Source organism: Rana temporaria, chromosome 10 (assembly GCF_905171775.1).
Source record: "Rana temporaria chromosome 10, aRanTem1.1, whole genome shotgun sequence".
NCBI lineage: Eukaryota > Metazoa > Chordata > Amphibia > Anura > Ranidae > Rana > Rana temporaria.
The window spans coordinates 22,985,511-23,273,868 of record NC_053498.1 but is presented as its reverse complement, the minus strand read 5'-3'; the positions used below and the strand labels follow the sequence as shown (position 1 = coordinate 23,273,868).

Sequence of the window (288,358 nt, the reverse complement as noted above, 5' to 3'; positions counted from 1 at the left end):
CAGTACCACCTATCAATGCCCTTCAGTGGCACCCATCAGTGCCGCCTATCGGTGTCCACCAGTGCCGCCTATCGGTGCCCACCAGTGCCGCCCATTGGTGCCCATCAGTTCAGCCCATCGTGGCCCATCAGTGCAGCCTCATCAGCGTACATCAATGAAGGAGAAAAATTACCAGTTTGCAAAATTTTATAACAAAATATTAAAAATATATATAAATATTTTTTTTAATTGGTATTTTTTATGTTTTTAACAAAAAATAAAAACTGCAGAGGTAAACAAATACCACCAAAAAAAAGCTCTATTTGTGGGGTAGAAAAAATCGAAAAATGTATTTTGGGTACAGCGTTGTATGACCGCGCAATTGTCATTCAAAGTGCGTCAGTGCTGAAAGCTGAAAATTGGTCTGGGTAGGAAGGGGGGTTTAAGTGCCCGGTAAGCAAGTGGTTAAAGGCTCTACGATATCTCTACAGCCAGAACCCAAACCATCACCAGTTGTGTGATCTAGCTGTTGGAGACCTATGAAGGTGTATGTAGCCCCTGCCATCTGCTGGTCACCACTCAGCACTGCAGCTCAGATGCCGTGCACACTTAAAGGGGTTTTCCACCTTTTTTTAAGTTTATTAAAAGTCAGCAGCTACAAAAAGTGTAGCTGCTGGCTTTTAATAAACAGACACTTACCTGCTCCACGGCTCCAGCGACGCGTCGGCCGGGTCTCCGCCCCTCTCCCCCCCTCGCCGGCCGGCGTCTTCATTCTTAGTGTGGGCACCCAGCAGTGACAGCTTTCGGCTTCACGGCCAGGCACCCACTGCGCATGCGCGAGCGGCAGTGCGCATGCGCAAGCGGCGCGGCGCCGTCCGATTGGACAGACGCTCGCCTACAGGGAGGGGCTGTGAAAAGGCTATTAAGCTAATCGCCTTTCCAGCCCCTCGGCGGAAGGAGGAAGTGGGACAGGAAGTCCCCTTCTCCTGAAGCCCCCACTCCCACCCCAAAAAAAATTACATGCCAAATGTGGCATGTAAGGGGGCGAGGAGTGGGTTAAGCGGAAGTTCCATTTTTAGGTGGAACTCTGCTTTAACCACTTCACCCCCCGGAAGGATTTACCCACTTCCTGACCAGGCCATTTTTTTTTGCGATACGACACTGCGTCGCTTTAACTGACTATTGTGCGGTTGTGCAACGTTGTACCCAAACCAAATTGACCTGTTCTTTTTTCCCACAAATAGAGGTTTCTTTTGGTGGTATTTGATCACCTCTGCGGTTTAAATTTTTTGCGCTATAACCAAAAAAAGAGACAATTTTGAAAAAAAATATATATTATTTTACTTTTTGCTGTAATCAATATCCTCCCCCCCCCCCCAAAAAAAAAAAAAATCTTTCTCAGTTTAGACCAATATGTATTCTTCTACATTTATTTAAAAAAAATGAGTGCAGCGTGGGAGGAAAGGATTTCCAATAACCGGAAAGTCTGTTTACATGTGATTAGCTGTGATTTGACACCCCCGTTATGGCTCTCGTGCCTGCGATCACACGTGACCGGCGGGCATTGCGGCTACTGGCCAAGCGCATCGTGTTCCCCAACGTTCAGCTGGTGGCACACGCGCCTGCTATAACTATTTAAAGGGCTAACGTAGAGCTACGGCGAATCGCAGGAAATAGGATGACCATGTGTCCCGCATTTTGCAGGTCTGTCCCAGGTCCCGGGCACCCTTATTCCAGGACAATACAGTGTCCTGGAATGAAGCTCACATCCAAAAAAAGGCCACCACATCGCTGCTTTACTCACTGACAGCACTTGTCCTGGCGGGGAATGTCTGAAGAGGCACAATCCCCGCCCCCTTCTTGTGATTGGAGAAATCATAAATCCCGCCTCTTGTGTCTAATCACCAGGGCCGTTTGAAGGAATTTGGGGGCCCCAAGCAAGAAGCAGGGGAGGGGGTGTTGCTGAGTTTTAAGTTGAGAAGCGGGGGGGGGGGGGTAAGTTGACAAGTGTAAAAAAATATTCTGCTAGACCAGATAGGCGGGGGGGGCTGCCTCTCCCCATGTTCTTTTTTTTAACCCCCCTCCCCTCCCCTCCCTACCGCATACCGCCGCATAGAGCTGCTGCAGCTGAATGTAAGCTAGTACTTCTTCTTCTGACTGCCTCCCCGGCTCCCCCCATGTTCTTTTTACCAACTCTTACCGCATACCGCGCTGCAGAAGATTCAGTTTGCTGAGCACTGAGTGTGTGCACTTCCTGTCAGTCCGGCCGGGAACAGGAAACTGAATCTCCTGTACCACGCGGTTACGGTACCCGGCCGGACTGCAGGAGGAATTAGGAAAAGAGCTCAGCCACACTACAGGCTGCAGCATTTATAGGAAGCGGCGGCGCGGCGGCGCTCTGCTGGGGCCCCAGGCCAGTTCGGGGCCCCAAGCAGTTGCTTGTTTTGCCTGTCCTGTTCCGACGGGCCTGCTAATCACAGGGCAGTGTAAAACCAGCGTTGGCCAGTCAGGACACGTGCTGTCAGTGAGTAAAGTGGCGATGCGGCTGCCTTTTTTGGGGGGCGTGATCAGTGCTTCTGGGTAAAGCGAGCATCCGCCGCCCCAGCTGTGCTGTGATTCTTTACAGCACAAGCTGATTTTTGGGAAGGGGGTCCCTGAATGGCCGTTTGGAAATGTGGTCACCCTAGCAGGAAAGGGCCGACCTGCTGCAGTATAATGACGGCGGCTGGTCGACAAGTGGTTAAACATCACTCCACAGCGCCCTCTGAAATAAGGCAGGATGCGCATGTAAGGAAAGCCATAGATAATTTGATTTTCATTCTTTCCTTCCACCAGGCGTCCCAATACTTGTGATAATATAATGTATGTTGTACTTGGGAAAACATGAAGATTTTATACCTACCGTATTTATCGGCAGGTATAAGAGGAAAATCGTGGGTGCGCGATATACGCCAATACCTGCTTCCCGCGCTCAGTTTGAATGCCTGCGCCGACATATACCGAGTGCAGTACACTTGGCTACATTCGGCCAGGCTCGGCTTCGCTCGTGCTCACGCATAAACGTCACAGAGCGTGAGCACGAGCGAAGCCGAGCCTGGCCGAATGTAGCCCGAGTGTACTGCATGACGGTATATGTTGGCGCAGGCATTCAAACTGAGCGCGGGAAGCGGCGATTCGAGGGGTAACAGCGCGGGAGAAGCCGGGAGGACACCACCGAAGCCGCAGACGGACGCCGGACCCCAGACCTGACGAGGAGGACACCACCGAAGCCGCAGACGGACGCCGGACCCGACGAGGAAGACACCACCGAAGCCGCAGACGGACACCGGACCCGACGAGGCCGCCGATGGTCGCCGCCAAGACACCAAAACTGTAAGTACTAAAATGTTTTTTTTACAGGAATGCAGGTCCACATTAGGGGTGTGCGCTATACGCCGGAGCGCGCAATACCCAGATAAATACGATAATTACGTCCATGTACATGAACCCTACTGCTGTTTTATGTTTTTGTTGCTTTGTCAAATGTAAAAGAAATGTATTAAAGTGGCAGGCTAAAAAACTATAAAAAAAAATGGACCTGCAGTAAAAAATATTCATGTGTCCACCCATTCTGCTGCCTCTTCACGTATGACATTCTTCTGGGTGTTCCCAATGCATGGTCCCCTGCTGCGGGTTTGTGGTTCCTCCTGCCCCCCACAACATGACGACTGATGTAGAGGTCAGCAGAAGGAACCACAGAGATCACAGGAAGTATGAAATGCGAAAATTCTTTAGGTGATTGTAATAAACAGAGCAAAGACTGAAAGAACGGGTGGTGGGACAGAAGATTATAAACACTCTTCTTTTGAGGGTCCTACTTTGCTACAATTTTTAATCCAGCAACAAGGTTGGTTTAAAGACATTAAAAAAATAAAGACCAATGCCAAATATATTTGAAATAAAGGTGCTAGAGTATGGAGGCAATAATTTACCATTTATAATAATTTATAATTCATAGCTGAATTCTTGTGCAGCAGTCACATATAGGACCACTGGCAACTGCCACATTTTGCCTCCTTTACTACCACCCGCCCTCAATGTACTGCAAAAATGACATAAATACAACAAACAAAAGTCACTGCCCCTACCTATGACTGGACTATACTAGGGATGAGCCGAACAACCCCCCCCCCCCCCCGTTCGGTTCGCACCAAAACCTTCGAACGGACCGAACGTTCGCGCGAACATTTAGAACCCCATTGCTTAGAACCCCAAAGTTTTAAAAACGGTCATTTTTTCAGGACTCCTGAAAAAAAACGACAGTTTATAAAACTTTTTTTCCATTGATACATGTTCCCTCGGGCAAGACCCGGGTTCTCAAAGACGTTTTCACAGGCATACTATAGACACCCAGCAGGTACAATATTTAAAGGAATTTTTCATTTTTTTTTTTATTTAAGCATCATTAAAATCACTGCTCCTGAATCTTTAGGTGCAAACTACAGAGCACACGGCCAGTACACACCAAGTAGCTTTAGGTGCAAACTACAGAGGACACAGGCAATAAACCCCGTAAGAATACTGCAGCTAACACAATCACCTGCCTGCCAGTAAATTAGGAAGAACTGATCTAGCTAAACTATACAGTGTATAAATATATGTACAACACCTGGGATGTATATATATCCTCTACACACTGTAACATTAACTGACTAGCCTGCCTGCTCTATCTACCTGCAAAAAATGACATTCTCTCTCTCTCTCTCTCTCTCTCTCTCTCTCTGTCATCTCTTAACCACCGCAACACACTACACAAGGCCGACCTGCAGGCGGCCTTTTATAGCGTGGGGTGTGTACTAAACCCCCTGAGCATAATTGGCCAAAGCCACCCTGGCTTTGGCCAATTATGGCTCTTCGTTTTTGGAAAAATGTGATTGGCCAAGCATGCGGGTCATAGTGCATGCTTGGCCAATCATCAGCCAGCAATGCTGCAGTGAATTACGGTCTGTGAAACGTAACTCGAATTTGGCGCGAATGACCTGTTTTGCTCGTATTTCGACGAACGATCGAACATACGATGTTCGAGTCGAACATGAGTTCGACTCGAATACGAAGCTCATCCCTAGTCTATACAATAAGGAGCACTGGAAAGAGCGCATATACATACAAAAACATGGAATATCCACTCTCAAACTTACCGACCAATCAGCAACCAACCAAATTCACCTGTCTAACAGTGTGCGTTAAAAACAGAGGTTTAGTTGCACGCATTTGCAAATGCATGTGTAAGCTGCAGACCCCGTCACCGGCCCCTTATCTATCCATCAGCAGTCATGTGCTCCTACTAAGGAGACTTAAAATGCAATGTTATAGTTAGGACTGCAGTATACAGAGCGCCTTGGTGGGGCCTGCAGCTGTTTTTAACGCACACTTTTAGACAGGTGAATTTGGTTGGTTGCTGATTGGTCGGTAAGTTTGAGCTTGGATATTTTATGTTTTTGTATATGTATATGTGCCCTTTCTAGCGCTCCTTATTGTATAGACCAGTCATAGGTAGGGGCAGTGACTTTTGTTTGTTGTATTTATGTCATTGTGGTCAGGCAGCGCACTGGCACCTTTGCTTCCATGTGCTGAGTGTGCAGTGTGCTCCTGCCCCTTTAATGAGGGCTGGGCTACCTCCAGTCACCTGCCCCTTATCTATCCATCAGCAGTCACGTGCTCCTACTGAGGAGACTTAAAATGCAATGTTATAGTTAGGACTGCAGTATACAGAGAGCCTTGACGGGGCCTGCAGCTTACACATGCATTTGCAAATGCATGCAACTAAACCTCTGTTTTTAACGCACACTGTTAGACAGGTGAATTTGGTTGGTTGCTGATTGGTCGGTAAGTTTGAGCCTGGATATTCCATGTTTCTCAATGTACCGCAGACTAGACATTCATTTCCGTCCAAATGCATTTTTGTCCAAATTTCAGGTATTTTCGTTATCGTTTTAACAAACGAAAACGAACGCGCAGAACCCGAAATCCAAAAGATCCGACACATAAAAATGCTTTATTTTCGTTTTCGTTGCTACAACAGTTCGATATAGATAGGAGATTCGACATGACGCTGACAATAGCAATTTGTGTCTATCGAATCTGTGGTCAAATGTGCCTAACCTTAACTCTATTAGTCCAACATAATTCCACATAGAGAGGAAAAATTCGACATTATAGAGACAGTGTTGGGGTAGACCATTCGACATGAATGACGAAGATTCGACGAAGCAGCGAAAAACATACAAACTTTGAATCTGTCATTGAAGGCTTATGGTGTCTGTCGAAAGTTCTAAGAAGATTCGACAAGCAGCCAAACTGTACGACTCTGCAATCGTACATTTCCAGTCAAATGCTCGGCCCATAGGCTATAGAAGAATTCGAATGTTGGTTGACTAGTAATAATAATTTATAAATATAATTATTACTAGTGTCATACAACATTAGAATTCTACTATAGCTTGTAGGCGGAACATTAGACAGGAAATGTACGATTGTGGCATCGTACAGTTTCGCTGCTCCGTTGAATCTTCTTAGAACATTTGACAGACAACATAAGCCTTCAGTGACAGATTCGACCTTCATTAATTCGGATTTTCGGACGAATGCGTTTTTTAATGAAACAAAATAAATAAAAAAGAATTTCCGGAGTAACTAAAGAAATTTATTTTTCGGACAGAAACGAAATTCCGAAACAAAATATTTCAGTGTGTACATGTCAGGGATCAGCAGCTAAGACCACTAGACACGTAGCTACACAGTGGAACTGAGACCAAACAAAGTATTTCTCATTAAAGCGGGATTCTACCCACAATTGTTTTTTTTTTAAAAGTCAGCAGCTACTAACAGTGTAGCTGCTGACTTTTAATAAGGACACTTACCTGTCCTACTCGCCCCCGCGCTGATGGCCCGCCCGATGCTGATCCCTCGATCGGTGCAGGTCCCGTGCCGCCATTCACACTAAGGCCCCGTACACACGACCGAACATGTCCGATGAAACTGGTCCGCGGACTAGTTTCATCGGACATGTTCGGTCGTGTGTACGGCCTATCGGACAGGTTTTCTGGCCTAGCGGACAGGTTTCCAGCGGACAAAAGTTTCTTAGCATGCTTAGAAACTTGTCCGCTGGAAACCTGTCCATCGGACATGTCCGCTGGTTAGTACGTCTAACCAGCGGACCGAAATCCCGCACATGCGACGAATTGATTTGACGCATGCGTGGAAGCATTGCACTTCCGTGTTTGAGAACGTCGGTGTCTTCTACGTCACCGCGTTCTCTGTCCACGGGGATTTTGGTCTGATGGTGTGTACACACATCAGACCAAAAGCTCCCAGGAGACATGTCCGATGAAAACGGTCCGCGGACCGTTTTCATCGGACATGTCTCCTCGTGTGTACAGGGCCAAAGGGAAACAGGCAGTGAAGCCTTACGGCATGAAATTACACTTAAATGTTTTATGCAGAATTAAGTTATAAAAATAAATATTAACAACAACTTTATCCATTAAATTTCATAAAAGCAACAATCTCACCAGATTACTGTATTTTTTATTCTTACTATACTTTCAATCATATACATTTTAATTGCTTTCCTAAATATTTTATTTTTTTAAAGAAATGTATTCATGTTGATTTACACTATTTTCAGAACCAATCATACAGTGGGCCAGATTCAGCAATAGATACGACGGCGGATCTCCTGATCCGCCGTCGTATCTGTGAGACCCGACGGTCGGATCTGTGAGATCCGACGGTCGGAGCTATGCGACTGATTCATAAGTATCAGTTCCGCATAGATCTCCCTTAGTTCCGACTGGTGTAAGTGACTTACACCAGTCGAATCTTAGGCTGTAAACTCCCGCTGGCCGCTAGGTGTCGTCGCTTTTTTTTACCCGTCGCATATGCAAATGAGGAAAACCGCCAATTCACGTTCGTACGCCCGCCCGTCGCTCGTTTTCTACGTCGTTTGCGTTCGGGTTTTTCCGGCGGATAGCTACTCCTGCTATATGAGGGGTAGCTAATGTTAAGTATGGCCGACGTTCCCGCGCCGAGTTTTAATTTTTTTACGTCGTTTGCGTAACGCGATCAGGAATCCCGATGGCCGCAATCGACGTACCCGCCGCAAACAATGACGTCCTAGCGACGTCATTTGGAGCATGCGCACTGGACTTTTTCGCGGCGGCGCATGCGCAGTTAAATCGGCGCGGGAACGCGCCTGATTTAAATTGTACACTCCCCCTAGCCGCGGAATTTGCATTCCGCCGGGGGGAGTTACGATCCAACGGTGCAGTTTGCGAGGTAAGTGCTTGCTGAATCATGCACTAGCCTCGCTAAATTGCACCGGCGGAACGTAAAAAACTTAGATCCAGCGGATCTAAAGATCCGCTGATCTACCTGAATCTGCCCCAGTATGATCAACTGAGCCACATATGCTCCAGTCATGACTGTTTAAACAAACATAGCAGCCTTTGGTTCAGTCTTCAGTGTAGACGAACATACAGAAAGTTCCACCGTGCTCATACATTAATCCATTTATAAAAGCACAATATTCCTTCCCAATAAATACATCCGTCAACTCTAAGCCTGAGAAGTGACATTTTTTCACACTGCATCATCTGTCCATATAGTATCTATACACTATTTTAACCGACCTTTCTTTTTAACATCCAGTTGTCACTAGACAAAGCTCAGTCAAAGCCATGCAAATTGACACCTCATGTTTTAAAATACGAGAGAAGGAGAGAGAAAGAGAGAGAAAGAAAGAAGAAAAGAGAGAGAGAGAAAGAAAGAGAGATCTCTATATTAAACAAAACTACTAAATTAATAAGGGCTTTCTTTTTGATCTTCAAATGATTGTGTACAACTTACCTCTTCTTATTAAAGAAAGACTTATCCTATAATAAGCTTTTATAGTTCACTTAATATTCACTCAGACAGATATTTTTGTCTTCAAAAATTTCAATGAACTCTCAAGAAAGTCATTTAGGCTCAAAAATGTTTTAAAACCATTACAGTTTCAACAGACTCACAGAAGGGTAATTTACCACAGCGTGTCAGGCTGTATAACCCAATTCCTTCTGCTAAGAGAGAGCATCTCCTTAATGACCTCTAAAGGAAAACATCTGTTCGTCACTGCTTAGAACAGATCTTCCCACACACTGTAACAATCAAATCTTATAGTTTTTCTATTTTTTAACCTTTTTTTTTTAATTTTTGAACATATTTGGTTTGTACATCTGCCAAAAATCATGTACATTACATTATAATATGACATTTCCTGACTACAGCAGAGACAAAAGATCGCTTAGCGGAACAATCCCGTGAAACCCAGACCAGTCCCTGCACATGAACCGACCCGCGCTCCCCCGAGAAAATCACTCCAACCAACCAAAGTCCCTACTTTCCGCAGAAAACATCACATTACAAAAACTTTTAACACTCGTTTGTTTTTTGTTTTGCTTTTTACAATTTTTATAATTTTTTCCTAGATTGAACATAAAACTTTCATATTTTAATATTTTCCCTGGGGAACCTAAAGTAAATTAGAACAATCTACCACCTTAATTTAACAACCAAATCCCAGTTTAGAATATTTTGTAAAAATTGCTCAATCCTCAATTTATTATTAATTCTTGCAACCAAATCTGTAGGATTTTCTGTTAAATACTAAATACCATGTTGTTTACCATTATCTGAATTTTACACAGTTCTTTACACAATCGTAATCAATAATTTTCTCTTAAAACTTTATTCTGATCCCATGTTTGTGCTTTGAATGACATATAATAACACATTTTCAGTTGTTTAGGCTAAAATATTCATAAACATTTACAGGCAATATTAATCTTAATTTTCTCATTAAAGAACTTCTTTACATTCAGTCCCTGGACAAGGAGGGGGGGGGCTGTATGTGACAACGAGTGCGGGGAACACACGGCAATTGAAATGAAAACTGTGATGTTCCTCCCCTCTCTTTCCCTCCGGGATCGCTGGGAGAACGACTCCCATACTAAACCTGCCTGCCAGCAGTGCCCCCCCCCCCCCCGCTCCTAGGCAGCCCACCCTCGCCAGCCCTCAAATTTCACTTGCAGAGTGCGAGTTGGCAAGTCGAAAATTTGAGGGCTGATAATACCATACACCCTACATCCCCTCTTAAATAACCAGATGACCCATTTTGGAGTAAATTGGCCGAACCGGCCATTTTATTAACATTTAACCATAACATTTATTTACAAACAATACTCACACAGATACATCGTAACCATGTTGAGTATCATTGAAGGCACTGACCAAATTTTCTTTGTATAAGCGTGGCCACCCAAGTCCCCAGTCGCAGCACGGCGACTCGAGGACAATACCACTCTGTACCTTCCAACGCTGATACCCATCTCCCAATGCCAGTTAAACCTCGGTTAACTGGCATCAACCGAGGGTCCCATACCATGATGGTTCCCCTACTTATGCCATATTGATCTTAATTTTGAAGGCTTCCAAAGATCCCCAACCGCTACACCCTTACCCCAATAACCGACATATATATTCCAAAAAAATTAGGGCGGGAGGAAGGGATCTCAGTCTTCCTCCGTTGACCTGCGACTGACCACCGGACCCAGGCCCCTCCTACCCCGAGCATAAACTTACTTGGGCCACCCACTACCCTGGTCAGTTACACTCCCCCAAAATTAGCCCCTATAACTGCTGATTTTTGCCATGCTACCCTGTCATGTCAGCCCTGCGCCTAAGCCTGCGTCTTGCTCCAGGCTTCTCTGGAAGGAAGCAGGGGGAGCACTATTTCACTAAGCAAATGCAACTCTGTACAGATTTCTTGAATTCCTTGCTGAAGCTGTCGACAATGAATAGGTAAAGCACTGGTGTGAGACAACAGTTAATACAGGTAAAACATGTTGTGAGCATGATCAAAGTCTGTAGGATTTCCTCTCGGAATCTTCCTTTCTCCAGGATCATTCCATTCCGTATATGGTAGGGCATCCAGCAGATGAAGAACGAGGCTATGACAATGCTTATCAACTTATACGGCTTGTTAGACTTGGGCATCTGCTTCAGTTTAAGTTTGAAGGCTATGCGGCAATAGCAAAGGACCATAACAGAGAATGGAAGGAGAAAACTCATCAATAGGTGGAAGAAGTACAGAACCCACTGGGTTGATTGTTCAAGCTTCTGTAGTTGACCTTCATCCCTAGAGATGGTGAACTCCGCACAGCAAACCGTGATGTTCTGGTCTTGTGCTACATTACAAAGTATGAGATATGGAGAGCTGCATAGGGCCGCCAACCCCCAAAGTGCCAGGCAAACCGTATAAGCGCGGTATGGTGTTACGTGTTTTCGGTGCCAGGCTGGGTGAAACACCGAGAGAAAACGTTCAATGCTTATGGCCATGAGAAAGAAGACGGCTGCATGTGCACACATTTCTATCAAGGCATTGTTCATCTTACACATGAAGGATCCTAAGGTCCAGTGAGGATTTCTCAGAACATAGGCTGCTATAATGGGCATGTCCAAGGTAAAAATAAGATTGGTGATGATGAGGTGGAGGAACCAAGTGGTGTTGACGCACTGCACCATCCTGAACCTGAGCACCCAGATGTAAAGGGAATTCATAATAAGTCCAAACAGAGATGTGAGGATCAAGATTAAGGCTGATACTAAATTTGGGGCCGTGACTTCCGAGTAAGATGGTCCAGCAGATACGTTCATATTCAGGTCTGTTATGGGATCATCTGCATAAAAGAAAATGTGATAGAGAGGGTAAATTTAATGTAAAGGCTAAAATGGGTAACTTAATCTCTTGGTAAATTCAGAACTCCTTCCCCATCCTAATCCAATCCAACCCCCTTCCACCCATTCACAAATTAACCACTTAAGCCCCGGACCTTTAGGCAGCTAAATGCCCAGGCCGGGTTTTGCGATTCGGCACTGCGTTGCTTTAACAGACAATTGCGCGGTCGTGCGACGTGGCTCCCAAACAAAATTGGTGTCCTTTTTTCCCCACAAATAGAGCTTTCTTTTGGTGGTATTTGATCACCTTTGTGGTTTTTATTTTTTGCGCTATAAACAAAAATAGAGCGACAATTTTGAAAAAAATGCAATATTTTTTACTTTTTGCTATAATAAATATCCCCCAAAAACATATATAAAAAAAAAAAATTTCCTCAGTTTAGGCCGATACGTATTCTTCTACATATTTTTGGTAAAAAAAATCGCAATAAGCGTTTATCGATTGGTTTGCAAAAAATTTATAGCGTTTACAAAATAGGGGATAGTTTTATTGCATTTTTATTAATTATTTTTTTTTTTACTACTATTGGCGGCGATCAGCGTTTTTTTTCGTGACTGCGACATTATGGCGGACACTTTGGACAATTTTGACACATTTTTGGGACCATTGTCATTTTCACAGCAAAAAATGCATTTAAATTGCATTGTTTATTGTGAAAATGACAGTTGCAGTTTGGGAGTTAACCACAGGGGGCGCTGTAGGAGTTAGGGTTCACCTAGTGTGTGTTTACAACTGTAGGGGGGTGTGGCTGTATGACTGACGTCATCGATCGAGTCTCCCTTATAAAAAGGATCACTCGATCGATGCAGCCGCCACAGTGAAGCACGGGGAAGCCGTGTTTACATACGGCTCTCCCCGTTCTTCAGCTCCGGGGAGTGATCGCGACGGAGCGGCTATAAACGAATAGCCGCGCCGTCATCCCGGATCGCTCCCCGAGGGAATCCGCCCGTTGCACGCAGGGGAGGGGGTCCCGATCGGCCCCCCCACCCGCTAGAAGGCAGGGACGTATATATACGCCCATCTGCCTGTCCATGCCATTTTGCGGACGTAAATAGTCGTGCGGCGGGCGTTAAGGGGTTAAAGACTAGAGATGTGCAGGATGGAAAAATGAGTTTTGTTTCATTTCGGATTCATTCGTTACATTAATACTTTCGTCATATACGTTATGTGACAGGAAGTCAGGTAAATCTATGGGTGTTGTCACAGATGGGACATACATTTCTGCCTTGTTTAGACAATACACCAATTGTTATTAGGCGTCGGCTGCAGAAATAGCCAGAAATGGTCTAAGGGCGTTGGAAGACTTCAGCTGTTCAGAATGAGGCAATAAAGGCCTCTATAAGTAATCCAGAGGATTACCACTGCTTTGCTGCATCCTGAGGCTTTGTGAGTAAGGAGAGCAGTGTACTGAAAGTCTTCTGAGAAGGTGAGGAGAGGATTGATTTTTCTGTGTGATAAAAATGAAAAGACTATTGCTTTTCTGCTGTATGATCAGCAGTGTCTACCCAGCAGTAGGCTGTGCCAGACTCCTAGACAGGTTCCTGTGTGGTGAAGGTAGACGTCTCAAGTGGCCAGGGTTTATTTTATGTTTGATTTTGTTTATGCTGTTTGGATGCTTGCACTTGTTTTCAGCAAGATGGAAGAATAAACCAAAATCTTTGTTTTCAACCGTCTTCGACTGCCTGTCTGTATAAATTCAGTGTGTGGTGAACCCATCCAGGGGGTCACACACCCCGCTACCGAGCTAACCCCTTACAGTTATGATAAAATGATTTGTTTTCGGAATTCTTTTCGTATATTCAGATTTGGTTAATATTTTAGTTATGTTCTAATCATATTCCAAAGGTAAGATGAATTCATCCAGTAGTAGACACCACAGTGATTGATTCACAAAAGTGCACCGCCACCTAATAGAAAACACGCTTACCAGATAGCAAGCAAACCAGGCATGTAGCTATAGCCCAGCCAAGGCCTTTGCTTGTACAGAGGATCGTCAGTACATAACCTCCTCCAGGCGCGTTTCGTCATATGTGACGTTGTCAATGGTTCCCCTGAAAGTGAGCTTTGGCTGTACTTCTCCTTTAAAGAGTCCACCATTACATGGCCCTCCACAGTATCTCTTTTGCTAGAGAACACCAATGGTCAACCATTGCAATCCAGGATTGCTCCAACCAATTTTGGTGACATCATCATTATGCCGTTGGAGTCTTCAGGGTTCTGTTAGGATCCTGCCAATGGATCCAGTAGGACGTGTCTACACAAAGAAGGAGACCCCCACTCCTCTCAATCTGCAGTCCAGAAGAAAGAAGGCTCAGGACCTGACATGTCACCTGAACATGGATTCAGATAAGTATTATGTCCATTTATGTATTTATCTATTATTATTTTTTTATCTACTGGGGCAGCTAACTAAAAGGGCGTGAAGGGTAAACTTTAGTGTGGGCATGTTCAATTTTTTGGTGGAATGGTATCAGTGGCAGGGGGGGAGATTGAAGGGTGTGATCAGTGGAAGTGCTGGGGGGTTGATGGGATCAGTGACAGTGCTGGGTGGGATCGAAGGCAGTGCTGGGGGGGGGGGAGAGATAGTGTATGGGGGGATGAGATTAGTAGCAGTGGTTTTGTCTTTCAGAGAGAGGGGGTGAGTAAAAGAGAGAGCTGGTGAGAGAGAGGGAGAGAGAGGGAGGGAGGTTGGATGAAATGGAGAGGGGGTGCGAAATCAAGAATGAAGGCAGTTCTGAAGGCAAAACAAGGTCCAACCCGGTACTAGCAAGTTTGTTTTCTTTGTTTCTGTTAAATGTTTTTGTAAATAAGTATGTTTTCTTCTTCAATGACGGGCACTGATATGGCTGCACTGACAGGCAATGATAAGGCGTCACCGATGGGCACAGATGAGGTGGCACCAATAAGGTGGTACTGATGAGGTGGCCCTGATGAGCTCTGATGATGGGCACTTATAGGCAGCACTGAAGGGCACTGATAGGTGGCACTGGTATGCGGCACTGATGAGCACTCATAGGCGACACTGATGGGCACTCATATGTGGCACTGATGGGTACTTATGGGTGGCACTGATGAGTACTTAAGGAGGGCACTGATAGGTGGCACGGATGGACACTGATGGTCACTGATAGGTGGGCACAGATGGGAATTAGAAAAAAGGGATATCTTGGACAGCCACACTCCAAACCAACGTAGCTTTATTTTAAAATGGGAAACAAGCACTATAAGCCACAGCAACGTAACTCAGGACAGCTGGGCACAGATAGGTGGCACTGATGGACACTGATGGGTGGCACTGATGACACTGATGGGTGGCATTGCTGGGCATCATTGATTTCAATTGTTCCATAATGGTGCCTGTCAGTGCCCATTTGTGGGCACTGATTGGCATATATTGGCATATGTGGATGGCCATGGGGGACGTACCTGGCCATCCACATGTTAGGGGCTTCCCTGGTGGTCCAGTGTGGGCACCTGCGGGGGCACTGATAAACAATCATCACAGACTCCCCCTGTCAGGAGTGCCGCTGATCGGCTCTCCTCTACTCACATCTGTCAGGGGAAAAAAGTGAGGAAAAGTTGATCAACGGCTCTTTCTGTTTACATCGTGATCAGCTGTGATTGGACACGGCTGATCACTCGGTAAAGAGCCTCCGTCAGAGGAGATCGGTGTAGCGGTGTGTCAGACTGACATAGCGCACCACCGATCACCGCAATGCGTGCCGCCAGGGGTGCGCGGCGGCTGTTATCTGGCTGGATTTTATATGACACCCAGTCAGGATAACTGAACCACCGCCCGGCCGTCATTCTGCTATAGGCCGGGCGGGAAGTGGTTAAAGGTGGTGTAGGCTCTTTTCACATGTGAGCGATCTGGATCGCAGGCGGAATCGGCGTGATTCTGCACGCGAATCCGAAATCACGGCGGAATGCATTTGTGATGCCATTATTTCTTAATGGCACCTAAGCGCAGGGCGATTTTGCCACGGTTGTCGAGCGACAAATCGCGCAACAATCATGGCACAAATCAACCCAATCACAGCACAACCAAAAAAGCTTGGCGAGGAACTTGTATTACATACAAACGACATAGAATCGTCGGCCAACATACACAAAACTACGTGTTTTTTCAGCTCTTTAGCGCCACCCTTTGGGCAACTTCTGCTAATGTGTTATGATGAGCATTGCTTCCGAGCATGCGTGTTTGTACTTGTCCGACAGACTTGTGTACACACGATCAGATAAATCGACAACACACATTTGTTGTCGGAAAATTTTAAAGCATGCTATCCAACATTTGTTGGTGGAAAATCCGACAACAATTGTCCGATGGAGCGTTTGTAGGGTTGTCCCGATACCGATACTAGTATCGGTATCGGGACCGATTCCGAGTATTTGCGGGAGTACTTGTACCCCCGATGCCTCATCCGATACTCGCCAAAATCCCCCCCCCCCCCGCCGCCGCCACTACGCCGCATCCCCGCTGCCGCCGTCGCTTGGTTAATACGGGCGGGGAACATTACAGCTTTCATTTGAATAGCTGTAGTGTTTCCCGCCGCACCGCGTATAGACACTCCCCCTTGCTCGGGTGAACTGTCCAATGCCGAGCAAGGGGGAGTGTCTATACGCAGCGCGGCGCAAAACACTACAGCTATTCAAATGAAAGCTGTAATGTTCCTCGCCCGTATTAACCAAGCGGCGGCGCGGCAGCATGTAGGTAAGGGGGACATGGCTGCAAATATGGGGGGGACATGGCTGGATATGGGGGGGGACATGGCTGCATATGGGGGGAGACATGGCTGGATATGGGGGGGACATGGCTGCATATGGGGGGGGACATGGCTGCATATGGGGGGACATGGCTGCATATGGGGGGACATGGCTGCATATGGGGGGAAATGGCTGCATATGGGGGGACATGGCTAGATATGGGGGGACATGGCTAGATATGGGGGGACATGGCTAGATATGGGGGGACATTGCTGCATATGGGGGGGACATGGCTGCATATGGGGGGAAATGGCTGCATATGGGGGGACATGGCTAGATATGGGGGGACATGGTTAGATATGGGGGGACATGGCTGCATATGGGGGGTCATGGCTGCATATGGGGGGAAATGGCTGCATATGGGGGGACATGGCTAGATATGGGGGGACATGGCTGGATATGGGGGGACATGGCTAGATATGGGGGGACATTGCTGCATATGGGGGGACATGGCTGGATATGGGGGGACATGGCTGGATATGGGGGGACATGGATGGATATGGGGGGACATGGCTGGATATAGGGGGGACATGGATGGATATGGGGGGGACATGGCTGCATATGGGGGGGGACATGGCTGCATCTGTGGGGGACATGGCTGCATTTGGGGACACATTTAAAAAAAAAGTATCGGTATTCGGTATCGGGGAGTACTTGAAAAAAAGTATCGGTACTTGTACTCAGTCCTAAAAAAGTGGTATCGGGACAACCCTAGTACAAACGGTCGGAATATCCGACAACAACCTGTCATCACACAATTCCCGTCGGAAAATGCGATCGTGTGTACGAGGCTTTGGATGGAAGCCGGCACCTTCTGCCATCCAAGCAGCATATCTCCATTTAGGGGGCAGAAACGCTAAAAACTAATTGGCATAACTGGAGGCAGCACTGCTCTGGAACTGAAAAGCTGCTCAGGAAATCTGAGAGTGTCAGCTTCTATATGAGGCTTTTCACACAGGTATGATGATTCCTAACATTTCCCTTTTAAATTTCAGATTTTTAAAGCCAAAAGAGTTACCTGTTTCATGGAGCATCTCTACAAGCCAACGCCGTCTCCGTATTCTGTTCACAGAATCTTCTTGCAGAAAGCGAACCTCTCCCGCGTCACACCTTCTAACCGACAGATCGCGGGAAAAAAAATGCTCATTGCGAACTTCCTCTTTTGTATGTTTCTTGTCAGAGTGGCTTCTTTTTTTCTTGGTGCTTTTGGTTTTTATGCTTTTACTTAAAGGGGTTGTAAAGGTAAAAAAATGTTTTTTCCCTAAATAGCTTCTTTTACCTTAGTGCAGTCCTCCTTCACTTACCTCATCCTTCCATTTTGTTTTTAACCACTTCCCGCCCGGCCTATGGCCGATTTACGTCCGGGAAGTGGTTCTGAAATCCTGACAGGACGTCCATGGACGTCCTGCAGGATTTCATGCCGCGCGCGACCGTGGGGGCGCGCATCGCGGCGATCGGTGATGCGGGGTGTCAGTCTGACACCCTGCATCTCCGATCTCGGTAAAGAGCCTCCGGCGGAGACTCTTTACCACGTGATCAGCCGTGTCCAATCACGGCTGATCACGATGTAAACAGGAAGAGCCGTTGATGGCTCTTCCTCACTCGCGTCTGACAGACGCGAGTAGAGGAGAGCCGATCGGCGGATCTCCTGACAGGGGGGGTTCGCGCTGATTGTTTATCAGCGCAGCCCCCCCTCGGATCGCCACACTGGACCACCAGGGAAAGGCAAACAAAAAAAAAAAAGCATGGGAAAAAAAAAGTCTAAAAAAAAAAGCATTAAAAAAAAAAAAAGATGCCAATCACTGGGCAAATGGGCACTGACTGGCAACCTGGGTAAATCAGTGCTGCCCCACAGTGTCCATCAGTGCCACCCCAGTGTCCATCAGTGCCACCCCACAGTGCCCATCCATGCCCAGTGCCCACCTATCAGTGCCCATCTGTGCCACCCATAAGTATCCATCAGTGCCACCCATAAGTGCCGCCCATGAGTGCCCATCTGTGCCGCCTATGAGTGCCCAGTGCCGCCCATGAGTGCCCATCAGTGCCGACTATGTGTGCCCATCAGTGCCGCCTATGTGTGCCCATCAGTGCCGCCTATGTGTGCCCATCAGTGCCGCCTATGAGTGCCCATCAGTGCCGCATACCAGCGCCGCCAATCAGTGCCACCTCATCTGTGCCCATCAGTACTACCTCATCGATGTCCATCAGTGCCATCTCATCGGTGCCCATCAGTGCCGCCATATCAGTGCCCGTAATTGAAAGAGAAAAACGTATTTACAAAAAAATTAACAGAAAAAAATAAAAACTTAATTTTTTTTCAAAATTTTCAGCCTTTTTTTAGTTGTTGCGCAAAAAAAAAAAATTGCAGAGGTGATCAAATACCACCAAAAGAAAGCTCTATTTGTGGGGGAAAAAAGGACGCCAATTTTGTTTGGGTACAGTGTAGCATGACCGCGCAATTGCCATTCAAAGTGCGATAGCGCTGAAAGATGAAAATTGGCTTGGGCGGGAAGCTGCGTAAGTGCCTGGTATGGAAGTGGTTAACCACTTCCCGACCGCCTTACCACTATATACGGCGGCAGTTTAAAGATGGATATCTCGGTAACGGCAGCAGCTGCTGCCACAACCAAGATATCCATCTTTAGTGTGAGCGGTCCTGTAAAAGATAACGGTGGTCTCTGCTGCGGATTCGGCCCCCCCTCCCGCCGCTCTCCCGCGCCCTCCGCCGCTTACCGGAGCCGTCGGTAGCGGCGGAGGCAATAGGGTGCTTCAGCCTGCTGTGTGGGGATACGAGTGAGGGCAAGATGGCTTTCCTCTCTCCTTGCTTTGAGTGACAGGTTATTTACATATCTGGAGCTTGGACATGTTTATCATATGTTATGTTATGTTTATCATAATATGAGGTGATTCACAGTTCATTGTATATTACCAGGATGTGTTATGTGGGGGAGGGGTGGATTTCTCACTTTTTATACTGTGGATCACCTCATATTATGATAAACATAACATAACATATGATAAACATGTCCAAGCTAGAAATGTAAATAACCTGTCACTGAAAAAAAAAGGAGAGAGGAAAGGACTTTTTGTTTAGACAAGTTTTTATCTGGAAGTCTGTTAACCACTTACCCCCCGGACCATATTGCTGCCCAAAGACCAGAGTACTTTTTGCGATTCGGGACTGCGTCGCTTTAACAGACAATTGCGCGGTCGTGCGACGTGGCTCCCAAACAAAATTGGCGTCCTTTTTTTCACACAAATAGAGCTTTCTTTTGGTGGTATTTGATCACCTCTGCGGTTTTTATTTTTTTCTGCTATAAACAAAAATAGAACGACAATTTTGAAAAAAATGAATATTTTTTACTTTTTGCTGTAATAAATATCCCCCAAAAATATATAAAAAAAATGTTTTTTTCCTCAGTTTAGGCCGATACGTATTCTTCTACATATTTCTCATTAAAAAAAATCGCAATAAGCGTTTATTGATTGGTTTGCGCAAAAGTTATAGCGTTTACAAAATAGGGGGTATTTTTATGGCATTTTTATTAATATATTTTTTTTACTAGTAATGGCGGCGATCAGCGATTTTTTAACGGTACTGCGACATTATGGCGGACACTTCGGACACTTTTGACACATTTTTGGGACCATTGGCATTTTTATAGCGATCAGTGCTATAAAAATGCATTGGATTACTATAAAAATGCCACTGGCAGTGAAGGGGTTAACACTAGGGGGCGGGGAAGGGGTTAAGTATGTTCCCTGGGTGTGTTCTTACTGTGGGGGGGGGGGTGGCCTCACTAGGGGAAACACTGATCCTCTGTTCATACATTGTATGAACAGAAGATCAGCATTTCCCCCGCTGACAGGACCGAGAGCTGTGTGTTTATACACACAGCTCCCGGTCCCCGCTCTGTAACGAGCAATCGCGGGTGCCCGGCGGCGATCGAGCCAGCCGGGCACACGCATGGGAGTCAAGGGCGAGCGGGGGGCACGCGCGCGCCTCCGGCGGGGGGCCACGCGCGCCTCCGGTGGCGCGCACGCGCCCCTAGTGGCCGCTCGAAAAGCGGACGTATAGCTACGGGCTCTTGCCCAGGAGAGCCGACCTGCCGCCGTATAATGACGGTGGCTGGTCAGCTAGTAGTTAATTTTCACTGAACAATAAAAGAGGATTGCTCAGAGCTGGATTAACTCTGTGTGGCAAGACTGGGCACAGATGATAGGAAATCGTATACTCTACATTGTGACATCAAAAAAATAAATACACATTTTTGGGTTTACATCCACTTTAAAGTAATAAAAACATTTTGGCCGGAGTTGGGATTCCAGTGTTTGGCATCTAAAGCAATCTGGTCTACAGCGTCACGTATAATGTGATCACACATATCAGCTCCGGCAGTTGGTAGTATCTTAAAACCTAATCAGAACCTCAGTCTCACATGTACTTGTGCTGATTCATTGATATGATTGGGTACAGTCAGTTCCTGGGGATAAAGAACCTGTTGAAAATAATATTGGCACCTACGGCCCCTTTCACACGGACGGATAGAATGGTGCTTTTAGCTGCGGATTCTGAATCTTGAGGGGGAACTCCACGCCAAATTTTAAATTAAAAAACGGCATGGGTTCCCCCTACAGGAGCATACTAGGCCCTTGGGTCTGCTATGGATTTTAAGGGGAACCCCTATGCCAAAAAAAAAACAGCGTAGGGGTTCCCCCAAAATTCATACCAGACTCTTATCCGAGCATGCAGCCCGGTCGGTCAGAAAAGGGGGTGGGGACGAGCGAGCGCCCCCCCCCTCCTGAACTGTACCAGGCCACATGCCCTCAACATGGTCGGATGGGTGCTTTGGGGCAGGGGTGTGCCCTGCGGCCCCCTCACCGCAAAGCACCGTGTCCCCATGTTGATGGGGGACAAGGGCCTCTTCCCGAGAACCCTGGCCGTTGGCTGTCGGGGTTTGCGGGTGGGGAGCTTATGGAAATACGTTAGCGCTACACTAATTTTTACACCCATGTTCTTACTCCCCCCCCCTCCCTAGTCCCTATGTTTTTCTATTCTCACCTCTCCTTCTTCCCTGTAGGCTGTCGCTGTAGAGTGGCCGGGCTCCTCTTCCTCCTGTCAGTCAGGTGTTCTATCATTATGGGTCCCCAGTTCCCAATCAGATAGTGCCCGGGCTGGGCCGGGTACCGCGCGGTACAGGAGATTCAGTTTCCTGTGTTCCTGGCTGGACTGAAAGGAAGTGAGCACTCAGTGTGCACTTCCTGTCAGTCCGGCCGGGAACAGGAAACTGAATCTCCTGTACCACGTGCGGTACCCGGTAGGACTCCAGGAGGAAGGAAGAGGAGCTCGGCCACGCTACAGCCTGGGAAGGGGAAGTTGGGGGCCCCAGGCCAGTTAGGGGGCCCCAAGCAATTGTTTGTTTTGCCTGTCCTGTAGCGACGGGCCTGGACCTCATAATGTTATCAAGACAGTCCTCATCTTAGCAAGCCTTGCCTTCATTCCTTCATGTAGCGCACCCCCTAAAGAGCCCCAGGAAGAATGGGCATCCCAACCTGCACAGCCAGGCACACCGAATTTCCACAGGTACTCAGAGTCAGAGAACAGTCCGTGACTTTATTATGTTTGTTTTATTGGGGGATATGAATTTGGATAAGGATTGGAAATTTTGGGATGCCCACTTGACTTCAAACAAACTTCAGGGACAACTTCTCCTATATACAGCTCTGTGTCACCTTGTACAAACCCAGCTGTGTCACCTTGTTGTAATTTTGCACCAAAGGCCCATTAGAGGCAGGGACTCGCAGCCCCTATACCAGTGATGGCGAACCCGTGGCACGCCGAGCTCTCTCTGTGGGCACGCCACACGCCATGAAAAATTGAAAAGCACACTCTCAAATCCATTCGTCCCCACCGCACCGCAAACTACAACTCCCACAGTTCTCTAGGGCTATTGATCACGTGTCCGAGTGGGAGTGACAAAGAAACTCCCGCGGGTGACGTGCGTGCGTGCGCACGCTGATCCAATGAAAGAAGCTGTCTCATCCACACCGCATCCACCATCAAACAAATCAGCGGTGACGTGACTGGGAGCACACGCGGCTGGAATCAGAGGAGACTTGCGGGCGGGAATGAGCTGCTGGAGCAAGGTCATTGGGAAACATTGTGCCCCATCATTGGTGTTATTCAGCCTCATTATTGGTGTCATTGGGAAACATTGTGTGTCATCATTGGTGTCATTGTGCTTCATTATTAGTGTCATTAGGGAACATTGTGCCCCATCATTGTTGTCATCATTGGTGTCATTGTGCTTCATTATTAGTGTCATTAGGGAACATTGTGCCCCATCATTGTTGTCATCATTGGTGTCATTGTGCTTCATTATTGGTGTCATTAGGGAACATTGTGCCTCATTATTGGTGTTATTGTGCCTCATTATTGGTGTAATTGGAAAACATTGTGCCTCATTATTGGTGTCATTGCATGTGTCAGGTAGGTGAGTGCATGTGTCAGGTAGGTGAGTGCATGTGTCAGGTAGGTGAATGTAATGGTCAGGTAGGTGAGTGTAATGGTCAGGTAGGTGAATGTAATGGTCAGGTAGGTGAGTGTAATGGTCAGGTAGGTGAATGTAATGGTCAGGTAGGTGAGTGTAATGGTCAGGTAGGTGAGTGTAATGGTCAGGTAAGTGAGTGTAATGGTCAGGTAGGTGAATGTAATGGTCAGGTAGGTGAGTGTAATGGTCAGGTAGGTGAGTGTAATGGTCAGGTAAGTGAATGTAATGGTCAGGTAGGTGAATGTAATGGTCAGGTAGGTGAATGTAATGGTCAAGTAGGTGAGTGCAATGGTCAGGTAGGTGAGTGTAATGGTCAGGTAGGCGAGTGTAATGGTCAGGTAGGTGAGTGTAATGGTCAGGTAGGCGAGTGTAATGGTCAGGTAGGTGAATGTAATGGTCAGGTAGGTGAATGTAATGGTCAGGTAGGTGAGTGTAATGGTCAGGTAGGTGAGTGTAATGGTCAGGTAGGTGAGTGTAATGGTCAGGTAGGCGAGTGTAATGGTCAGGTAGGTGAGTGTAATGGTCAGGTAAGTGAGTGTAATGGTCAGGTAGGCGAGTGTAATGGTCAGGTAAGTGAGTGTAATGGTCAGGTAGGCGAGTGTAATTGTCAGGTAGGTGAGTGTAATGGTCAGGTAGGCGAGTGTAATGGTCAGGTAAGTGAGTGTAATGGTCAGGTAGGTGAGTGTAATGGTCAGGTAGGTGAATGTAATGGTCAGGTAGGTGAATGTAATGGTCATGTAGGCGAGTGTAATGGTCAGGTAGGCGAGTGTAATGGTCAGGTAGGTGAGTGTAATGGTCAGGTAAGTGAGTGTAATGGTCAGGTAGGCGAGTGTAATTGTCAGGTAGGTGAGTGTAATGGTCAGGTAGGTGAATGTAATGGTCAGGTAAGTGAGTGTAATGGTCAGGTAGGTGAGTGTAATGGTCAGGTAAGTGAGTGTAATGGTCAGGTAGGTGAGTGTAATGGTCAGGTAAGTGAGTGTAATGGTCAGGTAGGTGAGTGTAATGGTCAGGTAGGTGAATGTAATGGTCAGGTAGGTGAATGTAATGGTCATGTAGGCGAGTGTAATGGTCAGGTAGGCGAGTGTAATGGTCAGGTAGGTGAGTGTAATGGTCAGGTAGGTGAGTGTAATAGTCAGGTAGGTGAATGTAATGGTCAGGTAGGTGAGTGTAATGGTCAGGTAGGCGAGTGTAATGGTCAGGTAGGTGAATGTAATGGTCAGGTAGGTGAGTGTAATGGTCAGGTAGGTGAGTGTAATGGTCAGGTAGGTGAGTGTAATGGTCAGGTAGGTGAATGTAATGGTCAGGTAAGTGAGTGTAATGGTCAGGTAAGTGAGTGTAATGGTCAGGTAGGCGAGTGTAATGGTCAGGTAGGTGAATGTAATGGTCAGGTAGGTGAGTGTAATGGTCAGGTAGGTGAGTGTAATGGTCAGGTAGGTGAGTGTAATGGTCAGGTAGGTGAGTGTAATGGTCAGGTAGGCGAGTGTAATGGTCAGGTAGGTGAGTGTAATGGTCAGGTAGGTGAGTGTAATGGTCAGGTAGGCGAGTGTAATGGTCAGGTAGGCGAGTGTAATGGTCAGGTAGGTGAATGTAATGGTCAGGTAGGTGAGTGTAATGGTCAGGTAAGTGAGTGTAATGGTCAGGTAGGCGAGTGTAATGGTCAGGTAGGTGAGTGTAATGGTCAGGTAGGCGAGTGTAATGGTCAGGTAAGTGAGTGTAATAGTCAGGTAGGTGAGTGTAATGGTCAGGTAGGTGAGTGTAATGGTCAGGTAGGTGAATGTAATGGTCAGGTAGGTGAGTGTAATGGTCAGGTAGGCGAGTGTAATGGTCAGGTAGGCGAGTGTAATGGTCAGGTAGGCGAGTGTAATGGTCAGGTAGGTGAGTGTAATGGTCAGGTAGGCGAGTGTAATGGTCAGGTAAGTGAGTGTAATAGTCAGGTAGGTGAGTGTAATGGTCAGGTAGGTGAGTGTAATGGTCAGGTAGGTGAGTGTAATGGTCAGGTAGGTGAGTGTAATGGTCAGGTAGGTGAGTGTAATGGTCAGGTAGGTGAGTGTAATGGTCAGGTAGGTGAGTGTAATGGTCAGGTAGGTGAGTGTAATGGTCAGGTAGGTGAGTGTAATGGTCAGGTAGGTGAGTGTAAGGGTCAGGTAAGTTAATGTAATGGTCAGGTAGGTGAGTGTAATGGTCAGGTAGGTGAGTGTAATGGTCAGGTAAGTGAGTGTAATGGTCAGGTAGGTGAGTGTAATGGTCAGGTAAGTGAGTGTAATGGTCAGGTAGGTGAGTGTAATGGTCAGGTAGGCGAGTGTAATGGTCAGGTAGGCGAGTGTAATGGTCAGGTAGGCGAGTGTAATGGTCAGGTAGGTGAGTGTAATGGTCAGGTAGGCGAGTGTAATGGTCAGGTAAGTGAGTGTAATAGTCAGGTAGGTGAGTGTAATGGTCAGGTAGGTGAGTGTAATGGTCAGGTAGGTGAGTGTAATGGTCAGGTAGGTGAGTGTAATGGTCAGGTAGGTGAGTGTAATGGTCAGGTAGGTGAGTGTAATGGTCAGGTAGGTGAGTGTAATGGTCAGGTAGGTGAGTGTAATGGTCAGGTAGGTGAGTGTAATGGTCAGGTAGGTGAGTGTAATGGTCAGGTAAGTGAGTGTAATAGTCAGGTAGGTGAGTGTAATGGTCAGGTAGGTGAGTGTAATGGTCAGGTAAGTGAGTGTAATGGTCAGGTAGGTGAATGTAATGGTCAGGTAGGTGAGTGTAATGGTCAGGTAAGTGAGTGTAATAGTCAGGTAGGTGAATGTAATGGTCAGGTAGGTGAGTGTAATGGTCAGGTAAGTGAGTGTAATGGTCAGGTAGGTGAGTGTAATGGTCAGGTAGGCGAGTGTAATGGTCAGGTAGGTGAGTGTAATGGTCAGGTAAGTGAGTGTAATGGTCAGGTAGGTGAGTGTAATGGTCAGGTAAGTGAGTGTAATGGTCAGGTAGGTGAGTGTAATGGTCAGGTAGGTGAGTGTAATGGTCAGGTAGGTGAGTGTAATGGTCAGGTAGGTGAGTGTAATGGTCAGGTAGGTGAGTGTAATGGTCAGGTAAGTGAGTGTAATGGTCAGGTAGGTGAGTGTAATGGTCAGGTAGGTGAGTGTAATGGTCAGGTAAGTGAGTGTAATGGTCAGGTAGGTGAGTGTAATGGTCAGGTAGGTGAGTGTAATGGTCAGGTAGGTGAGTGTAATGGTCAGGTAAGTGAGTGTAATAGTCAGGTAGGTGAGTGTAATGGTCAGGTAGGTGAGTGTAATGGTCAGGTAAGTGAGTGTAATGGTCAGGTAGGTGAGTGTAATGGTCAGGTAGGTGAGTGTAATGGTCAGGTAGGTGAGTGTAATGGTCAGGTAAGTGAGTGTAATGGTCAGGTAGGTGAGTGTAATGGTCAGGTAAGTGAGTGTAATGGTCAGGTAGGTGAGTGTAATGGTCAGGTAGGTGAATGTAATGGTCATGTAGGCGAGTGTAATGGTCAGGTAGGCGAGTGTAATGGTCAGGTAAGTGAGTGTAATGGTCAGGTAGGCGAGTGTAATGGTCAGGTAAGTGAGTGTAATGGTCAGGTAGGTGAATGTAATGGTCAGGTAGGCGAGTGTAATGGTCAGGTAGGTGAGTGTAATGGTCAGGTAGGTGAGTGTAATGGTCAGGTAGGCGAGTGTAATGGTCAGGTAGGTGAGTGTAATGGTCAGGTAAGTGAGTGTAATGGTCAGGTAAGTGAGTGTAATAGTCAGGTAGGTGAGTGTAATGGTCAGGTAGGTGAGTGTAATGGTCAGGTAAGTGAGTGTAATGGTCAGGTAGGTGAGTGTAATGGTCAGGTAGGCGAGTGTAATGGTCAGGTAGGCGAATGTAATGGTCAGGTAGGCGAGTGTAATGGTCAGGTAGGTGAATGTAATGGTCAGGTAGGTGAGTGTAATGGTCAGGTAGGTGAATGTAATGGTCAGGTAGGTGAGTGTAATGGTCAGGTAGGTGAGTGTAATGGTCAGGTAGGTGAATGTAATGGTCAGGTAGGTGAGTGTAATGGTCAGGTAGGTGAGTGTAATGGTCAGGTAAGTGAGTGTAATAGTCAGGTAGGTGAGTGTAATGGTCAGGTAGGTGAGTGTAATGGTCAGGTAAGTGAGTGTAATGGTCAGGTAGGTGAATGTAATGGTCAGGTAGGTGAGTGTAATGGTCAGGTAAGTGAGTGTAATGGTCAGGTAGGTGAGTGTAATGGTCAGGTAGGCGAGTGTAATGGTCAGGTAGGTGAGTGTAATGGTCAGGTAAGTGAGTGTAATGGTCAGGTAGGTGAGTGTAATGGTCAGGTAAGTGAGTGTAATGGTCAGGTAGGTGAGTGTAATGGTCAGGTAGGTGAGTGTAATGGTCAGGTAGGTGAATGTAATGGTCAGGTAGGTGAGTGTAATGGTCAGGTAGGTGAGTGTAATGGTCAGGTAAGTGAGTGTAATAGTCAGGTAGGTGAGTGTAATGGTCAGGTAGGTGAGTGTAATGGTCAGGTAAGTGAGTGTAATGGTCAGGTAGGTGAATGTAATGGTCAGGTAGGTGAGTGTAATGGTCAGGTAAGTGAGTGTAATGGTCAGGTAGGTGAGTGTAATGGTCAGGTAGGCGAGTGTAATGGTCAGGTAGGTGAGTGTAATGGTCAGGTAAGTGAGTGTAATGGTCAGGTAGGTGAGTGTAATGGTCAGGTAAGTGAGTGTAATGGTCAGGTAGGTGAGTGTAATGGTCAGGTAGGTGAGTGTAATGGTCAGGTAGGTGAGTGTAATGGTCAGGTAGGTGAGTGTAATGGTCAGGTAGGTGAGTGTAATGGTCAGGTAAGTGAGTGTAATGGTCAGGTAGGTGAGTGTAATGGTCAGGTAGGTGAGTGTAATGGTCAGGTAAGTGAGTGTAATGGTCAGGTAGGTGAGTGTAATGGTCAGGTAGGCGAGTGTAATGGTCAGGTAGGTGAGTGTAATGGTCAGGTAAGTGAGTGTAATGGTCAGGTAGGTGAGTGTAATGGTCAGGTAGGTGAGTGTAATGGTCAGGTAAGTGAGTGTAATGGTCAGGTAGGTGAGTGTAATGGTCAGGTAGGTGAGTGTAATGGTCAGGTAAGTGAGTGTAATGGTCAGGTAGGTGAGTGTAATGGTCAGGTAGGTGAGTGTAATGGTCAGGTAGGTGAGTGTAATGGTCAGGTAAGTGAGTGTAATAGTCAGGTAGGTGAGTGTAATGGTCAGGTAGGTGAGTGTAATGGTCAGGTAGGTGAGTGTAATGGTCAGGTAGGTGAGTGTAATGGTCAGATAGGTGAGTGTAATGGTCAGGTAGGTGAGTGTAATGGTCAGATAGGTGAGTGTAATGGTCAGGTAGGTGAGTGTAATGGTCAGGTAGGTGAGTGTAATGGTCAGGTAGGTGAGTGTAATGGTCAGGTAGGTGAGTGTAATGGTCAGGTAGGTGAGTGTAATGGTCAGGTAGGTGAGTGTAATGGTCAGGTAGGTGAGTGTAATGGTCAGGTAAGTTAATGTAATGGTCAGGTAGGTGAGTGTAATGGTCAGGTAGGTGAGTGTAATGGTCAGGTAGGTGAGTGTAATGGTCAGGTAGGTGAGTGTAATGGTCAGGTAGGTGAATGTAATGGTCAGGTAGGTGAGTGTAATGGTCAGGTAGGTGAGTGTAATGGTCAGGTAGGTGAGTGTAATGGTCGGTGTATGTTGCACAGTGCATTTTGAGCGAATCTGGCAGAATCGTACATTTTTGGTCCCTTGGGACTCATTCAGAGGGATGATCAGTCCCATTCTCTGTACAGAGCCGCTGGTAGGTTTAATTCTGTGTTGGCACTTTGAAAGAAATGAATTGGTCTTGTGTTGCGATTTGGGCACTCGGGCTCAAAGGTTCGCCATCACTGCCCTATACCATACCTCCCAACTTTTTGAGATGGGAACAAGGGACGCCTATTATCAAAAGTATGCAGGCATAGGACACGCCCCCTTTAAAGGAGACATATCCCCAAAAAATATTAGTTAAACCCACAAGTGTTTTTTTGTTTGTTTTTTTACCACTACTATTCCTTTATATTAGCATTTGAAATTTTAAAATGCAGCAATTTAGAAAATTAATGAAAGGTTTAGCAGTTGGAACACTTTTTTTTTGAAGGATAAAAAGTACATTTTATATACAGTATAACTATATAGATCAGACCAAAATGAGGGACAGATGAGGAGGAAAGAGGAACAGAGGGACTTTGTTCCAAATCAGGGACAGTTGAATGTAGGGAGACCACGTGTTCCGGATTGCCCAGGACAGTCCCGCATTTTGCAGGTCTGTCCCGGGCACCTTTATTCCAGGACAATACAGTGTCCCGTAATGAAACTGACACAGACCCCCCCCCCCCCCCCGGGCCAATCTGATGCCCCCAAAAAAAGGCTGCCACATCACTACAGTACTTGCCCTGGCCCAGGAATGCCTGAAGGAGCACAATCCCCGCCCCCTGCTTGTGATTGGAGAAATCCTTAATCCCGCCTCTTGTGTCCAATCACTGTGCTGTGACTCGTTACAACACAAGCTGATTTTTGGGAAGGAGGGTGTCCCTGAATGGTAGTTTGGAAATGTGGTCACCCTAGTTGGGAGCTATGCCTATACCTGAAGATAGGGTGACACAGCTCACACTTTCCCAGCACTTCCTCTTCTGTGGTCACTGATATCAGCACCACCTCTTCAGGCACTGCCAACCCGTAAAAAAAAAAAAAAAGGTCAAGTGGTTAAAGGATAACTAATCTCAAGAACAAAATATGCTTAGATGTACTGGCTGCCTTTTTTTTTTTAAGCTAAGAACATTTTTAGCCAATACCTGTTGATCCTGCCAGAAATGCAATGTCCTAGTCAGGGCTGCTTTTAGAAATTACTGGGCCCTATACTGCTTACCTAACAGCCCTCCCCCCAACAAAATACCAAATGAGGGGGCAGCAGCAGGTGCTCATCAGCCCCACATTTGGACTGATGGGGCCCGGGCCAAGTAAAGGAGGGCTGGCTGTACCTCCTTATCAGCAGCCCTGGTCCTGAACCAGATCGTGTTTGAATGTTTGGAGGATCTTTTATGATTGCCATACTCACTGTTTATTAGGATCTTCAGCATTGGAGTAGTCGGTGGTCGACAAACATCTGGTCTTCCTGCCCCTTCCTGGGCCGATGACATCTCATTGCCTATGAGGTAGACTCCATTTTCTTCTGGATTTCCGGTGAAATCTTTGTGGGACATCCCAAGCTTGATTGATCCACTGTCGGATGACATTTGGGTCCAACAGTTGCGGTAAGCGCATATGTATTTCCCCTTTATTTGAAGATTTTCGTTGGGAAGTTCCTTATCATCTCATGACATCTTCATCGTTTCATTATTTTTCATGGACACTGTAACGGAATGACCTGTGACACCCAAAGACTTTTGAAGGATAGGGGGTACTCCTGTGCCAGCGTCAATAATGACTCTTGGGTCTAGGGTCACCCTGTGCCCCTTTTGGGCATAGGGTGACTGAGAAATAATAATTACAAATTACATGAGATCTGGACATATTACAGTTTGATTTCATGCTGACCCCCAACCGGTCAATAAGAGTGTCTACTTCAATGCTTAACCTAGGTTGTTGAGATGCTAACTTAGTACGTCTGCTCCTAAGACCTTTCATTGTGTAAAGAAGCTATTGATGATAGATATGTGTTGTGAGTTAGCAGTCTAAAGGTCAGCTGTCTGACTTAAGGAATGTGTATTATGAAGTAGGTGAGAACAGCTTGGCGGAGCCATGCTGTCTGGATAATGTTTAGTAATTAGCCCATCTGAAGGTGTATTGAAGCCCCATTGTGTGATGTGTGGGTGGAGAGTTCATTCATACATTCATACATTTTGAAACCAGAGAACAGAGCGTATGTCTCGTTTATTCTGGGAAATGAGATGGATCGTGTCTCATGTCTGTCGGACTGTCGGATAAGCTGTCGTGGGGCGATGGAATGGGAATATCGTAAACGGTGGTGACCGTTACAGACACTATATCACATTTTTGTTTATATTGCTCACTTCAATGATTTGAATTTCACATTTTGATGTTGGGCAATTATTTCCATTACATCCTTTGTGTCACACTATATGGTTACACCTTATTAGGTATATACAGTGTATTGCCATTGGGCTCATACATAGCGCTACATAATTATCCATACCAGGAGGAAGTACTAGTAATCTACAATAAATTACATTTTTGGTTTAGATACACCGTCATTTAAAAAAAATCAGGGTGTTAATGGCGCAAATAAATGTTTGAACTTTCTAAACTCTTTAGTAAAGTCTTCCATGATGAACAAGTAGCATATGGGGCTGATGAGGCTGTAGGCATAGGTACTAATAATTTTCAGTATGAGAAACATCCCATCCTCAAATCTGCCTCTTGCCAGACTCATGCCATAGGCTATGTGGTAAGGGGTCAAACAGATGAGGAAAGTTGCTGTAGCCAGGAATATGACCTTGTAGGGTTTGGTGGAGAACAAAAAAACAAATAAAATCAAGCGCTCACTATAATGAAATGAAGGGGATGAAGATATACGTTTTGGAATAAGAGTATTAAAAAGGTGAAACTTATGAAAAAAGCTGAAGGATGAGGAAATAATGAAAAGGGAGGGGGGGGAGGATTTTTGGAGTAGGACAATGATCCAGTTCAGCTATCCATCAAGATATTAATGAAAAATGAGGAATTTAAAAAATGTATTAAAAACAATTAATAAAAATGAAAAATAAAAATAAAAATAAAGTTTTTAAAAGTTTTTGTGATAAAAGTTCAGTCCATTGAAAAATTCATAGAACGATAGCACAAAAGTTTATAGGTTAGGTAAATACTCTCTTGCTTGGAGGGCTGCCAGCTGTCAAGAAGAAGCAATTCTGGAGAAACAATAAAAAAGAACAAAAAGCGGCGCCCTCTAAGCGTAGTATGAGGTTTAATATGGCAAACAAACAACAACAAATCATATGAGGGATTACTCACAAAAGTAGAGGGAATACAGGTAGCTGTAATACGAGGAAGCTGAAACTAAATACTAAGTATCAAGAAGACCTCCTATTAGGTACTAAACTTCATAAAATCAGGAGAGACTTTGACGATTATAATTCCAACAGAATTTTCTGTTGAAAAAGGAGCCGCCAATCCGGTTACCCCACTCCTGAAATTGAACCTTCCAGTGTAGACGAACACACAAGTCCTATACCACTTATGGACTGTGTCCCTAGACCAACTATTAGACCACTCTTTTCCCATCGACATCTTCAAAATAACAATTATTATAAAAAAAGAACTTCTATGTCTCAAAAGTCAGATAACCCTGTGGCCCAAAACCAAGTCCGTCCTACCACGAGTTCTGAACACCTGAAGGTTAACGCTATAGATAATAGTGATACTTCCCCCGTTTCAGCTAACGCCACTCTTACACTTCATTCTAGTTCTTCAAGATCTCCAGCTCTCTCTATTCCTGTGTCTGAAGACCCCACATTGTCTCCAAAACCAGGAACTAGTTTGGCCCATGATATAATTTATCCTTCTCAACCTTCTGCTTTGGTTATGAAAATTGACCTAGAACAAACTAATACTACACCATCCTTATCAACAACTCCGGTTCCGCCTTTTTTAGTGACAGCCCCCCTGTCTTGCCCAAAAAGAAAGCTAGATACAGAGGCAGAAGAGGGGGTAGAAGGAGACGCCAAAAAGAAACGAAAAGTACGACAACGATAAAAATCTTCAATTTATCTGACCATATTCTTACTACTCCTGAAGAGTCCCTGCTAGCTCGAGGCCTCACCTTTGCACCTATGGCCCCACCCAATCCGTTTACCCTATTTTTAGATCTTAATAGGTTTATTCGGAATATCACTGTTAAACGTTTCTTTAATTTAAAAACCGCCAAAGCCACACTGGATACACCTCTTACTGAAGCTTGTCTTACCAGTCCAGATCTTTTTCAGAACTGTAGTGTTCCTGAAAAAATGGCTCTTGATCACCTTGAACTTCTGTATACTGAAGATTCTGACGACTATGTCGAATTGCTTACTCAACATCTCTCTACATCCCCACCAATAGTGCAGACCAAATTTAGACCTAAATCTATATTCTACCCTACCTATTCGAAAGGGCCCTTTATACAGACCTTCTATCAAGTAGTCTATAGTGATATTCTACGTATGTGTGAACAAACTGCCACATACAAGAACTCTTCCAATCTCTCAGTAGCAGAAAATTTAGCTTTGAAACGATTAACTGAAAACAATTCCATTGTTATACGTCAAGCCGATAAAGGTGGAGGTATAGTTATCCAGAATTTGACTGATTATCAGGTAGAGAGCACTCGTCTCTTATCTGATACTACCACCTACTGCAAATTGACAACTGACCCATTGGTGGCTTTCTCACAAGAAGCCCACGATTTAGTCAATGCAGCAAAAGTGGAAGGCCTAGTGACTAAAACTGAAGTAGCCTTTCTACTTCATGATTTTTATAAGAGACCGTACTTTTACCATTTACCCAAAGTTCACAAAAATCTATCCAATCCCCCAGGGAGACCTATAGTGGCAGCAATGGAAAGTGTCACCAGCTATTTTTCAATCTATATAGATCACTTTTTACAACCCCTAGTTGCGAACCTTCCTTCCTACATCAAGGATGGTACACATCTACTTCAGATGCTACAACCCTACCAATGGGAAAAGTCTTACCGTTGGCTCTCCCTGGATGTAGTATCACTATACACTTCGATACCCCACGAAGTGGGTATCTTAGCAACCCAATATTTTTTAAACAAAGATCCTTTGCTGAATCCCCGACAAATTCACTTCCTATTGGACTTACTAAAATATTGTCTCACACACAACTATTTCGAAAGTGATGGTGAGTTCTTTATACAGGTTCAAGGAACAGCCATGGGAGCTAATTTTGCACCTAGTTATGCAAATTTAACCATGGGATACTGGGAACTCCACCACATATGGTATAACAATCCGTTTGCCTCTCATCTTGTATTTTTCGGTAGGTACATAGATGATATTGTAATCATCTGGGATGGTCCCGGTGAGCTAATCCCCAAGTTCCTTGAACACTGTAACTCCAATACCATGGGCCTTTCCTTTACAGCAGTCACTGATGACAAAACCCTAGCCTTTTTAGATCTGGAGCTTTCATATGACAATGCCACCATCTGTGCCCAAAACTTTGTGAAACCCACTGCTGGGAACTCCTTCTTACATTATCGGAGCTGCCATCATCCCCGTTGGCTAAAGAATATCCCGAAAAGCCAATTTTGTCGCCTTAAGCACAATTGTACTAGACATAAGGACTATATCACCCATGGCCAAAAATTGAAAGACAAGTTCTCTGAAAAAGGATATCCTGTTGATCTTATTGAAGGTGCCTTCCAACATTATTCACACACAGAATTAATCCCTAGAGCGCAAAAGACACAGGATGAAAAGGATGAGATTACACCAATAGTGCGTTTTGTTACACAATTCCATAGTCAATTCAGACAAATGGAAAGGATCCTTGCCAAACACTGGCCTATCTTAAAAGAAGACCCACATCTGAAAACTTCGTTAGCTGAACGCCCTATAGTAAGCTATAGAAGAGCCAAAAACATAAAGGCAAGTATAGCGCCTAGTAAAATAAAGAATAACAACAAAAAACGCAACAGTAACACCGCCTCCCTGACTTTCTTTCATATCAAAGGGATGTATCAATGTAAAAAAGCCCGTTGTCTTACCTGTCCCCATGTAACTCACCGACAGAAAGACTTTATTTGTAAAGGAAAGCAGTATACCCTACCAGATTTTTTTACATGTTCCTCGGAATATGTGGTGTACTGTCTCACCTGCCCCTGCGGCCTCTTCTATGTGGGCCGTACCATTCGGACACTAAGGAAGAGGTTTGGTGAACACCGGAATTTCGTCGAAAAAGGCCTAGAAAAGTACAGTGTTGCTAGGCATTTTAAAGAGGCCCACCAACAATCCTCTTCAGAACTCCGAGTTTGGGTCATAGAGGCCATATCTAGACTTCTCCCCCAGGCCGAGAGATACAAAAAACTTTGCGAACGCGAAAATTATTGGATCTTCACCCTAGACTGTCTATCGCCCCGAGGCCTGAACGAGGGACTAGAAATAAATATTTTATTGTAATACTTTTATTATAAAACTTTTTATCAATTTTTATCCATTTTTATCTATCAACTAATTTTTATATATATATATATATATATTTTTTAATTGATTATTGATTATTATTATTATTATTATAATCATATTATAATATAGTTCCCCCTCGAACACACAATACAATATATACTCTCATTATTGTAATTATATTTTTTCTATAATATCGTAGTATTCTCTTGTGAATTGGAAACCTAATGTAGTCCCGGATTATTATTATATTTTATCCCGATGTCCTAACCCTTTTAAAATCAAGTCTGGATTATAGTAATTTTCTCTTTTCTTTTTTTCTTATTTTTTCCATTCATTCCCATACCCTCATACATCGATACGTCCCATAAGTGAGTTTTGTATATACGTATTCATTCACTCGTGTGGTATTTATGTATATCCCCTATTGGTAGTCCGTTCTATAGAATTAACTTTATTGTCCCAACCCAGTTCCTTTTTAAAATATTATAATACTATAAATTTTGTATGTTTAAGCCCTTTGTTATATTAATTCTCTGTGAGATTTCCTAGAAATAATGTTCCTATTGATTTTCGTTTGCCCGCTCTTCGATTCCCCGCTATGTTAAGCTGATTTCCGGGTATGGTAACATCAACCAATCAGCTCCGTCCGAGCTGTTCTTCTGTCCCTCACCAAAGATGGCCCCTATAGAGCCTGATGAAGAGACACGCATGTCTCGAACGCGCGCATCACCCTGAGGTTTCACCCGGAAGTGACGTACGAAGTGACGTACGATAGTTTTGCGCTCCACGGCTGCGCTCCACCGCGCCGAATGTGGCGTCTCGTCTTCCCCCAGTACTAGTGCTGTAACACCATCCGGGGATCCCCAGAGACACCCCCCACGGCCATTATCGTGTGGATTAACCATCCCGCTGCCTGAAGCCTGCATCAAAGACCTTTCCAGCAGAGTCTACACTGCCCGGACGTCAGCCTCAGACGACACCAATATTTTAATACCTGTATTCCCTCTACTTTTGTGAGTAATCCCTCATATGATTTGTTGTTGTTTGTTTGCCATATTAAACCTCATACTACGCTTAGAGGGCGCCGCTTTTTGTTCTTTTTTATTCTTTTTTAGGGTTTGGTGGAGATCCTTCTTTGGTTTTTTATCTTGGAGAGGATTCTGAAGTGACAAACCGCATTGATGACAGAGGGAAGCAGAAAACTCACAAGAATTCTATAGAAGAACATCCCCCATTTGACTTGGACCTCCACATCCTCCCACTTTCCCGAGAGGGTATAGTCATTGTAGAAGACGGTGATGTTGTCCTTCCGTTTGGTCACCCGAAATAGAAGATACGGGGAGCTGCAGAGGATGGCCAGACCCCACAATCCGAAACAAACCGCGGAGACATTGCCAAGTCTTATGCGTCCTTTGTACCTGTGGGGATAGTAGACCAGCACATAGCGATTAACACTGACTCCGGTAATAAAGAAAACCGAAGCGAAAAGGCAGACGGACATCATGGAGTGAAGGACTTTACACAAGAACATTCCGAAGATCCAACGGGGTTCCATCGGGACATAGATGATTGGGAAAGGCTGCAGGAGAAGAAAAACCAGATTGGTGATAACGAGGTGAAAAAGCCAAACATGGGGCCAGATTCAGGTAGATCCGCGCAATATTTGCGTGGGCAAAGGGCAACAAGTTTTGCTCTGCGCCCACGCAAATATTTTGATATGCCCGCGATTCACGGAGCAGTAGCTCCGTAAATTGCGCGGGCGCTATGCTAAATAGCCCGGCGTAAGGGCGCCTAATGTAAATGATCCCGCCGGGGGCGGGAATCATTTAAATTAGGCGCGCTCCCGCGCCGAGCGAACAGCGCATGCTCCGTCGGGAAACTTTCCCGACGTGCATTGCGGCAAATGACGTCGCAAGGACGTCATTTGCTTCTAAGTGAACGTGAATGGCGTCCAGCGCCATTCACGAATCACTTACGTAAACGACGTGAAATTTAAATTTCACGAGCGGGAAGGGCGGCTATACTTTAGCATTGGCTGCCCCTGCTATAGCAGGAGCAACCTTGCGCTAAAGACGCCGTACGGAAACTCCGTACCTTGCGTGCGCAGGGCCCGCGCAACTTTTGTGAATCGGTGGTAGTATGCAATTTGCATACTATACGCCGATCACAATGGCCGCGCCCCCTAGCGGACAACGCAAGAATGCAGCCTGAGATATGAAGGCATAAGGAGGCTTATGTCTGTCATATCCTAGGCTGCAGTCCGCGTAGCGATGTTCCTGAATCAGGGGCATTCGCTACGCGGGAGCAAAACAGCTATTGCGCCGCGCAACCTATGGTTGCGCGGGCGCAATAGCTTCTTGAATCTGGCCCATTGTTTACGCTCGGCTTCATCCTGAATTTCAGGACCCATAAATAAAGCGCGTTCACCGCCAATCCGAAGAGGAAGTTGATAAATAAGAGAACGGAGACTATTAATTTTGAAGCTTTGATCTCTAAGGTTGGGGATTCAGTAGACGTGTTGAACTGGAAGCTCAGGCTGGATGTGTTTATCATTGTCCGCTGTGAAAAATAAAAACCAGAATACGGGTATCTAAGGATTATAGGTATAATATTTATAGAAATAACAACAGTATTATAAGTATACAGAGAAAAATTACACACACATATATATATTATCGGCTTAAGCCCCGGACCATTATGCAGGTAAAGGACCTGGCCCCTTTTTGCGATTTGGCACTGCGTCGCTTTAACTGACAATTGCGCGGTCGTGCGACGTGGCTCCCAAACAAAATTGACGTCCTTTTTTTCCCACAAATAAAGCTTTCTTTTGGTGGTATTTGATCACCTCTGTGGTTTTTATTTTTTGCGCTATAAACAAAAATAGAGCGACAATTTTTAAAAAAATGCAATATTTTTTACTTTTTGCTATAATAAATATCCCCCAAAAATATATAAAAAAAAATGTTTTCCTTAGTTTAGGCCGATACGTATTCTTCTACATATTTTTGGTAAAAAAAAAATCGCAATAAGCGTTTATTGATTGGTTTGCGCAAAAGTTATAGCGTTTACAAAATAGGGGATAGTTTTATGGCATTTTTATTAATAATTTTCTTATACTAGTAATGGCGGCGGTCAGCGATTTTTTTCATGCCTGAGACATTATGGCGGACACACCGGACACTTTTGACACATTTTTGGGACCATTGTGATTTTCATATCGAAAAGTGCTATAAAAATGCACTGATTATTGTGGAAATGACAATGGCAGTGAAGGGGTTAACCACTAGGGGGCGCTGTGGGGGTTAAGTGTGTCCTATTGTGTGTTTCTTACTGTAGGGGGTGTGGCTGGACGTGTGACGTCGGTGATCGTCGTTCCCTATGACAGGGAACAGATGATCAGTGACAAGCCATAGAGAAGAACGGTGAAGGTTTGTTTACACTCACCTCTCCCCGTTCTTCAGCTCCTGTGACCCGATCGCGGGACACCGGCGGCGATCGGGTCTGCGGGTCAAGTGGGCGCGGTCATGGAGATCAGGACTAGGTTGGCCCATGGTTGGGCTCTTAAAGGTGACGTACTTGTATGTGCTTGTGCCCAGCCTTGCCCTTCTGCCGACGTATATCGTGTAGAAAAGTTAGTACACCCCTCACATTTTTGTAAATATTTTATTCTATCTTTTCATGTGACAACACTGAAGAAATGACACTTTGCTACAATGTTGTGTAGTGAGTGTACAGCTTGTATAACAGTGTAAATTTGTTGTCCCCTCAAAATAACTCAATACACAGCCATTAATGTCTAACAAACAAAGGTGAGTACACCCCTAAGTGAAAATGTCCAAATTGGGCCCAATTAGCCATTTTCCCTCCCTGATGTCATGTGACTCGTTAGTGTTACAAGGTCTCAGGTGTGAATAGGAAGCAGGTGTGTTAAATTTGGTGTTATCGCTCTCACTCTCTCATACTGGTCACTGGAAGTTCAACATGGCACCTCATGGCAAAGAACTCTCTGAGGATCTGAAAAAAAATATTGTTGCATAAAGATGGCCTAGGCTAGAAGAAGATTGTCAAGACCTTGAAACTGAGCTGCAGCACGGTGGCCAAGACCATACAGCAGTTTAACAGGACAGGTTCCACTCAGAACAGGCCTTGCCATGGTCGACCAAAGAAGTTGAGTTCACGTGCTCAGCGTCATATCCAGAGGTTGTCTTTGGGAAATAGATGTATGAGTGCTGCCAGCATTGCTGCAGAGGTTGAATGGGTGGGGGGTCAGTCTGTCAGTGCTCAGACCATACGCTGCACACTGCATTAAATTGGTCTGCATGGCTGTCTTCCCAGAAGGAAGCCTCTTCTAAAGATGATGCACAAGAAAGCCCGCAAACAGTTTGCTAAAGATAAGCAGACTAAGGACATTGATTACTAGAACCATGTCCTGTGGTCTGATGAGACCAAGATAAACTTATTTAGTTCAGATGGTGTGAAGCGTGTGTGGCGGCAACCAGGTGAGGAGGACAAGGACAAGGGTGTCTTGCCTACAGTCAAGCATGGTGGTGGGAGTGTCCTGGCCTGAGTCTTTCAAAACTGTCGCTCTATTTTTGTTTATAGAGCAAAAAATAAAAACCGCAGAGGTGATCAAATACCACCAAAAGAACGCTCTATTTGTGGGGAAAAAAGGACGTCAATTTTGTTTGGGTCACGTCGCACGACCGCGCAAGTGTCAGTTAAAGCGACGCAGTGCTGAATCGCAAAAAGTGCTCTGGCCAGCCAAATGGTCCAGGGCTTAAGTGATTAAGGGGGCGTAGCAGGGGGTGTTCTCTTTACTAGGCATTTCACTTTACTTCTCTTTCCCAAGAAATGGCGGTCTTGGGGGCAGGAATAGGGGTGGGGTTGGGGGGTGCGAGGGGGTGGGATTGGAGACGGGTTGTTGACTGGGGATGGTGTACCTGTACCTATTCTCTGTAAAAAAAAAAAAAGCCCTGTGTGTGTATGTATATATATGGAAAGTTATACAACAAAATATATAAAAGAATATACACATTATATTTTACAATTCTATCAAAATTAGTCATGCGTTCATATTCACCTGATCCAGACATGGTAATACATGGTTGTTTTAATCTGCTTCCAAAGTCCGACCTAGACCATATTAGTGCCTCCTCATCAGTGCCCATCAGTGCAGCCTTTCAGCACAAAAATTACTTATTTACCAAATTTTCGGACATAAAAAATTCTCCAAAATGTTCTGCCTTTTTTCGGTTCTTACCTGGGCCATTGTAAAAAGACAGCCACAAGGTGGCTCTACAGGTCCGGGAGGCTGTCTTTTTACCGCCTCGGCTTCTCCAGCCACTGGGGGGTGTGCAAACGCTGCCGTCGCCACGCGTGGATGCCCGGCGCGTCACTGAGATCCCGATGCGCGGTGTCCGCCAGGTACCCGCGATCGGCCGTTACAAAGCCAAGGACGTGGATCGCTGTGTGTCTTGTACATAGGGACACAGATTGGTCACCTCCCCCAGTCTGTCCCCTCCCCCCACAGTAAGAATCACTCCCAGGGTACACATTTAACCCCTTCCTCGCCCCCTAGTGTTAACCCCTTACCTGCCAGTCACATTTATACAGTAATCAGTGCATATATATAGCACTGTTCGCTGTATAAATGTGAATGGTCCCAAAAATGTGTCAAAAGTGTCCGATGTGTCCGCAATGATGTCGCAGTCCTGACAAAAATCGCAGATAACCGCCATTACTAGTAAAAAAAAAAGAATAAAAAAATGCCAGAATTCCATCCCCTATTTTGTAGACGCTATAACGTTTGCACAAACCAATCAATAAACGCTTATTGAGATTTTTTTTTACCAAAAATATGTAGAAGAATACGTATTGGCCTAAACTTAGAAAATAAATAGTTAAAAAAAAAATAATTGTGATATTTATCATAGCAAAAAGTAAAAAATATTGGCCCAGATTCACAGAGAGCAAGGCGCACATTACATTGGGTGCTGCCCAACCACGCAATTCTACCTGTCACTTCCTGCATCCTGCTTTGCTGGCTCCGTTCACCGCGGACGTGGAACGCACGCTCGGGACACGAGCTGAGCATCCAAGCGCCCAGGATCCTGCTATCTGACCCTATGCTACTGAGCCTCAGTGCCGGGTTTGAGGCACCTTTTAAAGTAAGCGGCCATTTGGCTCCCTCTGCATATTATTTTAAGAATTATTAAACAAAGTTACACTATGTTTGGCCATATTTTATTTTTCATGCTTATATCGGATTCCCATTGATTGCAACTGCCACTGCTGCTAGGACGTATTTGCCACTACAGGTGATCCTGTGACAAGCTATAAATGTCCTCCTTTTTGATACCAAAATAGGGGGCATCTTTATTTGGTAAGGAGCCAATTTATATATTCACTTTGGGTGTAAGCCAACATTATGGTGAAGGTGGACCTATAGTCTGATTGGAAGCATGTCTTTTTCTTCAACTGAGGACTATTCAAGAGATTAATTATCTCCAACCACTTATACCTATATTGGACTTTCTTTATGTTTTGGCACTATTCACTTTTGAGCACTACAGATATCAGCATCACAATAATTTTGGACTTCTGTACTAGATCTTTCACTATTAATAGGTGTCATAGTATTTATATATTTTGTATATTATTTTATATTCAATTATGTACTATCATTGATTAATCAGCGCACCCACCCACTTATATATTTTTGTAACGTGTTATACCGTGTTTCCCCGAAAATAAGACACCGTCTTATATTTTTTTTCCCTCAAAAAATCACACTATGGCTTATTTTCGGGGGGTGTCTTATATGTCGAATTGTGGTGCCATTTCACGGACAAATGTTTGAATATCAGCCCTGCGCACAACCAAAGCCTTTGCTCTCCTGTCAGCAACCCATTCACTAATCATGTCTTCCAGCTCAGAAAATAAAGGTTGCCTACCTGAACCACACTTGCGCTTCTTGGAATTTCCTCTGTCCACCTGTAGACTGAGAGTGGAGCACAGTGGAGCTGGGGTGATCTCTTTGGGCTCTGTAGCAGCTTTTCCCCCTATCCCCTGGTGTTTGTGTGGGGTGAGAGAGGTGGTACAGAGCTTCTCCTCACTTCTTTACAGCTCTGAGCTCCGCACCAGTACAGTACTACCGTATCACGTGTTGTTTACCGCCCCGCGCCGCATACGACACGCCCATTGCTACGTCTTATTTTCGGGGGATTCGACACGCCATCGCTACGTCTTATTATCGGGGATTCGACACGCCATCACTACGTCTTATTTTCGGAGGGGTGTCTTATATTTCGATCTTGCGTCGAAATCCCGCTACGGCTTATTTTCGGAGTACGTCTTATTTTCGGGGGAAACACGGTATGTCGGCGTACGTGCTTTGTGAATCTGGGCCATTGCATTTTTTTCAAAATTGTGGCTCTTTTTTTGTTTATAGCGCAAAAAATAAAGACCGCAGAGGTGATCAAATACCACCAAAAGAAAGTTCTATTTGTGGGAAAAAAAGGACGCCAATTTTGTTTGGGAGCCACGTCGCACGACTGCGCAATTTTCATTCAAAGTGTGACAGTGCCGAAAGCTGAAATTTCGCCTGGGCAGGAAGGGGGCATATGTGCCCAGTAAGTAAGTGGTTAAGTAAAAAAATAAAAAACCCAGATGTGATTAAATACCACCAAAGGAAAGCTCTGTTTGTGTGAAAAAAAAAATATGAAAACGTCATTTGTGTAGCATGACCGCGCAATTCTCATTCAAAGGTCGACAGTGCTGAAAGCTGAAAATTGGCTTGGGCAGGAAGAGGGTAAAAGTGCACGGTATTGAGGTGGGTAACTATAAGGAGCCATTTAAAGTTCTGCTCTAATCCAGGAAACCTGCCCCCAGGGGCGGACTGACCATTGGGACTCTCAGACATTGCCCGAGGGCCCTATACCATGAAGGGGCCCCATCAGGGTTGCCAGGCCCAATAAAACCAGGGACAGTATGTAAAAATCTGTGTTTTTTTTACATCTGTCCCTGATATGTCCGAAACCGACATGCTTTTGAAGTGAAAATCCTGAGATTTTAGCTGCCCCGCCTCTGCACTGCCTCCTGGCGTGGTGGCCATCTGTAAGCCCGGGGGCCCCATATTCTTCTATTGCCCGGGGGCCCCATGAGTTGTCAGTCCACCCCTGCCCACCCCTCACCATCAACGACAAAGGTCACCTACCGCTGCCCCTGATCACCTAAAGTGCCAGATCCCAAGTCTTCTCTCCTCCTCACCACAGAGTGGGGGCGTCCTTCTTCAGGGGTCCTCTTGGGACTGAAACAATGGATCACCGATCTCTACCTGACTCGAATGAGAAGTCAGCACTGGTGGACTCTAATGTCTGTTAATTGTCTGTGTGGCCAGTTACTCAATGTCAGGAAGAAGGAAATGATGTATCTTTAACCACTTAAAGACCTCAGGTGTTTTTCAGATTTGGTGTTTGCAAGACTAAAACATTTTTTTCTGCTAGAAAATTACTTAAAACCCCCAAACATTATATATTTTTTTTTTCTAACACCCTAGAGAATAAAATGGCGGTCATTGCAATACTTTTTGTTACACCGTATTTGCGCAGCAGTCTTACAAGCGCACTTTTTTTGGAAAAAATTCACTTTTTTGAATTAAAAAATAAGACAACAATAAATTTGGCCCAATTTTTTTATATATTGTGAAAGATAATGTTACGCCGAGTAAAATGATACCCAACATGTCACGCTTTAAAATTGCGCCCGCTCGTGGCATGGCGTCAAACTTTTACCCTTAAAAATCTAGATAGGCGACGTTTAAAAAATTCTATAAGTTGCATTTTTTGAGCTACAGAGTAGCTCTAGGGCTATAATTATTGCTCTCGCTCTAACGATCGCGGCGATACCTCACTTGTGTGATTTGAACACCGTTTTCATATGCGGGCGCTACTCGCGTATGCGTTCGCTTCTGCGCGCGAGCTCGTCAGGACGGGGCGCTTTAAAAAAATTTTTTTTTTGTTTTCTTATTTAATTTTATTGATTTTATTATTTTTTACACTAAAATATAAAAAAAAAAAAAATGATCACTTTTATTCCTATTACAAGGAATGTAAACATCCCTTGTAATAGAAAAAAGCATGACAGGTCCTCTTAAATATGAGATCTGGGGTCAAAAAGACCTCAGATCTCATATTTAGGCTTAAATGCAAAAAAAAAAAAAAAAAGTAAAATTTGTCATTTAAAAAAATGACAGAAAAAAAATTGTCTCTTTAAGAGGCTGGGCGGGACTGACGTTTTGACGTCACTTCCGCCCAGCAGAGCTATGAGGACGGGTGGGGGCCATCTTGCCCTCACTCAAGTCCTCACTCTCCAGGCGGCAGCATCGGATCTCCTCCGCCGCTACCGACGGCTCCGGTAAGCGGCGGAGGGCGCGGAAAAGCGGCGGGAGGGGGGGGGGGCCCTCTCCCGCCACCGATAACGGCGATCTTGCGGCGAATCCGCCGCGGAGACCGCCGTTATCGTTTACACGGCCGCCAGCTGAAAACATGGATATCTCAGTTGTGGCAGCAGCTGCTGCCGTTACTGAGATATCCATGTTTAAAAAGAGGACGTATATATACAGTGGGGGGTCCGTAAGTGGTTAATCTCATCTTTGTTTAAACATAATGATGACGTTTATAACAAATATCAGATCAACTAACCACATTCACTATTAATACAATGCATCTGGAAAGTATTCACAGCGCTTCACTTTTTCCACATTTTATGTTACAGCCTTATTCCAAAATGGAATAAATTCATTATTTCCTCAAAATTCTACAAACAATGCCCCATAATGACAACGTGAAAGAAGTTTGTTTGAAACCTTTGCAAATATGAAAAAAATAATCCCATATACATAAGCAGAGGCGGCTCTCTAATTAGACAAATTAGGCGGTCGCCTAAGGCCTCGCACTCACGCCTCACAGCCGCCTAATTTTCCTGTGATCAAACACCGATTACGGCGCCGGTGGCTTACCCTACCCCTGCTGGGACTCTGTGGCCCAGGGGCTGACTGACGACCAATCGGGTACTGGCCAATAGCGGACTCCTCATGGAGCGTCCGGTCCGGTGGCAGCAGGTACAAGACAGCAAAGGCCTCTAGGTGACGGCAGTGTCCGGATGATGGCACCCGGCCCAAGGTGCCTTCTCCACAAGGCAGAATGGCATGGCTGGGCACATGCACGTACTGGTACGTCCTGTGCTAGTACCCAGCCGTGGGTCGTGGGCCCGCGACCCGGTCCGAAGCTCAGTGACCGGGACCGTGGGACCTGCGGACCCGTTCGCCGCTGGAGTCCCGCGATCGGTCCCCAGAGCCGTGTGTAAACACAGCTTTCCCTTTCTTCACTGTGGCGGCGGCGGCATCGATCGTGTGATCGCTTTTATAGGGATACACAATCGATGACATCACACCTACAGCCACACCCCCCTACAGTTGTAAACACACATGAGGTCACACATAACCCCATCAGCGCCCCCTTGTGGGTAACTCCCAAACTGCAATTGTCATTTTCACAATAAACAATGCAATTTAAATGCATTTTTTGCTGTGAAAATGACAATGGTCCCAAAAATGTGTCAAAATTGTCTGAAGTGTCCGCCATAATGTCGCAGTCATGAAAAAAATCGCTGATCGCCGCCATTAGTAGTTAAAAAAAAAATGAATAAAAATGCAATAAAACCATCCCCTATTTTGTAAACGCTATAAATTTTGCGCAAACCAACCGATAGACGCTTATTGCGATTTTTTTTTACCAAAAATAGGTAGAAGAATACGTATCGGCCTAAACTGAGGAAACAATTTTTTTTTTATATATTTTTGGGGGATATTTATTATAGAAAAAAATATTGCATTCTTTTCAAAATTGTCGCTCTATTTTTGTTTATAGCGCAAAAACTAAAAACCGCAGAGGTGATCAAATACCACCAAAAGAAAGCTCTATTTGTGGGAAAAAAAGGACATCAATTTTGTTTGGGAGTCACGTCGCACGACCGCGCAATTGTCTGTTAAAGCGACGCAGTGCCGAATCGCAAAACCTGGCCTGGGTCCTTTAGCTGCATTTTGGTCCGGGTCTTAAGTGGTTAAACGAAAATCATTCGTTCTGTTCCCTGTAAGGCAGTGGTTCTCAACCTTCTAGTGTTGTGACCCCTTGATAACATTTCCCAAGTTGTGGGGACCCCTAACAGTAAAATTATTTTCGTAGCATGGGTGGTCAGCACCCAAGGCAAAACAAGTAATTTGCACCCCTAACCCATGGATATTTAGCGCTCCCTGAGTCCTTTCCACTCATACAGTATTAAAACCCCTTATGGTACATTTTAGGATGTAACACTCTCTTTGTTCTCCTTTCTTTCCCTTTTATCCCTCTCACCTATGCCGAAATCTGAGGTCTCCTCCAGCCCCTCTCACTTCACATCCCTCACCAGTTAGCTGACCTCTAGTCTCTGCCCCCCAGCCATGCCGTGCACTGAATGGGCGGCTGTGAATAGGCTGAGTGGGTGGCTGTGGGCTCCAGAAACAGCCCAGCTGGGTGGCCACAGGCTCCAGGGACAGCCCTGCTGGGTGGTTGCAAAAAGTCTGTGAGAGCAGTGCGGGCTTCATGAACAGTCCAGGATTTGGTGACCCCTGGCAAATCATCATTTGACCCCCGAGGGGGTCCCGACCCCCAGGTTGAGAACCACTGCTGTAAGGGAAACATTTTGGAGTTTGTTCCTTTGGGAATTTTCTTACGAAAAGTTGGAATCAGCTGTAAATCGTTAATCGCGTGAAAATTCTTTGGGCGAAAATGTTTGTTTTTCTTATAGTGTGTATGAGTCACTGCCAAAATGTATCTCCTTATTCTCATCTTTCTTTAAACATTATGATGATGTTTATAACAAATATCAGATCAACTTTTTCTTTACATTTTTTTAAAGGGCTTTTTGTTTCTGTTCCTGGATAAAAAACCACTAACCGCAGTCAGTATCAATACATAGACAATATACCGTTTGTGTGTGTGTGTATGTGTGTGTGTATATATATATATATATATATATATATATATATATATATAAAAATATATATCCACTAAGCCACAGTGTTGCAGACATACAGTACATGCAGCACAATGGCTGAGTGGTTAGCGCTTCTGCTTTACAGCGCTTGGTGCTGACCACAACACTGTCTGCATTGAGTTTATTACTTAGTCCATGGGCTTGCGTGAGTTTCCTCCCACAATTCAAAGATGTGCTGATCGATTACTTGGCTCCTGTCTATACTGGCCCTAGTATATCAGATATGGACCTTAGATTGTAAGCTCCTCGCTGTATAAAAACCTGCAATAAATTATATATATCTGGAGAGCATTGATCCAGGTAGTGGTTGAGCTGATGTTGAAATTAGCAACATTCAAGTCAATTCCAGGAATGTCACATTAAACAGAATATTATTTTTTAATAAAGCTATGGCTTATATGCTCATCTTTAGGGACAAGAAAAGTTCTCCTTTGCAGTTCACTTCAAGGGTTAAATTCTCATTTTGGTGCAGTATAGGGGTCACGAAAAGCAGTTGTACTTACCTGATCCTCCAACTCCCCTGGCAGCCGGCGCTCCCCTCTACAGTACCTCCACTGGCAGTGGCCTGTCCCTTTGCGTTGTCACGTCCACTGGTTTGGCATTGGCCTTCATCAGGGGGGTACAGGCAGTACACCTGTAAGGGGCCCGGATGGCAACCCCTTTTTTTTTCTGTAAGGGGCCCGGAAGTCCTCAGTGCCCCTTTTTTTATATATTTTTTTGTTTTTAATTTTATTTAGGGCCCAGAGGTCCCCAGCCCCCTTATGGCAACCCCCCCCCTTTTTTATATTTATTTTATAAAAAAAAAAAATGATATATATATTTATATATATATATATATATATATATATATATATATATATTTGTTTATCTTTCTTGTTTTTATTAAAGGGCCCAGAGGTCCCCAGGGGCCTGGAGATCCCCCAGGGCCCCCGGATGGCAACCCCCCCTTTTTTTATATAAAAAAAAAATTAAAATGTTATTTAATTTTTTTTTATTAAAGGGCCCAGAGGTCCACAGGGCCCCGGATGGCAACCCTCCCTTTTTTTGGGGGGGGGGGGGGGGTTATATAAAAAAAAGGGCCCGGAGGGCCCAGAGGCCCCCCCCCCCCGAACCAAACCTAAAAGCGCATTTAACCCCTGTAGTGTGAGGGCATCCCCGCAGCAGTTAAGCATTTTCTTTTTTCCCCAGAGTTTAGAATTTGATTATTTAAAATCAGGCTTCAAGCTCCAGCCACATTGCCTAGGCTCAGATGAGGTCATCAGTTTGGTGCTGGCAGGAGGAAACACTTCTTCTCTCCTCCTTTTGTGACCGGTAATATATCTTTCTGTACACATTATTTAGCAAATACACACCTAACATAAATAAATATATTGACTGTTAGGTCCATTCTGAAAATATATTTGGGAACCATTATTGAATCGTGTTTGTCAGATGAATGTCAAAAGTTCTTGAGCTATTTTCCCTTTTAGTCAAATGTTCATTGGCTAATTTCTTCTCTGGACGAATGTTCCTAAGCATTTTACCCTTCTGGTCAAATGTTCTTATGCTCTTTCCCCCTCTGGTCAATAAATGTACCTTGGCTAATTTTTTCTCTAGTCAAATGTTCTTAGGCTATTTTCACTGCTGGTCAAATGTTCCTTGGATAATTTATCATCCAGTCAAATGTTTTTAGACTATTTTCCCTTCTGGTCAAACGTTCCTTCGATAATTTATCCTCTAGTCAAATGTTTCTTGGCTAATTTCTTCTCTGGTCAAATGTTCGTGGGCTATTTTCCCTTCTGATCAAATGTTCCTTGGGTAATTTCTCTTCTAGTCAAAAGTTCTTAAGCATTTTTCACCTTCTGGTCAAATGTTCCTTCGATAATTTATCATCCAATCAAATGTTCTTAGACTATTTTGCCTTCTGGTCAAATGTTCCTTCGATAATTTCTCCTCTAGTCAAATATTTTTAGACTATTATCCCTTCTGGTCAAATATTTTTAGACTATTATCCCTTCTGGTCAAATATTTTCTCCTCTAGTCAAATATTTTTAGACTATTATCCCTTCTGGTCAAATGTTCCTTGGCTAATTTCCTCTCGTCAAATGTTTGTGGGCTATTTTCCTTTCTGGTCAAATATTCCTTGGCTAATTTATCCCCTAGTCAAAAGTTCTTAAGCATTTTTCCCCATCTGGTCAAATGTCCCTTGGCAATTTTCTCCTCTAGTCAAATGTTCTTAGGCTTTTTCCCCTTCTGGTCGAAAAATGTCCCTTGGCTAATTTCGCCTCTTGTCAATAAGTGCCCCAGCATTGGTGTCGATGGGGGATATAGTGCCCCAGCATTGGTGTCAAGGGGGGAATATAGTGCCCCAGCATTGGTGTCAGTGGGGGATATGGTGCCCCAGAATTGGTGTCAGTGGGAGGAATAGTGCCCCAGCATTGGTGTCAGTGGGGGATATAGTGCCCCGGCATTGGTGTCAGTGGGGGTATAGTGAAAAAAATCAGGTAAAATGCCTGAATCCGTCTGGGATAGATAGCAAGTGTGCTGGTGAGTTGATTCGTCCTATATCGGATGGGATCCTCCTATTAAACAATATAACTCATGGGAAACAAAAAGTACAATTGGGACTAAAGATCCCAACAGAAAATTTGTAGGTGAATCAACCACAACTAACAACCATCAGCTCTATGCAAAATAACTTTATTGGTGAATGTAAAAAAGTATAAAAAAAAAACTCATCCGGAGTGGTATAACCATCCCCAACGGAGGAGAAGTTCCTACAGAACATACACAAAACAATAAAAACACACATAAAAAAAGCAACATAAAACGTTGAATATACTAAAAAAGTCAGACTGGGATCCAAGTCCGCCCTCTCTCAGTCCCTTAAATAATTTAACCCCTTAATTATCCAGACTATTATCTCTTCTGGTCAAATGTTCCCTGGCTAATTTCCTCTCTGGTCAAATGTTCGTGGGCTATTTTCCCTTCTGGTCAAATATTCCTTGGCTAATTTCTCCCCTAGTCAAAAGTTCTTAAGCATTTTTCCCCTTCTGGTCAATTGTCCCTTGGCAATTTTCTCCTCTAGTCAAATGTTCTTAGGCTTTTTCCCCTTCTGGTCGAAAAATGTCCCTTGGCTAATTTCGCCTCTTGTCAATAAGTGCACCATCATTGGTGTCGGGTGGGAGGAATAGTGCCCCCTCATTGGTATCAGTGGGAGGATTGGTGCCCCAAGTGGGAAAAATAGTTCTCCATTGGTGTCAGTGGGAGGAATACTCCCCTGTTGTTGGTATCAGTGGGAGGAATAGTGCCACATCGCTGGTGTCAATGGGAGAAAAAGTTCCCCATCGTTGATGTCAGTGGGAGGAATAGTGCTCCATTACTGGTATCAGTGGGAAGAATAATGCCCCATCCAGGGAGTCAGTAGGAGGAATTTTGTCCTATCATTGGCATCAGTGAGAGGAATATCACCTATCACATTGTTGGTGTCATTGAGAGCAATAGTGCCCTCATATAATTGGGAGGAGTTGTTGCCCAGAGGGCCAAATGAAGGGAATCAAAATGCCACATATAGCCCACAGGCCGCATTTCGGTGACCACTGCTCTATACCACGAGCTTTACTTGGTGATGACTCTTTTCTTTTTGTTACTATTGTGGGAATATTAGTTAATCCACCACTTTGACCTGTCTTTGTATTAGGATCTGATTAATTTCCACATGGGCCCATGGGATTTGTGACCTTGTGGCTGTTAAAAAATAAAATGTTGAGATGTCAGACATATTGTCCTTCCTTACTACCCGGATTAGGTCTTTATGGTACCAATGTTATTTGGAAAATACGTGCTTCTCCCACACATTCAATTGGTAGGCTGTGCCTGATTGAAAGGCAATCCCACCTCTACAAATGTTCTTTTTGTATTCACAATGCCTACATTTTGGTATATATTCCTTCAGATCTGTTTCTCTATTTTGGTATCCACTTTCATCTTCAAAAAACCACATGACTTATTTTTAATTTGTCGGTTTCCTCGTCTGGCTCCGACAGTTCCTTCTCATAAAACCCCCTGATTATTAAAATATCACAGGAGCATAAATTTCAGTTCTGTTCCCATCACTTTTTGAAAGCTTCATCACAGTTACATTTGGGAACATTTTAATATGCAACCCAAATGGGTTGATTCTTTCTTTTAGGGCTCGTTGACACGTGCTTCAAAATGTGGCATTGGACAGTAGACATGTGCAATTCGTTTAGTTCCGAATTCGTTTTTTTAACAAATTTTGACAAATTCGTTAATTCCGAAATTTTCGAATTTTAAAATTTGCAAATTTTCGGATATCCGAAATTTTGAATTTCCGAATTTTCCAATTCCGAAATTTTGAATTTCTGATTTTTTGAATTTCCGAAACGTCTAATTTCCGAAATTTAGAATTTTCAAGATTTGGAAATTCTGAATTTCGGAAATTTGAAAATGTGAAAATTCGAGATTTTGGAAATTCGGAAACTTGGGGAATTTGGAAATTCGAAATTTTGTGAATTCGAAATTTCGGAAATTTTCAAGTTTCAGGAAAATCAAAAATTCAGATTACAAAAAATTCGAAAATCTGAAATTTTCTAATTCAGAATCCAGTCCGGGGTACAGAGTTACGGTAGCTTCGGGGGGCCTTATTATCGGGATGCATCATGTTCGGGGGAGGCCCTATTATTGGGGAGGTCTTATTTTCGGGGGGGGGGGGATGCCTTATATTTCAGCGAAAGGCAAAACAGTAAGTAGGTCTTATTTTCGGGGATGTTTTACTTTCGGGGAAACACGGTAGTATAGTATTATTACCAATCACTGTCCGAGTGTCATTGGTGATGTCAGTTAGGAAACAGCAGCTGCATACCGAAACAGGATGCCAATAAAACGTCTTTATTGTAATGCAGTCCCAGGAATAAATGGAAGGATAACAGGTTTCACACATCTTGTGCTTAGTCATTGGTTATGACTAAGCACAAGATGTGTGAAACACGTTAATCTTCTGTTCATTCCAGCTGCATCTGTCTGCATTACAATAAAGATGTTTTATTGATATGCCTTTGCAGTGTGTGGCTGTCTTTTATAAGTTTCAGTGTCAGTTAGTGTCAGATTTCCTGCCCCACTATTGCAGTCCCTTTATAAGTCACTATTAGAGCCATTAGTAGTATAAAAAAAAAATACCAGTATATATATATATATATATACACACACACACACACACACTATAGTTTATAGGCGCTATAACTTTCAGGCAAACCAATATGCACTTATTGGGATATATTTTTTTTTTAATTAGAACACGTAGCAGAATACATTTTGGCCTAAATTTATGAAGAATTTTTTATAGATTTGATATTTTATAGCAGAAGGTAAAAAATATATATTGTATTTTGTTTATACATTTTTGGAACCCTGGAATAGGCAGTTCAGAGAGCAACCTGACTCTTAAAGGGGTGAAACTACAAATCCCAGCATGCTCTACTGGCAGGAAAGGAGAGACTTCATTTTCATTCACTTAGGAGTTTGAGTCAGCATGAGGCGGAGGAAGAGATGCTGTCTCTCAATTGATCTCAACGTGCAATTCATGCCTCCACCACTGGTCAGGACATCCAGGCGCACCTCCACCGACAGTGCAAGCGTTCCAGTGTGAGGTGACCAGTTGGGTTGCCAGGAGAGCCTGCCTGTTTCAGGATGTTCACTTGGGCCTTGATCGCAGGATTGGATGAGAGGGATTTTTGCCAGAAACAGGGACACTGCACCACAGAAGGCATTAAACACTGTATACAGACCACTTCCCAGCAGACACATTTGTGACGCTTCCCGGCCTCTCAGAATTCCGCTGTGACATGTCTAGTCCTTGAGTAAGGGGGGGGGGACATCTCCCCTTGGATGCTGCCCCCCTTTTCTTTCTCCTATCCCCTTTACCTCTCTGGTTACTGGGGTTATTATATGTTCAATGTTCTATATCAGTTTTCTACAGAACAGTCATACACATCAGCTCCTGCTGAGGCGGTATTTATCCTTCGAAACGCGTAGAGATTACCCCAATGACTATCTGTGAGGACATTTATTCCTTGTTATGTCCTTTACAATTTTGTACATGGAGCAACATCAGCAATGGCACCATGCAACACTCTGTAGTTTATGATTAATCTTGTGTTGTATTTGAGAGTCTATGCAACTACTATTTTACTGTGATATTTATTTTGGTTACATCCTTATACATGGCTGTATAATATATTTTCTACATACGGTTCCTTTTTGTGCCTCATTCAAAGTCCTAAACTCCCCCCTCCTTTATACAGACATCATTGCTGGAAGCCATCTTGCTGCCACTTGTAGTGCCACAGGGATAAGGCCATCCATTTCTGGGGACACTGTATACAGACATCATAGTCCTCTCACCTTGCTGAGACAGATCCTGCCTGCTTCACTTGATAATCTGGGCCAATTGTGTTGTTTGGCCCTGCTATACAGGCGTTTAAAGTACACCAACCAAAGTGTCTAGCTGAAGGCACAAAGTTTTATCTTTCCTTCAAAAAGGACTGAAGCTACTAGGGACATACAGATCCGCACACATTCTCAGGGCTCTGTATATGCAGTGGGTGCCACAATTGGCATCTTTCGGTGGGGAGTAGGAGACAGGATACCTGTCTTTGACTTCCAGGAGTCCACGCCGCATGACTTTACCTCCTACTTTCTGTTGCTGGACGAGTAGGAGGAGCAGTGCCTCGCGCATGCGGAGTGAAGCTGTAAGGCTACACTGCTGGGTTCCCTTACCCACAATGGCAACAGCAGTACCTGTCCGACAGCCAGGCCCGTCGCTACAGGACAGGCAAAACAAACAATTGCTCGGGGCCCCCAACTTCCCCTTCCCAGGCTGTAGCGTGTCCAAGCTCCTCTTCCTTCCTCCTGGAGTCCTGTCAGTCCAGCCGGGTACCGCGCGTGGTACAGGAGATTCAGTTTCCTGTTCATGGCCGGACTGACAGGAAGTGCACACTGAGTGCTCACTTCCTTTCAGTCCGACCAGGAACACAGGAAACTGAATCTCCTGTACCGCGCGGTGCCCGGCCCAGGCACTTTCTGATAGGGGGACTGGGGACCCATAATGATAGAACACCGGAGTGAGAGGAGGAAGAGGAGCTCGGCAACGCTGCTGTTGCAGCCTACAGGGAAGAAGGGGAGGTGAGAGTATAAAAACATAGGGACTAGGGAGGGGGGGGGGGGGGGAGTAAGAACATGGGTGTAAACAATTAGTGTAGCACTAATGTAGGCTTTGCGTGCAGGGGGGGCCCCCCCATTTTGCTTGGGGCCCCCAAATTCCTTAAAACGGCCCTGCCGACAGCTGATGAAAACGGCTGCGGTGCCAACATTGCTGGACTCCAGGACAGGGAAGTGTCCTACTATTAAAAGTCAGCAGCTGCAGTATGTGTGTAGCTGCTGGCTTTTCATTTTTTTTTTGGGGGGGCAGACCTCCGCTTTAAAGTATCATATTATGCTTTGCTACTTAAGTGTGCCTCTGCTCTTGGGGACATTCTGATGTTTGGAATCCCCTGAAAGCAGCCTGAATATAGGAGAGCTATATTGCTGTTAAAGCAGAGCTCCACCAAGAAAATAAAATGTTTTTTTATACATACTTGAAGTGCCTGTTGCTAGGCAGATCGCCCTAATCGGCCACTTCCTGATCCGCAGTCCATCTTCTTTCTTCTCCTCCTCGCGCTGCCTCCTGGGACCTTGTGTGTGTGTCCCAGGAGACATCGCCCAATCACCTCGCGCAGTAGGGAATCGGACGGCGACGCCGCAAGGCTTCACTTCCTGATTCCCTCACCGAGGATGGCGGCGGGGCAGCCGTGACTCGAGCGATTGCTCGGCTTTGCCTGCTGTCATCGTGGGCACCCTGGCCAGGTAAGTGTCCTTATTAAAAGTCAGCAGCTGCAGTGTTAGTAGCTGCTGACTTTTATAAAAAAAAAAAAATTAATGAACCTCCGCTTTAAATCTCAGTTATTGCTCTCTGGTTGATTACTTGAATATATTCTGTTACTGTCTGTTATTCATACACAGAAATACTGCAGTAAAGACAATTTGTGTTTTATAACGTGCGTTTCTCACTGCTCATTGCACTTACACTATTGCCAGGTGTGCCAGAGGGGGCCGAGGCTTTTATTAGGGTTGAAAGGCCGAGTAACAGACTGAACAAACCAAAGCAGCTCCTTCTGGGATATTGCTACACCTGCTTTCTTTTAGACCCAGTGACACCAGCCTGCCTCTCTCTCAGCCAATTGGAGAAAACATTATATTCATTCACAGAATACAAAGCTGCCTATGAATGGCTGAGCGCCACTCGGACCAATGCCATTTTGCTATGGGTGTTAGACAGGAAAGAAAGGTCTCGTCTCGCAAACTGAGCAGTGTTGTATGCAACTTCAGCCTCATACAGCACACCCAGCTGCCTCACATTAGTGAGGGGAATAGTTTGTTTGGGGCAGCTTGGCCCAAACTATTTAAAGTGAATGTAAACCCCCAAATTTTTTTTTTTATGTCACAATGTAGAGTATAAGATTTTCTATCATCTGTGCCCATTCTCGCCACACAGAGTTAATCCAGCTCTGAGCAATCCTCTTTTATTGTTCAGTGAAAATTAACAGACTTCCAGATAAAAACCTGTCTATATAAAAAGTCCTTTCCTCTCTCCTTGCTTTGCGTGACAGGTTTTTTACATATCTAGCTTGGACATGTTTATCATATGTTATGTTCATCATCATGAGGTAATCCACAGGTCATTGTATATTTCCAGGATGTGTTATGTGGGGGAGGGGTGGATTTCTCACTTTTTATACTGTGGATCACCTCATATTATGATAAACATGTCCAAGCTAGATATGTAAATAACCTGTCACTCTAAATAAAAAGTCCTTTGCTCTCTCCTTGCTTTGACAGGTAATTATCTGGAAGTCTGTAATTTTCACTGAATAATAAGAGGATTGCTCAGCGCTGGATTAACTCTGTGTGGGAAGACTGGGCACAGATGATAGGAAATCTTATACTCTACATTGTGACATAAAAATAAAAAAAAATTGGGTTTACATCCACTTTAAACTGAAACCAAAGTTGGAGATCAGTTTTTAACCATTTCACAAAGCCTGCTTTTATTTTGTATACACAAGTAAAAAAATAAACACACAAAAAACGATTAAACTAGCTCAAATGTCGGTGTATTTTTATGCAATTTTACAATCAAAGGCAGCGCAGATGAAGTACAATGTGTTACACTTCATTTAGTACACATGCAGTCTGTGACATCTATAAGTACAGTGCGCAACTGCGATATATATAACCCTACACTCCTCTTCAGGCTCCAGAAGGCATCCGGGCAAACCCGGCGAGCTATATAAGACGTACAACATTCTACGCTACCCAAAGGATGGAGGCTTGAGTAAGAAAGCATTTAGTAAGTTACAGAGGCATAGCGTGACTGTACTTCATTCTTAATACAGTAAGTGAAGGAAGAGAGGCCGTCCAATAAATATGCACAAGGGTTTGGCAAACCTTTGTCAGTCCAGCTGATGTCGGGGTTCGGGTTTGCTAGGAAAGAAGCTGCCTTGGCAAGCAGAAAGCATATAGACTGGCAAGTACACAGTGCAGAAAAAAAAAATAGAACCGTAGCTCCCAGGTCCTGTGTCAGCATCTTTAAGCAAGGGTGCTGGGCCGCACTTCGCGGTATATGCAAAAAAAAAAAACATCCAACCGCACTCCAATGACATTAAATGAATTGTTCCAGACACACAGAATGTCTACCTAGGCCAGGGATAAGAAATTAGCGGACCTCCAGATGTTGCCAAACTACAAGTCCCATGAGGCATAGCGAGACTCTGAAAGCATCAAGCATGACACCCAGAGGCAGAGGCATGATGGGACTTGTAGTTTGGCAACAGCTGGAGGTCAGCTAATTGCTTATCCCTGACCTAGGCCTTCACTGCTCTGATGCCATTCATCCATAAAAAAAGCTTAATACTAGACGTTAGCATCTTTACAACCTTTCCCCTATTTGGGCAAAATGCGTTGGGCGGAGATGATCTGGGCAGACTGCGTTTTTTTTGTCCTGAACAATAAAAGTTGCTTTCATTTGAGGTCACTGGAGTGTAGCTAGATGTTTTGTTTGCACAGCCAAGTACAGAGTGGAGGCCAGTTGTTAGGCAGCACCGGGAGCAAAGGTCAGAGAAGGGCAGCTAGTTGCCAGCTAGCGTATAGGTTATTGGGGTAGAAATAAAAGGTTATGGGTTACTATTCAAGAAGAGAAAACAGACAATGCAAGCAGAGCCTGGTTGGTTAACCACAGTACACCCCTTAAGTCCTTAAAACATAATAAAGTCCTCAGATCCTGTTGCTAATCTGACAGAGAAGTCATAGTCAAGTTAACAGACGACACAAATCTAAGCCTTTACTGGCCGCTTCATAGGGTATAAAGCTATAAGAAGGGAACCAACACCAAGTGGACTGACAAAAGTTTGTAGAACCTTTATTTATTTGTACAATGTAACACTTACAGCACTTTTCAGGAATAAATGCACAGATCTGAAAGCGATATTTCACCCAAAAAAGCTGCCATTTTCCCTCCCATATACTCGCATTAGAACTTGCGTTAAAAACAAAGCACCCATATGAACAAATGATCCCCTTTCGGCGTCCCTTAGGACAGGAAAGCTGCAGGAGAGGGTTTGAAAGCCACAGCCGCTAAAAATTTATTGTGAGTAGAGTTCGGGACTATGGAAGCAGAGCAAGAGATCCGGGAGGTAAAAACGACATCACTGAGAAGGATCGGACTAAGGGTGGGTTACAGTGCGGAGCCATGAGGACAAATGCAGAACAGGAGTCGTGCAAGAGAGAGTCGGCCTTGTGATGGAGTGTCAACCCCGGCATCTCTAGAAGGATTATCCTCACGCTAAAGCCAGCACTGAAGAGGGGGAAAAAAAAAAAATAATTTAATGGGGAAGAAAACATAAAATTCACATTCTAGACTACATATGCAGCTCATTTAAAGCAAACACTTATTATACATATATGTGTATAGAGATATAGATGTGTGTGTGTGTGTGTGTGTGTGTGTGTGTGTGTGTGTGTGTGTGTGTGTGTGTGTGTGTGTGTGTGTGTGTGTGTGTGTGTGTGTGTGTGTGTGTGTGTATATATATATATATATATATATATATATATATATATATATATATATATATATATATATATATATATATACATACATATATACATATATATATATATATATATATATATATATATATATATATATATATATACATATACACACACATACATATACATACATACATATATACACACACACACACACACACACACGTTATACCTGCTCTCAGTCTTTTATACAGAGCAGCCCCAAGATCCTCCTCTTCTGGGGTCCCTTTGCTGCCACTCCTGGTTTCTTCCTCCCTGTCAAGTGCCCTCATGGCAAGCCACTTGCTATAAGGGCACTTTTGCAGGCTCGAATAGGAGCCACACTCTTATCCATTGACCTACAAAGAGTGGTTTAGCCACTCCCCAGCTTTCGCCTCACAGTGATTGACAGCAGCAGAGGGGCCAATGGCTCCCGCTGCTGCCTCTCTGACCTGTGGGAAGAGTAGAGAAATGCTGCTCTCAGGCACAGCACTGGATCGAGATTGGTCCAGAGACTGAGCACCCCTGCATTAGCACTTTAACTTTGGGGCAGATTATTGTAGCAATCATTAACTTGGCAGTTTAAACCATGGGTCTTCAAACTACGGCCCTCCAGTTGTTCAGGAACTACAATTCCCATCATGCCTAATCAGGTCTGTGAATTTCAGAGTTTTACAATGCCTCATGGGATGTGTAGTTCCGCAACAGCTGGAGGGTCGTAGTTTGAGGATCCCTGGAACCTATGAATAGGATGGTTGGTGGAATTTATAATTGTTATTTGTGATGGGAGGGACAGTGGAACCATGAATCCATTGGAAAGGTTGTTTCAGCTCCCCATGCACCCCCTATGTCCAAGTCACCCTGTGTCCATTAGGGGCACATCGTGACTGAGAAAATGTGTCTTGGATTACTTAAACTGTTACAGTAATATTTATCCACGATATCTCCCAGGATATATACATAAAGACTATTCCTGGTTTGTTGGATTCTGAACTGGACATGTTAATTGAAAGAGCTGATCACACTGGCCTTTGTACAAAGTAGGAGACGGGCCGACTCCTACTGGAGCCTGCTATTGTGAGAAGGTTTGTTGCATTTATATTTATAATGTTGATTGTGTCTTCTGAGGTAAAAGACATCAAGTCTGTCCTGAAAGGTCAAGCCTCCAAGTCACCTAGGCTGTCTAAACGATTAGTTAATTAGCTCATGTTAATTAGGTTTCTGGTTACAGTTTGTATTGTCATTCTGGTGTATATATTTGTGAGAGATCGCAAAATAAACAGTCCATGTTCAAGCTGTGTAACAGAGCTAGTCTTGTCTGGATCTTGGTTACAATATTCAGCTGGAAAATATGAGTTCTGAAGGCCCAGATTGCAGGAAGCGGTGTACTGATGGAAGCACTCAAGCGGAGTGTGACAGGGATCCGTTACATTAATGTTGAGGTACAAGCGCTGCACCTTGGGGTTTCCCCATTTTCCTTGTACTTTGTAGGGTACAGTGACAGCTGCTCATTGGTAAGAACCCTTAGGCCCTAGCTCAAAACGTTATGCTCACACTGACCACCAGTTAGAACCACACACCTGTGAGGGCTTCCTGTGCAAAGTATTTCACATCTACATCTTGGTCTTGCGTTAATTTCTCCAGGACTGGTTTCACATCATTCTGTAGGGTGCTGAAATGCAGATCAAGAAGGAAAGGTCAAAACGATAAAAACACAAAACATGATACATGTGCATACCTGTATAGTGAAGCCTGTCAGTCATGTTAGTCTCTCCCAAGTAAAACACTTGCCACAAGGCACCGGCTATTCAACAGCTGCCTTTTCGGGATTTACAGTACATAGGATCTTTTCATGTCTGCAACAGTTCACCAAAATGCTGCACTTCTTCACACGCGGGAAGGTGACAGGTTCACCTTACCAGCAACACAAACTCACCACCCCTTTCTTTCCCCACTAGGGGTAAAAAAATAATGCTTGGTACCTTTGGGGTATGGGGGAGCACGGGGCAGAACTAAAGATCTATAATGGGAAATAATGATCTCTGCCCACCTGCTGGTGATCCCTCTAGTGATATAAAAGATCTATATAAGAGAATCTGGCCATCCTTCCTCCTGCTGGTGATCCTTCTAGTGATATAAAGATCTATATAGCGCACAGGTGTCAAACACAGGGCCTGCGGGCCAAAACCGGCCTTCCAGGCCATTTCATGTGGCCCTCGCACCTCTCCTGCAGCTGCAGGAGAGCTCCAGCCCTCCTCCAGACCCTTACTTTATGCTTTCAAGCAATGCATCCAGCTTCTTCCTATCATCAGCATAAGGAAAGGGGGGTGCACTGTGATGTAAGGGAGAGTGGGGGACTCATCTTCTGATGGCGGGGTGGCTCTTGACATCTAATGTAAGAGAAGGGGATGCGCTGGACATTTAATCTTACAGATACAACTGGCCCCTTTGAGATCATAATGCCTGTGACGGATCTCGCATAACCCAGGTGGGCACATCCACCAGACCTGTGTCTCCTGTCCTCCAAATGCACCCGCAGCCTGCAGATTCGCCATAACCAGCCCTTAACCCCTCAATCACGAGACAATCCACACAGGTGTTGGGGGTTGGTTATGGCGAATCTGCGGCTGCGTTTGGAGGACTGGCAGATGTGCCCACCTGGGGTATGCGAGATCCGTCAAAATGCTGATGCGGCCCACAATGAAATTGAGTTTGACACCCGATATAGAGGAATCAGGACCTCCATCCTCCTGCTGGTGATCCCTCTAGTGATATAAAGGTCTATATAGAAGAATCCGGAGTTAACATTTATAAATGCTGAACTGCAGTTTCTACAGCTTTGATCATTCTATGTTTGAGCGCCAAAACCAATGTTGCAGGGAAATAAATGATGAGCTTTTTATTCCAGAGCATGCATCACATTTATTTGGAAAACATTAAAAAGTATCTGGGATACAAATCAGCTTCATCTCCCCAGGACACAGAGTTAAATGGATGATATGATGCTGGGTTAGCATTGCTGTACCGCTGGGATTACTGCATAACCTGCGGCTGTGAAACAACTTGGTGCTGTCAGGCACAGATTGTCTGTTCATATACAGGAGAGACAGATCCATCAAAATAAATAGCTGGAATGTTACAGGCCGACCGTGTCCTCGTTCGCAGACCGTCTCTGCTGCTCTCCTCTCTAAACTATAGAGATTATTTTTTTTATAAAATTATTGCAGGGGTCATGAGCACTTCACCAATAAATCTTAAAGAGGCGCTCTGATGGGGACGACTGATGCAAGGGGGGTTGCGCTCCAATTGGGGGCACATGATGCAGAAAGGGGGAGCTTTGATGCAGATGCAAAGGGGTTCTCCGATGGGGACCTCCGATTTAAAAGGAGTTGTGCCATCCACACTATGGCTAGCCTTACCTTTCCTATTTTAGGGTCAGTCCAATCAAAAGTGATATATTAGAGGCGGGGTGCGATTGAGAACCTCACCCTCTAGTTTCTTTAAAGCGGGGGTTCACCCGTACATGACACTTTTTTCCCTTAGATGGATGCTTGTTTTCTCTAGGGGAATCGGCTAGTTGTTTTAAAATATGAGCCGTACTTACCGTTTACGAGATGCATCTTCTCCGCAGATTCCGGGTATGGGTCTTCGGGAGCGGGCGTTCCTATTTTGATTGACAATCTTCCGAGAGGCTTCCGACGGTCGCATCCATCGCGTCACGATTTTCCGAAAGAAGCCGAACGTCGGTGCGCAGGCGCAGTATAGAGCCGCACCGACGTTCGGCTTCTTTCGGCTACTAGTGACGCGATGGATGAGACCATCGGAAGCCTCTCGGAAGATTGTCAATAAAGAAGGAACGCCCGCTCCCGAAGACCCATACCGGGAAGCGACGGAGAAGATGCATCTCGAAAACGGTAAGTACGGCTCATATTTTAAAACAACTAGCCAATTCCCCTAGACAAAACGAGCAGGAATCTAAGGGGAAAAGAGAAAAAAAAACTTCATTGGGTGAACTCCCGCTTTAAATTAGCAAAAATTATATGCCAGAGAATGTCACTCTGTCCTACCGTGAGTGTTTACATTCATCCCATTGGACTTTTCAATCAAATATAAAAAAAAAAATCCACCATGAAACATCAAACCCTTGATCTGAAAATGCAGCTACAAACGACAACTTGTCTTCTGGCACATTTATACTAGTTTTGCCCTCTAAAAAGCAATACGCAGTGGATCGACTTTTTCACAGGCTGCAAGGCATCATTTCGCCACCTTACGACCTGGTTGAACCCCTGAAAAGCCGTGGCATGTGTATAGCCCTGTGGTGTGGCAGTAAAAATGCAGCTTCATTTTTTCCCCAACTGCAAGTGTAAACCAAGCCTTATTACGAGGTCACCAGACCCCTAAAAGGTTGATTTTTGCACAGTTTGGAGACCTAAAGACTGACCACAGATAGACACTATGGGGGTGCTGTACTAAAACTGGTGCAGCTGTGCAAAGTAACCAATCAGCTACCATGTATTGGTGTCAAAGCTGTATTGAACAAGCTGAAGTTAGAAGCAGTTTGGTTACTATACACAGCTGCTCCAGATTTAGTAACTCCCCCCCAGGGCCTCACTTATCCAAAATCAGCCCACTAAATTAAACCCTCCATGTTTTCAGGGGTCTGGAAACTATTAGCACAAAAGCCATACCAAATCTATGAAAACACTGAAGGAGATATATATATATATATATATATATATATATATATATATATAAAAAAAAAGCGCGAGAGAGAATATATATATTTTTTTATTTCAGGTACTAATATAGCGCCGTCAATTTACGCAGCGCTTTACATATACATTGCATGTTCACATCAGTCCCTACCCTCAAGGAGCTTACAACCTAACTCCCTAACTCACATTCATACATATACTAGGGCCATTTTTTATTTTAGACAGGATCTGATTAACCTACCAGCATGTCTTTAGTATATATATATATATATATATATATATATATATATATATATATATATATATATATATATATATATATATATATATATATATATATATATATATATATATACATATATATATACATATACACACACACACACACACACACACACACACACACACACACACACACACACACACACACACACAATGCCTTCAAAACCTACACAGATCAGTAAAGTAGATGTAAACGCCTTTCATAAATACACATTCCAGAGCTGATGGGTTAGCCATGCGGTAATACATGAGAGGGAACAAAAAAACAAATCCAGTTCCATTTCTCTGTAGTTTCCAGGAAATATCCGCAATATTTCCTTTACGTTATCACATCAGCCTGGAGGTGCTGAAAATGAAAATTCTTTAGGCGGTACATGAAAGAGATCCAGGGTGTTTAGATTAGTGTCCCTGGAGGAGGCACCAATACTTCTGAAGGGTCCCCAGTTTATTAGACACACAGATAAAGGGCCGATTCATATGAATGAGGATTCCCAGATGTAAACACTGCACTCAAGGCAGATGAAAAGTCTGTAATTGAACACATCAAATCTGGTGTGCTTTCATGTAGTCTGTTTTTGAAAAGTACAGAAGGCCCTCAAAAAAGGCAAGAGACGCCGCACCCCCCAAGAACACAGAAAAATAAAAACACATCAAAGGCAAGTTTGCTTTGAACTTTAACCTGCGATGATGAACTAAACCTGTGCCAATCAACTGGGGTCATCTCTTGACCAGGAACAAACATGCAACCAAAAGTCAGAACTCCAACATGCAATGGATTGGTGAAAAGCTGACTAAACTAAAACAAGGCAAAGACAAGTCCAAAACCTTCAAAAAAAAAAATCATGTCCATCGTCGGGTCGTTCGTTTCTCAAATTATTAGTGTTCCAGCTGTGACATGCGATTTTCATGGCCGCAATCAAAAGGGCCTGTTCCAACATTGTGGATATTTTATTTTTTCTAAAAACAAAAACGGTGGCACAATCGCACGCACCATTTTCTTTATTCGATCGGCAGGACATTCTTTTTCGACCAGTCTATGGCAGGCCTAAGGCCTCGTTTGCATGAGGCATCCCAAAGTGTTTGTGCATGGGAGGGCCGTGTTTACCCACATGGGGATGCACATCCCTATGCAGGCAGCCCACTGATTTCAGCAGCTGCACCCAATATGACAGCCATGTGGGTGCAGGTGTGAGCGTATGCCCCCCTAACTTGGGGTGCATTCGGTGACATGCAGCCGTATCCACATGGATGTAAAATTGGGAGCAGTGGCTGTGTCCATGCAGCTGCTGCAACTTAAAGTGGAGTTCCACCGTAAAAATGAACTATTAACAGCTTGCCTGTAATGTAAAATGTTTTGCTTTAGTATGTCCTGTGTGAGCAAGGGAGCCTCTTTCTTGGGGTCAGATTGAGAGGGTCTTCCTTACACATGGCGATCAATTAGAAAAATGCTCCCTTACAGATAGCTAAAAAGATCATCTTAATAGTCAAGAGCTGAGGCACCACCAGTCTCATAATGCGGGCTCTGAGGAAGTGACAACCCTGGAAGGGTAGTATGCAGATACCATCGGATGAAAGATCAAACTGCCCTTTAAACTTTAAGGAGCAGGACTCTGGCCAGTGGGAGTAGAAAAAGCCCTGGCATCAGTGGCAGCAAACAATGCCATAGGCTTGATGGTCAGTGTGGGGGGGGGGGGGGGGATGCATCTCTGGGGTCCACGGGAGGACTGGTACCCAGTCTTTGGTGTCAGTGGGGAAGAATAGTACCCCATGGTCTGGATAAAAGCAAGAAAAAAAGCCACATCCAGCCCGCGGGCCGCAGTTGGAGACCCCAGGTTTAAATTATAACTAAAAACTGTAAATTTTTTATTTATTTTTTTGGAGCGGAGAAGTATTAGAACACCTGTCAGTTTTTGTTACGTTCTGAAACCTTACAGGGGGTTATAATCTTCCCTTATTCAATCCACAATGAAAAAAAAAATTGTTTTGCAAATAGTTCTACTTTAAAAAAGGAAAACCTAGCAGCCTCCAAAAGCAGCATTGTTTGAGAAGGCCGGACTAGAAACATAGATTTGTACCTGTTGTCCAGTGTGGGACCGATCTTCTGGAGAGACTTGGCAACATTAAATCGCACATTCGCCACGGCATCGCCTGCCATCCGCACTACTGTGGGCAACATGTGCTTAGTGGTGATGTCCTGTCCACAAACTTCAGAGAGTACCTAGGAAAAAACAGACATACCAGCTGAAAAGAAACTCAAGCCTGAAAATAAAAGATCAGGCTTCTCCCCTTATAGCTGACAACCCCTTTAAAGCGGGGGTTCACCCTAAAACTACTTTCTAGTATTACAATACAATTATGCCTATTTTTTTTTTTTTTATGCTGTACATACCTCGGTACAGCTAGTTCACCCGCGGCTTCCGGGTTGCGAATCCCGCGGGAGTGGGCGTTCCTAACTTGCTGGTGATTGACGTGATGACCGAAATGAGCTCCCCCCGTCACGTAAGCTGCGTCACGATTTCCGAAAGGAGCCGAACGGCGGTGCACAGGCGCAGTATAGCGCCGACTCGCCATTTAGCTTCTTTCGGCAAACGTGACGCAGCTTATGCGACGGGGGGAGCTCGTTTTTGGTCATCACGTCAATCACCATCAAGTTAGGAACACCCACTCCCGTGGGATTCGCAACCCAGAAGCCGCGGGTGAACTAGCTGTACCGAGGTATGTACAACATAAAAAAAAAAAAAAGGCATAATTGTATTGTAATGTGTCGGGACATTGTAATACTAGAAAGTAGTTTTAGGGTGAACCCCCGCTTTAAAGGGGTTGTAAAGGTTCGTCTTATTTTCTAAATTGGTTCCTTTAAGCGCCCCCCCCCCCCCCCCCCCGCCATCCACATCCCATGGAAATGACAGGGCGGGTCTTAAAAAGGAAGGGGTGCGTCATATATAAAGTAGGGGGTGCGTGAGATTCACCAGGCCTAGGGCAGCACAAAACCTAAATACACCCCTGCATTCACTTACATTGATACAGAACAAGGTGGTCATTCGGTGCAGATAGTTCGGGTCGTTGGACATTGCCAGCACTTTGGGGATGATGGTGGCCTGAGCCCACTCTTTACCAAACTTTTCCACCAACTTCTTCAGGTTGCTGGTAGCTGCCTCTCTGATGGCATATACTGAAAACCCAAAAAAGAAAAAAGTTTTTTTTTTTACATCCGACAATGAAACATCTTCATCAAAAAGTTGTTTAATAACCAAATAATGATGTGATTTTTGGGATACTATAAATTCTTCAAATTACTTCAGTTAAAAGATAAAGTGGGAACTTTAGATATTTGCCTATTTTATATATTCACCAACTTTTTTTATTATTAAAAAACAAACATGTCATACTTACCTGCTCTGCGCACTGATAGTGCACAGAGCCAGGCCGGTACAAGGAGTTGGCAGGAGGGGGAAGCTGCCCTGGGAACAGTGCAGTAAGGGGGGCAGAGAATGGACACAGGGCAGTAAACCTATTCTATGGCATGCCTTACCAGTGGGGGTGGGGGCACAGTTCTGCATCACTGCCCTGGGTGCTACACTAATGGTCAAGATGACCTTCTGCTCTGATCATCTAGGCCAGTGATGGCGAACCTTAGTGGCTCGGATCAGAAGTAGGAACAAGTACCTGTCAAAATTTACAGGAGTGGGGGAGGAGACCTTAAAGTGGAACTTACCTTTTGGGTTTAATTCTACACACGCTTCCTCACTCTCTTCTCCATTACTTCTGCCTTACTTTCTGGACAGACTTTAGGTCATGACACAGGAAGGAGTTGACCGGCTGATCTCATTAGCACACACCCTGCATCATCCACCCTCAGCTGGTCAACTCCTTCCTGTGTCATGACCTAAAGTCTGTCCAGGAATTAAGGCAAAAGTCCTAAGTGTTTTTAACCACTTAATGACCAGAAGGATTTACCCCCTTAAGGACCAGGCCTATTTTTGCAATACGGCACCATGTCGATTTAACCAACAATTGTGCGGCTGTGCAACGTTGCACCCAAAAAAAAAAAAAAAAAAGTAAAAATGTTTGCAATAATAAATATCCCAAAGAAAAAAAAAAAAAAAAACTAAAAATTTCTTCATCAGTTTAGGCCAATATGTATTCTTCATATTTTCATTATTTTTTTCAACATATATATTCATTGATTTGCGCCAAAGTTATAGCATCCACAACATAGGGGAAAGATTTAGGCAATTTTTATTTTTTTTACTAGTAATGGCGATGACCAGCGATTTTTAGCAGCACTGCGATAGTACAGTGGACAGATCAGACACTTTTTTGGGACCAGTGACATTACAGTGATCAGAGCTAAAAATAGCCACTGATCGGTGTATACATGTCACTGGCAGAGGAGGGGTAAACACTAAGGGTGAGCAAGGGTTTAAGTGTCCTAGGGAGGGGACCAAATGGGAGTACAGAGAGATTGGGGTTCCGATCACTTGGAACAGACGATCTCACTGTACTGTCAGAACAGGGATCTGCTTTGTTTACACTGGCAGACCCCCGTTCTGCCTCCGAGAAGCGATCGTGGGTGGCCGGAGGATATCGCGACTGCCAAACTCGCTCATCAACTCCTGATGTGTGCAGCAGAGGTTCTTTACCACGTGATCAGTCTTGTCCAATCCTGGCTGATCACAGTGTAAACAGGAAGAGCCGTTTATCAGCTTTTCCTCACTCGTGTTTGACAGACACAAGTAGAGGAGAGCCGATCGGCAGCTCTCCTCACTTGGGTCTGTGCTGATTGTTTACCTGTGCATCTCCCGTGGGTGTCTTCCCGGGACCACCAGGGATGCCGCCAGGACCTCCAGGTATGCCACCCTACACCACCAGGGGATGCAGATAACTATCAAACCAAAGTACTCGCTCCCACATCCAGGTAAGAGTGCTGCAATCATTGTGCGACAGTCTATGCAATTTCCCGCCCCTCCGGGGCCACACACAAATCCCAGAAGACAGCAGGACAGTATTTCTAGTAGAGCTGCACGATTAATCGTCAAGAATCGTTATCGCGATCTTTTTCCCGTTGCTGTGATTCTTGACACAGTGTTTCATGATCTTTGACATGAAAATAATTTTCTCTCTGCACTTTGGTATGCAAAGAATTTCCTCTCTACTCTCAGCCAAAAGTCAAAGTCTGGGCAGCCTGCCAAGTTTTGAAAACATTCTTTATCAGTGGAAAGTTAAGTCTAAACATTGAATCACATTGACTTCTAATTTACATACAGAAGTTTATTCCTTTGCTGTAAAAGCAAAGGAATAAACTTCTGTATGTAAATTAGAAACGTTTAACCACTTAAACACCAAACCTTTTTCTGACAGCTCTTTTCATGTTAAAATCATTTATTTTTTGCTAGAAAATTACTTAGAACCCCCAAACATTATATCATTTTTTAGTAGAGACCCCAGAGAATAAAATGGTGGTTGTTGCAATATTTTATGTAGCACTGTATTTGCGCAGCAGTCTTTTTAAACGCAATTGTTTTGGAAAAAATTACTTTAATGAATTTAAAAAAAAACTAGCCAGTAAAGTTATCCCATTTTATTTTGTATAAATGTAAAAGATTTTACGCCATGAGAATCGTAATCTTCATTCTAAGCAAAAAAAAAATCGTGATTCTCATTTTGGCCAGAATCGTGCAGCTCTAATTTGTAGCTGCTGAATTAACTTTTTTCTCCCCCAAGCTGGAACTCCTCTTTAAGCCCCATACACACGGGCAGAATGTTGGAAGATGTTTGCCGGTACAACAAATACCGGCCGACATTCTGCCCGTATGTATGTCGGTCTGTCCGAAAAACCAGAAGCCAACCGACTCCCAATCAGCGCTCTCAGCCAATTGCAGACAGCGCTGATCGGAGTGTTCTGGCAGAGGGGTTGTCCCCCTCAGAAAACGGCTCAGGGGGGGAGATCGCTGAACTAACCTTGCATGGTTAGTACAGCAGCTCCTGACCAGAGCGGTCAGTTTCGTGCAACCCGCTGGGCTGCATGAAAAAAACGAATGTGAACATGGCATTGGAACAGTATCTAGACATCAAATGGCTAAACTTATCTATTTGTATTGCCTGTGTGCTCCTATCAGACACACTACTTTGTTTTCTGTTAGAAAAACAAATCTTTTGAATGATAATGTTTAGGCAGAAGCCTAAAGTGGTCTAGAAATACACGATACCCCCCACCGTTCTGGAATCATCAGCAGCTGGAAGAGAGTGGCTTATTAATGGATTAGGACATCTGTAAAGCATCAGCACTGTGTCCCTAGGCATTGAGATAAACATTTCTTACCGTGATCCACAAGCCAGGCCATACATAACGAGTTCAGCTTCTCATCAAAGAACTCCACACCCTACGCGGGAAAAAAAAAAATCAATCATTGCCGAGGCCAAGACACAAACACTTGCGATTATTATTATTATTATTAACAAGAACATTTCCTTTCAGCGGCCCTTTAAATTCATCAACACAATCAGGCATGACGGCTCCCTCTGCTGGTGGGAGCGTTGCAGAGCTCCGGAGTTTTATCATCGGGAGAGTCTCTGAGGGACTGCACAGTGTGGGATAACAACAACCCTGGATGGGGCTCAGCCAGAAGTTTGTTGAGCTGCTATAAACAGACTCTGGTTTAAATCCAAGTGCATATCTGATTACACAACTCTAATCCCAATACACCTCAAAAGCAAAAATTTGGCAACAGACCATTGATAGTATTTCAAACTGTCACCACCAAAATGAGAAAAACACAAAGTATGACACAAAGAAAAAAATAAAATATAACCCCTTAAAAGTGGAACTAAACTCTTCTATACTTTACAGCGGGGCTCAGCAAATATCAGGTCCCCATGGCAACTACAAAGTGCGTCCTGCTGTTTGGGCGGCCCAAATGCTTCCACCCCCCCCCCCCACTATGTATCACAGGCTCCGCTTGCCCATTTGTGGGTGCTGTTGGGTAGAGAAGAGTGGACACACATCCAGGGGAGGGGGGGGCGTTTATGTGCTTGGGCGTCACTCAATAGGTGGTTCTGGCCAACTCAGATTGCTTTAAGGCCTGGATGCTTTCCTAAATGTACATAATATATACTGACATTTATAGGTTAAAGTTGATCCAGGGAAAATCCGATTGCCCCTCGGGGGGCGGGGATATCAGGAAGGAATTTTGTCCCCTGCTGTAGCAAATTGGATCATGCTCTGTTGTAGTTTTTTTGCCTTCCTCTGGATCAGGGGTCTCCAAACAAAGGGCCACTTTATTGCCCTTTAGACTTAAGAAGGGCCGGATTGGGGTCAGCAAGGGAAGAAAATGTCACGGGCCCGGCATTAGAGAGAACAAATATGGCCTCAGGGTTGGTGGTCAATAGGAAGAGGAGTATTCCCCCCCTATTAGTAGGAGGAATAGTATCCCATCATTGGCATTAGATCATATAGTGCCCCATTGTTGGTGTCAATGGGAGGAATGGTGCCTCATGTCAGTGGGAGGAATTGTGCCCCAAGGGCCGGATAAAGGCTAGCAAAGGGCCACATCTTGCCCTCGGGCCGCAGTTTGGAGACCCCTGCTCTGGATCAACAGTGGGTATAGGATTGTGTATATGGAGGACTCCCATTTGTGCGTTTTTTTTTCTTCTTTGCTGGTTGAACTGGTGTCTTTTCAACCAAATTAAACCATGCAACTTGAATTTTTTTTTTTTTTTTTTAATATGGAATGATTTTTGATGACAGCTTCTCTTAAAAAGAGTCATACAGGGTCCGATGATGCCACCATTGATTTTCTATATTTGGCCGACCAAACTTTCATGTTGCCGGGAATATTTTTTTCTTGCACATGCGCATTTTTCTATTACATTTCTCGCACGATTCTCCCATCATTGATCAATAAATTGTTAGTTTTTCAAAAAATTTCCAACATGTCAGATTCCTTAAATTTGATTGCCGCATGAAAATCGGCTGTTGCTGCAGCCCACCAACGGTGCGAAATTCGTACGAAAATTCTGTGATACGATTTTTGAAATTTGTACCGTGTATGGCCGCCTTAAGTGAACTTCTATTCTTTTTATCGCCTTTCGGGTGTGGTTTTTATATTGCCCACACGTGTTACTTGCCTCAGATGAGTTTAAAGGAGCATCACATGCTTGAAACAATCTTATTTATCCACAATTTTGAAAGGGTGCCAAGAATTTTGACCAGCCCATTTTTGGAGTTGTGCGACATTATGTCCGATTTGCTTTTTTCTTCCCTTTGTTTCGTTCCAATACACACAAAGGGAATAAACATGTGTATAGCAAAACATGTGATTTTCTGGGGTGCCAACAATTTAGGCCATGACTGTATATACGTATATATATATATATTTTATTACACACACACACACACACACACACACACCCCTTGCTGTCAGGTCGGTACAACATACGGACATGGCAGCAAAAGAGTTAAAACCTCAAGCACTGGGAGAATCGCTTTACTTTCTCCAACCATCTCTCCTAAGCATTGTAACATTTATTATAAAACAAATTGTGCTATAATAAAACCCTCATCACATTCTGCATTCTACAAGGACAAGGTGTACACTGGAGCGTTTCCAAGAGACAAGTACAAATAATGAATATGTATTCATGTACGGGATGTTGATTTCCGCTCAGAACTAGAAGACAATTGCGGCTTGTAAATCGCAGCCCTTTATTGTGTAACCACCACCAGGATGAGTTGTACCTCCAGCTCCTCGCTCACACACAACACTCATTCTGCAGCTCCACTTGTCTTATATAGAACGGCTCTTGACCTTGAACATCATCTGTTTACAGACTCCAGGCGCACACAGAAATAAATGAGGCCAAACATTCAGATGAATGTTAATGGACGCACATACCAACTGCTCAGCTAGGAGCTCCATGGACCTCAAACCCCGGGCACGCATGCACAAATGTTAATAGATACACATACCAGCTGGCCTGCGAGGAGAGGCATATACTCGATGATGGCCAGGCGCACTCGCCACTTGGCGTCCTCAGCCAGCTCCACGATAGCTGGCAGAAGGGACTGGGAAAGCTGGCGGATGCCGATGACCTCGTTTACACAGTCCAGGTTGGAGATGATGTTGAGTCTCACCTCTGGACACTGAAAGGAGAGAACAGACATAAGCAGTTAATAAAAAGGGACACAACAAAAAAAAAATAAAAAAAAAAAAAATCACAAAACACAGGGGAGGAGGATAACATTTTAGGGCCCCTTCTCAGCGATCTCAGTTTTCTTTGCCCATTCAGCCTGCTTGGTTGATAAAAAAAAAACCTAAGTGTACCAGGCTTAAGGCTGGATTCACACCTGTACATTTGAGATTTTTGCATTTTGCAGATTTTCACTACAGAACATGTTCCATAGAAAACCATGTTAATTGGACTGTAGTGCAAACCTGCAAAAAAAAAAAAAACTGCATAGGTGTGAATCCAGCCCAAGAGGAGAAGTCCAGACTGAGCTCGTTTGGCTGGGCTTCTTTTAAGGGTCACATGAGTGCAATTTTCAGCAGTGATGAAAGTCCGCTTACTGCTGACGTCACCAATATTAGTCCAGGCACGATGTCACCCCGACCCAAGAGTCTGGATCCGCCAGGTGCCTGGACTGACACCCAGCTCAGCCTATCAGTGAACCGCCAATAGCCCGAGACTGCCGCTCCCCGCCCCCCTCCACAGATCAGCGCTCCAATGAGCGAGGAGAGAGAAGTGCAGAGAGCGGTCACTGAGTCTACAGCTCTCTGCTAGGGGAGCCGTGAAAACTAAGCGATCAGCAGTGTACGTTCTCTCAGCTGTCAGCGGACAGATGCAACATCCACCTAGGCAAGTATGATGGAGGGGGGGGGGGGGGGGGGAAGACATCTTTACTTCTCTTAAAGCGGAGCTCTACCCTAAAGTGGAACTCACACTGATCGGAACCCTCCCCCCCTCCATTTGACACCTTTCAGGGGGGAGGGGGGTGCAGATACTTGCACCCACTTCCGCCCACACAGTTTTGGGTAAACTGCGGGCAGAACGTCACCTGCCGTCCTCCCCCTGTTGTGCTCTGGGAACACTCCGCTCCCAGAGCACAGCAGGAGCCAATCAGCGTAGGGAACCGGGTAGTGAAGCCGGAGCGCTTCACTTCCTGGTTCCCTCAGCAAGGATGGCGGGGGAGCAGCAGAGTGATGAGCGATCGCTCCTCCTCAGCTGCGGACGGCACTGGACTCCAGGACAGGTAAGTGTCCTAATATTAAAAGTCAGCAGCTGCAGTATTTGTAGCTGCTGGCTTTTAATATTTTTTTTCCGTGGCACATCCGCTTTAATACAGGTGGTGTGTTACTAGCCAGATCACCAGGTGAAAACAGTGGGAAAAAAAACACTAGAGAAGGAAAACTGATGCAGACACCACATCTGATTGATAATCTGCAATAGATGACATTTTAGGTTTAATATGGCTTTAAGATTGCACATTACAGATCTCACCCCGAAATTCAAACACTCCTATTTAGGGTAAACGTGAAATATAGTGCGCTTGGGTTTGTAATAAAATCAGATTGCATCTTCACCATTACTGCTTTGTGGCGTGCTCCACCTTGTGGCAGAAATATGTAAAAACAGGGGAGTTATAATATCACTATGAAGCATCTTCTGTAAACGTATGACAGCGGTGATTTCCGAAGCAGGGGTCCCCAAACTATGGCCATCCAGTTGTTCAGGAACTACAATTCCCATCATTCCCAGTCATGTCTGTGAATGAAGGTTTACAATGCCTCCTGGGACATGTAGTTCCAAAACAGCTGGAGGGCTGTAGTTTAGAGATCCCTGATAGAGCAATAAAACACATCTGACACACACACAAACTTTGCCTACCTCATCCTTCAGCTGGGCCAAGAAAAGAGGAAGAAGATGTTCTATAGTATTTTCCTTCCCCAGGATGGGGGACAGACCCATGATGACGGATGCCAGGGCGGACTTCACGTGCTGGTTGGCGTCTGAAACCAATTCCTGGTTAGAAAGGAAACAGAAGATAAAAGATCAAATTTTAATTCTAGAAAAGGAAGTCATCAAAATATACACAATAGGGCTGAAGGTTTGTGAATTTACCCACTTTACCTCTAAGATTTTACCCCTTCATGACCAGAGCATTCGGCAACGCACTGATTTAACTGGCAATTGCGCAGTCATGCAAATTAAAATTATATATTTTTTACACAACTAGTTTTCTTTTGGTGGCTGGCATTTGATCACCATTGGGTTTAAATCATAACAAAAAAAAAAAAAAAAATTCTAATTGTAATAAAAAGGGGATCCAATTTCCAGAGATGAAATCGAAATTTATGCCGCCGAAAATAGAAACCAAAAAAAAAAAAAAAAGTGCAGAAAAACGCATGTGGTTTTGCCGTAATGTTACCATTCTTACATATTTTTTTTCATAGGTCATGTGACATGTGTCATGTTTTTGGTGCAGGTTTTTAACTGACCAAAAAATTCATGATGAAATGTAAAAGTCGAATGGAATACAATCCTACATAAAAAAAAATTATATATATATATATATATATATATATATATATATATATATATATCTATATATATCTATATATATATATATATCTATATATATATCCATCTATCTCTCTCTCTCATCAGCAGCAAACTATAAGAGATATATACACAAAATATATATTTTTAATAGTGGCAGCTGGTGCTCCAATTTTTTTTTTGGGGGGGCTGCAAACTGAAGAATGTAACTGTTAGTAACTTAAGTCATTTATCAGGCAATTAAGTATCATTACTGCTGGATAAAACTGTGCCCCTCAAATGCAGGCCCACAATGCCCCAGCCATGTTCATTGCACGTACTTGCAGGGTAGTTGTGGTGCACCCTATTCATGGTGACATGCCAAATACATTTTTGCCATTGAACAGCACTTAGTGGCCGCATCTCCTTTTTCAGGTCGGGTGGTAAAACTTCAGCTCACCTGCCTGCTTGTACTGCCCCCCACTCAGCTGTGGGAACGAGCCCTTAAAGTGGCTTTCCGGAACCCTCCTCCCGGTGTCACATTTGGCACCTTTCGGGGGGGGGTTGCAGATACCTGTATAATACAGGTATAGACTCCCGCGGGAGTCCCGCCCCTTCACGTCATTATTCCCCCCCCCCCCCGCTCCACCATTGTGTTCTGGGAAACACACAGCTCCCAGAACACAGCGGGACGGCGCAGCACGACTCGCGCAGTAGGGAACAGGGCAGTGAAGCCGCTTCACTTCTCGATTCCCTCACCGAGGATGGCTGCGGGGGGTAAACGAGAGACAAGCACAGTTGCTCGCCCTCAGCTGCCGACGTCGCGGGCGACCTGGACAGGTAAGTGTCCATTTTTTAAAAGTCAGCAGCTGCAGTATTTGTAGCTGCTGGCGCATGCACAGTGCGGAAGGCCACTCCAGCTGGAGTGACGTCATGCACACATCGTAGAAGGTATTTTTTGACGGGCGATAACATTTGACGGGCAGAATTTAAACCTATGCAAACAGCAGAGGGAGACCGTAGTTGTCAGATTGTGCCTCGCTATTGCAGAGCAGGTTTGTCTGTGTTGCAACCCGCCCTTAGACACAGGCAAAACCTTCCGTTCAACACACCAAAACCTGACCTTGAGCACTGTTAACCCGCCCAGCAACAACGAGGCACAATCTGTCAACTACGGTCTCCCTCCGCTGTTTGCGTAGATTTAGATTCTGCCCGTGAAATGGTATCTCCCGTCGAAAAATGCCTCCTACAGTGTGTGCATGCGCTATGGTGAAGTCACGTCAGCTGACCAGGAAATCAGCTGGAGTGGCCTTCCGTACTGCGCATGCGTGGCACTTTGATAGAACACCGGCTCTGTGACCATCTGGAGCCGCAATGACATCATTCCTGCAAATGTGCATGGGAGGCGCTGTTCAATGCACAGGATTCTAAAGGAAAGGGACAGGTGGCCGTTCCTTCAGAGTGCATGAGCCAGTGATGTCACTGCCTGCATGTACAGTAAAGATCTCCTTAACGGCGCACGTTTAGGAGATATTTACACTACATATAGGTGAGCCTCATTATAGGCTTACCTATAGGTAACATTTAGAGATGGAAGTTTGCTTCCTCTTTTTTTGGGGTTGATTTAGACATGCATTTAAATCTCATCCCGATCCACGTTCGGATTGCACTTCAGAGGCTACTGACAGGCGGTGAGGGAGCGATGGGATGCCTCCCCACCAACTGTTAACTCCATTTTTGCCAACAAACCCATTGCATGGGAGAGGGAAAGAAAAGCACCAAGCCGGCATAGTTTACCACAATTGAATAAAAATGAAAAATCAAAGTATTTATTCAATTATGCTACACTATGTCGGCCTGGCATTTTTTTATCCCTCGTTAGTGTGCTTTTTTTCTTCCACTCGTTCTCTTAACGCACGGAGAACAGTACTGATCTGTTTGTTCGTATGTTGGAGCATTTTTGCGGAACGAACATAGTTTACGTTCTCCCATCTCCTTCCGGGTTACTTTCGTGTTTCGGATCATGTGTGGTGTTTGTCTACAGATTTATAGCAGACGCATACTGTACCGATTAAACGATTGTCGTGCGAGAAAGGTTTTCATGTTTGTTCCTTCAGATATTGATGAATGAACTGTCATGATCAGCTGTCGAAAGCTTTGTACCAACGATCAGACCATTGTGCGATCGACCCGAAAGCGATTTTTATCATCCGATTATCTGAGCGTGTGTACGAGGCTTAAAAGACACAAACAGCAGTGATCCTGTTGCTGGAGATTTGTTTTTAGCAGAAAAGTTGCCCGTGTGTCATTAAACCGAGTTCATACAATGGTAATCGTAAATCCTCTGCTACATTTACATTGAGGAAGGACAGACAGAGACGTACCTTGACACATGGGAGGATCTGAGTCATGATGATATTCTCCCGACAGTCGGCTGACAAGTTCTCGCATAATTCTACAACAAAACAGCACACTGGTGTCAGATGAGGATCGGCATTTATACTTACTATACATAACAGATATCATCCTATAAATAATTTTTGAAGCAACAGACTTGAACAGCAAAATGCACTATTCTAGCAAAGGCTTTGTTTAGATTACAGAACTGGATTTTGACAATATAAACAGACAATGAATTTTGGCATAATGTTTAATGCAGAGGAGGAGAAACAAAGATCTATAAACACCTGTACATAGATCCTTGAGGCCCTTTGGGTTTTAATGCCAGCAGTGAGGGAGTCTTCCCGATTACGTGACTGCTGTGATTGGCGGTCAAAGTGGTTACATGATCGGGAGCCCCTCCCACTGGCCACCAATCTGAAGTTGTGAGCAAGATCTGTTGGAGACGCCTCAGTCAATGTGCTTGGAACAAAAAACTCCGCATACAACCTCAGACCTGCCAGGGACGGCTGGGTGTTAAGGCCAACTTTTCTCGATGCTCCTTAAAGCGGGGGTTCACCCAAAAAACAAGTATATAACATTACATTCAGTATACCTCAAACATGTACAGCATGCCGTTTTTTTTGGGGGGGTGTACATACGGTATTTTCCTCCCGGCTTCCGGGAACTCGCTCCCGCAGGAGTGGGCGTTCCTGTGCAGTACCGCAATTCGCCCATATGATTGACGTGCCTGAGAAAAACTCCCACCGATAAGGCGCTTCATGACTTTCCGAAAATAGCCGAACTGCGAGTCGGCTCTATACAGCGCCTGCGCACCGACTAGGAGCCGTGTAGCGCTGACTACGCAGGTGCCGTATAGACCCGACTTGTAGTTCGGCTATTTTCGGAAAGTCATGACGCGCCTTATCCACCGGGGGGAGTTTTTCTCAGGCACGTCAATCATATAGGCGAAGTCCCAGATGACATTGTGGCACTGCACAGGAACGCCCAGTCCCGTGGGAGTGAGTACCCGGGAGGAAAATACTGTATGTACACCCCCCCCCCAAAAAAAAACGGCATACTGTACATGTTTGAGGTATACTGAATGCAATGTTATATACTTGTTTTTTGGGTGAACCCCCGCTTTGACCACTTGCTGACCAGAGACAGAGACAAAAGTCCTGGTCAGGAAGTGGAATAACTGGGTTACGGCTTCAGCAATATGCCAAAACCCCAGTATTGTTTCTTTCTCAGCCGGCAAATCTCTACAACCTTAAGGTGTTACTAAACCCACAGCAGTAAAAGCAGTCTGTATATGCAGCATAGCATGCTTGTTAAACGCACTGTGGAACTTAAGGGGTTAATCCTCTGCATTGCGTAAAAAAGTCAGTTTTATCCTGTATGCACAGATCTTCCCTCCTGCAATGTCTACCTTGAAAAGAACAGGCAAGTTAGCCAACCTAAACCTGCACATGCTCAGACGTGTTTTATGCTGGACAAAACATTTCCTGCTTCAGTTGAGTTTTATTTTTGTTGAACTGAGCATGTCATTGGCACAGCGCCAATCAGCGCTGGCCGGATCGTGGGTGAGGAAGTACAGAGGAAATAGAGGAAGTTTCATCAGAGGAGAGTGAAATCTCCTCCTTCATGGATACTTGGGAATCATGATCTGTCAATGTAAACAGATCCCCAAGAGATCAGGAGTAGAGATCTCTTGCCTCCTCCAGTCAGTCCACCTCCCCCACATTTAGAAACACCTCCCAGGAAACACATTTAACCCCTTGATCTCCCCCTAGCGTTAACCCCTTCCCTGCCAGCGTCATTTATACAGCAATTTTTTATGGCACTGATCGCTGTATAAATAGCACTGGTCCCAAAAAAGTGTCCGAACTGTCCGCCGCAATTTCGCAGTACTGCAAAAAAAATCTATTTTGTTTAGTTAAAGCGTCACAGTGCCGTATCACAAAAAAAGGCCTGGTCATTAAAGCTGTGTTCCGGCCCCAAAAAAAATGAAAACCAGCAGCTACACATACTGCAGCTGCTGACTTTTAATAAACGAACACTTACCTGTCCTGCGGTCCAGCGATGTCGGTACCTGCAGCGGACGTTTCCATCAGCTGTCAGGTGCTGCCGCCACCATTGCGAGTAAGGGAACCTGGCAGTGTAGCCCTTCGGCTTCACGCTGGGAACCCTACTGCGCATGAGCGAGGTCCCGCTCTGCTCTCCTACTGGCCTGGTGGCCAGGGGAGGGAGTCCCACGCTGACGTCATCGGCCACGGACTCCCTGATGTGGATAAGGATACCTGTCAAACCCAGGTCAGTATCTGTCAGTATCCTGCCCCCCCTCCCCCCCTAAGCGGTTTTCAATTTAGATGCAGTGCCGAATTTGCAGCAAATTGGCACCACATCTAGTGAGAACCCAGGCTTAGTCTGCCAGGCCCAAACAAACATTGCCCTGGGTAGGATATACAAGCAATTGCAAACCAACTGGTTTTACTAAATCTTCAGATCTACAGGAAGACACATCAGAAATCCTGCTGCCTTTATTTTGGAGAACTTTATTGCCAAAATAAAACTGGGTATACATGGATATTCATAACTTGCCAACGGCAGCAGGTGAAATAAACGTTCTCCAAGGTATATGGGAATCTTAAGCAGTATACTAGGCATCCACTATATGGGTTCTTATTGATACCCATCTGTCTGAATAACATGAACATTCTGCCAACATACGCAAACATATAAAAACATGCTCAGGACAGGTTAACAGAAACCTACCAAGAAGATATCAAATCACTAGAGACAAGTGTCACCCAGTACCAGCAAGGCTTTCAGCCAAGACCAGCGTCCCAAAGCAAGGCTTTCATCCAAGACCAATGTACAGCTGCCATAGTCAAGGCATCCATCCGAAATTACATCTCCTACCACAGCCTAGTCTCCGATCCAAAACCAATGGGGTGATTTACTAAAACTTGAGTACAAAATCTAGTGCAGTTCTGCATAGAAACCAATCAGCTTCCAAGTTTTTTTTTTGTGTTTTGTTTTTTTGGTCAAAGCTTAATTGAACAAGCTGTGGCTCCCAACCAAGACCAATGCCTCATGCTAAAGCTCCCATCCAAGACCAATGTTTCCTGCCTCTAAGGTTCTCATTCAAGACCACTGTGAGACCACCTCTGCAGTATCTTTCAGTAATATGTTTAGCCGGGAACCAGCACCATTTTCAGTAACTACATAACAGCAGCCTCAGCCATGCCAGTTAATGGGAACTGTGATAGCTTCTCTTTAAAGCGGGGGTTCGCCCTAAAAAAAAAAAAAAAAAAAAAAAAATTCTCTAGGATGCCATCAAGCATACTAGCGCGATCTACAGTACGCCTTTATTTTATTTTTTGGCGCCGTACTCACAGTTTACTGCCGTAGTGAAGTTTCAGACTCCCCCCGGGGGAATGGGCGTTCCTATGCAGAGGGAAGATGGTTGACGGCCGGCTATGGCGTGTCACGCTTCCCGAAAATAGCCGGAGCAGGACTCTGCGCTATACGGCGCCTGCGCACAGACATGGGAGCTGACTGCGCAGGCGCCCTGAAGAGCCAAGTCCTATTTGGGCTATTTTTGGGAAGCGTGACGCGCCATAGCCGGCCGTCAATCATCTTCCCTCTGCATAGTAATGCCCAGTCTGAAACTTCACTACGGCAGTAAACTGAGTACGACGCAAAAATAAATAAAGGCGTACTGTAGCTCACGCTACTATGCTGGATTTGATGGTAGAAACTTGGTTTTTAGGGTGAACCACCGCTTTAAGAAGCGAATGACTGAATAGAACAGATAATTGAAGCTTTCTTGCAGACTTAATTTGGAGGTGATCTCATGATGTATGTATAAGTTAACAGAAAATCTTCAAGTTAAAAGACAGTCTTGCTCTCCAGCCCCAGCCGCACACACTCAGTGGTAACTGCCAGATCCTCGCAGTACAGAAAGACAATAAGCGATTAATGTCCAATCCTGGAGAGCATATTTCTAATGACCGTTTTACTCTGGGTCGGAGATGGTGGGAGCAAAATAGTCATTCAAAATTCAAAGCTGTAATTCTAAGTAAAGTAAATGGGATAAAACATCAAAGCCTTATGTAGAATGCTGCACAGCATCAAGACATAATGGAAAAATAATCCAACAATTACCCCCTTTTGGTCTATTAAATATAGTATATTTGTTGTAATCTGCTGGATACCTGCAAAAATACTTGTTGATCCTGCCAGAAATCTTTTGTGCCGAGAACTTCCTGTGCTGCATCATCAGTTACATTGTTCCCAGCTATCTCTGGACTACAGAACACCCCTTATCCAGGAATAACTTGCAATGCCGCTCCAAGCTGAGACAAAGATTTCCCCACCGTTTGCAGTGAAGGGAACAGACTCACTGGGTCAAAACTGATTGAGGCCACACTCATTCACATATTAATGCACTGGGTCGGTGAGTGGTGTTCCTTTCTCTGTTGATGCTTCTACAACAGGGATTTGCAATTAGCGGACCTCCAGCTGTTGCAGAACTACAATTCCCATGAGGCATAGCAAGATTTTGCCAGCCACAAGCATGACACCCAGAGGCAGAGGCATGATGGGACTTGTAGTTTTGTAACAGCTGGAGGTCCACCAATTCATTATCCCTGTTCTACAAAAACACCCGTCATGGAGATTAGGAGAGAGGGAGGTGTTCTGTAGCTCAGCCCTAGGGTGATAACTCTGCTCCTCCATAGATACCGTGAGGGGGGGGAAAAAAATGTATTTGATCCCCTGCTGATTTTGTACAGTAGCCCAATGACAAAGAAATGAACAGTCTATAAACAGAGTCCTTCAGACTGGGCGATCACAGAGCGCGCTGCCTGCGCACTGCATGAGGGGCGCAAAGGAGGCGCGATCAAAGGAGGACGTCAATAGATGTAAAATAAGCCAATGCTGTAGCTGTCATTCGGCTATGGTGCAGGCAACAACAAGTTAACTTATGATAGAATCGTCCAAATACTTCCATAGACAATCCTTACCTTTAACTTTGTGGGAAGCCGCAGCTCGCACCTCGGCCTCACAGTCCTTCATCAGATTCTGGAAAGCCGGAACCAAGTCCGTCTTCGTGATTTCTGGGCCAACTGCTTTCTGGAGCTACACGGGGGCACAGAGAGAAAACAGCTTAACACAGACAACATCTGAAATATTAACGGCCTGGGATGAGAAAGAGCTCACCAGGCCTAAGTGCACCTGGGCAGTGTTACCAATTGCCACACAGAGATCAGCACAGAATCTGAAAATAAAAGGATTATCTTAGTGTCCCATCCACATTAGGTGCTGCGTGTTCCAGTGCGATTCACATGCATTTTGTGTGCGGTGGAATTTCAGCCTATTCCTTTTGACTGGATTGAAATCACACCGCACGAAAAGTAGCACATGCACTACTTTTGGAAACGCACTACAGAAGGATCGCATGGTACTTTCGCGACCTGCGTTAGGGGTGTCAAGTTTACATTACAGTTAGGTGAGAGTGTTGGGGATCTTGTATGTGCCCCCTTTTTTTTGTTTTATACTCTTAACATCATATCATTTTGGTATTTTTACTCTATTATATATACTCCCAAATCTGCTCCGGAGTGCTAATCTAACCACGAAACGCGTAGGGATTTCCTAGGATGCTACATCACAATGTCCATGTGCAATATCTGGATTTTACTATAGTTTCTTTTAATGAATCAATTATTAATTGTTATTATGCCTATATGTTACTATTACAACTCTGGTCTACATACCCAAGGTTCATTACTATGTATATCATGTTGAGATAATTGTGTATAATCATTAATTGTTTAGATGATATCTATCAAGACCTACTATTATATTTAATTTTTCTACTATTTTACATGTGAATGTATGCCTTTTGTAATAACAATGTTTATACCGATTGGTTCATCTAAAGGTCCATACACTTTTTAACAATGGTTCGACGGACATGTTTTAATCGGACAATCCGACCGTGTGTATGCTCCATCGGACAATTATTTTCGGTTCAAACGAGCATGCTCAGAACCAATGCCAAACATCAGATAACAATAGCAGAAGTTGCCCAAACGGTGGTGGTAGAGGGCTGAAAAAACATGTGGTTTGGTGAATGTTGGCTAAAAAAGTTCTGCCGTCTGTATGCAGAACAAGTTCACGGCTAACGCCCTTCAGACAAAAATCCACGGAAAAGTCAGATGGAAGTCGATCGTGTGTATGAGGCTTAACTTGGTAGTGTGCTTCATATAAAGTCCCACAACCCCTCCTTTTTTCCAAATATACTAGAGATGGAGGTATATCAGTCATTGCCTTATATAAAGTCCCAACCTTTTCTCTTGTTCTCAAGTTTACACCAACGGCAGGTCGCAAGGGCAGTGCGATTTGAATGCGGTGTGGAAAACTAGAGAATACAGGTTTCCCATACGGCATAATAGTGTTCATAGTGTAAACCAAGCCTAAAGCACAGCTGAACCATGCACAAAACATACTTTATGGGTATGTTCACACTACATGCAGTAAGACTGCGTTGTGGTGGGACTGCGCTGGAATAGCACCCCATCATAGACAAGGCAAAATTGCTCGTCTCCTATGTGCCCAATCACACCACTTTGTTGCAATGGTGTGCAGGGACTGTGCGCTGAGAAAAAGTACGGCAGGCAGTACATTTTTCTCAGTGTAGCGCAGTGCGAGGCAAACACACTTTGCGCCAGCACCAAAAAAAAAAAACTGTGCGATGTACCGAGTTCAGCACACCATTACTGCCCTGTTGTCTGCCCAACCGCACACCACCTGCATTGCAATGCAGCGGCTGGTGTGAACAAGCACCAACACGACTTACCTCTGTGAATTTGTCCGCCACCATGTACCGAACACGCCAGGACTTATCCTCAACTGCTTGTCTCAGTGTCGGCATCACCAGCGGTTCGAGCTCTTCTTGAGGTAGAAGCTGAGCGATATTCACACAGGCCTCCACGGCCAACAGGCGGACAGAATCCTGAGAAAAGCAGACATGTGTGAGACTGAGCCAGCCACAGATACTACACATGGAGGTAATTGGTTATTCTGTAACAGCTTTACCTGCTCATCTGATGCCAGGTTGGAGAACATTGGGATTATTTCACTTTTCACATATTCCAGCTCCAATACTTTTGCAAATTCCCCCAATTTGGAGGCGGCTGCTCGCCTGACCATTGGGGTGTCATCTGAGCACAGATTCCGGAAATGTCTGAATTTGAGAGAAGCGATAAACATCACAGTTAAAGTAAAAGAACCCAAATATGTTCCCTCTTATAAATAAATAATAAATGGGGGGTTATTTCCCAGGTAGTTGGCACATTGTGTGTTTGTTTTCTGAATATTTTTATATATATATTTTTTTTTCTGTATTGTTTGTTTTCACCATTTAGCTGGCTAGTAGTAGTAGTAATAATAGCCATTTTTCTTCACAGGAGCACTGTGGCATATTGATGTGTATGCCAACACACTAATTCATATCTGTGATTCAAGTTTAAAATTACTGTGTCACACTTGCACAATTTAAATTAAATTTATATTTTTATAGATTGTTTGTATTTAGGTTATCTACACCCAATATTGGGTACATTGTGTCCCCGATATATATATTTCACATATGGTTGATGGTGTATTATATCAGTCCACACCTCCAGAGATCAAACCCTCTGGATAATTAGATCAGCGCAGTAACATTTTTCTTTCTTATGCACAATTAACCCCTATCTAGGGTACACAGTACTGCAGCAGATCACAGTTTCTATTTTATTTTATTTTGCGCCGGTGACACTCACAACTAATTTTATGCCGGGCATTGCCCATATCTACAGGTTTAACCTCCCTGGGCCTTCACCTACCACACAACCTTGCCACTTCCCTATCAAGGTCCTCCCTTTTCATTTTTCATGATACCTTGCCTCCCCCCTCTCTTCCTTGCCCCATGTGTCTACTTACTGTCTAAGTTCTGCTTTTATGGTGCTGGAGACCCGTGGATAACACACGCTGAACAGACCGCAAGCAGAAGTGCGTGAGGTGAACCAGTCGCCGCTGGCCAAGCGCTTCAGCAGAGGTACAAAGTGCGCCTCGAGGTCGGCGGGAGAATGTTCATGGGAAATGGCTCGGAGGGATTCCACAGCTCTGTCCCTCACCACAGTCTCCTCAACGGTGGCCAAACTCTCCAGTGGTGGCTGGAAGATAAGAAACAAGTCCGTTATTTTTGTGGTCAACCAGGAGGTAGGTTTTCAAGGATAAAAACACAGAAGCTACCATGGGGATAGATATACACATACATGCAAAGTTGAGGGCTATCATCCAGATCTTAAAGAGAAGATTGGGGAATAACAAAAAAATAAATAAAAATTATAGGATTTTTTTGTACTCAACGTAAAATCCTTCTCTCTGTCGTCCATGGACGGACACAGCCTTCACAAGTCTTGACAAATGGGTTATGTTCCTAGTCCTCTCCTGATAGAGAGAACACAACCCTACAGTCAAGATAAGGAAGCCGTGTCCGTCCATGGACGAAAGAGAAAAAATAATTGTTGCTCTACATAAAGATTGCCTAGGCTATAAGATTGTCAAGGCCCTGAAACTGAGCTGCAGCACAGTGGCCAAGACCATACAGCAGTTTAGCAGGACAGGTTCCCCTCAGAACAGGCCTCGCCATGGACGACCAAAGAAGTTGAGTGCACGTGCTCAGAGTCATATCCAGGAGGTTATCTTTGGGAAATAGGCGTATGAGTGCTGCCAGCATTTCTGCAGAGGTTGGAGGGGTCAGCCTGTCGGGGCTCAGACCATACGCCACACACTGCATCAAATTGGTCTGCATGGCTGTCTTTCCAGAAGGAAGTCTCTTCAAAAGATTATGTACAGGAAAGCCCACAAACAGTTTGCTGAAAACAAGCAGACTAAGGACATGGATTATCAGAACCATGTCCTGTGGTCTGATGAGACCAAGATAAACTTATTTGGTTCTGATGGTGTGAAGCGTGTGTGGCGGCAACCAGGTGTGGAGTACAAAGACAAGTGTATCTTGCCTACAGTCATGCATGGTGGTGGGAGTGTCATGGTCTGGGGCTGCATGAGTGCTGCTGGCACTGGGGAGCTACAGATCATTGAGGGAACCATGAATGCCAACATGTACTGTGACATACTGAAGCAGAGCATGATCCCCTCCCTTCGGAGACTGGGCCGCAGGGCAGTATTCCAACATGATAACGACCCCAAACACACCTCCAAGACGACTACTGCCTTGCTAAAGAAGTTGAGGGTAAAGGGTGATGGACTGGCCAAGCATGTCTCCAGACCTAAACCCTATTGAGCATCTGTGGGGCATCCTCAAAAGGAAGGTGGAGGAGCGCAAGGTCTCCAACATCCACCAGCTCTGTGATGTCATCATGGAGGAGTGGAAGAGGACTCCAGTGGCAACCTATGAAGCTATGGTGAGAACTCCATGCCCAAGAGGATTAAGGCAGTGCTGGAAAATAACGGTGGCCACACAAAATATTGACACTTTGGGCCCAATTTGGACATTTTAACTTTTTTTGCCAGCGATTTAGACATTAATGGCCAAATTTACACTGTTATACAAGCTGTACACTCACTACTTTACATTGTAGCAAAGTGTCATTTCTTCAGTGTTGTCACATGAAAAGATAAAATAAAATATTTGAGGGGTGTACTCACTTTTGTGAGATACTGTATATAATGCCTGAGGGGACTGCCAGAGACTGCAGACGTAATAGAGGAAATGAAGGCTGGGAAGATAATATGAAGCTAGGAACATGTTACACGGGGGTAGTAGAGATCAATACGATTACCCGAATCAATGTTCCCACTACAGACTGCTGAGGTCTGAGAGCCACAGGTTGGGCACCAGGGATAAAGATGAAAAGGTCTTATAAATCAGAAATAAGGGCAGCAGATTTAGGGACACCTACCAGTAAGCAGTGTACAAACTCTGGTCCCCCAACCAGTGTAGTGAAGGTCCCCAATTGTTCAGCCAAAGCCAGCAGCACTTCATCTTCATCATAGATCGTATCTGCAAGACAAAAAGGGTCAGTCACCGCTCTGTGCTCTGCCTTTCAGAAGCTCTCAGAAGTATGGCCAAAAGAGCTTTGCCCGTCCCTCTCATTTAAACCCCTCCACAGTGTAACAATCTGCTAGTAACAATTTAATATATAAAAGTAAGCACACCATTTGGGTTGATTTACTAAAACTGGAGAGTGCAAAATCTGGTGCAGGTCTGCATAGCAGCCAATCCACTTCTGACTTCAGCTTGCTCAATTAAGTTTTAACAAAAACAATAAATGGAAGCAGATTGGTTACTATGCAGAGCTGCACCAGATTTTGCAATCTCCAACCCCCCCCCCATATTTAAGATAAGAGTCTCCAGTGTTATCTGTAGTATTTCTGAAGCTAATCTTTTCCACACTACCATAACAAGGCCTTTTACTGCACTGGATCTTTGTGCGGGGGGGGCAGCCATCTTTGTAGAGATCATGGTTTGGCTCCCATATGTCAGCGTTGCCCCCAATGACTGGTAGGAAATATTCAAAAACAATCAGGAAAACATATATCCACAAAATGAATGAAGCAGGGAGATCCTCACACTGCAGGTTCTCATTTACAGCTTCCTCTCCAGCAAGGAGAGCACTCCAAATCTGAATAAACTAACATCTAATATAAACACCCCAGCACCAATATTACTGCCTTCTCATGTGTGGATTGTCCCTTTGAGAATCCTTATTCTACAAGTTATCCTTCTCTGACCTTATACCTCTATGCTACCAGCCTTCTTCGGTAACTTGAAGCCTCCTGGGTAACAAAAGGAGTAAATTACATCTAGCTTTCCTTTTACAACCAATTACTGAACACTTAAAATGCTATATAACCACTCTATAGCAGTTTTACTGCTACGCAGCATCACACACAAACAAAATATATATATATATATATATATACACATACACACACACACACACACACACATATATATATATATATATATACATACATACATACATACATACACACACGTAATCCTGTACTTTCAGGTATCGGTCACAAATGCATGTCGCCGGTGGCTTGCTCCTGCTGTAATTCTACACAGCAGGAGCTGATCAGTGGCTCCCATGGACCCGATGTCTGCCGGCACCCGGGCAGAACGGTGATCTGCCTATGTAAACAAGGCAGATGGCCGATTTGTCAGTAGGGAAGGAATTAATCCATGCCTTCCCCTAGTAAAAGCACATTCCACACTGTTGGAAAACACTGGCTAGGCACACCGTGAACACTCATCACCCTCGATGTTTAACCCCTTCCCTGCTGGTGTCATTAGTACAGTGACAGCGCATATTTTTATCACTGTGTCACTGGTCCTCAATAAGTGTCAGGTAATGTCCCAACTGTCCACTACAATATCTTCCGGAGGACAAGTTATAGAGCAGTGATGGCGAACCTTGGCACCCCAGATGTCCATGGGTACCTGTCCCCCCCCCCCCCCTGAATGGTGCCAAATGGGGGGGGCTCCGCTTTAAAGTCACAGCGACTTTAAAGTAGTTCATCCACTACTTTGGTCCGACTTGCAGGGCCAAAGACTTCAAGCTTAACCCCCCCTTAAAAGTTGCATGAAAGTCGTACCAGAATGTTTTACAAGCAACAGTGGTGCAAACGTGGGTCTGCATTTGCAGAGGGACAACAAGTCACAACCAAGTTGCACCCCAAAGTTGCATGACTTTGGAGTTGTACAAGTGTGAACGGAGCCTTAGAGAAAAACACTTTTTGGGTATGAAGAATCATGTGACCCATTTTCCTGTATAGGCAAGAGGCAGCATCTCTTTCATAATTGGTGTAAACAGTAAATGCCATTTTCGATCATAGGCAAAAGAAAAGTCGGTTCTCTTCTCCCATAAGACACACTTACCTGTCAGGAATGGCAGAAGCTCACTGCGGGTCCTTTCTACACCCAAAGCCAAAGCAATCGTGGAGAGCTTCTTAATACTGTTCAGACGGAGCTGCAGACAAAGAAGAAATAATGTCAGGACCTCCAAAGTGACTACAGGGGGACCAGGGCTTTTTTTTCCCCCTCAGAGAATAGAGTGCAGGTACCCCCCTCTTCCAAGTCACCACTTGTTTCTACCCCCTACCCAAATCCAAAGACCGTTCCATCTCCAAAGACTGTTCCATGGTTCCACCCCAAAGGACCGTTCCATGGTTCCACCCCCCTACCCACCTCCAGGGACCGTTCCACCCCCCTACCCACCTCCAAAGACCGTTCCACCCCCCTACCCACCTCCAAGGGACCGTTCCACCCCCCTACCCACCTCCAAGGGACCGTTCCACCCCCCTACCCACCTCCAAGGGACCGTTCCACCCCCCTACCCACCTCCAAGGGACCGTTCCACCCCCCTACCCACCTCCAAGGGACCGTTCCACCCCCCTACCCACCTCCAAGGGACCGTTCCACCCCCCTACCCACCTCCAAGGGACCGTTCCACCCCCCTACCCACCTCCAAGGGACCGTTCCACCCCCCTACCCACCTCCAAGGGACCGTTCCACCCCCCTACCCACCTCCAAGGGACCGTTCCACCCCCCTACCCACCTCCAAGGGACCGTTCCACCCCCCTACCCACCTCCAAGGGACCGTTCCACCCCCCTACCCACCTCCAAGGGACCGTTCCACCCCCCTACCCACCTCCAAGGGACCGTTCCACCCCCCTACCCACCTCCAAGGGACCGTTCCACCCCCCTACCCACCTCCAAGGGACCGTTCCACCCCCCTACCCACCTCCAAGGGACCGTTCCACCCCCCTACCCACCTCCAAGGGACCGTTCCACCCCCCCTACCCACCTCCAAGGGACCGTTCCACCCCCCTACCCACCTCCAAGGGACCGTTCCACCCCCCTACCCACCTCCAAGGGACCGTTCCACCCCCTTACCCAGCTCAAAGGACCGTTCCACCCCCTTACCCACCTCCAAGGACTGTTCCATGGTTCCACCACCTACCCACCTCCCAGTACCACCCCTTTTAAGGAAAACAAAACCAAGTATCATTTAGTGGTGCTAGGTAGCTTGTATGGAATTTGTTAAGGAGAACATTAAAAGCAGTAAAATAGATCCCCTACAGAGAACAATAACCAAACAATGGATCCCCTGGAACACTGTGAGGGGCCCCCTCCACCTCAAGCCTGAGGGCCAATACACCAAGTGTACACTGTGAGGGGCCCCTCCACCTCAAACCTGCGGGACAATACACTTGAAGCGTACATGGTGAGGGGCCCTGCTACCCCCAGGCTGACACTGTCAGGGGCCCTTGACTTCAGGTTACCCCAATACTGTTAAGGGGGAACATACTTTTTTTAATTCTACAAGGTAAGGGCCCCCCATACTGACACTGAGGGGCCCCCCATACTGACACTGAGGGGCCCCTCCACCTCAGGAACCCTTTTGTCTAACAGGGTAAGGGCCCCTCAAATTAACCACTGTAGGGTCCCCTCCGCCTCAAGCCTGCGGACTGAGGGCCCCCGTTGATGGCCAGGGGCCAAAACGCTTTCAGTGTACAGGGTAAGGGCCCCTTCTCCTCCACACTGACACTGTGAGGGGCCCCTGACTTCAGGCCCCCCGATACAGATGAGGTGATCATACTTTTTATCCCTCCACTTTATGCCTGAGGGCCCCCTTGATGGTCAGGGGCCAAAACACAGTCATCATACATAGTAAAGGCCCCTCCACCTCTGCATGCATGATAAGGGCCCTCCTTACACTATGAGGGGCCCCTCTACAGGAATAGAAGGTGAATGACTCCCCCTCAGGGTAAGGGCCCCTCCTGAGGCCTACAATGCCCCCAGCCGGCGGCAGTAGTAGTATCATGTCTCCTCACCTGCACGTCCTCATTCCGCAGCTCATCGATGAGGACGGCGATGGGATACAGAGAATCGTCCCCGTCAGAAGCAGCCATGATCGCTTCTTCCTGCCAGGCGGAGAGTGTGGGGGGAGGAACTGAGGACGGGGGCGCCGAGTCTGTCACGCAGGGGAAGCAAGCCACGCCCAGAAATCTAATGTTTATAGAGCAACGCGCCCTGCAACCACCAGGAGGGGAGGAGGAGCCAAGGATGCATCCGACGCAATGCACATGCGCAAAACGTTACGTCACTCCAGCTGCGCCTGCTGTACCGATCAGCTGTCGAGACGTATAGAACGGGCATGCGCAGTTCATCGAAAGCGTTTCCCTGACGAAAGTTTTCCTTTCGTCCTTCTGATGAAAGGAAAGCCATGGAGAGCGCGCGTAGAGACAGAATCCAAATGTAAGATTCTGCCTCGCTCTCTGTGGTGTGACGCATAGAATGGGCATGCGCAGTCCGCATCTTGGACACAGACGTAAGGGAGAACTCCTTCGGGGACACAGACGTAAGGGAGAACTTTGCGGGGGACACCGATGTAAGGGAGAACTTCGCCGGGGACACCGATGTAAGAGAGAACTCCGGGGACACCGATGTAAGGGAGAACTCCGGGGACACCGATGTAAGGGAGAACTCCTCCGGGGACACCGATGTAAGGGAGAACTCCTCCGGGGACACCGATGTAAGGGAGAACTCCGCCGGGGACACCAATGTAAGGGAGAACTTCTCTGGGGACGCTGATGAAAGGGGGAACTCCTCCGGGGACACCGATGTAAGACACTGATGTAAGGGAGAACTCCTCCGGGGACACCGACGTAAGGGAGAACTCCGGGGACACCGACGTAAGGGAGAACTCCGGGGACACCGACGTAAGGGAGAACTCCTCCGGGGACACCGATGTAAGGGAGAACTCCTCCGGGGACACCGATGTAAGGGAGAACTCCTCCGGGGACACTGACGTAAGGGAGAACTCCGGGGACACCGATGTAAGGGAGAACTCCGGGGACACCGATGTAAGGGAGAACTCCTCCGGGGACACCGATGTAAGGGAGAACTCCGCCGGGGACACCAATGTAAGGGAGAACTTCTCTGGGGACGCTGATGAAATGGGGAACTCCGCCGGGCACACCGATGTAAGACACTGATGTAAGGGAGAACTCCTCCGGGGACCCCAATGTAAGGGAGAACTCCTCCGGGGACACCGATGTAAGGGAGAACTCCGGGGACACTGATGTAAGGGAGAACTCCTCCGGGGACACCAATGTAAGGGAGAACTCCGGGGACACCAATGTAAGGGAGAACTCCTCCGGGGACACCGACGTAAGGGAGAACTCCGGGGACACCGACGTAAGGGAGAACTTCTCCGGGGACACCGACGTAAGGGAGAACTCCTCCGGGGACACCGATGTAAGGGAGAACTCCTCCGGGGACACCGATGTAAGGGAGAACTCCTCCGGGGACACCGATGTAAGGGAGAACTCCTCCGGGGACACCGACGTAAGGGAGAACTTCTCCGGGGACACCGACGTAAGGGAGAACTCCGGGGACACCGATGTAAGGGAGAACTCCGCCGGGGACACCGATGTAAGGGAGAACTCCTCCGGGGACACCGATGTAAGGGAGAACTCCGCCGGGGACACCAATGTAAGGGAGAACTTCTCTGGGGACGCTGATGAAATGGGGAACTCCGCCGGGCACACCGATGTAAGACACTGATGTAAGGGAGAACTCCTCCGGGGACACCGATGTAAGGGAGAGCTCTTTCGGGGACACCGATGTAAGGGAGAACTCCGGGGACACCGATGTAAGGGAGAACTCCGGGGACACTGATGTAAGGGAGAACTCCTCCGGGGACACCGATGTAAGGGAGAACTCCGGGGACACTGATGTAAGGGAGAACTCCTCCGGGGACACCAATGTAAGGGAGAACTCCGGGGACACCGATGTAAGGGAGAACTCCTCCGGGGACACCGATGTAAGGGAGAACTCCGCCGGGGACACCGATGTAAGGGAGAACTCCTCCGGGGACACCGATGTAAGGGAGAACTCCTCCGGGGACACCGATGTAAGGGAGAACTCCGGGGACACTGATGTAAGGGAGAACTCCTCCGGGGACACCGATGTAAGGGAGAACTCCGGGGACACTGATGTAAGGGAGAACTCCTCCGGGGACACCAATGTAAGGGAGAACTCCGGGGACACCGATGTAAGGGAGAACTCCTCCGGGGACACCGATGTAAGGGAGAACTCCGCCGGGGACACCGATGTAAGGGAGAACTCCTCCGGGGACACTGATGTAAGGGAGAACTCCGCCGGGGACACCGATGTAAGGGAGAACTCCTCCGGGGACACTGATGTAAGGGAGAACTCCGCCGGGGACACCGATGTAAGGGAGAACTCCTCCGGGGACACCGATGTAAGGGAGAACTCCGCCGGGGACACCAATGTAAGGGAGAACTTCTCTGGGGACGCTGATGAAATGGGGAACTCCGCCGGGCACACCGATGTAAGACACTGATGTAAGGGAGAACTCCACCGGGGACACCGATGTAAGGGAGAACTCCTCCGGGGACACCGATGTAAGGGAGAACTCCTCCGGGGACACCGATGTAAGGGAGAACTCCTCCGGGGACACCGATGTAAGGGAGAGCTCTTTCGGGGACACCGATGTAAGGGAGAACTCCGGGGACACCGATGTAAGGGAGAACTTCTCTGGGGACACCGACGTAAGGGAGAACTCCTTCGGGGACACCGATGTAAGGGAGAACTCCTCCGGGGACACCGATGTAAGGGAGAACTCCTCCGGGGACACCGATGTAAGGGAGAACTCCTCCGGGGACACCGATGTAAGGGAGAACTCCTCCGGGGACACCGATGTAAGAGAGAACTCCTCCGGGGACACCGATGTAAGAGAGAACTCCTCCGGGGACACCGATGTAAGGGAGAACTCCTCCGGGGACACCGATGTAAGGGAGAACTCCGAGGACACCGATGTAAGGGAGAACTCCTCCGGGGACACCGATGTAAGGGAGAACTCCTCCGGGGACACTGACGTAAGCAGCGGCGGTGCGTCCATAGAGGGCGCTGGAGCACCCCACCCCTCTGGCTCTCGCACCGCCACTGATTACAATAACATACATTCATTGCATTGCATGAATCTATGATATTGTTGCCGGCCGCTGGTCTATTCAGATGGCCGGACCTTAAGCGCCGGCCACCTGAATAACAGTAGCTGGTTGGCTGTGCGGAAGTGCCTATCAGAAGCCAGCGGCTCTGATAGGCTTTCCGAGTACAGCCCTCAGCCTTGCGGATGCTTATCCAGAGAACGTACGGGGGGTGCAATCCTTGGATAAGACTGACAGGGGTCTCAGCCAATCAGGTTCACCGGTTCTGGTTATCAGTAACCTGATTGGCTGAAGCGTCATCCAGGGCGGGAGAAGACATCGAGGGACGTGGAAAGACTAGGAGGATGGCTGACTTCCAGAAAGGTGAGTGCTGGGGGGGGGGGATTTTACAGGGCACAGCGGCGACAATGGGGACAATGGGCACAGTGGTGGCAATTAAAGGGCACAGTGGTGACAATTGGCACAGTGGTGACAATTGATGGGCACAGTGGCTGCGTTTGATGGCATGGAACAGTGGTGACAATTGATGGCACAGTGGCTGCATTTGATGGGCACAGTGAGGCTGCAATTTTTTTTTTTTTTTCGTTTGCGCCCCCCAAAAACTTTGAGCACCAGCCGCCACTGGACGTAAGGGAGAACTCCGGGGACACTGATGTAAGGGAGAACTCCTCCGGGGACACCAATGTAAGGGAGAACTCCGGGGACACCGATGTAAGGGAGAACTCCTCCGGGGACACTGACGTGAGGGAGAACTCCGCCGGGGACACCGATGTAAGGGAGAACTCCTCCGGGGACACCGATGTAAGGGAGAACTCCGGGGACACTGATGTAAGGGAGAACTCCTCCGGGGACACCGATGTAAGGGAGAACTCCAGGGACACTGATGTAAGGGAGAACTCCTCCGGGGACACCGATGTAAGGGAGAACTCCGGGGACACCGATGTAAGGGAGAACTCCTCCGGGGACACTGACGTAAGGGAGAACGCCGCCGGGGACACCGATGTAAGGGAGAACTCCTCCGGGGACACTGACGTAAGGGAGAACTCCGCCGGGGACACCGATGTAAGGGAGAACTCCTCCGGGGACACCGATGTAAGGGAGAACTCCGCCGGGGACACCAATGTAAGGGAGAACTTCTCTGGGGACGCTGATGAAATGGGGAACTCCGCCGGGCACACCGATGTAAGACACTGATGTAAGGGAGAACTCCTCCGGGGACACCGATGTAAGGGAGAACTCCTCCGGGGACACCGATGTAAGGGAGAACTCCGAGGACACCGATGTAAGGGAGAGCTCTTTCGGGGACACCGATGTAAGGGAGAACTCCGGGGACACCGATGTAAGGGAGAACTTCTCTGGGGACGCTGATGAAATGGGGAACTCCGCCGGGCACACCGATGTAAGACACTGATGTAAGGGAGAACTCCTCCGGGGACACCGATGTAAGGGAGAGCTCTTTCGGGGACACCGATGTAAGGGAGAACTCCGGGGACACCGATGTAAGGGAGAACTTCTCTGGGGACACCGACGTAAGGGAGAACTCCTTCGGGGACACCGATGTAAGGGAGAACTCCTTCGGGGACACCGATGTAAGGGAGAACTCCTCCGGGGACACCGATGTAAGGGAGAACTCCTCCGGGGACACCGATGTAAGGGAGAACTCCTCCGGGGACACCGATGTAAGGGAGAACTCCTCCGGGGACACCGATGTAAGAGAGAACTCCTCCGGGGACACCGATGTAAGGGAGAACTCCTCCGGGGACACCGATGTAAGAGAGAACTCCTCCGGGGACACCGATGTAAGGGAGAACTCCTCCGGGGACACCGATGTAAGGGAGAACTCCACCGGGGACACCGACGTAAGCAGCGGTGGTGCGTCCATAGAGGGCGCTGGAGCACCCCACCCCTCTGGCTCTCGCACCGCCACTGATTACAATAACATACATTCATTGCATTGCATGAATCTATGATATTGTTGCCGGCCGCTGGTCTATTCAGATGGCCGGACCTTAAGCGCCGGCCACCTGAATAACAGTAGCTGGTTGGCTGTGCGGAAGTGCCTATCAGAAGCCAGCGGCTCTGATAGGCTTTCCGAGTACAGCCCTCAGCCTTGCGGATGCTTATCCAGAGAATGTACGGGGGGTGCAATCCTTGGATAAGACTGACAGGGGTCTCAGCCAATCAGGTTCACCGGTTCTGGTTATCAGTAACCTGATTGGCTGAAGCGTCATCCAGGGCGGGAGAAGACATCGAGGGACGTGGAAAGACTAGGAGGATGGCTGACTTCCAGAAAGGTGAGTGCTGGGGGGGTTTTACAGGGCACAGCGGCGACAATGGGGACAATGGGCACAGTGGTGGCAATTAAAGGGCACAGTGGTGACAATTGGCACAGTGGCGACAATTGATGGGCACAGTGGCTGCATTTGATGGCATGGAACAGTGGTGACAATTGATGGGCACAGTGGCTGCATTTGATGGCATGGAACAGTGGTGACAATTGATGGGCACAGTGGCTGCGTTTGATGGCATGGCACAGTGGTGACAATTGATGGCACAGTGGCTGCATTTGATGGGCACAGTGAGGCTGCAATTTTTTTTTTTTTTTCGTTTGCGCCCCCCAAAAACTTTGAGCACCAGCCGCCACTGGACGTAAGGGAGAACTCCGTCGGGGACACCGATGTAAGGGAGAACTCTGCTGAGGACACCGATGTAAGGGAGAACTCTGCTGAGGACACCGATGTAAGGGAGAACTCAAAGTCCAAAGTCGGAGGCTTTAACATGATAACTTGTGGTCCCGTTTGATGGTGAACGCTCGAGCATCAAAGAAGAAGAGGGCCTATTAAAGTGCTGCACACTCCATTCTGCGGAGGATGGACAGCGGCACATCATTATAATTGTACACATCTGCCAGCTGATGTCCCGTGAGTGAAAGGTTTTAAGCTGCGGACTATTGGTCCTGTCTGATGGTGACAATCAATAGACATAGATGAGCGAGTTTGGGGGTGGAGGACTGGCCTGCACAGAGTCCTGATCTCAATCCGATAAATCACAGTGGAGACTGCAAGCCAGTCCTTTTCGTCCAACATCAGTGGCTGACCTCACAAACGCACTTCTGGAAGAATGGTCAAACATTCCCATAGACACACTCCTAAACCTTGTAGACAGCTTTCTCAGAAAGAAGAGGTGAAGATGTTATAGCTGCAAAGGGCGGGGCCAACTCAATATTGATTGAATCATACAGACTAAGACTGGGATGTTATTAAAGTTCATGTGCATGTAAAGGCAGGCGTCCCAATACTTTTGGTAATATAGTGTAGCTATGCCTGCTAAAGGGGCCAGCCTGAGGACTGTACTGCGTATGGGCGGCCTGTAATTAGTCTCATTAGTACAGTGATAGAGTAGGACAGGGATATGCCATTAGCGGTCCTCCCAGCTGTTGAAAAACTACAAGTCCCATCATGCCTCTGCCTCTGGGTGTCATGCTTGTGGCTGTCAGTCTTGCTATGCCTCATGGAACTTGTAGTTCTGCAACAGCTGGAGGTCCGCTAATTGCATATCTGGTATTAGCCACTAAAGGACCGCCGCACGACGATATACGGCGACAGAATGGCACGGCTGGGCACATGGACGTACCTGTACGTCCCCTTTAAGAGCCCAGCCGTGGGTCGCGAGCGCGCCGCTGTCGGCTCGCTTGTGACCCGGTCCGAAGCTCTGTGATCGCGCCCGCGTACCTGATCGCCGCCGGTGTCCTGCGATCAGGTCACAGGAGCTGAAGAACGGGGAGAGGTGAGTGTAAACAAACCTTCCCCGTTCTTCTGTGTGGCTTGTCACTGATCGTCTGTTCCCTGATATAGAACGACGATCAGTGACGTCACACGTCCAGCCCCACCCCCCTACAGTTAGAAAAAACACATTAGTACACACTTAACCCTTTAGCGCCCCCTAGTGGTTAACCCATTCACTGCCATCGTCATTTTCACAGTAATCAGTGCATTTTTATAGCACTTTTCGCTGTGAAAATTACAATGGTACCAAAAATGTGTCAATAGTGTCCGCCGTAATGTCGCAGTCACGAAAACAAAAATCACCGATCGCCGCCATTACTAGTAAAAAAAATATTAAAATAATTAATAAAAATGCCATAAAACTATCCCCTATTTTGTAGACGCTATAACTTTTGCGCAAACCAATCAATAAACGCTTATTGCGAATTTTTTTTTTACGAAAAATATGTAAAAGAATACGTATCGGCCTAAACTGAGGAAAAAAAATTTTTTTTTATATTTTTGGGGGATATTTATTATAGCAAAAAGTAAAAAATATTGAATTTTTTTCAAAATTGACGCTCTATTTTGGTTTATAGCGCAAAAAATAAAAAACGCAGAGGTGATCAAATACCACCAAAAGAAAGCTCTATTTGTGGGGAAAAAAGGACGCCAATTTTGTTTGGGAGCCACGTCGCACGACCGCGCAATTGTCAGTTAAAGCGACGCAGTGCCGAATCGCAAAGGGGCCAGGTCCTTAACCTGCATATTGGTCCGGGGCTTAAGCGGTTAACACTGATCATTGCATTAGTATCAGTTAGTTAGCCGCCAGACCCCCCCCCCCCCAGGGAAAGTTAGTGTCAGATTGTCTGCCGCACTATCACATCCCATTATAGGTCGCTGATCGCCTCCATTACTATTTTTTTAATTGCTAGCTGTCACAGTGGCGGAGGGGGGTCTGTCCTTTCAGAAGATGTTACACCCTCAGTATAGGTGGAACATGTTATGAAACGTGAAGAAGTTATCTTTTTAAAAAATAAGTGCCTATCCTGTTTAAAACCCGGGAAAAACAATGGCCCAGATTCTCGTAGATCGGGCGTATCTCTGCGGCGGCGTAACGTATGTCATCTACGTTACGCCGCCGCAAGTTTTTCATGCAAGTGCTTTATTCACAAAGCACTTGCGTGTAAAGTTGCGGCGGCGTAACGTAATTCACCCGGCGCAAGCCCGCCTAATTCAAATTCGGCGGGTAGGGGGTGTGTAGCATTTAAATTAAGCGCGTTCCCGCGCCGAACGTACTGCGCATGCGCCGTCCGAAAAATATCCCAGGGTGCATTGCTCCAAATGACGTTATTGGTTTCGACAAGAACGTAAATGGCGTCCAGCTTCATTCTCGGACGACTTACGCAAACAACGTAAATTTATAAACTTTGACGCAGGAACGGCGGCCATACTTAACATTGGTTGCCCCCCAAATAGCAGGGGCAACTTTACGCCGGAAAAACCTAACGTAAACATCGTAACTTCACTGCGTCGGCCGCGCGTACGTTTGGGAATTTGCGTATCTAGCTAATTTGCATATTTGACAAGGAAAACGACGGAGGCGACACCTAGCGGACAAAAAAAATTGCATTTAAGATCCGACGGCGTAAGAGCCTTACGCCTGTCGGATCTAATGGATATCTATGCGTAACTGATTCAGAATCAGTCGCATTGATACGACGGCCCAGATTAGGACTTACGACGACGTACATGGCGTTGCACCGTCGTAAGCCCTTTGAGAATCTGGGCCAATGTCTCACCCTGCTCTGCACATGCTCAGTTGTTCTCTATTTTTAGGCACTGCCGAGTTTGTAGAGGCCAATCTGGTCACAGCCTTAAATTCGGAATTAAACCCCACAATACTTTACAGCCAAGGAAGCTGCTGCTGTTTGATCTGAAACTGCCATGGTGCTGCGCATGTGATCAGTTATGACACCAGCCATTTGATGGTTTAACAATTTGGTTGTGGAAACCAAATGTGACAGCTAGCAATCCCGGCATTCCAGGAATGTATCTGGTTAGTCCTGCTTTATTATTTACTGCTGCTCAGGGGCTCTGGGCTTCAGAAAAATGGCAACCTCCAGCAAGAAGAAACAGGAGCAATTGCTGGATTTAATTTACAACACACGCTCATTTTGGTAGCGTAATGTGGAATGTTCCTTGCTCAAGAACATTATATTGTACATATACGTCGGTAGAATGGCACGACTGCTCAAAGCAACGTACTGTATTTATCGGCGTATACCGCGCACTTTTTTGCCCTGAAATTCAGGGCAAAATCGTGGGTGCGCGATATACGCAGAGTTTGAATCACTGCGCCAGCATATACCGAGCGCAGTACACTCGGGTATAGTCGGGCAGGCTCGGCTCCTCTCGCGGTCACGTCCTGTACGTACAGGACGTGACCGCGAGAGGAGCCGCGCCTACCCGAGTGTACTGCGCTCGGTATATGCCGGCGCAGTGGTTCAAACTCGGCACGGGAAGGACACCGCCGAAGGACGCCGGACCCGACGAGGACGACACCACCGAAGCCGCAGACGGACGCCGGACCCAACGAGGCCGCCGATGGACGCCGCGCAAGACACCAAAACTGTAAGTACTAAAATGTTTTTTTTACAAAAATGTGGGTCCACATTAAGGATGCGCGCTATACGCCGGAGCGCGCAATACCCCGATAAATACGGTATATTTACGTCACTTTGAATTTTCCCTGCCCTGAGCTCCGTGACCGTGGGACCCTTGGACTCGATGTCCGCCGGTATCCCGCGATCGTGTCACAGAGCTGCAGCACAGGGGGATGCCTATGTAAACAAGGCATTTCCCTGTTCTGCCTAGCATCATGACATAGATCTACTGCTCCCTGTCATCGGGAGCAGTGATCAGTGTCGTGTCACCTGTAGCCCAGCCCCCCCCCACAGTTAGAATCACTCCCTAGGACACATTTAACCCCTGCCTCGCCCACTCGTGGTTAACCCCTTTACTGCCAGTGTCATTTACACAGTAATCAGTGCGTTTTTACAGCACTGATCTCTGTATAAATGACAATGGTCGCAAAATAGCGTCAAAAGTGTCCGATGTGTCCGCAGTAATGTCAGTCACGATAATTGTTTTTTAAAAAAAACGCTAATCGCCACCATTACTAATAAAACAAATAAATAATTATTTCTCCCTGGTGTGGAGTGTCGTGCTCGCCCCCCTCCCTTGGACTACGGGAGAGTCAGGACGCTCTCTACGTTGCAGATAGAGAAAGGAGCTGTGTGTTAGTGGGCGTCCTGACTCTCCTGTAGTCCAAGGGAGGGGGGGCGAGCAACGACACTCCACACCAGGGAGAAAGCCTCGCATTACTGTGTGGAGTTACAGACAGAAGAACAGGAAGTGAGGATTTCTCAGAAGAAATAAGGACATTTAAAAGCAAAATGGAAGGATGAGGTAAGTGAAGGAGGACTGCACTAAGGGAAAGGAAGATATTTAGGGGGAAAAAAAAAATTGTACCTTTACAACCCCTTTAAGGCAAGATCTTCCATGACTATGTGCCCAATGCCAGTAAGTTTTCCTATAGACTGGGTAAGGGCTCACGCACATGGGCACATTCTCTTCTATAACACAATGTATTTTTGGTGTCCGGGTGCTGGGTAAAGCCATCCATAGATCTGAATGGGTGAAGGCGGCTGTATGCAGCTATGCACTGCTTCTTGTGTAAATTGGCACATGTGTAGAGATGTAATGTCCTGAATGCACAGTATCCGCACCTACACATATCGGGCACCAAAATACACAGCCTGTTTATGCTGTATGGGTCAATGTGCCCATGTGCATGAAATCTTTATTAACCACTTGAGACCCGCGCTATTGACAAAAGATGTCAACAGCGCGGCTCTCAAGTGCCAAGTGGACGTCATTTAAAGTGCATTACCCGCACGCGCCCCTGAGGACCGCGCAGTGGGTAAACACTGTCCCGGCGCATCGCTGGGAAGCCGATGCGTGTACCTTGGGGCCGCGATGTCCGCCGGGTACACACGATCGTCAGGAACACAGCAGGGACGTGGATCTGTGTGTGTAAACACAGAGCTCCACGTGCTGTCAGAGGAGAGGAGACCGATCTGTGTCCCTTGTACATAGAGACACAGCATCGGTCACCCCCCTCCCCCCACACAGTTAGAACACACACAGGATACACATTTAACCCCTTCCTCACCCCCTAGTGTTAACCCCTTCACTGCCAGTCACATTTATACAGTAATTAGTGCATTTTTATAGCACTGCTCGCTGTATAAATGTGAATGGTCCCAAAATTGTGTCAAAAGTGTCCGATATGTCCGCCGCAATATCGCAGTCCCAATAAAAATCACAGATCGTCGCCGTTACTAGTAAAAAAAAAAAAAAAAAAATCATAATTCTGTTCCCCATTTTGTAGGCGCTATGACTTTTGCGCAAACCAGTCGCTTATTGCGATTTTTTTTTTTTTAAATAGGGTATTATAGCAACAAGTAAAAAATATATATATTTTTTTTAAATTGTCGCTCTTTTTTTGTTTATAGCGCAAAAACTAAAAACCGCAGAGGTGATCAAATACCACCAAAATAAAGCTCTATTTGTGGGGAAAAAAGGACGCCAATTTTGTTTGGGAGCCACGTCGCATGACCGCGCAAATGTCAGTTAAAGCGACGCAGTGCCGGAAGCTGAAATTTCGCCTGGGCACGAAGGGGGTTTATGTGCCCAATAAGCAAGTGGTTAAAAAAAAAATCCTTTCCATCAAAAACTGAATGAGGAAAAAAACGATCAGCGACAAAAATTTGCATTTATTAACCTGGACAGATATCTGGAGTCACAGAGAATGTTTTCTAGCAAGAGCCTCATTTCACCTTTTTTTTTTTATTTAGGCATTTACAGTACATAGTCCGGGAACTTCTCATCAACCAGCCAGGAGCGTCATTACGCCAATCACTGCTCATCAGTGTCTCTGGTCTAGAACATGACAGTCCGATGATGTAGGTGACCACAGGATATGTACAGGACTCCAGTTTGCCTTCAGTGGTCACATTCCTTTACACACTGACACGATATGCAGAATGGTGGCCTTTTTGTGGTTCCATCATAATCATGCCGTATATAAAATAAAAAATAAGAGAAACAACCCTGAGTGCCGCACACCATCAGAACACAACAGTCACTATAGTAGAAACAGCCTCAGCACGGCTCTGTCCAGGCCATGCCCCCAACGTATTTTGCCCCACCCATAGGGCTTAGTGATAGAGGACCCGACCTGTGGGTGGGGCGAAACGTGTTAGTGGAGCATTACCTGTACAGAGAGGCGGGATGAGGCTGCTTCTAGGGTTGTACCGATATCGGTCCGGTTGCACAAATACTCCGGATACAAAATGAATGGGCTCAAATCGCACTGCAAAGAATCGCATGCGATTTCCTGCACCCCTCCAGTGTCTGTGAACCTAGTATAGAAAGGGAAGCGCCATCTAGTGCAGCAATAGGCAGTTTTTTTTATGTTTTAACTACTCACATTAAAAAGTACATATCACAGCGATGGCGAACCTTGGCACCTCAGATGTTTTGGAACTACATTTCCCATGATGCTCAGCTAGACTGCAGTGTAGTTGAGAATCATGGGAAATGTAGTTCCAAAACATCTGGGGTGCCAAGGTTCGCCATCACTGACATATCATATCAAATCCAAATCTGCATGGTGTCCCTGTCCCGCCGATGATAGAAAACCACGGCTGTTGGAGGTGCTCACAAGGCTGGAGAAGATGCACAGGCTGGTCCACCCCCAAGCTGGCATCACTTCTGCCCTATACCCACAAGGGTCCCGAAACTTCTCCTCCAGCCCTATACGTGGGTTTTCCCATCATCGGCAGGACAGGGACACCATGCAGATTTAGATTTGACGAGATATGTACTTTTTAATTGGAGTTGTTCTAACATGTTTAAAGCGTAGTTCCACCCAAAAGTGGAACTTACGCTTTTTGGAACCCTCCCCCCCTCCAGTGTCACGTTTGACACCTTTCGGGTGGGGGGGATTGGGCGCAGATACCTGTATAAAACAGGCATTTGCACCACTTCTAGGTATTGACTCCCGCAGGAGTCACGCCCCTTCGCGTCACCCCCCTGCTGTCTTCTGGGAAACGCATTGTTCCCAGGAGAGAGCGGGGACCAGTGACGGCTCGCTGCGCACTTGCGCATGCGCAGTAGGGAACCGGGCAATGAAGCCTTGATTCCCTTTACGAGCATTGCGGCGGCAGCATCCGAGGACTGAGCAATTGCTCGTCCTCATCTGCCGACTTCGCATGCGTGCTGGACAGGTAAGTGTTCATTTTCTAAAAGTCAGGAGCTGCAGTATTTGTAGCTGCTGGCTTTAAAAAAAAAAAAAAAAATTGGGGGGGTCCTCCGATTTAATAAAATGCCCATTGCGGCACTAGATGGCGCTTCCATTTCTATACCAGGTTCACACACAGGAGTGGTGGGGGGAAATTGCCTGCAATTCTGACAAGAATTGCACCGCATTCTTGTTCAAATCACATGCGATTCTTTGCAGTGCGATTTCAACCCAAATTCATTTTGTATGGGCTTAAATCGCACCGTAAAGGTATCGGTTTCGCTACTGGCGAGTACTTAAAGCGGAGTTCCACCCAAAAATAGGTATCTGCTCCGGAAAAGCAGAAGTTCTATCTAATACAGGTATTTTCTCCCACTTCCGGCGATCTACGTCCTCCGGGACCAGCGAGGACGTGCAGCGCGACTCGCGCATGCGTAATAGAGAACCAGGCTGTGAAGCCGCTCCTGAAGATGATGGAGCCTCCACCCCGAGAGCCGAGGGACGTGTCGGCTTTGGGCGAGGACATCGCAGGCTCCCAGGACAGGTAAGTGTTCATATTTTAAAAGTCAGCAGCTGCAGTATTTGTAGCTGCGGACTTTCAAAAAGAAAAAAAAAAGTTTGGCGGAGCTCCGATTTAACTGACGCAGTTTTACGGCGGCAGGTCGGCTCTGCTGGGCGAGAGCACGTAGATCTACGTCATCTCTCCCAGCAGCCAATAGGGGGGGGCGCACCCCCGGGATCGCTCGTTACAGAGCGAGAACCGGGAGCTGTGTGTGTAAACACACAGCTCCCAGTCCTGTCAGGGGGAGAAATGCTGATCTTCTGTTCATACAATGTATGAACAGCGATCAATCATTTCCCCAAGTCAGTCCCACCAGTAAGAACACACCCAGGGAACATAATTAACCCCTTCCCCGCCCCCTAGTGCTAACCCCTTCCCTGCCAGTGGCATTTTTATAGTAATCAATGCATTTTTATAGCACTGATCGCTATAAAAATGCCAATGGTCCCAAAAATGTGTCCGCCATAATGTCGCAGTACCGAAAAAAAAAAAATGCTGACCGCCGCCATTACTAGTAAAAAAAATATATTAAGAAAAATGCCATAAAACCAAAAAACGCTTATTGCGATTTGTTTTATGAAAAATACGTAGAAGAATACGTCTTGGCCTAAACTGAGGAAAAAAAAAAAATTATATATATTTTTGGGGGACATTTATTAAAGCAAAAAGTAAAAATTATTATTTTTTTTCAAAATTGTCGCTCTATTTTTGTTTATAGCGCAAAAACTAAAAACCACAGAGGTGATCAAATACCACTAGAAGAAAGCCCTATTTGTGGGGGGAAAAAAAGGACGCCAATTTTGTTTGGGAGCCACATCGCACGACCGCGCAATTGTCAGTTAACGCGACGCAGTACCGAATCGCAAAAAGTGCTCTGGTCTTTGACCAGCAATATGGTCCGGGGCTGAAGTGGTTAATCAAAAGTATTGGTACTTGTACTCGCTGATAATCGAAAAAACAGTATAGGTGCAACCCTAGCTGCTTCTACTATAGTGATTGTCGGGTCCTGATGGTGTGCAGCACTTGGGGGTATGTCCTTCCTTTACACTGCATGCACTAAACCAGGACAGGCTCTCCCCAGCCTACACCCTCAGGCTGCATTCACACCTGAGTGTTTTGTCGCCTGAAGCGTGACGCTCAAAAACGCTAGAGGGGAAAAAATACATTATTCTCTATGGAGATGGTTCACATCTCCACTCCAAAACGCCTGAAGCCGAACGCCTGAAGCTCAAACAAGTTCCGGACCCTTTTTTGTCACGCGGTTTGGGCGTTTTTGAGCGTTTGTATTTCCCATACAAAGTAATGGAAACGCTTGATTCAAGCGACTAGCGCGACAACGAGCGTTTGCTACAGGCGTTTTGTCGCTTTAATCAATAGAACATTTCACCCAGGCAGAAGATAAAAAAAATCTACCAACAAGTGATGAAAAGATAATTTTTCCTATTGGCTAAAATAAAAAACGTCGGACGACGCTGTATGCAAACGCGCAAATAAGCATGAATACGCGCGACAAAACCCCGGAAAAAAACGCCCGAACAACCTACGCTCAGGTGTGAATCACTGGACTGGGACACACAGGAACCTCGAGCGGCACCCCTTGTTTTTTCACAATGGGTCCATCTTAATCATGACGTAGAGGAAATTGACCTTTTCCTCTCACTGTTCTTATAATACATCTTCATGTTTGGATCTCTTGTTTTATGTAAAGATCAGGACAAATAAAGTCCACCAACAAGAGATTGTCCACCGACAACGGATAAACCAGTTTCTGAAAAAAAGGGGATCTATCACAGACCCTGGTGGTGGAGTCCCGATGCTTGACTTTCCAGATGGTCGTACCCGATGTGACACTTGTGAAGGTTTCCCGCTTTCACCTTTTTTTTTTATTTGGAGATGGGAAAATCTGAAGATGGACGGGAGAAGCCAAAACTCCAAGCACTAGGGCTGGGGGTTCCAACCACAAAAATCCAAGGACAGTAGTAAAAGGTGACTCGGCCCACCACCTATAAAACACAACACTTGGGTTCAAGAGGCGATCCTCACTACCCCAACAATCTGCTGTATTCCGATAATGCCGAAGACTTCTTCACCCCGTCCCAGATCCGAGCAGCGTAGTGAAACCTACAAAAAGGAAAAAAGGCGAAATGATCAAAAGCCCAGAAACAAAACATAGAATCATCTGTAGAAGGGAGCTCCATTGTTCTATAGTGATAGATAAAGTGCAAATCAATACACAAACACATCTGAGCTCTCTCATGTCATTGCTGGGAATAGATCCCGGGGTTCACTTACCAGTTCTTTTCGGTGAGAATGGTATGCGAGAGCTGCGGGCGTGACATAGACATGATCTGACTCCGCAGTTTGCTGATCATGGTGTGAAAGTTGGGGTGACCCTTATACCCAGGAAGGAGGGGGAAGAGCGGGTTTCCTCCTGAACCTACAGAACAAAATACAGAAATTAAATTTAAATATCTCCTATAGTGAAAATTGGCTTAGGAGTGTGTCTAGGGGAATGTTTGACCATTCGCATTTGTGAGGTCAGGCACTGATGTTAGACGAGAAGGTCTGGCTTGCAGTCTCCACTCTAATTCATCCCAAAGGTGTTCTATTGGGTTGAGGTCAGGACTCTGTGTAGGCCAGTTAAGTTCCTCCACCCCAAACTCACTCCTCCATATATATTTTTTTTTGGGCCTTGCTTTGTGCACGGGTATGCAGTCATGTTGGAACAGGAGGGGTCCGTCTCCAAACGGTTCCTACAAAGTTGGGAGCATTAAAAGATGTCCAAAATGTCTTTGTATACTGACGCCTTAAGAGTTCCCTTCACTGGAACTAAGGGGCCAAACCCAACCCCTGAAAAAACAACCACACACCAAATCCTCCACCAAATGATTTGGACCAGTGCACAAAGCAAGGTCCATAAAGACATGGATGAGCAGGTTTGAGGGAGGAACTGGCCTGCACAGAGTCCTGAGCTCAACGCGATAGAACACCTTTGGGATGAATTAAAGCAGAGACAGAGACACAGACCTTCTTGTCCACATCAGTGGCTGACCTCACAAATGCACTTCTGGAAGAATTGAAGCTGTTATAGCTGCAAAGGGTGTAACAACTCAATATTGAACCCTACAGACTAAGACACCATTAAAGTTCATGTGTGTGTAAAGGCAGGTGTTCCAATACTTTTGGTAATATAGTGTAGCTATACCTGCTAAAGGGGCCAGCCTGAGGCCCTGTACTGCGTATGGGCGGCCTACTCCTGAATTTAGGGCGTGCGCATGCCGCCGTGTGTGTGTGTGTGTGTGTGTGTATATATGTGTGTATATATATATATATATATATATATATATATATATATATATATATATATATATATATATTCCAAAATTATAGAACATCAAATTAGGATTTGAACAGTGAAATGTGTAGTGGAAGTGCTGTACCTGCTCTTGAGATGGTTTCATCAGTTTCATTCTCCATGACGGGCACTAAAAACAAATTCACTTCTGACTCCAAGAAGTCATAGGGCAACCCTGGGAAGATATTGCAGTCCAGCATAGAGAGAGTGCCTAAAACAGAGTCATGGTCATTACATTTCATCATACAAATAAAATAGTAGTAATAATTCAGATCTAAGACTGGGTACACAACTGTGCTTCACTGTGTGGATGGAGAGCACAGCCTATCAATACTGATCAATGGTTGTCATACATACAAATACTACCACTTCAGCCAGTCTTACAGATCATCCACTAGCCGCGGGTGCATGCCTACTGAGATCAATCCCTACCCACAGAATCCAGATACAAACAAGCTGCACTTCTGCCATTTTTATTTATTTTTTAATATCAAACAAGCTTTATTTTAAGTAGTGCAAAGCATTTCTCCCAAACAGGAGCTTAAAGCGGAGGTTCACCCAAATAACATTTACCGTATTTATCGGCGTATACCGCGCACTTTTTTGCCCTGAAAATCAGGGCAAAATCGTGGGTGTGCAATATACGCCTATACCCGCGCTGAGTTTGAACCACTGCACCGGCATATACCGAGCGCAGTACACTTTGGGTATAGTCGGGCAGGCTCGGCTCCTCTCACGGTCATGTCCTGTACGCCCTTTACGCGAGAGGAGCCGAGCCTGCCCGACTATACCAGAGTGTACTGCGCTCGGTATATGCCGGCGCAGTGGTTCAAACTCAGCGCGGGAAGCGGGGATCGAGCAGGGAGGACACCACGATGGCCGCAGAAGGACGCCGGACCGGACGAGGCCGCCGATAGACGACGGGCAGGACGCGATGGATGAGGGGCAAGACACCGACGAGGAGCATCCAAACTGTAAGTATTTTTTTTTTTTCAGGAATTTTTCTTCAAGTTCGGGGGTGCGCGCTATACGCCGATAAATACGGTAAATAAGACCAAATTCTTTATACTACCAGCATGTACAGTCGGCATTTTTTTTTTTTTAGGCTGTACATACCTTATAATCTATATTTGCAATCCGGCTTCCGGGTACTCACTCGCGCGGGAGTAGGCTTTTCCAAACTGAGCCGCAATGTAATCTGGGCGTTCGCCCAGATGACTGCTGTCTATCAGATAATGTTCCCCAGGCGGATAAGGCCCCGCCCCCCGTATTGCGTAGGCGCATCACGGAGTTTCCGAAAGGAGCCGAACAGGTAAAACTGTGAGTCGGCTCTATACGGCGCCTGCACAGTCAGCTCTACACGACTCCTAGTCGGTGCGCAGGCGTCGTGTAGAGCCGACTCGCAGTTTTACCTGTTCAGCTCCTTTCGTAAACTCTGTGACGCGCCTACGCAATACGGGGGGCGGGGCCTTATCCACCGGGGGGAACATTTTCTGATAGACATCAATCATCTGGGCGAACGCCCAGATTACATTGCGGCTCAGTTTGGAAACACCTACTTCCGCGCGAGTGAGTGCCCGGAAGCCGGGTTGCAAATATAGATTATAAGGTATGTACATCCTAAAAAAAAAAGGTGCCGACTGTACATGCTGGTAGTATAAAGAATTTGGTCTTATATAAATGTTATTTGGGTGAACCTCCGCTTTAAAAGGGTACAACTTTCTTTCCTAAATAGTTTCCTTTACCTTAGTGCAGTCCTCCTTCACTTACCTCTTCCTTCCATTTTGCTTTTAAATATCCTTATTTCTTCTGAGAAATTCTAACTTCCTGTTCTTCTGTCTGTAACTACACACAGTAATGCGAGGCTTTCTCCCTGGTGTGGAGTGTCATGCTCACCCCCTCCCTTGGACTACAGGAGAGTCAGGACATCCACTAACACACAGCTCCTTTCTCTATCTGCAAAGTAGAGAGCGTCCTGGCTCTCCTGTAGTCCAAGGGAGGGGGCGAGCATGACACTCCACACCAGGGAGAAAGCCTTGCATTACTGTTTGGAGTGACAGACAGAAGAACAGGAAGTGAGGATTTCTCAGAAGAAATAAGGACATTTAAAAGCAAAATGGAAGGATGAGGTAAGTGAAGGAGGACTGCACTAAGGTAAAGGAAGCTATTTAGGAAAAAATATTGTATCTTTACAGCCGCTTTAATCATGAAGGTGTGAAGGTGGAGTCACCTTCACGACTAAAGCCAACCATAGATGGATCGAATCTCGGCCGGTTTAGCAGGGACTGACCAAGATTAGATCCATCTATGGGCAGGCTGGTTGTAACGAAGTCGATTAAGTTCATTACAAGCAGCCGATTTTTTTTCTGGGATCACTCCCGGCGGCTAATTCTCCATCCCAGATACTGCAGGAGTGGCAGAAGGTGAACGTACCTTTATATCGGAGACGGGAATGCATCATTAGCTTGTCAGTCACTGTGTGCATCTGCTTCAGGCTGCGGGGACAGAAATCCTCCCTCTTGGCTTTATTCTGGAGGAACACTGCAAGATGAGGAGGAAGATCATGGAGATGCAATGCTAGAACTTTCTAAAACAGAATGCAACGAGGCTCCTAGAAAACTGCTGATTGCAGACTCCAGCCATAGACAGAATCTCATCCAGTTTTCAGCAGGAACCAGCCAAGATTCAAACTGTGTGTGGGCAGGTTAAATGCACCAAGTTGCTTGATCGATCAACTTGGGTACAACCAGCCTGCCGAATGCACTTGTGATTATCGCTAGCGGCTGCTTCCGGTGGGGACGGCTTCCCCCGCCCACTCCCTCCCCCCTCGCCAGGAGAAGACAATTGCTTGGCAGAAGGAGGAATTCCCCTGTCAGCACTGTCTGTGTTGATGGGGAAATCGTGGGTTGCAGGAAAGAAATGTGCACCATCTATGTCCGACCTAAGGGAACTGGGGTGTCCGACTGCTACAGATGACTTCAGAGTAAGTGCAGTTTTTTATCGGCAGCCTGCTAATAAATAGTAGTGCACCACCTTAAAAACACATTTTACATATATCGGTATATGCCCCCTCAAAGGATCAGACTGCAGCCAGTATATTGCATCTAGCAGCTACTTCTGGGTGACGCAATGATGTCACTAGGTTCCGCCATTGCCCAGAGTCCTGCCCCAAAACAAAGGGGGCTAATACATTTGTGAAACATGCAAAGAGCTGTGTGAACCTTGTCCACACAGCACCTGTGTCACCTGAAGCCAATGTGAAGAAGGCATGATGGTATAAAGGTCATCTAAAGTGGTTATAAACCTCAGACATGAAATATGAACAAAGCACATACCTCTATAGCGTGTACTTGTCTCAATTAAGAGCACTTAGACCCCTTTCACATTGAGGCGTTTTTCATGCGGTACAGCGCTAAAAATAGCGCTGCTATACCGCATGAAAAAATCATGCCCTGCAGGCTTCAATGTGAAAGCCTGAAGGCTTTCACACTGAAGCGGTGCGGTAGCAGGACCGCTCCAAAAGTCCTGCTAGCCGCATCTTTGGAGCGGTATAGGAGCGGGGTGTTTAACGCTCCTATACCGCGCCTTCCTATTGAAATCAATAGGAAACCGCAGTAATACCGTCCGCAATGCTTTTTTCGGCCGCTAGCGGGAGTTAAAACCTCACCGCTAGCGCCCGAATATCGCGGTAAATACGACGGTATAGCGGCACTAAAAATAGCGCAGCTATACCGTCACCACACCTCCGCTGCCAAATGTGAAAGCAGCCTAAGTGTAATTTCTGTCTGCTGCTTCGTTCCTCTGCTATCAGCTTGAGTCACTTCTGACAAGTTTTCCTGACACCAAGAGAAAATCGGTGACAGGAGGAGTGCCAACAAATTGACAGGCCCAGCTCTGTTCCTGTGTGAAGGGGGGTCCCTTCCCTCCAATCAGCTCTCCTCACTGAGGTCTGCAAAGTGTTACTTCAGCTCTCTGCCCCCTTTTTTTCTGAACTCTCAGACAAGCATATAAATTTAGCAGTTTGAATGGATGGAGAGAAGTGAAGACTGCAGATAGAGAGATGCAACTTATGTAGGAGGATTTGTTTCATCTCTGTGTATCACCTGAGGATAGTCCCTTCACTGGGTATATGTAAGGGTTTACAACCACTTTAAATAGGGTTCTAGTAGTTTTAGTGTTTATTAAAAGTCAGCAACGACAAAAAGTGTAGCTGCTGACTTTTAATGAACACACTCATCTGTCCCACGATCCAGCGATGTGGCTGCCCGACCCCTCAGTTCTCTCCTCGCCTCTCCCTGGTGCTGGCATTACAAGTATGGGCTCCACAGTCTGGTGCGAGACACGCTGCGCCTCCTCAGTGGCCAGGCAATCTTTTGAGACCTGTGACGTGTCCCAGAAGATTGCAAGGAGGGCGCAGGAGAACTTCCGCTCAAGTCACCTAGGGAACCCGAGCAGAAGCGGGGTACCTGTTAAAAATAAGTACACCCCCCCCAAAGGAGTTGAGGAGTGCTTAAAGCTGAACTTCCACTTTTGGGAGGAACTCCGCTTTAATAGACTTACAGTCAGTGTACCTAGACCTGATATACTGCATAAGAGCCAATTTCTTCCTTTATCTCTAGCAGCAAAACTGTAGATCTTAGCTCCACCCTTCTGCCACAATCAGCCTCAAAAATATTGTTCCCCCTTACTGTTGTTTCAATATCCATTACATTATAGAGAATGCTGCATGAGCAGTAATATGCCACGGCAGATGGGAACGCTAAAGGAAAGACCTGGTTAAAAACCACATGGTGTCCACTCATAAATGAATATGAAAGTGAAGGGTTTAGAAAGTTAAAGACAGCTGCAAAGTTTATACAACATAATTATAGAGAAGGACCAAACCCAGAGAGAAGAAAAGACATACCAATATGGGGGTAGTACTCAATGCCTTCATCTGCCCCCGATGAGCCACTGGACTCGTGGCTGGGAGACGGTGTTGATGGCTTCAGCATTTCAGCCGTCTGGAGAAATCTGAGAACAAAAATTGCAGTCACAAAATTGTAAAAAGTATTATGGGTGACAAAGATGTCAACTCAAGCCTCGTACACACGCACGGTTTTCTCGGCCAGAAACCACAAGAAAACTGCTGGCAGAGCTTTTTGCCGAGAAAACCGCGCGCGTGTATGTTTTTTTTTGTTGAAAAAACTGCCTGGAATCTCGACGAGAAAAATAGAGAGCCTGCTCTCTATTTTCTTGTCGGACTGTTTTACGATGAGAAAACCGGTCGTGTGTATGCTCAAAAAAAACGCACATGCTCAGAATAAAGTATGAGACAGGAGCGCTCCTTCTGGTAAAACTAGCGATCGTAATGGAGATAGCCCATTCGTCACGCTGTAAGGGACTGAAAAGCACGAAGACTGAAAAGCGCGAATCGTCTCTCACCAAACTTTTACTAACACGCAGTACCACGAGATTAACAAAAGCAGCCCAAGGGGTGGCGCCATTGGAATCGAAATTCCCCTTTATACTGTCGTCATATGTGTTGTACGTCACCGCGTTTTAGAACAATGAGATTTTGGCTTGACAGTGTGTATGCAAGGAAAGCTAGACAAGAATCCCGTCGAGAAAAACAGCATTTTTTTTCTGACGGGATTCTCGCCTGTGTGTACAGGCCTTTAGACCCCTTTCACACCAAGGCAGTTTTCAGGTGTTTTTGCGCTAGAAATAGCGACTGTAAAGCGCCTGAAAACTGCCTCCTATCTAATTGAGCACTTCTGGGTGATTTTAATTACCGTATATACTCGAGCATTAGTATTTTTTGTGCTGAAATGCCCCCCCCCCCCGACTTATACTCGAGTCACCGTTTTGCGCCCGATTTCCCGGACTTTGGGGATCCGGTACTGGCCGGTCGTAGGTCCCCTGGACTTGGCACACATGTAGCCCCACTCTTCCTCTACAAGTTTGTTGTCAGGGAGACCTATGGCCGAGGAGCACCGATTTCTCAAAGACGGGCACCCTTTCCATAGACTCCCATGTTAAACGTCAGTCTAGTCATGGGCACAATGAGGCATGGGCACAGTGAGGCATGGGCACAGTGAGGCATGCAGATGGACACAGTGAGGCATGCAGATGGACACAGTGAGGCATGCAGATGGACACAGTGAGGCATGCAGATGGACACAGTGAGGCATGCAGATGGACACCCAAGGCTTATACTTGAGTCAATAAATTTTCCAATTTTTTGGTGGTAAAATTAGGTGCCTCGGCTTATATTCGGGTAGGCTTTTACTCGAGTATATACGGTATGTTCCAAGCTGGTGATAGTCTTCCACAATTTACCTTACTGAAGATTTAATATTGAAGAACCTATGAACTGTTCAAAAGGACATTTAGAAATGTTGTTTATTGTTGTTGTATAATTTATTCAGCACATTGTATGGCACCAATATGTCACAGGTTTGATATTAATGTTATTTTTATTTTTAGCGAAATAAGTTCATAGCCTAACACTCACGTTTTTGCTCACCACTAGTGCCGCCTCACATTTATACTCACTTTTGGCTTTGTGCCTCTCAGCATCAAAGTCTCCAAGGCTTGTGGATATCCCCCTCCTGGGTATTTTGCAGGATAGTCCACAGCGTTTTTTATTTTATATCATAGTTCATACATAAACATATACAGTATTATCATACAAGCATTTCTATTCATATACAGTTTAAGATTACCCCACAGTCTTATCCCCCTGTATATTATTAAAGCTGTACCAACGTGATTGCCTTTTCCCCCTATACCAGGCTCAACCCCTGGTTATCTACCCCCCTTTCCAACATTCCAAAAAAAAAAAAAAAAAAAAAACGCAAGCGGCTCTCTCCCCCTCCCATCCACCTCCAGCCATCACCCCCTTCTCAGGGATTCTGCTCTCTATACTCAATATATGGTGACCACACCTGTCTATTTGTCTCCTCCTGTTCTCTCATTCCCATAGTCAGGTTTTCAATCTGCTGTATTTTCGTTACTCTGCCCAGCCATTGTTGTCTTGTCGGCACTGCAATGCTCTTCCAAAGAATTGGAATGCAGGCCTTTCCTGCTGTAAGTAAATGCCTGAGTAAAGAATTGTTGTACTTTATCATGGAGATTGGAAAGTCATTTAATAAAAATGCGCAAGATTTAATTCAAAACAGCCACACTTGCTTGAATGCTTTTAAGTAAAAAGGAGGGATTTGGGGTCTTATGGACCCCAGATGCCCCATATAGAGTACCTGTCACTGCCTATTACTGTCACAAGGGATGTTTACACTCCTTGTAACAGCAATAAAAGGGATCCAAAAAATAAATAACTAAAAAATTTGAAGCGTCCCATCCCTCCGAGCTCGCACGCAGAAGCGAACGCATTCATAATTTGCGCCCACAAATGTAAACCACACATGTTAGGTATCACCCGGATCGTTGGAGCGAGAGCAATAATTATTTTGCAAAACCTCCTCTTACAGCATCACCTATGGAGATTTTTACGTACCATGGTTTGTCGCCATTCAACGAGTGTGCACAATTTTAAATCCTGACATGTTAGGTATCCATTTACTCGACGCAACATCATCTTTCACATTATACCATATTTTTTTTTTTTTATTCATGAAAGTGTATTTCTTCCCAAAAAATTGCATTTGAAAGGCCGTTGCGCTAATACAGCGTAGCATGAAAAATTTGCAAAGATCACCATTTTATTCTCTAGGATCTCTGCTAAAAAAAATATATATAATGTTTGGAGGTTCTAAGTGATTTTCTAGAAAACGATACTGGTTTTGACTTGCAAGCAACAAGTGCCAGAAAAAGGCTTAGATATTAAGTGTTTAAAAACCATCTCACCGGTATACATTGAAGTCGGTGAACCAGTCCTGGACAACGATAATCACATGGCACACAGTGAACAAGAAAGCAGCAATCTGTAGCGACTGTGAGGAGACAATATGGGATAAATGTAGGAAAAACAAACAAGAGAGTAATTGCAGTAAACATGTTGAGAAATGAAGGAATTGATACTTTAGTGCAACATTTTTAGAAGCACCAGGTTGGGCGGAAACAGTGTGAAGGAAGCTGAATCCAGCCTTTCTGCATGATCAGACATATGACACCGCACTGCATGCTGGGTATTTAGTTCTATGGCAGCTGAAGGGGACAAGTGGTCCGAGTTGTACGCAGGTAAAGCCAAGATTTGTAAAGCTAATATGTACCTGCATGAATCCATCTATATTTAAAGTGATTCTAGGTGGTGGTGTTTACACACAGCTCTCCCCGTTCTTCAGCTCCGGGGACCAATCGCGGGACTCCAGCGGCGATCGGATCGGGTCCCGCGGTCACAGAGCTTCGGGTCGCGGACGCGCGCCCGCAACCCACAGCTGGGCACTTAAAGAGGACGTACCTGTGCCCAGCCGTGCCATTCTGCCAACATATATGTGCAGGAGGCGGTCCTTAAGCAGTTAAAGGCAAAATGGAAGGATGAGGTAAGTGAAGGAGGACTGCACTAAGGTAAAGGAAGCTATTTCGGAAAAAAAAAAACATTGTACCTTTACAACCCCTTTAAATCAGAATAAACTTCAAGGTTGGCAGGGTTACATTAGAAGAAGTGCAGAGAAAAATGGACTGACTTATGAAGTAACCATTCACATATTACCTGCATCTCTACATAGGTGTGTGGAAGGTTGTATTCCGGAGGTAACTTGCGGTCATTATTTATCAAATGGTCCAATATTGCAGGGCTCAGAATGGGCTAAAAATAAAGGAAAAAATTAGTACAGCTGATAATATGCTCTAACAAGGGCAGTGGTATTAGAATGTTCACATTGCTAATGGAAGAAGATGTTTAAACAGTTGATGGATGGAAGCAACCTGCGCTAGTATTCCCTACCAAACACAAGACAGACTGCAGAACATTCAGTGATTGGGGGTTAGAAAGGATCAGTATAAGGGTGGTTTTATCTGTGCCCACAGCTGTCAAGATCTGCAATAAATTTCTATATGCACGAAGGCTGGGTTCACACTATTTAGAATTGAATGCAGAGTTTCTCCACATCCAATTCATATGACAGGAGAGTGTGACTGGGTCTCAATGGAGCCGGTTTACACATCACCAGGGCAGCCGCAGAACGCACTGCAGAACAGTCCTGTGCGTCTTTGGCTCAGTTTCAGGTCCAAATTCAGCCACATATTTGGATCTAAAGTAGTAAACGAGGATACACCGGACCCTCTGCTGCGAGCCCCACCGGACCCTCTGCTGCGAGCCGCACCGGACACTCTGCTGCGAGCCCCACCGGACACTCTGCTGCGAGCCCCACCGGACACTCTGCTGCGAGCCCCACCGGACACTCTGCTGCGAGCCCCACCGGACACTCTGCTGCGAGCCCCACCGGACACTCTGCTGCGAGCCCCACCGGACACAGTGTGAACCCAGCCTTACATGGCACATTCTCACAGAGTGACAAGCTGGATTAAAATAGTCATAATAGGATACCTGTAGCCCTCCAATCACAATATGATTGGACTTTTCTTTCTACAAAACCAATAGGTACTTATTAGTTACAGAAGTTGGCATTGCAGAGCGTACACACACAGGCAGATACAAATTTAGATCTAAAACGTTTTATTCCGATACATTATCTATGTATGGGGTACATCAGTGGATGCCGCTCCATTAGGGGTGCAGGGGCGCTGCCCCCCTAATCCATGCGCCTGGCCCCTAATCTACATGTAGGGCGCCGGACATATGGATTTCAATGTGTTTTTTTTTTTATTTGAAACACATGATTAGAGCCGGAGTGGGCTCAGGGCACAGAGCACTGCGCTCCGAGCCCACCCAGTTGTGACAACAGCGAATTAAAATTCTCTATTGTCTTCCTGCTTATCCGATCTGGTCTTAAGACCCGCTTCCTGATTGGGGGAAGACAAAGCTGGCCGCGACCTAGATGGGGTAAGTGAGGGGCGGGTGGGAGGACGGGCGAGTCGACGGGGGCCTTAACTGATGGACCGACCGGAGGGGAGGGGGGGGATGTGTGACTGGTGTAATTTGTTTGCTGCCCCCATTCCCAAAAAAGGGATCACAAGCCGCCACTGGGGTACATTTATTCACACTGCAGTTCTTCCCTACCTGTGTGTCCAGGTAGATTATCCTTTCCTGGCTGATAAAGAAGTCAATGCCGCTTGTCTGATTCCCGGCTCTCTCCCTCACCTCTTGACTCTGCATTCTAAAGACATATGATCTGCAAAACAGAAAAATACACAAGGCCGTTTGCTTTTAACTTGTTCCAAGACAATTACTGTACAACAAAAGTAGAATCTCTTTTTGGCTAGAGGTGCGGGTGCGCCGGTGAGCCGTTCGGTAATATTCAGAAATACTCCATTCCCGATGGTTTCCGAGATCAGCCGAGCTGTCCCTCAGCATTTCCGAGGCTCTCTGGCGCCCCCTCACCTCTGGCCACAAATGGCATTGCATGCCATAGAAGTCAATGCGGAACGAATTATCTTTGTTTCCATTGACTTCTATGGGGAAACTCGCTTTGATATGCGAGTGCTTTGGATTACAAGCATTCTCCTGGAACGGATTATTCTCGTAATCCAAGGTTCCACTGTAGTCCCATTCACGTCAGTTGGGATGCAACGGCTGCACGGACATAGACACCGATTCCCAATCTGACATCCATGCAGACGTGGGCGTGTGTTCCTAAATGCACACCGTCTGCATTGAGGGACTTGCACGCACCCACACGGATGTCTAATAGGGAGCAGCGGCTGTCTCTCTGCACCCACTGTGTCCCAACTGAGATGAATGGGATTGCCCGCATAAAGGATGCAAAACACGGCCCTCACACAGGTGTACTCAAGTATGCCCATGTGAATGAGGCCAAATAAATAAGATTAGTGCAAGTTATTTATATTAAAGCCCAAGTACAATGTTTTTAATTTCTTAAAGCGGTATTAAACCAAAAACCAAAAACGTAGGCCTGGATTCACAAAGCACTTACGCCGACGTATCTCGAGATACGCCGCGTAAGCGTAACTATGCGTCGTCGTATCCGAGATACGCCTAAAAATAGGCTTCCTACGACCGACGTAACTTTCGTACGCCATCGTATCGTGGGCGCATATTTACGCCGGGCGCATTTGCCGCTCCCATTGATTTTCTATGCACATATGCAAATGAGTGAGATACGCCGAATTACGAACGTACTTGCGCCCGGCGCATAATATACGCGGTTTGCGTAAGTCGTACGTCCAGCGTAAAGTTATTCCCCATATATGAGGCGCAACTCATGCACAGGTATGGACCAGGGAACACAGCCGTCGTATTTTACGTTGTTTACATAGTATGTGAATCAGGCTGGGCGTAGGTTACGTTCACGTCATAGGCAGTGATCTGTCGTATCTTAGGGAGTAGTTCCGACGTGATTCTGAGCATACGCACAGGGATGCGTCCACGGGACGGCGCATGCGCCGTTCGTTTTAAGTACTTCTGACGCTTGGCCCATCATTTGCATGGGGTCACGCCTCATTAGCATGGCTCACGCCCACTTCCACCTATGCCGGCTTACGCCGAGGAAACCCAGGGTATCTTTAAGAGCGAGTGGGAGCAAGTACTTTGTGAATCCAGTGCTTGCCTCTCTGCGCTGCGCCGGCGTAGCGTATATTAGATACGCTACGCCGGCATAAATATGCGCCAATGTATGTGAATCCAGGCCGTAATGTATTGCAGCTTACCAATCATTAGATGTGGTGGCTGCATTGGTTTTTATTTTCTTTGGCTTTTCCCCCCTCTGTTTTCACCTGGTGATCTGCCCAGTAACACACCTCCTGTATTAGTGAGATACACGCTGGAGAAATGAGCACAAGATACACAACAGACAGCAGCATTTTCAGTCTGGGGGGAGGGGGGGGCGGGGGGTAGTGTTAAATGTATTATCAGACTCAGAGCCACTAACAATTGGAAGCAAAACTCTAGCTAATACTTTATAATAAGTTACAGTTTTCCTTTTGGGATAAAGTTTTTTTATTCTGCTTCTTTGTGCCGAGACAGACATTTGACCCATTCTGCAGTGCCCTGGCAATAACAGGCAATGCCTTTTTTGAGATTTTCCCAGAACTATTACTTATTACAGAATCAGCTCTAGTGCACCAACTTCTGTCAACAAAAACCCCTGAAGAAGCTACCATGCGAAACGCGGTGTGTCTCTCTTTTCTCATACTTTGGTCCTGAGTGTTTTTCATGGTTCACGATTGCACGGGTGTACAGAGTTTGCTGTTTCATATTTTTGTTATACATGTGTTAAATTAAACGATATATGAAATGTTTATGTAATTAATAAGATTTTGTTATTTCTATACATCACCGTGTCAGATCTTATTCCATTAGGCGGTTTCAGCATCTAAAAGTCCCATTACTCTGTTTCTCTTTGTTCCCTGTAGAGGGTAGGAGGCAACAGGGGTCCTGGAGCAGCGACTACAATACCTACTCTTTTTGCTTGCTCTTGGAACCTCACGGTGTCACTTCATTTCTTACCTCTGATCGTCATCTGGAGAGTTGCCAGAAAGAAGGGACATCATTGTGGACTTCCCCGTACCCTGAAATCCGAGAACTCCCACCACGAGGACATCTGTCTGGTCCAGCAAATACTAAAAAAACGACAAGAAAGAGTCAATAATACTGCAGAAAACAGTATAAACAGTCCTAGACGGGGTGAAGGTGCCCCAGTTGTTATACCAAAGATGATCTAATTTTCTCTCTATATTGTGTTTTCATAAAGCTGTGCAGTCCTATCCACGGCTGCTCTGGGCTTCTGCACATTCCTTATGTTTAAAAGTCTGAGCCCTCCCAAAACTGATATTTTAGATTTTGAAGTGTTTGCTTTTATCCAGCCCTTGGGGCATCGTTTCATCCACTGATACCAACAACGGGGCATATTTCCCCCCCAGTGACACCAATGAAGGGAAACAATTCCTCACAATGACACCAACGATGGAGCACAATTCCTCCCAATGACACCAACGATGGAGCACAATTCCTCTCGGTGACACCAATGACGGGGCACAATTCCTCTCAGTGACACCAACGACGGGGCACAATTCCTCTCAGTGACACCAACGACGGGGCACAATTCCTCTCAGTGACACCAACGATGGGGCACAATTGTTCTCAGTGACACCAACGATGGGGCACAATTCCTCCCAATGACAACAAAGGATGTGGCACAATTCCTCCCAATGATGTGGCACAATTCCTCCCACTGACACCAATGATGGGGCACAATTACCGTATTTATTGGGGTAAAGCGCGCTCCCGCGTATAGCGCGCACCCCTAAAGTTGCAGCGGATTCCTGTGGGAAAACGTTTTTTTGTACTTACAGTTTTGGTGTCTTGTGCGGCGTCCATCGGCGGCCTCGTCGGGTCCGGCGTCCGTCTGCGGCTTCGGGTGTCCTCTTCGTCGGGTCCGGCGTCCTTCTGCGGCGTCCTCCGCCCGCTCGTTTCCTGTGCCGAGTTTGAATACTGCGCCGACATATACAGAGCGCAGTACACTCGGGTATAGTCGGGCAGGCTCGGCAACTCTCGCGCTGACGTCCTGTACGTCCGGGACGTGAGCGCGGAAGGAGCCGAGACGGCCCGACTATACCCGAGTGTACTGCGCTCGGTATATGTCGGCGCAGTATTCAAACTCGGCGCGGGAAAGCGGGTATTGGCGTATACCGCGCACCCACGATTTTGCCCTGATTTTCAGGGCAAAAAAGTGCGTGGTATACGCCGATAAATACGGTACTCTCACTGAAAACCAACGATAAGGCATTATTTTTTTCGCACTGACATCAGGATCTTTTTTTACTCCCAATGGCTACAGTCTGGCCGTCCTAAAGTATGAAGGACAGTAAACTGGCGCTTTGTTTATATAGATGGAGACCCCTGGTCTAGAGAATTAAAGACCTTAGTTTTATATTTGGATCAGAGCTGATCAAAAAGGCATGCGCTTACCTCAATGGCACTGTCACACCAGTTCATGTATTCATCCACCAGCTTGATGCCGTGTTTCATCTTCTGAGGAGGCATCAGTTTTGCCTGGCCAGCCACAGCTGTAAAGTAATTAAAAACAATAAATCCTAAAGAATAACTCCACCATTACCCACCCAAATTCACCAGAGACCTCCAGGTCAATCTCATGCATTCCCATCTCTCTGTAAGTTATCGGAAGGGTCAGGAATCAATTATAGTCTATGGAACCACAAGGCACTTTGTGATACCACCATGAAGCATGGGTTTCTAGCCAAAACTGCTATTTTTATTATTTTAAAGAGACCCTGTCATATGAAGTAAAACTTTGTAATAAGTTACCAAGCGTAAAGACAAAACAGAATGCCTACCCTTCCTCCTGCCCGTTTCTCTAAACATTTAACCCTGGTGGTGAGAAATCATCCCTCAAAACTTTGCTGGGAAACGGACACCTTCGGGAGCATTGAGATTTTTTTTTGCGCCTCCAGCAGCACTCACTAGTTCCTCCTGTTGACCTCCATGTCATTACTTTTTACGCGGAGGTCAGGAGTAAAAACCAGCAAGAGCTGCAGGGGGGGGGGGGGGGGGGGGACGGGGACACAGGAGGTCTACATTCCTGGAAGTGTTGATTTCCTATCAGACTCTGGGGGATCATTTCTATGCATCTGACTAGTGTCCAGTGGTGCAGCAGGAGAAATATCCCGTTTCTTCTTTATAGGTACATGCTTTGTTCAGAGATTTTAATAATGTGATATTTTTTTTTTTTCAATGGAACTTACGGTCAACATTTCCACCCGCGTTCGCTGCGGCGCCCATGCCTCGGTTCTGAATCTGGTACACTGGCTGTGTTGGGCGCTGTCCTTCCTTTTCCAGCTTTGCTGTAGAGGCAGATGGTGGCAGAGTGGTGCCCTCCGCTGTTGGGGCTGGTTTACCGTCCTCTCTGGCCTTCATAAGGACAATCGGTTTTTCAGGTGCGGTTGGAGCTGGAGCAGGGGACGGCTTTGGCTTAAAAAATAAAAATAAAAGAATTGGGGTATAAATGAACAGTTAAACTTAACCAACGTAAAAAACATAGAAAGTAGGGTTGTCCCGATACCGATACTAGTATCGGTACCGATACCGAGCATTTCCCCGAGTACTTGTACTCGGTGCAAATGCTCCGATGCTTCACCCGATACCTGGACAGTCAGGGTGATCAGTGCGGTGGGGGAGTTACAAGCACTGATCACCGCTGACTGTCCTTGTTTCCTCCTCCATTCCCCCTCCATTCTGCTGCTGTCCCCCTCCGTGCTGTCAACTTTTTCCATGCTGCCGCCGTGTCCCCCCTCCTTGCTGCCGCCGTCATGCCCCCCTCCGTCCTTCTGCCGTGTCCCCCCATGCTGCCGTCATGTCCCCCTCCGTCCTGCCACCGTGTCTCTCCCCTCCGTGCTGCCGCCGTGTCCCCCCTCCTTGCTGCCGCCGTCATGCCCCCCTCCGTCCTTCTGCCGTGTCCCCCCATGCTGCCGTCATGTCCCCCTCCGTCCTGCCACCGTGTCTCCCCCCTCTGTCCTGCCACCGTGTCTCCCCCCTCCGTCCTGCCGCCGTCATGCCCCCCTCCGTCCTTCTGCCGTGTCCCCCCATGCTGCCGTCATGTCCCCCTCCGTCCTGCCACCGTGTCTCTCCCCTCCGTGCTGCCGCCGTGTCCCCACTCCTTTCTGCCACCGTCATGCCCCCCTCCTTGCTGCCCCCCGTGTCCCCCCTCGATCTGTCAGGATGGAGAGTGGCGGTAGGAGCCGGTAAACCCGGCTCCTACCTTTTGCGAATGTACAGAGTCAGTGATCACTGACTCTGTCCATTCACATAACTGAAACATTGTAACCTCCTGTGATTACGATGTTTCAGTTTATGAATGAAGAGAAGCCACTGGCTTCTCTCCTTTCAGAGAGAAGAGGGACTGGGGAATTTGTGTCCCTAGTCCCTTTCTCAGAGGGGAGATGTCAGAGGTCTGTTAAGACCCCTGATATCTCACCAAAGACCCCCCCCCCCCCCCCAAACAGGGCTGATGAAAAAAAAAAAAAAAAGGAATTGCAATAAAAAAATGAATTGTAAAAAATAAAAATGTAAATAAAAAACACACTGACCATGTACATTTCCCCCCACCCCCCTTAAAAAAAGAAATAAAAGCATTTAAAAAAAAAAAAAAAGAAATAAAAAATGTAAAAAAAATAAATATAAAAAAAACGACTGACACGTGAGATTTTTAAAAAAAGTATCGGTATTCGGTATCGGCGAGTACTTGATAAGAAGTATCGGTACTTGTACTCGGTCCTAAAAAAGTGGTATCGGGACAACCCTAATAGTAAGAATTACATAAAACAACAGCTGAAGTCAGTCTTTCCAGACACTTGAGAGTAAACTGCAGGCGAATAAAAAAAAAAAAAAAAGAATTCCTTGCAAAGCAATGTCATAATGTACTAGTATGCATCACATACTAGCACATTATGCAATACTTACCTTAGAACGAAGCCCTCTTGCACCACACTTTTACAGCTGAGAGGGCTGACATCTTCCAACGGTCTTCCTTCCGGATTCATGGCCTCCGGCTACATGAGTGGCTGGGGGTGCGATGATGTGACTCCCGCGTATGCATGTAGGAGCCGTTATTTACGGCATGGGCTCTGAAGGTCCGGCATTGTAAGCTGGACCTTTAGAGCACATGCGCCCATGATGTAATTGGCTGCATGTACTCTGAATATCTCCTAAACTGTGCATGTTTAGGAGATATTCACAGTACCTACAGGTAAGCCTTATTATAGCTACAACTGGTGCAACAGAGTTTACTACCACTTTAAAATTTATGTATAGCCAAAAAACGTAAAAAATAATTCAAGTTTAGGATAGAGAAAGAATAACACCTATGGCTCAGCCCCCCTCACTTACCTGAGCCCTCATTCAATCCAGTGCTGTGCCTATCTGCAGCTCTTCTTTCCCTTCACTTCCTGGTCTCTCTAGCTTTGCTGAGGCAGCAGGAGCTATTGACTCCTGCTGCTGTCAATCAAAGCCAGTGACGAGGAAGTGGGGTTGAGCGTGCCGCTGCCTGTGTCAACAGATGCAGACAGCGGGACTCGGGAATGAGCCTGCACAATTGCCCCCATAGAAAGTCCGCAGGGTTCTGCCCACATGGCCATGTCAATCATTCACAGTTTCCTGTTCTCAATGACCTACAAGTGTGCTGGTGAGCATCCCGTAATTTAAAGATCTTCCTGCTCTCCAGTAGCTGCCTGCCCCTATCGGAGGTACAGGCAAGACAGCTATCCTGAGAGTCAGTAGAAGTCTGACATTGCACCAGTGATCTGCTGATTGCGAATGCAGGCTCCTTAGAAAAAAAAATACTAAATGCACATTTTTTTTTACCTGCAAAATGATGTGCATTTATTTCTTTACAAAAGGGTATCCTTTAAAGTGATTGTAAAGGATCGTGTTTTTTTTTTAAAATAACAAACATATCATACTTACCTCCAAAACCATCGTTTTGCACAAAGTGGCCCCGATCATCCATTTCTGGGGTCCCCCTGCGAGCGGCTCTCGGAGCTCCTTCCCGCATTAGATAACCCCCTAGGAAAAGCGCTCTCCCGGGGGGGGGGGGGGGGGGGGTACCTTCTGGGCACGCTTCCGAGTCATTTGGAGTCTATAGCCGCCTAATGTGTGACTCGGCCCCACCCCCCGGGTCATTTGGTTTGATTGACAGCAGTGGGAGCCAATGGCTGCGCTGCTTTCAATCTATTCAATCAAGAGCTGGGACCCCGTGGAGAGAGGGACGGCGTGTCCCCGGCGAAGGAGGGGGGGGGGGGATAGGCTGCTGGCTGGGTGGACAGTCACTGCAAGTTGTTTTTTTACAAAGCACAAAGGTTTACAACCCCTTTAAAGCATTTTGTAATATTAAAAGAAACCGCCTACACTTAGCTGTAGAGAAGACTGGTAATAGAATACAACACAAGGAACGTAAAGTAACTTACACGCTCAGCTGCCGGTTTGGCCAAGATGATCGGGGTCTTCTGCATGGTGTAGCCAGAATTCTCTTCATTTCCATCCTGAGTATTATAAAGAACAGTTAATATGTTAACATGAAAACAAAAAGGAAAACAAGAAAACGATTTTAGACACAACCTACTGGTTCCAGCGCCAGTAAAGACAAAAAGTAAACGACAATTACAAACTTTATTGGATGGATTTAATGGAACAACTACGGTGGCCTCAGAGGTCTTAAAAGGAACCTGAACTCTATTTTAAACATTAAAAGGTTTCTTCTGTGTTTCTCTCCGATTTGTTTCTTAAGGGCTTGACTTTCTTTGACTTCATGGCTAAGCCCTGCCCAATTTCATTTCGATGTCCAATCAGAATACTTTAGAGGTTCTCTATTTTGACAGATGAATGGCGTTGGTGGCGCTTACCTATGAAGTCAGGGAACGCTGGCAGGTATCTGGAGGTGTCTGCCTTTAGGGGGAATGGATTACACATTCCATGATGTTTTTAGTTCCCGATGTTGGAGTTCTTCTTTAACCAGTTGTGGACCGCCTACCTAGTCCGTAATCTGGCACTTCCGGGTCTGGGGCACGCGTGTGAATAGACACAGCGGAAGCCAATCAGCGTGTCCGGTGGATGCGATGTCCGCCGGGACCCACCAATCATTCAGGGGAAAAGCAGAATGCAATCTATGTAAACAAGGCAGACTGCCGTTCTGCGAGAGGGGAATGTGCTTGCTAAATCTTTACATTCACCCAGTCAAAGCACCTCCCCCACAGTTAGTAAGCACTCCTAGGGAACACAGTTAACCCTTTGATCGCCCCCTGTTAACCCCTTCCCTGCCAGTGTCATTAGTACAGTGACAGTGCATATTTTTTTAGCACTGATCACTGTTTTAGTGTTACTGGTCCCCAAAAAGTGTCAGGTATCTTATTTATCTGCTGCAATCCCGCTTTAAGTCGCTGATGGCCGCCATTACAAGTAAAAATATCTTGTAGTTTGTAGACGCTATAACATTTGTGCAAACCAATCAATATACGCTTATTTGGATTTTTTAACCAGGAACATATAGCAGAATACATGAAAAAACACCTTGCAGTGTACGGCCCCCCAGCCCCCCGTTTTACTTACCTGAGCCCCAAATTTCTGTGGGAGCGATCCCGCGTCTCTCTCTCTCCACAGCTTCTCGGGTCTTCATTGGATAGATTGATAGCAGCGCAGCCATTGGCTCCCGCTGCTGTCAATCAAATCCAATGACGCGGCCACCATGGGGAGGGGCAGAGTCATACACTTGGCGGCTATGGACGCCGATTGTATGACACGGGAATGCGCCCGCAAGGTAACCCCCTTGGAATAGAGCTTCCCAGAGGGGGTTAGCTATTGCGGGGAGGAGCCGCCGTGGGACCCCAGAACAGGAGGATCGGGGCCACTCTGTGCAAAACGAACTGCACAGTGGAGGTAAGTATAACATGTTTGTTATTTAAAAAGAAAACTTTAACCTTTACAACCACTTTAAATCTGACATTTATTCTGTGTATATCTTGCCTTCCCTGCTTTCCCACTCTTCATCAACAAGGCAATAAATGTTTAAGAACACCTTTCTGTTTTTATTACAGACCCAGTGACATCATCACCAGGTCTCTGTACTTCTATGTGAAATTCAGGCAGATCATGGCAGGTGGTGGAAGGAGGCAGGCAGGGGGCTATGTAGATTCCTGAAAATATCCCATCACCCTGAATCTGTACTCCTCTCAAGATCTCTCAGGCCTGATACAAGCAGTGGGCTGGCTCTTGGGAGGAGTTATGCAAATATCAAAATGCCTTGATAGGTGGATGCCCATCTGGAGGAGTGGGCTAGATTTGCATGCAGACCGCCATAGGAAATGCCCACATGTGTTTCCGAGCCTCCATGATTGAAAGAACTGAAATCCAAACAATGAAAGGAGTGGCCAGGGACAGTCAGGCTGGGGAGGAAAAGACTTGTTGAAGCCTCTAATGCACACTATGAGAAGCTCACAGTATGCAGTGAAATCAGAGTAAGCTATTTCAGTCCAGGAGAGGAGCCGGTACAGCTGTGCAAGACTAAAGGGAAGGTCGGAGGTCAGATTTATAGGCTTCTAGGATGTAAAGATTAATGTTGTTGAGGAACAAACCTGAACTTATCGACAGTAAAGAGCAATGAAGCTTATGTCCACCAATCAGCTTTCACGATCTAACCGGATGAAAATCTGATTGGTTGTTATGTGCTGCTGTACTTTACATTAATATTTATTCGGAGCTCCATCTGGGATGCCATAAGGTTTTAACAGAAGCATAACCCCCCTGTGCTCACCCATTTGTCCTGATCGCGGTCACGTAGCATGGGGTCTCTTTCACGTGGAGGTTCCGACAGGTTCAGGTTGCCAGAGGGACCCTGGTCCATCCAACGGCGCCTCCTGCTGCGCCCAGGAACGTACATACTGGGTTGGCTGTGCCCAGACTCCGACATGATTCAGTTCTATTGGAGAAACGTAGACGTCAAATTAAACATCAAGCAACATGTAAACAGAAAAAATCAAAGACTGACCAATGTTATCCAGAGAACAATGCAACCACAGTACTAGGAGCTTTCTCTCTGTGGTCACTAATCAAGGAGGTGTGATTACTGTGCGTCTAAAACCCCACAGCACCAATCAGTTTCGTTTTCCAAACCATCACTGCCCTGTATTGGCTCTGTGGCTCTGTACATCACAGAAGCAGGAAACAACATGCAAAAACGAAACTAGAAACTGCAGGTACATTATATGATTTTTTATCTATTTTTAATCATTTTTTAAAAGGAATCAGTTAACTATTATGTCTCTATACCCTGTAAACAGTCATTTCAGCAAAAAAAAATTCCTTTAAAGAGAACCTGTTACCCATCACTTTAACCACTTTAGCCCCGGACCATTTTGCTGGCCAAAGACCAGGCCACCTTTTGCGATTCGGCACTGCGTCGCTTTAACAGACAATTGTGGGGTCGCGCGGCGTGGCTCCCAAACAAAGTTGGCGTCATTTTTTTCCCACAAATAGAGCTTTCTTTTGGTGGTATGTGATCACCTCTGCGGTTTTTATTTTTTGTGCTATAAACAAAGGTAGGGCGACAATTTTGAAAAAAATTCTATATTTTTTACTTTTTGTTATAATAAATATCCCCAAAAAATATATAAAACCATTTTTTTTCCTCAGTAGGCAGATACGTATTCTTCTACATATTTTTGGTAAAAAACAAAAAAATCGCAATAAGCGTATATATATTTTATTGCGCAAAAGTTATAGCGTCTACAAAATTGGGGATAGAATTATGGCATTTTTATGTTTTTTTTACTAGTAATGGCGGCGATCTGCGATTTTTATCGTGACTGTGACATTATGGCGACACATCGGACTCTTTTGACACATTTTTGGGACCACTGTCATTTATACAGCGATCAGTGCTATAAAAATGCACCGATTGCTGTGAAAATGACACTGGCAGTGAAGGGATTAACCACTAGGTTAAGGGGGTGTAGTGTGCCCTAGTGAGTGCTTCTAACTGTAGGGGGGATGGGCTGTGTGTGACACGACAGTGATCACAGCTTCCGATTACAGGGAGCTGTGATCACTGTCCTGTCACTAGGAAGACTGGGGAAGCGCTTGTTTACATCAGCATTTCCCCGTTCTTCCTCACCGTGAGACGATCGCGGGTATCCCTGTGGACGGGCTCACGTAGCGTGCGCCGCCGCGCGTCCACAATGCCGCTTCTTAAAGGGGACGTGTGTGTATATATATACACGTTCTTTTGCCTACCCTCGCAAAAAGTGCTCTGGTCTTTGGCCAGCCAAATGGTCCGGGTCTTAAGTGGTTAAATATCCCACGCATGCGCAGATGTGCAGCAGGTCTCTTCCAGGTATTGGGGAACCGCCAGAGATCTGCAGTAAATCTGCGCATGCGTGTGGGGGATTTCCACAGCTGGGCACAAATGGTATCTGGAACCTTGCAGAGATGTCGTTGGTCTCAGTTAAATCCCAAATACATGGCAAAGAGCAGCGTCACGTACGTGCAAAAATGTAATCTCGCGGCACATGTGCGCTCCTGAGTAATGGGCGAAGGTCCACTTTAAGAGATCAGTACAACCTGCTAACCCTTCCCCCTTCCCAAAAATAAAAAATCTTGGTGGACCAAAATCCCAACCTGCTATACTCAGAAGTAAGGATGAGCTCTGGCGTGTTCGCATAGAACACGTGCAGAGCCTGCCAGGAAGTATGCACGGCGCTGCGCTAATCACAGCCAGGGAGACATTTCACGATCCCTGCAGCGGAGCATCGGGACAATGTCTCCCTGACTGTGATTAGCACAGCGCCGTGCACACTTCCTGGCAGGCTCTGCACGTGTTCTATGCGAACACGCCGGAGCTCATCCTTACTCAGAAGGCTCAATGGTGACAGGTTCTCTTTGCTCCCTCTCTCAGTTTCTGAGAATGGTATCATTTGGTTATAATGGAACTTTAATGGTTAGGGGTGCACAGGAAGCCAGCTTCTCCCCCTGGTCCCTAAAACCCCCTAGAAGGGTAAATATTCCTCCTCCTGTGAGGGGTGACACCACACTCACCAACTACCAGCTTCTTCTCTGCTTCCACATTGGTCCACCAGTAAATCAGTCCCTGCCCAAACAGGAAACCAAAATTGCACATAAAGTTCCGGGGAAGAATATTTCCTCAGCAGATTTCACATTGGTCCATCAATATATCAGTACCTACCAAATCAGGCAACAAAGACTGCACAAAACGTTCCGGGGAAGAATAGTTCCTAAGCAGATTTCACATTGGTCCGGCAGTAAATCAGTCCCTACCCAAACAGAAAAATAAAGACTGCACTAAACATTCCGGGAAAAAAATAGTTCCTAAGCAGATTTTCACAAGGGTGCGGCAGTGAATCAGTCCCTACCCAAACATGAGGCAAAGCAGATATCCCAACCTGCAAAAACTGATTTCAGGGAGGTGGCGCCCCCAAATTAAATGCAGCCTTACCAGTGCCAATTAAATGAACTTTCTAAGGAAGAAGATAAAGCCAGCCCAGCAGTGAATGAGTTAACAGACCTTGTGCATGATGGGTAATGTAGTTCTGGGACTACACTTCCACCCAGCATGCTATGCATAGTGTTTCCAGGTTGTGCTTGCAATCTCCCACTTCCTGGCTGTAGTCGTTAGGTTGGTGGTAAGTGGACTGTAGGGAGAGGTGGGTGCATTGGATTCTGTGATTTTTTTTTTTTTTTTGGGGGGTGTCATATGTTTTTTGGGGTGATTTCCCTGAAATCCAGTATAGAGGAGAGGTAAGTAGCAACTGGATGTATAGATGTGACTACCTTTGATTTCTACAAATGTCAGTGACTACTTGTCCCCCCACCTCTGTAGTTCTATCATTTCCTATGGCATTAAAAAAGAAAAAAACACAAACACCTAGGAGAACTACAAGTCCCAGCGTGCCTGGCAGATGGAGCTGGCGGGGATTTGCATGCAGCCTTTGCGATAAAGTGTACAGCATGTGTCTTCTGCTTTTGTAGAACTACAAGTCCCAGCTTGCCTGTCAGACGGAGGTAGTGGTAATTTGCATGCAGCCTGTGCGATATAGCACGACAAGTGTACAATCTGTGGCTTCTGTTTTTGTAGAACTACAAGTCCCAGGGTGCATGTCAGACAGAGGGAGTGGTAATTTGCATGCAGCCTTTGTAATACAGCCCGTATGTGGCAGACAGAGGTGGTTGGTGTTCTGCTTTTGTAGAACTACAAGTCCTAGCGAACCTGTCAGATGGAGGTGGTGGTGCTTTGCAATATAGTGTACAGACTGTGGCCTCTGCTTTTAAAGAACTACAAGTCCCAGCGAACCTATCCGACGGAGGAGGTGGTGGTGCTTTGCAATATAGTTTACAGACTGTGGCCTCTGCTTTTATAGAACTACAAGTCCCAGCGAACCTATCCGACGGAGGAGGTGGTGGTGCTTTGAAATATAGTTTACAGACTGTGGCTTCTGCTTTTTGTAGAACTACAAGTCCCAGTGAACCTGTTGGAGGAGGAGGAGGTGGTGGTGGTGCTGGTTTGCATGCAGCCTTTGTAATATAGTACGAATGCACAATCTTGGGTGTCTGCTTTGTGGAACTACATATACCAGCATGCATATCAGAGCAATGCAATAATATAGATATATATATATAGATCTAGATTCAGAAAGCCCGGCGTATTTTTCTGCTGGCGTAACGTATCTCAGATACGTCTCAGATCTCAGATACGTTACGCCGCCGTAACTTAGGGCGCAAGTTCTGTATTCATAAAGAACTTGCTCCCTAAGTTACGGCGGCGTAGCGTATAAGGTCCGGCGTAAGCCCGCCTAATTCAAATGTGGATGATGTGGGCGTGTTTTATTCAAATTTAGTGTGACCCCCACGTATTTGTAGTTTTTGACGAACAGCGCATGCGCCGTTCGTGAAAGAATCCCAGTGCGCATGCTCGAAATTACGCCGCAAATCGTCAATGCTTTAGACGTGAACGTAACTTACGTACAGCCCTATTCGCGAATGATGTAAAATTTTAAAAATTCGACGCGGGAATGACGTCCATACTTAACATTGCGTACGCCTCATATAGCAGGGGTAACTTTACGCCGGGAAAAGCCTAAAGTAAACGATGTAAAAAAATGCGCCGGGCGCACGTATGTTTCTGAATCGGCTTATCCAGCTCATTTGCATATTCTACGCTGAAATCTACGGCAGCGCCACCTAGCGGCCAGCGTCAATATGCACCCTAAGATACGACGGCGTAAGAGACTTACTCCAGTCGGATCTTAGCCTAATTTCGGCGTATCTTGCTTTCTGAATACAGAAAGAAGATACGCCGGCGCAACTTTGAATTTACGCGGTGTATCAATAGATACACCGGCGTAAGTTCTTTCTGAATCTAGCCCATAATGTGTATGTACTCAAAGATTGCATGCACACCACCGCTTCCGGCAGACATGCGCACTGGGACTTGTAGTTCCACATAAACAGAAGCCGCAGATTGTGCAGACATGCTGTATTATTACAAGGGCTGCTGGCAAACCTCCTCCAAGTCCAATGGGACTTGTAGTTCTTCAAAAGAAGATGGTAAATATTATGCACACAAGTCTCAGCAGACCTGTCAGGTGGAGGTGGTGGTGGTTTGCTTTGTAATAATATAGCATGTACAGTATCTCACAAAAGTGAGTACACCCTTACATTTTTGTAAATATTTTATTCTATCTTTTCATGTGACAACACTGAAGAAATGACACTTTGCTACAATGTGGTGTAGTGAGTGTACAGCTTGTATAACAGTGTAAATTTGCTGTCCCCTCAAAATAACTCAACACACAGCCATTCATGTCTAAACCGCTGGCAACAAAAGTGAGTACACCCCCTAAGTGAAAATGTCCAAATTATGGCAATTAGCCATTTTCCCTCTCCGGTGTCATGTGACTTGTTAGTTTGAGGTCTCAGGTGTGAATGGGGAGCAGGTGTGTTAAATTTGGTGTTATCGCTCTCACTCTCTCATACTGGTCACTGGAAGTTCAACATGGCACCTCATGGCAAAGAACTCTCTGAGGATCTGAAAAAAAGGATTGTTGCTCTACATAAAGATGGCCTAGGCTATAAGAAGATTGCCAAGGCCCAGAAACTGAGCTGCAGCACAGTGGCCAAGACCATACAGCGGTATAACAGGACGCGTTCCACTCAGAACAGGCCTCGCCATGGTCGACCAAGGAAGTTGAGTGCAGGTGCTCAGTGTCATATCCAGAGGTTGTCTTTGGGAAATAGACGTATGAGTGCTGCCAGCATTGCTGCAGAGGTTGAAGGGGTGGGGGTCAGCCTGTCAAGCCTCGTACACACGACCGGTTTTTCTGCCAGGAGAGCTTTTAGCCGGGAAAACCGGCCGTGTGTATGCTTCCTCGCAGTTTTAAACCCGGCAGTTTTCCTATGGGGAAACACTGCGAGGGACCATACACACGGCCAGATTCCCTGCCAAAGCTCTCCCCGCAGTTTTCCCGACCGTGTGTACACAGGGCAACTTACCGAGCAGATTCTCGGTTTTCCCGTCGGGATTTCTGGTGGACTTTATACCGCCGGGGAATCCAAGTCCTGTGTACAGGGCTTCAGTGCTCAGACCATACGCCGCACACTGCATCAAATTGGTCTGCATGGCTGTCATCCCAGAAAGAAGCCTCTTCTAAAGATGATGTTGTGTCCCATATATGGTATTAAATGTTGGGTGCAATATCAGTTTATGGAATGTTGGACCTGATACATAATTATTAAAGCTACTCAATAGTCACAGTGTCTAAGGATCTTCCCACTTAGCATTCATTTTAAAAAGTTTTAGCAGATGACGTACAGTCATTGCCAATTACATGTAGAGAACAGAAGTAGGTGAGAATCTACAGTAATGCATAAAAGGCATTATTTTTTGTATCGGAATTTAATATTTATAATATATTTATGTTGTTGTCTTTCAGATGTCACACTTATGAATGTTGAATCTTTATCAACCGTGAATAGTCAGTACAAAAGGTAAGTAAATATAGCGGGGATTTGCAATTAGCGGACCTCCAGCTGTTGAAAAACTACAAGTCCTATCATGCCTCTGGGTGACATGCTTGTGGCTGTCAGAGACTTGCTATGCCTCATGGGACTTGTAGTTTTGCAACAGCTGGAGGTCCGCTAATTGCAGGGACAAAAATTGTAGATCATTTCCAATAATGGGGCACTATTCCTTTCACCAATACCAATGATGCGGCAAAAATACCTATGATGGGGCACTATTCTTGCCTTCCACTAATCCACATGATGGGATACTATTCCTTCCACTTTTACCAATGATGGGACACTATTCCTTCCACTTTTACCAATGATGGGGACACTAGTCCTCCCACTTTTACCAATGATGGGGACACTAGTCCTCCCACTGATACCAATGATGGGGACGCTAGTCCTCCCACTGATACCAATGATGGGGACGCTAGTCCTCCCACTGATGCCAATGATGGGGACGCTAGTCCTCCCACTGATGCTAATGATGGGGACACTAGTCCTCCCACTGATGCCAATGATGGGGACACTAGTCCTCCCACTGATGCCAATGATGGGGACACTAGTCCTCCCACTGATGCCAATGATGGGGACACTAGTCCTCCCACTGATGCCAATGATGGGGACACTAGTCCTCCCACTGATGCCAATGATGGGGACACTAGTCCTCCCACTGATGCCAATGATGGGGACACTAGTCCTCCCACTGATGCCAATGATGGGGACACTAGTCCTCCCACTGATGCCAATGATGGGGACACTAGTCCTCCCACTGATGCCAATGATGGGGACACTAGTCCTCCCACTGATGCCAATGATGGGGCAGTATTTTTCTCTCTACTGGCTACGAACACTGTAATATTTTTCCACTGTCGGTGTGACATTTTCTACTCATACTGGCTATTATTTCCCTCTGTTTTTGAAGAACAGTCAATCGGCCCTTTGTTTAGAAAGTTTGGAGACCCCTGGTCTACACCAAGGGTCCAAGTCTTTTCATGAAGCCGTACTCCCGTTACCACTTGCTGAAAAATCCAAAACAAATTTGCTTCTTATGGATTTACATTACATACGATCGAGCGGTAGTATCGAATGTGTAGTTGAGCCTTTTAAATGCCTAAAAAGTTAAGCTAGCTTGCAGTTAAAATTGGAAACAACGTTTGAACCAATATCTGTTTTGGCTTGTGTCTCCTGACAGGGTGCTGTGATCCAGTAAGTTCCAAGCATGGATCCCTTTCATGGCATAGAGGTTGGTGCCGAGGTGGAACTCAATGATGGCTCATTGGCTATGGATGATCACACCTCAATAAAACTGGTAGGTATCGCCCCCCCCCCCCCCCCTATTGTATGCTTTCAAAGTGTATCATTATTGCCTCTAGAGATGTAAACACTAACTGCCATTTGTTTTTTAATCAATACTTGACTTCACTTTTGTTGCATTGCAATGCTGCTGATCTTCTGCAGCTTTTTTGCAGCCACTACCTGGATATGTGCACTTTATTGATGATTACCTGACATTTTTCAGGGGTGCGTCCTGATGGAACAACAATGGACCATGGGTGAATAATATCTGTTAAATTGGCCACTTGTACCCTTTATTAAAAGCTTGCATGGGAGGCTGACAATGCTGTAATGATTCTGCGCATCCCAGAGTGGATGTCATCTACTCCCCAATGCTCCAATAGCCATAGACTCTCTGTGCAAATCATAGTTTGGCATTGTAACGGGAGGGCCGTGGGACCCAGAAGCTCTTACACAGATTGAGACAGGAAATAAGGGACATATGTTGGATTGTTTTAACATGGGTCTGTAATTTATAATATATTCAAGAATGTCTGGAAGAACTATTTACAGGTTGTTGATTCTGAACCCAACAGGTCAATTCAATGTGGGAACATAGACTGTTAAGGTTTTACAATATTGTCTGCTACTGTGATGTAAATTAACCTAAGTATGGCTCCTAAAGACCTTTCATTGAGTTATGCTAATTGACACTGTATTGTGTGAAAGTTCTATTGATGATAGATGTGTGTTTTGAGTTAGCACAGTCTAAAGGTCAGATGTCTGACTTATGTCTACTAAAGGAATGTGTATTGTACATCGGTGAGAGAAGCCGAGTCATGAAGTCTGACTAAAAGATGTGTATTGGAGGCTCGTTAGTAACCATTGTATGATGTTGTGGGTGGAGTGTGTCATTGTCCATTTGATTACTGCAAGTATTCTTGTTGGTGTTTATAAGAGCCTGCCTTCTCAATAAAGATGGGCTATTCCTGTTGAACCAGAGAACAGAGCTGTGTGTATCGTTTCTGGGGAATCTGTATGGGCCATGTTCGTCTGCCGGATTGTGGAGTGTCGATAAGCTGTCGTGGGTTGGTGGAATGGAATATCGTAAACGGCGTTAACCCCTGTCCCATTTGGGGTTCCGTTACAGGCATTAATCTACACGCCTCTGTTGGTGCCTCTTACCAACATCACCATTAAGGCATGGACCTCCCACCATTACATTGCCCCTAGGGGGTGTGTCCTAAAGTGTGACTCCTTGTAAGCCATATAGAGTGGAACGTTATTTCTCCTTGGAGTACTGAGCGACCAAAGAACACATGAGATCATCTAATTTGATTTTAAAGGGATTCCAGTCAAGAGACCCCCCCCCACACACACACACACATTTATATTTTCCATTGCAAACCAACCCCTTGAAGACCTTGATTATATGGGTCGAAACACATCAGAGAATTTGATGGGCAATGGCACCAAAAGCAGTACCCACTGAACTTTATCTCCCTGTCCCAGAAATTGACGCAACATTTTCTACTATATAAAAAAATAAATATTGTATAAACTTTTTTTTTTTTTTTTTTTTTACTTAAATCGGTGCTCCAGCCCCCCCACATAAATATTTTAAGTCAGCAGCTACACATACTGTAGCTGCTGACTTTTAATAATAGGACACTTGCCTGTCCTGGAATCCACTGATGTCAACACCCCAGCCAATGTTTCTATCGGCTCTTGGGTGCTGCCGCCACCATTGCCTGTTAGGGAAACCTGCAGTGAAGCCTTGTGGCATCACCGCGCACATGCCCCCGAAGCCTGCTGCACTTTCTGAATGGCCCGGCGGCGAGGAAGGAGGAGGGGGGCCGAACTTCTGACGTACCTTATTGTGGTGAGGTCCGACAGAAGTGGGGACAGGTACCTGTCAAACGGGTACCCCCCCCCCAAATGTGGCACCAGAGGGGGGACAGATAGGCAGAGTTTCCACTTTCGGGTGAAACTTGGATTACATTTTTTATATATTTTTGTCTTATAAGGGACAAAATGTCCCCATGTAATGATTTTTTGGTGACAGATTCTCTAATGAGACATCCAGTCTCCTCCTGTTCCTAAGATGGGTGATTCTGGGTATTTTTTCCTGGCAAAATCTTACCGCAGCTATTACAGTTAGTGCTGACTAGGGTTGCACCGATGCCGATACTAATGTAAGTATCAGTGCTGATACAGAGCATTTGTATGAGTACTTGCAAATGCTCTGATGCTTGACCCAATACTCTGGCAGCCTCAGAGATGATCTGTGTGGCAGTTACAAGCACTGATTTCCCTGTATAGCTTTTATGACAGCTCTCCCTTCTGCGTCTGTCAGGGAGATCATTGCTTGTAACTGCTCCTAACACCACACCAATCACCCAGGCTCCCCCCCCCTCTGTGCTCCCTGTGTCCTGCTCCGGCTCCCCATACTCCCAGTGTCCTCCTCCGGCTGCCCCCCTCCTCTGTGCTCCCAGTGTCCTCCTCCGGCTGCCCCCCTCCTCTGTGCTCCCAGTGTCCTCCTCTGGCTCCCCCCTCTGTGCTCCCTGTGTCCTCCTCTGGCTCCCCCCCCTCTGTGCTCCCTGTGTCCTCCTCTGGCTCCCCCCCCCTCTGTGCTCCCTGTGTCCTCCTCTGGCTGCCCCCCCCCCTCTGTGCTCCCAGTGTCCTCCTCTGGCTCCCCCCCTCTGTGCTCCCTGTGTCCTCCTCTGGCTCCCCCCCCCCTCTGTGCTCCCTGTGTCCTCCTCTGGCTGCCCCCCCCCTCTGTGCTCCCTGTGTCCTCCTCCGGCCCCCCCCCCTCTGTGCTCCCTGTGTCCTCCTCTGCCTCCCCCCCCCCCCCCACTCTGGCTTTTTTTTTGTAAAGGAAAAAAAACTACTGACACAGTCCACCGCCTCATCAGTTGCATGACATTAAAGTATCAGTACTTGTGTCTTAAAAAAGGGGTATCGGTGCAACCCTAATGCTGAGACGCATTTGTTTTTTCTTAGGTAGTTGTCTCCTTGCCCTCCTATATTTGCACAATGGCAAAAGGCTTTTAATGCCATCTTGGAGAGAGAGATTGACATACAAAAACAGGGGCTTGGTTATTGTTTACTTTAGCAGTTTCTTCTTCTGGTCCTTTTCCATCTCTCACCACTTTATTCAACGCTATAGTAGTCTAAATTTGTGCTTTTCATCTCCTCCTGTGTTGTTGCTGCTGTCAGACTGCATTCACACCTCTGCCCACAATTCAGATTTGCCTTGATTCTGCCCGCGATTTTAAAGCGACGCGGTGTGAATGACCAATCGCAGAATGCACATTTGAGATGGTATTCATTTGAATGCCACTTAAAATCACACTGCGGTTCTGCCGCGATTGTCGCACTGCAATCTCAGCAGCCCGCATTGTGTGTAGAACTTTTTTTGGGCGGCAAGCTTGACGCAGTGCGGGTTGCCACAATTGCAGCGTTTTTTATCGCAGCAAAACCGAACCGTGAATTAAGGTGCCATTCATATGAATGGCATCTCAAATGTGCGTTCTACAATTTGTCATTCACACCTCAGCGCTTTGAAATAGTGGGCAGAATCGTGGCAAATCTGCACGCGATTCAAGACGCTGTTGTTGATTATGCTTCGTTTTGGAATCCTATTTTGATTTATGTTTTTTTTTTTTTTTTATTGTCCTGTATGTTTTCTTTAAAAAATAAAAATTATTTGAATGGAAAAAAGAAAGCTTTCCACAAGAGTGGAAATTTTGTGTCCATGCAGTCAAGAGTATTTATGAGGTCCGGTTTTGATGTAGACTTGGCTTGCAATTGGAATGCTACTTGATTCCAAAGGTGTTCGATTGCGTTGAGGTCAGGAGTCTTTGCAGGCCACTCGAGTTCCTCCACCCCAAACTCATTGAGCCATGTCTTTATGGTGTTGGCTTTGTGAACAGAAGCACAGTCATGGAACAGAAAAGGGCCTTCACCAAACTGCTGCCACAAGTTTGGAAGAGCACAACTCTAAAACAATGATCCCCCAACCCCCGGGTCGCAGACCGCTGCTAGTCCTTGGCTTGTGGGCCGAGCCGTGCGGAGGTCGGTAGGCAGCAGGCTAAGCAAGCCAGCATAACCTGCACTGCCACCTACCCACCACAAGAGGGCACTCGTTCCCTTTTTCCCGGCACCATTTCCTCTTGGTCACCTTACCTACAGAGAGGAAGGTGGAGAAGAAGCCATACCAGACCAGAGGTGACAGTCCTCCACCCCCTGCAGGTGACAACAGGTTAAAGCGACACCCCCACAGGTGACATGGGTGGTGCACACAAAAAGCGAAGTGACAAGCTGCAAACCACCAGGAGGTGACGGGCTGCACCAAGCACGCCCTAGAGGTGACAGGCGGCACTCGCACAAGGAAGGACAGGCACACCACCCCAGCCCCATAAACCCCAATTGAGGGCAGGGACTGATGTGAATGTACAGTATATATGTAAAGCGCTGCGTAAATTGATGGTGCTATATCGGTACCTGAAATAAATAAAGTAAATTAATAATACACTTCACTAGAAACGCCTGAATATAATAATTTGGTCCACATATGTTTGGCCATATAGTGTATGGTGTACCGTATTTTCCGGCGTATAAGACGACTTTCTGGATGCAAAAAAATGCAAAGTCGGGGGTCGTCTTATACGCCAGTGACAGTCTCCGTGCTGCGAGCGTCAATGATTTAAAAGACGCTCCTTCTCCTCAGTGTGTTCTGTGATAGGCGGAACACAAATCTTCCCAGCAGCGCCTCTGTTCTGTGTTCCTCCTATCACAGATGCCTTCTCATCCTTGGACGAGATGAGAAGACGTCCGTGATAGGCGGAACACAGAACAGAGGCGCTGCTGGGAAGATTTGTGTTCCGCCTAACACAGGACAGTCTGAGGAGAAGGCGCATCTTTTAAATCCTTGACGCTCGCAGCACGGAGACTGTCACCGCACCGCCTGCTATTCAGAAAAAAAGTGAGTAAACGCACCGTTTGCAGTGATGGCACAGAGAGGGGGCAAGTGATGGCACAGAGAGGGGGCAAGTGATGGCACAGTGAGCAAGTGATGGCACAGAGAGGGGGCAAGTGATGTAATGGCACAGTGAGGAATGTAATGTAATGGCACAGTGAGATTTGAAAAAGTCTGTTTCTGTCAGCGGTTCTGGCTCCCCCTCAGCTTCCAGAAAGACTAGTAAGAAGGGGGTAGTCTTATACAGTGAGTATATCCCAAAACCAACATTTTTCCTGGAAAATTAGGGGGCCGTCTTATACGTCGGAAAATACGGTATATTATGAAAAAACCTTTTCAACAACGTGCATTGGTTTTGCATGCTTTACAATCATAATGTGCTTTCCGTTTTTGGAACTGACGCTCTTCTTTTTCCTCCAGGAGAACAAACGGGACTTACCTCTGTGGCAGCACCTCCATTACTCTGACGACTCCAGCAGTGACGAGAGCCTAGACCAGCAATATGTGGATTCCACATCATCGGTGGTCAAGACCCTGGAAATCCCTAGTCGTATTCCTGAATTTAGGAGCCAGGTTGTGGAAAATAAGAAAAGGGAGAAGAATAGGAATGTATTATCGACCAGGATAAATATACAACCGGGCGCTTTCTGTATAAATGGAGAGCAGAGAGATGACCATTATTTTGTTTTGAGCAATGGCTACAGCAAAAACCTCCAAGAACAAGCTTTCCAATTGGCACCTCATTTTGAAGAACTGGGGATCCCATGCACTGAGGTAATCTCAGACTCTGGTCAACTACAGCCCAATTCCGCAGAGGTTTACACAGAAACCACTTTTTGCTATGAAGAAGATCCAAGCTTGGGAAGGTACAACTGTTCCGATGCCAGAACTCAGTGCAACAAGACAATCAATGCCCTAGGGAGAAACCACAAATGTGAGCGATGTGGGCGCCAGTTTTCGCGTTTGTACAATCTGGATAACCACGTGTGCATTGAGAAGGCTTTTAGGTGTCCCCAGCAAAATGGCAATAATGTAGAGACAATGAATAGGTTGGAGAAGATGTGTGCTGAAGCCCAGAAAGAGCTCCACTGCCTACAAGGACAATACAAAAAAGAAGATGTAAGCACTCAGTCCGGTTCCTCAGAAGCTCAAACGTGGAATCAGGAGTCGCTCTCCGAATCGGACATTCCAGCAACATTTCCCTGTGATCCTCATGAGTGTGAATCAAGCAGCATAAGCACTCGAGAGTTTCATATTTCATGCAATGATAATGGTGAAAATGCTGCTTCCCAAAATGTGACTACCCTTAAAAATGTTGTTGTTGTTGATATGACCAATTGTAGTCCAACATTCCCCGACGCAAACCAGGAACAGGACTCGGCAAAACAAGTGGAAGGTATCGATCCCCAGCTAGATCAAATTAATAGTGAATGGACTCATTGGAATAGACATTTGTCTTTCCAAACCAGCGATGAGAACCCAGACGATACCACTCCTGAAGATACAAACAGTTACAAATGTCAGGAGTGCGGTAAAATTTACAATTCAACTTGTTCATTCATTAACCACTTGCACTGGCATCAAAACAAAGACATCTCCTCTATGGTGAATGCAGAGCCATCACTGGGAGGCCAGGAATCTGATGGGACTACCCACCATGTTGATACAACCCTTCTAAGCCCTCAAATGGGCAACTGTGCCAAACCAGCTGAAACGTTCACCTTTGAATATTGTGGTAAAGTATTTAATAGTCAGGTTGTTGATGCCACTAACACCGTCTGGCATTTGAAAAAGGAGGGGCCTGTGACCGTTTTTTCAACTCAAGGGGCCAATCAAGAAACGGGACAGGTTTCATCATTCACTACCAATGAGCAAAAAAGCGACGCGTGTACTAGTTCTGTTGTGGACATTTTAACTTGCCAGTATTGCGGAAGGGTCTTCAATAAGCTATGCGCCTACACCAATCACAGTCGTTGGCACGTGAAAGAAAAGGAGTTGAGAAACAAATTTAATGCTGAATCCACAAGGGTCCTCGTGGATTCAGAACACTTGAAGGAAGGTGACACCAAGAACACGTTGAATCAGGACAATGTGACTTTTGATGTAGACCCCAACACAGGGGTGACTGATGTCTGCCTGGATGACGGTAATGTTCAAGGTTACTGCAGGCTGGTTAGGCAGCTAAGCTTGGATGAGCAACACAACCTACCTTCATGTGAGCAAGTTGTCAAGAGTGAAGAATCTAGTCGCCCTCCGCTACCTATGAAGATGGAAACTAAACCGCAAACGCTACCTGAGGTTCTGGAATCTGTTCTGGAGCTTGTAGTAGGGACAGAAGAAGTACACGAGATCCTTCTAAGCAAGGCAGGCCTTGTGTTTAGAAAAGCCGAAAATTATGAGAATGATGATGAAGAAGTAGAAGATAAGGATGGGTATGAAGTCTCTGGAATGCATTCGGAACCAGAAGAAAACCAGATCTGTGGAACAAAGTTAGAACTAGCAGCGAATTGGACCCCTGAAATTAAGTCGGAACCAGCTGAGAACCAGGTCCCCGGAATGGAGTTGGAACCAGCAGAGAACCAGGTCCCCGGAATGGAGTTGGAACCAGCAGAGAACCAGGTCCCCAGAATAGAGTTGGAACCAGCAGAGTACCAGGTCCCCGGAATGAAGTTGGAACCAGCAGAGAACCAGGTCCCCGAAATGAAGTTGGAACCAGCAGAGAACCAGTTCCCCAAAATTAAGTTGGAACCAGCAGAGAACCAGGTCCCCGGAATGGAGTTGGAACCAGCAGAGAACCTGGTCCCCGGAATGAAGTTGGAACCAGCAGAGAACCAGGTCCCCGGAATGGAGTTGGAACCAGCAGAGAACCAGGTCCCCGGAATGGAGTTGGAACCAGCAGAGAACCAGGTCCCCGGAATGGTGTTGGAACCAACAGAGAACCAGGTCCCCCAAATGGAGTTGGAACCAGCAGAGAACCAGGTCCCCCGAATGGAGTTGGAACCAGCAGAGAACCAGGTCCCCCGAATGGAGTTGGAACCAGCAGAGAACCAGGTCCCCGGAATGAAGTTGGAACCAGCAGAGAACCAGGTCCCCCGAATGGAGTTGGAACCTACAAAGAACCCGATTCCTGGAACGTGGCTGAAACCAGAAAAGACACAAATCCCTGGAAGGCAGTTGGAACCAGAAAAGAAAATCTATTCTCCCAAAATTTTGCCATCTAAAATAGCAGCGCAACTTTTAAGCAGACCTAAACCTCCCCACAGATGTCGCGATTGTGGAATTCGCTTCCATCAGATTTGGCAATTAAAGCAGCATCGACTTAAAGGGTTTGGAAAGACGTGCACTTTAAAGAAGCACCAGTGTGATTGCGGGCGAACTCCAATTGGTTCTCTACACTTCCTGCTTCATCAGCTGCAACATCTGAGTGACACTACCTTTACCTGTGCCGTGTGCAACAAGTCGCTGTGCGGTTATCGCCAGCTCCAAGCCCACAGCTTGATTCACCCATTGGTATCACAGTTCCAATGCAAATGTGGAAGCCGGTTCACAAAGCTGCCCAGATATCTCTGGCATTCCCTAAAAAACAAGGCAAAGCCTAAACCAAAACTGCAAATGGGAGCTTGTACTGAACCATCGCTATAGTAAAGATGGCTTCCATGAAGGGGAATTCACTAATTCTGTGATGTTAAAATTGTTTATATTTTTGCAATATAGAAGTACATTCTGTAATCATGTATAAAGAGAAGATATATTTTGTTATGTATAGATATTATTTCAAGATTGTTAAAACAGATTTCATTTAATTTAGAATTTCTTTTTAAAAGGTTTAAAAATAAAGTTTTTTTGAAATAAATCTTCCTAAAAAAATGACTTTCTTGTTTGAATCTGCACCTTCAAGCTCGTAGTCGCACCAGTGCCAACCGGGTCTGACACTGACCCATGCCTCATTCCTTTTGCTATCCTAAGTACTTAAGCATAGAGGCTGTTGTAAGCTCTTCATTGCACACTCTCCTCTATCACTTATTTCCAGCAATGCCTAGATAGCAGCTGTGAAACTCCCGTGTAAAAATCAACTTTACCTTCAGAAGTCTGCCTGGATATCATGACATCAACTGCCCTTACCTAATTACTGTATTTATTGGCGTATAACACTCACTTTTCCACCCTGCAAATCGGTTGCAAATAGTGTGTTACTGCCTCAGATAAACTAGGGAGGGGGGTGCGGGGGGGGGGGGGGGGGGGGACGAGCGCCATCAGATTACATACAGCAAGAATCTCCTGTTTACTCAGTGGCCTCTGTAATAGGAAGTCCCATCTCCTGGGCTGGCATTGGAGCAGTGTTCTGTCTATCATAGAAGCCAGTCCGGGAGACGGGACTTCCTATTACAGAGGCCACTGAGTAAACGGAAGATTCTCGCTGTATGTAATCTGATGGCGCTCATCCCACCCCCCTCCCTGTCCCTTCCGAGTCCGCAGTAATCTGAAGTGAGATGGGCATTGATCAGGCTGCATTCATGGCAATGGTGTGGCTGCAGATGGGCATTGATCAAGCTGCATTGATGGGCACTGACCCTTATTGGACATCCAAAATAGGTGAAAAAATTGTGAGAATAATCCACCACCGATAAGGTAAAAGCTTACCAGATGGTTTGAACTCAACAAGACATACGTCCTATTAGGTAGATTCATAAAGAGTTAGGCCGGTGCATTGCCATGAAATGAGATTTGCCATGGAATGAGATGGTCCGCCTCCATCTCATCCTATTGGCTCACTCATGTCACGTGACAAAACATCAGTCACAGCTAGGCTATCATAGGGAGAGGATCTCCTCTCCCTGTGATAGCCCGATAGCGCTGGCGGGAGGCACGCTGCTGACAGTGCTAAGTACACCCCGCGCCCGCAGCTCTACTCCCCGTCCCCCGCGCCCGCAGCTCTACTCCCCTAACTAACGTAGCCAACGCTAGGTCTAAGCTAATAGCGTAGACTCGCCCCGTTCCCTGAGCCTTAACGGGGGACGGGGAGTAGAGGTGCGGGGGACGAGGAGTAGAGCTGCGGGCGCGAACGCGCGGGGTGTACTTAATCGGGGAGTAGAGCTGCGGGCGCAGGGTGTACTTGGCGCTGGCGGGAGGCACGCTGCTGACCGTGCTATCGGGCTATCACAGGGAGAGGAGATCCTCTCCCTATGATAGCCTAGCTGTGACTGATGTTTTGTCACGTGACATGAGTGAGCCAATAGGATGAGATGGAGGCGGACCATCTCATTCCATGGCAAATCTCATTTCATGGCAATGCACCGGCTTATCAGTAGATAAGCCGACCTAACTCAGAATCTACGCCGACTTATGTTTAAGTGTATTCTCAATCAGATACACTTAAACATATCTAAGATACGACGGCTTAGGTTGCAATATTTCGGATGGCCACTAGGTGGCGTTTCCATTGCGGTCGGTGTAGAATATGTAAATTGGTAGATACGCCGATTCACGAACGTACGCCCGGCCGACGCAGTACTTTTACGCCGTTTACGTAAGAGATAGGCCGCGTAAAGTTAGAGATAGGCCCTAGTTGGAATAGTAATGTTAAGTATGGCCGCCGTTCCCGCGCGAAATTCAAATTTTTTACGTCGTTTGCGTAAGTTGTCCGTGAATCGGGATTTACGTCATTTACGTCCACGTCGAAATCAATAGGCCCGTGTGGCGTACTTAGCCGCAATGCACACTGGGAAATGTAGGCGCCCGGCGCATGCGCAGTTACAAAAAAAACTTCAAAAACTTAAGGTCAAGCCTCATTAACATAAAACACGCCCCCTTACACACATTTGAATTAGGCGCGCTTACGCCCGCCCGCTTTAGGCTACGCCGCCGTAACTTAGCAGGCAAGTACATTGTGAATCATGTACTTGCCTTGCTAACTTACGGCGGCGTAGCCTAAATGCCTTAAGCTACGCCGCCGCAAAGTTGCGGCAATGTATGTGAATCTAGGCATATGAGTCAAACGTGCTTGTGTTGGCAGATGCCAGAAAATGGGAACATCAACTCTGGAGGCCTTTTCGTAAATTAAGCAAATTCACCAACGGTCATTGGTATAGTTCTCTCCGTAAGAGTTTTCTTTATATGAAGGACAGGTTCTCCCATGTATGTATAATTAAAGAAAGGAGAACAAAAAAGGCACATAGCGTAACTCCGTAAAAAAAGGTAATAAAGTTTAAAACTGACATTTTCAGGAGAATAAACTGCGCATAATAGAACAATTGTGGTGGCAGTGGTGCTCCTCCCAACGCGTTTTGTCTACGTAGACATCATCTGGGGTTCCAGACCACTGCAGCCATCACAGTTATGTATAGAATATGACTCCAAGAACTAGGTACAGGCACCTGGTGTGTCAACAACAAGTGGATGCGGTTCTACACTTCCATTTCCTGTAAAGCAAAATGGCGAATCGGCGTACGCTCCACGCCTTGCTGTAGAGGACCTAGTTACTTCCCATGTTAACCAAGGGGCTTGTATGGATAACTACGTGCACCCCATGTCTTCCTATGTTTACTAAGGGACGTGTATGCATACCTATGTACGCACCAGGCCTTGTTTTGGAGGCAGTCAGAGAAAACAGATGCCTACCATGCCTCGCTCTGAAAGGCAAGGCGTACTTAATGGAAGCGCATCACTTCCTATAGTGAAAGGGAGTTAGCAGAGACATTTGTTGCGCACCCCCCACGTCAGTCAAGGGTATATGCATAAGGGAATGAGCGAACAGATGCGCACGCCGTGCCTCTAATTAAATGACGGAGTGTGCATACTGAAGATGAAGAAATGGGGGTGTAGTGGCGCTTGCCAATAGGAAATTAATAAATGGTCAATAATATAAACACATATAAACGTAAACGCACATCAACGTAAATGCCTGACCAATGTATCCAATTAAACGTGTTCCACTCCTATTTCCTTATATCCCACCATACATCAACAACCATGATGCGAGGGATGGATAACGTGAAGATAATGAAGTCCAAAATAAAAAAATGACTAGAAATAATTTTTCAGTCAAACAAACAAACAAAATCGGCATCCTTGTTTTCCCACAAATAGAGCTTTCTTTTGGTGGTATCTAATCATCTCTTCGGTTTTTTATTTTTTGCGCTATAAACAAAAAAAGAGCGACAATTTTTTTTAAAAACACTATCTTTTACTTTTTCCTATAATGAATATCCCTATTTTTTTCCCCTCAGTTTAGGCCGATGTATTTTTCTACGTGTTTTTGGTAAAAAAATCGCAATAAGCGTATATTGATTGGTTTGCGCAAAAGTTATAGCGTCTACAAACTATGGGAAAGATTTATGGCGTTTCTTTTTTTTTTTTTCAATTGTTTTTACTAGTAATGGCGGTGATCTGCATTGTTGTTTTTTTTTTTTTTTTTAGGGCTCGGGAAATTAAAGATGAATTCCTTGATTTAATCTTTAATTTTTTGATCAGCCTGGACAGTGAGACTGCTGGATGCGAGCAAACTGCACCCATTGGATTGAGAAGGAGGATGCATCAGGCTCCATCAGGGGAAGGGGGCAAAAATAACCATCGTTTTCCTGTCCTAAGCAGTTTTGTGCAGACAATTCTTTGTGTATCGACAACATCTGTTCCATGCGAAAGACTGTTCAGTTCTTCAGGGTATATTGTCAATAAAATGCGATCATGTCTGCTTCCAGAAAATGTAAACAATCTGGTATGTCTGTGTGGAAGCCTGCCTATTTTGCTGTATATTTAAAAATTAGTAGTAAAGAATGTAGAGGAGAGGGAGGAGTCTGGAGATGGCGCGGTCAGTGTGGAGGAGCAGCTAGACGGAGCGCCCGCTCTCCAGCCCTGCTCTGATCTCTGAGACCGGAGATGTTTAGGAGCCGGATCCCTCGCTCCCTTCGCTAGATCATCCCCCTCCCCCCCCCGGATTGGAGTCCCTGGATCGGATCTTCACCCCCCCTCGACCAGGTCGGACCGATTGGTCACCTGTAAAACACGTGAGCAGCGCGGCTTCCCCGGCTCCCCTGGCTGGGCGGCGTCGGCGAGTAGCGACGAGAGGACGGCGCTCGGAGATGGCTTGGGCGTGCAGAGTGGGGGGAGTGCAGAGGTGAGTGGGGGCCGGAGCCCCCCCCCCCGTGGTATCAGGTTGTGCTGTGCCCCCCCTGTCCTCCGGAGCGTGCGTGCGGGCAGCCGTACTGTTGGGGTGAGCAGCGCCGCTCTAAAGCAGCAGTGCAGGAGAGGAGACTGAGGGAAGGGGAGACGCAGCACCAGGCAGCTCTGCAGCTCAAGTAAAAATCAAAATTAGAGAAGCTCGAGTCTGTATCTGGCCCCACAAACACCATCAACATTAAGACCAGAAACAAATGAAATATATTGCAGCAGCTCCTACTTTTTTTTTCCCCCTGTTTGAAAACTCCCAGACGGGTGAGTACATTGGTGAGCTTATAGCATCCATCAGAGTGGTGAGTACAACGTCCTTTTATGAACTATGAACTAAGAACTAAGTGGAAAAAAAAAACATATATATTAACGGGACATTTTTCAGAGGAATTGGCAATTGGATGGGACTGATGTAGAAGACACGTAATGATGTGATGTAAGAGATTAGAGTCTATCAACTTCACTCACTGTGTTTGCAAAGATGCCGGTAATTTTATTGCCTTTTGGTGGCCCCCCTCGTGCTATCCACCCTATTCCCATTGGAGATTAATTACAGTGAGACTATTTATATTTTACAACATATGTGGAACACACATGGAACTTTTTCACATTCTGGTGTCTATAGTATACAAATGAGTTGGTAAAGAACGGGACTAAAAGAGGAAGACATAGTGGTAAAAGTATAAACACATAGTATAATTCATTATACTACAGAACTCTGAGAACCCGCAAAAGGAGGTGTTGGAGATAGACGGGCATTGGACCGCAGAGGGGAATGAGGATTGGATCCCTTTCCCGGCGGCATTAACTAAGCAGTTGATTCTTTCCCCCTTGAAGCGTGCAGGCTGCTGAGTGGAGGAGGGGTGTTTTTTTTTTTTTTCTTCCCTCTCGTGGAGGTGTATCGCTCAGCTCCGTGTGAGGGGGCGGAGGGGAGACACAACGCCACCCCTGCGGTCCAGGAGGAAAGGAAAAGAAAAGTCAGGGGCAGTCATGTATACCCCGACCTAAAACAGGGTGGAACAAGGTAAAAACCCATTGCAGCAGTTATCTTGCCTCACTTCGCTTACTCTGCTAGAAAACCGCTAGATTAAACTAAAAACTTAAAAAAAAAGAAAAAAAAAAGGGTGGAAATGAATATATATACCAACGGACTATGTTTCGAAGAAGAACGGTAACTAGAAGTGACTGTCATAACAGAACGGGAAATAAGCTTACTGAACTGGATGTGTCTGCAAGAAGCCGGCACTTATCTCTCTTGTGGTCTTTCTAGGCAGCATCCCCTGGATAATTTTTTTTTTTTTTTTTTTTTTTTTTTTTTTTTTTTCTTCTTCCCTTTTTTTCTGCTCAGCAGAACATACGTAATACACATTGAACTCTGTCTAAAAGAAAATCTAGAACATATAAGATATAATATACAGATGACTGGGCAGAGAACGTGACTGAAACTGGTGGACACTAGAGCAAAAGTATAAGCACTTCTGTAAATTATCACACCATTAAGCCCTGAAACCGGTATAAAGAAGACCTTAAGATTGGCGGGCATTGGAGAATGACAGAAGGAGGGGGTCAGAATATGCGTTAGGCGCATTGAATATCTGTAATATATAGCTAAAGAGGAAGAAATACTATAGTAACATTAAATAGTAAATATTGATACAAGAAATTTCAAAAGGTCCCGTCATAGGTACTATATACCCCCCATAACCGCAAAACGGAATTCCTAAAAAAAAAAAAAAAAAAACATACATATAACATACATATAAAATCTCGGTGAGGTGGGCAGCTACAATATAGGCGCGGCAAGAAGCACGGGTAAAAATCCAGGACTATTGAGGACTGAGAGGGGGTGAAGGATGACCACAAGGGGAAAAGGAGTGAGAGGTGGGGCAATCCCAAAGGTCCCCCGCTTAAGTCAAAGTCCAGGCCCGATGTGCAAATTTGTGACCCATGGGACAAACGGAGACAATCAGCATACAGAAAAATCAATAACCACCAGAGGAGCGCAAGTGGAGAAGGAGAAAAAAAAGGAAAAGAAAAAGGGGGTCGCTAACACTTTTGCGGACCCAGAAACACTCTCAGAGTCACTCCTTGAGATTAGAATAGACCAAGATAGAGAAACAGATAAAGATAAAGAAATAGACCTTGAACAAAGAAATAAGGATGAAATGCAGGACATGACACGTCTGCCAACAAAAAGGGAAATGGAAGGAATGTTCGCGGCACTAGAAAGATCACTCAAATCGCAAATGGAAAAAATGGAGAGAAACATGGGGTATATACTGGAAAGAGTGGAAGAAGTTGAAAAAAAAGTCGATCATAATGTAACCTCAGTTAAAAAACTAGAGGATGAAATAAAAGCATTAAAAACAAACCAGCGAGAACAGGCTTATAAATTAGAAGATCAAGAAAACAGGGATAGAAGGAAGAACATAAGGATACGCGGAATTCCAGAAACAACACAAGACGAGGATCTCTCAGAAATAATAAGAAAAATCTGTAATCCAATATTAGAGAGAGAAATAACTTCTCCACTAAAAATAGAACGAGCACACAGGATACGACGCCCTAGAGAGAGAGTACAGGATTACCCAAGGGACATTATTTGGGTTTGGGGAGGGGAGGGGAAGATTAGGAAAAGGGGCCCAGATCTGTGTGTCATGCAATAAGGGAAAACAAACGCACTCGAGAAAAGCACAAAGGAAAAAAAAAAAAAAAAGAGAAAAATATGACAAATATAAATTTTTTAACATATAATGTAAGAGGTCTCAACTGCCCGGAAAAAAGGCATATGGTATTAAGAGAGGTTGAAAGGTATTCAGCAGAAATTGTTTTTTTGCAAGAGACGCACATAACTTTGGATTCTAGTGCTAGACTGTATTCTCGGGCAGTTCCCACCTGGTACTATGGGGATTCTCCAAAGAAGAGAGCCAAGGGGGTCGCCATAGGAATAGGGAAGAACATCTCCTTCATAGTAGAAGACAGGAAAGTGGACCCTGAAGGCCGCTATTTGTTTTTAAAAGGAATACTCCAAGGGAAAAAATACACGTTAGCAAACATATATTGCCCAAACAGCCAACCACATAAATACCTGAGGGGGATATTGAATGCTTTAATGGATTTTAAACTTGGACATGTAATACTCGCAGGAGACTTTAACCTTTCAATGGACTATCAACTAGATAGTACGTCCGGGGCACAGAGGCGAAATATTAAACAGCTAAGAATATTAGGGAAAAAAATCCACAGTCACTGTTTAATAGATCCGTGGAGGATAACATATCCAAATAAAAGGGATTATACCTATTACTCTTCCGTGCACGGCACATATTCAAGACTGGATTATATAATGGTAGACCACGAGTTACTGGAAGAGGTAGTTAAAACCTCGATAGGGGTAACTACAATCTCAGATCATGCTCCGGTAATAGTAAAAATTAGATTCAAAGAGATAGAGCAAAGAAAAGGATCATGGAACTTAAACGAAGAACTTTTAGAGGACAGCGAGGTAAATAACACTGTGAGAACTGATTTGGAGCAATATTTCACTCTCAACAATACACCTGAAGTAAGGGTAGCCACTATTTGGGAGGCCCATAAGGCATACATTAGAGGGAAACTAATCTCGATAGGAGCAGGGAAAAAAAAAATAAGAAAATTAAACATGGAGAAACTAACAACTGAGTTATTTGAACTGGAGCAAACACATAAAGAGCGAGGGGAAAATGAAATATATCAAGAAATTATTGCAAAGAGGGCCCAGCTTAGAGACTTAATGAAGGTTGAAACAAGGGACATATTCAAAAACGTCAGAAAAGAGAGGTATAAATGGGGGAATAAACCAGGGAAATATTTAGCGAGAATATCCAGGGAAAAAAAAAAGAAAAACTATATAGAAAAAATAAAAAACCAAGACGGTCAGATGAGGTATAGGACGTCCGAAATTGCGGAATCCTTTCGGACTTTCTATAGTTCATTATACGCAATAAGAATAAATGAGACTTTAGACCAGGAAAATATTAGAAAAAAGAAAATTAGGGAGTACTTAGAAGAAGTGAAATTACCTAAAATCTCTCAAAACGACTTTGATTCCCTGGAGGCTCCAATAACTCAAGTTGAGATATATAGAGCTTTCCAGGAAACACCGTGTGGTAAGAGCCCAGGCCCTGATGGCTTGCCGATTATATACTACAAAAAATTTAAAGAACTCCTGGTCCCAGAGATGTGCAATTATTTTAATAAAATAGGAGAGGAAGAGGAAATAAGAAAAGAATCCCTTTTGGCAAATATTACTATTATCCCTAAAACAGGAAAGGATGGAACCTTGTGCTCCAACTACCGACCAATCGCACTGCTAAATGCAGACTTGAAGGTATACGCGAAAATATTAGCAACTAGGATAAAAAGTCTAATGCCGCAATTAATAAACACAGATCAGGCAGGTTTCGTAACAGGCAGAGAGGGGAGAGATAATAGCATAAGGACACTGCTGTTATTGCAAAATGAGCCAAAAAAGAAACCCCCAGTCGTACTCATGTCTCTAGATGCTGAAAAAGCATTTGACAGAGTCGACTGGGGGTTTATGATGGAAACCCTACAAAATATAGGCCTGGGACCAAGGTTCATGAAATGGGTAAAGAATCTATATAGTCACCCGACGGCAAGGGTGAAGGTCAACGGGGGTATGTCGTCTGTGTTCGAAATGAAAAATGGAACCAGACAGGGGTGCCCGCTCTCACCTCTCCTATATGTAATAGCCCTGGAACCATTGTTAGCAAAAATCCGGGAAAACCCGGATATAGGGGGGGTGAGAGTGGGAGAGGAAGAACACAAGGTGGCGGCATACGCAGATGACATACTCCTATATTTGACCAAACCCAGGGTGTCCCTCCCTAACATCATAAAGGAAATAAAAAGATACGGGGAACTTTCAAATTTTAAAATAAACCCGATAAAAACAGTCATTTTAAACTTGGGGATAGACAAAAAAGAAGCCGAAGAACTACAGAAAGAGTTCCCATTTACATGGGAAAAAGAAGCTATAACGTATTTAGGAATAAAAATTACATCAAGATTTGAAAAACTATACTCGGTTAACTTTGTCCCCCTAATTAATGAAATTAACCAAGACCTGAAAAATCTTGCAAAAAAACACATTTCTTGGATAGGCAAGATCAATGCGTTTAAAATGATGATATTACCAAAGATTACATATAAACTTCAAATGCTCCCAATAAGAATACCACAAAGTTTTTTTAAAGTAATCAAAACAGTAATCCTGAAATACATATGGACAGGTAAAAAGGCTAGACTAAGTTACTCATTGTTGAGTATGAAAAAAAAAGGAGGGGGGCTGGGGCTTCCTGATATAAAAAGATATTACTTTGCTGTTAATTTAGCTAGGTTGGTGGAATGGTCAAATATATACACAAAAAAAAAATGGGTACGAATGGAAGAAATATTAAGTAGCACACTATTAAAAAGAAATGTATGGATACCACCCAAAATGAGGGAATTGGGCACAAATACACATAGTATAACAAGGAACGTACTTAGAATATGGGACACAATAGTTAGACGGGAAAAATGGGAGTACAACTCGCCATTGATCCCTTTAGTAGGCACAAATTTTTTTCCACCAGGTAAAGGAACACGTTTTGGAAAGCTACTGGGGGAGAAAAAATTAAAAGATATTGTTACACGGGGGAAAATTAAACTAAGACAAGATATAAAGATAGGAGAAGGGGAACACATGATGAGTGAATGGGAGTACATGCAGTTAAAACACTTTGTGAGCACATTACCACAACCAATTAGGGAAGACAAGACACTACACCCAATAGAAAAAATTTGCAATATGGATAAGCCCCTGACACACGGTATATCAAAGGCATATGGGATACTAACGGAGCTTGAGTCCCAGGAAACTCTCCCCTTTTTAGAAAAATGGGAAAAAGATTTGGGTAAAAGGATTGATAAACAACAAATGATAGGCGCAGTATACAATCATGCATCGGACAACACTACCATTGAAGTAAACTACAAATGTATGGTCCGATGGCACCTGACCCCATCGAGAATGAGTAAGATCCACTCAAATAACTCAGAGCTATGTTGGAGAAATTGTAAGCAAAAAGGAACAACTATGCATATATGGTGGGACTGCCCGAGAGTCCAGGAATACTGGAAAGAAATTTTGGAATTTATCGTAGAAATAACGGGGGAGAGGATTCCTTGCAGCCCGCTGACCTGTATGTTTCACGGAACTGAAAAAACAAAAAAACAATATGGAACAACATTGGTCCCAGTGCTCCTAAATGCAGCAAAGGCCCTGATCCCAAAGAACTGGCTACACCCAAAGAGGCCATCAATTAAAGAGTGGATAGAAAGGGTGGAATATATAGAAGAGATGGAGTATCTTGCCTGTAGAGAGACAGGCGGCGAAGACAAATATAGGGTGGTCTGGGAAAAGTGGAAAGTGTTTAAATCTACAGAAAAGTTTGCCCAGGGAATGACAGAAGCAGATAGATGAGAAACCTAAGAAAAGACAGCGTGGCACACAGATCTAGGGAGAGGGGGGAAAGGGGGGAGGATAAGGGGGGGGGGGGAGGGAAAGGGAAGGGAAAAGGAAAAAAAAAGGAAAAAAAAAAAAAAAAAGGCTAGTCATGTTACAACAGTAAGCAATGCAGCCAGACTGGTCAATTAGTAAAAGGAAAATTAATGGATTTTGCCAAGTTTAAAATTATACAGAAGAAAAAGAACTCAAACAAATAAATAAATCTCGCGAATGATGCGAAGCCACAAGAGAGATGTTATGGGCGGTCGAACCGTGAGCTAGTCTCGCTGCTAAATGTGAGCAGAGTCTGACGTGAAAAAAAAAAAAAAGTAGTAAAGAATGTAGAATGAAATAAAAAATTCTCAATGGATATGTTGAAATTTAAGTCATGACACACCAGTTGGACCGACTCTCGTCTGGGGTCCACGACCAAACGACTTGAATATAAAATACAATACAAAACATAATGAAGTGGAAATTGACACCATCTGGTGAGCTTTTACCGTATTGTTGGTGGATTATTTACTTTCACTTGCCCACTATTATTTCACCTATTTTGGATGTCCAAGTGAACATCATAGAAGCCCCATCAAGGGATGTGTGGACTTACTATGTAGTTTGTTTTATTTCACATATGGACTTTACAGCCTTCCACCTCATAAGGCTGCATTCACACTATAAAGCGGCGTATTTTGCCGCGACAAAAATTGCGGCGTATTGTACCGCGATTTGCCTGGACGTTTTTAACCTTTTTTTTTTTTACAACACATTGTTGTCTATGCCGAACGCCGAAAGTCGCCTGAAAAAAAGGGTCCGGGACTTGTTTTCAGGCGGCAGGCCTACGGGGTTCGGTGTGAGATGTGAACCATCTCATAGACAACAATGAAATATCGCCCTTCCAGCGGCACGAGCGTCGGGCGTAAATACACCAAGGTGTGAATGCAGCCTTAGTGTCACGAACACTGTGTATTCATTCATTTTGATTATAGTTTTACGTTGTTCACATTGTGCAGCTAGGAGCTATTGTAAGGTCCCTGTACACTTTAAATTGCAAGAGCTGCGTTATTCTTATTTCATTCTTTATTGCAACATTGTCTGTGCTAGCTGCTGCTTGATACCGGACTGTCTAGCGCGGTATTACACTTATCTAATTAATTGCTATTATATATATTTATATATATATATATATATTACATTTTGTGTGTGTATATATGTATGTGTGTGTGTATATATATATATATATATATATATATATATATATACACACACACACACACACGTGTCCGCTCTGCAGACGCATGGGAAAAATAGGGTTTTCCTCCGTCTGCAGAATCGAAAGGATTGCGGAATCGGGTGTCAGCGGATGTTTATCCGCTGACACCCGCAATCTCATAGGGACCAATGTATGTCCCTTTTTCATCCGTACATGGATGGATAAAAAAGCGGACATACGGTCCGCCCGTGTGAAAGAGCCCAAACAGCAGCTGCACCATAGGTATGGACACAGGGAGTGCCTGGGCACACCCTAATCACCCCATGCACTTTAGTATTATCACTCTGTGTGCTTGCAGGAAGATGGGAACCAGAACAGGTGTTTCCATTAAGATTTTACCTCTAATCCTGTTCTGGTCACAGCCCAAAATTTGTATCTTCCCGTTAGTTTTTAGACCCGATAGCAGAGTCACCAGAACACACAAAGAGTGTGACTCTTTCTAATGTGAATACAGTAATGAGTTCATCACAAAGGCCCTAGACCAGGGGGCTCCAAACTTTCAAAAGAAATGGCCAGTTTACTTCCCTTCAGACTTTAGGAGGGCCGGACTGTGCCCAGTGGGTGTAAAAAATACCCCATCTTTAGTATTAGGGGGAGAAATGGTGCCCCATTTTTGTTGTCAGTGGAAGGAAATATGCCACATCATTGGCTTCGTTGTTGGTGTCAGTGGCAGGAATTTTGCCCCATTGTTGGTGTCAGTGGCAGGAATTATGCCTCATTGTTGGTGTCTGTCATGGATCTTGAGATATTAAAGTGTTTCTACTGGACATCTGTTACACAGGAGAGGGACATTCAATGCAAGGACACCGGCTTTTAAAATGCTAAGTGGAACCAGCTTGTGAAATACCTTTTATTGTGTTCTGCAGGTTAAGAGCGGGTGTCGGAGACAGTCCGTCTGGCTAGAATTGGGGATTGAAGGTTAATTGAATCTATTATGTATGTTTGAAGATGTATGTGTTTACGCTAAGGGACTTTTTATTGTTCTAAAGGTCAGAAGCCTGTCAGCTGTATTGAATTAGCATTCTATTGTCTAAAAGGAATGTAATCTCTCAGAGGTAGTAATTAAGTAGACCGGGTTATTGTGTACATTGATTACCCCCTGGGGCTTCTGTCTCAATACACAAGTCTTTCTATCCAAGCTATTGGACCAATCCCTGTTGACTATTTCAAGTCCTCATTTGCATGGTCAAGGAGGACCTGAGTAAAGACTGCATACTTTACAATTGACCAATAGGAAAGCGGTTGTTGGGAGTGGGATGTTCCAAAATTCTGTATAAAAGTGTGCTGTGTACTTGAAAATAAAGAGTCCTGTTTGAACTTACATACAGCCTGCCTGGTGTTCGTTCTTAATGGGTCCGAATGGCACATAGCTGTAATTCGGATCCCGGAACCTTGGATGACTGGACCATCAGATGTTGCAATCTGTAAGCTGACTCACTGGTAGCAGAGGAGTGTCGGGAGAGCAGAACTGGGCGAGAAAGGATCTCGTCACAGTGTCAGTGGCAGGAATTATGCCCCATTGTTGGTGTCAATGGCAGGAATTATGCCTCATTGATGGTGTCAGTGGCAGGAATTATGCCTCATTGATGGTGTCAGTGGCAGGAATTATGCCTCATTGATGGTGTCAGTGGCAGGAATTATGCCTCATTGTTGGTGTCAGTGGCAGGAATATAGCCTAAAGGCAAGCAAAGGGCTGCAGACCACTGCCCTAGACCTTCCCCATTCTAAGATCTAAAAATATAAATAACGTTTTGGCTTTGGTTCCCCGTTAAAGTTCCTGACCTGTGCCCAGTGGGTGTAAAAAATGTCCCATTTTTAGTATTAGGGGGAGAAATAGTGCCCCAATTTTGTTGTCAGTGGAAGGAAATAAGCCCCATCATTGGCTTCGTTGTTGGTGTCAGTGGCAGGAATTATGCCCCATTGTTGGTGTCAGTGGCAGGAATTATGCCCCATTGTTGGTGTCAGTGGCAGGAATCATGCCCCATTGTTGGTGTCAGTGGCAAGAATTATGCCTCATTTTTGGTGTCAGTGGCAGGAATCATGCCCTATTGTTGGTGTCAGTGGCAGGAGTCATGCCCCATTGTTGGTGTCAGTGGCAGGAATTATGCCCCATTGTTGGTGTCAGTGGCAGGAATTATGCCCCATTGTTGGTGTCAGTGGCAGGAATTATGCCCCATTGTTGGTGTCAGTGGCAGGAATTATGCCCCATTGGTGTTAGTGGCAGGAATTATGCCTCATTGTTGGTGTTGGTGGCAGGAATATAGCCTAAAGGCAAGCAAAGGGCTGCAGACCACTGCCCTAGACCTTCCACATTCTAAGATCTAACAAAATAAATAAAGTTTTGGCTTTGGTTACCCTTTAAAGTTCCTGACCTGCGGATGGCCTGTACCAGAGGACTGGTCACACCTAAAAGAAGGCCAACCTAACCTCCCAGGACGGGTCATGACTGTACATACAACACACATGTACTTAAGAGTCCACTAGAAGAGACATAAGCTTCTCAGTTTCTTAAAGTGGTTGTAAACCCTTTACAACCACTTTAACCTACAGGTAAGCCTAGATCAGGGATCCTCAAACTACGGCCCTCCAGCTGTTGTAGGACTACACATCCCATGAGGCATTGCAAAACTCTGACATTCACAGATATGACTGGGAATGATGGGAATTGTAGTTCCTGAACAACCCCTGGCCTAGATTAAGGCTTACCTGTAGGTGCAAGAAATATCTCCTAAACCTCCACGGTTTAGGAGATATTTACTATAATCACAGGCGCCGTAGACAAGCGGTGCAGGCGCACTGTAGTGTGCCGTTCCTCATTGAGGCCGTGCCGTCACTGGCGAAACATGCACGGGAGTGACATCATCGCGGCACCGGCTAATCAGAGTGCCGGAGCCGCAATACGCGGAAGTGACCCCCGGGAGAGATGTCGGGTGCCCGGGCAATGGAAGAGGACGGCTGCGGGGGCTTTGATCGGAGGTGAGCATTACATAATGAGCTAGTATGCCATGCATACTAGCTCATTATGCCTTTGTCTTGAAGGTGGTGTTCCCCCCCCCCCCTGGGTTTACTTACTCTTTAAAGACACAATGTCAAAGCCAAAAACGTACTTTCTGTAACTGCATATCATTTTATGTGCATCACGTATATCTACATCATAAATCTCCCAATTTTAAATACATTTATTATTCCACCTCATGTTTGATATGTCAGTTTTTTCCTTAAATGGTCCCATGAGAATCAATAGTCCAAAAAGTGCCTCTTTATTGCAAAGAGTCAGGCAGTTTAGGAGTGGTCCTCTAGTAAGTTCATCTAAGTTCATTAGTCTATTGAGGTTCTACAAGCAGCTAGATTGTCCATGTTGTGTCCCACCACCCTTCCGACAACGAAGGGGATGGTAAAATGCAAGACAATGCTCCAGTGGTAAACAGAGTCCAGGAAAAGGGGGACATCTTGTGTCAGTGAGATATCTGGGGGGATTCCAGGGCTGTCATGATTAGACGGCTGAGGTCATCCAGCTTCTTGTCCAGTTGGTCGATCCTCTTCTCCAAATCTTGGTGGGAAGAGGTGAAGTTGTAGTCCAGGTCGGTCATGATCATCTGCATCTGGAAAACGAGTGGACAATATGTTTGACAACATTCTAAGATGATTATTTTAAAGCAAACATGTGAACGGCCTGTATTCAGGTGAGGACAGAGAATCTTTAGCCTTGTGGCAAAGCATGGGCATATCAGAAAGCCCTACACTATTCCCTATTGAGAAGAGGAGTTTAAGGGGGATATGATCAACACGTACAAATACAAATGGTCCATATAGTGAACTTGGTGTTGAGTTATTCACTTTAAGGTCATCACAGAGGACAAGGGGGCACTCTTTACATCTAGAAGAAAAAAGATTTTGGCCAAGATCCACAAAGAAGTTACGTTGGCGTATCTATTGATACGCCGCGTAAGTTCTAAGATGCCCCGTCGTATCTTTGTTTTGTATCCACAAAACAAGATACGACTGAATGGGGGCTCGATCCGACTGACGTACGTCTTAGTACGCCGTCGGATCTAAGGTGCATATTTGAGCTGACCGCTAGGTGGCGCTTCTGTTGATTTCCGCATAGAGTATGCAAATTAGCTAGATACGCCAATCCTCAAACGTACGTCTGCCCGGCGCATTTTTTTACATCGTTTCCGTAAGGCTTTTTTCGGCGTAACGTTACCCCTGGGTCTATGAGGCGTACGCAATGTTAAGTATGGACGTCGGGCCAGCGTAGAATTTTCGGTCGTTTGTGTAAAACGTTCGCGAATAGGGCTTTGCGTAAATTATGTTCACATTGAAAGCATTGACTATTTGCGACGTGATTTCGAGCATGCGCACTGGGATACACCCACGCATGGCGCATGCGCCGTCCAAAAAAAACGTCATTTACGTGGGGTCATGTTGAATTTACATAAAACACGCCCACATCTTTGTCATTTGAATTCCGCGCCCTTACGCCGACACATTTACGCTACGCCGCCATAACTTTAGATGCAAGTGCTTTGAGAATACAGCACTTGCCTCTCAAAGTAGCGGCGGCGTAGCGTAACTACGATACGCTACGCCTGCTTAAAATTACGCCGATCTACGTGGATCTGGCCCTTAATCTCTAAATACAGAACGTTTTTTTACAGTAAGAGATGTGGAATAGACTCCCTCCAGATGTGGTTCTGGCCAGCTCAGGAGATTGCTTTAAAAAAGGCCTGGATTCTTTCCTACAGGGACGTAGATAAGGAGGGGGGGAAAGGGGATAGGGTGCTGTAGTAACAACCAGCTGGATACTGGTTCAAGTCACAAGGTGGATATTTGCCAGCACACCTAGGATCAGCACAAAGTGGCGTCTAAACTGGTAGTTTATTGCATGCAGGGGTGGACTGACAACTCATGGGGCCCCTGGGCTTACAGATGGCCACCATGCCAGGAGGCATTGCATAGGCAGGGCAGCTAAAATCTCAGGATTTTCACATCAGAAGCATGTTGGTTTTGGACATATCAGGGACAGATGTAAAAAAAAAAAACACAGATTTTTACATACTGTCCCTGATTTTATTGAGCCTGGCAACCCTGATGGGGCCCTCGGGCAGTGCCCGAGAGTGCCAATGGTCAGTCTGCCCCTGATTGCATGATCACAACACAAGAAAAGTGCAACGTTTCGGAGTCACGCAGGACCCCTTCATCAGGCTTAATCGCCTGGATTAACTGTAGGTGAAGGATTTTGTATATGGGATTGTATTTTTTATTTTGGTTGAACTAGATGTGCGTGTGTCTTTTTTTAACCTGACTAACTCTGTAATGCAACCAACTAGCCCTTTCATGGTAGGACACATTAATGTGGGCTAAAGAAATCATAATGGCGCGTACACACGATCGCAAATTACGACAACAAATGTTTAATGTGTGCTTTGTGTGTAAGCTCCATCGGACATTTGCTGTTGTCATTTCCGCCAAGAAAAATTTGAGAGCTGCTTCTCAACTTTTCCGACAGCAAAAGTTCTTGTCGGAAAATTCCGATCGTCTGTATGCATGCTCGGAATCACTGAACTTCATTGATCTCGACTCGTTGTAGTGTTGTACGTCACCGCGTTCTTGACGTTTGGAATTTCCGACAACATTTGTGTGACCGTGTGTATGCAACACAAGTTTGAGCCAATATTCCGTCGGAAAAAAAATCCACAGTTTTGTGTACGCGGCATAAGTGCATCGGGCAAAATATTCCATGGTACCCCAATGATTGGTGGCCAAGGTTGGTGCTCATAAAGGTCATAGTTCATTATGACGCAGCTTCCAGCATAGCTTCCTTTCTGTTGCTCGAAAATTCAGTTACATGACTTCTCAAAGCTGGAAAGGAAGTTGAAGCTGGAAGACTTCCTTTTGCTACAATTGTGAGTTTAAATATGGATCAGGTTGCTATATTTAATACCCACATATTGCTACTGTATATATAGTACCCACAGGTCTTCCTCTCACTGATGTCTGAATAGTGAAGTACCGTATTTATCGGCGTATAACGCGCACTTTTTTCCCTTTAAAATCAGGGGGAAATCGTGGGTGCGCATCATACGCCGATCCCCGCTGTCTCTGAGGGCCGCCGACAAAGGCCAAGCCGAGCGTACTCGGCTCGGCCACGCTTGGCTCCGCCCGCAGCCACGCGAGAGGAGCCGAACACACCGGAAATCCGGCTCTGCACAGCTCAACCAAGTCACCAAACTCAAACCCGGCAGATGGACGCGACGGACACCGACAAGGCTGGACGGACCCCACGCAAGGCCGCATACGGATGCCGGACAAGGCTGCAGATGGACGCCAACAGCTGACGGACACCGACAAGGCTGAGCATCCAAAATGTAATTTTTTTCCTAAACTTCCCTTCTAAGCTTGGGGTGCGCGTTATACCCCGATAAATACGGTATCTCCACTCAGGGCCAAGAGCCCAAGGCCTGCCACAGGTTGCAGGAAAGAAATTGACTTGATTCCCCCCATCATCACAGACACAGACAGTGTTGATGCGGGAATCCATCCTGCAGGGCAATGGTCCTCTCCTGGTGGGTGGGCAGGGAAAGCTAGTAATAATCGCTAGCCGCTAGTGCAGCCACTAGCCATAATCGCAAGAGAACCGGCAGGCTGGTTGTACCCAAAATGATCAAATCTATTAACTTGGTACATTCAGCCTGCCCATTAATGTTCAACTCTCAGCCAGTTCCTGCTGAACCAGCCGAGATTCGAACCATGTATGGCCGACCCAACATAGGGTGCAGATGCCCTTCTGTCCCCCAATACAGTCCATACTTGTCTGGGTTGCTCCATTACAACAAATCAAATTTAAGCTTTCAGATTCCGACAGTAAATTTTTATTTGTCTTTAATTTTTTTGTATTTAAAAACTATTTTTATGACAACATTAATATACCCATGTTTCCCCGAAAATAAGACCTAGCGTCATTTTCCAGGAGAGCTGCAATACAATACCTACCCCGAAAATTAGACCTAGTTTAAAATGCTTGTAAAATTCTATAATCTACTCTATTACAGTAGTATATAATGTACAATATGTGTGTTTCTGTAATATAATTGCGGGGAAGAGAGCTCCGGCGGGTCACAGAAGCGCAGAATGGCTCTATAACAAAGGTTTTTGGCACAATTATATTACAGAAACACACACATTGTACATTATATAATACTGTAATAGAGTGGATTATAGGATTTTACAAGCATTTTAACTCCGTTCACACTGGGGATTCCTAACAGGCAGGGGAGAGGGAGGGGGGGGGGGAGAGAAGACAGCACATTACATGGTAAGACCTATCCCGAAAATAAGCCCTACTTGTGTTGCCAAAATTCATATAAGACCCGGGCTTATTTTTGGGGAAACACAGTATTAATGTAATAATGTAGGTATTTGTTTATTATAAGGCAATAAAATGTAATATCGGTTCCCAATTCATAATCTTACCTTGGAGATATCGACCATGGCATTCACTTGATCTTTCAGATTTTTGTGTTTTATTCTCCTGCGACGAAATCTGTAATAAAAAGCATCACGCGTTTACAATCTATTAGACCTACATTGTAGCAGGAAGGTTGTAACTACAACAGGAATAGAAAAAAATAAGTCTAATCTCTGAAAGAAGTTTAAACCCTTTTAATGACCACAATATTGACGCATAGATTGTCAAATCACACTTTTAATTTCTACAGATTTTTTTTTTTTTAAGGCAGATAATGATCGGTAAGCTGTTTTAATAAAAACGTTGCTCTCTTTTAGTGAAAGAAAAGTTTTTGTGTTATTCATATTCTCTGAAAAATGGGCAAGAAATTTAATTCTGCCAGGGTATGTAGACTTATGAGCACGACTGTGTGTGTGTGTGTAATATATATATAAATATTACACTGTGTTTGTATATAATAAATAATAATAAAAAAAAAATATATATATATATATATATATATATATATATATATATATATATATATATATATATATACACACACACACACTTTGTTTTACTACTTGTAACCAGGAGAGGGAGCACTAAGCAAACTTATATACCAGCTGAAGTTTTATGGAGCAACTTTTTTTGTTTGTTAAACGGACTCCAGAGAAAGTCAGACCTGCCCTAACTGCACTATCACAGACAGGACTAACCTAATTAGAAACAGTGGCCCAGATTCAAGAAGCAATTGCGCCCGTTACACGGCGCAATTGCTTACTTGCTCCGGTGTAACGAGTGCTCCTGATTCAGGAACCTCGTTACACCGACTGCAGCCTAAAATCTGCGCGGCATAAGGCACTTATGCCTCGCAGATTTTAGGCTGCATTCTTGTGCTTGCCGCTAGGGGGCGCTCCCATTGTGATCAGTGTGTAGTATGCAAATTGCATACTACCAACTGATTCACAAACTTGCGCGGGCCCCGCGCAAGCCAGGTACGGAGTTTCCGTAACGGCAACTTTAGCGCAAGGCTGCCCCTTCTAATAGTAGGGGCAGCCAATGCTAAAGTATAGCCGGCCTTCCCGCGCGCCGTGAAATTTGAATTTCACGGCGTTTGCGTAAGTGCTTCGTGAATGGCGCTGGACGCCATTCACGTTCACTTTGAAGCAAATGACATCATTGCGACGTCATTTGCCGCAATGCACGTCGGGAAAGTTTCCCGACGGAGCATGCGCTGTACGCTTGGCGCGGGAGCGCGCCTAATTTAAATGATTCCCGTCCCCGGCGGGATCATTTAACTTGCTACTGCTCCGTGAATCGAGGGCAGCGCAAAATATTTGCGGGGGCGCAGGGCAAAATCGTTGCCCTGCTCCCCCGCAAATATCGCGCAAATGTACCTGAATCTGGGCCAGTGATTGATTGATACAGTGTCAGAGAAAATATAGGCAGTGGTGGGCTTTCTAATATGCTCATGCTTTGCAGTACAGTGGTTTGTTTATATCCTGTAATAAATGTTTATTTTGTAAAACAAAAATTTTAAACAAAAAAAAAAAATCATATATATTACAAATATTTATTATATAGTACGCTCATGGCATTGCTTTTGCAGAGAATTTCATGATGACTTGATGTATTGTGGGCATTTGATGCATTTTGTATACACCTCTGTTCTTCTCTATAATGGACGCATCTTTTTTAAGCGCTATACCGTGTTTCCCTGAAAATAAGCCCGGGTCTTATATTAATTTTGGCAACAAAAGACACAGTAGGGCTTATTTTCGGGGTAGGTCTTACCATGTAATGTGCTGTCTTCTCTCCCCCTCTCTCTCCCTGCCTCATAGGAATCCCCAGTGTGAACTGAGTTGAAATGCTTGTAAAATCTTATAATCCACTCTATTACAGTATAATATAATGTACAATGTGTGTGTTTCTGTAATATAATTGTGCCAAATACCGTATTTATCGGCGTATAACGCACACTTTTTTCCCCTTAAAAACAGGGGGAAATCGTGGGTGCGCGTTATACGCCGATCCCCTTTCTCTGAGCGCCGCCGCCGACATATACCGAGCGCAGTACACTCGGCTAGGCTCGGCTCCGCTCGCGGGTAACGCCCTGTTAGAGGAGCCGATCGTGGCCGAGCCTAGCCGAGTGTACCCGTGTGTACTGCGCTCGGTATATGTAGGCGGCGGCGCTCGGAGACAGCGTGGGAGAAGCGGGGAGGACACCACGAAGGCCGAAGACGGACGCCGGACCAGACAAGGCCGCCGATGGACGCCGGGAAAGACACCGAAGAGGGACATTTAAACTGTAAGTACGTTTTTTTTTTCCCAGGAAATTTTCATCCTAGAACTGGGTGCGCGCTCTAAGCCGGTGCGCGCTATACCCAGATAAGTACGGTACCTTCGTTATAGCGCCACTCTGCACTTCTGTGATCCGCCAGAGCTCCCTTCCCTGCACTTATATTACAGAAACACAAATAGCTAGATTCAGGATGGCGAGCGCATAGTTACGGCGGCGTAGCATATGGCATTTACACTACGCCGCCGTAAGTTAGCGAGGCAAGTACATGATTCACAAAGTACTTGCCTGCTAAGTTACGGCGGCGTAGCGTAAATGCGGCGGGCGTAAGCGCGCCTAATTCAAAATAGGCTGAGGGGGCGTGTTTTATGCTAATTTGGGTTGACCTGACGTGATTGACGTTCTTTTGGAACGGCGCATGCGCCGTCCGTGTACATATCCCAGTGTGCATTGCGGCTAAGTACGCCGCACGGTCCTATTGATTTCGGCGTGGACGTAAATGACGTAAAACCCTATTCACGGACGACTTACGTAAAATTTTCAAATTTCGACGCGGGAACGGCGGCCATACTTAACATTACTATTCCAGCTATTTGATGGAATAACTTTAGGCCTGATAATGCGTTACGTAAACGGCGTATCTGTACTGCGTCGGCCGGGCGTACATTCGTGAATAGGCGTATCTAGTGATTTACATATTCTACGCCGACCGCAATGGAAGCGCCACCTAGCGGTCAGCCTAAAAATTACACTTTAGGATACGAGGGTGTAAGACACTTACGCCGCTCGTATCTGAGCCTAATTTAAGCGTATCTGGTTACCAGAATACGCTTAAATTAGCACCAACGCAAATTCTGACTTAGGCTGGCGTATCTACTGATACGCCAGCCTAAGTCTCTCTGAATCTAGATAATACATTGTACATTATGTACTACTGTAATAGACTGGGTTATAGGATTTTACAAGCATTTTAAACTAGGGCTTATTTTCGGGGGAAACACGGTAGATACATTGGATGAAGATGTGAAGATGAGAAGGTTGCCATAAATCTAATGGGTCCAATCTCATTGTGCTTACCCTGTGTTGTTTCTTGCAGTATTAAGCTTACAGGATGAACCAGCCCTTACTGAACAAAGGAGCCGATTCCCGGGAGGACAGACTTACATGTGAATGGCCGCCAGCAGATCCCTCTGGTGTTGCCGTACTTTGGCTCTGTCCCGTTGCCTGGTGTGTTTGTGGAGCAGCCAGGCCTCTCCCAGCACATTCGCCGCTGCGCATTTAATCTATAAAACAAAAGCGGTCAGATCGGTGGAATGAGTTGATCCTGTTTTGGATGACTGTAAAATAAACCTTGCATCCCATATACAGGTGCATTTATATCAACAAAAAGTGAATTTATTTCTGTATTTAACCCCTTCCATACCAGGCACTTACCCCCCTTCCTGGCCAAGCTAATTTTCAGCTTTCAGCGCTGTCACTGTTTAAATGACAATTGCGCGGTCATGCTACACTGTACCCAAACACATTTTTTATTATTTTGTTCCCATAAATAGAACTTTCTTTAGGTGTTATTTGATCACCTCTGCGGTTTTTTTTTGCTAAACAAATTAAAAAAGACGGAAATTTAAAAAAAAAAATTTTTTTTCTTTTGTTTCTGCTATAAAATTTAGTAAATTTGTTTTCTCCTTCACTGACGGGCACTGATAAGGTGGCACCGATGATGGGCAATGATAGATGGCACTGATGGGTGTCACTGATATGCAGCACTGATGGGCATTGGTAGGTGGCACTGATGGGCACTCATGGGTGGCACTGGTGGGCACTGAAAGGCTGCACTGATGGGTACTTATGGGTGGCACTCAGTGCCGATTCCGACCTCCCTGGGGCCCTAAGCAAAATGACATGTCACATGGTGGGCGCTGCCGACAGTGACATGTCACACTAAGCCCGCATTCACACCTAGGCGTTTTTATGCCTGTAGCGCTACGCCGCTGCCGCCAGAGGGCTGAAAACAGATGTCCCTCTATGGAGATGGTTCACATCTCCACGCCGAACGCCGGACGCCTGTCGCCTGCCGCGTGAAAAAAGGTCCCGGACCTTTTTTTCAGGTGTCTTCGAGCGTTCGGCTAGGAGATGGGAATCATCTCCATAGAGGGGGTCATCTTGGGGCACATCTAGGCGGACAATACCGGCGTTTTGTCGCCGCAAATCGCGGTACAAAACGGCGCTATTTTTACCGCGATTTGCGGCGACAAAACGCCGCGATTTCGTCCGCCTAGATGTGAATGGAGCCTAAAGATTAAAGTTGAGAAGCGGGGGGAGGGGGTGTTCTGCTGTCGAAAATGACATCTTACATTAAAGTGAGAAGCGGGGGGTGCTGACTTCTTACCTCTTCTCCCATGCAGGGGTACCTTTGTGGGCATCCCTGGTGGTCTGGGGGGCGGAACTGAGTCGGAACTGAGTCCTGCTGTCTGTGTCAATGGACGCAACAGCAGGACTCGGCAGTGCCCCCATTGAGAGCGGCTTTCTGTGGGGGCACTCGATGAAGTGGAGGAGCCAGGAGCGCCACCGGGGGACCCCAGAAAAGGAGGATCGGAGCCGCTCTGTGCAAAACCCTTGCACAGAGCAGGCAAGTGTGACATGTTTGTTATTTTTAAAACAAAATCAAAAAAACTTTACAATTACTTTAAATATATTAAAAAGGAGAAAAAAAACCAACAATAATAAAAAAAAAACAACAGCACTTATTGTCACTTTAACCACTTGCTGACCTTAATACGTATATATAGTCTGCGATTGGCAAGTGGTTTACTGGAATTATGGCTGAAGATATCAGCAATAACCCCAGTATATTTTTTTGCAGCCAGTGGCTGGCTTTCCCATGAAACTGTTCTGAGCGGCTCATGAGCTGCTGGAATGCTTTCTGAAGTGGCGGGAGGGGGGGGGGGCCATGTTTCTCGGGCTTACCGTTTGCGCCGGTTCGCCTAAGAAACGATCCGATGTGCGGTCGGCTGGTCCCAGAGGTGATTAAAGAGTAGATAATCTTTGATTGTCTCTATGGCCTTGGAGGACCGGAGCGATGTCATGACGTCACTCCTGGTCCAGGCTGGAAGTAAATATATATTTTTTAACCACTTAAGACCCGGACCAATATGCATGTTAAGGACCTTGCCCCTTTTTGCAATTCGGCACTGCATCTCTTTAACTGACATTTGCGCGGTCGTGCGACGTGGCTCCCAAACAAAATTGGCGTCTATTTTTTCCCCACAAATAGAGCTTTCTTTTGGTGCTATTTGATCACCTCTGCAGTTTTTATTTTTTGCACTATAAACAAAATTAGAGCGACAATTTTGAAAAAAATGCAATATTTTTTACTTTTTGCTATAATAAATATCCCCCAAAAAAGATATAAACATTTTTTTTTCCTCAGTTTAGGCCGATACGTATTCTTCTACCTATTTTTGGTAAAAAAATCGCGTTTAACAATTGGTTTGTGCAAAATTTATAGCGTTTACAAAATAGGGGATAGTTTTATGGTATTTTAATTAATATTTTTTTTTTTTACTACTAATGGCGGCGATCAGCAATTTTTTTCGTGACATTATAGCGGACACATCGGACACTTTTGACACATTTTTGGGACCATTGTCATTTTCACAGCAAAAAGTGCTATAAAAATGCACTGATTACTTTGAAAATGACAATTGCAGTTTAGGAGTTAACCACTAGGGGTCGCTGAAGGGGTTAAGTGTGACCTCATATGTGTTTCTAACTGTAGGGGGGCGGGGCTGGACGTGTGACGTCATTGATCGTCTTTCCCTATATCAGGGAACAGACGATCACTGACACTGCCCCTGTGAAGAATGGGGAAGGTGTGTTTACACTCACCTCTCCCCGTTCTTTAGCTCCTGTGACCTATCGCGGGACACCGGCGGCGATCGGGTCCGCGGGTCCCACGGCCGCGGTCACGGAGCTTCAGACCGGGTGAGAGCGAGAGCAATAATTCTAGCACTAGACCTCCTCTGTAATTCCAAACAGGTAACCTGTAAAGGCATTTAAAGCATCGCCCTTTGGAGATTTTTAAGTACTGTAGATTGTCACCATTCCACGAGTGTGTGCAATTTTAACCCCTTAAGGACCGCTCACTGTATATAAACGTCATTTTTTTAAAGATGGATATCGCGGTAAGGGCAGCAGCTGCTGCCACAACCGAGATATCCATCTCTTCAGTGAGCGGTCCTGTCAACGATAACGGTGGTCTCCGCAAACGGATTCGCCGCGAGATCACTGTTATCGGCGGCGGGAGAGGGGCCCCCCCTCCCACCGCTCTCCCGCGCCCTCCGCTGCTTACCAGAGCCGTCGTCAGCGGCGGAGGAGATCGGTTCCTCTCCCCTGCTCGGCTGGGATACGAGTGAGGGCAAGATGGCCCCCGCCCGTCCCCATAGCATAGCAGGGCGGAAGTGACGTCAAAACGTCACTTCCGCCCATGCTTCTTAAAGCAATTATTTCTGGTTGTCATTTTTTCAAATGACACATTTTTTTTCTTTTCCTTTGAATTTTAGTGTAAATATGAGATCTGAGGTCTTTTTGACCCCAGATCTCATATTTAAGAGGACCTGTCATGCTTTTTTCTATTACAAGGGATGTTTACATTCCTTGTAATAGGAATAAAAAATAAAAGTGATCAGTTTTTATTTTTTTATTTTTTTAGTGTAAAAATTCATAAAATAAATAATAACATTTTATTTTAAAGCGCCCCGTCCCAACGAGCTTGCGCGCAGAAGCGAACACATACGTGAGTAGCACCCGCATATGAAAACGGTGTTCAAACCACAAAAGTCGTGGTTAGAGCGAGAGCAATAATTCTAGCCCTAGACCTCCTCTGTAACTCAAAACATGCAACCTATAGAATTTTTTAAACGTCGCCTATGGAGATTTTTAAGGGTAAAAGTTTGTCGCCATTCCATGAGCGGGCGTAATTTTGAAGCGTGACATGTTGGGTATCATTTTACTCGGCGTAACATTATCTTTCACAATATATACAAAAATTGGGCTAACTTTACTGTTGTCTTATTTTTTAATACAAAAAAATGATTTTTTTCCAAAAAAAAGTGCGCTTGTAAGACCGCTGCCCAAATACGATGTGACAAAAAGTATTGCAATGACCGCCATTTTATTCCCTAGGGTGTTAGAAGAAAATATATATATATATATATATATATATATATATATATATATATATATATATATATATATAATGTTTGGGGGTTTTAAGTCATTTTCTAGCAAAAAAAAAAATGTTTAATCTTGTAAACGCCAAATCTGAAAAACAGGCTTGGTCCTTAAGTGGTTAAAGCATGACATGTTAGGTATCTATTTCAACGTAACATCATCTTTCACATTTTACCAAAAAAATAGGATGATATTGTGTCTTGTTTTTTTTTAATCTCTATTAAAATCAATTTTTTTTAATACACAAGTTTGCAAAGCTGCTGCGCAAATACTGTTTGACATAAAATATTGCAATGATCGTCATTTTATTCCCTAGGGCAGTGATGGCGAACCCTGTAGTTTTGGAACTACATTTCCCATGATGCTCATGCACTCTGCTGAGTATCATGGGAAATGTAGTTCCAAAACATCTGGGTTGCCAAGGTTCGCCATCACTGCCGAAAGTATAATGTTTTGGGGTTATTAATCATTTTTGGGCAAAAAATACTGATTTAAACTTGTAAACAAAAAGTGACAGAAAAAGCCAGGTTGGCAGTTGAGGATATGAACAGGATGTCAAATGACATTATGAGAAGGGGGTCACGAGCCAGTTATAACCTGGGGCTCAACAAAGCTAGGTCACCTCCCTGCTCCCAGCATGTGATTGGACAGTGAGGGAGCAGCAGCAGCCTGATAACCTCTTCCTGATTAGGGAAAATGATACTGGGGTAGATTCACAGACAAGATACGACGGCGTATCTCCAGATACGCCGTCGTATCTCTGAGTCCGGCCGGTCGTATCTATGCGCCTGATTCATAGAATCAGTTACGCATAGATTTCTATTAGATCCGACCGGCGTAAGTCTCTTACGCCGTCGGATCGTAACTGCATTTTTCCGCTGACCGCTAGGGGCGTGTATGCTGATTTACGCGTCGAAATATGTAAATCAGCAAGCTACGCAAATTCACGAACGTACGCCCGGCCGACGCAGTACATTTACGCCGTTTACGTTAGGCGTAAAGTTACCCCTGCTATATGGTGGCGTAAGTGCGGCGTACCAATGTTAAGTATGGCCGTCGTTCCCGCGAGGAATTTTGAATTTTTTACGTCGTTTGCGTAATTCGTCCGTGAATGGGGCTGGACGTCATTTACGTTCACGTCGAAACCAATGACGTCCTTGCGGCATACTTTGGAGCAATGCACACTGGGAAATTCCATGGACGGCGCATGCGCCGTTCGGGAAAACCGTCAATCACGTCGGGTCAAGCCTAATTTACATAACACACGCCCGCCTCTTCACTAATTGAATTAGGCGGGCTTACGCCGGGCCTATTTACGCTACGCCGCCGCAACTTTCTTTTAAGAATACGGCACTTGCCTGTAAAAGTTGCGGAGGCGTAACGTAAATAGGATACGTTACGCCCGCACAAAGAAACGCAGATCTACGTGAATCTACCCCACTGTCTTTTTAACCACTTCCCGACCGCCTCATGTAGATATACGTCGGCAGAATGGCACGGACAGGCACATAAACGTACCTGTACGTCCCTGCCTAGACGTGGGTCGGGGGTCTGATCGGGACCCCCCCCCGCTACACGCGGCGGTTGGGTTCCCTCGGGGAGCGATCCGGGACGACGGCACGGCTATTTGTTTATAGCCGCTCCGTCGCGATCATGTTTCATTTTTTGCTGTGAAAATGACAATGGTCCCAAAAATGTGTCAAAATTGTCTGAAGTGTCCGCCATAATGTCGCAGTCACGAAAAAAATCGCTGATCGCCGCCACTAGTAGTAAAAAAAATAATAATAATAAAAATGCAATAAAACTATCCCCTATTTTGTAAACGCTATAAATTTTGAGCAAACCAATCGATAAACGCTTATTGTGATTTTTTTTTACCAAAAATAGGTAGAAGAATACGTATCGGCCTAAACTGAGGAAAAAAAAATAATTATATATGTTTTTGGGGGATATTTATTATAGCAAAAAGTAAAAAATATTGAATTTTTTTCAAAATTGTCGCTCTATTTTTGTTTATAGCGCAAAAAATAAAAACCGCAGAGGTGATCAAATGCCACCAAAAGAAAGCTCTATTTGTGGGGAAAAAAGGACGCCAATTTTGTTTGGGAGCCACGTCGCACGACCGCGCAATTGTCTGTTAAAGCGATGCAGTCCCGAACTGTAAAAACACCTTGGGTCTTTAGGCAGCATATTGGTCCGGGGCTTAAGTGGTTAATTCACAATGATAGGTGAGCTTCTATTGATTAATAGGAGCACTTTAAGCTCATGGCCGTCTTCATAGTATATCTAGAGGCCTTTGTTTTCCCAAAGATTTTACTGCGGCTTTCTCTTGTGGATCTGACTGAGCAGGATTCATAAAGGCCCGTCTTCCTGTATGGAAAGCTAAATTGTTTCCTATGAGGAAGCTGAGGTCTTGTGACCCGTCTATAATAAGAAACCAAAGGTCAAGCCCTGATTCTTGGACTCCCAGTATTGTGTGAATATGAAACGCACCTTAGGGGATCTGCGGGAGATCTGGAGATGGATAAAACGTCTCCACTGCCCATATTAATAGAATGGCAAGGCCATTACCAGGAAGCCACTGCCACGCTGGGCCCCATTCAGACTTTCCATAACGGCTTTGTTTTCACACTGGAACTGTCCGGGTTTGGCATTGGAGGTCACGACATCTAGGCACATCTCAGAGGTGTGTGCCGACCCTTCAGTGTGATCCATAAAGTGGAAAGTAATCTATTCTTGCCTCTCTATACCTTTTGATCACCAAGGTTTAGTGAATTAAAGCGGGGTTCCAACCACAATTAGCATGTTTTAAATGTATGTCCTTTCATCATGCGTTTTTATAATATAAATCCGGTCACTTACTATTTTACAATCCGCCGCCGCTCCGCATAGTTATTAAAAAAAGATCGTTTATAAAACTATGTCCACACCGTTGTCATTTTGCTTGTGGGCATTGTGAAGCCCACAAGCACTTAGGGCCTAATCCTCAAAAACCCGGCGCAACGTAACTTTTTCCATTTAAGTTACACCGCCGCAAAATCTCTAACTAAGTGCCCGATCCACAAAGCACTTACCTAGAAATTTTGAGCGGTGTAACTTAAATCCAGCCGGCGCAAGGCGTTCCTCTTCTCCAGGGGGCGATTCCCATTTAAATGAAGCGCGCTCCCGCGCCGGCCGTACTGCGCATGCTCGTGACGTCATTTTCCCGACGTGCATAGCGCGAAATTACGTTACGTCGGGCTTTGTGGATTGCGACGGGACAATAAAGTTGCGTCGGGTAAAAAAAAAGATACGGCGCCAAAAAAAAAAATTCAAATTTAAAAAAAAATCGCGTCGCGAGCAAGAACGGTCTGTTTTTACAAGGTGTAAACAGTTTACACCTTGTAAAAGCAGCCCTAATTTTGCGTTTGCAAAATTAAACTTACGGAGAAAAAACAAAGCTGAAAAGCTTCGTGGATCTCCGTAAGTCCTAATTTGCATACCCGAGGCGGCATTTCGACGCGAAATGCCCCCAGCCTAAGATCCGGCAGTGTAATTCAATTACACATGTCGGATCTTCGCCCTAACTATGGGAAACTGATTCTGTGGATCAGTTCCATAGTTAGGACCAGGGATACGACGGAGTAACAGCAGTTGCTCCGTCGTATCTCTTTTGAGGATTTGGCCCATACTTACTGGAAGTCTTGGATGGGGAGTGATGGTTGGGTAGCGCACTGCACCCTGGGAAATGATGACACACATTTCCCAGGAGCATTAGAGGGAGATGATGTCAGGATCCCTGGTGATTCCAAAGGCAGATTTCGTGGGACTGCATAGCAACAGGCATTTCCAGATGAGTAAAACATTTTTTTTTTCTTTTTTAGGTCTAATGAGCACAATAATGAAAAAAAAAAATTTGGGATGGAAACTCCACTTTAACTCTTCTAAAGAGCTCCCCTAAAGTCTGGCCAGGTATCCCCAGTGGTGTATTTTGGTTTTGTGCTGCCCTAGGCAAGACTTAAATCTAAAATTGTCCCACCCCTTCCTTCTCAAGTGGGGGGGGGGTAAATGAGAGGGGGTGTGAGAGAGAGGAGAAGAGGGTGAGAGAGAATAGAGAGGGGTAAGAGAGAGAGAGGGGGGGGGTGAGAGAGAGGAGAAGAGGGTGAGAGAGAATGCAGGGGGGTAAGAGAGAGAAAGAGGGGGGGTGAGAGAGAAGAGGCCTCCCCTATCCCCCCAATACTGCACGAGGAGACTCCTCTACACACTCCCTCCCCAAAAAACTACACGGGATTGTCACTTTCTCACAGCCCGCCAGCTAATTTTTATCAGCTGTGTGTGGCGAGGCTGCCGAGGCACGATTACAGCCCGGTGATCTGCCGATATGGTTCCGGCTATCGTGAAAGTTCCTGCGCAGGCGCAATCTGATCTGCCAATATGGTTCCGGCTAATGAGAAAGTTCCTTTAAGGACTGCGCAGGCGCAAACGTGCCGACGGAAATCTCCGAACCTCCGCCGGCATCCAGGGTCGACGTGGATTTCGAGGAAAGTGGCCAGTCGGCTTCATGTCGTCGCTTCGCTCGGACGGCTCGCGCCGCTCGCTCGGCCTCCTGGCTCTTTTTTTAACATCCTCCAATCCACGGGGATGTTAAAGAATGAGCCTGGATGCCGGGCGAGGTTCGGAGATTTCCATCGGCAAGTTTGCGCATGCGCAGTCCTTGAAGGAACTTTCACGTTAGGGGAACCTTAAGGACAAGTCACCGGGACTCCAACCTGCTCTGCCAATTAAGCTACTTCCGGGATCAGAGGCTGCAACCACCACCGCCTCCTTCTTCTGCTTCGCTCCCCTGTCACCATCACGGTCAGTCCGCAGCAGTCCCTGGTGTCACCACTCTGGCGAGACCTAGAAATCACCTACTTTTCCTTTAAGCCTAAACCAGGTCGAGGATTAACTCAGTCATGCTTTGCAAAAGGACTAACACAACGGGCAAGCACTTGACTGTCCAGTCAAAGGAAGTGTTAGCCCATGGGATACACACTTACCCTGCCCTTAACCCTCCATACAGATCTCCCTGTTCTATACTGTTATGTAATCTCTACCCAGGGCCGGGACAAGGGGTGGGCAGGAGGGGAAGCCGCCCTGGGAACAGCCTAGAAAGGGGACAGAGAATAATCAAAAGGCAGTAAACCTATTCTATGGCATGCATTAACAGTGGGGGGGGGGGGGGGGCACAGTTCCACATCCTTGCCATGAGCACTAGATGAACCTGTCCCGGTACTGCCACCACCCTTACCCGCTAATAGTTCTAGATCCCCTTTGGATCATACCAGGTCAATCTTCTACACTGGGGACTTCAGTTCTGCTTTGCACCCTTCTGAGATAACCTGTTCCCAACGAAATTACTGTATGGTACCCTTCATGTTTCTAATTAATTGTAATACCCAGGGCCGTTGGGAATTTGGGGTCCCCAAGCAAAATGGGGGCCCCCAAGAACCCCCCCCCCCCCCCCCGCATGCAAAGCCTACGTTAACGCTACACTAATTTTTTTTCTATTCTTACCTCCCGTTCTTCCCTGTAGGCTGCCGCTGTAGCGTGGCCGAGCTCCTCTTCCCCAGTCCCCTATCAGAAAGTGCCAGGTACCGCGCGTGGTACAGGAGATTCAGTTTCCTGTCTTCCCGGCCGGACTGAAAGAAAGTGAGCACTCAGTGTGCACTTCCTGTCAGTCCGGCCGGGAACAGGAAACTGAATCTCCTGTACCACGCGCGATACCCGGTCAGACTGACAGGACTCCAGGTGGAAGGAAGAGGAGCTCGGCCACGCTACAGCCTGGGAAGGGGAAGTTGGGGGCCCCAGGCCACCTCGGGGCCCCAAGCAATTGTTTTTTTTGCCTGTCCTGTAGCGACGAGCCTGGTATGCTTTGCATTTGCTATTTTTTTATGTTAAAAATAAGTTATATTGAAATGCTGCTTCTATGTCTAACAAACAATAAACACACTGACCAAGAAAAAAGTATGAATAGGTGGAAGTGGAGTGGGTGGAAAGAGTAATAGGCTTTGCAGCAAATTTTACCGGAGCTAAAAGCTAAACTCCAGGAAAACAGCTAAATACAAAGTACATCAATTGGGGCCAAAAAATGTATATTTCTGCCCAGCCAGTCCTGAAATTTACACAGTCCTGCCAGAGAGCAAAGCCAGCCTGGTGACCTGACTTTTCTCTGCTGCAGTTATGCAATACAGCCTGGTCACGTCTTAATCCTCCCTAAGTTGGTCTCTTGGTCTGCCAATCAGTTCATCCCCTCCCCAAGTATGGTATCTCCCAGTTTTTCTCATGCATAATCATTAGGGGCGGGGTTTGAGGTCGGCCAGTGCACTCCTTAGGAGGGGAGTTAGCCGTCTGACGTCTGACGTCATCCTGGAATATTCCCACGCTGTCAAACCGCCTCTGGTGTTGTTGTAGCTCCACATGCTGCAGGTGGCTTCTCTCTTCACCTCCCATGATTTCTGCAGATTGGCCTCTGTCCTTGAAATGACCTTCCTTCATTTAAAGATAGGCCTTTTTTCATCTTACTAAATGTGAGTGCATTTTTTACTGTTTTTTAATAATAAACAAAAACTTGATACACTTAAAGTGGTTGTAAACCCTTCAATACAACTTTAGCTCTTTGAAATCTAGATAGCACAGGCAGCTGATCACTGCCTGTGAAAGTACTCACTGGGCCAGATTCTCAGTCAGCGTCGTATCTCTGCGGCGGCGTAACGTATCCGATTTACGTTACGCCTCCGCAACTTAGACGGGCAAGTGCTGTATTCTCAAAGCACTTGCTCTGTAAGGCCTCGTACACACGACCGAACATGTCCGCTGAAACTGGTCCGGCGGACCAGTTTCCGCGGACATGTTCGGTCGTCTGTACGGCCGACCGGACAATTTTCCGGCGGATCGGACAGGTTTCCAGCGGACAAATGTTTCTTAGCATGCTAAGAAACATGTCCGCTGGAAGCCTGTCCGTTGGACATGTTCGGTCGTCTGTACGACTCACCGTAAATGTCCGTTCGGCCGAAAGCCCTCGCATGCGTCGAAGTGATTCGACGCATGCGTGGAAGCATTGACCTTCCAGGGTCGCGCAGGTCGCCACGTCATCGTGACGGCGCGGCCACGTCACCGCGTTCGCTGTCCATGGGAAATTTGGTCTGATGGTGTGTACAGCCATCAGACCAAAATCCGCCACCGGACATGTCCCGTCGTGTGTACGAGGCCTAAGTTGCGGCGGCGTAGCGTAAATCGGCCGGCGTAAGCCCGCCTAATTCAAATTTTGATCAGGGGGGGCGTGTTTTATGTAAATGTACTGTGACCCGACGTGATTGACGTTTTTCCCGAATGGCGCATGCACCGTCCGTGGAATTTCCCAGTGTGCATTGCTCCAAAGTACGCCGCAAGGACGTCATTGGTTTCGACGTGAACGTAAATGACGTCCAGCCCCATTCACGGACGACTTACGCAAACGACGTAACTTTTTCAAATTTCGACGCGGGAACGACGGCCATACTTAACATTGTTACGCCGCACTTATGCCACCATATAGCAGGGGCAACTATACGCCGGGAAAAGCCTAATGTAAACGGCGTAACTTTACTGCGTCGGCCGGGCGTACGTTCGGGAATTCGCGTATCTGGCTAATTTGCATATTCGACGCGGAACTCGACGGAAGCGCCACCTAGCGGCCAGCGTAAATATGCAGTTACGATCCGACGATGTAACACAGTTACGCCAGTCGGATCTACGGGAAATCTATGCGTAACTGATTCTATGAATCAGGCGCATAGATACGACCGTGCCACGCAGAGATACGACGGCGTATCTGGAGACAGTACAGGCCACTGTGTTCGTTTTCCATAGTAATCGTCCTGCAATCTTGAGTGACGTCAGGCGCGATTGCGCACTAGGTATATTCATTAACGGCACACTGTACTATCTCCCCTGCGTCCCGAGACATTAGTATTCACGAGCTTCCTCTCAGAACGGCACAGAGGGAATTCTCGCAATGCTGCCTTGCAAGTGATTTAGCTTCAGCTATGGTTTAACTCTGTTGCCGTAGTAACGGCAATCGAGATGGAGGCTTGGTTTTAGCACTACGGCGCATGCGCAAGATTTGCAAAGCGAAACATAGTAAGGGCGGAAATTATGTCTAGAGGAGATTCAGCAGAGATAATGGCGCGGCCAATACCTGGAAGTGAAGATATACTAACGAAGATAAATAAGGTATTTCCCAACCTCGTTTTCTGCCGATTTTAATGTATTTACATGTGCAATTCTTTACAGTATTTATAAATTTAAAAAAATAGGAAAAATTGTTCGGGGTTTACTTCCTCTTTAACCACTTCAGCCCCGGACCATTTAATTGGCCAAAGACCAGGCCACTTTTCGGCACTGCGTCGCTTTAACTGTCAATTGCGCGGTCGTGCGACGTGGCTCCCAAACAATATTGACGTCCTTTTTTTACCAAAAATAGAGCTTTCTTTTGGTGGTATTTGATCACCTCTGCGGTTTTTATTTTTTGCGCTATAAACAAAAATAGAGCGACAATTTAAAAAAAAATTCTATATTTTTTACATTTCGCTATAATAAAAATGCCCAAAAAATGTATAAACAACATTTTTTTCCCTCAGTTTAGGCCGTTTATTGATTGGTTTGCGCAAAAGTTATAGCGTCTACAAAATAGGGGATAGCAGTTTTATGGCATTTTTATTAATATTTTTTTTTCTACCAGTAATGGCGGCGATCAACGATTTATATCGTGACTGCGACATTATGGCAGACACATCGGACACTTTTGACACCATTTTGGGACCATTGTAGTTTTTACAGCGATCAGTGCTATAAAAATGCACTGCTTACTGTGAAAATGACACTGGCAGTGAAGGGGTTAACATGTAGGGGGCGCTGAAGGGGTTACGTGTGACCTAATGAGTGATTCTTACTGTGTGGGGGTGTGGCTTGGTGTGTCATGTCACTGATCGTTGTTCCCTATGACAGGGAACAGATGATCAGTGGCAGTCACACTAGGAAGCACAGGGAGATGTTTGTTTACACTTACCTCTCCCCGTTCTTCAGCTCTGTGAAGGGGTTATCCTGTTGGGGGCGCTGAAGGAGTTAAGTGTGACCTAGGGAGTGCTTCTAAAGCCGTGTACACACGATCGGTTTGTCCGATGAAAACAGACCGATAGACTGTTTCATCGGACAAATCGATCGTGTGTGGGCCTCATCTTTTTTTTTTTTCCATCGGTGAAAAAGAAATTGAACATGTTTTCAATTTTTCCTATGGATAAAAAAACGATAGAGAAATCTGATCGTCTGTGTGGAACTCCATCGGACAAAAATTCATGCATGCTTAGAATCAAGTCGACGCATGCTCGGAAGCATTGAACTTTATTTTTTTCGGCTCGTCGTAGTGTTGTACATCACCGCTTTTGGCACGATCGGATTTTTGACTGATGGTGTGTAGGCAAGTCTGATGAAACTCAGCTTCATCGGATATCCGACGAAAAAATCCATCGGATTAGATTCCATCAGATATCCGATCGTGTGTACAGGGCTTAAAGGAGTTGTAAAGGAAAACATTTTTTTGCTGAAATGACTGTTTACAGGGTATAGAGACATAATAGTTAACTGATTCCTTTTAAAAACGATTACAAATCAATCATATAATGTACCTACAGTTTCTAGTTTCGTTTTTGCATGTTGTTTCCTGCTTCTGTGATGTACAGAGCCACAGAGCCAATACAGGGCAGTGATGGTTTGGAAAACGAAACTGATTGGTGCTGAGGGGTTTTAGATACACAGTAATCACACCTCCTTGATTAGTGACCACAGAGAGAAAGCTCCCAGTACTGTGGTTATCAGGAAACAGACAACCAGGAAGCGTGGAGATCAGAGAAGAATTACAGCAACTTGAGAGCAAAAACGAACAATGAGGACATGAAAACAGCACTGCATTAAGGTAAAGGAAGCTATTAAGATAAAAATAAATCCTTTACAAACCCTTTAACTGTTAGGGGAGGTGGCTTGCCGTGATACATCACTGATCGCTGTTCCCGAGAACAGGGAACAGACGATCAGTGACATATCAGGGGAAGGACGGGGAGATGTTGTGTTTACACTGACATCTCCCCATCCTTCAGCTCTATGACCCGATCGAGGGACACCGTCGGCAAGCCATGGGCACGGTCACAGAGCGCGTGACCACACGGCTCGCAAATTAAAGGGGACGTATATATGCGCCCATTTGCGCAGCTGTGCCATTCTGTCGATGTAAAAGTGCGTGCGGCAGTCGGGAAGCTGTTAAAAGCGCCCTCTAGTGTCCATTTTACTTCCATGCCCCCTTCCTGTGATTGGACAGTCAAGGAGCAGCAGAACACTGCACATGCTTAGTTATTTCATTAACCACTTAAGGACCGCCTAACGCCGATATACTTTGGCAGAATGGCATGGCTGGGCACAATCACATACCTGTACGTGATTGTATAATGCCCAGCCGTGGGTCGCGGGCGCGTGCCCGCTACCCTGTCCGAAGCTCCGTGACCGCGGGACTCGTGGACCCGATCTCCGCTGGAGTCCCGCAATCGGTCCCCGGAGCTGAAGAACGGGGAGAGCTGTGTGTAAACACAGCTTCCCCGTTCTTCACTGTGGCGCCGTGATCGATCGTGTCATCCCTTTTATAGGGGATCACAATCGATGATGTCACACCTACAGCCACACCCCCTACAGTTAGAAACACAGATGAGGTCACACTTAAAGCGGATGTGCCATGGGAAAAACATATTAAAAGCCAGCAGCTACAAATACTGCAGCTGCTGACTTTTAATATTAGGACACTTACCTGTCCTGGAGTCCAGCGCCGATCGCAGCAGAGGACGAGCGATCGCTCGTCTCTCTGCTGCTCCCCCCGCCATCCACGCTGAGGGAACCAGGAAGTGAAGCGCTGCGGCTTCACTGCCCGGTTCCCTACGGCGCATGCGCGAGTCGCGCACACAACGGGGGGGGGGGGCGGGTGACGGGAATCTGCACCCCCCTCCCCCTGAAAGGTGAAAGGTGTCAAATGTGACACCGGAGGGGGGGAGGGTTCCGATCAGCGGGACTCCACTTTAGGGTGGAGAACCGCTTTAACCCCTTCAGCGCCCCCTTGTGGTTACCTCCCAAACTGCAATTGTCATTTTCATAGTAAACAATGCATTTTTAATGCATTTTTTGCTGTGAAAATGACAATGGTCCCAAAAAGTGTGTCAAAATTGTCCGAAGTGTCCGCCATAATGTCGCAGTCACGAAAAAAAACGCTGATCGCCGCCATTAGTAGTTAAAAAAAATAAAAATAATAAAAATGCAATAAAACTATCCCCTATTTTGTAAACACTATACATTTTGTGCAAATCAATCAATAAAGGCTTATTGCGATTTTTTTTTACGAAAAATATGTAGAAGAATACGTATCGGCCTAAACTGAGGAAAAAAATATATTTTTTTATATATTTTTGCGGTATTATTTATTATAGCAAAAAGTAAAAAAATATTTTTTTTTTTCAAATTGTCGCTCTATTTTTGTTTATAGCGCAAAAACTAAAAACCGCAGAGGTGATCAAATACCACCAAAAGAAAGGTCTATTTGTGAGGAAAAAAGGACGCCAATTTTGTTTGGGAGCCACGTCGCACGGCCGCGCAATTGTCAGTTAAAGCGACGCAGTGCCGAATTGCAAAAAGTGCTCTGGTCTTTGACGAGCAATATGGTCCGGGTCTTAAGTGGTTAAAGGGTGTGTAAAGATTTCACTGCACATGTCTCATGTGTTGTTCACCCACCTGCTTCATGTAGTGTATGTCCATCATAAAGTTGTGTACATGCTTTTCGGCCTTGGTGAACTCCAGTTTCTGAGCAGCGACGGCGACTATCAGCGCTGTACACCCGACTCCCTGCAACAACAACAAAAAGGGCAAAGTGAGTCACCACACGGGCAAAGGCCCACCTAGAACACGGCGGGTGCACATTTTGTTTTCCAAAGCAAACGCACCCAAAAGTGGTATTTCAGTTTTATGTGGTTGCTGACAAGTTGATATATATACTACATATGATATATTTATACTTTTTATATAATAAAAGAAATGCCAAGTGATTCATTACATAGTTCAGCCAATACCCAAAACACTCCCTAATATCAAAGTGTAAACCCTTGTATATGACTAACTGGCATCATACATACTTGGCAGGTCAGTGACTCATTTTAGGAACCACAGACCTAAAAGTCAGACCATGCATGTGTACACATCCCACACCATGCAGCATGATGAAGCGTGCCCATAGTAATATGCCAGGGGTATTTTCTATATGGTAGTGTAGTGCCACATTCATGTAGTACACATGAAGGTCTCCAAACTTTCTAAACAAAAAGTCAGTTTACCATCCTTCAGACTTTAGGGGGGCCGGACTGTGGCCATCGGAGGTAGAAAATTTCCTGGCGTCTGTGGGAGTAAACAGTGCCCCATCTTTGATGTCACTGAGATGAATTGTGCCCCATCATTGCTGTTATTGAGTTTGAGGAAATCTGCCCCATCGTTGGTGTCAGTGGGCTGGATTCAAGAAGAAATTGCGCCTGTGTAACCATAGGTTACACAGCGCAATTGCTTACTTGCCCCGGCGTAACGAATGCTCCTGATTCAGGAACCTCGTTACGCCGACTGCAGCCTAAGATCTGCGCGGCATAAGGCTCTTATGCCCGCATATCTTAGGCTGCATTCTTGCGATGGCCGCTAGGTGGCATTCCCGTTGTGCTCAGCGTATAGTATGCAAATTGCATACTAACACCGATTCACAACGTTGCGCGAGCCCTGCGTACGCAATTTACGTTGTTTACGTACGGCGGTTTTCGCGCAAGGCTATTAGCTATTAGCAGGGGCAGCCCATGTTACGTATACCTGTCGTTCCCGCGTCGCGAAATTTGAATTTTACGTAGTTTGCGTAAGTGAATCGTGAATGGCGCTGGACGCCATTCACGTTCACTTTGAAGCAAATGACGTCCTTGCGACGTGATTTGCCGCAATGCACGTCGGGAAAGTTTCCCGACGGAGCATGCGCTCTACGATCGGCGCGGAAACGCGCCAAATTTAAATGATTCCCGCCCCCTACGGGATCATTTCAATTGCGCGCTCTTGCGCCGGGCATTTTGCCGGCGCGCCCGCGCAATTTACGGAGCTTCTGCTCCGTGAATCGAGGGCAACGCAAAACAATTGCGGGGGTGCAGGGCAAAATCGTTGCCCTGCGCCTCCGTAATAAATGCGCAAATCTACTTGAATCCAGCCCATTGAGAGGAATTGTGCCCCATTATTGGTGTTATTGGATGGGAAGAATCATGCCCCATCATTGGTGTCAGTGAGAGGGATTTTCCCTCATCGTTGGTGTTATTTGACTCCCTGGGGTTACAGGAAGTGGGTTGAAGGACGTTGGGCATCATTTAACCGCTTCACATCCCGCCCATAGTCAAATGATGTCCACAGATGGGATCTCCCATCCTGGGTGGACGTCATATGACATCCTGGCCATCCATGCCGTCTAGGAGGCACGCACCGCCGGCATCGCTCAGGACCCGGTGCGCGTGCCTGGCGGCCGCGATGTCCGCCGGGCACCCGCGACACGGCAGGACCGTGAATCTGTGTGTGTAAACGCACAGATCCATGTCCTGTCAGAGGAGAGGAGACCGATGTGTGTTCCCAGTACAGAGGAACACAGATCGGTCTCCTCCCCTTGTGAGTCCCCTCCCCCTACAGTTAGAATCACTCCCAGGAACCATATTTAACCCCTTCAGTGCCCCCTAGTGTTAACCCCTTCCCTGCCAGTCAGGCTCCAACCCTCCTTTATTAGGACTAGTGTCAGGATGCTAATAATATAACAACTCAGCATGTCTAAGATCATATAATGCAGGGGGTAGGCAACCTAGGACCCCCCAGCTGTTGCATAACTACAACTCCCATCATGCCCCTGGGAGAAATTGTAACTGCCAGCCTTGCAATGCCTCATGGGAAATGTAGTTCCACAACAGCTGGAGGGACCCAGGTTGCCTACCCCTGATATAATGAGATGTTTCTAATAACCAATATTTGTTAAAAAATGAAATTATTTAAAGAATAATTTGTCCTCCTGGTGCCCACAGCTTTCCTTTATTGTGCTCTTCCCAACCGCTCCTTGGTCTCACCATGACTCCGGTGAACAGGCAGACCATCTTGCCGCACGCGCTATGCGGAACCATGTCTCCGTAGCCGATGGTCAGGAAGGTGATTGGGATGAGCCACATGGTGTCTGTCAAGTTACCATTGCCAGGAGAATCTCCCCTGCCGAGAGAGATGGAGGGTATTATACATAATATTGTGGTAGTATAGCAGTGTACCTATTACATTGCATCATTGAATGACAAAATACATACATATTATTAAAATTACACATTATCTACACTATATCATCACATGTTTCTGGACACCTGACCTTCATACCTACACTATATGGCTGATGGCCCTCCAAAATGATTGAAGTGTTGTTAAAGGTTTTTTTTTTTTTTTTTTTTAACTAAAATAGTAAACATGTCATACTTATCTACTCTGTGTAATGGTTTTGCACAGAGCAGCCTCAATCCTTCTCTTCTGTGGTCCCCTGCTGGTGCTCACTGCTTCTCCTCTTCCCTGAGTGCCCCATAGCAAGCTGCTTGCTATGGGGGCACTCGTGCGTGCTCACTCCCAGAGGACTATTCTGGGTTACTGGATGTGATACCTTGGTGATCTTATAGGCCCCGTACACACGGCCGAGGAACTCGACGTGCCAAACACGTCGAGTTCCTCGTCGAGTTCAGGGATGAAGCCACCGAGGAGCTCGGCGGGCCGCCTTCTCCCATAGAACAACGAGAAAATAGAGAACATGTTCTCTATTTTCTTGACGAGTTCCTCGGCGGCTCCATCAGGCCAAAAGTGTACAGACGACAGAGTTTCTCGGCAGAATCCGGGTTTGACAGAGTTTCTCGGTGAATTCTGCCGAGAAACTCTGTCGTGTGTACGAGGCCATATGGAGATTTGAAGGTAATAATAGGTCCCCTACAGAGGATATATTAATCTGCATGCTCTTTTTGTGACTCTTTTTATACAAAGGGTCCACTTGTTCCGGTAAGAGTCCTCTAAACCTATGGTGGTGGTACACTTTGGTATTGAAAGTATCCAGACAAACAAGATTTTTCTTATCATCACACTAGTGGATTTGGATTAGGGATGAGCTTGCCCGGTGGACCCCCACAACCACCGGGCAAGGGTTGTGGGGATGAGGCCCTTGTCCCCATCAACATGGGGACATGGTGCTTTGAGGGGTCACATACCCCCAAAGCATCCTCCCAATGTGGAGGGCATGTGGCCTGGTACGGTTCAGGAGGGGGGGCACTCTCCCGTCCCCCCCCTCTTTTCCTGCGGCTTGCCAGGTTGCATGCTCGGATAAGGGGTCTGGTGTGGATTTTTGGGGGAACTCCACGCCATTTTTTTTTATTTGGGGTGGAGTTCCCCTTAAAATCCACACCAGACCTGAAGTGTCTGGAATGGATATTTGGGGGGAACCGCACGTTATTTTTTTTTTATTTGACGCAGGGTTCCCCTTAATATCCATACCAGACCTGAAGGGCCTGGCAATTAAATTTGGGGGAACCCCCACTCTTTTTTTTTTTTTTTTAATAAATGACTTTTCTCTGAATTGCTGGGAGCCGATAATTTATTACAGCCGCGAGTGATTTTAAATAACTTTTTTTCCTTCAGAAATGACACTTTGTGCAGGGACAGTTCTAAGCACGGGAAACAAGCGCTACTTCACAGGCATACTATACACCACACTTTTATTGTTTCACTTTAAGCATTACTAAAATCACTGCTCCCGAAAAAACGGCATTTATACATGTCCCCTGGGGCATGACCCGGGTCGCCAAACACTTTTTAGAAAAATAACTTGCATATTAGCCTTTAAAATTAGCACTTTAGATTTCAAACGTTCGAGTCCCATAGACTTTAACAGGGTTCTAAAGTTCACACAAACTTTTGGTGTGGTCGCCGTTTCTGGTGCAAACCGAATGGGGGGGTGTTCTGCTCATCCCTAATTTGGATATATTGGGACAATTATTTATGTTTTTCTTTTTACTTTTTATTTATTAAAATGCAATGTAAATTTATAACGCCATATTCATGCCCATGATTTTGGAATAAGATGTCCAACAAGCTCATATGGATGTGATGGTCAATTGTCTCCAAACATTTGGTCACCTAATATACTTCTAGGCACCTTTAGGTAGATTCATGTACACTGGCCTAAATTTAGGACGGCCTAGCCTAGCCTTTTTAGGCTACACCGCCGTAAATTAGTTAGGCTAGTAGTGATTCACAAACCACTTACCTGCTAATCTACGGCGGTGTAGCCTAAAACGAGCGGGCGTAAGGGCGCCTAATTCAAATTGCTTGGAGGGGGGCGTGTTGTATGGAAATGAGGCTTGACCTCACGTTTTTTGACGTTTTTTGACACTGCGCATGCGCCAGGCCACTACATTTCCCAGTGCGCATTGCGGCTAAGTACGCCGTACGGGCCTATTGATTTCGACGTGTACGTAAACTACGTAAATCCCGATTCGCGGACGACTTGCGCAAACGACGTAAAAAATTCGACCCTCGCGGCGGAAACGGCAGCCATACTTAACATTGTTATTCCACCTCATAGGTGGAATAACTTTAGGCGGCCTATCTCTTAGGCCCCATACACACGACCAAACATGTATGCTGAAACTGGTCCGCGGACCAGTTTCAGCATACATGTTCGGTCGTGTGTAGGCGCGAGCGGGCAGAATTCCAGCAAACATTTGCCCGCCGGGCCTTTTCCCAGCGGGCAAATATTCCTGGACTTGTTTTAAAACAGTCCGCTGGAATCCTGCCCGCTCGGACATGTATGGTCGTCTGTACAGACCTACCGTACATGTCCGAGCGCCCGCCGTCCCTCGCATGCGTCGAATGACTTCGACGCATGCGTGGAAGCATTTAAAAGGCAGGCCCGCCCACGTCGCTGCGTCATCGCCACGGCGACATGCCCCGCGTATTGTTTACGCGCGGACTTCTGTACGATGGTTAGTACAGCCATCGTACAGAAGTCCCCGGGCAGACATGTACCGTGAAAACGGTCCGGCGGACCGCTTTCATCGTACATGTTTGCCCGTGTGTACCCAGCCTTACGGAAACGACGTAATGCGACGGTGTAGGCCTGGCGTTCGTTCGTGAATCGGCGTATCCCCTCATTTACATAATCTACGCTGGCCGCAATGGAAGCGCCATCTAGCGGCCAACAGAAACATTGCAAGCTAAGATAGAACGGCGCAAGCCGGCCTATCTTAGCTTTGTTTAAGTGTATCTCTGTTTGAGAATACACTTAAACAAACGCCGGCGTAGATTCAGAGTTAGGTCGGCTTATCTACTGATAAGCCGGCCTAACTCTTTGTGAATCTACCTACTTGTGTTGTTGACTTTTAGTTTATTGGCTTCTTTTGCGCTACAGTTTTCATTTATTAAATAAAATCCAGCTCTTCTCACCTCTCACACACAGACAAGACCCAAGAGGAGACGACCCACAGACTGATGGTCAACGTGAGCAGGACTCGGCCTGGACAGGTGTTCATGAGGATCTTTATGACGAAAGGATACTGAAATTTGATTTGATTGAGGGATCCTATACTTCGGTAAGAGGCGTCTACCAACACCTTGCTGTGGAGTAGTACAGTCCTGGGTATTATGTAGACTCGTAGGAACATCATGATGGACAAGAAAATGTCCAGGTTGCTGAGAAAAACCATAGGTTCCTTGGAAGAGTTTGACCCTCCTTGTCCACGACAATGCTGTTCATAGGGAAATGGATGGATGGCGCACACAACGATTTCCAGCAAAATGCAGGCAGCTTTCTTGGCATTTAAAGCAGTCCGCCAGTCCACTAGAGAGTTGTCGTTCATGAAGAGCTGGAAGCAAGATGTACAAAACATTATTCTCTTGCAGTACTGTGAACTTATGGTGACTATTTATAAGACTTTAACAGACCGTATATACTCGAGTATAAGCCAAGCTTTTCAGCCTTTTTTTTAGGGCTGAAAATACCCCCCTCGGCTTATACTCGAGTCGGTGTACCTGAAGGGCTGCGAGCGTCCATTGTTTAAAAGTCGCGGCTTCCCCCTGGTCCTTTCCGTGATAGGCGTTTCCCAGCAGACACTGGCCCGGATTCAGGTAGATTTGCCCCTTATTTACGGAGGCACAGGGCAGCGTTTTTGCCCTGCGCCCCCACAAATTTACTGCGCTACCTGCGATTCACGGAGCAGTAGCTCCGTAAATTGCGTGTGCGCTGTGTAAACTTGCCCTGCGTAAGGGCGCCTAATGTAAATGATCCCGTAGGGGGCGGGAATCATTTAAATTAGGCGCGCTCCCGCGCCGAGCGTAGAGCGCATGCTCCGTCGGGAAGCTTTCCCGACGTGCATTGCGGCAAATGACGTTGCAAGGACGTCATTTGCTTCAAAGTGAACGTGAATGGCGTCCAGCGCCATTCACGAATCACTTACGCAAATTACGTAAAATTTGAACGTCGCGACGCGGGAACGACAGGTATACTTTAGCATTGGCTGCCCCTGCTATTAGAAGGGGCAGCCTTACACTAAACACGCCGTACGGAAACGTAAATTGCGTACGCAGGGCTCGAGCAACATTGTGAATCGGTGTTAGTATGCAATTTGCATACTATACGCTGACCACAATGGGAACGCCCCCTAGCAGTCATCGCAAGAATGCAGCCTAAAATATGCGTGGCATAAGAGCCTTATGCCACGCAGATTTTAGGCTGCAGTCGGCGTTACGATGTTCCTGAATCAGGAGCATTCGTAACGCCGGAGCAAGTAAGCAAGTAAGCAATTGCGCTGTGTAACCTATGGTTACACAGGCGCAATTGCTTCTTGAATCTGGGCCAGTGTCTTCTGGGAAACTCCTATCACGGACGTCTTTTCATCCTCGGACAAGAGACTCCCTCCAGAGGTGGTTCTGGCCAGATCAGTAGATTGCTTTAAGAAAGGTCTGGATTCTTTCCTAAATGTACAGAATATAACTGAGTACTAAGATTTGTAGGTAAAGTTGATCCAGGGTAAATCCGATTGCCTCTCGGGGGATCAGGAAGGAATTTTTTCCCCTGCTGTAGCAAATTGGATCATGCTCCGCTGGGGTTTTTTGCCTTCCTCTGGATCAACTGTGGGTATGAAGTTGGGTGTATAGGATTTTACTGTGTTTTTTTATTTTGTTTTTTGTGGTTGAACTGGATGGACTTGTGTCTTTTTTCAACCTGACTAACTATGTAACTATGTAACTATGTAACTATGTAACGTCCGTGATAGGCGGAACACTGAACACAGTGTCTGCTGGGAAACTGAGTACGAGGATGAGAAGACGTCCGTGATAGGCTGCTGGGAAATGCCTATCACAGAACGGGACCAGGAGGAGACCGCGACTTTTAAACAATGAATGGATGCCAGCTGCCTGTCAAAAATTTCAGGTACACTGACTTGGGCACAGGTACGCTGCAATGGGCACAGTGGCAATGGGTACAGTGAGGTTGGGCACATCGAGGTGGCAATGGGCACAGTGAGGTGGCAATGGGCACAGTGAGGTTGGGCACAGTGAGGTTGGGCACAGTGAGGTGGCAATGGGCACAGTGAGGTTGCAATGGGCACAATGAGACTGCAATGGGCACAGTGAGGTTGGGCACAGTGAGGCTGCAATGGGCACAGTGAGGCATGCAAATGGGCATTGTTGACCCTCTTTTCCGCTTACAGTGGCTGCTGCTGCATTCTCACCCTAGGCTTATACTCGAGTCAATAAGTTTTCCCAGTTTTTTGGGGTAAAATCCTCGGCTTATACTCGGGTCGTCTTACACTCGAGCTTATATGGTATTTGTATGCTTGCTTTTCCATCATTTTCTTATTGCTGTACAGACATTTGTAGGTTAGCCAACAGAGCAGGGGTCCCCAAACTTTCTGAACAAAGGGCCAGTTTACTGTCATTCAGACTTTGAGGGGGCCAGTGAGAGTAGAAAATGCCCAGTGTCAATGGGAGTAAACAATGCCCCATCATTGGTGTCAGTGGGAGGAAATGTGCCCCATCATTGGTGTCAGTGGGAGGAAATGTGCCCCATCATTGGTGTCAGTGGGAGGAAACGTGCAATTAGACAGAGAAGGCTTGCCGCTCCAGGTGAGATGAGGAAGCCTGACGAAACTCGTGGATGCCCACCTCGGCTCGCCTCCGCAATCAATATGTAAAAAGAAGAAGAGGATGCACACCACGATTGTAAAACAAAATCCTTTATTGTGACACCACAAGAGCACAGTGCCCGGTAAACACGTTTCACACTTATAAGTGCCCCAACATTGTTGGTATCAGTGGGAGGACTTGTGCCCCCCCCGTCGTGGTATTGAATAGCCTACTTTGACTATATTGTAAGCTTTAGGTGCCCTGCCGCCCATTTGAAATAGGCTTGAGTCCTTTAACCACTTCCGGACCGCCCCACGCCGATATACGTCTGCATTTTGAAGCGGGGATATCTGGGTTATGGCGGCAGCTAGCTGCCATAACCCAGATATCCTCGTCTTCAGGCGGCGGTCCGGTTTACGATAATAGTGGTCTCTGCGGCAGATTCGTCACGAGATCACCGTTATCGGCGGCGAGAGAGGGCCCCGCCGCTTACCGGTGCTGTCGGTAGTGACGGAGGCGATTGGGACCTGTTCGGGTATGGAGATGAGTGAGGGGAAGATGGCGCCCACCCGTCTCCATACCATAGCAGGGCGGAAGCAACGTCAAAATGGCACTTCCGCCCATAGCTCTTAAGGGGCCATTTTTTTTCCCCATATTTAAGAGGTCCTGTCATGATTATTTTCTATTACAAGGGATGTTTACATTCCTTGTGCTAGAAATACAAATTACACAATTTTTTATTTTTAAAAAGAACAGTGTAAAAAATTTAAATAAAAGGTAAAAATAAGCCACCTATAGCTCTTAAAGGGCAATTTTTTTTCAAATGACAACATTTTTATTTTATTGCATTTTAGTCCAAATATGAGATCTAAGGTCTTTTTTGACCCCAGATCTCATATTTAAGAGGACCTGTCATGCTTTTTTCTATTTAAAAAAACTGTGTAAAAATAAATTAAATAAAGTAAAATTAATAAGAAATTTTTATTTTTAACACGCCCCGTCCCGACGATCTCGCGCGCAGAAGCGAACGCATACGTGTGTAGCGCCCGCATATGAAAACGGTGTTTAACCACTACCCGCCCGGTCAATGGATAATTGACGTCCGGGAAGCGGTTGTGAAATCCTGACTGGACGTATATTGACGCCCTGCAGGATTTCATGCTGGCGCGCACCCGTGAGGGCGTGCAGCGCGGCGATCGGTGATGCGGGGTGTCAGTCTGACACCCTGCATCTCCGATCTCGGTAAAGAGCCTCCAGCGGAGGCTCTTTACCACGTGATCAGCCGTGTCCAATCACGGCTGATCACGATGTAAACAGGAAGAGCCGTTGATGGCTCTTCCTCACTTGCGTCTGACAGACGCGAGTAGAGGAGAGCCGTTCGGCGGCTCTCCTGACAGGGGGGGGTTCGCGCTGATTGTTTATCAGCGCAGCCCCCCCCCCTCGGATCCCCACACTGGACCACCAGGAAAGCCCACACTGGACCACCAGGGAAGGGCAGTAAAAAAAAAAAGAGAATAGATGCCAATCAGTGCCCATGGGGCACTGACTGGCAACATGGGACTGGCACTGGGATAAACAAGTGAAGCCCAGCAATGCCATCAGTGCCACCCCTCAGTGTCCATCAGTGCCACCCCTCAGTGCCCATCCATGCCCAGTGCCCACCTATCAGTGCCCATCTGTGCCACCCATAAGTACCCATCAGTGCCACCCATAAGTGCCCATCAGTGCCGCCTATGAGTGCCCATCAGTGCCACCTATGAGTGCCCATCAGTGCCGCCTATGAGTGCCCATCAGTGCCGCCTATGAGTGCCCATCAGTGCCACATACCAGCGCCGCCTATCAGTACCGCCTGTCAGTGTCCGACAGTGCCGCCTCACCGGTGCCCATCAGTGCCACCTTACCGGTGCCCATCAGTGCCCATACTTGAAGTAGAAAACGTACTTATTTACCCAAACAATTAACAGAAAAGAAAAATATTTTTTTTCAAAATTTTCTGTCTTTTTTTAGTTGGTGCGCAAAAAATAAAAATCACAGAGGTGATCAAATACCATCAAAAGAAAGCTCTATTTGTGGGAACAAAATGATAAAAAAATTGTTTGGGTAAAGTGTAGCATGACCGCGCAATTGTCATTCAAAGTGCGACAGTGCTGAAAGCTGAAAATTGGCTTGGGCAGGAAGGTGCGTAAGTGCCTGGTATGGAAGTGGTTAAACCACCATAATATTTTTTCAATTATTTGATTAATGATTTAAGCTTCCTTTGACTCATTTTTGGTCTGGCACTCTTTCCTTTTTTTTTTATAAATTCTTTATTTTTGAAAAAAACATCTTACATCCATGGTCTGGCACTCGTCATGCCACTTTCATCTTTTTGGATTCTAACCCTTCCCCACACTCCATACAAAACTAAAATTATTATTATTTTTCAGGATCTTTGCCTCTTGAAATCTTTTTAATCAGTTTTAGTTAAAGGAAGGAAGATATGGCATTGCCCTATCAAAAGCACACACTACGAGCCCATAGGTGTGGCCGCCTGTGCCACCCCAGCAACCACTAAATACAATACAGTGTTTGTACCACCAGCTGTGTATGCCATGTGCCCAATCTCAATAATTCGATACAGACGGCAGAACTCAGACCGAGTGACGCATCCGTGAAAAATAATCCTCCTGCCAAAATACCTTTGTGTGTCTCAGAATCGGCTGGAATGAGTAAAAAGCGACAGTGGGGTTTGAGTCACAGGGAAGGTCTGGAGCTCGTGTGGAAAGGCTTCATATGACAGATCAGGGCGGCTGTTTATAAATGTCAGCTATATTTATATTAGAATAATATCCAGCCTAAAAGTATACTCCAAGCTAAGAGGGAATTTTACACAGTTTATTACCTGATGTGTTATATCATTTTTATATAATTTGATTATCTGCATAAAAATCTCCAGTCAACAAAAAAAAAAAAAAATATTAGAGCACAGCCTACATGCTGATACACTGGGCTGGATTCAGGTAGATTTGCGCTTTTTTTACGGAGGCGCAGGGCAACGTTTTTGCCCTGCGCCCCCGCAAATTTACTGCGCTGCCCTTGATTCACGGAGCAGTAGCTCCGTAAATTGCGTGGGCGCGCCGGAAAAATGCCCGGCGTAAGCGCGCGCAATTTAAATGATCCCGTAGGGGGCGGGAATCATTTAAATTAGGCGGGTTCCCACGCCGATCGTAGAGCGCATGCTCCGTCGGGAAACTTTCCCGACGTGCATTGCGGCAAATGATGTCGCAAGGACGTCATTTGCTTCAAAGTAAAAGTGAATGGCGTCCAGCGCCATTCACGAATCACTTACGCAAACTACGTAAATTTGAAATTTCGTGACGCGGGAACGACGGGTATACGTAACATTGGCTGCCCCTGCTAATAGCAGGGGCAGCCTTACGCGAAAACCGCCGTACGGAAACGACGTAAACTGCGTACGCAGGGCTCGCGTAACGTTGGGAATCGGCGTTAGTATGCAATTTGCATACTATACGCTGAGCACAACGGGAACGCCACCTAGCGGCCATCGCAAGAATGCAGTCTAAGATATGCGGGCATAAGAGCCTTATGCCGCGCATATCTACGTTTCTGAATAGGCGTATTTACCTAATTAGCATATTCCTCACGTAAATCGACGGAAGCGCCACCTAGCGGCCAGCGTAAATATGCAACTAAGATACGACGTCCATACCTTTGCATGGGCTGCGCCTCCTTTTTGGTGGGATAACTACACGCCGGGCGTACGCCTTACGTAAACATCGTAGCTTACTGCGACAGGCGTATGTACGTTCGTGAATCGGCGTATCTTGCTCATTTACATATTCGACGCGTAAATCAATGGAAGAGCCCCTAGGGGCCAGTGTAAATATGCACCCAAGATACGACGGCGTAGGAGACTTACGTTGGTCGTATCTTGGCAAAATTCAGGCGTATCTCATATAAAGAATCAGCGCATAGATACAACGGCGCTCATTTGGACTTACGACGGCGTATCAGTAGATACGTCGGCGTAAGTCTTTGTGAATCTGGGCCATCGTGTTGTGGGTTTCTTCCAAACAACTCAACTTTGGTTTCATCTGTCCACAGAATATTTTGAAATCCATTCTTGTTTAGTGTTTTACGGATCATAGATTCGCTAACATGGATGTTAGCATATGCAGAGACTTTTGTAAGTCTTTAGCTGACACTCTAGGATTCTTCTTCACCTCATTGAGCAGTCATCTTTACAGGACGAACACTCCTAGGGAGAGTCTTATCGTGGACTGATGAGCAGCAAGGCTTTTGGAGATACTTTTATAACCCTTTCCAGCTTTATGCAAGTCAACAATTCTTAATCGTAGGTCTTCTGAGAGCTCTTTTGTGCGAGGCATCATTCACATCAGGCAATGCTTCTTGTGAAAAGCTTGTGTTTTTTATAGGGCAGGGCAGCTGTAACCAACATCTCCAATCTCATCTCATTGATTGGACTCCAGTTGGCTGACACCTCACTCCAATTAGCTCTTGGAGATGTCATTAGTCTAGGGGTTCACATACTTTTTCCACCTGCACTGTGAATGTTTACATGGTGTGTTCAATAAAAACATGATAACGTTTAATTCTTTGTGCGTTATTCATTTAAACAGACTGTGATTGTCTATTGTTTTGACTTAGATAAAGATCAGGGCCCAGATTCTCAAAGGATATACGATGGCGTATCTCCAGATACGCCGTCATATCTCTGAGTCTGGGCGGTCGTATATATGCGCCTGATTCTTAGAATCAGTTATGCATAGATTTCTTTTAGATCCGACCGGCGTAAGTCTCTTACGCCGTCGGATCTTAACTGCATATTTACGCTGGCCGCTAGGGGCGTGTACGCTGATTTACGCCTACAAATATGTAAATCAGCTACATACGCGAATTCACGGACGTACGCCCGGCCGACGCAGTACAGATACTCCGTTTACGTTAGGCTTTTCCCAGCGTAAAGTTACCCCTGCTATATGAGGCGTACATGCGGCGTACCAATGTTAAATATGGACGTCGTTCCCACGTCGAATTTTGAAAATTTTACGTCGTTTGCGTAAGTCGTCCGTGAATGGGGCTGGACGTCATTTACGTTCACGTCGAAACCAATACGTCCATGCGGCGTACTTTGGAGCAATGCACACTGGGATATTGCACGGACGGCGCATGCGCTGTTCGTGAAAAACATCAATCACGTCGGGTCACAAGTTATTTACATAAAACACGCCCCCCTGTTCCACATTTGAATTAGGCGGGCATACGCCGGCCTATTTACGCTACGCCGCCGCAATTTACGGAGTAAGTGCTTTGAGAATACAGCACTTGCCCGTCTAAGTTGTGGAGGCGTAGCGTAAATAGGATACGCTACGCCGGAACAAAGATACGCCGATCTACGAGAATCTGGCCCCAGATCACATTTTATGACCAATTTGTGTAGAAATCCAAAAGGGTTCACATACTTTTTCTTGAACTGTATGTAGAAGTGAATGGCTGGCAGCGGTATGTGCTCCACCTTCAAAACTCACACATTCTACCAATGGATTACTCACATCCGGCTATAAAGTGATTGCAAAGATCACTGCAGGCTGCAGAATTAGTATGGGACAGTGACAGGCAAAAACACGCAGAATTCCCTGGTAAAAGAGAACCTGTCACAATACAAACCTTCTCCATCAATACTGCATGAACATGTTTAATCTGTGTATACTTTGACATTTTTTATGTTTTTATGATGACCTTCATGTAAGCCTGCTCTCAATTTATATACAGCTTAACCACTTCCTTACTGGGCACGTATACCCCTTCCTGACCAGGTGAAATTTCAGCTTCTGGCACTGCGTCGCTTTAACTGACAATTGCGCGGTCGTGCGATGTGGCTCCCAAACAAAATTGGCGTCCTTTTTTCCCCACAAATAGAGCTTTCTTTTGGTGGTATTTGATCACCTCTGCGGTTTTTATTTTTTGCGCCATAAACAAAAAAAGAGCGACAATTTTAAAAAAAAGTCAATATTTTTTACTTGTTACTATAATAAATATCCCATTTTTTAAAAAAAAAAATTATATTTTTTTTCTCAGTTAAGGCCGATACGAATTCTTCTACATATTTTTGGTAAAAAAAAAAAATCGCAATAAGCGACTGGTTTACGCAAAAGTTATAGCGCTTACAAAATAGGGGACAGAATTATTATTCATTTTTATTATAATTTTTTTTTACTAGTAATGGCGGCGATCTGCGATTTTTATTGGGACTGCGACGTTATGGCGGACACATCGGACACTTTTGACACATTTTTGGCGCCATTCACATTTATACTGCAATCAGTGCTATAAAAATGCACCGATTACTGTATAAATGTGACTGGCAGTGAAGGGGTTAACACTAGGGGGGCATGGAAGGGGTTAAATGTATTCCCTGGGTGTGTTCTAACTGTGGGGGGTGACTGGGGGAGGTGACCGATGCTGTGTCCCTCTGTACAAGAGACACAGATCGGTCTCCTCTCCTCTGACAGGACGTGGAGCTCTGTGTTTACACACAGAGCTCCACGTCTTGTCCCTGTAGCCGCCGATTGCGAGTGCCTGGCGGACATCGCGGCTGCCAGGCACGCGCATCGGCATCTCAGGAATGCGGCGGGCACGCGCGCGCCCTCTAGTGGCCTGGAAGAGCGGAGGACGCATATATGCGTCCTGTTAGAGATTTAGAACCACCCTGCGGCCGCACATATTCGTACGGCCGTCGGGAAGTGGTTAATATGTCTTGCTGTGGTTGTCATGGGTTATTGTGGGACTGCGCAATAAAAAGGCATCTTGTCCTGATCTGCAGCTTCTACATACAGTGGAACCTTGGATTACGAGCCTAATCCCTTCAAGGAGAATGCTTGTAATCCAAAGCACTCGCATATCAAAGCAAGTTTCCTCATAGAAATCAAAGGAAATAAAAATAATTTGCTCCACATTGACTTCTATGGCATGCAATACCGCAAGTGGCCAGAGGTGGGGGGCACCGGAGAGACTCAGAAATACTCGGAGACCATTCAGCTGCATTTGGAAACCCTCGGAAAGGCTCAGAAACACTCCGGAACTGAGTATTTCCGAGTATTCTTGAACGGCTCTGATCTGCTCTGGGCGCCCCCTGTACCTCTGGACAAATGCGCTCGTTAAACATGTTACTCGCAATCTGAGGTTCCACTGTATATTTGTATATAAGGGGTTTTGTCTCACAGTTACAATGCCGGCGCCACGGAGAGGAGGGGAAAAAGAGCGAGGCTTCATAGCTGATGACTTTTAAATGGGTGGAACCCCACTTTAAACTGCAGGGGACTCGATGTCCGTCGGCCACCCACGATCACGTTGAGGAGAGGCAGACTGGGGATCTGCTAGTGTAAACAAGGCGGATCTCTGTTCTGACAGGGGACAACTCTGTGATCTGCTGCTCCTAGTGATCAGGAACAGCAATCTCTTTGTTGTCCCAGGCAGCCCAGCCCCCACACAGTTGGAACACACCCAGGGAACACAGTTAAACCCTTGATCGCCCCCTAGTGTGAACCCGTTCTCTGCCAGTGTCATTTATACATCGATCAGTGCATTTTTATAGCACTGATCAATGTAATAATGTCACTGGTCCCCAAAAAAGTGTCGTTTGGGGTCAGATTTGTCCGCCGCAATGTCGCAGTCCCACTAAAAATCACAGATCGCCGCTACGGTATTACCAGTAAAAACATAAAAAATATATAAAAGTCCATAATTCTTATCCCCTATTTTGTAGACGCTATAACTTTTGCGCAAACCAATCAATAAACGCTTATTGCAATTTTTTTTTAACCAAAAATATGTAGAAAAATACATATCGGCCTAAACTGAGGAAAAAAAATTGTTTAAAAAAAAATTGATATTCATTATAGCAAAAAGTTAAAAATATTGTGTTTTTTTCAAACTTGTCCCTCTTCTTTTGTTTATAGCGCACACAATTAAAACCGCAGAGATGATCAAATACCCCCAAAAGAAATCTCTATTTGTGGGGAAAAAAAATTAAAATGTTATTTGGGTTCAATGTTGTATGACCGCGCAATTGTCATTCAAAGTGTGACAGCGCTAAAAGCTGAAAATGGCTTGGGCAGGAAGGGAGTGAAAGTGCCTTGCAGGCAAGTGTTTTTTTTTTTTACCAAAAATATGAAGCAGAATACATCGGCCTAAACTGATAAATACATTTCTTTTTTTATATATATATTTTTTTATATATGTATTATAGCACAAAGTAAAAAATATTGTTTTTTTTTTCAAAATTGTCACACTTTTTTGGTTTATAGCGCAAAAAATTTGTAGGAAAAAAAGGACATCAATTTTGTTTGGGTAGGGCGTCGCACACCTGCGCAATTGTCAGTTAAAGCCACGCAGTGCCGCATCACAAAAAATGGCCTGGTCATTAACCACTTGCCTACAGGGCACTTTCACTCCATTCCTGCCCAAGCCATTTTTCAGCTTTTAGCGCTGTCACACTTTGAATGACAATTGTGCGGTCATGCAACGCTGTACCCAAATGAAATTTTAATCATTTTTTCCCCCACAAATAGAGCTTTCTTTTGGTGGCATTTGGCGGTTTTTATTTATTGTACGTATTCTTCTACATATTTTTGGTAAAAAAAAATCTCAATAAGCGTTTTTGATTGGTTTGCACAAAAGCTATTGCGGCTACAAAATAGAGGATAGAATTATAGCATTTTTATTGTTTATTTTTTTTTACTAGTAATGGCGGCGATCTGTGATTTTTATCGTGACTGCGATATTGCGGCGGACACATCGGACACGTTTGACACATTTTTGGGACCATTTACATTTATACACCGAACCGTGCTATAAAAATGCATTGAATGCTGTATAAATGTGACTGGCAGGGAAGGAGCTAACACTAGGGGGCGATCAAGGGGTTAATGTGTTCCCTAGGGAGTGATTCTTACTGTGGGGGGAGGGGACTGACTGGGGGAGGTGACCAGGGCCGTTTGAAGGAATTTGGGGGCCCCAAGCAAAATGGGGGCCCCCAAGCACCCCCCCCTCTGCATGCAAAGCCTACGTTAACGCTACACTCATTTTTTAAACCCATGTTCTTACTCCCCCCCCCCCTCCCTTGTCCCTATGTTTTTCTAATCTCACCTCCACATCTTCCCTGTAGGCTGCCGCTGTAGCGTGGCTGAGCTCCTCTTCCTCCTGTCAGTCCGGTGTTCTATCATTATGGGTCCCCAGCCCCCTATCAAATAGTGCCTGGGCCGGGCCGTGTCCCGCGCGGTACAGGAGATTCAGTTTCCTGTGTTCCCGGCCGGACTGAAAGGAAGTAAGCACTCAGAGTGCACTTCCTGTTAGTCCGGCCGGGAACAGGAAACAAAATCTCCTGTACCGCGCGCGGTACCCAGCAGGACTGACAGGACTCCAGGAGGAAGGAAGAGGAGCTCGGTCACGCTACAAGTTGGGGGCCCCAGGCCAGCTCGGCGCCCCAAGCAATTGTTTGTTTTGCCTGTCCTGTAGCGACGGGCCTGGAGGTGACCTATATGTGTCCCTATGTACAAGGGACACACCATCGGTCTCCTCTCCCCGACAGGACGTGGATCTTTGTTTACACGCACAGATCCACGGTCCTGCTCAGTTACTGGGCAATCGCGGGTGCCCGGCGGATATCGCGGCCAAAATAGCGGCGTTTTACCGCTGACGCAATGGGTGGCTCAGTGTGAAAGGGGTCGAAGTCTGTCGGAGATTCCGACAAAAAAAAGTCAGATGGGGCATACACACGGTCGGAATATCCAATGAAAAGCTCCCATCGGACTTTTTCTATCGGAAATTCCGTCCGTGTGTACGCGGCATAACAGTTTTTTAAATATATATATATATACGCACAACACCTATAAAGTTGACCTCACCCATTCCTTCACAGTCTATTAACCTCCGGTGAAAGCGCCCATCACAAAGTAAATATGAAGCGTTGACTCCCGGCCAATTCATTAAGTGCTTGGATCACCGTACACAAATATACCGAGCTAAACATTTGTTGCGTCATCCAAACATAATAGGACACATCATTATTCATATCCTGAATGCGGTCCTTGAACCGCTGAGACCGAAAAAGGCACAATGTAACAATAAAAGCGACCTTCCAGCCAAAAACAACCATCGGAGAACTCCGCAGTCCTTACCTCGGGGTAGAAGGAGAGAAACATTCTAATTGACTTATTTTTCCTCTCGGTGGTAACGGGTTACAAATTGCTTTTCCTACAGGAGGAACAGGTCAATGGTGTGAACACCGGCGCTCTCTTCCTTTAACGACTTAAACTGTAATTATGATAAATCTGCACATGAGTGGGAACAGGAGGCCGAGGACTCCCCGTGCCAAGTCTGTGTCAACTTGTGCAATAAAAGATCCGGTATTAAAGGAAACCGGTCCTATGGGAACCATAGAGGCTTCCATCGAGGCTTCTTCCTTTCCTACTGTCTTTTTGGCATGATTCTTTGCTTCGTTGGCCCGAAACAAGCATGAAGTTAAAGCGGAGTTCCACCCTAAAAACAAAGGGGTAGATTCAGGAAAGAATTACGCCGGCGTATCCATAGATACGCCGCGTAATTCCAAAGCTGCGCCGGCGTATCTACTTTCTGTATTCAGAAAGCTAGATATGCCGACATTAGCCTAAGATACGACTGGCATAAGTCTCTTACGCCATCGTATCTTAGGGTGCATTCTTACGCTGGCCGCTAGGGGCGCTTCTGTTGTTGTCGGCGTTGATTATGCAAATTAACTAGATACGCCGATTCACAAACGTACGTACGCCCGGCGCAATGTATTTACGTCGTTTACGTTAGGCTTTTTCGGCGTAAGATTGCTCCTGCTATTATGAGGCGTACGCAATGTTAAGTATGGACGTCGTTCCCGTGTCGAAATTTGAATTTTTTACGTCGTTTGCGTAAGTCGTTCGCGAATAGGGCTGGACGTAATTTACGTTAACGTCGAAACCAATACGTTGTTGCGCCGTACTTGGAAGCAATGCACACTGGGATATGTACACAGACGGCGCACAAAACGTCAATCACGTCGGGTCATCCATTATTTACATAAAACACGCCCCCCTTCCACATTTGAATTACGCGGGCTTACGCCGGCCCCATTTACGCTACGCCGCCGCGACTTACGGAGCAAGTGCTTTGTGAATACTGCACTTGCTCCTGTAAGTTACGACGGCGTAGCATAAATACGATACGCTGCGCCGCCGTATCAGTGCACGCCCCTACCTGAACCTACCCCAAACTTTTTATGAACAGCTTGCCTTTAACCACTTAAGACTCGGACCATTATGCAGGTTAAGGACCTTGCTCCTTTTTGCGATTCGGCACTGCGTAACTTTAACTGACAATTGCACGGTCGTGCGACGTGGCTCCCAAACAAAACTGGCGTCCTTTATTCCCCACAAATAGAGCTTTCTTTTGGTGGTATTTGATCACCTCTGTGGTTTTTATTTTTTGCGCTATAAACAAAAATAGAGCGACTATTTTGAAAAAAATGCAATATTTTTAACTTTTTGCTATAATAAATATCCCCAGAAAATATATAAAACAAACTTTTTTTTTCCTCAGTTTAGACCGATACGTATTCTTCTACCTATTTTTGGTAAAAAAAATCGCAATAAGTGTTTATCGATTGGTTTCCGCAAAATTTATAGCGTTTACAAAATAGGGGATAGTTTTTTTGCATTTTTATTAATTTTTTTTTTTTACTACTATTGGCGGCGATCAGCGATTTTTTTCGTGACTGCGACATTATGGCGGACACTTCGGACAATTTTGACACATTTTTGGGACCACTGTCATTTTCACATAAAAAATGCATTTAAATTGCATTGTTTATTGTGAAAATGACAGTTGCAGTTTGGGAGTTAACCACAAGGGGGCGCTGTAGGAGTTAGGGTTCACTTAGTGTGTGTTTACAACTGTAGGGGGGTGTGGCTGTAGGACTGACAACATCGATCGAGTCTCCCTATAAAAGGGATCACTCGATCGATGCGCCGCCACAGTGAAGCACGGGGAAGCCGTGTTTACATACGGCTCTCCCCGTTCTTCAGCTCCGGGGAGCGATCGCGACGGAGCGGCTATAAACGAATAGCCGCGCCGTCGTCCCGAATCGCTCCCCGCGGGAATCCGCCCGCCGCGCGGGGGGGGGGGGGGTCCCTCGATCGGACCCCCCACCCGCTAGAAAGCAAGGACGTATATATACGCCCTTCTGCCTGTCCGTGCCATTTTGCGGATGTAAATAGTCGTGCGGCGGGCGTTAAGGGGTTAAGTGGTTAATGTAAAAAAAAAAAAAAAAAAATCTTAAAAAAAACATTTTTTACAAGCTGCTTGCTGTGGGGGCACTGGATGGGAGGGAGGGGCCAGGAGGCCAGGAGCACAAAAAAGGACGAGAGAGGAGAAGGACCGGGGCTGCTCTGTGCAAAACCAACTGCTCAGAGGAGGTAAGTATAACATGTTTTTTATAAAAAAAAAAAAAATGGGACTTTACTTTTTACTTAAATGGTAATAGATATCTCCTGATTTATTATGATTAATATCAAAGGAAAACTGGTCTAAAATAGTAAAAAAAAAAGCTTATTTTAAATAAAAAACCGGCATGGGTTCCCCCTCCAATAGCATACCAGGCCCTTAGGTCTGGTATGGATTTTAAGAGGAACTCCTAACACCGAAAAAACAGCGTGGGGGTTCCCCCAAAATCCATACCAGACCCTTATCTGAGCACGCTGCCCGGACGGTCAGGAAAGGGGATGGGGACGAGCGAGTGCCCCCCCCTGAACTGTACCAGGCGGCATGCCCTCAACATGGGGGGGTAGGTGCTTTGGAGCAGGGGGCACCCTGTGGACCCCCCACCCCAAAGCACCTTGTCCCCATGTTGATGAGGACAAGGGCCTCTCCCTGACAATCCTGGCCATTGGTTGTCGGGGTCTGCGGGCGGGGGGCTTATCGGAATCCGGGACATGATGGGACTGTGACGTCATACGGGGCGGGGTCACCGGGTGACATCACCCGGTGACCACGCACCATTCCTATATAAATCATTGCGCACCGCACACACGGCATTACAGCGGGAGAGATCGTCACACAAAATTATTAATAGAAATGCCATAAAACTATCCCCTGTTTTGTAAACGCTATAACTTTTGCACAAACCAATCGATAAACGCTTATTGCGATTTTTTTTACCATGTGTTACTTGGTCATGTGTGGTCTTCTTGGTCATGTGTGGTCTTCTTGGTCATGTGTGGTCTTCTTGGTCATGTGTGGTCTTCTTGGTTCTGTATGATCTTCTTGGTCATGTATGGTCTTCTTGGTCATGTGTGGTCTTCTTGGTCATGTATGATCTTCTTGGTCATGTATGATCTTCTTGGTCATGTGTGGTCTTCTTGGTCATGTATGATCTTCTTGGTCATGTGTGGACTTCTTGGTCATGTGTGGTCTTCTTTGTTATGTATGATCTTCTTGGTCATGTGTGGTCTTCTTGGTCTTCTCCTTAAGAATCAATTTAAAGAACTAGGCTGCAAGATGAAGGGAAGGACCTCCAAGGTGATATTCTCTGAAATATTGCCTGTGCCATGCGCAACACAGGAAAGGCAGGGGGAGATTAGAGAGCTGAATGCATGGCTAAAGACCTGGTGTAGGAAGGAGGGATTTGGGTTTCTAGAGCACTGGGCTGACTTTTCATTGGGGTGCAACCTATATGCTAAAGACGGTTTGCACTTGAATGGAAGGGGGTCTGCTGTGCTGGGGGAGAGGTTTATGGGAATGCTGGAGGAGTATTTAAACTAGGATTGAAGGGGGAGGGTGAATTAGAATTACATCGAGCAGACAGGTCAGTTAGTGGTCAGACATTAATGGAGAGTGGAATGGGGATAGATGGGGGGAGGGTTATGGCAGGTGACAAGAAAGTTCCCATGTTGCAAACAGCCATTGGAAATAATAGTGCCATTTGTACTACTATAAATTATATGAAAAACACCAGAGAAAAATGTAACAATACATTTAAGTGTTTGTTCACCAATGCCAGAAGTCTGCCAAGCAAAACAGGTGAGCTGGAAGCTCTGGTGCATGAGGAGAGCTATGATGTAATCGGTATTGCTGAAACTTGGCTTCAATCCTCACATGACTGGGCTATTAATATTCCTGGCTATGCTCTCTTTCGGAAAGACAGGGTAAAAAGGAAAGGTGGAGGGGTCTGTCTCTATGTGAGAAGTGACCTCAAAGCAAGCGTGAAAGAGAACCTGGTTGATGGAGAGTGTGATGAGGCTGAAGCATTATGGGTGGAACTGCATACAGATGTGCGTAGTTCAAAATTAATCATTGGAGTTTGTTATAAACCACCCAATGTTAATGAGGAGGTGGAGACTCAGCTCCTTGCACAGATGGAAAGGGCTGCAAGGTCTGGGACGGTGATAATAATGGGGGATTTTAACTACCCAGAAATTGACTGGATTAATGGCACTTCTGGGACAGTTAAAGGACAAAAATTTAAAAACCTATTGCAGGACAATTTTATGGTGCAGTTTATTGAGGCCCCAACTAGGAATGATGCCCTGTTGGACCTGATAATCTCAAACCATGCAGAGCTTATTACTAATGTTCAGATAAAGGAACACCTGGGTAGCAGTGATCATAACATGATTTCATTTAATGTTAACTATAAGCAAGAAATACATACAGGAAATATTAAAACACTAAATTTTAAGAGAGCAAATTTTCCAAGGATGAGGGCTGCTCTCCAGGACTTGGACTGGGAGGGACTATTGACACAGATGAACACAGAACAGAAATGGGAATTTTTCAAAAAGACTGTGTGGAACCTCACTGCAAAGTATGTTCCCATGGGCAATAAGTTTAAAAGGCTAAAAATAAAACCTATGTGGCTCACGGTCAAAGTTAAAAAAGCTATAAACAATAAGAAAGTAGCTTTTAAAAAATATAAAAATGAAGGAACACTAGTGTTGTTTAAATGTTACAAAGAATATAACAGGATATGTAAAAAGGAAATCAAGGATGCAAAAATTCAAAACGAACGACAGATTGCAAAAGATAGTAGGACAAACCCCAAAAAATTCTTTAAATATATTAATAATAGTAAAAAGGTGAAGTCTGAGCATGTAGGCCCCTTACAAAATAATCTAGAGTGGGTGACTGGGGACAAAGAGAAGGCAAATTTATTAAATGTTTTCTTCAGCTCTGTGTATACAATGGAGCATGGGGGAGCTCATGTCCAAAATGGGGGTGGGAGTGACACAGCCCCAAATCCACAATGGCTCAAAAGTGATATGGTCCAGAAATATTTAGACAGAATAAAGGTGGATAAAGCACCTGGACCTGATGGCATCCATCCACGGATCCTAGGTGAGTTGAGCTCTGTCATTTCAAAGCCACTGTATCTAATATTTAGGGACTCATTAAAGACAGGAATAGTACCACTGGATTGGCGCAGGGCCAATGTGGTGCCCATATTTAAAAAGGGAACAAAGTCTTTACCAAGTAACTATAGACCTGTTAGTCTAACTTCTATAGTTGGGAAGATACTGGAACGTTTAATAAAAGACCACATGAATGAGTTCTTGCTGGAAAAAAACTATTTAAGCAGCAGACAACATGGATTCATGAAAGACAGAAGTTGTCAGACAAACCTGATTTCCTTTTATGAAGAGGTAAGTAAAACCCTGGACAGAGGGGTGGCTGTGGACGTGATATATTTGGATTTTGCAAAAGCGTTCGATACAGTTCCGCACACACGGCTCATGTGTAAGGTAAGGTCTACAGGATTGGATATATCAGTTTGTAAATGGATAGAAAATTGTCTGAAAGACAGAATTCAGAGAGTCGTGGTTAATGATTCTTACTCTGAATGGTCCAATGTTATCAGTGGTGTACCCCAAGGTTCAGTGCTGGGACCCTTACTTTTCAATATATTTATAAATGATATTGGGTCTGAGATCAAAAGTAACATTTCTGTCTTTGCAGATGACACCAAGCTATGCAGTGGAATAACGTCCTTGCAGGATGTCTCCAATTTACAAGCCGACCTCAATGCTCTGTCTAATTGGGCGACTGAGTGGCAGATGAGGTTTAATGTAGATAAATGTAAAGTTATGCACTTGGGGGCTAAGAATATGCATGCATCATACATACTAGGGGGAGTACAACTGGGGGGATCTGTAGTGGAGAAGGATCTGGGGGTTTTAGTTGATCATAAGCTCAATAATGGCATGCAATGCCAAGCTGCGGTTTCCAAAGCGAGCAAAGTCCTTTCTTGTATTAAGAGAGGTATGGACTCCAGAGAGAGAGATATAATTTTGCCCCTGTACAAATCATTAGTAAGACCTCATCTGGAATATGCAGTTCAGTTTTGGGCACCGGTTCTCAAAAAGGATATCGGAGAACTGGAGAAAGTGCAGAGAAGGGCAACCAAACTGATAAGAGGCATGGAGGAGCTCAGCTATGAGGAAAGATTAGAAGAACTAAATTTATTCACTCTTGAGAAGAGGAGAATAAGGGGGGATATGATCAACATGTACAAATATATAAGAGGTCCATACAGTGAACTTGGTGTTGAGTTATTCACTTTACGGTCAACACTGAGGACAAGGAGGCACTCTTTACGTCTAGAGGAAAAGAGATTTCACCTCCAAATACGGAAAGGTTCTTCTTTCACAGTAAGAGCTGTGAAAATGTGGAACAGACTCCCTCCAGAGGTGGTTCTGGCCAGCTCAGTAGATTGCTTTAAGAAAGGCCTGGATTCTTTCCTAAATGTACAGAATATAACTGAGTACTAAGATTTGTAGGTAAAGTTGATCCGGGGTAAATCCGATTGCCTCTCGGGGGATCAGGAAGGAATTTTTTCCCCTGCTGTAGCAAATTGGATCATGCTCTGCTGGGGTTTTTTGCCTTCCTCTGGATCAACTGTGGGTATGGAGTTGGCTGTATAGGATTTTACTGTGTTTTTTATTTTGTTTTTTTATTTTTTGTGGTTGAACTGGATGGACTTGTGTCTTTTTTCAACCTGACTAACTATGTAACTATGTAACTATGTAACTATGTGTGGTCTTCTTGGTTATGTATGATCTTCTTGGTCATGTGTGGTCTTCTTGGTCACAGGCCCGTCGCTACAGGACAGGCAAACCAAACAATTGCTTGGGGCCCCGAGCTGGCCTGGGGCCCCCAACTTCCCCTTCCCAGGCTGTAGCGTGGCCAAGCTCCTCTTTCTTCCTCCTGGAGTCCTGTCAGTCCGGCAGGGTACCGCGCATGGTACAGGAGATTCAGTTTCCTGTTCCCCGGCCGGACTGACAGGAAGTGCACACTGAATCTCCTATACCGCGCGGTACCCGGCCCTATCTGTTAGGGGACTGGAGACCCATAATGATAGAACACCGGACTGACAGGAGGAAGAGGAGCTCGGCCACGCTACAGCGGCAGCCTAAAGGGAAGAAGGGGAGGTGAGAATAGAAAAACACAGGGACTAGGGAGGAGGGGAGAAGTAAGAACATGGGTCTAAATAAGTAGTGTAGCGCTAACGTAGGCTTTGCGTGCGGGGGGTGCTTGGGGGCCCCCATTTTGCATGGGGCCCCCAAATTCCTTCAAACGGCCCTGCTTGGTCATGTGTGGTCTTCTTGGTCATGTATGTACTTCTTGGTCATGTATGGTCTTCTTGGTCATGTGTGTTCTTCTTGGTCATGTGTGTTCTTCTTGGTCATGTATGTTCTTCTTGGTCATGTGTGATCTTCTTGGTCATGTGTGGTCTTCTTGGTCATGTGTGGTCTTCTTGGTCATGTGTGTTCTTCTTGGTCAATTGTGGTCTTCTTGGTCATGTGTGGTCTTCTTGGTCATGTGTGGTATTCTTGGTCATGTGTGGTCTTCTTGGTCATGTGTGGTCTTCTTGGTCATGTGTGGTATTCTTGGTCATGTGTGGTCTTCTTGGTCATGTGTGGTATTCTTGGTCATGTGTGGTCTTCTTGGTCATGTGTGGTCTTCTTGGTCATGTATGGTCTTCTTAGTCATGTATGGTCTTCTTGGTCATGTATGGTCTTCTTAGTCATGTATGGTCTTCTTGGTCATGTATGGTCTTCTTGGTCATGTGTGGTCTTCTTGGTCATGTATGGTCTTCTTAGTCATGTATGGTCTTCTTGGTCATGTATGGTCTTCTTGGTCATGTGTGGTCTTCTTGGTCATGTGTGGTCTTCTTGGTCATGTATGGTCTTCTTGGTCATGTATGGTCTATCCTCCCTATTACATTTTATGAGTTTGGAGCAGAACTAGAAGGCAGACGTACCTGGATCTCCTTGACGTGGAAGGTGATGATGAGGATCAGGAGGACTATGGTGGAGATGGTTATGCTGCATTTTATCAGGAACAGGTAGACAAACCACTGGAAGAAAAACACAACAGTCAGAGGAATGTAAGAAAGACAGATAGATGATAGGAATACAAAATATTACGAAGTTTGACACTGACAGCCTATTAATGAGCCTGCTGGGTCCTCACTGACTTTCTATCACCTTTTAGATCAGTGACCCCCAAACTGCAGCCCTTTGCTTGCTTTTATCTGGCCCCTGGGGCATGATGGGACACTATTCCTCCCACTGACACCAATGATGGGGCACTATTCCTCCAAATAAAATCAATGATGGGACACTGTTCCTTTCACTTATACCACTGATGGGACATTATTCATCCCACTGACACCATTGATGGGGCACTATTCCTTCTAATGACACCAATTATGGGGTACCATTTCTCCCACTGACACCAATGATGGGGCACTATTCCTCCAAATAATATCAATGATGGGGCACTATTCCATCTACTGACTCCAATGATGAGACACTATTCCTCCTACTGACACCAATGATGGGGAACCATTTCTCCCACTGACACCAATGATGGGGCACTATTCCTCCAAATAAAATCAATGATGGGACACTGTTCCTTTCACTTATACCACTGATGGGACATTATTCATCCCACTGACACCATTGATGGGACACTATTCCTTCTAATGACACCAATTATGGGCTACCATTTCTCCCACTGACACCAATGATGGGGCACTATTCCACCTACTGACACCAATGATGGGGCACTATTCCACCTACTGACACCAATGATGGGACACCTTTCCTTCAAACAATACCAATATCGGGGCACTATTCCTCCCACTGACACCAATGATGGAGCATTTTTCCTCCCACTGACACCAATGATGGGGCACACCACAAATGGGGTATTCATTTTCTACTCCCATTGGTCACAGTCCGGCCCACCTAAAGCCTAATGGACAGTAAACTGGCCCTTTTTAGATCTGTTACAGGCAAGTGAGATGGTAATGCTATCCAACAAACACTGCAGATGTGCTAAAAGTTCACTTATTATATCCTGATCTGACATTTCTTTTATCCACTACAGCTAGCCTCCAAAGAACACCTTACAGGGTCATTTTTGGAAATAAGTACGACTGAAAATTTGAATGGAATCAATAAAACAAAAACAAATTTGCCCCCGGTGGCCACCAGGATCCTAATCTCTACCAGTACAGCAGCTCTGTGTTACGTGTCGGATGATATTGATCAGACGGAGACATTCCTCGCTGTCACAGCAAACATAGCCAGGAGTTTTCTGAAAGAGAAGTTTGGAAGTCCTTCACCCCGGACAGTTCTCTCCGTCCTTCTTCCTCTCACTATAACATACTGGTGTTTTTGGGAACATCTTACGCCCCCTTTCCAGCTCTCTGCCAGATTATTATTTTTTTATTTAACCACTTCCCGACCGCCGCATGTATATGTACGTCCACAGAATGGCACGTACAGGCAAATGGGCGTACATGTACGTCCTTGCCTTTCTGCGGGTCGGGGGTCCAATCGGGGACCCCCCCCCGCTACATGCGGCGGTTCCCTCGGGGAGCGATCCGGGACGACGGCGCGGCTATTTGTTTATAGCTGCTCCGTCGCGATCGCTCCCCGGAGCTGAAGAACGGGGAGAGCCATATGTAAACACGGCTTCCCCGTGCTTCACTGTGGCGGCGTATCGATCGAGTGATCCCTTATATAAGGGAGACTCGATCGATGACGTCAGACCTACAGCCACACCCCCCTACAGTTGTAAACACACACTAGGTGAACCCTAACTCCTACAGCGCCCCTTGTGGTTAACTCCCAAACTGCAACTGTCATTTTCACAATAAACAATGCAATTTAAATGCATTTTTTGCTGTGAAAATGACAATGGTCCCAAAAATGTGTCAAAATTGTCCGAAGTGTCCGCCATAATGTCGCAGTCACGAAAAAAAAACGCTGATCGCCGCCATTAGTAGTAAAAAAAAAATAATTAATAAAAATGCAATAAAACTATCCCCTATTTTGTAAACGCTATAAATTTTGCGCAAACCAATCGATAAACGCTTATTGTGATTTTTTTTACCAAAAATAGGTCGAAGAATACGTATCGGCCTAAACTGAGGAAATTTTTTTTTTATATATATGTTTTTGGGGGATATTTATTATAACAAAAAGTTAAAAATTTTGCATTTTTTTCAAAATTGTCGCTTTGTTTTTGTTTATAGCGCAAAAAATAAAAACCGCAGAGGTGATAAAATACCACCAAAAGAAAGCTCTATTTGTGGGGAAAAAAAGACGCCAATTTTGTTTGGGAGCCACGTCGCACGACCGCGCAACTGTCTGTTAAAGCGTCGCAGTGCCGAATCGCAAAACCTGGCCTGGGCATTTAGCTGCCTAAAGGACCGGGGCTTAAGTGGTTAATGATGTCATAGTCATACCAGAAGATGAAAATCGTACAAACACTGAAGCTGCTGACTTTAAATAAGGACACTTACCTGTCCTAGGCGCCCGCGATGTTGCCCCCCAACCCCCCCCCCCCTGAGGCCGGTCACTCCATCCTGGCAGCTCCCAGCGTCGCCATCCTTACTGAGGGAAACAGGCAGTGGAGCCTTGCGTCTTTACTGCCCGTTTCCTTGTGTAAGGCTCGATACACACCTATGCATGTTGCTTTTGAGCGTTTTGGCAGTGCTTTTTGCTGTCCTTGCTGCATTTTTCGACACACGTTTTTCCCGCCATTTGCTTTTTACGTTTTTTTTTTTTATAATTTTTTTTTAGCCGGCAATTTTTTTTTTTTACATTTCCTTTAACCACTTGAGCCCCGGGTCATTGTAAAATGACGTCTTCGCGGTGGCTCTGAAAATCCAACAGGACGTCTATTGACGTCCTGGATTCCTCCGGCCACTGGGGGGGCCCGCGAGCGCGCCGGCGCGCCCCCGAGATGCCGATGCGCATGCCTGGCAGTCGCGATGTCCGCCAGGTACCCGCGATCGGCAATGACAGAGCAGGGACGTGGAGCTCTGTGTGTAAACACAGAGCTCCACGTCCTGTCAGAGGAGAGGAGACTGATCTGTGTCCCTTGTACATAGGGACACAGCATCGGTCACCTCCCCCAGTCACCCCCCTTCACAACACAATACAGGTACACATTTAACCCCTTCCTCACCCCCTAGTGTTAACCCCTTCAATGCCAGTCACATTTATACAGTAATTAGTGCATATTTATAGCACTGATCGCTGTATAAATGTGAATGGTCCCAAAAATGCGTCAAAAGTGTCCGATGTGTTCGCCATTATGTCGCAGTCCCAATAAAAAAATCGCAGATCGCCGCCATTACTAGTAAAAAAATAAAATAATAATAATAATAATTCTGTCCCATATTTTGTAAGTGCTTATTGCGATTTTTTTTATTTTATTTTTACCAAAAATATGTAGAAGAATACGTATCGACCTAAACTGAGAAAAAAAATTTTTTGGGAAAAAAAAAATGTGCCTATTTATTATAGCAACAAGTAAAAAATATTGATTTTTTTTCAAAATTGTTGCTTTTTTTTGTTTATAGCGCAAAAAATAAAAACCGCAGAGGTGATCAAATACCACCAAAAGAAAGCTCTATTTGTGGGAAAAAAAGGACGCCAATTCTGTTTGGGAGCCACGTCGCATGACCGCGCAATTGTCAGTTAAAGCGACGCAGTGCCGGAAGCTGAAATTTCACCTGGGCAGGAGGGGGGTATATGTGCCCGGTAAGCAAGTGGTTAACAACCAGCTATAAACAGGTAAAAAAAAAAACGCAAATCCGCGGTAACAACGCGGCACTTGCATTTTGAATGCGGGTCCATTGAATTCTATTACATGCAAAACGCTGCTTTTTGCGGGAAAAAAGTCCCCGAGCCTTTCCAAAAACGCAGAGGCACAAAAAAAGCATTGATGTGAACATGTTCCATAGGAAACCATGTTAAAAAAAATTCCCTGCATTTCTGCAAAATGCATCAAAAAACGCATTAGTGTGAATCGAGCCTTATGGTGAGCATTGCTTCCGAGCATGCGTGTTTGTACTTTTTTTAGATGGACTTGTGCACACACGATCGGATAATCCGACAACACACATTTGTTGGCGGAAATTTTAAGGCATGCTATCCCACTTTTGTCCGCGGAAAATCCGACAACAATTGTCCGATGGAGCGTAGAAACGATCGGATTTTCCGACAACGTCCTGCCATCACACATTTCCTTTTGGAAAATCCGATGGCGTGCACGAGGCTTAAGCAACAGAAATCCAGCAGACAGGAGCCACAGGTGTCTAGTTTATTTTTCTTTTCTATAATTTCGTTTAATGGTGCGTTTCCCACATAAGACACGCCATTCAATAATATGAAATATGTTTACAGAAGCCGAGCTCCCAGGACAAGTAGAGGCAGCCTGTAGGATCTCTGCTGATAGCCGTACAATGAGATCTTTGTACCGTGGATTGCACTGTTTAAACACAGCCGTGTCACATAATCTTTGATCTGCAGTACAGGATGCAGAATACTGGTAGAGGGCCAGGTCATTGTGTACAGAAATGTATATGTTTGCTCGTTATTTCTCCATGCGCCATACGCCGGCCCTCTCCCACTCACCGCAGGTATCGGTAAAGTGCTTGAAAAACCTCAGACATAAAATATGAACAAAGCATATCCCTCTATAGTGTGTACTTGTCTCAATTAAGTGGCATTTTTGTCTGCCGCTTCCTTCCTCTGCTATCTGCATAGGCATGCACACAGGCTGGGCCGCCATCAGGAATTTTGGGGCCCATTACACAGCTTCGGTCAGAGAACCGGGAGTGAGAAGCAGGGGGGGGTGCTGCGAATTGAGAATGGGGGGGGGGGGCGGTTCCCTACTGCGCATGCATTTCATGGTACATGCATTGCAAACGGAAGTGTTGTGACGTTCTGTCAAAACGCTCGACCGGTTTCGTCGACCTGACGTCTTCTGGACGAAACCGGTCAAGCGTTTTGACAGAACGTCACAACACTTAACACCGTGTTAACGTTCTGATGTCGTTTTGACGTTCTGTCACAAAATACAATTTTTTTTTAAAAAATGTTATCATTAAGTTTTAGGTATTTATATAGGTAGCGCCACCTCCACTGTCTTCTTCCAGCTCTTTCACCAGCGGCTGCCCGGTCTTCTGCGTCGCCTTCTTCCCTCTTCTCTTCTTCGATGCTGACTCGACGCTCCCTCCCTCTGTAATGCCGGGTGTGCGGTGCGCAGCGATTTATATAGGCCTCTTATAACGTCACAGTCCCAGCATGCTCTGGGCGGTGACAACATAAGTGGGCGGGGTAATTATGTCGTCACCACCTGGAGCATGCTGGGACCCTCCACCGCCATGTCTCCGACTATCTTCTTCCTGTTATGGCTGCTCCGGCGCTTTGATTGGCCGGAGCGGCAATGACGTTACTCCTGCGCATGGGACCGGCCGATCCCCGCGCATGCGCGAAAATTCGTCATTAACCCCCCATGTTCCCATTCGCAAAAACGGCACGCTCAGTGCGCATGCGCCGTAGACATCAGTGCCCCGTTTTTGTGAAAATATCTCCTTCACCCTGTAGGTTAAGGAGATATTTCTTGCACCTACAGGTAAGCCTCAATCTAGGCTTACCTGTAGGTGTAACTTCCCGGGGGGGGATTACAACCACTTTAAAAGTGGATGTAAACCCGATTTTTTTTTATTTTTTATGTCACGATATACAGTATAATGCCCCGTACACACCATCACTTTATGTGATGAAAAAAAACGACACTTTCTGTGAAGTAAAAAATGACGTTTTTGAAACTTCAATTTTCAAAGACGAAGTTGCCTACACACCATCGTTTTCTCACAATGTTCTTGCAAAGTGAGGTTACGTTCCACCACGTTTTACCATTGAAGTAGCTTCTGGGCATGCGTGGATGAAAAAACGTCTTACAAAACAACGTTTTTTGCTACACACGGTCAATTTCTGTGAAGTAAAAAGTGCACTTTTGAAAAACGACACATAAAATTGAAGCATGCTTCAATTTTTTTTGGTCGTTTTTTACAAGACATAAAACGACGTTTTCCCCCACACACAGTCAATTAAAGTGACGTTTTTAAAAACGTCATTTTTTTTCATCACATAAAGTGATGGTGTGTACGCGGCATAAGATTTCCTATCCTCTGTGCCCAGTCTTGCCACACAGCGTTAATCCAGCTCTGAGCAATCCTCTTTTACTGTTCAGTGAAATAAAAAGGGACTTACAGAGAAAAACCTTGGTCGGTTCCGCCCCCTTGCTGTGAGTGACAGGTTATTTACATATCTCATGCACTAGCCTGGAGACAGGCATTATTTTTTAATTCCCACCCCTTTTCTGAAGTAATGTGGTTACTTTTCTGGATTTTGACTGGATGTTAGTGATCCTAGCAGAATTTAGTGTAAGGAATACATAGGAAAAAATAAATGTTGACAAGGGGAGTGTAGAGGAGGACGGGGAGTCTACTGACATCACGACTCCACCCACCAAGCTCCAGACAACAGATCCACCCGCAGAATCTGCAGTTTTTCAGTTCTTATAACAGACAGAGGGGAGACATGTGACAGGTAAGGATACATGCAGGAGGCATCTATATCCTTATAGATCAGCACTATGGCAGAATTATTGCTCTCGCTCTAATGAACGCGGCGTATGTAACCTGTGTGTATCTGGCTCTGATAGTAGCCAGTGGCGGTTCGTCCATAGAGAGTGCTGGAGTGCCGCCCCCTCTGGCTCCGCACCGCCACTGAGTCTAATAACATACATTCATGCATTGCATGAATGTATGTTATTGTTGCCAACTGCCGCTGGTCTATTCAGAGATGGCCGGAACTTGAGCGCCGACCACCTGAATAACGGCAGCTGGTTGGCTGTGCGGAAGTTCCTATCAGAGCCAGCGGCCCTGATAGGCTTTCCGAGTACAGCCCTCGGCTCCCGGATGTCTTATCCTCGGGACGTACGGGGGGTGCGTTTCTTGGATAAGACTGACGGCCGTTTCAGCCAATCAGGTTCCCCCGATTCTGGTTATCGGTAACCTGATTGGCTGAAGCGTCACCAAGGTGGGAGAGGACATCGAGGGACATGGAAGGAGTAAGGTAAGTGCATTTTAAAGGGCACAGCGGCGACATTGGGCACAGAGGCATCAAAGGGCACAGTGGCATCAATGGGCACAGTGGTGACAAAGGGCACAGTGGTGACAATGGGCACAGTGGCAACAATTAAAGAGCACAGTGACATGCACAGTGGCAACAATGGGCACAGTGGCAACAATTAAAGGGCACAGTGGTGACAATTGGCACAGTGGCGACAATTGAGGGGCACAGTGGCTGCGTTTGATGGTATGGCACAGTGGTGACAATTGTAAGCACAGTGGCTGTGTTTGATGGCATGGCACAGTGGCTGCGTTTGATGGCATGGCACAGTGACTGCATTTGATGGTATGGCACAGTGACTGCGTTTGATGGCATGGCACAGTGACTGCGTTTGATGGCATGGCACAGTGGTGCGAATTGATGGCATAGTGACTGCATTTGAGGGCATGGCACAGTGGTGATAATTGATGGCACAGTGGCTGCTTTGGTTGGCATGGCACAGTGACTGCGTTTGATGGCATAATGACTGCATTTGAGGGCATGGCACAGTGGTGACAATTGATGGCACAGTGGCTGCGTTTGATGGTATGGCACAGTGACTGCGTTTGATGGCATGGCACAGTGACTGCGTTTGATGGCATGGCACAGTGGTGCGAATTGATGGCATAGTGACTGCATTTGAGGGCATGGCACAGTGGTGATAATTGATGGCACAGTGGCTGCGTTTGATGGCATGGCACAGTGGCTGCGTTTGATGGCATAGTGACTGCATTTGAGGGCATGGCACAGTGGTGACAATTGATGGCACAGTGGCTGCGTTTGATGGCATGGCACAGTGGTGACAATTGATGGCACAGTGGCTGCGTTTGATGGCATGGCACAGTGGTGACAATTGATGGCACAGTGGCTGAATTTGATGGCATGGCACAGTGGTGACAATTGATGGCACAGTGGCTGAATTTGATGGGCACAGTGAGGCTGCAATTTTTTTCTTTTTTTTTTCTTTTGCGCCCCCCCAAAAATTTTGAGCCCCAGCCGCCACTGGCCAGTGCCTTCCCAGACACTGACCTCACAGCACATCTCTGAGCAGATGTCAGTGTGAACCTCTGTGCGATTCAGGTGCCATGCGGGAACTCGCACAGGAATGGCAGGGTTTCCTGCATTGCACGAATGTGAACCAAGCCTAAAGTGAAAGTACAAATGATCTCCAGTGTTATGAATGTAGTGAAAGCACATCAGTCTTTATCGGTATCAGTTTTTAGGTGGAACTGTTTCACCGTTATCTCAGTTTGCACTGTTCCCTCTGCTATGGCGGCCTTATCAGAGCAAAACAAAAGTCGTGCCGCTTATCTCCTGCGGCTCATAGTCAAGTGGAGAAGGTTGGTGGTGATGCTGTAAAGGTTCCATCAGCATTATCAAAGATAGAGCGTTTTTCTTGTAAAGAACATGTCAACCCAAATTCTCATATTCCCGATATGTGCCTGCTGCACCATATACTTGTATGAAAAGGTATCCTGTTCTCTTTGTATTGCTTCATTTGTGCAAAATCCTCTGTGTTCCTGCCAGCTTTCCTATTAAAAACTGACCACACTAGTCACGAGAGCTCAACATGGTCAGTTCTGTAGCTATTCTGGGAACTCAGCCTGCTATTCTCCAATGATCTGAGTTGTCCTGACACCCCCCCGCCCCCCTGCACAGTAGGGTAAACACATTTCCAAATTACTATTCAGGGACACCCTCCCTTCCCAAAAATCAGCTTGTGCTGTAAAACAAATCAAAGCACAGTGATTGGACACAAGAGGCGGGATTTATGATTTCTTCAATCACAAGCAGGGGGCGGGATTGTGCTCCTCCAGGCATTCCCGGTCAGGACAAGTACTGTCAGTGAGTAAAGCGGTGATGTGGTAGCCTTAGCAGTAGCAGTACCGCCGGCAATACGCTGCAGTAGCGGCGCATTGCGGGCAGTTTTAACTCTTTCTCGGCCGCTAGCGGGGGTTAAAAGCATCCCGCTAGCGTCCGGAATGCGCCGCAAATCTGACGGTTAAAATAGCAGCGTTTTACCGCTTTTTCCCCGCCGACGCTATGGGCAGCATAGTGTGAAAGCGGTCTAAAGTAGGGATGAGCTGAACAACCCCCCCCCCCCCCCCCGTCAATGGGACTCGAACGTTCGAATTCAAAAGTGCTCATTTTAAAGCCTAATATGCAAGTTATTGTCGTAAAACGTCTTTGAAAACCTGGGTCTTGCCCCAGGGAACATGTATCAATGGAAAAAAAAGTTTTAAAAACTGTAATTTTTTCTGGAGCAGTGATTTTAATGATGCTTAAAGTGAAAAAGAAAAAAATTAAAAATTCCTTTAAATATCGTACCTGCTGGGTGTCTATAGTATGCCTGTGAGGTGGCACGTGTTTAGAACTGTCCCTGCACAAAATGATATTACTATAAGAAAAAAGTAATTTAAAACTGCTTGCAGCTTTAATGTAATGTCTGGTCCCTGCAATATGGATGAAAATCATTGAGAAAAATAGAACAAACACAGACAGTACACATACCTTGTAGCTTTAGGTGCACACTGCAGAGGACACGGGCAGTACACACCACGTAGCTTTAGGCCCCGTACACACGAGAGGATCGATCCGCTGAAATTGATCCGCGGATCGGTTTCAGCGGATAGATCCGCTGGTGTGTACGATCCAGCAGATATTTATCCGCGGATATATTTCGGGCCGACCGATTTCCAGCGGATAAAAATTTCTTAGCATGCTAAGAAATCTATCCGCTGGAATCGGCTCCAGCGGATCGATCCGGTGGTCTGTACAGACTCACCGGATCGATCCGTCCGATTCCCTCCCTCGCATGCGTCGTAATGATTCGACGCATGCGTGGATATCCTTATATGACAGCGTCGCGCACGTCGCCGCGTCATCATCGCGGCGACGGCGTCGTACCCGGCATTAGGTGCACACTGCAGAGGACATGGGCAGTGCACACCCCGTAGCTTTAGGTGCACAGGTGTCTTCTCTCTTTTTACCACCGCAACACACTACACAAGGCCTTTTATAGTGTGGGGCGTGTACTAAACCCCCTGAGCTATAATTGGCCAAAGCCACCCTGGTTTTGGCCAATTATTGCTCTCCGTTTTTTGCAAGCTGTGATTGGCCAAGCATGCGGGTCATAGTCAATCATCAACCAGCAATGCACTGCGATGCCGCAGAAAATTATGGGCCGTGAAACGCAACTCGAATTTGGCGCGAACGGCCCAAAACTTTCGTAATTCGACGAACGATCGAACATACGATGTTCGAGTCGAACATGAGTTTGACTCGAATACGAAGCTCATCCCTAGTCTAAAGGATCTATTAGTGATGGCTTGGTGCTAGATACCACAGCATACCTCCAGGGGTCTAGTGGTGTCCATGCCTTGACGGGATATGGTGGGTGGTCATAGTTTTGGTATTTGCCTATTCGGTTGTGTGGCTGGAGCCGAGCAGTCTGCCATAATTAATAATATAAACTTTCTGGGAAAACGCGATAGATTGGCGTGTTTTGGCGTTGTCATGGTCGGATGGCTCGGTGACCACCTTCCCCCCATGTGCACTTTCTGATTTCACACATTTGCTCTTCCTGTGGATCTAAATAAACTCCGCTGGCTCTATAACAAACTTTATCTCTCCCACGAGATCTCAAACAATGGGGAGTTCCTGCTTCCGAGGAGGGATAAAAACAGAAGCCGACCAACGCAGGAGAAGAGACGTCATCCAAACACGGGACGCTTTTCACACGCATGGCCGGAGTTTGGCTCAGGCTCAGCCTGCAGGGGATTCTGGGAAAAAAAAAAAGAATCAAACCTGATCTAAGCCAGCCTGTGCCTACAAGTATCCTAATCAGACATCACTTGTTAGAAGTGGACCTAGCATCAGATACATTGTTTCATGTTACATGAATACATGCCAAGTAATGGGTAACACCTCCAGGTATTCAATACCACTTAACCACTTCACCCCTGGAAGAATTTACCCCCCTTCCTGACCAGAGCACTTTTTGCGATTCGGCACTGCGTCGCTTTAACTGACAATTGCCAGTCGTGCGACGTTGCACCCAAACAAAACTGATGTCCTTTTCCCCCACAAATAGAGCTTTCTTTTGGTGGTATTTGATCACCTCTGCGGTTTTCATTTTTTGCGCTATAAAGAAAAGAAGAGCGACAAATTTGAAAAAAAAAGCAATATTTTTTACTTTTTGCTATAATAAATATCCCCCCAAAATATTTATGTTTTCCACAGTTTAGGCCGATACGTATTCTTCTACCTATTTTTGGTAAAAAAAAATCGCAATAAGCGTTTATTGATTGGTTTGCGCAAAAGTTATAGCGCCTACAAAATAGGGGACTGTTTTATGGCATTTTTAACAATACATTTTTTTTTACTAGTTATGGCGGCGATCAGCGATTTTTATTGTGATCGTGACATTATGGCGGAAAACATCGGACACTTTGGACACCATTTTGGGGGCATTGTCATTTTTACAGCGATCAGTGCTATAAAAATGTGCTATAAAAATGCACTGATTACTATAAAAATTACACTGGCAGTGAAGGGGTTAACCTGTAGGAGGCGCTAAAGGGGTTAAGTGTGACAAAATAGGGGTAGGTTTTATGGCATTTTGGCGGACACTTTTGACGCTATTTTGGGACACAGCGAACGGATGCTATAAAAATGCACTGATTACTGTATAAATGTCACTGGCAGGGAAGGGGTTAACCACTAGGGGGCGATGAAGGGGTTACGTGTGTCCTAGGGAGTGAGTCTAACTGTGGGGGGGATGGGCTACCAGTGACACGACATTGATCACTGCTCCCGATCACAGGGAGCAGTAGATCAGTGTCCTGTCAATAGGCAGAACAGAGAAATGCCTTGTTTACATAGGCATCTCCTCGTTCTGCCTCTCTGTGACACGATCGTGGGCCGTCGGTGAACATCGAGTTCACGGGGCCCGTGGGCACAGTCACCGCCGCACGGCTTCATACAGGGGACGTACAGGTATGCCCATTTGCCCACTGTTGCCGTTGTGCCAACGTATATCGGCGTGCAGCGGTCGGCAAGTGGTTAAAGAGATCACAGTACTTCCCCTGACAATGCCTTCATCTGCTTTTTCTCTAGAAGGATGGAGCCATCTCTGTTCAGGCATCATCAAGGGTCACCATCTACTTTTTAGACTAAGATTCTGGCAAAGAGCCGACACATTCATTTAAATCCTCTTGTCTACAAAGTTACAATATACAGTGATCACTAGCGGGAAAAAAGACTGAGGAAATGCTTCCTCCTGCTTGCAGCAGACTGATGACATCATCTTAGCCTAGGAAAGGTCACTGAATGAAGATCAAGGATGGTTTTTTATTTTGTGATAAAAGGTGGATTTTTTTAACCACTTTCGGACCACCTCCCCGCAATGTACTCCAGACGGGTGGTCCATACAGGTAAAGCAGGGATAAGAAACAAAGAGATCTTTAGAAAAAAGTGGCACTTAGTACATATTGTTAGGCCGGCCATGGACGGTTCAAACCTTGGCTGGTTCAGCAGGAACCGGCCGAGTTTTGAACCGCTTATAAGCAGGCTGAATATACGATCGATCGACCAGCTTGGGTACGACCAGCCTGACGGTCTTAACATACAATTATTGCTAGCAGCTGGTATAGTTGCTAATAATAATCATTGTCTCCAGGTGGGGGAAGCCGTCCCCGCCTGGAGAAACAATGACTCAGCAGGAGGGATTCCCCTGTCGGGACTGTCTGTGTTGATGGTGGAATCCAGCAAATTTTGCACTGTGTATGGTTGACCTTAGGTACACATTTAATCCCTTGATCGCCCTAGGTGTTAACCCCTTCCCAGCCACTCTACAGTGACAGTGTATAGTATTATCACTGGTGATATCAGTGCCAGTTAGTCAGTTCCCCCAGCATCAGTTAGTGTTAAATTGTCCACCGCACTATCGCAGTATCATTGAAAGTCACTGATCATTGCCATTAGTAGTATAAAAAAAATCCAGTAGGCAAACCAATCAATAGACAGTTATTGGGATTTTTTTAAATAAAGACATGAAGCAGAATACATTTTGGCCTATATTTTGGAAGAATTTTTTTTTTTATGTATTAGCTAAATAAAGTAACATGAAAAGTATTGGGGTTTTTTTCAACACTAAAATATATATATATTTTTATTTCAACGTTTTCAGTCTTTTAAGTCTAATAAAACATAAAAAAACACCAATAATCACACAAATACTATGTGTGTGAAAATAAAATGACAGTGATGCATGACCGCGCAATTACCAGTTTAAGTAGCGCAGTGCTGAATAGCAACAAATGGCCTGGTCATGAAGGGGGTAAAACCTTCCAGAGCTGAAGTGGTTAAATTACACAATTGATGAATATTGGAAAAGTACTCGCAAAGCATGTATGAAGTAAATGCTGCAATATACAAGCTAATAAATATAAACGAAATAACCTATATAATTATTATCCTGAAAGGTTTCCCATTATCTATTGCATAAATGGATTGATTTGTCTACGCCTATAATTAGCTAGTCTATTAAGATTATAAGCACAATAATGTAAAGTTAGTTATGAAAATACACACACTGCTGCTAGTAAAAACAATATCTTTCATTTATTTCCCAAGAAAATAGGAATATACTAATGTCACACATTAAACAGCAGAGTATATATACAAAAGAACATCAAAGATTCTTATCACACATGGTTTCATCGGCTGGTTCTGGATGGTAAAAGGGAACGGGCCAAAAGGCTCACATGAGCAGGCCAGGAACAAAAAGGGCGGGGCCGCAAAAAGGGGGGTACAGGCAGTACTCCTGTAAGGGGCCCCAGCGTGCCAAGGGGCCCAGCCAGTCGGGACCGCTCCTCCTTCAGCAACAACACATGAAATTAATCTGTCAAGCGCCGGCCGGGCCCGCGCGGTGCCCGCTATAGAGAAGGAGAAGGGAGCTATGACAAGAGAGAGAGGCGAGCTGCTGGACGTCAGTATATCTCCCCCGCTCGCCCCCTCCTTTCTCCTGTCAGCAGTGGAGAGAGAGTGGCTCTCACCTGGTTCGTCGCTTAGTTCTTTGCCCGGTCTGTTTCCCTCCTGATTGGCCACAATGCAGCCAATCAAAATAGACTAGGGTCTAGTGGAGCATCATGGGACATGCAGTCCGCGACCAAATGTGATGGCTCCGGCCGCCCTGAACGCTGCACTCCCTACCAGCTCGACGCGCTGCCCTCAGTTCCGCCTGCCACTCCGCCCGCTGACTCTGCTCGCAGGTATCGGCTAAGGCATCGGGAGCATTTGTGCGAGTACAAGTACTCACACAAATGCTCGGTATCGGTATCAGGACAACCCTAATGCTGACCCTTGTCCACATCCAAAAGCGCCTATAATGGGCACATGAGCATCAGAACTGGATCAAGGAACAATGGACGAAGGTGGCCTGGTCTGATGAATCACATTTTCTTTTACATTATGTGGATGGCCGAGTGCATGTGCATTCCCTACTGTATCTGGGGAAGAGATGCCACCAGGATGCAGCATGAGAAAAAGGCAAGCCAGCAGAGGCAGGGTGATGTTTTGGGCAATATTCTGCTGGGAAATCTTGGGTCCTCCATTCATGTGGATGTTACTTGACATGTACCACCTACCTACACATTGTTGCTGACCAAGTACACCCCTTAATGGAAATGGAATTCCCTGATGGCAGTGGTTCAAGTATGTTTTGAGGAACCCAACGTGTTTGGCTTTCAAATTCTCCAGATCCCAATCCAATTGAGCATCTGTGGGATATGCTGGAAAAACAAGTTATGCCGCGTACACACGATCAGACATTCCGACAAAACCGTAGATAATTTTCCGGCGGATGTTCGCTCAAACTTGTCTTGCATACACACGGTCACACAAATGTTGTCGGAAATTCCGATCGCCAAGAACATGCAAATATTTAAAGCCAGGAGTTGCGCATGCTGCAGCTGCTGACTTTTAATAATCGGACACTTACCTGCAGTGGCGGCTGGTGCTCAAAATTTTTGGGGGGGCGCAAACGTGCCCATCTGTGCCCATCAAATGCAGCCACTGTGCCATCAATTGTCACCACTCTGCCATGCCATCAAACGCAGCCACTGTGCCATCAATTCGCACCACTGTGCCATGCCATCAAATGCAGTCACTATGCCATGCCATCAAACGCAGCCACTGTGCCATGAATTGTCACCACTGTTCTATGCCATCAAATGCAGTCGCTATGCCATGCCATCAAACGCAGCCACTGTGCCATCAATTCGCACCACTGTGCCATGCCATCAAATGCAGTCGCTATGCCATGCCATCAAACGCAGCCACTGTGCCATGAATTGTCACCACTGTTCTATGCCATCAAATGCAGTCACTATGCCATGTCATCAAACGCAGCCACTGTGCCATGAATTGTCACCACTGTTCCATGCCATCAAATGCAGTCACTATGCCATGCCAACAAACGCAGCCACTGTGCCATCAATTCGCACCACTGTTCCATGCCATCAAATGCAGTCACTATGCCATGACATCAAACGCAGCCACTGTGCCATCAATTGTCACCACTGTGCCATGCCATTAAACGCAGCCACTGTGCCATGCCATCAAACGCAGCCACTGTGCCATGCCATCAAACACAGCCACTGTGCCATCAATTGTCAACACTGTGCCAATTGTCACCACTGTGCCCATTGATGTCACTGTGCCCTTTAATTGTCGCACTGTGCCCATTCATACCGCTGTGCCAATTGTCCCCACTGTGCCCATTGTCCCCACTGTGCCTATTGTCGTCAGACTCGTCACTGTGCCTTTTAATTGTCGCCGCTGTGCCAACTGTCCCCATTGATGTCACTGTGCCCTTCGTCGCCGCTGTGCCCCCCCCCCCCCGCCCGGCACTTACCTTTACTGGAGTCAGCCATCCACGTCTTCAACCCTCGCCTCGATGTCTTCTCCCGCCCTCGATGACGCTTCAGCCAATCAGGTTACCGGTAGCCAGAACCGGCCAACCTGATTGGCTGAGACGCCTGTCAGTCTTATCCAAGGAACGCACATACCGTGCGTTCCGAGGATAAGCTTCCGGGGAGCCGAGGGCTGTACAGCCAACCAGCTGCCGTTATTCAGCTGGCTGGTGCTCAACATCCGGCCAGCTGAATAGTGGGCAGCAGCGGGACAATAACATAGATTAGTGCAATGCATGAATCTATGTTATTAGACTCAGTGGCGGTGAGAGCCAGAGGGGGCGGCGCAACAGCGCCCTCTATGGACAAACTGCCACTGCTTACCTGTCCTGGAATCCAGTGATGTTGGCAGCTGATGGTCGGGTGCTGCCGCCTCCATTGCAAGTAAGGGAACACGGCAGTGTAGCCTTATGGCTTCACGCCAGGAACCCGACTGAACATGCTCCTCACTCCTACTAGCCTGGCAGCCGGTGAACGAGGAGGAAGCCCCAGCGATGACGCAAATACCTGTGGCTGAGGTTCCCGGAAATGGGGACATGATGCCTTTAAAAGACAGGTATCCTAAACCCCCCTCCCCCCGAAAGGTGCCAAATGTGGCACCGGATGGGGGTAGGAGAACAACGAGTGGAAGTTACACTTTTGGGTGGAACTCCACTTTAAAGCATCTGTTACTGAAGTTGATGTATTGAAAGCAGAAAAATGGGCATTGTAGTTTGTTGCGTATGGTACTGTGTAGCGGCAGACCGGTCAGAGTGCCCATGGTGACCCGTGTCCACAGCCAAAAGTGCCTACAATGGCATGTGAGCATCAGAACTGGACCACAGAGCAATGGAAAAAGGTGTCCTGGACTGATGAATTCAAGAATAGTTTGATGTATTAAAAGCAGAAAAATGGGCATTGTAGTTTGTTGTGTATGGGGCTGTATAGCCGCAGACCGGTCAGAGTGCCCATGGTGACCCGTGTCCACAGCCAAAAGTGCCTACAATGGCACGTGAGCATCAGAACTGGACCACAGAGCAATGAAAAAAGTGGCCTGGACTGATGAATTCAAGAATAGTTTGATGTGTTAAAAGCAGAAAAATGGGCATTGTAGCTTGTTGTGTATGGGGCTGTGTAGCCGCAGACCGGTCAGAGTGCCCATGGTGACCCGTGTCCATAGCCAAAAGTGCCTACAATGGCATGGCACGTGAGCATCAGAACTGGACCACAGAGCAATGGAAAAAGGTGGCCTGGACTGATAAATTCAAGAATAGTTTGATGTATTAAAAGCAGAAAAATGGGCATTGTAGTTTGTTGTGTATGGGGCTGTGTAGCCGCAGACTGGTTAGAGTGTCCATGGTGACCCGTGTCCACAGCCAAAGGTGCCTACAATGGCACGTGAGCATAAGAACTGGACCACAGAGCAATGGAAAAAGGTGGCCTGGACTGATGAATTCAAGAATAGTTTGAGGTGTTGGCTTGGCCCCCAAATTCTCCAGGTCTCAATCCAACCGAGCATCTGTGGGATGTGCTGGAAAAACAAGTCTGATCCATGGAGGCTCCACCTCACAACTTACAGGACTTAAGGGATTTGCTACTGCTTGGTGCCAGGTACCACAGCATACCTTTAGAGGTCTAGTAGAGTCCATGCCTTGATGGGGGGACCTACTCAATATTAGATGGGTGATCATAATGTTAGAGCTGATTGGTGTAAGAAGATTTGCCAGTGCTCTATAGAATATTGTACTGTATAACTATATTTATACATAGAGGTTGGTCCACAAAGAATTAAAATGATAAATAACATCCAGCTGTGATTGGCTGGAGCCCAAATGTAAAATGTATATTCAGGATATCCTGCAACGCAAACATCTCATGCAGATAACGGAAGGACACAACATCAGTGTGACATCAGGAATAATGTACAATCTCCGGGATATAGAAGGCCGGCTCACCCTCATGGACTGTAAACATTTTGTCATTGTTTGTTAATGCCGTAACCCTCACTCATTTTCAACATTGCAGTTCAATTCGTAAAAGACAATAAACTCCATTTCTCCTGTTTCCCGAATATAATAACACCGATCAGAGACACCGGCAGAACCATTTTATTTTTACTTCTGGGTTTCTTGAAAGGTGCTCTAATCAGACCTCATTATGCAACTGCTGTGGCTATTTTTTGTTTTTTTACTAGAGGAAGTAACTCTAGTTCTTGAGCCTTTGTCACTCGCTGGTTATTACCGTGCCGTAGCCGACCGACGTCTACAGCGAGGCTCTCTTGTTCTAGGAGGGCATCCATGGATGTCCGCCCAGAATACGCATCCCATGCGCCCCTTTGGACACAGCTGATTACAGATCGAGGTAAAGGGCCAATTACAGCGACCCTTTACCATGTTATCAGCTGTGTCCAATCACAGCTGATGACATGTAAACAAACTTGCCGGTTATCGGCAATCCTTTCCTCACATGCTGTCACTGTATAAGGAAAGGAGTTCCCCCTTCCTATATTATTATTATTCAGGTACTTATATAGCACTGTCAATTTACGCAGCGCTTTACATATACATTGTACATTCACATCGGTCCCTACTCTCAATGAGCTTACAAACTAAGGTCCCTAACTCACATTCATATACTAGGGCCAATTTTAGACAGAAGCCAATTAACCTACCAGCATGTCTTTGTATATGTTCCCTGCAGCTCTGGTTTTTCCCTGCTTTTCTGTGTTCCCCATTTGTTTATGTTGTATTCAGTTTGCGAGTTAGGCTACCTGTTACCGTATATCCTCAAGTATAAGCTGACCCCATTGGCTCCCGCTTCTGTCAATCAAGCCCAGTGACACGGGAGCAGGGGGGCGGGGCCGAGTCCTGCTGTCTGTATCAATGGACGCAGCAGCAGGACTCGGGAGCGCGCCTGCACAGGTGCCCCCAGGGAGGAGCCGGGGGCGGGCCGAGTCCTGCTGTCTGTGTCAATGAACGCAGCAGCAGGACTCGGGAGCGTGCCCGCACAGGTGCCCCCAGGGAGGAGCCGGGGGCGGGGCTGAGTCCTGCTGTCTGTGTCGAAGGACGCAGCAGCAGGACTCGGGAGCGCGCCAACACAGGTGCCCCCAGGGAGGAGCCGGGGCCGAGCCCTGCTGTCTGTGTCAAAGGACGCAGCAGCAGGACTCCGGAGCGTGCCCGCACGGGCGCCCCCAGAGAAAGCAGCTCTCTGTGGGGGCACTCGAAGTGGAAGGGCCAAGAGCGCTGTGGGGGGGACTCCAGAAAAGGAGGATCGGGGGCCACTCTGTTTAAAAACCCTTGCACAGAGCAGGTAAGTATAGCATGTTTGATATTATTTTTTTTTTTAAAGTCTCTTTTATACAACCACCTTTTAAATGATTGTTCCTTTGTTATTGGTATGCGACTATAGAAAATACCAGCCTTAGATTATCTTTCTAGGTGCTCTGTGACCATTTGTTATCCCCCCCTCACCACCTCTCTTCCTATATATGTCTTACATAGTTATCTTGTTGAACGATCGGAGAGTGACAACGACTATTTGTCACTCTCCTTTCTAATGTTAATTTTTATTTTATAAAAAAATTCCAATAAAATTAATTGAAACAGAAAAAAAAAAAAAAAAACGAGACTTTACATTCACTTTAAGGTGAAAAACCTTAAAACTTTGGAACCACTTTGAACTTAGATTTCAGCAATTCATGCCATTACTTGTTTGTTTGTTTTTGTATCCACATATATATCAAAATAATAACCTCCAATTATCTTATAACCTCCTATTCACCCAAATCAATTATATCTAATTATTGATGTCATATAGCTAATATATAGTCTTCCAGTTGATACTTGTGGACGGACGAGACTTCTTAACGTGTTCCCAGATATTACAATTTGCCTCTTAAAGCGGGGGTTCACCCTATCGACGGGAAAAAAAATATTTTTTTTTCTTTTACCTTTAAATCAGGCATTGTAGCGCGAGCTACAGTATGCCTGTCCCGAATTTTTTCCCCCCATACTCACCTTGTAGTCGTCCATCGAAGATACCGGGGAATGGGCGTGCCTCTGGAGACGGAGGATGATTGACGGCCGGCTCTCGCGCGTCACGCTTCTCCGGAAATAGCCGAAATAGGCTTGGTCTTCACGACGCGTGCGCATAGCCTGTGCGCACGCGCCGTGAAGAGCCGAGACCTACTCCGGCTGTCTTCGGGGAGAGTGACGTGCCAGGGCCGGCCGTCAATCATCCTCCCTCTCCATAGGCACGCCCATTCCCCGCGGGAGCCGAAATCTACGATGGACGACTACGAGGTGAGTACGGGGTTAAAAAAATCGGGACAGGCATACTGTAGCTCGCGCTACAATGCCTGTCTCGATGGTAACATCAAGTACGAGAGGGTGAACTACCGCTTTAAGGAGAAAACGAGGAGGTAGTAGATCATTAGATCGTTGTGCAATTAGCCAGCCAGGCATGCAGTCTGACCATATTTGGGGGGAGGGCAGTGGCGGCTGGTGCTCCAAATTTTTGGGGGGCGCAAACAAAACGAAAAAAAAAAACATCAATTGCAGCCACTGTGCTCATCAAACGCAGCTACTGTGCCCATCAATTGCCGCCACTGTGCCCATCAAATGCTGCCACTGTGCCATCAAACGCAGCTACTGTGCCCATCAATTGGCGCCACTGTGCCCATCAAGCGCAGCCACTGTGCCCATCAAATGCTGCCACTGTACCCATCAATTGCTGCCAGTGTGCCCATCAATTTCCGCTACTGTGCCTCATCAAATGCTGCCAGTGTGCCCATAAATTTCCGCTACTGTGCCCCATCAAATGCTGCCAGTGTGCCCATCAATTTCCGCTACTGTGCCCCATCAAATGCTGCCAGTGTGCCCATCAATTGCTGCTAATGTGCCCCATCAAACGCTGCCAGTGTGCATCGCCTGCCACCTACCTGTCTCGCAGCGGGTCAGCGGTGGTGTCCTGCACGTCCTCCAAGTCGTCTTACGTCCTCTCTATCAGGCCCCGTACTCACGACCAAACATGTCTGCTGAAACTGGTCCGCAGACCAGTTTCAGCAGACATGTTTGGCCGTGTGTTGGCCCGAGCGGACCATTTTTGGACGGATCGGACAGGTTTCCAGCGGACAACTGTTTCCCGGACTTGTTTTAAAACAGTCCGCTGGAAACCTGTCCGCCCGGACATGTACGGTCGTCTGTACAGACCTACCGTACATGTCCTGCCGCCCGCATCCCTCGCATGCGTCGAATGACTTCGACGCATGCGTGGAAGCATTTTTAAGGCGGCCCGCCCACGTCGCCGCGTCATTGTCGCGGCGACACCGCGTCATCGACGTGGCGACACCGCGGACACGCCCCGCGTAATGTTTACGCGCGGGCTTCTGTTCGATGGTGTGTATAGCCATCGAACAGAAGTCCCCGGGCAGTCCCCGGCCAGACATGTCCGATGGAAACGGTCTGCAGACCGTTTTCATCGGACATGTCCTGCCGTGAGTACAAGGCCTTAGGGGTCCAATCACAGTGCCTGATGTTTCAGCCAATCAGGTGACAGGTAACAGACCCGAGCACCTGATTGGCTGAGAGGCGGTTCAGTGTTAGCAAAGCGAATTCCTTCACTTTGCCAACACAACAATGAGTGAACAGCGAGTGCGCAGCATTGCGCCCACTGGTTGGCTTTTTGGGCGCCTATTAGAGACTCTGGGCCAGATCCAGAGAGAGAGTAGATACGCCGGCGTACTTTCAAATTTGCCGCGTCGTATCTTTAGTTTGAATCCTCAAACCAAGATACGACGGCATCTGGGTTCGATCCGACAGGCGTACGGCTTCGTACGCCTTTGGATCGTAGATGCAATACTTCGGCGTCCGCTGGGTGGAGTTTGCGTCGTTTTCCGCGTCGGGTATGCAAATGAGCTATTTCCGATGATCCACGAACGTACGCGCGGCCGTCGCATTCTCTTAAGTCGTCTCTAGTCGGCTTTTTCCGGCATATAGTTAAAGCTGCTATTTTGCGGCGTATAGATAGACTTGCCATGTTAAGTATGGCCGTCGTTCCTGCGTCGAAATTTGAATTTTTTTTTTTGCGTAAGTCGTCCGTGAATCGGGATGGACGTAAGTCACGTCTAAGTTCAAAAAATGACGTTCTTGCGACGTAATTTCGCGCAAAGCACAGCAGGAAATTTCGAAACGGAGCATGCGCAGTTCAATCGGCGCGGGGACGCGCTTCATTTAAATGAATCACACCCCCTACCCGCCGATTTAAATTCCGCCACCAGAAATACACTACGCCGCCGTAACTTACGGCGCAAATTCTTTGTGGATTCAAAGAATGAAAAAGTAAGTTACAGCGGCGTAGCGTATCTCTGATATACGCTGCGCCTATCTAAATGTATGTGAATCTGGCCCTTTGGCTCTAATCAGGTGCTTCCAAAAAAAAAAAAGCTGAATATTTTGTGAACATTTTAAAGTTTGTTTGGTGTCTGTAGGCGAAAGTATGAAGGAGCTGAAACTTTTAGTAGGGGAAGAATGTTTTAAGGATTTGAAGCATGCTCTCATTGACTTCAATGTAAAAAAAAAGTGTCTAAAAGCTTAATATTTTAAAAAGTATAAATAGTAGAAAAAAAATTGAAGAAGTCCCATCATTAGCTGAAAGAGCTGAACATTTTAAAATGGTCCTAATAGCTGAAAGTATGCAGAAGTTACGCAGAGCCAAAAAACGTACAGAATAAAATTAAAATTAAGAATGATAAAAAACTAATGACAATACTGGGAATGCTATTTAGCATTCCCACTAATTATTACTGTATATAAATATAAATAAAAAGATAAATATAATATATGTAATTTATAAAATTTTAATATTTTAATATATAATTTAATATATATATAGGGCCAGATCCACGTAGCGCAGCTTAATTTTAGGCAGGCGTAGCGTATCGTAGTAACCCTACGCCGCCGCAACTTTGAGAGGCAAGTGCTGTATTCACAAAGCACTTGCCTCTAAAGTTACGGCGGCGTAGAGTAAATCTGCCGGCGTAAGGGCGCGGAATTCAAATGATAAAGATGTGGGCGTGTTTTATGTTAATTTTACTTGACCCCACGTAAATTCCGTATTTTTTTAATGGCGCATGCGCCGTCCGTGGGGGTATCCCAGTGCGCATGCTCGAAATCACGCCGCAAATAGTCAATGCTTTCGACGTGAACGTAATTTACGCAAAGCCCTATTCGCGAACGTTTTACGCAAACGACGTACACGACGGAAAATTTGACGCTGGCCCGACGTTCATACTCAACATTGCGTATGCCTCATAGAGCTGGGGTAACGTTACGTCGAAAAAAGCCTTACGTAAAGGACGTAAAAAAATGCGCCGGGCGGACGTACGTTTGAGGATCGGCGTATCTAGCTAATTTGCATACTCGACGCGGAAATCAACGGAAGCGCCACCTAGCGGCCAGCGTAAATATGCACCTTAGATCCGACGGCATACTAAGACGTACGTCAGTCGGATCTAGCCCAGCTTCAGGCGTATCTTGTTTTGTGGATACAAAACAAAGATACGCTGGAGCAACCTAGAAGTTACGCGGCGTATCAATAGATACGCCAACGTAACTTCTTTGTGGATCTGGGCCATAGTCTAATATAGTTAAATGCATGTTTTTTGTTTTTTTGCGTAGTAACATGCACTGATGGGGAGCCTTATGTAAATTGGGGTCTGATGTGGATTCTCATAAAAGGCGGACCATGATATAAGGGGCATTCTGGTGTGGACTCTGTAAGGGAGACTCTGATGTAAGGGAGACTCTGATGTAAGGGGGAACTCTAATGGGGACTCTGCATTAAAGGGGACTCTGGTAGAAAAGGAAGCTACTACAGTGTAGACATGTGCACTGCCGAAAAATGTGTTCGTTTTTTTTTTTTCGTAAATTCAAAAATTCATAAATTTGTAAATTTTTTAAATGCAGAAGTTCGTAAATTCGGAATTCAGAAATCCGAAAATAAGAAACAAAATCCGAAAATTCTGAATAACAAATAACTAACTAACTAGCGTAACTAATAATAACTACCTATTAAATTATAGGTATTGCAATTTCCTTTCAAATTTGTCTGTTAGTGAACGTAACGAATAAGAATTTATCTAAAGTTACGACTTATCAGAAATAACGAATGCCGCATCTAAAGAAATGGAACGGAGCAAATTAATAATTAATAATCATAATGAAACGTAATTTGTTACATTCCATTCATTTAGATACGGCGTTTTTTATTTCGGATAATTCGTAACTTTGGATAAATTCGTATTCGTTACGTTCACTAACAGCCAAATTTGAAAGGAAATTCCAATAACTATAATTTAATAGTTTAGTAATAGTTAAATTATTATTAGTTAGTTATTATTTCAGATGTTCAAGTTTTTGGGTTTTCAAATTTTTTAGATCTTCGTCCTTATTTTTGGATTTTCATTCTTTTTTTCGGATTTTCGAATTTCCAAATTTTCGGATTTTCAAATTTACCAATGTCTGCATTTTTTAATTTCCGAATTTTGGAATGTTTAAATTTCTGAATATTCGGAAAAATTTGTTAAATGGGTTTACGTTAATTTGGATATTTCTAAATTAATACATTTGTTAAAAAACGAATTTGGAAACGAATTGCACAAGTCTACTACACTATGGGGTAGATTTAGGTAGCTTTTACGGCGGCGTATCTCCAGATACGCCGCCGTAATTTCAAATCTGCGCCGGTGTATCGTTACGTCGATTCTCAAAGGCACATACGCTAAAAAAATAGGCTTTTTCCGCCGACGTAACTTGAATGCCGCGGCGTAGAATTGTGTGCAATATCACTTTGGCCGCTAGGGGCGCTTCCGTTGTTGTCGGCGTAGAATATGCTAATTTCCTAGATACGCCGATTCACAAACGTACGTGCGCCTGGCGTTCGTTTTTTACGTCGTTTGCGTTAAGGCTTTTCCGGCGTAAGGCTGCTCCTGCTATTAGGAGGCGCAGCCAATGTTAAGTATGGACGTCGTTCCCGATTTGGAAATTTGAATTATTTACGTTGTTTGCGTAAGTCGTTCGCGAATAGGGCTGGACGTAATTTACGTTCACGTCGAAACCAATACGTTGTTACGCCGTACTTGGAAGCAATGCTCACTGGGATATGTACACGGACGGCGCATGCGCCGTTCGTAAATCACGTCAATCACATCGGGTCGTCACATATTACCATAAAACACGCACCCCCTTCTCCATTTGAATTACGCGCGCTTATGCCGGCCCCATTTACGCTACGCCGTCGCGACTTATGGAGCAAGTGTTTCGTGAATACTGCACTTGCTCCTGTAAGTTGCGGAGGCGTAGCGTAAATACACTACGCTGCGCCACCGTAAATTATAGCGTAGCTACCTGAATCTGCCCCTATGTTATGTAATCTCCTCTTCTATTCCTCCATATATTATGGGGTTAAAGGATGGCCAGGGATCTGTGGTCAGGACTTATCTCTGGAGACCTCAGGATCCAGACTGGAGTCCTGGAGGAAAGACATTTGTGGTCAATAGCTGAATCTTTCTTTGGTAACTGAAACGGCTAATTTCCTTGTGTCCAGGAATAGTTGCGGTTTGTTTCCCGTTGGATGCGGAGAAAGCAGAACAGACCTCCGCTGAACCCCGAGACACATCCATGCTGCGCAGCTGCTTCACAGCAGATCTACTCCCGATCATCCCTGACATCGAATATCGGCCTAAATCGAAATCTGCGCCTTTCATTAACCATTTCTTCTCTGGAGCAATTTTTAACCATTTGTCCTCTGAAGCATAAGATGTTCAAAGCTTGGGATATTTGTTTATAACCTAACCCTGCTTTAACCACTTAAGCCCCGGCCCATTTTGTTGCTAAAGGACCAGACCACTTTTTGCAATTCGCCACTGCGTCGCTTTAACTGACTCCCCACAAATAGAGCTTTCTTTTGGTGGTATTTGATCACCTCTGCGGTTTTTATTTTTTGCGCTATAAACAAAAATAGAGCGACAATTTTGAAAAAAATTCAATATTTTTTACTTTTTGCTATAATAAATATCCCCCAAAAATATAAAAAAATTAGGGCCGGATTCAGATACATTGGTGTATCTTTCCGCGGGGCGTAACGTATCTCAGATACGTTACGCCGCCGTAAATTACGGTGCAAGTTCCGTATTCAGAAAGAACTTGCGCCCTTAGTTACGGCGGCGTAACGTCTGTGGTCCGGCGTAAGCCCGCCTAATTCAAATGTGGATGATGTGGGCATGTTTTATTCAAATTCACTGTGACCCCACGTATTTGACGTATTTTACGAACAGCGTATGCGCCGTTCGTGAAAAAATCCCAGTGCGCATGCTTGTTATCCAGGGAGGTTTTTTTTTTTTTAGAATAATTTTTTTGAAGATCTTTTTTTATTATTATTATGTTTTTTTTTTTTTTTTTTTTTACACAAAGATGTCTAGCTGCCAATATATCCAAACCATGCCCAAAATATGGCCTTTCTTATCAAAACCACACCTATTATCCTAATCTCCGCACCCTTTGAGGTTCAGACATCTAGTCTGCCCCGCCAAAATAAACAGGAGAGAAAAACGGTCAAAATTTTTCACGTACGCAAAATCTGCATCATAATTCGTTACTATTTTAATAAATTTTTCTTTACAATTACCAGTACATTTTTTTCCCAGTTTATTCAGGGCCCATTTATATAATTTGTCCTATGGCAGCGAACGCAGGTAAACATTTAACTTTTTTTGTGTGCGTTATTTTAGTGCCATTTACGTCGTGCCCAACTGACCCCCGTTTGGGGATTGTCCCTCTTTTACAGATATTACCCCTCTGCCCCCACTTTAATTTTCAATCGTCCCTCTTTTTCTTCTGACGTACAGAAGATTACAGTATTATCTGCCTAGTTTCTTACTGGGCAAAGGGAGGGGAAAAGGAGAGGGAGTGGAAGAGGTGTGTCTTTAGCATACATACTGTACTGAGCGTCTGAGCCACTGCTGGGAGTGGGAACAGGGTGAGCTGAACTGGAGAGTCACTGCTGGTAAGGGGAGCTAAGCTGCTGAGTCACTGTTGGGAGTGGGGCACAGGGTGAGCTGAGCAGCTTAGTCAGTGCTGGTAAGGGGAAGCTGAGCTGCTGAGTCACTGATAGGAGAAGGCACAGGGGGAGCTGAGTCACTGCCGGGAGAGAGCACAGGGTGAGCTGAGCTTCTCAGTCACTGCCGGGAGAGTGCACAGGGTGAGCTGAACTTCTGAGTCACTGCTGGGAGAGGTCACAGGGTGAGCTGAGCTTCTGAGTCACTGCTGGGAGAGAGCACAGGGTGAGCTGAGCTTCTGAGTCACTGCTGGGAGAGAGCACAGGGTGAGCTGAGCTTCTGAGTCACTACTGGGAGAGGTCACAGGGTGAGCTCAGTTGCTGAGTCAGTTCTGGCAGAGGACAGCTGAGCTGCTGAGTCACTGCTGGGAAAGGGGAGCTGAGCTGCTGAGTAACTGTTGGGAGAGTTCACAGGGTGAGGATAGCTGCTGAGTCAGTTCTGGTAGAAGGAGCTGAGCTGCTGAGTCATCGTTGGGAGGGGGGGCGGGGTACACTAAGCTGCAGAGTCACTGCTGGGAAAGGGGAGATACGCTGCTGAGTTATTAATGGGAGGGGGCACAAGGTGAGCAGAGCTGCTGAGTGAGTACTGGTAGGGGGAGCCAAGCTGCTGAGTCACTGCTGGGAGAGAGCACAGGATGAGCTGAGCTTCTGAGTCACTGCTTAAAAAGGGCACAGGGTGAGTTCAGCTGCTGAGTCAGTTCTGGTAGGGGGAGCTGGATTTCTGAGTCACTGCTGGGAGAGAGCACAGGGTGAGCTGAGCTTCTGAGTCACAGCTGGGAGAGGTCACAGGGTGGGCTCAGTTGCTTAGTCAGTTCTGGAAGGGGGCAGCTGAGCTGCTGAGTCACTGCTGGGAGAGGTCACAGGGTGGGCTCAGTTGCTGAGTCAGTTCTGGAAGGGGGCAGCTGAGCTGCTGAGTCACTGCTTACGTTGTTTGCATAAGGCTTTTTCCGGCGTAATGTTGCTCCTGCTTCTATGAGGCGTACGCAATGTTGAGTATGGACGTCGTTCCCGCGTCGAATTTTGAATTTTTTACGTCGTTTGCGTAAGTCGTCCGTGAATGGGGCTGGACGTAATTTACGTTCACGTCGAAACCAATACGTCCTTGCGGCGTACTTTGGAGCAATGCTGGGATATGTACACGGACGGCGCATGCGCCGTTCGTAAAAAACGTCAATCACGTCGGGTCACCCCCCATTAACATAAAACACGCCCCCCTCATCCTCATTTGAATTATGCACGCTTACGCCGGCCCCATTTACGCTACGCTGCCGTAACTTAGGAGGCAAGTGCTTTCTGAATACAGCACTTGCCTCTCTGATTTACGGCGGCGTAGCGGTAATACGATACGCTACGCCGCCGTAACAATGCGCCCGGCTACCTGAATCTAGCCCTTAGTTTTTTCTAGAGCCTGAAAAACTTCGTTTTTTACAACCCGAAAAACGATCGCGTGAACGCGGCATAAGAGTTGCTGAGCTGGTGAGAAAACAATCTGAACAACTCCAGCAGGCAGGAAACCCGGCAAGCTCCACCCACCATAGGCTGCCTGTAGAAAACTACCAGGGGGGCGGAGACAAGACCAGTCTCCCTGCACATGGAGAGAGCTCAGCAGCGAGCGGTCTTTATTACAGGAAGGAAAAGTCTCGCACTGGATGACTGCACAGATGTGGAAGAATTACACAAAGCACAGGAGATTCCAGGAAGAATACACATGATGAATGGCTTTATATTTACTTATCCCGGAGTTCAGCTTTAAGCTTCAAAGCCATTGATTCTATGCGCAGTGACTGGTATTAATCTGTCATTGTTTCCTATGACCTCTGCTTACTTTCTAAAACAATGAGAACCGTTTATCAGTCTCGGGAGGTCTGCGTCTTTCTGAAATTCAGTTTATATAAAAAGCAGGAGGGATGGTAAAATGCCGTAATGACCAACAATCCAAAAACCGACTCGGCTAAAAATAACTCTTCTTCGCTCAGCGCCTTCTTCCCACAAAAGTCAGTTTACTGCTGAAATCCATATCAGAGCAGCTATTAGTGGGGCCAACAAGTGCTCAGAAGAAAGAGGGGTCTTAGGGGTGTATTCAAAAAAATATTTACAGTGCTTTTTGTCCTGTGATACATACACTTGTTCTGTGCGAATGGAGGCTAAAAATGTATAATATTAGACTATTTTCTCTCCAGGTCAAATTTTATCTAGTCATACAGTGAATCAGGAAAATACCACATTATGGCCACTAGATGGCGCTGACGATCACAATAAAAATGTTCTAATTTCCTACATATCTCCTTTGTGTACAGCCCATAATGCAGTGGCCTGGATTCAAGAAGCAATTGCGCCTGTGTAACCATAGTTACACAGCGCAATTGCTTACTTGCCCCGGCGTAACGAATGCTCCTGATTCAGGAACCTCGTTACGCCGACTGCAGCCTAAGATATGCGCGGCATAAGGCTCTTATGCCCGCATATCTTAGGCTGCATTCTTGCGATGACCGCTAGGTGGCGTTCCCGTTGTGCTCAGCGTATAGTATGCAAATTGCATACTAACGCTGATTCACAACGTTGCGCGAGCCCTGCGTACGCAATTTACATAGTTTCCGTACGGCGGTTTTTGCATAAGGCTGCCCCTGCTATTAGCAGGGGCAGCCAATGTTACGTATACCCGTCGTTCCCGCGTCGCGAAATTTGAAATTTACGTAGTTTGCGTAAGTGAATCGTGAATGTCGCTGGACGTCATTCACGTTCACTTTGAAGCAAATGAGGTCCTTGCGACGTCATTTGCCGCAATGCACGTCGGGAAAGTTTCCCGACGGAGCATGCGCTCTACGCTCGGCGCGGGAACGCGCCTAATTTAAATGATTCCCGCCCCCTACGGGATCATTTAAATTGCGCGCGTTTACGCCGGGCATTTTGCCGGCGCGCCCACGCAATTTACGGAGCTACTGCTCCGTGAATCAAGGGCAGCACAGCAAATTTGCAGGGGCGCAGGGCAAAAACGTTGCCCTGCGCCTCTGTAAAAAATTCGCAATTCTACCTGAATCCAGCCCAGTATTTTCTGATTCACTCAACACTGGGCTAGATTCAGCATTGATTTACGCCGGCGTATCTATAGATACGCCGCGTAAATTCAAAGCTGCGCCGGCGTATCTTCTTTCTGTATTCAGAAAGCAAGATACGCCGACATTAGCCTAAGATGCGACTGGCGTAAGTCTCTTACAACGTCGTATATCAGAGGGTGCATATTTACGCTGGCCGCTAGATGGCACTTCCGTCGTTTTTGGCGTAGAATATGCAAATGACCTAGATACGCCGATTCACAAATTTACGTACGCCCGGCGCTATTTTTTTACGTCGTGTAAGTTAGGCTTTTTCGGCGTAAGGTTGCTCCTGCTATTATGAGGCGTACGCAATGTTAAGTATGGACGTCGTTGCCGCGTCAAATTTTGAATTTTTTACGTCGTTTGCGTAAGTCGTTCGCGAATAGGGCTGGACGTCATTTACGTTCACGTCGAAACCAATGACGTCCTTGCGGCGTACTTTGGAGCAATGCACACTGGGAAATTGCACAGACGGCGCATGCGCCGTTCGGGAAAAACGTCAATAACGTCGGGTCACCAAGAATTAACATAAAACACGCCCCCTCATCCTCATTTGAATTACGCGCGCTTACGCCGGCCCCATTTACGCTACGCCGCCGTAACTTAGAAGGCAAGTGCTTTGTGAATACAGCACTTGCCTCTCTAACTTACGGCGGCGTAGCGTAGATACGATACGCTGCGCCGCCGTAACAATGCGCGCCCCTACCTGAATCTAGCCCACTGTATTCATGAATAAGATTCGACCCAGAGAGAAAATAGTATAATTACTATTGATTTTTCTCAATTCATGCAGAAAAAAACTAAATATAGTTTCACAGAATGAATAGCGCTGCTTTTTTTTTTAGCAATGCATCCCTACAGTTTGTATTCTAAAAAAAGGAGCCACACTTGAGTAGAAAAGCCTCCCCCTGTCAGCAGGCTGCAGAGAAGAATCATTGCTCTTTGTGTGGAAGCAGTGGTCTCTTTGCAGAGGTCCTTAACACTTTCTACTCAGTCAGAACTACAGCTATAGGTCCTACTCTTTAGAGAAGGACCATTTCTCTTTGTGTTAAAGCAGTAGTCTCTTTGCAGAGGTCCTTAACAGTTTCTGCTTAGAGCTACAGCTATAGGTCCTACTCTTCAGAGAAGGACCATTTCTATTTGTGTGGAAGCAGTAGTCTCTTTGCAGAGGTCCTTAACACTTTCTGCTTAGAGTTAGGCCCTGTACACACGACCGAGAAACTCGACGGGCAAAACACATCGTTTTGCTCGTCGAGTTCCTTGTTCGGCTGTCAGAAAACTTGTCGAGCCAAATTTTCCCATTGCCCAACGAGGAAAACGAGAACATGCTCTCTATTTGGCTCGACGAGTTTCCCGACGGGTTTCTCGGCGAAAAGTGTACACACGACTGGTTTTCTCGGCAGAATACGTCTCCCATCGAGTTTCTTGCTGGATTCTGCCGAGAAAACCGGTCGTGTGTACGGGGCCTCCCAGCTATAGGTCGTACTCTTCAGAGAAGGACTATTTCTCTTTGTATGGAAGCAGTGGTCTCTTTGCAGTGACCCGACACACTCTCTGCTAAGTCAGAATTTGAGCTAAAGGTCTGACTGTAGAGAAGGAGCATTTCTCTTTGTTTGGAAGCAGTGGTCTCTTTGCAGTGGTCCGAAACACTCTCTGCTTAGCCAGAGCTACAGCTATAGGTGCAACTGTTCAGAGAAAGACCATTTCTCTTTGTGTGGAAGCAGTGGTCTCTTTGCAGAGGCCCGACACACTTCTTGCTAAGTCAGAGCTTCATCTATAGGGCTGACTCTGTGGAGAAGGAGCATTGCTCTTTGTGCGGAAGCAGTGGTCTCCTTGCAGTGGTCCGACACTCCCTGCTTAGTCAGAGCTACACTGACACTGTAGGGAGTGAGTAGGACCTCTGCAGAGAGACCACTGCTTCCACCCAGAGAGCAAGTGTCCTTCTCTACAGCATGCTGGCAGTGGACAGACTTTTAAGCTGTGGCTGGTTTTTTTTTTCACAAATTGAACTGCAATACATTGCATCTTTTATTTTGATGCCCCCCTAGAATACATTTAGCTGATTTAAACTCAAAGTTAAATTGCACTATAGGGCACTACAGGGCAAATGAATATTCAGCAAACACGTCAGTGTTTCGATTTGTCCCCGACTTTCTTGAACTGCCATGTGCACAAGCCCCTATTGGTGCAGCTTGCAGCAAGAATCCACAATTTGCATACAATGATAATGCGGCTCTGCTGACTTACTGATAAGAGAAGACAGTACCACCCAGGTTCACTGCTAGGTCACAGCTGAGGAAAGTTACAGCGGTTAAAGCGTATCTAAACACCAAAAAAACTAAAATATAATATATTGCAGCTTACCAGTCATTTTATGTGGTGGCTGCTTTCGTTTTCTTTTTTACAGCCATTTTTTCCCTTTTATTGTCACCTGGTGGTCCTGCCAGTAACACACTTTCTGTCCCTTTGTGTCTACATTTATTTCTCCACTACATCTATGGAATCAGCCATGGCTGTCGCATAGGCTACTGGAAAGTGATTGGGCTGGATTCAAGAAGCAATTGCGCCTGTGTAACCATAGGTTACACAGCGCAATTGCTTACTTGCCCCGGCGTAACGAATGCTCCTGATTCTGATTCAGGAACCTCGTTACGCAGACTGCAGCCTAAGATATGCGCGGCATAAGGCTCTTATGCCCGCATATCTTAGGCTGCATTCTTGCAATGGCCGCTAGGTGGCGTTCCCGTTGTGCTCAGCGTATAGTATGCAAATTGCATACTAACGCCGATTCACAACGTTGCGTGAGCCCTGCGTACGCAATTTATGTTGTTTCCGTACGGCGGTTTTTGCGTAAGGCTGCCACTGTTATTAGGGGCAGCCAATGTTACGTATACCCGTCGTTCCCGCATCGCGAAATTTGAAATTTACGTAGTTTGCGTAAGTGAATCGTGAATGGCGCTGGACGCCATTCACGTTCACTTTGAAGCAAATGACGTCCTTGCGACGTCATTTGCCGCAATGCACGTCGGGAAAGTTTCCCGACGGAGCATGCACTCTACGATCGGCGCGGGAACGCGCCTAATTTAAATGATTCCCGCCCCCTTGCAACGGGCATTTTGCCGGCGCGCCCACGCAATTTACGGAGCTACTGCTCCGTGAATCAAGGGCAGCGCAGCAAATTTGCGGGGGCGCAGGGCAAAATCGTTGCCCTGCGCCTCCGTAAAAAATGCGCAATTCTACCTGAATCCAGCCCATTGAATTTAAGTGATAAATGTCATGGCTATAGTAGGCCTAAAGAATTAAATTGCAAGTAAAAGTGCAGTCAAATCGAGCATTTTAAGTGCTTGGTTACAGCATTTTTCTTTTCCATTAATTATTTTTTATTCTCTTGCAATGTGCCTTCAAACCTCCTAGAAACTTTGGATGAATCCTGAAAACATTGACCACTCCAGGAAGAGTGTCTAATTACTGTCTGTGCTGGCCCAGCTTCTCTGTCCCTCCCCACACTTCCTCACATAAGCTATGTAGCTATCAGGTGAGGAGCAAAAGGAGATTACTATAAAGCAGCCATTCTTAACCAGGGTTCCATGTAACTCTTGGGTTCCTCCAGATGTTGCTAGGGGTTTCTTGACCTAGAGCAGTCATTCTCAACTAGGGATCCATGGAACTCTTGGGTTCCTCCAGAGGTTTCTAGGGGTTTCTTGACCTAGAGCAGTAATAGTCAACTAGGGATCCATGGAACCCTTGTTTCTCCAGAGGTTGCTAAAGGTTACTAGACCTAGAGCTGCCACTTTTAACTAGAGTTCCATGGAACCCTTGGATTCCCCCAGAGGTTTCTAGGGGTTCCTTAACCTAGAGCAGTAATTCTCAACTAGGGTTCCATGGAACTCTTGGGTTGCTCTAGAGGTTGCTAAGGGTTTCTTGACCTAGAGCAGTAATTCTCAACTAGGGATCCATGGGACCCTTGGGTTCCTCCAGAGGTTGCTAGGGGTTCCTTAACCTAGAGCAGTCCATCTCAACTAGGGTTAAATTGAACTCTTGGGTTCCTCTAGAGGTTGCTAGGGGTTTCGTGACCTAGAGCAGTAATTCTCAACTAGGGATCCATGGAACCCTTGTTTCTCCAGAGGTTGCTAAAGGTTACTAGACCTAGAGCTGCCACTTTTAACTAGAGTTCCATGGAACCCTTGGATTCCCCCAGAGGTTTCTAGGGGTTCCTTAACCTAGAGCAGTAATTCTCAACTAGGGTTCCATGGAACTCTTGGGTTGCTCTAGAGGTTGCTAAGGGTTTCTTGACCTAGAGCAGTAATTCTCAACTAGGGATCCATGGGACCCTTGGGTTCCTCCAGAGGTTGCTAGGGGTTCCTTAACCTAGAGCAGTCCATCTCAACTAGGGTTAAATGGAACTCTTGGGTTCCTCTAGAGGTTGCTAGGGGTTTCTTGACCTAGAGCAGACATTCTTAACTAGGGATCCATCGAACCCTTGTTTCTCCAGAGGTTGCCAGGGGTTCCCCTTGACCTAGAGCAGACATTCCCAACTAGGGTTCCATGGAATTCTTGGGTTCCTCCAGAAGTTGCTAGGGGTTTCTTGACCTAGAGCATTCATTCTGAACTAGGAGGCATTCCTTGACCTGTGGCTGATTGACCTCCCATCTGTCGGTGCCTATCTAGTTTTAGGGCACAACAGCACTTGGCAGAACCAAGCAGCGTGACAGCTGCCTGAAAGGGTTGGATTCAGACCACTGACCAGAGGTTTCTAGGGGTTCCTTAACCTAGAGCAGTAATTCTCAACTAGGGTTCCATGGAACTCTTGGGTTCCTCTAGAGGTTGCTAAGGGTTTCTTGACCTAGAGCAGTAATTCTCAACTAGGGATCCATGGAACCCTTGGGTTCCTCCAGAGGTTGCTATGGGTTCCTTAACCTAGAGCAGTCCATCTTAACTAGTGTTAAATTGAACTCTTGGGTTCCTCTAGAGGTTGCTAAGGGTTTCTTGACCTAGAGCAGTAATTCTCAACTAGGGATCCATGGAACCCTTGTTTCTCCAGAGGTTGCTAGGGGTTCCCCATCTGTTGGTGCTTACCTACTTTTAGGGCACAACAGCAATTGGCAGAACCAAGCAGTGTGGCACCAATGATCTTTTCAGCTGCCTGAAAGGGTTGGATTCTGACCTCTTTTGTAATGTGGACCATCAAAATAAGAGGCATTTTTTCTTACTGGCCCCAATGAATTTTATTTAGAAGAACCCCCGAGACCTGGAAATTGGTAAGGGTTCTTCTAGAGTAAAATGGTGGAGAAAAGTTGCCATAAAGTGTGACATGAGTCTGCTGGGGCAGCCAACATCACATTGAAGATGGCAGCACCCAGCAGCAGTCTTGGGGCTGTTGGAGGTCCACACTCCTTTTTATAGACATGGAACATGCCTAAAATACGTTGCATGCACATAATCTTTTGGGAGGATTTTGGTTGGAATAAATGGTCTGGTAACAGGGACTCCTTAAGAATAAGTGGGAGACGAGTGGGGACAATAAGACCCCAAACTTTCTGGAAGTGTCAGGGCTTCGCCCCATCGGAATGGCCAGGCATTCAGTTGCATTGTAAATATATGTAATTACCTGCAGCATTTTTTTTTTGATGACAGGGTCAATTGAAGCCAAACTTTAAGCTGCCCAAACTCTGACCCCAATACGGGAACCTGCAAATGCTGGAGAAAAAATATTCCTTGGCATTGGCTCCATGCTACAAAAGAACTAAACTGAACCCATATACTACTTAATTGTTGCTACTGAAGCTCAGAGCAGTTGCCTGGCTGGCGGAAATAATGTCATCTGGGTGTACCATTTAGTCGGTCAGGACAAACTGTAGCCTATTGAAGGGCTTTCAGCATCAGCCTGCCCTGCCACTTGTACCTCCTCAACAGCTGGACGAGTACACGCTGGCCAGACCTTCCCACACCACTATTGTTCTCAAGCAGCATGTGATGTACAGGGAGAGATGCCAGTGTTGAAGTTGGCACGACTGCCCGGCACAGCTTACAAAGTTTTGGAGAGGTCGAAATATGAACCCATTCACGTCCAGAACTTTATATCAACCAATATTTAGGTTGGATCCTATTATTAACAATGGCCCAGATTCAAGAAGCAATTGCATAGTTACGCAGCGCAATTGGTTACTTGCGCAGGCGTAACGACTTCTCCTGATTCAGAGAGCTCGTTACGCCGACTGCAGCCTAAGATATGCGTGGCATAAGGCTCTTAGACCCCATTCACACCTAAGCGACAAAACGCCCGACGCGGGACGCTTCTGTCGCTAGAGGTGAGAATTCCCATTGCCGTCTATGGAGATGGTTCACATCTCATAGACGCGCAACGCCTGTCGCCTGAAAAAAAGTCCCGGACCCTTTTTTTCAAGCGACACGCGCGTTTTCCCATAGACAGCAATGGGAATACTTTAGAAAAAAAAAAAAAAAAAAAGAAACATTTGTAATCGCGGCAAATCTGCCGCTACACGCGTACGCGGCTGTCGCTTAGGTGTGAATGCAGCCTTATGCCCTCATATCTTAGGCTGCATTCTTACGCAGGCCGCTAGGTGGCGTTCCGGTAGTGGTCAGCGTATAGTATGCAAATTGCATACTAACGCCGATTCACTACCCTACGCGAGCCCTGCGTACGCAGTTTACGTTGTTTGCGTACGTAGGTTTTTGCGTAAGGCTGCCCCTTCTAATAGCAGGGGCAGCCAATGCTAAAGTATACCCGTCGTTCCCACGTCGCGAAATTTGAAATTTACGTCGTTTGCGTAAGTGAATCGTGAATGGCGCTGGACGCCATTCACGTTCACTTTGAAGCAAATGACGTCCTTGCGACGTCATTTACCGCAATGCACATCGGGAAAGTTTCCCGACGGAGCATGCGCCCTACGCTCGGCGCGGGAACGCGCCTAATTTAGATGATTCCCGCCCCCTACGGGATCAATTAAATTGCGCGCGCTTACGCCGGGCATTTTACCGGAGCGCCCACGCAATTTACGGAGCTACTGCTCCGTGAATCGTGGGTAGCGCAGAAAATTTGCTGGGGCGCAGGGCAAAAACTGTGCCCTGCACCTACGTAAAAAAAGCGCAAGGCTACCTGAATCTGGGCCATTAACATTAGTGTTTCCCTTTAGCCTATAAAGAGAATCTGTCACTTTCAGACTCCGACAGATGAACGGAGTGACGAGGGAGCGAAGGTAAGTATCAGAGGATGTAGGTGCCCTTACAAGAGGACTTCTAAGGAAAAAAGATGCTGGATATGTATTCCTAACTAAAAGGATAGGGCAGGGTTTCTCAACCAGGGATCCGTTGAACCCTAGGGTTCCTCCAGAGGTTGCTGGGAGTTCCTTGAGCAATGAGAAATTTCTGCCTCTCAGATAAGTTCCCACGGACACCATTGATCCTTTTAGCTATCTGAAAGGGGGAAATTATTCCCAATGACCACAAATGTAAGGAAACAAAAAAAAGGGGTACTTGAAAAAGTAACCCTAGGTCGGACTTTATAGGCACAGAGAACAATGGAGAGGTAGAAAAAAATTTCAATATTTATTGAAAAAAGTACATGATATACAATGAGCATTCAAAAAATAAGTTAAAAATCATAAAAAAATGATACAGAGTATACAGTGAGCCCTTGTGCGTCAAAGCGTTTCACCGTCAGGCTTCATTAGGACAAGTCAACTGCACCGGGGGGGCATTCCAGGGATTCTTGGAATGTCCTTGACCTAATATGTTATGAGCCTCCCCACCCATTAGTGTTACGATGTGGGGCTGTGATAATGTGACAGTTGCCTATTGGTTCTGTCGGACTGGTTCAGACCAATTGATGAATTGGAGCACAGACTGCAAGAAAAGGCCTTCTCGTCCACATGTGCCTGACCTCACAAATGCCCTTCTGGAAGAATGATCAAACATTCCCATAGACACTCCTAAACCTTGTGGACAGCCTTCCCAGAAGAGTTGAAGCTGTTATATCTGCAAAGTTGGGCCAACTCAATATTGAACCCTATGGACTAAGACTGGGATGCCATTAAACTTAATGTGTGTGTGTGTGTAGCAGGGGCAGATCCAGGGGGGGAAATTGCCACCCCCGAGAAATTAGTGGTAGTTTCAGAACTTGCCTACGATTCTGAGCGGGTGGTAGTTGCGGAACTTGCGGCACCTGAGAGTCTGAGCGGGCGGTAGTTGCGGAACTTGCTGCGCCTGAGAGTCTGAGCGGGCGGTACTTGCGACGCCTGAGAGTCTGAGTGGGTGGTAGTTGCGGAACTTGCGGCGCCTGAGAGTCTGAGCAGGCGGTAGTTGCAGAACCTGAAGTGCCTGAGAGTCTGAGCGGGCGGTACTTGCGACGCCTGAGAGTCTGAGCGGGCGGTACTTGCGACGCCTGAGAGTCTGAGCGGGCGGTAGTTGCGGAACTTGCTGCGCCTGAGAGTCTGAGCGGGTGGCTCTGCGGCGAGTGAGAGTCAGAGAGTGGGCGGTCAGCTGGTGGGTGAGCGGGCGGGTGGCCAATCAACAAGCCGGCAGCCGGGGGAGCAGAGAGATGACATCATCTCTCACCGCCCCGTGCCCGCCCTGCATCCCTGCAGTAACTTCCGCCCTCACTGTGCCGGCAGCCGAGAGAGATTACATCATCTCTCTGCTGCCTGACACTGACAAACAAAACACCACCTTAGCAAGTGACAATCCGCAACTTGTAGCAGGTGACAAGGCAAGTGACAATCTGCATCTGGTGGCAGGCAGGTGACATTCCGTAATGTGTGACAGGTGATGTGGCAAGTGACAATCTTCAATGTGTGGCAGGTGACAATCCGCAACGTGTGGCAGGTGATGTGGCAAGTGACAATCTTCAACGTGTGACAGGTGACAATCCGCAGCATGTGGCAGGTGACGTGGCAAGTGACAATCTGCAGAGTGTGGCAAGTGACGTGGCAAGTGACAATCCGCAACGTGTGGCAAGTGACAATCCGCAACGTTTGGCAGGTGACGTGGCAAGTGACAATCCGCAACGTGTGGCAAGTGACAATCCGCAACGTTTGGCAGGTGACGTGGCAAGTGACAATCTGCAGCGTGTGGCAAGTGACAATCCGCAACGTGTGGCAAGTGACAATCCGCAACGTGTGGCAGGTGACAATCTTCAATGTGTGGCAGGTGACAATCCGTAACATGTGGCATGTGATGTGGCAAGTGACAATCTGCAGCGTGTGGCAAGTGACGTGGCAAGTGACAATCCGCAACGTGTGGCAAGTGACAATCCGCAACGTGTGGCAGGCAACGTGGCAAGTGGCAACCTGCAACGTGTGGCAGATGACAATCCGTAACATGTGGCAGGTGACGTGGCAGGTGACAATCTGCAGCGTGTGGCAGGTAACAATCCGCAACGTGTGGCAAATGACAATCTGCAGCATGTGGCAGGCAACGTGGCAAGTGCAAAGCAGCAACGTGTGGCAGGTGACGTGGCAAGTGACACACTCGGGGCTCCCACTGATTCTGCATTATGGTGAGTTGAACCATTTCCTTTTATATTACAATGTAATAATATAAATAATGTGCTTCAATCAACCTGACACCGTTATGGTTCCGTGATGATGGAAGTGCTAACACCAGTCATTTCCCTGCTAAATTGCCCCCCCCCCCCCAAAAAAAAAAAAAAATTCTGCCAGTGCCCCTCCCGAGACTAGACTCTGGATCCGCCCCTGGTGTGTAGAGGTAGGCATCCCAATACTTTTGACATAATAGTGTATAATAAATGACCGTTTCAGGATATTAGTATGAAAACGTGCAAGGAATTCCGATTTTCTTATTTGGGGTTTAGCGCGATTCCTGAAGAGTAATTCATCAGCTGCCAGATGACACACAGAGAAGGTGACGGCTGAGCCAGGCGACGGTTACATCCCGGGCCTCTGGTCAGAACTGCAGTTACACCACAATGCGCTCCTTTCACTGCCTGACTCATCGCCGCCCAGCTGCTCTTTATTACTGCCAGCGAGTCAACTGAAAGTCTGTAAAAGCTATATTGGCTCCTCCAGCTAAGCTTGTGTATTAATTACAAGAAAAAAAAGATTTTGTTTTATGCCATGGCATGGGCTTTTAGATTACTTTACATCTCTTTTACCACTTCAGCTCCAGAAGATTTACCCCCCTTCATGACCAGGGCATTTTTTGCTATTTAGCACTGTGCTAATGTAACTGGCAATTGCTCAGTCATGCAACACTGGACGCAAATTACATTGTTATCATGTTTTTCACATAATAAGAGCTTTCTTTTGGTGGCATATGAAAAAAATAATACAATTAATTAAAAGCGCTTAAGGACCGCCGCACGCAGATATATGTCTGCAGAATGGCACAGCTGGGCACAAGGGCGCCGTCTGGGCGCAACGTTTTTGAACAGTAGATGAGTGTTTTTTCACCAACGTATGTTACCTCTCTACTCAATGTAGACAGTACAATATTGCATTTTATGTATGTTTAATATTTATATGATATTTTGATTCACTTCAGATGTAATACCTGCACATGCCCTGATGAAGAATGCCTAGCATTCGAAACGCGCCGGCTACTTGCTACAACTTACCTCCCAAATCTTGGTGATGGTACCGTATGCTGGACAGTGTTTACATCATATATGATTTATATATTGTATATACATATGACATTTTTTGATATTTTGGATATTTTGTATTGTGTAATAATTTCATATTTTTTGTAATAAATTGATATATTTTTTATATATTTTGAAGCTCTTTGTGTGTTGCCTACATAATCCCATTCCTTGAGGTTTTCGAATATTTTCAGTAATTACGGGATGATGGCAACTACATGCCGTTTTGTATGAGTTGGTCCTTTTTCTAACATGTACGTCCCCTTTAAGAGCCCAGCCGTGGGTCACGCAGTGCGCCGCCGCGCTCCGACCCGGTCCTAAGCTCCATGACCGTCTCCGCATGTACCGCGGACACGATCGCCGCCGGTGTCCTGCGATCGGGTCACAGAGAGGAAGAACAGGGAGATGTAAGTGTAAACAAACCTTTCTCCATGCTTCCTAGTGAGACTAAGGCCGCGTACACACGATCAGTCAAAACCGATGAAAACGGACTGAAGGACCGTTTCATCGGTCCAAACCGATCGTGTGTGGGCCCCATCGGTCCGTTATCCTTCGGTCAAAAAGAAGAGAACTTGCTTTAAAATTTGACCGATGGACACCTAACCGATGGGTCAAAACCGATCATTAGTATGCAAAAGCATCGGTCAAAAGGCTGCGCATGCTCAGAATCAAGTCGACGCATGCTTGAAAAAGCATTGAACTTCATTTTTTTTAGCACGTCGTTGTGTTTTACGTCACCGCGTTCTGACACGATCGTTTTTTTAACCTATGGTGTATAGGCACATCAGACCATCAGTCAGCTTCATCGGTTAACCGATGAAACGGTCCTTCAGTCCGTTTTCATCGGTTTTGACTGATCGTGTGTACACGGCCCGACACTAATCGTCTGTTCCCTGTCATAGGGAACGACGATCGGCGACGTCACACGCTAAGCCATGCCCCCCACAGTAAGAAACACAAATCAGGGCACACTTAACCCCTACAGCGCTACTTACAGGTTAACCCCTTCACTGCCCGTGTTATTTTTACAGTAATCAGTGCATTTTTATAGCACTGTTCGCTGTAAAAATTACAATGGTCCCAAAATAGTGTCAAAAGTGTCCGATGTGTCCGCCATAATGTCGCAGTCATGATAAAAATCGCTGATCGCCGGCATTACTAGAAAAAAAATATTAATAAAAATGCAATAAAACTATCCCCTATTTGGTAGACAATATAAATTTTGCGCAAACCAATCAAAAAACGCTTATTGCGATTTTTTTTAACCAAAAATATGTAGAAGAATACGTATTGGCCTAAACTGGGGAAAAAAAAAATGCTATATGTATTTTTTTGGGTATATTTATTCCCAGAAGACTAGGATCGGGGCCACTGTGTGCAAAACAAACTGTGAACACATGTAGTCCCAAGGGAGGGGGCGAGCACCCCCCCCCCCCACCCGGTCCGAAGCTCCATGACCCGATCGCCACCGGTGTCCCGCGATCGGTCAAAGGAGCTGAAGAACAGGGAGAGGTGAGTGTAAACACACCTTCCCCATTCTTTGTCACGGTGTCAATGATCGTCTGTTCCCTGTTATAGGGAACGACATCAGTGACATCACACCTACAGCCACACCCCCCTACAGTAAGAATCACTCCCTTAGGTCACACTTAACCCCTTAGCGCCCCCTAGTGGTTAACCCATTCACTGCCATTGTCATTTTTCACAGTAATCAATGCATTTTTATAGCACTTTTCGCTGTGAATGACAACGGTCCCAAAAATGTGTCAAAAGTGTTCGATGTGTCCTCCATAATGTCACAATCACGAAAAAAAAAAGGCTGATCGTGACGAAGAAAGAAGAAGAATCGGCCTAAACTGAGGAAAAAAGGTTTTTTTTTTTTAGATATTTTTGATTATTATTATAGCAAAAAGTAAAAAATATTGCATTTTTTTAAAAATTGTCGCTCTATTTTTGTTTATAGCGCAAAAAATAAAAACCGCAGAGGTGATCAAATACCACCAAAAGAAAGCTCTATTTGTGGGAAAAAAAGGACGTCAATTTTGTTTGGAAGCCACGTCGCACGACTTCGCAATTGTCAGTTAAAGCGACGCAGTGGTGAATCGCAAAAAGTGGCCAGGTCTTTAAGCTGCATAATGGTCCGGGGCTTAAGTGGTTAAATAAAGATATTTTCTACTTTCTGTCATAAAACACCCAAAATACCCAAATAAAACCAAATTCCTTCATAAATTCAGGCCAAAATGTATTCTGCTACATGTCTTTGGTAAAAAAAAACAATTCCAATAACGAAATATTAATTGGTGTGTGTAAAAGTTATAGCGTCTATAAACTATGGGATATACACTGAGCGGCCACTTTATTAGGTACACCCAATCACTTTAATGTCCATAGAATAAAACTTTCACTTTAACCGCTTGCCGACCAACCGCCGTCGTTATACCAGCGGCAGGTTGGCAGGGCTGTGTGAATCGCCCGCCGTAGGTCGGGCGCTTTAAAAGCTATAGTAGGCGCGCACAAATGAAACGAAAACAAACACATTTTTCGGCAGTGCACATGTCTCTCTGTCAGGTTGCGCTGGACCCGGAACAAGACAGCAGTGTTCATTTCGTAGACTAAAACCGACTAATGCCCTGTACACACGATCGGTTCATCCGATGAAAACTGACCGATGGATTTTTTCATCGGATATCCGATGAAGCTGACTTTCATCAGTCTTGCCTTCACACCATCAGTTATAAATCCGATCGTGTCAGAACGCGGTGACGTAAAACAACGACGTGCTGAGGAAAATGAAGTTCAATGCTTCCGAGCATGCGTCGACTTGATTCTGAGCATATGCGTGGATTTTTGACCGATGGATTTCCCCACAGACGATCGTTTTTTTCTATCAGTTTTTTAACCATCAGAAAATTTTAAAGCAGGTTCTATTTTTTTTCACAGGGAAAAAAAACGATGGGGCCCACACACAATCGGTTCGTCCGATGAAAATGGGACCGTTTTCATCAGACGAACCGATCGTGTGTACAGGGCATAACACATTTTAGTTGACTAACCTATTCATTAACCACTTGAGACCCGCGCTATTGACAAAAGACGTCAACAGCGCGGCTCTCAGGTGCCAACTGGACGTCTTTGGACGTCATTTAAAGTGCATTACCCACGCGCACCTCTGGGGTACGTGCTGTCAGAGGAGAGGAGACCGATCGGTGTCCCCTGTACATAGGGACACAGCATCGGTCACCTCCCCCAGTCACCCCCCTCCCCCCACACAGTTAGAACACACCCAGGCTACACAATTAATCCCTTCCTCACCCCCTAGTGTTAACCCCTTCACTGCCAGTCACATTTATACAGTAATTAGTGCATTTTTATAGCACTGATCGCTGTATAAATGTGAATGGTCCCAAATTTGTGTTAAAAGTGTCCGATACGTCCGTCGCAATATCGCAGTCACAATAAAAATCGCAGATCGCCGCCATTACTAGTAAAAAAAAAAAAAAAAAAAAAACATAATTCTGTCCCCTATTTTGTAAGCGCTATAACTTTTGCGCAAACCAGTCGCTTATTGCGATTTTTTTTTTTTTACGAAAATATGTCGAAAAATACGTATTGGCCTTAACTGAGAAAAAAAATTTTTTTTTTTTTTTTAAAAATTGGGATATTTATTATAGCAACAAGTAAAAAAAAAATATATTTTTTTTAAATTGTCGCTCTTTTTTTGTTTATAGCGCAAACAATAAAAACCGCAGAGGTGATCAAATACCACCAAAAGAAATCTCTATTTGTGGGGAAAAAAGGACGTCAATTTTGTTTGGGAGCCAAGTTGCACGAACGCGCAAATGTTAAAGCGACGCAGTGCCGGAAGCTGAAATTTCACCTGGGCACGAAGGGGGTTTATGTGCCCAGTAAGCAAGTGGTTAAGGTGAACAAACATCTGACGATTAGCGCACCCCCCCCCTGGTTTAGTTACCCGAGCCCTTGAAAGTCCTGCGTCGAGAACGCGCTTGATTTTGGCCCATTGTCTCGCGCTTCTGTCAATCAACTCCAATGACGTGAGGGCCAGGGGGCGGGGCCGAGTCCTGTAGCGCTTCCCAGGGGGCTTATCAGAAACGGGGAGGAGACAGGCGCCGAGGGACCCCAGAAGACGAGGATCGGGGCCACTCTGCAAAATGAGCTGCACTGTTGAGGTAAGTATAACATGTTTGTTATTTTAAAAAAAAATGAAGCTTTACAACCTCTTTGAGTGTCCTGGCAAAGGCTATGAATACTTATGTACATTGGATTTTTTTTTTTTATAAATTTGTAAAGATTTCAAACAAACTTCTTTCATGTTGTCATTATGGGAGATTATTTGTTGAATTTTGAGGAAATTAAAGGGGTTGTAAAGGATTTTTTTTTTTCATAATAATCATCCTTTACCTGCAGACATTCCTCTTTTCACTTCCTCATTGTTCGTTTTTGCTCAGAAGTTGCTCTATTTCTTCTCTGTTCTGTTCACTTCCTGCTTGTCTGATTGTTACTGACCACCGTGAAGGGAGGCTTTACTGCGGTGGTCAGTGAAGTGCTCACCCCCTCCTGGGAACTACATCTGTGTGGCAGGACGCTCTCTACGTGTTAGAGACTTCAAGGAGGTGTGAATTACTGGGCGTGCCGCAATGCATACTGGGAAATGTAGTTCTTACATGAACGAGCGCCGCAAACCAGGAAGTGAATGAGAGAACAGAAACTAGAACGCCGGAGGTGATATAGATGAAGGAATTTAATAGGTATTTACTCGTTTTTTAACAGAATCGTTACACACTTCTGTCTGTCTACCTTGCAGACATTGGGGTAGATTCAGAAAGCAATTACGCCTGCGTATCCATAGATACGCAGCGTAATTGCTAATTTGCGTCGGAGTATCAACTTTTCTGTATTCAGCTCGTTACGCCGACTGCAGCCTAAGATATGACTGGCATAAGGCTCTTATGCCGTCGTATCGTAGGCTGCATTCTTACGATGGCCGCTAGGTGGCGTTCCCGTAGTGGTCAGCGTAGAGTATGCAAATTGCATACTCACGCCGATTCACAACCGTACGCGCGCCCTGCGTTCGCATTTTACGTCGTTTGCGTTCGTCGGTTTCTGCGTAAGGCTGCTCATGCTATTACCAGGGGCAGCCAATGCTAAGTATACCCGTCGTTCCCGCGTCGCGATTTTTAAAAATTACGTCGTTTGCGTAAGTGAATCGTGAATGGCGCTGGATGCCATTTACGTTCACGTTGAAGCAAATGACGTCCTTGCGACGTCATTTACCGCAATGCACGTCGGGAAAGTTTCCCGACGGAGCATGCGCACTACGTTCGGCGCGGGAACGCGCCTAATTTAAATGATCCACGCCCCCTACGGGATCATTTAAATTACGCGCGCTTACGCCGGCCAGTTTTACAGAGCGCCCGCGCAAATTACGGAGCTACTGCTTCGTGAATGAAGCGTACCGCAAGTAATTTACGGAGGCGTAGCGTTAAAACGGTACGCTGCGCCTCCGTAAGAGTGCGCAGCCCTACCTGAATCTACCCCATTAATTTTTGGCAAACATTTTTTTTCCTTTACAACTTCTTTAATGAATTTAATCCATTTTGGAATAAGGCTGTAACATAACAAAATGTGGAAAAAGTGAAGCGCTGTGAATACTTTCCGGATGCACTGTAGTAACCGTTGAGAAAGTAGTTTATTTCCTCGTCCTTTCGTCAGTCTATTTTATTATATAAAGTTTGATTCGATTTTATTGATGTTTTTCACACTTGTCCTGCTGGCTGCCAACTCCTTTAATGTTTAAGATTCCTAAGAATGGTTTACAGAGGAAATACGTTTAGATATTAACATATTAAAAAGTTTATAACATTTTTTAGGCTGGGTTCACACTATCTTCGCATGCGGCTCCCAACATGGTTCCAGTGAGTGGTGGTTCAACGTTTCAGGTCCAATTTCAGCCTGAATTTTGGTCTGAATTCGAACTAGAAACGGTCAAAATCTCCTACTTGCGAATCGGATCCAGAAAACTACATCCAATTCTCAATAGTGTGAACCCAACCTTAAGGCTACTTTCACGCTGAAGCGCTGGGTGCGTCGGCGCTAAAGTGCCGTTATTTTTAGCGACGCTTTACCGACGTTTTTCGGGCGATAGTGTTTTAACCCCAGCAAGCGCCCGAAAAAGGGTTAAATCGCTTTGCAGCGCTTTTTGGAGGCGCTGCTCCATTGATTTAAATGGGCAGGGGCGCTGTAGGAGCGGTATATTCACCGATCCTACAGCGCCTTAACCTCTTCAATACCGGCTTTTATACCACCTCAATACCGCGCCTATTCTGGCACTTCTCTCCTACGTGTACAAATCATCATTCTTTTGCCAGAAAATTACTCAGAACCCCCAAACATTATATATGTATTTTTAGCAGACACCCTAGGAAATAAAATGGCGGTCATTGAAACTTTTTATCTTGCTTGGTATTTGTGCAATAATTTTTCACAAAATTCCAGCAGCTCTGATAGGCTTCCCGATTACAGCCTGTGGGCTCTAATCGGCTTCAAAATAGTTAACCTGAAGGCGAACAGGGTGTGCGTTCCCTGGTTAACACTGACACGCGTCTCAGCTTACCGGGTCTGGTTACCGGTAACCTGATTGGCTGAAGCAACATTGAGGGCGGGAGAAGACATTGAGGGATCGTGGAGGGAGAATGGCTAACCCGAGAAAGGTAATTGATGGGCACAGTGGCGACAATAATGGCATGGCACAGTGGCGACAATTAATGGCATGGCACAGTGGCGACAATTAATGGCATGGCACAGTGGCAACAATTGATGGGCACAGTGGTGACAATTGATGGGCTCAGTGGCGACAATTGATGACATGGCACAGTGGCGACAATTGATGGGCACAGTGGCGAAAATTGATGGGCACAGTGGCTGCGTTTGATGGCATGGCACAGTTGCGACAATTGATGGGCACAGTGGTGACAATTGATGGGCACAGTGGCTGCGTTTGATGGCATGGCACAGTGGCGACAATTAATGGCACAGTGGCGACAATTGATGGCACAGTGGCTGCGTTTGATGGCATGGCACAGTGGCGACAATTGATGGCACAGTGGCGACAATTGATGGACACAGTGGCTGCATTTGATGGCATGGCACAGTGGCAACAATTGATGGGCACAGTGGTGACAATTGATGGCACAGTGGTGACAATTAATGGCACAGTGGCTACCTTTGATGGCATGGCACAGTGGCGACAATTGATGGGCACAGTGGCGACAATTGATGGCATGGCACAGTGGCTACAATTGATGCCATGGCACAGTGGCGACAATTGATGGGCACAGTGACTGCGTTTGATGGGCACAGTGGCGGCAATTGATGGGCACAGTAGTTGTGTTTGATGGGCACAGTGAGGCTGCAATTGATGTTTTTTTTTTTTTCATTTGTTTGCGCCCCCCAAAAATGTTGAGCACCACTGGATTGTAGGGGTTCCTCTAATATCTCTATTTGAGAGGAACGGGGTGGGCAGACGTAGATAAGGAAATTACTTTGTGTAATTGTATTGATGGCCAGAGTGTCCCCTGGTTCCTTCTCTCTCTTCTGCTTCCACAGCTAAACAGTGGAAGGTCGTTCAGTAAAGAATTTGGTGATAGGAGGCTGTAGTTGTCACCAGGGCTTTTTTTCAGGGGGAACTCGGTTCCACCACCTCTGGCTCAGACCCTTGGGGCGCCTGCTCACCACGATCACTTGTAAACACAGAAGTCTGTTTTTTGTGTTTACAAGTGACAGCTCTGCACTCTGTGTGTAACCCCCTGAACTCTGCACTCTGTATGTAATGCAATCCTGGTATTTATTGCCCCTTTAATACCCTTCTACTGTTTGTGAAATTTGAAAGGGGTCGTGGTTGAGTTCCTGCACCTATTTTCTCAGAATAGCTCTGGTTGTCACCCAGGAGCAACTTCAAAGCCTGCCAAATGATGGGATATAAACACAATAAATTACACGTAGCTTTAGCAATCCCATAACTGATTGTATTTGTTGGCTAGAATTGCTGTTCCAATCATCCAGCTACTTCATTTCTGGATTATATTGCCAACAATGGAGTCATGACATTCATTCACTCCGGGGCTTTTTTTCTCAGAGAATAGGTGCAGGAACTCCTCCTTTCTGAGTCATCCCTTGACTCCGCCCCCTACCCACCTTCAAGCACCGTTCCTTAGTTCCACCTCCTACCCACCTCCCAGTGCCACCCCTTTTAGAGAATACAGAACCAAGTATCATTTTATAGTGCTAAGTATTAGCAGCAATGGACACCCAGTGACAATACACTCCCAACAGCCAGCATCAATAGACCCTCCAGCAGCCAGCAATACTAGACCCTTCCCTCCAGCAATGATTGACCCCCTGCAGCATAAGACCCACCCCAGCAACAATCCAACCTCCACTGGCAACAACAGGCCTCCACAGCAACAATAACCCCCCCCCCCCCCGCAAAAATAATTCCCCTCCAGCAACAATACATTTCCCAGTAGCCAGCATTAATAAACCCTCCAGCAGCCAGCAATACTAGACCCTTCCCTCCAGCAATGATTGACCCCCTGCAGCATAAGACCCACCCCAGCAACAATCCAACCTCCACTGGCAACAACAGGCCTCCACAGCAACAATAACCCCCCCCCCCCCGCAAAAATAATTCCCCTCCAGCAACAATACATTTCCCAGTAGCCAGCATCAATAGACCCTCCAGCAGCCAGCAATACTAGACGCTTCCCTTCAGCAATGATTGACCCCCTGCAGCATAAGACCTACCCCAGCAACAATCCAACCTCCACTGGCAACAACAGGCCTCCACAGCAACAATAACCCCCCCCCCCTCCACAAAAATAATTCCCCTCCAGCAACAATACATTTCCCAGTAGCCAGCATTAATAAACCCTCCAGCAGCCAGCAACGAAGACAGTAAATCCCTCCCAGCAACATAAGAGTCACCCAGCAACAATAGATCCCCCATCCTCAGCAAATAGATTCCCTCCAGCAACAACAGATTCCCCCCACCAGCATCAATAGATCCTCCAGCACCCCTTGCCATTACATATATTCAGTTCTGGAGGTGCCCGCGTTCCCGCTGAAAAAAAGCCCTGATTCACTCTATTCACATTCTGATGCCACTCCTGGGGGATAGTCATGTATTTGTACAATAAAGTGTGTCGACAGAATTTCCTGAGAAAATGTGATGAAATAAGAGATGATGTGTAACACAACCTTTCTCAAACTTTTTACAGTATCTCACAAAAGTAAGTACACCCCTCACATTTTTGTATCTTTTCATGTGACAACACTGATGAAATGACACTTTGCTACAATGTTGTGTAGTGAGTGTACAGCTTGTATAACAGTGTAAATTTGCCGTCCCCTCAAAATAACTCAACACACAGCCATTAATGTCTAAACCTCTGGCAAAAAAAGTGAGTACACCCCTAAGTGAAAATGTCCAAATTGGGCCCAAAGTGTCAATATTTTGTGTGGCTGCCATTATTTTCCAGCACTGCCTTAACCCTCTTGGGCATGGAGTTCACCAGAGCTTCACAGGTTGCCACTGGAGTCCTCTTCCCCTCCTCCATGATGACATCACAGAGCTGGTGGATGTTGGAGACCTTGCGCTCCTCCACCTTCCGTATGAGGATGCCCCACTGATGAGCAATAGGGTTTAGGTCTGGAGACATGCTTGGCCAGTCCATCACCTTTTCCCTCAGCTTCTTTAGCAAGGCAGTGGTCATCTTGGAGGTGTGTTTGGGGTTGTTATCATGTTGGAATACTGCCCTGCGGCCCAGTCTCTGGAGGTGGGGGATCATGCTCTACTTCAGTATGTCACAGTACATGTTGGCATTCATGGTTCCCTCAATGGTCTGTAGCTCCCCAGTGCCAGCAGCACTCATGCCGCCCCAGACCCTGACACTCCCACCACCATGCTTGACTGTAGGCAAGACGCACTTGTCTTTGTACTCCTCACCTGGTTGCCGCCACACACGCCTGACACCCTCTGACACCAAATAAGTTTATCTTGGTCCCATCAGACCACAGGACATGGTTCCAGTAATTCATGTCCTTAGTCTGCTTGTCTTCAGCAAACTGTTTGCGGAATTTCTTGTGCATCATCTTTAGAAGAGGCTTCCTTCTGGGACGACAGCCATGCAGACCAATTTGATGCAGTGTGCAGCGTATGGTCTGAGCACTGACAGGCTGACCCCCCACCCCTCCAACCTCTGCAGCAATGCTGGCAGCACTCATACGTCTATTTCCCAAAGACAACCTCTGGATATGACGCTGAGCATGTGCACTCAACTTGGTGAGGCCTGTTCTGAGTGGAACCTGTCCTGTTAAACCGCTGTATGGTCTTGGCCACCGTGCTGCAGCTCAGTTTCAGGGTCTTGGCAATCTTCTTATAGCCTAGGCCAGTGATGGAGAACCTTGGCACCCCAGATGTTTTGGAACTCCATTTCCCATGATGCTCATGCAGTCTTCAATGTAGTTGAGCATCATGGGAAATGTAGTTCCAAAACATCTGGGGTGCCAAGGTTCGCCATTACTGGCCTAGGCCATCTTCATGTAGAGCAGGGATAAGCAATTAGCGGACCTCCAGCTGTTGCAAAACTACAAGTCCCATCATGCCTCTGCCTTTGGGTGTCATGCTTGTGGCTGTTAGAGTCCTGCTATGCCTCATGGGACTTGTAGTTCTGCAACAGCTGGAGGTCCGCTAATTGCATGTCCCTGATGTAGAGCAACAATTATTTTTTTCAGATCCTCAGAGAGTTCTTTGCCATGAGGTGCCATGTTGAAGTTCCAGGGACCAGTATGAGAGAGTGAGAGCGATAACACCAAATTTAACACACCTGCTCCCCATTCACACCTGAGACCTTGTAACACTAACGAGTCACATAACACCAAGAAGGGAAAATGGCTAATTGGACCCAATTTGGACATTTTCTCTTAGGGGTGTTACTCACTTTTGTTGCCAGCGGTTTAGACATTAATGGCTGTGTGTTGAGTTATTTTGAGGGGACAGCAAATGTACTCTGTTACACAAACTGTACACTCACTACACAACATTGTAGCAAAGTATCATTTCTTCAGTGTTGTCACATGAAAAGATAGAATAAAATATTTTCAAAAATGTGAGGGGTGTACTTACTTTTGTGAGATACTGTAACTGGAAGGAACCCTTAAAATAACATTAAAGCCTCAGGGAAACCTTTAATAATTAATATATCTACAGCTCAGGGTACATTAGTGGGATGGTCAATGGGCAGAAAACGATCATTGGTGCCAGTGGTTACTGATGTAGGATAAACTGCTCATTGCTCAAGGAGCCTCTAGCAACCCCTGGAGAAACCTTAATGTTCCACAGAACCATAGTTGAGAAAGGCTAACCGAATCAATTCAAAGGAAATCTGCAGCCAAGTTATGGGCATTGAACTATTTCCATATTCTTAAATAGTAAATAATCTTTAACCACTTAAGCCCCGGACCATTATGCAGCTAAAGGACCAGGCCCCTTTTTGCGTTTCGGCACTGGGTTGCTTTAACTGATAATTGCGCGGTCGTGCGACGTTGCTCCCAAACAAAATTGGCATCCTTTTTTTCCCACAAATAGAGCTTTCTTTTGGTGGTATTTGATCACCTCTGTGGCTTTTATTTTTTGCACTATAAACAAAAATAGAGCGACAATTTTGAATTTTTTTTATATTTTTACTTTTTGCTATAATAAATATCCCCCAAAAATATTTTTTCTCCTCAGTTTAGGCCGATACATTTTCTTCTACATATTTTTGGTAAAAAAAAATCGCAATAAGCGTTTATTGATTGGTTTGCGCAAAAGTTATAGCGTTTACAAAATAGGGGACTGTTTTATGGCATTTTTAATAATATTTATATTTTTACTAGTTATGGCGGCGATCAGCGAGTTTTATCGTGACTGCGACATTATGGCGGACGCATCGGACACTTTTGACACCATTTTGGGGCCATTGTCATTTTTACAGCATTCAGTGCTATAAAAATGCACGGATTACTGTAAAAATGACACTGGCAGTGAAGGGGTTAACCTGTAGGAGGCGCTGAAGGGGTTAAGTGTGACCAAGGGAGTGTTTATAACTTGGCGTGACACGTCATTGATCGCTGTTCCCGATGACAGGAAACAGGCGATCACTGACAGTGTCACTGAGAAGAACAGGGAGATGTTTGTTTACACTTACCTCTCCCTGTTCTTCAGCTCTGTGACCCAATCGCGGGACAGCAGCGGCGATCGGGTCCGCGGGCGTGGTCACAGAGCTCCGGACCGGGTTGCGAGCGTGCCCCACGGCTCGCATCTTAAAGAGGACGTACCTGTACGTGCCTATTCCCAGTTGTGCCGCTCTGTTGACGTATATGTTCAGGCGGCGGTCCTTAAGTGGTTAAAGAGCTAAGTCCCGTAGCTCTCTCCTGAACCGTTCCTGTGTTATCAGCCTGATAACTCCTGACAAATTCTCTGACACTTTAGATAAAAGCAGCCTGAAATTTCTTTCCAGGGAGGATGCTAAAATGGATTAGCAGGAAGCTGGCCCTGTTACAAAACACCTCTGAGAGTCTCTGCCTATGATGAGAGGGGGGTGTGTGCCTTTCCTCCAATCAGCAATGTTAGCTATCTTGGCTGTATGCCCAGACATCACTCTGACAGAGCTCCAGCATTACTCTGTGGAGAAAGGAGAGCCTTTCAGAAGAAAAATCATCTCTGCAGCACTCCACCAATAAGCCCTGTATGGGGGAGTGGCCAGACACAAGCCACTCCATAGTAAAAGGCACATGATAGCCCCCCCCCTGGAGTTTGCCAAAAGGCCCCTGAAGGACTCCCTGACCATGAGAAACAAAATTCTCTGGTCTGATGAAACAAAGATTGAACTCTTTGTCTTGAATGGCAAGCGCCATGTCTGGAGGAAACCAGGCACCGCTCATCACCTGGCCAATACCATCCCTACTGTGAAGCATGGTGGTGGCAACATCATGCTGCTGGGACGTTTTTCAACGGCAGGAACTGGGAGACTAATCAAGATCGAGGGAAAGATGAATGCAGCAATGTACAGGGACATTCTTGATGAAAACCTGCTCCAAAGTGCTCTGGACCTCAGACTGGGACGAAGGTTAATTTTTCAACAGGACAACGACCCTAAGCACACCGGCAAGATAACAAAGGAGTGGATACAGGACAACTCTGTGAATGTCTTTGAGTGGGATTTTTTTCATTTAATTTTTTTTTTTAATTCTCAAAAAATTGAAACAAACTTCTTTCATGTTGTCATTATGGGGTATTGTTTGTAGAATTTTGAGGAAAATAATTAATTTATTAATTAATTTAATTTTAGAAAAAAGGCTGTAACATGACAAGATGGAAAAAGTGAAGCGCTGTGAATACTTTCCAGATGAACTGTAAGTGAAAGAGAGAGTTGTAAAGATGTCCTAAAACAGGGCTCGACAAATCCCGGTCGCCAGGTCGCCATGGTGACTAGAAATAGGGTCCTGGCGACTTGGCTTGGAAGGGGGGGGGCTGGCGCCATCTGGTGGTGGCCGTTGGTATTACAAGTTAAGCATTACAAGTTAAACAGCAATTCTAATGTTATTTTTCACTATTTTCACTGCCATCTTCTTCCCTCTAATTAGAACCCCCAAACATTATATATATTTTTTATCCTAACACCCTAGAGAATAAAATGACGATCGTTGCAATACTTTCTGTCACGCCGTATTTGCGCAGCGGTCTTACAAGCGCACTTTTTTGGGGAAAAAATTACACTTTTTTTAATTAAAAAATAAGACAACAGTAAAGTTATCCCAATTTTTTTTTATATTATGAAAGATAATGTTACGCCGAGTAAATTGATAGCCAACATGTCACGCTTCAAAATTGCGTCCGCTCGTGGAATGGCGACAAACTTTTACCCTTTAAAATCTCCATAGGCGACGTTTAAAAAATTCTACAGGTTGCATGTTTTGAGTTACAGAGGAGGTCTAGGGCTAGAATTATTGCTCTCGCTCTACCAATCGCGGTGATACCTCACATGTGTGGTTTGAACGTATGTGTTCAATTCTGCGCGCAAGCTCGTCGGGACGGGGCGCGTTTTCTGGCTCCTAACTTTTTTAGCTGGCTCCTAGATTCCAAGCAAATTTGTCAACCCCTGTCCTAAAACATAGGGGTCCAAGTATAAGCATTCCCTGCATGGGATTTGCCATCTAATTGTAATAGGATTATCTCCTGTGATTGTCAGCTCCACCTAGTGGACTAAATGCGATAGTTTCTTTTGATTCAGGGATTTAAGACAAAAATCTGCATTATGGACACTAGGTGGCGATGATGATTATAGGAGATAATCATATTACAAAGAACACAGCAAGAGACCACTTGATACACTGGAAGAGCAAGGATAAGAAAACTGCCACTGGAATACAAAGCACAGAGGATCACATTAGAGGCAGCTGCCAGTATAAGTGGAAGTGAGATTAATGCATCTCTGTTAATCTGTAAGATATGCAAAGTCTAGCCAGGTTTCAACTTGAACAATAGTGTTATAGAATATTCATCAGAGGCTTACAATAAAGTGATAGCATTTTTAGAAGATTTGTCAGGGACACAGGCCCTTGGTCTTCTACCAAGTGCCCCAGGTCTTCTACCAAGTGACTCAGGTCTTCTACCAAGTGACTCAGGTCTTCTACCAAGTGACTCAGGTCTTCTACCAAGTGACTCAGGTCTTCTACCAAGTGACTCAGGTCTTCTACCAAGTGCCCCAGGTCTTCTACCAAGTGATCCAGGTCTTCTACCAAGTGACTTGGGTCTTCTACCAAGTGCCCCAGGTCTTCTACCAAGTGACTCAGGTCTTCTACCAAGTGCCCCAGGTCTTCTACCAAGTGACTTGGGTCTTCTACCAAGTGACCCAGGTCTTCTACAGAGTAACTCAGGTCTTCTACCAAGTGCCCCAGGTCTTCTACCAAGTGACTCAGGTCTTCTACCAAGTGACTCAGGTCTTCTACCAAGTGCCCCAGGTCTTCTACCAAGTGCCCCAGGTCTTCTACCAAGTGACTCAGGTCTTCTACCATGTGACTCAGGTCTTCTATCAAGTGCCCCAGGTCTTCTACCAAGTGCCCCAGGTCTTCTACCAAGTGATCCAGGTCTTCTACCAAGTGACTTGGGTCTTCTACCAAGTGCCCCAGGTCTTCTACCAAGTGACTCAGGTCTTCTACCAAGTGCCCCAGGTCTTCTACCAAGTGACTCAGGTCTTCTACCAAGTGCCCCAGGTCTTCTACCAAGTGCCCCAGGTCTTCTACCAAGTGACTCAGGTCTTCTACCAAGTGACTCAGGTCTTCTACCAAGTGCCCCGGGTCTTCTACCAAGTGATTCAGGTCTTCTACAAAGTGCCCCAGGTCTTCTACCATGTGACTCAGGTCTTCTACCAAGTGCCCCAGGTCTTCTACCAAGTGCCCCAGGCCAGGTCTTCTACCAAGTGCCCCAGGTCTTCTACCAAGTGCCCCAGGTCTTCTACCAAGTGACCCAGGTCTTCTACAGAGTAACTCAGGTCTTCTACCAAGTGACTCAGGTCCAGGGCCGCCATCAGGGGGGTACAGGCAGTACACCTGTAAGGGGCCTGGATGGCAACCCCCTTTAAAAAAAAAAATATATAGGCACTGACTGGCACCATTATGGAAAAAATAAAATCAGTGATGCCCTGCAATACCACCCATCAGTGTCCATTAGTGCCACCTATCAGTGCCCACCTATCAGTGATCATCAGTGCCCATCCATGCCACCTATTAGTGCCAGCCATAAGTACCCATCAGTGCCACCCATGAGTGCCCATCAGTGCTGCCTATGAGTGCCCATCAGTGCCGCCTAAAAGTGCACATCAGTCCTGCCTATGAGTGCCCATCAGTGCTGCATACCTGTGCCACCTATTATTATTATACAGGATTTATATAGCGCCAACAGTTTGCACAGTGCTTTACATCAGGGAAGACAGTACAGTCACAATACAAATCAATACAGGAGGGATCAGAGGGCCCTGCTCTTTAGAGCTTACAATCTATCAGTGCCCATTAGTGCCGCCTATCAGTGCCACCTCATTGGTGCCCATCGGTGCCACCTTATCAGTGCCCGTCAGTGCAGCCATATCAGTGCCCGTCATTGAAGAAGACAACTTACTTTTTTACAAAATAAATAAATAACAAAAACAAAGAAAAACTTTTTTCTTTTCAAAATGTTCGGTCTTTTTTTATTTGTTGCGCAAAAAATAAAAATCGCAGAGGTGATCAAATAGCACCAAAAGAAAGCTCTATTTGTGGGGACAAAATCGTAAAAAATTTAGGGTACAGTGTAGCATGACCGTGCAATTGTCATTCAAATTGCGACAGCGCTGAAAGCTGAAAATTGGCTTGGGCAGGAAGGTGTATAAATGCCCGGTATGGAAGTGGTAAATCTTTCCGAGGCTGAAGTGGTTAATGTGTTTTTTTTTGCCTCCTTGTAACTTCTTCTGTGGTCTCCTAAACCTCTCTGTGAAGGTTGCAGTCATGTGCACTGCTCTATACATACCACGCGTCTCGTAGTCCGAAACCCACAGTCCCTAGTCTATCTCAGGAGCAAGCAAGAGAGAACAGCTATGTTCTTATGTACAGGGGTACCACGGAGGATGAACGTTGTCACCCCACAACCAGAAGTCAATGAAAAAAAGAATTTGAAGGAGGCTGAGAGCAATAGAAGGGACTTTTTTTTAGTTCCTTTTTCCTAACAGCTAGAAAATCCTACGGTAAGCATCTCGTAAAGCTCACCCTATAGGGAGCCAAACAAATTGGTGCTCCTAGCATTTAACCCCTTGGTGATAGGAGCAGCACAACTGAGCTGCTATGTCTGAAGGTTCTCATGTATCCAGGTCATGGTATAGACTGTAGTAATAGGTAAGCTTGCCATATATCAATAATATTTCATTGGAAAATTTTCATTTTGAGTTAATACTTTTTTCTAATGCCCTGTACACACGATCGGTTCATACGATGAAAACGGACCGATGGATTTTTTCATCAGATATCCGATGAAGCTGACTTTCATCAGTCTTGCCTACACACCATCAGTTAAAAATTTGATCGTGTCCAACGCGGTGACGTGAAACACTACGACGTGCTGAGAAAAATGAAGTTCAATGCTTCCGAGCATGCGTCGACTTGATTCTGAGCATGCGTTGATTTTTGACCGATGGATTTCCCCAAAACTGTCACATAATGTCCTATAGAAGAAACTGTCACATAACGTCCTATAGGAGAAACTGTCACATAACGTCCTATAGAAGAAACTGTCACATAACGTCCTATAGAAGAAACTGTCACATAACGTCCTATAGAAGAAACTGTCACATAATGTCCTATAGAAGAAACTGTCACATAATGTCCTATAGAAGAAACTGTCACATAACGTCCTATAGAAGAAACTGTCACATAATGTCCTATAGAAGAAACTGTCACATAACGTCCTATAGGAGAAACTGTCACATAACGTCCTATAGAAGAAACTGTCACATAACGTCCCATAGAAGAAACTGTCACATAACGTCCTATAGAAGAAACTGTCACATAACGTCCTATAGAAGAAACTGTCACATAACGTCCTATAGAAGTAACTGTCACATAACGTCCTATAGAAGAAACTGTCACATAACGTCCTATAGAAGTAACTGTCACATAATGTCCTATAGGAGAAACTGTCACATAACGTCCTATAGAAGAAACTGTCACATAATGTCCTATAGAAGAAACTGTCACATAACGTCCTATAGAAGAAACTGTCACATAATGTCCTATAGAAGAAACTGTCACATAACGTCCTATAGGAGAAACTGTCACATAACGTCCTATAGAAGAAACTGTCACATAACGTCCTATAGAAGAAACTGTCACATAACGTCCTATAGGAGAAACTGTCACATAACGTCCTATAGAAGAAACTGTCACATAACGTCCCATAGAAGAAACTGTCACATAACATCCTATAGAAGAAACTGTCACATAACGTCCTATAGAAGAAACTGTCACATAACGTCCTATAGAAGAAACTGTCACATAACGTCCTATAGGAGAAACTGTCACATAACGTCCTATAGAAGAGACTGTCACATAACATCCTATAGAAGAAACTGTCACATAACGTCTTATAGAAGTAACTGTCACATAATGTCCTATAGAAGAAACTGTCACATAACGTCCTATAGAAGAAACTGTCACATAACGTCCTATAGAAGAAACTGTCACATAATGTCCCGTAGAAGAAACTGTCACATAACGTCCTATAGAAGAAACTGTCACATAACGTCCTATAGAAGAGACTGTCACATAACGTCCTATAGAAGAAACTGTCACATAACGTCCTATAGAAGAAACTGTCACATAACGTCCCATAGGAGAAACTGTCACATAACGTCCTATAGAAGAAACTGTCACATAACGTCCTATAGAAGTAACTGTCACATAATCTCCTATAGAAGAAACTGTCACATAATGTCCCGTAGAAGTAACTGTCACATAACGTCCTATAGAAGTAACTGTCACATAACGTCCTATAGAAGTAACTGTCACATAATCTCCTATAGAAGAAACTGTCACATAATGTCCCGTAGAAGTAACTGTCACATAACGTCCTATAGAAGAAACTGTCACATAATGTCCTATAGAAGAGACTGTCACATAACGTCCTAAAGAAAAAACTGTCACATAATGTCCTATAGAAGTAACTGTCACATAACGTCCTATAGAAGTAACTGTCACATAACGTCCTATAGAAGAAACTGTCACATAATGTCCTATAGAAGAAACTGTCACATAATGTCCCGTAGAAGTAACTGTCACATAACGTCCTATAGAAGTAACTGTCACATAACGTCCTATAGAAGTAACTGTCACATAACGTCCTATAGAAGTAACTGTCACATAACGTCCTATAGAAGAAACTGTCACATAACGTCCCATAGGAGAAACTGTCACATAACGTCCCATAGGAGAAACTGTCACATAACGTCCCATAGGAGAAACTGTCACATAACGTCCTATAGAAGTAACTGTCACATAACGTCCTATAGAAGAAACTGTCACATAACGTCCCATAGGAGAAACTGTCACATAACGTCCTATAGAAGTAACTGTCACATAACGTCCTATAGAAGAAACTGTCACATAACGTCCTATAGAAGAAACTGTAACATAACGTCCTATAGAAGTAACTGTCACATAACGTCCTATAGGAGAAACTGTCACATAACGTCCTATAGAAGAAACTGTCACATAACGTCCTATAGAAGAAACTGTCACATAACGTCCTATAGAAGAAACTGTCACATAACGTCCTATAGAAGAGACTGTCACATAACGTCCCATAGGAGAAACTGTCACATAACGTCCCGTAGAAGAAACTGTCACATAACGTCTTATAGAAGAAACTGTCACATAACGTCCCGTAGAAGCAACTGTCACATAACGTCTTATAGAAGTAACTGTCACATAACGTCCTATAGGAGAAACTGTCACATAACGTCCCGTAGAAGAAACTGTCACATAACGTCCTATAGAAGTAACTGTCACATAACGTCCCGTAGAAGAAACTGTCACATAACGTCTTATAGAAGAAACTGTCACATAACGTCCCGTAGAAGCAACTGTCACATAACGTCTTATAGAAGTAACTGTCACATAACGTCCTATAGGAGAAACTGTCACATAACGTCCCGTAGAAGAAACTGTCACATAACGTCCTATAGAAGTAACTGTCACATAACGTCCTATAGAAGTAACTGTCACATAACGTCCCGTAGAAGAAACTGTCACATAACGTCCTATAGAAGAAACTGTCACATAACGTCCTATAGAAGAAACTGTCACATAACGTCCTATAGAAGAAACTGTCACATAACGTCCTATAAAAGTAACTGTCACATAACGTCCTATAGAAGAAACTGTCACATAACGTCCTATAGAAGAAACTGTCACATAACGTCCTATAGAAGAAACTGTCACATAACGTCCTATAGAAGAAACTGTCACATAACGTCCTATAGAAGAAACTGTCACATAACGTCCTATAAAAGTAACTGTCACATAACGTCCTATAAAAGTAACTGTCACATAATGTCCCGTAGAAGAAACTGTCACATAACGTCCCGTAGAAGAGACTGTCACATAACGTCCTATAAAAGTAACTGTCACATAACGTCCTATAAAAGAAACTGTCACATAACGTCCTATAGAAGTAACTGTCACATAAAGTTCCGTAGAAGACTGTCATGAGGTTGATCCCTCCAGCCTCTATAGTGAAACCCCCACACTGGGGTGGAACGACCCAATAAATCAGTTTTGGGTGGAATGCGGAAAGCTTTACATTGCCCCCTTGTCCAGCCCCCGTCCCTCAGACAAGTTCCCTTCCAGATGTTCACAGGTGCAAAGCAAGAATAAAGCCCCACCAAAGGGGACCCAAGGGTCGTCACCCCACTCACCTCGCAGATGGCGGCCGGGACCACCTCGGTGTGTATGACCATCAAGATGATGCCGAGCAGAGCCAAGACCAGGATCCAGGCGGAGAGCCTCTTCTTCTGCTCCACCAGCACCTTCCTCTCCTTCAGCTTCCTCAGGTTCTCGGAGGGGGGCTCCCACAGGATGTCCACTTTGGGCTGGGAGTTGAGGATGGAGATGTCGGTGAGCTCGTTGCTGTGCATGTTGCTGCGGGCCGCTTTCCCTCGGGATGCAGGAAGGCATGTTGTAAACAGGGGCCAGCCGCTCCTTCCCATGTGCTCCTTTGGCAGCGTCGTCTCCAGAGCCCCGTCCCCAAAGTCCGGCTCTACCAGAGACAGCAAAGGAAACCACGTCTTCCTGTGTTGTGGGGAGGAGGGTGGTGGGTACTCCGGCGTCCCCTCGGCTGCCCGTCACCCTCTGTGCCCGTCCCCTCTGCTGCCCGTCACCCTCTGCTGCCCGTCACCTGCCGCTTACCTTCTTTCCAAATTTCTCTTCCAAAAGTTTTGTTTTTTTTTTTTGCTTTTCTTTTATTCTCGTAACTTTCCTAAACTCTGCGCTTTTTCTTCCACGTCTTGCATTTCCCTTAAAGGTCCTTCCCACCCGGCAAGTTTTCTGTGCTTGGCTCCTCTCTCGGAGTCTCCGTCCTCATTTATTTCTCCGCTTATCGCTCCTCTGATGCCATCAGCCTTCGCTAGAACTTTGTTTTTATTTGTTTAGCCAATGTCTGCAGGGGGTGGGCGGGGAGGAGGCGGCGGCCCGGGAACAAGTGAGAGAAGAAAAAAAAAAAAAGAGCTACTTGTTTGTAGAATGTTTATATCTAGGGAAGGAAAAGAGGGACGCAACAAATTGCAATGTTTGTAAACAATGGGGTAGATTCAGAGAGAACTTACGCCGATGTATCTGTTGATACGCAGCGTAAGTTCTAGGATGCGCCGTCGTATCTATGCGCCGTATTCTTGAAACCAGATACGCCTGAATTTTGGCTCCATCCGACCGACGTTAGTCTCCTACGCCGTCGTATCTTGGGCGCATATTTATGCTGGCCGCTAAGGGCGCTTCCGTTGATTTACGCGTCGAATATGTAAATGACCTAGATACGCCGATTCACGAACGAACTTGCGCCCGTCGCAGTAAGCTACGCCGTTTACGTAAGGCGTACGTCCGGCGTATAGTTATCCCTCATAAAGCAGGGGTAAGTCATGTTAGGGTATGGACGTCGGATTTTACGTCGTTTGCGTAAGTCGTACGTTAATGGGGCTGGGCGTAGGTTACGTTCACGTCGAAAGCATTGAGCCGACGTACCTTAGGGAGTATCTGCGACGTGATTCTGAGCATGCGCGCGCATGCGCCGTTCGTTCGGGAATTCATTTACATGGGGTCACGGCTAATTTTAATACAACACGCCCACCACCTTCCTAATTTGAATTAGGCGGGCCTACGCCGGCCCATTTACGCTACGCCGACGTAACTTAGGGAGCAAGTGCTTTGTGAATACTGGTCTTGCCTCTCAGAGTTACGTTGGCGTAGCACGTTGCGCTACGCCCGCACAAAAAAACGCCGCTGTCCCTGAATCTGGCCCAATGTATACAAAGTGGGAGGAGTTCTAGGAGGACTTCAGGTGGGAAAGATCAATTGTTATTAAACTCTCTGGGGCAGATTCAGGTACCTGCGCGCCTAGTTACGGCGGCGCAGCGTATTGTATTTACGCTACGCCGACGCAACTTACAGGAGCAAGTGCAGTATTTACAAAGCACTTGCTCCGTAAGTTGCGGCGGCTTAGCGTAAATGGAGCCGGCGTAAGCCCGCGTAATTCAAATGTGGAAGGGGGGCGTGTTTTATGCTAATGTGTGATGACCTGACGTGATTGACGTGTTTTACGAACGGCGCATGCGCCGTCCGTGTACATATCCCAGTGTGCATTGCTCTCAAGTACGCCGCAACGACGTATTGGTTTCGACGTGAACGTAAATTACGTCCAGCCCTATTCGCAAACGACTTACGCAAACGACGTAAAAAAATTCAAATTTCGAAGCGGGAACGACGTCCATACTTAACATTGGCTGCGCCTCCTAATAGCAGGAGCAAGGTTACGCCGAAAAAGCCTTACGCAAATGACGTAAAAAACTACCGCCGGGCTCACGTACGTTTGTAAATCGGCGAAAACGACGGGAGCGCCACCTAGCGGCCAGCGTGAGAATGCACCCTAAGATACGACGGCGTAAGAGACTTACGCCAGTCGTATCTTAGGCTAATGTCGGCGTATCTTGCTTTCTGAATACAGAAAGAAGATATGCCGGCGCAGATTTGAATTTACGCAGCGTATCTATAGATACGCCGGCGTAAATTCTCTCTGAATCTAGCCCTCTGCTTGTAAAATAAATAGTGCTGCACAGCTCAACATGGGAGGGGTGGATCACGCCACAAAATCGCAGTCCGGATGCGTTTCTGATGCATTCCGCTGCATTTTTGATGCTTTCCCCCACCTCTTCTTTTTTTTTATATATTTTTTATTTATTTATTTTTAGCTGTAAAGGCCGGTTCACATCATAGAAACGCAGTCTGTATGCGTTCCAGATTGCGTTTATGATGCATTCCACTGCATTTTCCCCCTCTTCTTTTTTAATTTTTATTTTCTATATATTTTTTATTTATTTTTTAGCTGTAAGGGCCGGTTCACATCATAGAAACGCAGTCCGGATGCGTTTTAGATGCATTCTGATGCATTCCGCTGCATTTTTGATGTTTTTTTCCCCCGATCTTGTTATTTTTTTATTTCATATATTTTTTTATTTTATTTTTTTAGCCGTAAGGGTTAGTTGACATCATAGAAACGCAGTCCGGATGCGTTCCAGATGCGTTTCTGATGCATTGCACTGCATTCCCCCCCCCTTCTTTTTTTCCCCCCCAAAATTTTGATGCAATCTAGTGCATTCCCCCCCCAAATTTTTTTTGATGCAGTCTAGTGTAGGGTTGTCCCGATACCACTTTTTTAGGACTGAGTACGAGTACCGATACTTTTTTTTATGTACTCGCCGATACCGAATACCAATACTTTTTTTTAAATGTGTCCCCAAATGCAGCCATGTCCCCCCACATATGCAGCCATGTCCCCCCCATATGCAGCCATGTCCCCCCCCATATCCAGCCATGTCCCCCACATATCCAGCCATGTCCCCCCACATGCAGCCATGTCCCCCCACATGCAGCCATGTCCCCCGTATATCCAGCAATGTCCCCCGTATATCCAGCCATGTCCCCCGTATATCCAGCCATGTCCCCCGTATATCCAGCCATGTCCCCCTGTATAACCAGCCATGTCCCCTGTATAACCAGCCATGTCCCCTGTATAACCAGCCATGTCCCCTGTATAACAGCCATGTCCCCTGTATAACAGCCATGTCCCCTGTATAACAGCCATGTCCCCTGTATAACAGCCATGTCCCCTGTATAACAGCCATGTCCCCTGTATAACCGCCATGTCCCCCGTACCTACTGTTAATCACCGCGGCGGGGAACATTACAGACAGCGTTCGTTTGAACAGCTGTTTTCACCGCCGCGCATAGACACTCCCCCTTGCTCGCGATTGGACTGATCCGTCCAAGGGGGAGTGTCTATGCGCGGCGGGGAAAACAGCTATTCAAACGAAAGCTGTCTGTAATGTTCCCCGCGCCGCGGTGATTAACGTGGCAGCGGCGGTGGCGGCGTTGGCGGCGGCGGGGGGGGAAGTATTCTATTTTAGTATCGGCGGTATTAGCGGGAGTACGAGTACTCCCGCAAATACTCGGTATCGGTCCCGATACTGGTATCGGTACAACCCTAGTCTAGTGCACCCCCCCCCCCCCCAAAATTTTTTTTATGCAGTCTAGTGCATTCCCCCCCCCCTTTTTTCTTTGGGCCAGTTCACACCACATGCAGTCCAGTGTGTTTTTTTCTGCATCAAAAAACGCATTGAAAGTAGGTTATATGGTTCTCAATCACACAGTTCACATCAGTGCAGTCAGTTCCAGTGCATTCCAGTTTCAGAAAAAAAAGTAGAAGATACTGCAATTTTCCGGCACTGGAACGCTGTAAAACACATCTGGAAAGCACCGGAACGCACCTAAACGCACCAAAAACACACGTATACTTTTTTGCATATGCGTTTTTGATGCGTTCCAGTGCGTTTTTTATGTAGTCCAGTGCATTTTTCTTCTCTTTTTTCTTAACCTTAAGGGCCAGTTCACACCACACGCAGTCCAGTGTGTTTTATTTCTGCATCAAAAACGCATGGAAAGTAGGCATAATTCACACCAGTGCTTGCAGTTCCAGTGCGTTCCAGTTCCAGGAAAAAAAAAGTAGAACATGCTGCATTTTTCCTGCACTGGACTGTACCGAAATTCTGTAAAACGCTTCAAAAATGCACCGGAGTGCACCTAAATGCACCAAAAACGCACTGGAATGCACATGTCTTACTTTAAGGGCCAGTTCACACCAAAATAAATAACCTGTCTCTTACAGCAAGGGGGCGGAACGGACTAAGGTTTTCCTCTGTAAGTCCGTTTTATTTCACTGAACAATAAAAGAGGATTGCTTAGAGCTGGATTAACTGTGTGTGACAAGACTGGGCACAGGTGATTGGAAATCTTATACTGTACATGGGTTTACATCCACTTTAAGTGCGTTCCAGTGCGTTTTTGATGCTTTTTACAGCGTTCTAGAACAGTCCATTGCAGGAAAAATGCAGTATGTTCTACTTATTTTTTTCTGGAACTGGAACGCACTGGAACTGCAAGCAATGGTGTGAACTATACCATTAAACATATATCCTATATTTTATGCGTTTTTGATGCAGAAAAAAACGCACTGGGCTGCATGTGGTGTGAACTGACCCTAAGAAAGAAAAGGTGGAAAAATGTACTGAACTGCCCCAAAAACGCACTGGAACGCATTAAAAATGTGCCAAAAAAGTGCATGCAGAAAAGCATCTGGAACGCATCCGTTCTGCATTTCTATGGTGTGAACTGGCCCTAAATAAGGACATGTGTGTTCCAGTGCGTTTTTGGTGCGTTCCGATGCTTTCCAGTGCATTTTGTATGCGTTTTGCAGCATTCCATTGCAGGAAAAATGCAGCATGTTCTGGAAACTGGAACGCACTGGAACTGCAAGCACTGGCGTGATCTATGCCATTGAAAACCATATAACCTACATTGCATGCGTTGGACTGCACGTGGTGCGAACCGGCCCTTATTTAAGGTTAAGAAAGCAGAGGAAAAAAAATACATCGTACTGCATCAAAAACACCCTGGAACGCATCAAAAGCGCTTCAGAAACGCGCATGCCGAAAAGGATGGATTGATTCTCCCATCAACACAGTCAGTGCCGATGGGGGAATCCCTCCTGCAGCGCTATTGTGTTCTGCTGGCGAGGAGCCTTGACTCATTTTTTGAAGCACATGATTAGAACCTGAGGCTCTAATTGGCTTTAAAAATGGGTGGACTTGGGGCGCAAAGCAATGCGCCCTCAGCCCACCCAGTTGTGTGACATTAGCAAATTAATATTTGCTAATGTTTTCCTGCTTCTCCTTCCGGCCAATCAGGAAGTGGGTCCTAAGACCTGATTAGCCGGGGTCCCGGGGAGTCTTAGGTCTCCCCGGCCAATCGGGTCTCAGGACCCACTTCCTGTTCGGCTGGGAGGAGAAGCAACGCCCCGGCTCTTCCTTCGGTAAGCTGCAGCAGGTGGAGGGGCGGAGGGGCAGCTTCCAGGAGTCCTACCCCGGATCCAGCACCACCTTCTAAGGTAAGGACATGGATAGTGCAGTGGTAGGGTAGTGCAGTGTGCAGTATAGGGGTGGAGTAGTGCAGTGAATAGTATAGGGGAGGGGTAGAGTAATTCAGTGAGTAGTATAGGGGGGGGTGTAGTGCAGTGAGTAGTATAGGGGAGGGGTAGAGTAGTGCAGTGAGTAGTATAGGGGGGTGTAGTGCAGTGAGTAGTATAGGGGTGTAGTAGTGCAGTGGTAGGGTAGGGCAGTGTAGTAGTGCAGTGAGTATTATAGGGGAGGGGTAGAGTAGTGCAGTGAGTAGTATAGGGGGGGTGTAGTGCAGTGAGTAGTATAGGGGAGGGGTAGAGTAGTGCAGTGAGTAGTATAGGGGGGTGTAGTGCAGTGAGTAGTATAGGGGTGTAGTAGTGCAGTGGTGGGGTAAAGCAGTGTAATAGTAGAGTGAGTAGTATAGGGGAGGGGTAGAGTAGTCCAGTGAGTAGTATAGGGGTGGAGGAGTAGTGCAGTGAGTAGTATAGGGGTGGAGGAGTAGTGCAGTGAGTAGTATAGGGGTGGAGGAGTAGTGCAGTGAGTAGTATAGGGGTAGTGGAGTAGTGCAGTGAGTAGTATAGGGGTGGTGGAGTAGTGCAGTGAGTAGTATAGGGGTGTAGTCGTGCAGTGGTGGGGTAGAGCAGTGTAATAGTGCAGTGAGTAGTATAGTGGTGGAGGAGTAGTGCAGTGAGTAGTATAGTGGTGGAGGAGTAGTGCAGTGAGTAGTATAGGGGTGGAGGAGTAGTGCAGTGAGTAGTATAGGGGTGGAGGAGTAGTGCAGTGAGTAGTATAGGGGTGGAGGAGTAGTGCAGTGAGTAGTATAGGGGTGGAGGAGTAGTGCAGTGAGTAGTACAGGGGGGGTGTAGTGCAGTGAGTAGTATAGGGGTGTAGTAGTGCAGTGGTGGGGTGGAGCAGTGTAATAGTGCAGTGAGTAGTATAGGGGTGAAGGAGAAGTGCAGTGAGTAGTACAGGGGTGGAGGAGTAGTGCAGTGAGTAGTATAGGGGTGTAGTAGTGCAGTGATGGGGTAGAGCAGTGTAATAGTGCAGTGAGTAGTATAGGGGTGGAGGAGTAGTGCAGTGACTCAGTGAGCAGTAAAAGAGAAGTGTGCAGTGAGTAGTATAGGGGTGTAGTAGTGCAGTGGTGGGGTAGAGCAGTGTAATAGTGCAGTGAGTAGTATAGTGGTGGAGGAGTAGTGCAGTGACTCAGTGAGCAGTAAAAGAGAAGTGTGCAGTGAGTAGTACAGGGGTTGTGTAGTAGTGCAGTATGGGCGGGCAGTGAGCAGTTCCCGCCTCTCTATGTTCGGTGTAGCCGGCAGAGCCCCCGGGGAACGGAGCGGGACAGGTTGAGGGAGATCCTAGAGGGGGGAGCCTCTCACTTACCGCACGCTGGAGGTAGGTGAATGTCCGCGGGGTCATCTCTGCAGCTCCTCCCTATTTTTAGCCGCTGGACCAGCAAACACTTGGGAAAGGAGCGGCCACACCCCACCCCGTCCACTAGAGTGCGCACGCCGGCTGTCAGCACACGGGAGAAGAGCGCAGAGCCGGATACAGCCCCCGCGGGTCTTCTGGTCACCTAATGGACCTCGTGTGCACAGAGTGTAGGAACATTTTTATTTTATTTTAGTGGTGAATTTTTCCTCCGTTATCTTGAATATGTGCAACTAAAAGAGAAGAATGGAATATTATGAACCCGACCAACTAAATCTCACAGACTGATATTTCATCCGCTGGGGTCAAACTTCTAAATTGTACAACATTAATTAACATAATATCTGGCGATCCTGCCATGGAGATCCTTGTTCCAGGACACATCCTGCCATGGAGATCCTTGTTCCGACACATCCTGCCATGGAGATCCTTGTTCCGGCACATCCTGCCATGGAGATCCTTGTTCCGGCACATCCTGCCATGGAGATCCTTGTTCCGGCCCATCCTGCTGTATGAAGACAACTCTGTCCTCCTCATCTCCCTACTGTCTTCTTGCGTTGTCACACCTGAATACTGCAAGTGACCATTTCCATACACATTACACAGGCAAAGTCCCCTGTTGTCCCCATTAGAGAGCCACCGTGAGAAAAGCCGCGCTGCCATCACTGGAGGGCAATTGTTGCCACTGTGCGCATCAATTGCAGCCAGTTTGCCCTGTAAAATGCCAGCAGATTGCCCCTTAAAATGCCGCCAGTGTGCCCCTTAAATGCCGCCAGATTGCCCCTTAAAATGCCACCAGATTGCCCCTTAAAATGCTGCCAGTTTGCCCCTTAAATGCCGCCAGATTGCCCCTTAAAATGCCAGCAGATTGCCCCTTAAATGCTGCCAGATTGCCCCTTAAAATGCCGCCAGATTGCCCCATAAAATGCCGTCAGTTTGCCCCTTAAAATGACAGCAGATTGCCCCTTAAAATGCCACCAGATTGCCCCTTAAATGCTGCCAGATTGCCCCTTAAAATGCCACCAGATTGCCCCCTTAAAATGCCACCAGATTGCCCCTTAAAATGCTTCCAGTTTGCCCCTTAAAATTCCAGCAGATTGCCACTTAAAATGCCGCCAGTTTGCCCCTTAAATGCCGCCAGATTGCCCCTTAAAATGCCACCAGATTGCCCCTTAAAATGCTGCCAGTTTGCCCCTTAAAATGCCAGCAGATTGCCCCTTAAAATGCCAGCAGATTGCCCCTTAAAATGCTTCCAGATTGCCCCTTAAAATGCCGCCAGATTGCCCCTTAAAATGCCGCCAGATTGCCCCTTAAAATGCCGCCAGATTGCCCCTTAAAATGCCGCCAGATTGCCCCTTAAAATGCCGCCAGATTGCCCCATAAAATTCCGTCAGTTTGCCCCTTAAAATGACAGCAAATTGCCCCTTAAAATGCCACTAGATTGCCCCTTAAATGCTGCCAGATTGCCCCTTAAAATGCTGCCAGTTTGCCCCTTAAAATGCCAGCAGATTGCCCCTTAAAATGCTGCCAGATTGCCCCTTAAAATGCCGCCAGATTGCCCCTTAAATGCCGCCAGATTGCCCCTTAAATGCTGCCAGATTGCCCCTTAAAATGCTTCCAGATTGCCCCTTAAAATGCCGCCAGATTGCCCCTTAAAATGCCGCCAGATTGCCCCATAAAATTCCGTCAGTTTGCCCCTTAAAATGACAGCAAATTGCCCCTTAAAATGCCACTAGATTGCCCCTTAAATGCTGCCAGATTGCCCCTTAAAATGCTGCCAGTTTGCCCCTTAAAATGCCAGCAGATTGCCCCTTAAAATGCCAGCAGATTGCCCCTTAAAATGCCGCCAGTTTGCCCCTTAAATGCCGCCAGTTTGCCCCTTAAAATGCCACCAGATTGCCCCTTAAAATGCTGCCAGTTTGCCCCTTAAAATGCCAGCAGATTGCCCCTTAAATGCTGCCAGATTGCCCCTTAAAATGTTTCCAGTTTGCCCCTTAAAATTCCAGCAGATTGCCCTTAAAATGCCACCAGATTGCCCCTTAAAATGCTGCCAGTTTGCCCCTTAAAATGACAGCAGTTTGCCCCTTAAAATGACAGCAGATTGCCCCTTAAAATGCCAACACTCGCAAAACGAGTTAGGATTTTAGGAAGTACAATGCTCGTTACCCGCGTTACTGGCAATCCGAGGTTCCACTGTAGATCAGACCCAAACGAGGGACGAATGAGGAGGAAAGAGGGACATTCCTCCAAATCAGGGACAGTTGGGAGCTATGTTATTTGAGTTACTGTTGCCTTTCTATCATCTCAAACCAGTCTGCCCATTCTCCTCTGACCTCCACGAGGCATTTTCCTCCACACAACTGCCGCTCACTGGATATTTTCTCTTTTTCGGACCATTCTCTGTGAACCCAAGAGATGGTTGTGCGTAAAAATCCGAGTAGATCAGCAGTTTTTGAAATACTCAGACCAGCCCGTCTGGCGCCAACAAGCGTGCCACGTTCAAAGTCACTTAACCACTTAAGGACCCATTCACGCCGATATAGGTTGGCAGAATGGCACGGCTGGGCACATCCATGTACATGCATGTGGCTGTTTAAGCCCAGCCGTGGGGGTCGCGCGTGCCGCGGGAGCGTTCACGCGACCCGGTCCGAAGCTGAAGAACAGGGAGAGCTGTGTGTAAACACAGCTTCCCCGTTCTTCACTGTGGCGCCGTCATTGATCGTGTGTTCCCTTTTATAGGGAAACACAATCAATGACGTCACACCTACAGCCACACCCCCCTACAGTTAGAAACACATATGAGGTCACACTTAACCCCTTCAGCGCCCCCTTGTGGTTAACTCCCAAACTGCAACTGTCATTTTCACAGTAAACAATGCATTTTTATAACATTTTTTGCTGTGAAAATGACAATGGTCCCAAAAATGTGTCCGAAGTGTCCGCCATAATGTCGCAGTCACGTAAAAAAAATCGCTGATCGCCGCCATTAGCAGTAAAAAATAACTAATTAATAAAAATGCAATAAAACTATCTCCTATTTTGTAAACGCTATACATTTTGCGCAAACCAATCGATAAACGCTTATTATGATTTTTTTACCAAAAATATGTAGAAGAATACGTATCGGCCTAAACTGAGGAAAACATTTTTTTATATCTTTTTTGGGGATATTTATTATAGTAAAAAGTAAAAAATATTGAATCTTTTTCAAAATTGTCGCTCTATTTTTGTTTATAGCGCAAAAAATAAAAACCGCAGAGGTGATCAAATACCACCAAAAGAAAGCTCTATTTGTGGGGAAAAAAAGGACGCCAATTTTGTTTGGGAGCCATGTCGCACGACCACGCAATTGTCTGTGAAAGCGACGCAGTGCCGAATCGCAAAAACTGGCCCGGTCTTTTAGCTGCCTAAAGGTCCGGGTCTTAAGTGGTTAAAGTGGTTGTAAACTCTTTACAGACCACTTATACCTACAGGTAAGCCGAGATTAGGGCTCACCTGTAGGTGCAACAGATATCTCACGGTTTAGGAGATATTTGCAGAAAAGGCTGCACCGATGTCTATGGCGCATGCGCGCCCTTAGACAACGGCGCAGGCGCACTGTGCATGCGCGGGAGTGACGTCATCGCAGCTCCAGCCAATCACAGCGCCGGAGCCGCGATACCCAGAAGTCACTCGGGTATCATGGCGGTGGCGCAGGAGAGGAACGAGAGTCGCTTTGCGTAAGTAATTCATAATGAGCTAGTATCCTATGCATACTAGATCATTATGCCTTTCTGTTTTGGAGGGTTTACTTCCTCTTTAAATCTCCTTTCTTCCACATTCTGATGCTCGGTTTGAACTTCAGCAAGTCGTCTTCACCACATCTAGATGCCTAAATGCTTTGCGTTGCTGCCATGTGATTGGCTGATTAGGTTGCCAAGCAATTGAACAGGTGTACCTAATAAAGTGTCCGGTGAGTGTATATACATATCTAGGGATGTCCTTGGTTCATATTTCATGTCTGAGGTGGCCGGTGAGAGTATTCCTGGCAGATCAGCAGGCATTTCCTGCACGTGTTGGGTCTAAAAATGATGAAACCTGGGGAAATGTATTGCAGAGATAATAAATGTGTTTTTTTTTTTTTTTTTCATTTTGACCCGACATACACTTTAAGTAACCACAGGATTTACAGGAAAGCCACGCCACCTAGAGGAGAACATGAGAACTCCATGCAGATCGTTTTCCTGGGGAGAATTTGACCCACAGCTCCAGTGCTGTCTGACAATTCCATGAATCTTCTGTAGTGTCACCAGCAGCGGTCCGTCCATAGAGGGCGCTGGAGCGCCGCCCCCTCTGGCTCCGCACCGCTACTGAAAATAACATACATTCATGCATTGCTATTGTTATTGTTATTGTTATTGTTAATGTTATTGTTGCCAGCTGCCGCTGGTCTATTCAGGGGGCCGGACATTGAGCGCCGACCACCTGAATAAAGGCAGCTGGTTGGCTGTGTGGAAGTACAGCCCTCGTGTCAATTGTACAGCCCTCGTCTCCCGGATGTCTTATCCTCGGAATGTACGGGGGGTGCGTTCCCTGTATAAGACTGGCGGCCGTCTTAGCCAATCAGGTTCGCCGATTTTGGTTATCGGTAACCTGATTGGCTGAAGCGTCACCAAGGCGGGAGAAGACATCGAGGGACGTGGAAGGATTAAGGTAAGTGCATTTTACAGGGCACAGCGGGGACAATGGGCACAGAGGCGACAACGGGCACAGTGGCATCAATGGGCACAGTAGCGACAATGGGCACAGTGGCAACAATTAAAGGGCACAGTGACATGCACAGTGGCAACAATGGGCACAGTGGCGACAATTAAAGGGCACAGTGGCAAAAATTGGCACAGTGGCGACAATTGAGGGGCATAGTGGTGACAATTGGCACAGTGGCGACAATTGAGGGGCACGGTGGCTGCGTTTGATGGCATGGCACAGTGGTGACAATTGATGGCACAGTGGCTGCGTTTGATGGCATGGCACAGTGACTGCGTTTGATGGCATGGCACAGTGACTGCGTTTGATGGCATGGCACAGCGACTGCATTTGATGGCATGGCACAGTGACTGCGTTTGATGGCATGGCACAGTGGTGATAATTGATGGCACAGTGGCTGCGTTTGATGGCATGGCACAGTGACTGCGTTTGATGGCATGGCACAGTGATGACAATTGATGGCACAGTGGCTGCGTTTGATGGCATGGCACAGTGACTGCATTTGATGGCATGGCACAGTGGTGCGAATTGATGGCAATAGTGACTGCATTTGATGGCATGGCACAGTGGTGACAATTGATGGCACAGTGGCTGCGTTTGATGGCATGGCACAGTGGTGACAATTGATGGCACAGTGGCTGCGTTTGATGGCATGGCACAGTGACTGCATTTGATGGCATGGCACAGTGGCTGCGTTTGATGGCATGGCACAGTGGTGATAATTTATGGCACAGTGGCTGCGTTTGATGGCATGGCACAGTGGTGACAATTGATGGCACAGTGGCTGCATTTGATGGGCACAGTGAGGCTGCTATTTTTTTCACGTTTGCCCCCCCCCAAAAATTTTGAGCACCAGCCCCCACTGAGTGTCACATAGACTTTTATCAGTGGAGTTGCCAGGGTCCGCTTTCTTTGTTCTTTGATGGATGGTCTCAGAATTCCAAAATGTAGTAAAAATCTTCCGTGTGAAACTGACGCTCTACTACCGATCAATGGTAAGATTTGTTGCATTGATTGTCTTCAAGTGACCATAGGGATCATTCACAGCACTGCTCATTACATCTATGTTGAGGGTCCACCTATGAACATTTAGAAAATACACTAGATTACCAAAAGTATTGGGACGCCGGCCTTTACAAGCACATGCAGGCAAATTAGGCGGTCGCCTAAGGCCTCGCACTCAAAGGGGCCCCGTGGCCGCCTAACTTGCCCAATCCATTACCTAAGTTTTGAGGGACAGGGGACCTTAATGCTGCTGTGCTCAGGCAGCGTCAAGAGCCCCGACCCAGGAGCGGAGCCGCCAGCATCCCTAACAACCAGTGAATATCGGTGACCCCACCCCTTGTGACGTCAATGACCCAGCATGCCCTCAGTCAATGATGTCACAAGGGGGCGGGTTCACCAGGTGACATCCCCACCCCTTAGTTATTAAAGAGCAGGATCTGGAGGCCGCCTTGTTAAAGGGGGCTTTTAGATTCCGATAAGCCCCCTGCCCGCAGACCCCCACAACCACCGGCCAGGGTTGCGGGGAAGAGGCTCTTGTCCTTGAATTCTTTTTCTCATCATGGGCGTGAGTGGGGCCCCATCTCAAATTTTGACTAAGGCCTCACAAAGCCTAGAGCCGCCTCTGAGCACATGAACTTTAATGGCATCCCAGTCTTAGTCCGTAGGGTTCAATATTGAGTTGGCCCCGCCCTTTACAGCTATAACACCTTCAACTCTTCTGGGAAGGCCGTCCACAAGGTTGGGAATGTTTGACTTCTTCCAGAAGCACATTTGTGAGGTCAGGCACTGATGTGGACGGGAAGGCCTGGCTCGCAGTCTCCACTCTTATTCATGCCAAAAGTGTTCTGTCGGGTTGAGGCCAGGACTCTGTGCAGGCCAGTCAGGTTCCTCCATCCCAAACTCGCTCACCCATGCTTTTTTCGAATACAGATAAGCGTGGGTGTATCGCCAGTGAGTTACTGCTCCGCATCCCATGTATTTTTAGAATGGATAGGAAGCAAATTGTGGGGATTTTTTGGCTGCCTTACATCAAAACGACACTGAATGCATTAAAACACATAAATTATTTAAACATTGTTAAAACATATTTGAGCTCCAATAAAAGAATTTACACTCAGGGTTTATATCATATAAGACAAGTCCTTTTTTTACATAACTGTGTCCTGGCGGAAAAATCACACCATGTTTCGCCTGCTGGGCTTCTTCAGGGGATGTTTTTTGTTGTTGCAATTGGCCATATCGTTATATTATATGTTATATGCTCAGTATATTGCTTTAAGAAAGGCCTGGATACTTTCCTAAATGTACATAATATAACTGAGTACTAACATTATAGGTAAAGTTGATCCGGGGAAAATCCGTTTGCCTCTCGGGGGATCAAGAAGGAATTTTTTCCCCTGCTGTAGCAAATTGGATCATGCTCTGCTGGGGTTTTTTCGCCTTTTTCTGGATCAACTGTGGGTATAGATTTGAGTATATGGGATTGTACGATATTTTTTATCTTTATTTTTTTTTTTATGGTTGAACTAGATGAACTTGTGTCTTTTTTCAACCTGACTAACTATGTAACTATATAACTATATATTTGCTTGATAGAACGGTATGACCAATAGCAGATAAAACATCCCCTAAAGAAGCCCAGCGGGCGAAACATGTCGGGATGAATGAATGAATGAAAACTTATATAGCGCAGCACATGCAAACTTAATCGCCAGGACACAGTTACGTAAATCAGGACTTATATGATATGAACCCTGAGTGTAAATGTTTTTCTTGGAGCTCAAATATGTTTTAACGATGTTTAAATAAGTGATGATTGTTTAATGTAAAGAACCCAAAAAAATCGTAACAATTTGTTTCCTATTTATCTTGTTTTTTCATTTTGGATAGAGTGCGTAAATGCGTTAAAACACATCATTTATTTAAACATCGTTAAAACATATTTGAGCTCCCATATAAGACAAGTTATGTTTTACATAACTGTGTCCTGACGGTAAAATCCCATCATGTTTCACCCGCTTGGCTTCTTCAGGGGATGTGTTTTCCCCTATTGGTCATATCGTTATATTATATGTTATATGTTTACTTGATAGAACGGTATGACCAATAGCAGATAAAACATCCCCTGAAGAAGCCCAGCAGGCGAAACATGTCAGGATTTTACCGCCAGGACACAGTTACGTAAATCAGGACTTATATGATATGAACCCTGAGTGTAAATGTTTTTCTTGGAGCTCAAATATGTTTTGTGGAGTTCAAATATGTTTTATCGATGTTTAAATAAGTGACGTTTTTTAACACATTCAGTGTTTAATGTAAAGCACCCAAAAAATTCCAACAATTTGCTTCCTATTTATTTTGTTTTTTCATTTTGTATAGAGTGCGTGAATACGTTAGAATACATAATTTATTTAAGAATTGTTAAAACATATTTGAGCTCCAATAAAAACATTTACACTCAGGGTTTATACCATATAAGACAAGTCCTTTTTTTACATAACTGTGTCCCGACAGTAAAATCCCATTTAAGTGAACCGTGACCCCATGCAAATAATGGGCCGAGCGAACGGCTCATGCACGGTCCCGTGGACGCTTCCCAATGCGCATGCTCAGAATCACATCGGAACGAGCGCCTAAGATACGTTGAATCACTGCCTACGACGTGAACGTAACCTACGCCCAGCCCTATTCACGTACTACTACGTAAACGACGTAAAATACGACGGCTGTTCCCTGGTCCATACCTTAACATGACTTACACCTGCTTTATG

At 45.9% G+C, this 288,358-nt stretch overlaps 5 protein-coding genes across 10 annotated transcripts; 1 reads left to right on the top strand and 4 right to left on the bottom strand.

Annotated features, from left to right (window-relative positions):
• Nucleotides 1–10,785: 10,785 nt before the first annotated feature.
• LOC120915811 (probable G-protein coupled receptor 33) lies at nt 10,786–30,367 on the bottom strand. Its single transcript, XM_040326610.1, has 2 exons — nt 30,190–30,367; nt 10,786–11,735 (listed from the first exon to the last, which is right to left on the bottom strand). The coding sequence occupies exons 1-2, from the start codon at nt 30,365–30,367 to the stop codon at nt 10,786–10,788; spliced, it is 1,128 nt and encodes a 375-aa protein (XP_040182544.1).
• Nucleotides 30,368–56,561: 26,194 nt separating this feature from the next.
• LOC120916441 (serine/threonine-protein phosphatase 2A 65 kDa regulatory subunit A alpha isoform) lies at nt 56,562–91,542 on the bottom strand. The gene is made up of 16 exons (XM_040327413.1): nt 91,393–91,542; nt 89,435–89,525; nt 87,450–87,550; nt 85,465–85,697; nt 84,577–84,724; nt 84,338–84,493; nt 82,500–82,614; nt 77,472–77,542; nt 74,437–74,571; nt 72,521–72,694; nt 69,875–69,935; nt 66,570–66,724; nt 65,628–65,770; nt 60,133–60,224; nt 57,331–58,319; nt 56,562–57,163 (listed from the first exon to the last, which is right to left on the bottom strand). The coding sequence occupies exons 1-15, from the start codon at nt 91,468–91,470 to the stop codon at nt 58,303–58,305; spliced, it is 1,770 nt and encodes a 589-aa protein (XP_040183347.1). The 5' UTR covers nt 91,471–91,542; the 3' UTR covers nt 56,562–57,163; nt 57,331–58,302.
• Nucleotides 91,543–106,720: 15,178 nt separating this feature from the next.
• Nucleotides 106,721–131,453, bottom strand: SMG9 (SMG9 nonsense mediated mRNA decay factor). 2 transcript variants are annotated; one of them, XM_040327412.1, is made up of 14 exons: nt 131,354–131,453; nt 128,927–129,091; nt 126,588–126,662; nt 123,372–123,597; nt 122,578–122,675; nt 121,117–121,229; nt 118,711–118,822; nt 117,241–117,336; nt 116,436–116,521; nt 113,494–113,600; nt 111,021–111,128; nt 108,673–108,798; nt 107,525–107,669; nt 106,721–107,353 (listed from the first exon to the last, which is right to left on the bottom strand). In XM_040327412.1, the coding sequence occupies exons 2-14, from the start codon at nt 129,080–129,082 to the stop codon at nt 107,275–107,277; spliced, it is 1,527 nt and encodes a 508-aa protein (XP_040183346.1). In that variant the 5' UTR covers nt 129,083–129,091; nt 131,354–131,453; the 3' UTR covers nt 106,721–107,274. The 2 variants fall into 2 exon arrangements, with proteins under 2 accessions (XP_040183346.1, XP_040183345.1); XM_040327411.1 differs by lacking the exon at nt 131,354–131,453 and adding an exon at nt 131,206–131,338.
• Nucleotides 131,454–131,539: 86 nt separating this feature from the next.
• LOC120916438 lies at nt 131,540–145,301 on the top strand. Of its 5 annotated transcripts, none has more exons than XM_040327408.1 (5): nt 131,540–131,810; nt 135,117–135,171; nt 136,385–136,501; nt 141,869–143,995; nt 144,032–145,301. In XM_040327408.1, exons 3-5 carry the CDS (start codon nt 136,412–136,414, stop codon nt 145,088–145,090), a joined length of 3,276 nt encoding a protein of 1,091 aa, XP_040183342.1. In that variant the 5' UTR covers nt 131,540–131,810; nt 135,117–135,171; nt 136,385–136,411; the 3' UTR covers nt 145,091–145,301. The 5 variants fall into 5 exon arrangements, with proteins under 5 accessions (XP_040183342.1, XP_040183344.1, XP_040183343.1 ...); XM_040327410.1 differs by having other exon boundaries at nt 141,869–144,139; nt 144,500–145,301; XM_040327409.1 differs by having other exon boundaries at nt 141,869–144,139; nt 144,392–145,301.
• A 15,243-nt stretch (nt 145,302–160,544) lies between these two features.
• Nucleotides 160,545–273,344, bottom strand: KCNN4 (potassium calcium-activated channel subfamily N member 4). The gene is made up of 8 exons (XM_040327405.1): nt 272,607–273,344; nt 211,048–211,143; nt 190,023–190,441; nt 186,629–186,764; nt 184,245–184,355; nt 168,357–168,475; nt 164,917–164,986; nt 160,545–161,042 (listed from the first exon to the last, which is right to left on the bottom strand). Exons 1-8 carry the CDS (start codon nt 272,895–272,897, stop codon nt 160,896–160,898), a joined length of 1,389 nt encoding a protein of 462 aa, XP_040183339.1. The 5' UTR covers nt 272,898–273,344; the 3' UTR covers nt 160,545–160,895.
• Between the last annotated feature and the right edge of the window lie 15,014 nt (nt 273,345–288,358).

Excerpts from the sequence above, each read along its gene's own strand:
- LOC120916438 (XM_040327406.1), top strand. The coding sequence starts at position 136,412 with ATGGATCCCTTTCATGGCATAGAGGTTGGTGCCGAGGTGGAACTCAAT. Across the intron at positions 136,502-141,868 it reads ATCACACCTCAATAAAACTG|GAGAACAAACGGGACTTACC; the intron begins GTAGGTATCGCC and ends TTTTTCCTCCAG.
- LOC120916441 (XM_040327413.1), bottom strand. The coding sequence starts at position 91,470 with ATGGCTGCTTCTGACGGGGACGATTCTCTGTATCCCATCGCCGTCCTC. Across the intron at positions 72,695-74,436 it reads TGGCCCAGCTGAAGGATGAG|TGTCCAGAGGTGAGACTCAA; the intron begins GTAGGCAAAGTT and ends CTCTCCTTTCAG. Across the intron at positions 69,936-72,520 it reads CTCTCCTCGCAGGCCAGCTG|GGTGTGGAGTTCTTTGATGA; the intron begins GTATGTGTATCT and ends TTTCCCGCGTAG.
- KCNN4 (XM_040327405.1), bottom strand. The coding sequence starts at position 272,897 with ATGGGAAGGAGCGGCTGGCCCCTGTTTACAACATGCCTTCCTGCATCC. Across the intron at positions 190,442-211,047 it reads TCCACGTCAAGGAGATCCAG|CTCTTCATGAACGACAACTC; the intron begins GTACGTCTGCCT and ends TCTTGCTTCCAG. Across the intron at positions 186,765-190,022 it reads GTCTTGTCTGTGTGTGAGAG|GGGAGATTCTCCTGGCAATG; the intron begins GTGAGAAGAGCT and ends CTCTCTCGGCAG.
- SMG9 (XM_040327412.1), bottom strand. The coding sequence starts at position 129,082 with ATGTCGGAGTCTGGGCACAGCCAACCCAGTATGTACGTTCCTGGGCGC. Across the intron at positions 108,799-111,020 it reads TTCCCGTCTCCGATATAAAG|GCACTCTCTCTATGCTGGAC; the intron begins GTACGTTCACCT and ends ACTCTGTTTTAG. Across the intron at positions 107,670-108,672 it reads TGAAACCATCTCAAGAGCAG|GTTCAGGAGGAAACCCGCTC; the intron begins GTACAGCACTTC and ends TTTGTTCTGTAG.
- LOC120915811 (XM_040326610.1), bottom strand. The coding sequence starts at position 30,367 with ATGTCATCCGACAGTGGATCAATCAAGCTTGGGATGTCCCACAAAGAT. Across the intron at positions 11,736-30,189 it reads GCTGAAGATCCTAATAAACA|ATGATCCCATAACAGACCTG; the intron begins GTGAGTATGGCA and ends TCTTTTATGCAG.